The sequence below is a fragment of the Antedon mediterranea genome, chromosome 6, assembly GCF_964355755.1.
Source record: "Antedon mediterranea chromosome 6, ecAntMedi1.1, whole genome shotgun sequence".
Taxonomy (NCBI): Eukaryota; Metazoa; Echinodermata; class Crinoidea; order Comatulida; family Antedonidae; genus Antedon; species Antedon mediterranea.
In genome coordinates this window covers 9538773-9811153 of record NC_092675.1, presented here as the reverse complement: position 1 = coordinate 9811153, position 272381 = coordinate 9538773, and the positions used below count along the sequence as shown (strand labels likewise).

Sequence of the window (272381 nt, the reverse complement as noted above, 5' to 3'; positions counted from 1 at the left end):
TTGACATTCCACATTTACTTTCGTCTAATAATCTCATACTATTATATCATCATTTACCGTGTTTAGAAAGTGTTTTACACAATGTAACGTCACAATCCTATACTCTCTAGATCTATCCATTTCTTCATTCCTTTCCTCAAATAAACACCCGTGACAGTTATGATGGATTTCATATATCACCTCCCCCCACCCCCACTTTTTTATCCTATCATGTCATACTATATTATACCAAGACCAACTGGTACCCACATGTTCGCCACTATTTAACTGTTACCGTACATTCATGCAAAAAAATAAACCCAAAATCTCACTTTGTGAACACTACTATGACGATTACATTCCCAATTCCGCCTATAGTTCCAACGATCACAAGGTATACGGCCAAAAAGTAACCAAGATACCGAGGCACTTCTACAGTTTTCGCATCTTCGCATTCATCGTTTTCCAAAATAGTTGTCAGATCAAAACTCTGCGTTATTCCTGCCATCATTGGTTTTCTATGTTGCAGAAAAACGTCAAATGACTGACATGAGCAGCTACATGTAGACTATTGATAAGCCCTGTCTACGTATACAAGCATCCAATAACAGATGATAGTCCTTGTATACTTACAACAGAAATATAAAATGCCAAATGAAGTTGGTTGCTGATCGCACAATCAATTGTACGGACGGTGCGGCAGAAGATAACAATATCCATAATCACGTGACTTCTTATCGATGGCGTTTATTCAATAATGTGAATAATAGAATACTGTACAATCACATATTCTTTTATAAACTTCTACAATAAATACCATTTATCATTCAACCACGAATGTTATTATCAATTCGAATGCAGTAATATTTTATTTGGAACAAAATATGTCATAAAATACCAAAAGCTTAGCGAACCATAACACAACAAATATTACTATAAATATAAATAAATAAATAAATGTATCGTTAATAATAATAAACTAAAGAAATAGGTTTCCACAACATTATAGATTTCAAATTATTTTAAAAACTGAGAGGGAGTGGTACAATTCTCTTGTTGGACAACGCTGTTCTCTCCAATAAAAAATAAGTAAGATATTTTAATAACATAAAATATACCCATGACAAAATATAAAAATGATATAATTGAATCAAATTACATCAAATCATCATCAAATTCCTTTTGTCACAATCCTATAAGAAACGAAAACCTATACTATAATGAAGGTAAGATCAAGCAACGTGCATAATGAAAGGATGGTCACAAGCGAGATAATATCAGATGCAAAACAAATCTCAGATAATAATTTTCAACTTAAAAATGTACAAACTAAAAAACATAACGGCCATGAAGCCAACGTTTCTCACGTACATGTTGAACACATGTGTTCTGGAATGATATTAATTAATCAGGCCTAATCAGTCCCTTTGCAGACGCGTGAAAATAATAATAAAAAAATAAGGTAAAGCTTCAATTGTAAATAGCCGCATAATAGCCCAAAGACCTTTATATTAAAAATACTGTTGGCCTAATTAACTATGGAACGCTCACAATTACAACATTATCGTATCCTATCAATATTGTAGCTTATGTAACTAAAGAAATACCGTAGATTGCCAGAACATTTATCATTTATAGAGTTTGAAAAAAAAAACAACAATTTGATGGATAAATTTTGCTTTTGAGAATTCTTTCTTTTTTTTAGGGATGAGAGATTTATTTCAAACAAATATTTTTTAGAACTGAGTGGGCGTGGTACAATCCTCTTGTTGGTCAACGCTACAATAATCAATAATTAAGATAGTTTTTATCATTTTTAGTTACCTTATGACAATATTGTTGATAACCTAAGTTTTAAATATGTACCGTACTCATAATTGATAATACTTCAGAAATTCAGCCTTAAGAATATCTAGTTGCGTAACTAATTGATGGGAGTTATTTCAAGCTGAAAAAGAGAGAGACTCAGGCAAAACAACTTATAGTTCAAAATTAGTGAATTGAATTATTTATCATATGCTGCAGGATATCAATGGAAGTAAATCTGGATTGTTAGGCCTACCGTTTATCAACATTATAGATTGTACTGGCGTCTAATAGCAGTGACTGAACTATGCAAGTAAAGCGTATACATATCTTTTATACACCCAATAGGCCTACACCTGATAGTAATAGTAGTTATCTATATATACATTTACGTAAGGGCAAAATTCGGTAAACTGTGAGTTACTCGATGGTATATAAAGTTAGTTCATACTTTCGGTACTGATTTTAATCACCTGATGTAACCCTGTTTACTAATTAAATTGAGTTAGATAATTAGTTATTGACAATTAAAACGAATTTAAGTTCAACGATTTGCCCCAAATAGGGGTGTTTTCCGATCGTGGTATACACTGTCTAATGCGTGTCCATCGTGAAAAATACCCGCATACAATAATACGAGGATGCTTCGCATTTTCCTATCTCCTCCTACGATAATTCTTTTTAATGGCTGAAAACCGGTTGAACAGCTCGAGTACAGCATCATAATGTTAAAGACAGGCCGATTTATTTTGATAGATTTAATATACGTTTATACAAATGTATTGATTTGCAATGAATGGAACATTCCAAATTATTTGGTTTAACCATACTTGCATACCTCCATGGTTTAACACAAGTAGGTAAATTTATGGACCCTTGGAGAATAAACATAAATAGTATTGTAATGTAGCGTATATATTTCGGTGTAAAATCGCACTTTTGACACGCTAATTTAACCTCTAAATTAAGGGTGCGTCTTATACACCGAACATAAATGCCTCAACACACAGATATCGCCACCTCGTTGGCTAGGCCTGGGCTTTTTAAGGTAAGGCCTAGGCCTATTAGTATTACTATTGCGTAGGCCTAGCCTAGCTACAGTGTACTAGCGTAATAGCAACCTGCTAGTTTTCAAGGCATTTTAGCATGATTTTGTACTAAATATGATGAAAAGATTTGTTCATTATGGAGCTGTTTTAGGCGCTCCGATAAAATTTAATTTGTAAACGTTTACGATTGGAATAGTATTATAGTTTTATTTTATTTTATTTTATTTTATTTCATACTCATCCAACAGCGAGTAACCCGCCAATTACAGGATGGATAAACTATTTAATAATTTCACAAGACAAACATATACACAAGATGCTCTACATAAACAAAGACTTATTATTAAGTCTTTGGGAGTGGAGTTGTAAATTGTCATGAGAAAAAAACCCTGACATATGACAGGACTTGAACCCAGGACCCTTAGATTGGTAGCCAAGCATCATAACCACCAAGCCACAGCTCCACTCAAAGTTATACGCACGACCGTCGTACCCCCAGCACGGGCGAGCCCTTCTTGACAACCACATGGTGTACAGTGTATTCGACTAGTATATTCTCCAGTTCGTATCCGGATATTCACCCCCTGGACATTTACCCCCCGGACAACTACCCCCCGGACAACCACCACCTGGACCACTACCCCCTTAGGACAACTACCCCTTTAGGATAACTACCCCCCGGACAAATACCCCCCGGACAACTACCCCCTTAGGACAACAACCCCCTTAGGACAACTACCCCCTGGACAACTACCCCCCGGACAATTACCCCCTAGGAACAATTACCCTCCGGACAATTACCCCCCGGACAATTACCACCCAGAAAACTATCCCTTTAGAACACCCTTACCACCCAGACCACTCAACAACCTGACTCTGCAACAGTGTATAATAGGAATTAATAACTATATTTTAATTCGTTACTTTGACGAATTACTATTCATTATTGTAAACAAAAGTAAAAGATTGAACATAAATATAGCCTGGTATAAACTGAAGATTGTCACACATGATAATAGGATAGTCGAACGTATTATATAGTACTCCCTGTATTTACTGTAAAGACTGGGTTCGCTAATAATAATAATAATGTTTGCGTCAGGACAATGCTTCGATAACCACTGGTCTTAAAAGAATTAATTTTTGTCTCAAATTTGTCATATATGTATTTTTGTACACTTGAAGAATAATATCACTTTTGATATTTGACCTCAATGTTCACTCACCGAATAAACGTCGATCTTTAAATAAATTCCCCTCAAATAAACGGTGACCATGTCACTCCCATGAAACATCATATGGAATAATCGGCGTCTATTTCCATTATATTATACCTCCTCCCATTGAATAAACAACTTTCTTCCAATAAATGTCCACCTAAAAACCACCTAAACAATAAACAGCCCAGGCCGTTTTTTCAATAAATACGGTACTTTAAATCTAGCGCATCTAGGGTCTAGCGCGCTGTTAAACAGAATAATCGGTTAAAAACGGGTGTTTCGAAACTAGAGACCCCAGACCAGAGACCAGAGACCCAATACGAAAAGGGAGACCTAAATATACGAAAAGGGAGACCCACGTACGAAAAGGGAGACCCTACTATACGAAAAGGGAGACCCCACTATACGAAAAGGGAGACCCTAATATACGAAAAGGGAGACCTAAATATACGAAAAGGGAGACCCAGTTATACGAAAGGGAGACCCAAATATAGGTCTCCCTTTTCGTATTGGGTCTCGTGTCAGGTCTCTGGTCTCGGGTCTCTAGTTTCGAAACACCCGTTAAAAACAGATGATTTCATTTTTACAGAAACCGGTCCTATATATTTGTCTACTTTTGGATGGGGGGGGGGGGTAGTTGACCGGGGGGTAGTTGACCGGGGGGTAGTTGACCGGGGGATAGTTACCCAGGGGGTAGTTATCTTAAGGGGGTAGTTGTCCTAAGGGGGTGGTTGTCCGGGGGGTATTTGTCCGGGGGGTTGTTATCCTAAGGGGGTAGTTGTCCTAAGGGGGTAGTTGTCCGGGTGGTAAACACCCGGGGGGTAACTGTCTAGGGGGTAGGTGTCCTAGAACCTTAGACACGGGGCCTAACGCGCCCAAAACAGAATTAAAGTGTGAAACAAATTATGAATAGATGTTTGAGCTCGTTGTTTTATTCAGTGTGTTTTGTTACTCTCAAATTCGGGTACAATTAACAGAGAAATAAAAAAAAAATAAATAAAAAATAAAAAAAAAAAATAAAAATTCCCCCCCCCCTCTACCAAAAAAAAAAAATTGAGAGCAAACAAACAATTTTTTTTTTAGGCCTAATATAATACTTTATCACTGACAGTTGCTTCTCAACGTTTGTATTAATTAATAATTACAAAAATATAAACGTAGTAGTGGTCTTTAAATGTACTATGAGACAGTGACAATTTTAACAAAGTATTAAATCGGAAATGGTTTACTCTATTTAGTGGTATATTATTTATAGGCCTATAAAAAAAAAAATTTCGTTACTGGGTAGATGATAAAGAAATATAAAGAATAATTTAATATAAAGAATATATTAAAAAATTGTTCCTTTTTGTACATATCCTCATCCCCAACCCTCAACTCTAATATTAGATACAAAACACAAAATGGGTACTAATTTTGGTTGACTACATAAATCATTGTGTCTATATATTTGTTTCTGTACTAACGACAATGTTTTATAGTCCTGCCGTACGTCGCCATTTTTTTACGCTGAAATTACTATGTATTCGAGAACCATCTGTGGGCACGAACTAGATGGTAAGCGAGCGTACCATCTAGTAGTGATAATAGTTACAAATAGTTTCAAGTGTCTTTAAAATAGGCGTTTTATATTTCATTTTATTGCCACAAAGTTTATGTAATCCATTGCTCATTTCCTCTTCTTCGAAGGTATTGAAAGAATTGAAGTTTTCAAATCTATTGAAGTCATCTCTCTCTCCAACGTTTGTTTTGATTGTTTTTGTCTTTCTCTTCTTTCTTCTTCTTTTAGTTCTCGTTGGTGGTTTCACTTAGTTTCGGAAATAGGAACAATGTCAAAATGTTTTAGGTTAGATTAGGATTATCCTTTATTTACCAAAGATCTTTTTTTTAAAATTTAAACTATGTTTTGGATTTACAAAAATTAAAAAAGTAGAAAGCTTAAAATCACAGATGCGTGACAAAAAACAATTAGATCTTTACCAATTAAAGTAATCAAGATCAGATAAATAAACGTTTTGTGGGAATATGATGGCGACAACATTTGCATATGGGTTCCGTGTGAATAGAATACGGTTATTATGTGCTAAATCACACGCATGGCTGCACATACTACCCAAGAAGCGGATGAGGTTACACTTTTCTAGATTAATTATTATGTTTAATCACCGGGAGAATAGCGCAGTTTGGTCAATAGGGAAAATGCCAGTTAAAATGGTAACATAATGACTGAAACTAATCGAACAAGTGGGAATTGCGTATCAACACATGTTTTCTTACAGTTCGTAAGGACTAAAGTAATAATAATTATATTCTGGATTTAAAATACTCAACCGATGCTCACATTTCGAATTATACATAGTTTTAGATTTTTGTATTATACAAAAACATAAAGAATGTACTCAATCCCGGTTAACATAAAAAAGGAAGAAGTGAATAGGATGAGGAGCATTCATTCGGATTAGGACTTATATGGGCCTGGAGCCAACAACAGCCTCTTAGACCTATTACATTAAATGCTATTATTATTCATACCGCAATTATGTACCATTTGTTACCAGATGTTAAGAATTGACTGAATTCAAGTGTACAGTAAAATATACTCTGTATAAAATAACATGAATTGCCACATTTAGTCGTATTTATAATTGTACTGATGATGAGAAATGATTTTCGAACTACGCGCTTAAACATGTATTGTCCCCCAAAGTCATTAAAAATAAAGGTTTATAAGATCAAACTTGTAATAGCTCATTTTGAAGTTTTAATGAAGTTATTCACTTCCAAAGATAAAATGTCAAAAAACAATTATTTCACTTATAAAAAGACAAAGTAAACAATTATAGGCCTAAATTTAACCAAATTTTTTTAAACCAATTTACTTCCAGTTAATTTGACAATTGTTTACATGATTTTTTTTTTAGGTAAATATGTTTTCTTATAGCCTAATATAATAGAACTATACTATTATGTAACATTAAAATAGCATAGGCCTATTCAACGAAAAAAAAAACTTTTTTCAAAGGGACAGTTAGGCCTATATCTAAATTGAAGTAGGCCTATGTGTGGATCGTTATTAGGCCTAAATGCCTTGTTATATTTATAGTTATCCTTACTTTTTGTGGCATTATACATGATTTATCTGACAACAATACTTGATTTCAAACAAAAAATACATTTTTCGCCAAAAAAATATTCAAGAGATCTCCATTACAAAATCCTCACCAACATTACACACTATAAAATATATTGTTTACAGCCAATGCCACATTATAAACTCAGCATCGTCTTCGACCTGACCACACATGACAATGACACCAAACTAAATAATAATAAAACAATAAATGGGGCTTATATAGTACATTATCCAAAGCCTCAACGCGCTTTAAAAGAAAAGTGGAAACTGAGAGGGTGAAAATGAGTTAAAAAGGTGAGTTTGCAGAGCAGCTTTAAAATAAGCATTGTGGTAGCCTGACAGATAGACATTGGCAACATAGGCCCAAGAAAAGAAACAAAAACCGTAATTCTTTGTTGACGGATCGATGGAATGAGCGAGTAGATACTCTAAACAAAATCGCAGAGACTTCTTAAGAAAATAGGGATGAATAGAATTCGAAATAAAATCAGGTGAGGAATAATTCAGGGATTTGAAGATAAATACCAACTTTGATTCTCTGTGAAATATGAGTCCTATGAAGTTTTCTTAGGACAGATGTGATATGTTCCCTAACGAACTTAGATATGTACAATTTAGATTTAATACTTCAGCTACATTAAACCCATCTTCTATCTTGTTTCATTCCTTTTTTTGGTCTCATTTAAACATTAAAAAATATATAGCAAATATAAGAAAAAAACAACAAAGAGACAGGAAATCTAGAAAGTGAACATTAACTATAAATTATTATGTCTATTCACCCCTATCATTCCGTTATCATTTAAATGTATAAGCATTAATTACATAAATTACAATTTTGGAATTAAAGAAATAAATCACACTTTTAAAAAGATAAATAATATAATAATACGGTACTCATAATATATGCTAAATATATTTAACCAACGGCACATGTTATGTGGGAATTTATATATGGTAAACTGATGGAAGAAAATATGGGTTAAGAAAGTTTTTGGTTTTAAAGAAAAAAAAACTGGCAAAATTTAATTTGGTGGATCCTGGTAAATTCTCCAAATTGCGACACATGCAAAGTTATTGAGAATGATAAACATGTTAGCAGAGTGTATAACAGTAACATGTCTACGGAGAGAGATAAACAAAATAATTAGAGCAGTAAACACACATTTTCCTGTTTTTTTAAAATTTGAAACTGACAACTATTACATTAATATATATATATACACTTTAGGAGAATTCTGTATTTCTAAAATTAAGATATTAGGGTTTATTGGGAAAAAATGAAACTCCTACAATTGCTAAATTCTGAAAAAATATAAGAAATATGTAATTCTGCAGGTATTTATGCTTAATCAGATTATAGGAAGAGACTATGATAATGAGATAGAGTATGGTTTATTTTTGTTTTTAATTGTTACAAGGGTGTTTTTATTTTTCCTAAATACATATTTTCGCTTTGACTATTGTGGAAATAGATAGGTTAAGCATAATTTTCAAGTAAAAGAAAGCCACGTGAAAAAGTCACTTCCATTTGTAATAATAAACAATAGTATGATTTACGTAGGCTTTATAACTGTATTGTTATATCTTTCTAAAATGTGTAGTGTAGGCCTTATGTTTATTCGTTTGCTTTTATTCTTAGCACGTAGGCCAACAAAATCGTATGTCTACATCGGCTATGCCACCTGTATTTTAACAATGGGAATGAGAATTATTCGTTTAAGTAAGGTGAAATTATTAATACCATTATGCTACGTTTTTATTCTAGTAATACTATAGCCCTGAGCGGCTCTACACAATCCTATGTTATACCTGATGTTTGAACGTAGTATTCTTCATTATCTACTAATCCGCCGAATAATTACCAGCTTTTCGTTGGTACAGAATCGTAATTATTAGGCCTACATCTACCTTTTGTCGCCTATTTTATCGTCGTACACGGGACGTTGGCAACGTTGGACCAGCTGAGTCTGCATATTTCCAGTTTATTGATTAGTATAATAAAGCAGAAGGTTGGGGCGAATTTTTCTCATTCTTACTGTGAGAATTAGTCTGGGTTCCAGACGGAGTTTTGTCTTAATATTAGTAAAAAGATAAATATTTTGGCATATATGTCGTTTCATACGTATACTACTTGATTATGGATACTCCGTCTGGGGAAACACGCACAAGTCACATGGTTTGAAACCAAGAATTCTTGGTGCATACGATTATCCAGTTGACTAATTTCAGCTGCATGCGATTGGCTACTCACTCGTACTCCGTTTTAATATTCATATTTCAGAATTTCAAAGACTCAACAACTAAGATGATGCGCATGCGCTATGTTACGTTTAGACAATGTGTACTTGGGTACATTTATGAAAGTTTCTGAAGGCTGGAAATTATTTTATATGCCTAGCAGCCTAGTAGTCTGGTAAACATTTGATGGAATTTTTCCCAAGAACATGAAAACTAGTCTTGATATGATAGGCTAGCAAATCCGCAAATCAAACATTGAATGGATCATTTATTACGCGGAGATAATTTTGATTTAATTCCCACCCAGACCCTGTCCTGCTGTGTGGTGGTGTGTAGACCTGTTGTGTGCTGGTGGTGGTATGTAGGCCTACTTTATTGGCGTTTTATTTGGCAGGTCATACGTGCGAATTGAGTAGGACCTACGAAAGAGGCCTAGGCCAAGGACTAAACAATTAATAAAAAAAAAAACAACTTGGCATTACGATTTTATATTTCAACAGTCTCGATCGTACATTCAGCACTGCACGTACTCGATCTTTTTCATTTTGAAACAAAATGATCATTGGTTGATTCGAAATCCATATTTACATACCGCCCGCCCCATATAGCCAAATACGGTATGATAACCTACGTCATTCTTATCGGATGTTTGCGGTCTGCAAATCGATTTCTATACGTGTTTCACAAGTCTGTATTTTCAGACAAAAATTGCGGTCGAAATAAAAACAAATAGATAAAAAAAAAAGATAATACAGACTTGGGGCAAGTCTATGTGAGAATGAGAAGAAGTCACCCCAATCGAGATTCGAACCAGGACCTTCCAACCATACCTTTCATGGGAAACCCGATTGGATAGCGACTATTCAACATTCTCGGCGTGGTACGGCGGAACAGCACTAGTCAATTGTACGCACGCGCACCAGAGATCAGCGCCATATATATATGGCTCTGCCAGAGATCAAATTGATACGCCCTCATCTATATATAAAAATCCAGCAAATTTTGTGGGTATCTCTAGAGATACAAAAAAGCGAACAGCTAAATCAAAACGATAAAGTAAAATAGCCAGTACAGTTAGCAGAGCTTTAGAGCAACACTATCCCTTCATCAGTGCATATGTGTTTAAAGAGATAAATTAAAAGAGAACAAAAAGAATCTAAGTTAATAAGACTATGAAACATCAATTTTGTTAAATGATAATGTATAAAGAAAAGAATATAAGTATAAAATATGTTTAAGAACTAACAAATTTGTTAATGTCCCCACAAAACATGAACAAGGCCATATACATGGCTGTAGTCGCGTAATGACTACCAATTACTGCTTTGTCTATGTACACTTTAATCTCTTTTTTCTATTTTGTATAATGTTCATTCATTATTATCTGAATAAATGTTATCTAAATCTGAAATCTGAATCTGAGTGTTTACCGACCAACCGACCGACATAGTGAGCTGTAGTTACACGCGACTAAAATGTATTTTTATATGTAGGCTAAACATAAATAATGAACTACTGTAAATATATATAAGGGCTAGTGTTGCCCGAAAGCTCTGCTTACTTTTCTGGCTGTTTACTTTATCGTTTTGATTTAGCTTTTCGCTTTTTTTATGTATCTCCATTGAGATCCAGCCACTGATACCCACAGCTTTGTCATTTTTTTCAGTAATTTGCCTTTGGATTTATATATATATATATCAAATCTGCAGACAGTACTGTTTCGATCTTATTAGATCTCGTCAGTGCAGCTCAGGTTTCGAAATGAAATGTAATGTAATATTAGCCTTCCTCTGGGAAAATATTGATTTTTCAATATTCATTAGTTGAAATATACCTGCTTGATTTAGGATATTCAAATACTATAGCTACTGTATAATTTAATCTCCAATTACGGTAGGCCTAAAGCATACCAATTAAGTTTGTAATTTCCGTTTTCTAATTATAATATACAATTAAAAAAAAGAAAGAAATGAATAAAGCAAGACTATAAAGTGTTTACCTTAATACCAAAAATCAAGCAGATCTTGAAACGAAATGTTTATTTTTCGTTTTGTTAGATTTAGGCCTATTCATTATTCCTCCTGATATTTTGTTTCAACAAACGTCGATCAGCAAGTATTCACAACTCAAATACCTCGTTCACAGGCTATCCATTTGTAATTTCACTCCGGAACACGTTGCATCAATCTGTTGTTGATCCACAAACCTTGTTATCCTTTAAAAGCAACCTTTACAATATTTTAAGTAACTTAGTTAAGGAGTAGGCCGCTAAACATAGCCTTAACGGTTATATGTCTATCTGGCCTCTTTGGGAGACTTTTCCAAGCATTCATAAATCAAAATAAAAAAAAGGTTCCTGTAAAATCGTTACAAACATATCTCAGATATTCGTGTTTTTTTACAAATGCAAAGCTCAAACAACAAGGCACTGATTCTACATATTTTGTTTTCACTGAATAAATGACATGCATTTTTCAAGTTGCATATAATTATATGAATGAATTATACAAAACAAACTTTAGATAACTCAATGGAGAAATAAAGGCATTTATCCAACAGAATAGAATAATATCTCTTAATTGACCTCACATTTTAAACTTCCGATTAATTAAATTGTAAAAAAAGAAAGAAAAAAAGAAGAAAAAAGGCATGTACGAAACCCGTCAGTATTACTGGTTGGTATGTGTGTATTTTGCATCATCAAAATAGTGTTCTTAAATATGTTAATTATTTTAACTTAACCAAATGTTTAAAATATTGTATGTACTATACTATGAAGTGGACTCAAAATATTTTCCTACTGAGGACGAAATAAAGTGATTTTTTTACGCAACCAACAGAAAGTATTTTGCCAATTACAGGATGGATAAACTATTTTATAATGCATCATGCTTATAAACCAAGTATCATTTGAAGCTTAGGGTGGGGAGTTGAAAGAGTTACAACCTTGGCACTAAGTCAGGATTGAACTCAAGACATTGGGATTGGAGGGCAAGCATGTAACCACCAAGCTACAGCTCCACTACATCAGTATAATGCTTCGGTCATAAATAAAAAAAAAACAATGCATTCTCAGATCATGATCCACATTAGGATTTGAACTGGTTACAGCTGGATCAAGAGGCAATGTAGTCGTTTTTTCATGTTTCATCCATCATCTTTATAATATTATTGTATCGTATTGTTGAATGTAGACAATAAATAAATTATGTTATTTAGGAGTTTATAACTTTTGTTTTCAATTGGAAATTAATAATTCATAAATTCCCAAGAGATAGCAATTCTGTCAAACCCACGTTGGCACACTCTCTTTCCTCTGTTGCGCTATCTTACCATATTAACTAAAAATAACGTAAATATTGTATTTTAGTACAATGTTGACATATTAAAGATTGCAGTCGTGTTAATTATCTTTCTAAAGTTTATGATGACGACAATTTAAAGGTAATCAGCGTTCAACGACTCAATCTTTATTTCAACAGATAACATAAAGCCGTAAATTAGAAATAAAGAAAGTTAATTAAAAATGAGAAAAAGATGTCGACCAATTCTTTAGCTTGATATGTGTACTCATAATGTCCAGTGCGCCACAAATAGAAATAAATATTAAATAGACAAAACAATAATTGAAGTAATAAAAGAAATATTATAATAAAGAAACAAAAATTCAGTGAAGAGAAGAAAATTACACTATTCCCTGGTTTGAGGCAGTGGATAAATCATTCAATAAAACCTCACAAACGAACGAGCAAAATACATGTGAATAAAGACGCAGTCGTTCCAATAATAACGGAAATCATTAACCATTCTCTTAACACCGGCATAGTGCCAGATGAACTGAAAATTGCTCACGTTCGTCCTTTAATAAAAAAGCAAAACTTGGATCATAACACGCTGAAAAATTACCGCCCGGTGTCGAATCTTTCTTTTCTTGGAAAGACTCTGGAGCGTGTAGTGACATCACGCATTACTCCATATCTTCAAAAGCATAATTTAAATGAGAATTACCAGTCGGCATATCGTGCATGTCATAGCACGGAGAGTTCCCTTTTAAAGGTACAGAATGATTTGTTACAAGGAATGAATGATGGGAAAATAACGCTATTGGTGTTGTTGGATTTGTCAGCAGCGTTTGATACAGTTGATCACCAAAGACTGATAACCCGTCTGAGAAATCGCATTGGCATAAATGGTGTTGCTCTTAACTGGTTCCAGTCATATCTTACAGGAAGACGTCAGCTAGTCTGTATCAATGATGCATTCTCAGATGAAGCTTGCCTGGAATATGGTGTACCACATGGGTCAGTAATTGGGCCTGGCCAGTTTTCCATTTATACGCTTCCCCTTGGTGACATTATTCGCAAACACAGTCTACATTTCCATTTCTATGCAGATGATACACAGATTTATGTATCAGTAAATCCAGTGCAAAGGGATGTTGCTGCAGCAATCAGTAAGATGGAAGCCTGTATAGAAGATGTTCGCAATTGGATGACAACAAATTACCTAAAGTTGAATGATGGAAAGACAGAGTTTATTATCGTCGGGTCTAAATGTAACATCTCCAAAATCAACATCACACATATCAGAATCGGAAACTCTAACATCGCTCCCTCATCGGTGGTCCGGAATCTGGGAATCATGCTGGATAGTAATCTCACTATGGAAGCACAAATAACAACTGTATCCAAAGCAGCATGCATATCGATTAGGAACCTTGGTCGTATTCGCGGTAATCTTAACAAGAAAACAGCTGAATTGATTGTACACTCATTTGTCACTTCTAAAATTGACATTGGTAATGCCTTGTTGTTTGGCATACCAAAATCTCAAATACAACGTTTGCAGCGCTTGCAAAATATGGCAGCTAGAATTGTAACTTATACAAAATCAAACGCTCACATAACTCCTGTCCTGATGGATTTGCATTGGTTGCCTGTTCAACAACGTATTAAGTACAAACTTGCGTTGTTTGTATTCAAGATCCTAAATGACAGTGCTCCTGCTTATTTATCTGACCTTGTGGATCGTTACGAATCATCCCGCAGAGGCCTACGATCATTGTCACAAAACCTTCTTCAAGAGCGTAGAGCGAAAAATCAGTGGGGTCAGAGATCTTTTTACGTTGCGGCCGCAAGTGTATGGAACAGCTTACCAGCAACAGTTAAATGCTCAACTAGTCTAAACAGTTTCAAGACCAACCTAAAGACGTCGCTATTCGCTGATGTTCTCGCACGTTGTTAATGCACAAAGCGCCATGAGCGCCACATGGGTGGAGGATACCGGCGCTATATAAGTTTTCATTTATTATCATTAAACACATAAAATAAATGTACGTACATAATTTGTTATTTTGTTGTTTGAAATGACACATAAAAATTAATTTGACTACAATAGTGAATCAGAATTCATGCCCACAGATTTTGAATAACACACTTTTAGAAAAGAAAACTCTCAAATAGATTATTACTGACTCGAGTGACCGATGGCATTTGATCAATGTTGGTATTGGCATTTACAATTTACCAACTAAATTGTCTAAAACTATTATTATGTTGGCATTTAAAATCCATGTAATGAAATCCGTTATCCCCTTTTCATGACTTTCAAATAAACAAGTATCGCGATAATGATTTAACGATTTAATATAAAAACAAAGAAACATATAGTAGTTTCTTAGGTTGTAGTGGAGTTCTAAAGTAATTAGGATTTCAAGAAATAAAATAAGAATTCATTAATACACATGATTTGATCTTTTCTAATTAACATGTGATTTGTTGTCAACTTCTATATTGATTGACAAAAAAACGAATCGAACGTCAATCTTTCAAAATATTCTCCCCATTCAATGAAATGTATTTACTTCCATCAAATGACAAGACGCTTTTTGTTTTATCCCACTTTGACGTAAAGACCCGTTTATACTAAGCGACGATAATTTTTTTTTTTAATCCAAAGAAAACATAAGACATTTTATTGATAACCAATTAAACTTTCTTCCAAAATATTCATAAATCCAATTAAATTGGAGACTTCAAATTGCACGAAACGTTTTAATAAATTATGCTCCGACAACAAAAACAATGTGAATGTTGGAAAAGTGTAGTAGACCGATAAGACAAGCAATTATAATATTTACTTGATGAGTTAAATTGCTGCATGCCTTAACCTTTACCTGCCTTTATATTACGTTTCTTCTGTTGGAAAATGAAAGGTAATTAACCGATTACAATGACGTAAGCCTGTGATCCATTTGCGCAAACTATTAATACAAGTTAATAATGATTAGACAATGACAATGTGTAAAACTACTATCCATAATAGCACTCAACAGTTTAGCCGCCAATTATAAAAAAAATCTCCAGACATTTAGATAAATTAACATTTGTCTTGTGACATCCATTAATACTAATCTCATGTTTGAAGTTCAATGACATATTTTTACTGACATTACCAACCAAAATAATCATCACTGATTACATGAAGTTTTTTTGTATTGAGAAAAATAGATGTGCCCCTGACCCAAATCATGATTATCCACAATATTTTCCATATCTTTTTAAAAGCAGAAATACAAGTTCAAAATATTTATAAATTATTTGGGCTCACCTTAAAACGAACCCTAAAATCATCAACATTGTCACCTCTTTTTTTAATCATTTCGCCCACTCAACACGTTTCTAAACGGATTTTATTAATCTCAACTGTAAACAACAGCTGAAGTTTAAAAAAAAGAAGTTATGACCAGAATCTGTACCAAAACCTTCTTAGATAGGCCTATTAACAATCACGAGAGAAAATGATCTTATATACTGATTTTGATTATCGCATTAAAATGAAGGAAAGCTGTTTTTTTGTAGATTATTATCTATATGCATAAGGAATAATCTACTTACAACTAAGCACCTTGATTGTCATATAGAAATACGGTAACGAATAGTACATTACGTAAAAAAGATATTTTATACATTATTTGTACAACAAGTAATAATAATAACAATAACAATCTGCTTTGAGGGAGAAGATGTTAGATAAAAAAGGGAATCTTAAAGATTATCTGAAGAGGTTGCAGGAAGAGAAAACCAGGCCTCAAAAAGAAAGCCATACATGGAGAGTTTGTGCGACAAACAACAGACGTATCAGGAGAAGATTCTCGGAGATGGCTTAGAGAAAGATTGTTTGATACTAGCTGCTCAAGAATAAGCTTTAAAGGCCAGGTGCGGGCAAACAATTTCTATTGATCATACATTCCAATAATTATCGATCTATAGTTTCCCCTATGTTTCATAATTTTTGGGATTTTATTTGTGTTACACAAGCTTGTTGAAAATAAGCACTTTCTTATCAGTGGGGGGATAGTTCAAATTACACAGTAAAATCTCTATTCTTTTGTACACAAATTTTGTAAATAGAGAGGCATTTTAAAAAGCTATGAAAAATAAACGGTGTGGTAAAAAATGTTATCAGATGACTAAATATAGGTAATGTAACTTTAATATTCAATTTCTGATATTTTTATTCAACTTCAGCTTTTTATTTTTATGCTATAGCAAAAATTATCCACTGTATATCCACCATCTTTTTTCACCGTCTAGGGAGTCACCAGACATGTTATTACATTAGGTTAACTACCTAACTACTGAAAAAAAGTCTTTCTGTTTTTTATGGAAGAATTTTGCCAAATTTTGTATTTGACCATATTAAAGGAAATTTATGTTTTTTCGTCTTGATTTCTGTTACAAATATTTGATTTATGTACAATTAACCAAATATTATATTTAAAATTCATGCCTGTACCTGAGCTTTAAGAACGAATGCAATGAAATATAGTATGCATGGAAAAGACTTCAGAAACACCGATATTATGTAGATAGTGTGGAGACTCTATCCAGAGAGAGTATAGAAAGCATCATGATGAAAAAAGTAGCATTGCGGGTACACTGGCAGAAAATACGGAATAGAATGTAAAGTAGCATTGCGGGTACACTGGCAGGAAATACGGAATAGAATGTAACGTAGCATTGCGGGTACACTGGCAGAAAATACGGAATAGAATGTAAAGTAGCATTGCGGGTACACTGGCAGAATATACGGAATAGAATGTAAAGTAGCATTGCTGGTACACTGGCAGAAAATACGGAATAGAATGTAAAGTAGCATTGCGGGTACACTGGCAGAAAATACGGAATAGAATGTAAAGTAGCATTGCGGGTACACTGGCAGAAAATACGGAATAGAATGTAAAGTAGCATTGCGGGTACACTGGCAGAAAATACGGAATAGAATGTAAAGTAGCATTGCGGGTACACTGGCAGAAAATACGGAATAGAATGTAAAGTGGCATTGCGGGTACACTGGCAGAAAATACGGAATAGAATGTAAAGTAGCATTGCGGGTACAGTGGCAGAAAATACGGAATAGAATGTAAAGTAGCATTGCGGGTACATTGGCAGAAAATACGGAATAGAATGTAAAGTAGCATTGCGGGTACACTGGCAGAAAATACGGAATAGAATGTATACTTACAATGGCATGACCATCAAACATTAGCAGCCACAGAAAATAAAAACATTTGAATTACTTGGACATGACAGTTTACACTAATAAGAAATTAAAACACAATCGACATGATACTATTTTAAAGATATGTAGGACCACACATGACTGTAATAATAATAATTGTCACTGTCATTGTCACTGTCATTATTAATATTTGACTGAAGATGCCACCCAGTTGTTGCAAAATATTTTGCTTTTTAAGCAATATCAGAAACCCGTGATGATTTCCTAATTATATGCCTTTGTTGTTTGAGGACACGGTTTCGAGTGTTTCCATTGATTGACTTGCCCTCATTAGCAAAACATTCTTGCAGTTTTAAAATAAGGTCTGTCACCATCTTATTCACCCAGGGCTTGTCGCTTGAGTGAAGTTTAAACGATTGTATTGGAAAAAACTGAAAAAAAACTAAAATACTATAAAAAGCACTTTCTTTGTCTTGAACACTAGGCGGCCAAACAACAACATTATGATCACTCATACCTATTGGTGATTAGATCACATGATATTTGTTGTATTTACTTACTATAGTACTAACATGGCAGCGTTCCTGGTTGGTTTATTTACATATTTAGGGTATTTCTGTTTTTAACTTATCAACAGATTCTGTAAGGTAGTTCATAATCTCATCCTTATTAGGATCAGCTGGAACATACACTTCACAAACAATAATACCAGATATATCTCGGGGTAATCTTTTAGGGTGAATGTGTCCCCAAACTCACTGATATTCGCTATTGGTAGGCCTATTGGAACAGTGACAATGATCTTGGAATAAAATGTATCCTTAACGTAGACCGCTTAGTTTATGAACTCGGTGGTAAGTATACATTTTTTATTTGCTCTATTTGCCAAGTTTCAGTAAGAATAGTAATATCAGCAGACTTAACATTAAGCAATGACTTGACTCATCAATACCACAAAATATATAAATAAATAACAATAACGATAAAACACCAAATTGTGTTATGCGAAGTAGGCCTATATGATAAAAATTGTTTTAAAATATAATGTTGCACTGTAATTATGCATGCAGAGGACTTTAGGCTTACTTTTACAATGTTGTCATTTTAAGAGTGTTCTTTATGTTTCGTTTGACTGATTTATTGGCAAATTGTAATTTATTTTATCTTTGTTTATCTTTTTCCAACGTATTTGGAAAGATTAAATCATAATAAAAAAAAGAGTTTTAAAGATGATTGATTAGGCCAATTTCCTAGGGAATAACAACTATTTGTACAAAAACACAATTAGAATGTCGGCCTACACTAAGAATCATTAGTTGAAATTCTATAAATTAATTCCTATTCCGAATTAGGCCATAATATATTTTGTGCTATTTTTAGGAGTGCTATGAAATTAAAACAGATCAACGAAATGTTATAAGTGTAAGACGTAATGTAATGTTGTCAGTTCTAAACATTATAGAATTAATTTTCACTTTGAATTAGTAATTTCAATACAATTAGTTTAACTCTAGAACAATAAAGATTGTACTGTGAATTAATTTGATCATGGTAATACAATTTTTGTTTATCTTATGTGGGTTCATTCCACTTTTATTTCCATACATATGTTCCTATCTCTTTACATAATTATATTTTTCTCTAAACACATTTTCATTTCAATACACATACATATTATTATATTAACAATGTTTGATTTCATCGTCTATTTACATAAATACATTTTTTTTAAATAGTTTTGTTTATTTGTTTGCTTATTATCACATTTCCTTCTTTTTATACATACATTATCTATAACACAAACAAACTTATTTTTGTTTTTGTTTTTTTTTCATCTACATGCATATTTATTTCTTATAGTAATATTTTAATAAACCCATTTAATTTAACATCTCTATGCTAAATTTGTATATATATTGTTTTTTCTTAGCATTTTGTTTTTCTTCTGTTGTTGTTAGGCCTATAGATTTACAACCATGGTCTAACTATATAGAATTGCATTTGTTTTAGTCAAGAATATTTTCGTTTAACAACGCATATTCTCTCTTATACCTTTTGTTTATACATATTATCATTTAACCAAATTTATGTTTATTATTCTATTTATAAACTTAGACATTAAAAATGTTATCATTTTAAATTTCACATGCAATAAAGAATGTACAGTGTGCATATTTACATATATTATATACATACATAAAAGCTTTGATAAATACACAATTCACTACACTTATACATAAACATCTTACAAAAAAAACACATATAAAATGCAAATTTGTCTAGCTGTTTTAAATCATCATTTTGCAATTATCTATTCATTTATTACTGAATTAGTACTTTAAAGATGTATTGTCCCCCAAAAAATGAAAAATAAAGATGAACAAAATCAAATTTTGAATAGACCGTTTTGTAGTTAACATACAGTTATTCACTTCCACCGAAAAAAAATCCGACAAAAATATTGATTTCGCTTATAAACAAGAAATATTTCTTACAAAAAACGCTGCTCGCTTATTGAAAAATATTTTTTATTTCAAATGTTTTTGAATGTGTCATTTTATTGTCACATAATAGATAGTTATTTTACCTGAAAAAAATGTAATTTAAAGCAACAAATACTTAAATTGTCTGTCAGACAATGGTTTTTGGGTTTCTTTTCCTTTTTTATATGTGAATAAATATTACTTTTTTGTTACAGAAGTGAATACTCAATTTCTGTCACTTTAGTTAATTTTATTGCTAAGGTCAAATCTGGGGGTCACTTCATCACCCATAGATATTTCAATTGTGAAGTATCCTATTACAAACACAAACTTTAATGGACTGTTTCGATAATAATTCAATGAATATCTGACAGTGAATATACCAGAAATGCTTAGGGATTTGTAATTTTAGCATGACATGTCCTAATAGACTCTTTCCCAGCCGTTTTTTGGGTCTACTGTAGCAGCTGGAATCAATAAATCATAGTGGAGTTTCCATTTTCACAAAACTGTCTGTCCTTAGAACTATAACTGCTGCTTGCTTTAGCTTCTGATTGAGTAGTCCTAATGGGACGTAGCGGGCTAGAGCAGCAGCGTGAAAAATCAAAATAAGTTTACCATTTTTTCGAACTCATCGGCTCAGAAATTAGGCCGGTAGAGCTAACTCATACATATGCATAATATGTTAATGAGCATCCACACAGCAGAGATCTGATCTAACAATGGACGATGCACGTTGTATGTACGTACAACAACACCACCACCAGAGATCGACGCGACTCGACTGTGGGTTTCCCTGGCCTGATCGTATAAATATGTAAAGCTGAGCTGTTAATTTGTCGGTAAGTAGGCCTAGACGGTTATTTTAAATATAATAATATATATAACGCAATAATAACAGGAAGGTAAATTAATTAACTTAGCCTGGGATTTTTTCCGTTCAGGGCTAGGCCTAGAATAATTAATACATGCTGCTGCATATTACTAGGCTAGTAGCAAGCAGACTGTGACAATCGGGTCCCTGCAGAAGATGCCCAGCTAGGCCCTATACATTGTACTCTTCATAGACTGGCCTAGGCTATATGCCATCAATCTTAGCTACATTCCGAAAATACAGCCAGCTTGCTGTACCATATATATTTACAGTTGAAGCTTGTTTAACTAATTTTTATGATAAAAATAAAACAAACATTTTTCAGGGAAAATGGTTGCAATACAAGCCTGAAATTGACAACCTTCCAGCAGCACTGTACAGTACAAGTAGACAGAGGGGAAAGCCAGCTTAGCCATTTTACAACACAAACAAATATTCTGTAGTAAGTCAAATATTTATTTTCTCTTTTTATAAGTTATAACATTATAAGTAATGTGTTTTAATTACCATAGAAAGGTAGTATACTTATTTGACTATGTCAAAGTAAGCAATTTCACTAGCCCAATTTTTCATACTTTGCTTTTACTTTTTTTAAAGACGTTGAGCTGATGAAGACTGGAACAGAGGTCACCCAAAGACAACAATGATAGACTCGGTATTGGAATATGATTGGATATTGCAGGAAAAATATTTCTGACTCTCCTGCTGCATTCGGCCAATATGTTCTTGTCCAGCTTGTAAAATATTGTATAATTTTTTTGTATTATATGTACAGTATATTATTTTGTAAACATAACATTCAATAAAAAAAAAAAAACTACTACAACAGTACACAGGATATATTCTTCAAATTTACTTACACTTCATAATTTTACTGTAAATATTACAGTGCAAAAGGAGTTAATAAAATATATATATACAGTATATCTTATTGAATTCCTGTATTGTTTTTTGTGTCAATTTGTCTACTAATTATCAATGTGTTGATTGTGGCAGTAATTACGACAGCTATAGTCTTCTAAGATCGCTCACATCCATTACAAAGTGTCATTTTAATAGTAAGAAACGTTTCAATAAATTGTGAATGTTGCCACTGTACGATACATTTTATGTTTCTCACTACTTGCTCTTATTGTTCAATCAATCAACCTAAAAAAAAAAAGAAATTTGTGTCAAAATATCTGCATAAAATGTTTATTTGCGGAATGTTAATTTGAACCTATTGCATTTGATACAGAAAATATTTTTAAAATATTGCATCAGTAAAACATCCAAAACAATATTTAGATTTTCTTTTTTTTTTTATTTTCACTGCCGAATGGATAGTTGAAATCTTTAAAAATTAAACCAATTCATCATGATTAAAACAAAAATACATCCCTTCTGGTGGTGGTCTACTGTAGCCCTAGCTAGCAGTGTACTGCCTAGCTAGGCCCACTACACTCTACTTCTAGAGACAGAAGTAGGCAGCAGTTAGGCTTCTCGAGACTGTCAGTGCTAGCCTAGCACTGACAGTCTCGAGTAGCCTAACTGCTGCCTACTTTAGTAGTACTAGTAGACTAGTAGTAGTACAGTAGCAGCAAATTCGGGCCTAGGCCTAGCTAGGCCTCTCCTGTTAGCGAAACAAAAACTCACCTAAATGAATAAGATTCAACATCAAAGTTACCAACTGTAATTCTAACTTAGCATTCTGCTAGCTATAGTTTTCATGTTTTCTTCAAGATTCGTCTCGCATCACTACTCGACTCTCTCGCACGCATGCATTGCTATGTTGTTGGCTGTTGATTTGGAAAGCATCATCATCCACACGATGTATCCATACAATATGAATATTTATGAGCTAACTCAGGTCAAGGGTTAAATTAAACCGGAACACATTTGTCTTCCAGACAAATAGCTTCCGGTTGGTTAATATTTGCATTAAATTGCGATTTTCCCGTGTAAAAAATTATTTTTTTCAATCCAAATTGAGGTCAAAGTGAATAACTTTTATGTGCAATTAAAATGGCCTATTCAACAAAAATATTGAAAAAAAAATTTTTTTCAGGGGGACAATACATCTTTAATATTCACAGCATTGATATTGTTCTACATTTGGATTCATACACAACTCTACAAAACACAACAGACACAGAAACCTTACATTTGAACGGTTCTGTGTATATGTATGGACTACCTATAATGGACCTATATATTCGATAATTCTTACAAATTTAATACACAGATAATATGAAAAATATGCAAGTCATTCTTAATTTTATTCTGGTTTTTTGGCGGGTTTTCCGCTGTCGAATGTGAATTCATATATAGGCCTACATGAGTTTTTTTAAGCTATTGTTTATTTCCGATACCATTTTCGATAACAAAAGTCCCATGAATTATCACGCTGCTGCTTTAGCCCGCTACGTCTCAGGCGGATGACTCATTAAGAAACCAAAAGTAAAGCAGCAGTTATATATCTAAGGTTGACAGTTTTGCTAAAATGTTTACTCGACTGTAATTTATAGGTACCACCAACAAACCTCTGGGAAAGAGTCTAACGGTTGAATGACAAATCCCAAAGCATTTGGGGTATTTATGAGTCCCATGATATTATATAATTCGCTGTCAGATGATACTTCACACTTGAATGAAGTATCTAGGCATGATGAAGTGACCCCAAGACTTGACCTTAGCAATAAAATAAACTAAAGTGACTGATATGAAACACAGACTCTGTAACAAAAAATAATATTTGTTCACATATAAAAAAAGAAAAGAAACGTTTAATTATAACTCAAAAACCATTGTCTGACAGACAATTTAAGTATTTTTTGCATTAAATTACATTTTTTCAGGTAAAATAATTATTATGTGACAATAAAATGACACATTCAAACACAAATTTGAAATTAAAATATTTTTCAGAGGGACAATATATCTTTAAAACTGTTACGTTTTGTAAGAAATATTTCTTGTTTAGTTATGAAATGATTGGGACTACTCTAGTAAGACATTGCAACTTGAGATGGTGAATTTTAACCTGTAGAACAACTTACCTAGATTTTGAACCTATAGAGTAAACGGGACTTTATGAGTGCGCAGTAGAATTATATAAGCATATATTAAACCAATTTGTCAATTTGGTTGTGGTAAACTATGACTTAATATTGTTATACAAGGCCATATATATGGCTGCAGTCGTGTGCTAAAGTTAGTGTTTACCGACTGACTGACCAACCGACCGACATAGTGAGATGTAGAGTGGCGTTGTACGCGACTAAAAATGTACGGGAATGTTATAAAGCAGAGGAAACAATGCTGGCAATAACTAATAATTGTGTAATGAGTAACTAGCAACCAAAACGTAATTCATTATGTTTCTTTATTCAGATACCATTTGTTGTAAGTGACATCACACCCGAAATGGGACCAAAAACAAAGAAAGAAACACATTTTCAGCGTAATTAACATGATGACTAGTGATTGGAAATTTCCCCTCTCTGCAATTTGTAGCTCATGGCGACGTGCAAGACAAGAGATAAGGGGATTTTTTTTATGAATTCTGCGATTTCTCTTTACATATAACCGAATGTAAATTAGTGTTTCGTATCTGCCTGTGATTCTGGCGCATGTGTCATAGTGTATCCTGGGAAGTAAGGCCAATTTTATTGGGTTTTCAAAGGGTGTAATGTATAGAAATATTGCTATTTTTTTCCAGACGAACTCAGAATTGAATGATACGGGTTGAAGAAGTACGGTAATTATGAGACAAAGTGCTTTACCTAATTACAACTCAAATTATCACTTTCATACATGCTAAATCCCGACCGACACAGAAAAATGTAAACACTGCTAACCATTTCGATTCATGGTGAGACAGCTGTAGAACACACTCAGAAAATAGAGAAATGATGAAACACACTCAATTGAGTTGGTATAAAATTATAATAAAACGTTGGGGAGTATTTTGTAAGTATTTTCTTATTGTTTCTGGCATATTTATAATTCAAAAGTTCAATTATTCAAAAGGTATTATTTAAAATTATCTCCATCTATAAATTTGTCAAATTATATTTTGAGAGGAGCCCTAGTAAAAAAAAAAACATTTCAAAATGTGTCTTATACAACAGACAACATTTTGGTTTTGGTTCACGCTTGCGCTAGTGTGATGTAGAATCAGGTGCCAATTCCTCTTCCTGTGTTCTAATAGCCTAATCTAAATTTCTTCATTACTTTTTTTTGTCTTGTGTGAGTTCATCTCACGTTTATTTAAATTCTCATTGGTGAATATATTATAATACATATAAGTACATTTTTGACAATTAAAAGTAAGTGTTTAAAGTAGTTAAAATACTTTTAACATAATAAGATGCTTGAATTCAGAATTAACCATATTTGTTTTCATTTAAAATTTTAGATACAATGTTAATAAAAATGTAAAAATGAGAAATGGCGGTAAAATACATGACTAGAATTTTCTCGTTAAACTATCTAATTTGTGATCTTATTTGTGTTCGAGTAGAGAGGCTATAAACTCAGAGGAGGAAAATGTAGTATCTCTCTTTTCACCTTTCACCTAAAAAGGATGAAATGAAAAAAAAGGAAGGCAAAAGTGTGAAAGTTAGATATTTAGAATGATAGCGTGCAATGATATATTTAATGAAAACCTTAAGGTTAGAGTCCATACACTGTGAAAGTCCAAGATGCGATTTTGGCTCTGTGCGTATGTGAGATGCTTCATACCCGATGTCACCTTAGTACAACTACTACTTATAATTTGTATTTACAATATAAAATATTGCAAATATAAATTTCTTCATTACTAATTATAAACCAAGGACCATTGTGCACATTTACTACGATAATTGTAGCGAAATCTTTGAGTAATTTTAGATTCGAACTTTACTTGTGTGAAAATGATTGTACTTTAAATTGTAGGAAAGGTATAACGCAGTTGAAAAATAGGCACATGCGATGAAACTAACATCTTCTGGACTGTCTCAATAAATACATTTTTAGCTTTTAGTTGAACAAAAGTTAATATAAAAAAATTAAACGTAAACATGGCTTCGATTTATTATCCAGTAGAGAAATGTAGTTAAATATAACTATGTCGTTAACCGTCTTTACATTTTTTTTATACTTATTACAAATTTCACTTACGGTAATAATTCGCAGTGTCGACTTGTACTTACATTTCATGTGTAGAATATAAATAATATTCATTGTGCAATTTTTAATTTTCTTTTTCTTAAAGTCAGTTTTCATTCTCAAGAGATTTTTTTTGACAATTAAACGTTAAATGATTTATTGAGAAAAATACAACAGAGGAAAATGGTAACGTCACTAAAAAAAATCTTTTTTGAAAATTAGACTGAAATGAAATTATAAATACGGGTAAATTAGCGCCAACCACAATGATTTCATATAAACTGAATTATAACAGTTCGCCTCTTTCCTCTATGGCAATTTAGGCGGCCAACAAAGGGTTAACCAGCAGGAGTTTGAGGAAAGCTTGTATCCTGAAATAAGGTTCAATGTTGCATTCATAAAGCATAGGCCCTACACCTCCATATATGGTATAATAATAATCACTCGTTCTGCAGCTGTCATTAAATGACATCTAACAGTCTATTGATAGTCAGTTGGATCCATTATTTCTAGTGCACAAGTCTATTTGTTTTAATTGTTTATTGCCAAATTCACTAATATACAAATAATAAATGTTTATGAGTGCAATAATGTCACGAGGTGATTGATAAAAGGAAACACGCCTACTGTTAATTATGTCAACGACCAGACAAGTATAGGCTACATTAGCTACTATGCTAAAGCGCCTAGTCAGGCTAGAAAGGCAGAGCTACTATTACGAAACTTCGCAAAGCAACTGCAACTGATCTACGCTATTTCTGTTTTTATCAACGATTCCACGTCTTATAGAGTTGTTTCCATTAATCAATCAAAATCATACGCTCATTCAAATGCTTTTTTTGTCTAAATAAATATACAAGAATTTGTAATAACTAATATTATCTTTTGATCTTTGTGCAATTGTTATAGTAATTTAAAGTTTAAATGAATTATACATGTAGTAATTATTACTGTATCATAGGCCTTAATGCGTTTTTCCCTCGTTTAACTTTGTATTATGTATTATGTTATTTTCCTATGTAAGCTCTTCATTTCAACTATGAGTTGTATTTTGAGTCTTTTTTTTACCGATTAAATAAAATAAAAAAGTAAATTAGTACGTCCGTCCGTCGCGATACATCAAGTATCACCATGTTCGTTCAAGATGTTTACACATAATCGTAGATGTGATGTTGTACTGCTGGTTTACTCGCATGATGTTATGTTTTATTTATTCTTAATAATTCTTAAGAATAAGTGTTATTTTTACCGTTGACATCCAGGATAAAAACATAATAATATGTCAGGATTATAATCATACCGGTCCCAGTAAGGTTCAGTCTTTCTAAAGACAATTTAGATCATATAACTCCAAGTGTATAGATGATGCGTGCGTCCGTATCACAAATTAGGAGTGATCATCATCATCATTGATTAATTAGGAAGCCTATCTAAATATTTATTATACTGAAAATGAATCAATCAATTTAACTAATTGAAAACAGCTGTATTACCAATCATAAAATTAATTCATAACTCACAATTTATTTCAATCAATAAAAAACATAATTGTAAAAATAAACTAAAGAGCAACGGTCCTCAAACCATAGATGACATATGAATTTTATACAAACAGTCAATGCATAGGCCGTGATCAACAACAATCAATCAATCAATCGATTTATATAGCGCTATTCCAACAGTCATTGCTCATGTGAAAATGTGAGTTTTAAGTAGTGACTTATAGGTGCTCAATAATCATGTTTGTTCAATGATGTTCAAAGGTAAGTGGTTCCAGAGCCAGGCTCAGCAATACTGAAAGTCTCAACTATGCTTGCTCCTCGGAAGCAGATCAGAATTGAATGATTGTCCTGTCTACCAACAGAGTTAAAATAAAAGAGCTTTCCATACGTTATGACATGATCGGTTCGGATCATTTTCCACTTTGCTTTGTTTATGATTTTTCTTTTGAAATTGAACATGAAAAAGATAACCAAAAGAATTATACAAGAAATATAAATTGGCAGAAGGTTACTTATCAGGAAATTTACGACTATCAGGAGCGTACTAAATTGTTGCTTAATGATGTTGTTATTCCTCCTTCAGTATGTTCATGCAATGATGTGAATTGTGGTGACACCAACCATTTTGATGATATTGATACTTTGTATAATAATATAATTTGGATACACAGAGACTTAAGAATAAGCATACAACATCATTTTCTGGCATATAAACATTTTATTGGAAAAATGAACATTCTAAACGTGTAACCTGCATGTGATTGTGGATATGTATAATTAAAGTTAGACGCAGATTTTATTATTCTAATATCACATGGATGCTCAGGAAAAAGCCCGTCTTATAGTTCATGTGATATTACATGTGGTTGGGCGGGAAAAAGGGGAAGATTAAAAATATCTTACTGAATAATTGTTGGAGACGTGAGAGCAGCCTTCTCAGTTCTCAAAATAGAATCGTGTTAAACTTTGTTTTCACACAATTCCTGCTTTTCTTGTCTTAATCAAGCTGCTAATCATTTATTTGTTTCGCTTGAAAGTAAATCTTTTAAGTCGTTCCCGGTTGGAACGACTATGTTTCAGAAGTTCATGATATAGCTAGGGAATCTTTCTTGTTGTGGAAATTTAATGGGAAACCTATATATGGTCCTTTATTTGATACCATGAAAGTTGCTAGATCTCGTTTTAAATTGGCTCTTCGGAACTGCAGACAGAATGAAGGGCAGCTTCGAGCTGATAAGATTGCGAACTCTTATATTGATAACGATTTTAACAGTTTTTGAAATAACGTAAAGCGTATGAACAACTCATCTTCTGGTTCATCTAACATTATTAATGATGTTAGAGGGGATAATGATATACGTAAAACATGGGCTGATCATTATGAGAACCTTTTCAATTGTGTTAACAATGATACTCATAGAATATATGTTAAAAGATGAAATTAATGTATCTGCTTTTGATGATAAAATTTGTACTGATAGTAATATATTGGATAGTATAAATAAGCTCCATAGTGGTAAATCACCTGGATTTGACGGGCTTAGTGTAGAGCATTTGAAGTATGCTTCAAAACATGTTATTACTTTACTTAGTTTATGTTTTAATGCTATGTGTATTCACGGCCATGTCACTAATGAAATGGTACGAGTTGTACTGGTGCCTATAATTAAAAAGTAAATCATGGTGACATTACGAGTATGGACAATTACAGGCCTATAGCTATTGCTTCTGTTGTATCTAAAATATTTGAAACATTGTTAATCAATTATTGTGGAGATACCCTTAAGTCAGGGGATCACCAGTTTGCTTTCAAAGTCAACACTCAACGGATACTTGTTGTTTTTAAGCAGATAGTGGATTACTATAATAGGAATGAGAGCCCGTATTTACTTGTTTTCTCGACGCGAGTAAAGCGTTCGACCGAATTAATCACTGGTCACTGTACCGGAAATTAATTATGAGAGATACAAACATAATTTCTATTAGACTTCTAAAATCTTGGTATGAGAATCAACGATTTTTTGTTAGATGGGGTAACTCTATGTCTTCTGGTTTTAAAGTTACCAATGGCATTAGACAGGGTGGTGTTATGTCTCCTCTGTTATATAATGTTTACATTGACAATTTAAACAGTATGCTTAGTGATTGTAATTTTGGTTGTGAGCTCTTTAGATGCCCTCCAAAAGATGGTCAACATATGTGAGGATTTTGCTAATTAGTTTGATGTATTATATAATTCCAAACAAATCAATTTGCATGTGCTTTTGCTCTAGGACAAGAAAAGCTGAATGGTAACTAGGTAACTGTTCTATGTGGTAAAGAACTAAATTACGTTCAATCCACTACCTACCTTGGTTGTGTTATCCAAAATTCAAAATTCAAAATTCAAAAATCTTTTATTGTCCAATTACATACAAAATACATACATGTCATTGGAAATGTGTCGTTTGATACACTACATACAAAACAATTAAAATATATAGAGTTATACTGTACATCATTCACAAAACATGTTACAACACAAAAAATAACTAGACATGTAACTCGTCACTTTGACGAGTTAGTTATCCGCACCACACAAACGCCGCCACGTGCACGTCATACGTTGACAGTTTGCACACAGAAAAAGATTATATAATCATGACCTGAACTGAAGAATATGATATGCTGTTTAGTGCTGAATTCTGTCAATTTTGTGTCATATGGTATATACAGTGCAAACGGTATAATCTGTATACTACATACAGTGTATAGCTGGGACCAGCTATTTATTCCAATTTTTAACATGGTGACGGTATCAAAATGAAAAACTAAGATAGCAATTTCGGAAGGAAATTATCTCAGCAACAACATATTAACGTGTAGAAGAAATTTGAATACGTAAAATGTAGATGCGCGCTCTTTTAAATGTGATGAACTATGACGCAAAATATAAAAATACGACTTTTTATATTCAACTGGACATATGATGACGTCACAGCATCTGATTGGCAAAATGTTCACATGAATTCGTATCTACAATCCAATAGCTTCCAGAAAACGTTTTAATCATGATTATCACTTTTTATTCTGATGAGCTATAACAGATTAAAATTTACTGTAAAGATAAATATAAGTGACCCACGTTATTTACATTTTTAGACATGATGACGTCATAAAAATTAAAATATTTTTAGCTCATGCGTAAGATAGTTGATTGACCTAGAAAATATAATAATCGGGATGAAAATGGAAAACAGATAAGTGGATATGCACTCTATTAAATGTGATGAGCTATGACAAAAGATACAAAAATCCTATATTTTATATTCGCGTGGTCATACGATGACGTCACAATGACCGGTTTGCCATATCAATGTATGATTCCATATCTACAACTTATCATGTTCCTGGATATGTAATTAAAAAAAAGTTCACCTCGTAGTTTAGAATCTATGATTGTTTAAAAAAAGGTATAATTTTGACAAATTTTTGAACTTTTTCATAAAAAACGCACGTAAATTATCCAATTCAACGTGCCTGTATGACGTAATTTTAATTCAAAATTGTTTAAAAGTTGGTAAAATTACTAAAAAAGGCTCGAAAACATAAATCACACAAAAGAAATTGTTTTCAACACTACGTTCGCACCATACGCGTAAAAAAATGCGCCCGCGTGGGAATTTTTTACATGCTCAAAATGACATGAAACGCGTAGAAAGTTGATTAGAAATTGATTCTTCGCATTTTGAAATTTCAAACGCGCGTGCGCGCGTAACTTCGTGTGCAACATGCCATTTTTTTTCCACAGTCAGCTAGCGCAAGATATAAATTAAACTTTTGTTAAGTTTCAATTTACGTTGTTACATGGTTTTTGATAAATATTAAAAACGCGAAACTCATAAAAACGCGCGTAAGTCACGTCATTCACAATAGCAGGTGCACAACTTCACGTGAATGCCCACATGTGGACAAAGCTATAAAATGTTATGTTTACACGTTTTTGAGATATGCGTGACACAAAAATGACAGAAAGAAAGAAGAATACAGAAAAAAAAAAAAAAAGATGATGAAACAGGACAGTTACAAGGAGTTATCCGCTGAATGCGGATAACTAAACAATTTAAATATAGAAAAAGCACACGTAACTTAAACTAAATCTTAATACATGGTGTAGTAGAAAGACTAGCCGAATATCAGATTATTGAAAATTATTGAAGTAAGTATGTACAATATTAAAATATCATAAAAAAATACTCTCTTTAAAAAAGTAAAATATCGCAAAATCAGTCCATTCATAATTGTATATTTATCTATTGCACTGCTTATTAAAAGTTTTAATTGAACTTGGAACAAACGATTTACTATATCTCGTGGTTCGTGAGAGAATACTCCGTAAACGGCACCCTGACCTTAAAAAGTTATACTCGGCATATAATGGGTGGTTTGTATTTGCCATTATTCGTTTTACACGTGATAACACTGACCCATCAAATCTTATATTAAGATCTGTTTCAGGGATATTTAGCATTTTACTAGCTCTTCGTACGATTCTATATAGTTTTCCCTTGTCTTTTACATTGAGACTATTTCCCAACACAGCATAACAGAAAGATATCACGCTAAGTACCATCGATTTGTAAAACATGGTTAGAATTTTGTTATCTACTTTAAATTTCTTAAGTTGACGCATTAGGTGCAGTCGTTGCTGACCCTTTTTATATAGCATGTTTGTATTTTTGCTCCATTTTAATTTATCATCTATGATTGTTCCTAAGTATTTGTATTCTTTGACAACTTTTATACATTCACCATCAATTACTACATCAGCATGATTACTTTGTTTCTTTCTAAAATCGATAATCATTTCTTTGGTTTTCTTAGAATTTAAAATAAGATAGTTTTCTTTACACCACTCTGTAAATAACTTTATTTCGGTAAAATAGTTCAAAAGCGATTCAGCATCTTTAATGTTACCAGCTATGCAAGTGTCATCGGCATATTTTATCAAACGGCAGGAGTCAGTGGCATTTATACAGTAGTTTGTATACAGAATGTATAACAGGGGAGACAGAACGCAGCCTTGTGGTGAGCCTGTACTGGTGAATGTGGTTGTTGATTTCCGAATTTAACTTGTTGTGATCTATTTGTTAAAAAGTCTTTTATCCAGAGAATGATAGATGAGTTTATATTCATGTTAATAAGCTTGGACAGGAGAATGTGAGGTTGTATTGTGTTGAAGGCGGAACTAAAGTCAATGAAAAGAAGGCGTGTGAATGTGTTGTTCTTGTCGAGATGTTGTTGAGTGTTGTGGATGAGAGTGGCTGTGGCATCGTCTGTCCCTCTGTGTGCTCTATATGCGAATTGCATAGGATCTAACAGGTGGTCACTTTGATCTTTAACACGCTTACTAATTATTCTTTCCATGCATTTCATAACCAGGGACGTTAGGGCAATTGGTCTATTATAATCATTAAGAGTTTTAACATTATTTATTTTGGCAAAAGGTACAATCAAAAAGTGCTTCCAAATTGCAGGGATAGTGGTTGTACGGAGAGAACATTCAAAAAGTTTCTGAAAGACATGTCCTATCTGAGCAGCGCACTCTTTCAAAAGTTTTCCACATAACTTGTCTGGGCCACCAGCTTTGTTTGCATTTGTTTTTTTCAGAAGGTTGACAACATCATTCTCTGTGAAGTAATCTGCATCATCAGTTACGTCAATATTCTTGCAGGTATCCGCTAACTGCGACTTAAAGTCATGAGCATCAAACCTACTGTAAAATAAGTTGAATTCTTCAGCTAGTTGCAGATCATTGTATCCTGGTAAAAGTTTGGGAGGACATGTTTTGTTTGATCCTCCAATTATATATTTTATGTCTTTCCATGCTTTCCTTGTCTGCCTATTATTTATATTCCTTTCTAATCTGTTTCTGAACTTTTCTTTGCCTCTTTTTACAGCCATATCAAGCCTTTTCTGTGCTTCTTTTAACTTAATTTTGTTTTTACTAGCAAACGCTAGCTTCTTTTCGACGATTGCTATTTTTACCTCCTTGGTCAGCCAGGTTTTATTATTTGGATACTGCTTTACTTTCTTGATGATACTAGGGACGAACTGGATATTAAAAGGCAGTATCGATCATTATGTATTAGAGGTAACTCTCTTTGTAGAAAATTTAGTAAATGCTCAACGGATGTTAAGATTACTTTGTTTAAGTCATACTGTATTAGTATTATGTATTGTGCGGCCTTATGGTGTGATTTTAATGTAAAAACTATGAAGTCATTACAGGTCTTTTATATAATAACGCATTTAGAAAGATTTTAAAACGCTCAAGGAGCTGTAGTACTAGTGCAGTGTTTGTTGATAACCATGTTCCCTCCTTCTATGAGTACATTTGGAAATCAATTTTTTGTTTCAAAACAAAAATTGAAAAAAGCTGTAACACCTCTAATAACATGTGTTTTTTCTCTAATTCTTAAAGATTCAAAGTTGCACAGAAAATGGATTGAATTTCTGTATACCTAATTCCATGTATACCTTTACGTATGTTAACTTGTATCAGTATAGCCATTATAATGTTATTTCACTCCAGTTGAAAACCAACGGTTTTACGACGGCATTATTATGTGCGACATGTGGTATAGATTTTTTACTTACTTACATTTATTTATTAGAATATCGTTATGTGTTATGATATGGACTTTTTCTGAAATCAAAGTGAATTGAATTGAAATTGAATTGTGAATTGAATTGAATGTCCAGTAGCACCTGATGACTAGATCTTAGTTCTCGCGTTCTCCTTGATAGTCAAACATTCTGAGACGTATTTGGGAGCGCAACTATTTTAGTCATCGGAACACCAGCAGCAGGATCTTAAATTGAACACGCGAAAGCGCGCAGGTTGTCCGATGTAGGATCTGTATCTATCCTGAGTGTGTTTCCACTCAACCGCCCGTCCGCACTGCGTTTTGTGTAAATGGTAAAGAAATACATTCAATTCAATTTGTTTTCCGCCTACCACTTATCGTAACTTCTCGTAAATTGGCCTTAACTCGAAAAATACTCTAGTGTTTTTCAAACTGCACTCGAGCTAATGTGAACACAAACAAATAAAATAAACCAAACTAAAATGTAGTATACTGTTTCCCCTGACATGGTCGGCCGGCCGGTCGGTCCACTTTCCGAAGTTGCGTATAAATTGGTGATATCTTAAGGTATAAAATCGTACCCACCCATCAATCCATGCGCAGTCGGACTGCTTTATATTTACTTGAAATGTATGTGTAGGCGGTCCGCGCGTCTGCAACAAAATACATTTTGTTTTTATCTCAGATTGATTCAAATCCTTCTTTATCATTAATTATTCAATCCATGATATACGGTAATTGTTTTTACTTTTTTTACATATGTACAGAGATGAATGTCACAGATGATAAACACTCACTAATATATAAAGCGTGTACAAACATGTAAAGCCGATCCTTTGTTTTAATTATTCTGAATTTTTCGTTTTATGTTGTCAAAGTCATGAAATCATAATGTGATTGGGTATCCCGACACATAATGCTGTTTTAAATGTAATTGTCTAGACACTGTCAGGTCCCCTTCTGTTTTATCCAATTTTACTAAAACAAAGATAAAATATGTGTACTTAACTGATACAGTCACTAATTACTGCTGCCAATCTATAAGTAAAACGAATACGGCATTATTGATGAATTAACTGCGGTTTTTTTGTCAATAGGCAATTTGGATACGTATGCGTATGGGTAAAACTCGCGTACTACGTCACACATTATGTGTAGCGTGACGTTACGTACGTGATAACGATATTCGATGCGTTTTTACGTGTTTTCATATCGTTTCTCATTGATCACGTGTACCATGCCATTTGAGCCAGATCTGATAAACATCGTATTATAATTATTCTTCACTTTCCTATTCCAAATTTGTACTACTATAGGGACTTATCTAAGAGTGCAACACTGTGGTGTACTCAATTTTTTTCATCACAATAATTGCGGTAATGTGCGATTAAATTATAATAAATTATTTCCTGTACTTTGTATATCTCTATTTGTTTTAATTACTGAATAATGTTGTTATTATTGAATGTTTATCATCATCCTCAAAATCATCATCTAGGAGTAATCATCACTCACATCACTACTACTTATTTATGCGAGGCGGTCCCTCTGGTATTAACAACACTAAGCGCATCGTATTTCGACAATGACAATGACTCACACAGCACCGTTTTACGGTCTGCGGAAAATCAAGGAATTTTCGATTTTATACCTTTGGTTTTACTACATAATTTTAATCAATAGTAACCAATATGTTCAATGGAGTAAATTTCAACGATCGGTGTGTTTATGACAACAAAAACTACGTTTTTCACGGGTTCGTCAACGACGCCACAAGTGCTAGGCCTATTGTTTTTCGAACTGTCAACAACAACGATCAGTGGTCAGGTGTGAAACACAATACAATAGAGTTTGCATACCTTCCTGACTGTCAGTGTGGAACTGCTTGTCGTCAGCCTAAAAGTCGTAAGTTTTTCTCACGTCCGATCGCTTATTACAGTAACCATACGGCATGTTTTAGTATTGATATCTTGTCTGCTGGTGATATTGAAACAAATCCAGGTCCAATGAATTCCAGAATGAAAGATTTAAACGAAATCCACCGACCCAACAACATAAAAATCGCTATGTTCAACGCCCGAAGTATTGCTAATAAAATCCAGGATCTTCAAGTACGGATAGAAAATAATGTTGATATAGTGTTGTTGACTGAAACATGGTTGGATCCAACGATTAAGAGTGCAGAGATTTTCCCGTTAGATTACTGTGTTCATAGAAACGACAGAAACAGACACGGTGGTGGTGTTCTGATAGCATGCAAACATTCTATAGATGTATTATCTGTGGACATTGACACTAATATTGAGGTTCAACTGGCTGAAATCCATGTATCTGGAGGAAGTATTCTGCTTGGCTGTGTTTATAGACCCCCGAGTTCATCAAGAGAATGGTTAACCAATTTTCAAGAACTCTCAGACAATATACTCTCCATCATGCACAAATATACTGCTGTGATCATCGCTGGTGATTTCAATTATGACTTTGGTTCGAACTCGAACTGTAATATTGAGTTTGAAAATATAATGTCATCTCTTAATCTTGTTCAACTTGTAAATTTTCCTACCAGATATGCAAATAATGGATCACATTCTATGTTAGACCTTGTGTTCTGTAATAATAATGACATTATTCATAATGTCACAGGTGAACCTGGAATTAGTACAAGTGATCATATAGGTATCTTCTTTGACTTAGCTGGACGGTTGGTCTGTCCTAAACAAGTTCCTAGATATTTTTATCAATATAAAAAGGTTAATCATGATGATTTTTTCCAAACTCTTAATTCAGTCCCGTGGGATATCTGCTTTACACAGCTTAACTTAGATTCCACTTGGGCTTGTTTTAAAGACCTTTTTCTTGCCGCAATTGATGATTGCATACCCAAAGCTAAAAGCAAACCTCGCAGAAAATCAATCTGGATAACAACTGAAATTATTAAAATGTCTCGTAAAAAGAGACGCCTTTATCGAGATGCAAAGAAACATCCGAATAACATGTATAAGTGGGAAAAATACAGAAAATTTAGTAACGCATTGCGTGAAACTACGAGAAAGTCTCATTATGATTACCTCCATAATCTTAGTTTAGGCTGTAAATCTAATCCTAAACGATTTTGGTCATATGTTAAGAAAAAACGAAAATGTGCAACAGAAAGAAAGTATACTTTAAACGGCAATATCATAGATTCAGATTTAAATGCTACTAAAGCATTTTCGAAATATTTTCATTCTAATTTTACTGAAGATAATGATGATTTCAATGTAACAAACGAAACATCTTATTGTAATCACAGTGAAATTGTCTTACCTTTAACTAGTATTGTCATCAATAGGGATCAAATTTTCCGTGCCCTGTTATCTTTAGATACTAATAAATCCCCTGGGCCCGACGGGATTACCCCTATGATGTTGAGTATGGCTGCACCTGTTATATCCCCAATTTTGCTTAAAATTTTTCAAATGTCCCTTGACCAAGGCATTGTGGTGAAGGAATGGAAATTGGCCAATGTTGTACCAATTTTTAAATCTGGTAGTAGAAATGATATAAGTAATTATAGACCAATATCACTTTGTTCAGTTGTTGGCAAAGTTCTAGAACGTATTGTGGCTGATCATTTTTTATTTCATCTTCAATGTAATGCGTTTGTTAGTCCTGTACAGCACGGGTTCTATCCTGGAAGATCTTGTATTACACAAGCTTCATCCATATACCACGAATGGTCCAAAATATTAGATGGTACGAACCCACCAGTCGTCGATGCTATATTCCTTGATTGGGAAAAAGCATTTGACCGTGTGAGTCACCCTAAACTATTACGTAAGCTCCACAATTTTGGTCTATGTGGTCCAATTTTGAAATGGATGGGCTCATTTCTTACTGATCGTTGCCAACAGATTGTCCTTAATGGACTGATATCTGACCGTACACAAGTTGTTTCAGGTGTACCTCAAGGGTCGGTACTTGGCCCATTACTTTTCAACTCGTTCGTTTTTGACCTCCCTATGTCGATCACCTCTCAAATTAGACAATATGCCGACGATACGGTGGTGTTCAGGCCAATTAGATGTGAATATGATGCGATATTACTTCAAAAAGATCTAGATAACATCGATGAATGGTGTCAAAATAACATGATGAGACTTAATGCTAAAAAATGCAAAGTTCTCCATATTACTCGCAAACGTAATCCCATTCATGCTCGTTATCATATTCACACTAATGACCTTCAAGCAGTTACCTCCTACAAATATCTTGGTATTCACTTTGAAAGCAATCTCTCTTGGTCAACGCATGTGTCCGCAATTACCACAAAATCTCTTCAAATTGTCGGATTCATAAAGCGTTTTGTGATATTTAACGACCCTGTAATTTTGATGAGGCTTTTTAACGGTTTATGTAGGCCCATACTTGAGTATGCTGCCCCTGTTTGGGTGCCTCATCAAAAACAACATATTACTAGCATAAATAAACCTCTTCGAAGGATCACAAAATTGTGTGCTAAGGGCGATTACGAGCAACGGCTCGAACATTTAAATTTGCCATCTATGGACCAGAGAGTGTGTTTTCTCAGTATACTTTTTATTATGAAATGTATGTATGGTCGAATTGATCTTAATATTCACGATTTTGTTGATTTTAATCCAAGGTATTCCGAATCAGTTATTTTTAAACACAAATATGCCAGAACCAATTCTTTTAAATATTCATTGTACACTAATTTTCCCCGTGTATGGCAAGAGATTCCTAATTATATTAGAGAACATTCTTTATTTAGTTTTAACACATTTGTGACAGCTCTCCGGTCTTATGTCAGGCAACTTTAAACTTTTTATTTTTTTTTTTATCTTTAAACAATCATTTTTATCTGTACATAATATTTATATATATATATTTTTTAGATTCAATTTTAATGATTGTTCAACTTGATGCCTCGCAATTTTAAATTTTTATATCTTTGTCTTTTTATGGTTTACTTATTTGTTCAAGTGCAGTATATGGAGAGCCATCTCGATAGTGCTTTGCACTCATGGCAATCCTCAGGGTGCTGCACCGCTGTCTTGTTGTCATGTTTTTTTGTGCCTGAAAATTGAATAAAATAAAATAAATAAAAAAGTATTCCGTTTTTGTTCTTGATATGTTCTTCCTTTTCATCCAGCAGCAAAACAGTACAGATTAGGAAAATATAGTAGTCAAATAGTGTGTTATAAACAATTAAAAAAGAACAAGAAGTCACTTTTTGAAAATCACTACTTCGACTATTTTATTGCAGTAATTTTTAGGAATATATTTCTAAACAATCATAGGCTTAAGCCTACAGTCATGACATGAAACAGATTATGATAGTCAATTCTGATACAATTCATACTAGGACTACTGCATTATGTACCCATCATTCGCCATGTTCATTTGTTATTATAATTTATTTAAAACCTGAGATAGCAATTAGTTATGTTATAGTAGTCTCAGTTTAAAATTAACTCAATAACTATTGCAAAATGATGCACGGGCCGCGATTTTTTTTTCGTACATAAGTTGGGGACCCCCTCATGAAACGTCACAAAATAAACTTGAATAATTCATCAGTTAAATTTTCTTGTTCCGTGTGCACCCAAGCGTATAGCAACAAAAACTAGAAGTGATTACACAAGTGCGCGGTACGATTCTAGGCCTATCTCCGCTGTTGTTGCGGCGTGCGATTTCATAGAAGAATAGCGGCGTTTTGTGTGGATTGTCGAAATAATCAGCCTTTAGTTTATGGTGTTTTTAATATAATTTATTACTAAAGAATTACGTGTTAACATTATAGTTTCTATTAATACTATAAGGCCTAATTATTAGTCTCTAAACCATGTCTATTCTAGTAGTAGCTGTGTGGGTGTGTGTGACGTGTGTGTGTTAGGTATGACCAAAGATAGTTACACTATCTTTGGTATGACACAATCCGAGTAATAAGTCAGCAAAATTAAACAATAAACATTACACAAAAATACATTTTTTATTCTCGTGGGTCAAATCTTCCCATCTCATGTGTTCATATACGCGCATTTTTAAAGTTCCTTTGAGTACATGCATATTGTTTGATAATAAAATAGCAGAATTAAAAAAATACAGTACACAAATTATACACATTCTTTATTCTTGTGGGTCTAAGCTTTCTTTGGGCTATGTCCAATGAATTACTACTCAGTTTAATGTCTTGCCTAGCTGTCGATTAGCCTCGACTCGACACATTTTGTGTGAAGAAGAGTGCGCGAAGGCAATCACGTGAATTGACTTAGAATCCTAGGCCTATAACTGTAGAAAGTATCGTATCGCAGTTGTGTATTAACTTCTTGTTGCTATACGCTTGGGTGCACACGGAACAACAAATTTAACTGATGAATTATTCATGTTTATTTTGTGACGTTTCATGAGGGGTCCCCAACTTATGTACGAAAAAAAAAATCGTGCACGGGCCACCCAGAGGAAATATAAAAAATGTAGAAACATTGAAATAAAATCATCATATTTACAATTATTCAATCATCATACCAGACCGTCGTAATGATCATGATTTCTAGCCGATAATGCACAGACCGGAGCGCGTACAGACCTCCTACAACTTTATGGCATACCTCATAAATGTGATACTTTAATTAATTTTTCACTCTTCTTCTTATCACTGATTATGTCTCTGTTGAAGAATTTAACAGCATAGACTATGCGTAGGTTTACGTACGTTTCAATTAGCAATGTTTCAATTGCTGGTGAACAAACATTCAACTTTGTAAAATGTGTTAGGAACTAGCTGCTTTGGGTCTTCCAGTTTTCGATTGGTTTCTCGCATCGCACTGTTACAGATATCGCAATTGTGCTTTACACTTGCTTTCTTGACGACGTAACCGGCTACATATACTAAAGTATTTAGCTGAGTCATCTCAAAGTCTTCTAAGCAGCAGTCGTCGTCAGTGGTGGCATCGTTGTCTTCTTGATCGGCAACATGATGCGATGATGATGATGATGATTCGGCCATCATTATTGCATCAATTCCATCTAGCTGTCGATCAGTGTCTGTAAATTAAAAATTGTCTAGTGAGTTTTTGCTTTATCATAATTAACGTTTACGTAATTATAGGACGTCTACGTGCATGCTAATTGATTTTCAAATTGGTTAAGGCCTAAAATCAAATACTTAAGCCTAACCTAAAACCACTAACTAACTAACGGCTGAATTTCATAAATATTAAGTATAAGATTCAATTAAAAATTGTTTGTTAGTGTAGTCTAGTCTAGTGTAATTTCACTGTTATTATAACTAATGTCCTAGCCTAATAATGATAATAATAATCATTTCATGCGTTAATATACTGTAATGTATGTAACGGCTAGTTAAATTAAACGAAATAAAATAACCATGAGACGGAAAGCATGAAATAATCAAGATCCCAATTTGTTTATATTAAGTACTATTATTATTATTTGTATAATGTAAAAAGAGGGACTAGGCCTACAGCGACATGCCAATTGGGCTTCTTGTAGTCTTTCGACCAAATTTTTACTTATATGCCAACAATTGTAATGATATATAGTTGATCAATAAATGTTTCTTGAATTGAAATTTTAAAAATTGTTTGTTAAGGGTACTAAATGTTAAAGGATAAGTAATATAACCAGGGAACAGTGAAATTAGTGTAATTTCACTGTTATATAACTAATGTACTAGCCTAGTAGGCCTAGCCTAGGCCTAGTAGCCTAATAATGAAAATAATAATCATTTCATACGTTTAAATAATAATTATTAATAATAGGCCTACCTAGCCTAGTTTATTAATATAGCCTAGGCCTAGCCTATGTATAAATTGAATAGTAAAAAAAAGTAAAGTAAGATTAGGCTAGTCCCTAGGCCTACATAGTCATAGCATATGTTAAGATGTACTAGGCTACTTATTTAATTACATAAATTTACCTGATCTTGTCTTTGGGAAAATTGTAAAACTTAAGTTCTGGGTTGGCCTTTGAATTGCTTTTACAATTAATTGCAGCACAGTACATCCCCGCACTTTTTCTCTTTTCATTCAGTGTTTCTTAACCATACAAACTTTGGCGCGACTCCTCAATCCCATTTTCTAAAGAATATTGCGATCGTCACGCAAAAGTTCGTTACTTGTTTAAGCGAGGGGGCGCACTATAATTTGACGCTTCTAAAGTGTTACGCGTAAACGCGGGTAGTGTCACATCTTTAGATTATAAGATCTTTGGTATTCAGTTACAATACAGTAGACATATCTGATCCATAAATCTACTTGTTTGAGCGAGAGGGCGCCCTATAAAATGAGCTCCGAGAGTGTCCAATCTTTAGTGAGGTATATTCAGAGCGTCATTTCGACGATCGAGCATTCTCTACTTCTACGGAGCGCCATTTATGCCTTTATTTACTTCCGAATTAGAAATAGTACTACGGTAACTGCTCCAGTGGACCAAATTTAGCACCGGTGGAGCACAGTGATATAAATAGAAATAAGTCACTGAATTTTAATATCTTTTCGTATGTTAATACACTGTGCTCAAGTGGATCCAATTTGGAGCCAGGGGAGCACAGTGATATAAAATAGAAATAAGTCACTGAATTGTAACATCATTTCGTATGTTAATACACTGTGCTCAAGTGGATCCAATTTGGAACTAGTGGAGCACAATGATATAAAATTGAAAAAAGTCACTAATTTTAATATCTTTTCGTATGTTAATACACTGTGCTCAAGTGGACACAACTTGGCGCCAGTGAGGAACACAGTGATATAAAATAGAAATAAGTCACTGAATGTTAATATCTTTTCGTATGTTGATAACACACAAGTGGACCCAATTTGGAGCCAGGGGAGCACAGTGATATAAATAGAAATAAGTCACTGAATTTTAATATCTTTTCGTATGTTAATACACTGTGCTCAAGAAGTGGACCCAATTTGAAGCCAGTGGAGCACAGTGATATAAAATAAAAATAAGTCACTGAATTTTAATAACTTTTCGTATGTTAATACACTGTGCTCAAGAAGTGGACCCAATTTGGAGCCAGGGGAGCACAGTAATATAAAATAGAAAAAAGTCACTGAATTTTAATATGTTTTCTTTTGTTAATACACTGTGCTCAAGTGGACCCAATTTGGAGCCAGGGGAGCACAGTGATATAAAATAGAAAAAAGTCACTGAATTTTAATATCTTTTTGTATGTTAATACATTGTGCTCAAGTGGAACCAATTTGGAGCCAGGGGAGCACAGTGATATAAAATAGAAAAAAGTCACTGAATTTTAATATCTTTTAGTATGTTAATACACTGTGCTCAAGTGGACCCAATTTGGAGCCAGTGGAGCACAGTGATATAAAATAGAAAAAGTCACTGAATTTTAATATCTTTTCGTATGTTAATACACTGTGCTCAAGTGGACCCAATTTGGAGCCAGTAGAGCACAGTGATATCAAATAGAAATAAGTCACTGAATTTTTATATCTGTTCGTATGTTAATACACTGTGCTCAAGTGGACCCAATTTGGCGCCAGGAAAGCACAGTGATATAAAATAGAAATAAGTCACTGAATGTTAATATATTTTCGTATGTTAATACACTGTGCTCAAGTGGACCTAATTTGGCGCCAGTGGAGTACAGTGATATAAAATGTAAATAAGTCACTTAATTTTAATATCTTTTCGTATACACTGTGCTTACGTTGACCCAAATTGGCGCGCGCGCCAGTGAGCACAGTGATAAAAATTAGAAAAAAGTCACTAAATTATAATATCTTTTCGTATGTTAATACACTGTGCTCAAGTGGACCCAATTTGGCACCAATGGGAGCACAGTGAAATAGTCACATACAAAAACATCGAGAAAAAATATATAATAAATTGAGCCACTTAAATTAAAAATATACCAAGAAATATATATTGAAATCAAGGAGTATTTTTTTTACAAAAGAAATGTTCGTATGTTAATACACTCTGTGCTCCAGTGGATCCAATTTGGCGCCAGTGGAGAACAGGAAAATAGTCACATACAAAATCTTATAGAAAAATTATCGAATTCAAAAATATTTCAAACTTGGTATATAAGTTCAATATCGGTCACTCCATCCGTAATGCAAAAGAAAAATTTGTTTCAAGCCACATCAGTGATTTTAATAACTTGCGTTTGTATAAGATAAATACTTATGAAAGAACATACAATTCCAACACATTTTTTTAAACTTTAGCGATTAAAAAAAAAGACATATGTTAAAAATATGAATTATGTAGTAACATATTGAACGTGTAGTAACCTATTGAACGTATACTACCAACTTTCAAATGTGTAGTTCAATTATTTTATGATGATCAAAATTTAAAGTTTAAAAAATGTGTTGGAATTCTATGTTCTATAATAAATATACATTTTAAACGAACGAAATTACTAAAATCACTGATATGGCTTGAAACTATTTTTTATTTTGCTTTACGGATGGAGTAACCGATACTGAACATATATACCAAGTTTGAATTATTTTTGAAATCCAGAAGTATTTTTTTCTCGATGTTTTTGTATGTGACTTTTTCCCTGTGCTCCACTGGCGCCAAATTGGATCCACTGGAGCATAGAGTGTATTAACATACGAACATTTCTTGTGTAAAAAAAAAATACACCTCGAATTCAATATATATTTCTTGGTATATTTTTTATTTAAGTTGCTCAATTTACAGGGAAAAAATCAAATTCCTAATCGGTTTTTTTTTTTTGTAAAAATCATTATTAGAGTTTAACATATATGTGTCGGAATTGTATGTTTTTTCATAAGTATTATCTTAAGCAAACGCAAGTTATTAAAATCACTGATGTGTGCCTTGAAACAATTTTTTCTTTTGGTTTACGGATGAAGTAACCGATATTGAACATATACCAAGTTTGAAATTTTTTTAAATTCCAGAAGTATTTTTTCTCGATGTTTTTGTGACTATTTCCCTGTGCTCCCATTGGTGCCAAATTGAGTCCACTTGAGCACAGTGTATTAACATACGAAAAGATATTATAATTTAGTGACTTTTTTCTATTTTATATCACTGTGCTCACTGGCGAGCGCACCAAATTGGGTCCACGTGAGCACAGTGTATTAACATACGTAAAGATATTAAAATTCAGTGACTTATTTCTATTTTATATCACTGTGCTCCACTGGCTCCAAATTGGGTCCACTTGAGCACAGTGTATTAACATACGAAAAGATATTAAAATTCAGTGACTTTTTTCTATTTTATATCACTGTGCTCCCCTGGCGCAAAATTAGGTCCACTTGAGCACAGTGTATTAACATACGAAAATATATTAACATTCAGTGACTTATTTCTATTTTATATCACTGTGCTCTCCTGGTTCCAAATTGGATCCACTTGAGCACAGTGTATTACCATACAAAAAGATATTAAAATTCAGTGACTTATTTCTATTTTATATCACTGTGCTCCACCGGTGCTAAATTTGGTCCACTGGAGCAGTTACCGTAGTACTATTTCTAATTCGGAAGTAAATAAAGGCATAAATGGCGCTCCGTAGGAGTAGAGAATGCTCGATTGTCGAAATGACGCTCTGAATATACCTCTTTAGTATATTTTTTTTTTTCTCTTTTGTGGCACAAACACCACTTTTATTCACATTCATGTTATCTCATATTACATAAAATCGTATTATTTAAACTTGTAAATGTCGTTACAGTTCATAAGTAACATTTTTACATATATGAATTCTGTATTACTCCCTTTTTCATTAATTTTCTTATATTTTGTTATACACTTGACAGGATCATCATTATCATCTATCCCGTTTTAAAATAGTTCACACATTTTCATTTGTTTGTTTTCATTTTACAACCCGGATTATACAATATATTTATATACATGATAAAAAAAAAACAATAATAGCTCAGTACCACCCGTAACCAGTATAACTGTAATTCTTTTTCGGTTGATCGTATCAAATTAGAAATTATATTATCATAATCTTATTTCTTAAAGCTACCTATTTTTCTATACTTGTTTCTTTATTGTTATATGTTTCACATTCAATATTATAAAACATATTGCTTTTAAATGAATTCCATAAAGATTTACCCACTGGCTTATTTAGTGCAGATAACATTTTTATTCTATAAATAGTAAATGCTGCAAAAGTGTAAATATAATCTATTAGCTTATCTCCCGTTCCTAGTATTAATTGTTTAAATGATATATTATTGTGATTTAAACTTACAAAGATACTAAGCATTTTCCTCCAATATTTCTGAATAAATCTACAACTAAAAAACAAATGATTTTCATTTTCAATTTCTCCACATTTGTCACACGTTTGTGTTTCCTTAACTTTCCACTGATACAGCCGTTTGTTGGTAGGCAGTATTCTATGTAACATCTTATAATTGAATTGTGCTAGTTTCTTATCTTTCATTTTACATACTTTCCGTAACCAAGAAGTTTTCCAATCAATGTTGTTATCATTGAAGTACTCTTCCCATTTTAGTTGTGACATTGGAGTAATGAAATATTCTTTCACAAACCATGAGTATATTAGTTTGGTAGTATTAATCTCATACTTGGTCCCAACTAATTCATCATTATCATCACAATTGAAAATATCTACCTCCTTAATAATACGTTTCCATTGTATTGGTATTGCCTTAATAATGCACAAATACTCATTTAACCAGTTTGTTTTACATTGTAGTTTCACCAGTATTTCGTTTGATGTTGAAAAAGTGTTCTTATTAACAATGTCTTTAATACTGATAATGCCACTGTTTCGTTTCGTTTCGTTTCGTTTATTATTTTTTCCACTCACTTATATATATATATATCATTTACATTTACATAACATATATTAAATGTGGGTGGATGGAAGTCACAGTAAGTTCACTGAACTTTAAGTCGTGACTCCCGTATGCCTAAGTATACTAACATTGCTACAGAGTAGACTAAAATATGAATATATAATAGTGAAAGTACATAAAATAAAGAAATAAAAAAAATTTAAATTATAGAAGTTAAGATAAACCAGGCAATTATATAATATATGATAAACGGGATAATGATAACAATTAGAGTACAATATGAAATATAATTAAATATGGTATAATAACAAGTATAACGATACAATGTAGCGGAGATTATTGTCTGTCAATCCAATGCTTGTAGAAAAGCGATTTTTTTTATAGTTTAACGTAGTGGTTTCCCCACAGTTCAGATTTAACATCAATAATGTTGTAACATGACATATTAAGTAAAACATTAACATCACATATTTTTTTAATATAATACATTGGAATATTTTTCCATTTAGCACCATCATCATTCATAATTCTTTTTAGCCAGCCACACATGAGTGCGTTAACATGAAGAGTAAAATCAGGCATTTTAATGCCTCCCATCTCAACATCACCAATTAGAGTTTTTCTTTTTATATTATATTTTATACCTCTTTAGTATATAAGATCTTTGTTCAATACTCAATTTTAGCCGAAAGGGGCGCACGTCAGAAAACAACATGTGTCAGTAACTGACTGTACGTTGTTTCCAGCAGGATTATACCACGCCCTCTCAATTTTCAAAAGAGAAGTGTGTTTTGTTCTTGTTTCACCTTGCTTTTCATATAAATATTTCAAATATTCACGTAAAAATTAAATCGATGTAACCCGAGACAACAATTTCTTCAAACTTGTTCTTGTTTTTGTATTGAATGGTTGGAGCAGAGTGGCCATCGGAGCATGGAGGTCCATGATCGGAGATAGATTGAAAATACTGGCACTTGTTGCGGGTTATATTATAATTATTGCAATCCAAATATGTATTCTGTACACGTTTTCTCCTAAACACCACAGTGGTAGGCTAAATCACCATTTTATAAATGGAACATAGACCTATAAATTAGAAAACTAGTCACACAAAGGCATGATACAATAATTACACGTTTTCTAAAGCGAACAGACTCCAATGAATAAATGACCAATAATGATCGTATTTAGAGATTTTGTATCAACAAAAAACCTGAACATCGCCCTCTATAATCTATCGACTATTACAACTTGTTTTGAAATCATAGTTCTGCTTCTTGTCTGCCTCTTATTTGTTCCACATCTCGTAGATGTTGCTAATAAAATGTTGATAATAAGATTGTAATTGTTTGTTCTATTCTGTATTGTTCTTTGGTAACCGACCAGCAAAGTGTTCATTGTTTGGCAGATTTTTTTCTTGTCTGCAATAGCAATAGGCCTATATATAACCAGTTTTCAAAAGTACAAAATTAAAAGATAATAGCTAATACACTGTTACTAATTGTAGCAAAAGAAATTAATAATAATGTTGTTTGCTATAGGTAAAGATTAGGGTTTTAATATAGAAACAGTAGTATGCAATACGTGTTTAGTGATAGATAAAATTCCATAAATAAAACCAATTGCAAATATTTAAACTACTACTTTTATATTAATCATTTTCAGATGTAATAATATTGTTTCATCCTAGAAAACATTTTAAAAAATAAAATTGGAAGTACATTTACCAACTAAAGTGAAAACTACAGGTACAAAAATCAACTTGTTTACGTTATACTCAATTTATTTAATATAATACCTGTACAACGATAATATCTTTATTTAAAATACTATGTGCGTGCTTATTGTAACCTCGGTCGCCCTTTGGCGACAAAAATGAGTCTGTTACAAAAGTAAATTGTTTTTGGCACAGACGATTACCGTCATGATGACGTAGCGATGTTATATCATCCGATTAACCGATTCAGTGAGTTGGAAATGAAGTACATTGTTCCATTAGGAATTCAATCAGATTTCGAGGACAGGTAAGTTCTTAATGGGGAAAATATTCCGTTTGGATGTTCAGAAAAGAGAAAAACATTTATAATAAAAATGTACTGGTTACTTAAAAGTGCATAACCTCAGTTAGCTAGACCATACACGAGAAGACTTTATGCCATCAGAAATATATGAAAGCATTTAACCTTATTGCATAGCTCAGTATGGCGCCTTTTCAAATAATCAAATACTCTACAAACTAGAAGGGTATTCGGAGAGTGCAAACCTCCGCCTAGCACATAAACATTAATTTAATGACGTTTTCCCCGGCATACAGCTATGAAACCATTCGTTAGAATCTTATGAAAATAATTAACTAAGAAATATAGAAAAACACACACAAAATGTGGCCATTTTTCGAAAAAATACCTGTAGGGGTACAAGTAAGTACAATATAAAAAGCTATTTAACAAATATCTTTATCTATCTTCTGAACCCCTATCAATGTAATCGTTCCTGGAGAAGAAGAAACTATTATGTTATAACCTACACCATTATTCTTTTTATAAGCTATAAACTTTTTCAAGCAAACAATAGGTGATGTGCATGACAGCTGGGGAGAGTTTATATAATTTGTTTGTCTTATGGAACTAATGATCATGATGAAAAATACACTGAAATCGTTCATCATCATGTCTTTAGGCAATATTATTTACGATATACATCGTTTCTTTTTACCATGTTTAGTATCAGTTATGGTCTATTTACTAATCCACTTACAACTTCTGAATGAAAGACGTTAAACGATTTTGTAGACAATATTTCCGTTAGAATTGAACAACGACTTTCGGGCGTTTACAGGTGGTTTGTGAAATTTTACATTTCGTCGGATGAGTGACACTCGACGAGGCGCGAATGAAAAGGAAGTGCATATTAATCCTCTACCTAAACCTATAAACATTGTGAATTACACAGAGTTACAGAGTTGAATGTGATAACTTCCAATGCTTCGACCATGTACATACATTCGACTGTCATTACTCTATTTACCCTGCTCTAAATCTTGGATACAACTAAGGCCTATAAGTTTACGTCTCTCGTCTTGCAACACTATTTTATATTTTCCTGTTATGGGAAAGATGGTTTTGTGTTTTGTCTGTTGTATTTTCAATTTACATTTTAACCCTGTGAAAAGTACACATTTAGGCCTATAATATCATATTGCAAAATATATTATGCTCTGAATTATTGTAATTATTACTTTATATTTAGTCACATATAAAAAGGTCTTCCATTAAATCAAAGTAGATGTTTAGGGGTACACGTTAAACTTGAATCCCTCTAAATTTGCGGTTATACACTTTGGGCCATTGTTATCATATAAACGTCGTTAACATGTTTAACCAAACAAATTAACCTCTAAGTTCTTTATAAATTTAGATTATAAATATTCCATTGATTTCTTGTCGGCGCAATTGTCTGGAAAATTTAACCTAGGCGGGTTCAAGTAAATAAATTTTAAATGCCCATAACAATAACCCACCAAATGAAGTAACCATTGTGTTCGCTCTCAGGTAAAACATCTTCGCGTTCCGTTAAATTGTAATGATTTTGGTGAATAATCGTTTGCGTGTAACTAACTCGTTACAAGAATAATCAAAACCACAAAAGCTCTGAGATATGAATAGTTGATAGAAATATATACTGGCGCCTAGGTGGGACGGTTTTATATAGTCTTTTCAAATCTATAGTCTTTTAAATCTATTGTAGTGTTACCAACTTGCTTAGATTATTTAGCTAATTTGTCACGTTATGTGTGCACTAGGATATGTTGAAATATTAAAGGTTTCCGCCGCCTTGTTTGTATCGCATGATGGTGATACATCTACAGTTTAAAAAAAAAAAAAACACAACAAAATTCAACCACATATTATTCCTATACCCAATATAAAATATAATTTGTAAGAAAAAATATTGTCTTGTGTATTATGCAGGACGGACGAGAGGTGCTGCAGTTAACTAATGTTTATGTTTAGTTCAGAGTGTAAACGAATAAACATTGTCTGTCTACTAAAGCGTTCGTTACAGTTAGCCATATTATTGTAATAATATTTTTATGAGTTAACGAATATGACTATGAAATATGTGTACGTACTAGGTTACCAACGGTTGTAGGCCTAAGTGTGTCTACAGTTAAGTTAATGTTAGGAGTCATGAGCTGGTAGACTTATGGTATAGTAGACTTCGCCCAAGGCCGTAAGATATTGTCTTTATAGAAATTGTCTTTTTTATGTTACTCCACCAAGTCGGCGTTTCAATTTTGTCCAAGTATTATACATATGAACCGCCATATAAATGTGCTAAGATATTTATCATATCTAATAACGGTCTAGAAGCTAAAGCTATAGATGTGTCTGAGGCCGTCAACAGACACGATTGGCCTACAGGACGTTTATTGTCGCAGATAATACCATACAAGAATCGTTCGCTGTATTTAACATTCTTAGTTATATTCACGGTAAACGAAATATTGCAAACATTCCAAAACACAATAATACTAACCCTATTTTACATATTGTATTTATTTATGAAAATAATAAATGTGGGAGTCACGCACATTCCAAAGGCATCGTTGGTTTCTATTATGCTTGTTTTCTGTCCACTTAGAGGTTGAGATAATACTGTTTCAGTGGAGTGCATGTGAGTAAGTGGACGTTTTGACATACGACCTCCTACATAAATAGGAATATGTTTGATGCACATTATAATGATGTTTTAGTGTTAGTTAGAATGTAATAACTTTTCATAATGTGATTTACTCACACTGTCCGTTTTTGGCCATATGGATCCGCACGATTTAATTAACATCACTGATAATCCACAAACACATTATCTTGTTTGTAGTATAGTTTTAAGATTACAACAATCTGCGAATTTTGTATTTATAGTTATTGCATCACATGATTTGAACTGTTACATATATTTCTGATCAGTCTCTGATGTAGAACAAAAAATACTTAAACGGTACGGGAAATTAACGAATCACAACATAACATCTGCGTTAAGTCTTTTAATTCATATGTTACCTGGATTAAGGTTTCATTTTTTGTTTTTTAGTCGCGTGGACGCGACTCTATAGTTCACTATGTCGGTCGGTTGGTTTGCCGGTCTGTCGGTCTGTCTGTCGGTCCGGTATCACTATGCGTTTTAGCACGCGACTTATGGCTGTTGGCCTTGTTTGATATAGGAACTCTCGTGTGAAATTCTCTATCGGAATTAGGCCTATTGAGCTAAGATTCATAAACTAATTCACGTTATTCATTATTGCGATAATTGGTTCAATTCTGTAGAAACTAAATTATAAAAAACAGGAAAATATATAGAATTATTACTCATAATGTCTAGAATAACACAATAAATACCGCAAAAAGATTTACTGGCTTTAAACTAAGCTCTTGAAAGGATGACACCACATCATCACAGATTAGGCCTATGCACATACATTTGATTTACTTCTATTTATTTATGTAAGTTTCCGTCTATATTACATGTTATCTTATAAATAAAGGGCATTAGTGGACACATTGACTCTCAGCAAATAATATCTGGCTATTATTTAAATCAAATTACTGATCTTGTATTGGTCTACAATCATTTAGTATTAAATTAGAATTGCTTTTATATGGTAAGAAAAATAAATAAATCATAAAATATATATGTTTCATATAATAAGTTGCTACGAATGAAAGATAGCATGATCAAATTTCAATAATATAAAATATTATATTCATCCCCTGTATAAAATCAATTTGTGTAGGTTTTCATACTGCAAACTTGTACACATTTTTATGTTTCCTTAAACCAATTAATGTATTTTATTGTTTTATTATCATACCATTACGTACACAATTTACGAGTCATTTCCTAAATGTAAAAAAAAAATGTACGCTGAACAATGCTGAATTAATGCAGATAAATAATAGCGTCTAAACGAACTTTGAATAGCAAAAGGCTGTGATAAAAAAAGTTGAAAGCCCGATAGCAAACAATGACTAAACAATAAGAACGAGGTTGCTTTACGGTATCACGTATCTTAGAAACTGTTCATGTATTGTTCAAATTATCAGTTGATAACAAAAGAAACATAATCAATCCTCCTCATCATAACAAGTTGTTGATGTTATATAAGAACAAATATACTGTGGTAACAGGTGAATTTTTGTCACAACAGGTGAGAAAAGAATAAAAATCTATAAACGGAAACGGACATAGTCGTCTTTTCCCCATCAACCGTTCCGACTAAGGAACTGCTTATGGGCGATCGTTTAACATCATAAGACACAAAAGACAACATCACAAAACAATGTAAATGAATGCTTTTATAAAATCATAAATTACAATTATTATCTGGCAGCTTTGATTTTTCCATTCACTAGATCGCTTTTTTATATTGACTTTATGATGCTTGATAGAGGAAATATCTTTTTACGTAAATTCGTTTAGCAGATGCATTAGATCTCAATGTTTTTTGCGATCTTTATTTGTGAACAGAATTTCTAACTTTGGTCAATACTCTGCAGTCAGTATGACTGCAATGAGCAATGTAGACCTTATATCTCTATCATAAAACTCACCCAGTTTTAAAACATGAAGTACAATGTATTATTCATTCATTTATTTGGTCAAAATCATTTTTAATCACAATATGTACAAGAAGAGGTAAAAGAAGAAGATTACAAGCAACATTATAAATGGGAGTTAAAAGGATATAACTATTCATTAACAGCAGATAAAAAAAAGATCAGTACAGCCATTTAACAATGTTTACAGTAGTACCGTAGCTTATACAAAAAGCTTTAAAAACAAGACATGCATATTGTGATCAGACCAACAAACCCAATGAAATAGGTTTATTTCCGCTGGGGTCCTAAAAAATAAGCAACATAAGCATAATCATTGAATAAGTCTGATAATATATATAATATCATATCAATTAACCTTAAGATCAACAAGAAAAATGATACGACTATAAAAAGATTGTATACCGTATTGAAATAGAACATAGCTTTAAATTTAAAATTTAGAAAAGTCAATGATACAAAACATACAAGATAATTTAAGAGGTAATCACATCTATAAATCACATTTTAACATAAATATCGCTAACAACAATACTATTGAATTACTGTTATAAGAATAAGCTATCAGTTTCTGTAATTCTGTATTGATTACAAAACCTAACAACGCGACTATTGTGAATACATTCATACACACATTTGACATTTTGATGTTAAAAGAACTTCAGTCATTCAACCAAACAAACGAACAATTGTAATTCTTAATTTTTGTCAGTATTCCATGGGACTGAAAAAAAGTTGATATTGCCTCTGTTATTCAGGAAAATGGTCATTTTCACCTTTCTTCATATGTGTATTACGTTTCGTAAACTGATAGGAATTATTATGCACACTCCAATTATTGAAATAATACAATTATTCAAAATAACGAATTACAACATCTAATACATTGGAGTCGAATAATCATCTCCGATATTGAATATTTCAGAAAGAAAGAAAAAATTATTAATTGTGTACGTCTGTTGAGTTTAACACTCAATTTTATTTACCATCTAATTAATATGAAAATACATAGAACCTTGCAGCAAAATCCTCTCAGTTGGATTTACAAGTTTAGCTGTTAAATGTATTTGACCTTCCTAAGTTTGTATTAGAATTAAAATGCATTCTCTAGTTTCGTAATTGTGTCGCCAAGAACAATTGTATCAAAACTTACTGTCTGTAATCAAATGTAAGTTCAGATTATTAAAAAGAAAAGATCATTTGTTGTCCAGTTTATTCATACCCTACTCTTTAATTGACTAATTTTATCTGTTAGCAAAATATTTTAATTTATTTCTTTTTAAGGAAGAGAACTGTATAAACCTGTTTACCTGTACTGCATATTTGGATATTGATTTATCAAACGACTTTATGAATAGTTGCACTGAAAACAGATAGTAATCATCTTCTAATTATTTATCAGAAAATAACTTAAGTAAATACAGCAATGAAGAGAAGGTTGAGCTCAAAAACATCGGTATCTGTTTGCGGATTTAGAGCGAAGATTCAAAGACCATCTTTGGAATATACTGAGGTAACAGAAGCAGATGAAGACGGTAAGATAAACAAACTAATAAGGAATAAATATATATAAATAAAAAGGTAAATTACTGAAAATGGGGTATCAGTGCCTGTATCTCAATGGAGATACAAATACAATAAGCCAAAATCTAAATCAAACGGTAAAGTAAAACAACTAAGAAAGTGCCAAACTTTTGGAAAATAATCAACAGTTATACTTGGAGAAATTAAAGCACTCATAAGCTGCATGAATATTTAAATATACATTATAGAGCCAATCAAATACCTTTGATAAAATGTTGTTCAATACATCTATCGACATTCTTAGGACATTATTTCTTTTATTAATTATTATTGCGAACTTTTTATAGAAACTTTTCAGCAACCAACTCTAACATTCATGAGTCGAGTGTGCGCATGGCGTGCACCATCTGAAATACACTCTTTCTTAAATAAGTTTATGTACATGAACGTGATTTTTTTTATTTAGAGTGTAAAATATAATAACATAATAAATAAAACGATGTAGTTATGTAATTGAAACATTTCTTAACACAGTATATCGGTGTCTATCTCTAACAAATTGTCTTCTTCTAAAAAAACCTTTAAAATTATTTGAAAATAAAGAAAATGTTGCCCTTTATTGTGATGATATATTTTTTTCCTCTTTCGTGGGTGTGTTCTTTGTATTCTGTGTTCATTCATAGTAGATAAGATAGTAATGTATTCATACCGGTATCATATTTATATGTTATACATTTATATAATGTTACATTATACCTTTTATTGGTGTTTTATACTGTTGGTTTGAAATAAAGAATAAAGACAATAAGTTAATTGATAATTTTCAATAGATATTCAAAACATATGAGTTAAAAAGTGTTGCATAAGATCTTTTCTCATGAGTAATTTCATTTAGCGTTGATCTTAAAATTAAACTATTTTTCACACAACCAAAACAAATCAAAAGGGTTGTTTACGTATGCGGATCTTTACGTAGGCCACACGACACAATAGATGTGGAATTAGCTTTTCAACTAGAGGCTTGTTGAGATTGCTTAGCCTGTAAATAGTTACAATACTAACTAAACCTTGAACCGTGTCTATGTACTTTGTAGTGATAAAGGATATGGTAAAGGATTATTCAACCTAAGAGTCATTTGTTACTGAAATCTAGATTGTAATACAACTCCAGTTTATGTAACCTTGGTGGCAATATATATATTCTATTAAAGTTAATAATAAAGAAATATCAAAATAGATTTGACTAATAGATTAGTTGATTGACTGATTGTCGAACCCGGTAATACTACAGATTAAAATATCATGCGGATCTATAGATTTATTTAAAATGTATTGTAAATGTATGTAATTTGAAATTTAAAATAATATAATCGCGGTACACGATACGTGATTTTTATAACTTTCAAATAAGATACGGCACCTATTAGTACGGAAGTCTATTTTGATTTCCCTTCCTAATATAAAGAATTATAGTTTATCGTTATTTGGGCAATTTTTCAGGTATTTTTCAATATATATTAAATCAAAATAAAAAAGCACTGGGTGTTAATAAATACAGTAGAAAGAATAACGCGAATTCATTACCAATTATTAAATTATTTTGACATAAATGTTTCTAGTTAAATGCTTGAATAATGAAAAAAATAAAACACGCGTACGATATAAGTCGTGAATAAAAGAACAAAACAATTTACAATGTTACTTGTTGATCCTGAACCACTAACTTCAAATAAGTTCAATAACTAAGAAAACAAATCTTACAAACCAGGATAAAGGTTCGGAAATACCACATGTAATTTGATAGTTTAATAATTATTGACTTTTTACACTTTGGGGTTTAAAGTTTGTATTAAGTTTGTGAAGTATCTAATAATACTAATATATAATCACTTGTAAGTGTACGAACCGAGACCGTTCCGCTGCTGGTTGACAACAATCAACTTTACAGGTTGTCAATAAATCAAAAGGGCGCCTCCTATGTATGTACTCAATTAAATGTATTATCCGTTGCCAAGAATTAATCTTGTTTAACAAATTATAATTTATAGAGTTACTGTAATGCATAATTGTAAATTTATTTTTCATGCTGCTGCTCTAGCCCGCTACGTCACACGAGATGACTCATTCATTACATGAATCCAAGCAGCAGTATAGTACTACACTTTGACATTTTTGTTAAAATGGAAACTCGACTATAATTTATAGGTACCACCTGTTGAATCCAAAAAAACGGCTGGGAAAAGAGTCTAATGACAAATCCCAAAGCATTTTTGGTATTTATGAGTCCCATGATATTACTATAATTCACTGTCAGATAATCATTGAATTATTATCAAAACAGTCCATTGAAGTTTTTGTTTGTAATAGGATACTTGAAGTATCTAGGATTGATGAAGTGACCCCCAGACTTGACCTTAGCAATAACAATAAGCAAGCAGCGTTTTTTGTAAGAAATATTCTTGTTTATTGTTACCTTTAACGTTAATATTTCAGCTACATTTTATGTTACATAGATAGAGCACATTTCACTTTGTGGAATTTTTACAGAGCACCAGTTGAAATCATTCAATTTCAAACCTGTTTTATACAATACACATCCGGATATATCTTGGAGATTGAAAAAGACTCCAAACATGCGTCAAAAACTTGCATGCTTATTCTACAATTTAGTCAAAGGGGAATTAGCAAATTATCTTAATTTTATAAATCAGCTTAAGTCAGTTTTACAAGTTTGTTTTTCTAAAATCTTAAATGATGAAGTAGCCTACATTTCATAACATAAGAAGAACTGGTTCAACAGTAAAACCTGTTTCTATTTAAGCACTTATCAACTATATTTGACTTCAGCAAGAATAATACTACTGTATCAGTCCAGCTTTTTTTATACTTCAAACTTCATATTCAGTGTTAGGAATGTTTGTTAATATCAATGATTTGTTGCTTTTCGAAGATTGACAAACGTCCCTGATTTTAAATCATAACACATAAAGGATAATGTCAATCGTAATCTATATTGTCTTGTATGGAAAGCCAGATTAGTATTTCTCTGATCTATAGTTTTATAGATAGACACAGGGTTCGCAATCAATACCTCTTTTTGTTATTTTTAACAAACGGAGGATGAATTGGATTGTTTTTTTCTTCGTTTATTTGTGTGTAAACCTTGAACCACTACCTTTATTTAAAATGATAATTATACAGAAAGGTTGACTACAAATCCCTACGACCTTTTAATAAACCAAATTTTAAAAAAAATAGTAAATCCTTTCGATCTATTTTAAAATTTTATAGAAAATCTATTCAGACAGCTGTATAATCTTGATTGTGGGATGGTGATGGTCACTTTATACTGGCAACATTTAGTTTAGTAGCAGGATATTATATACACTATTAACATATTTTTCTACTGATTTAAATAAAACATTAAAATATGTCGAAATCAATTATAAAAGCTATTATTTTACTTTAAAGTGTTCCTTGTTAATTTAACCTTATTTATAGAAGATGACCCTCAACAGGATCTGCTGACAATAATGGGACTCTCATATAAACATAATATAAAAAAACAAACATATATAAAAAGAACATACTACACTATACTAAACGTAGCGATTTTTTCATTCGGTGTCAATTTTTTTTTAACAACTTAAAATAATTTAATATTTAAATAGGTTGGTGCCATATACTTATATTTTAATTTTGATGTGTGTGACAATATTTTTTATTTTCTATATTTATTTATTTATATTTAAAGTTAATAATTGCATTTAAAAAATAAAATAATAAAATTGTACTTCCATTCATGTAAAAGTACACATGCCTGACCTGGAATACACTCTTGGTGTATATTGACTTGTCGTTTGTAAAGCTGTATAAAGATAATTTCTACTAATTACCTGTCATCGATTAATATTATTTCCCGTTTGAAACTCAATTAACTATCTTAAGAAATTAATTCCCGACAAAAGCTAAATGAATGTGTTCTTAAGACAAGTTTACCTGGGGCACTTTTACACTGTACGTACAGATAGATACATAAAAATAAAGAGAAAATGGATATGGTATCGGAGTTGACATTGAAAATAATATGATTTTATCTATTTAAAAAATTCGTTACTTTTGTTACGCTTGGTTAACTCTCCACCCAAATAGGCATTTTCTAGTTTATTTACCGTTTAACATTTAACTCTTCTTAATAAAGAGACAAAATACGAAGGGATTGGTGTAACAATTAACATCTATACGTTTTAAGGCGAATAGTTATAAGAAATTAGTTGCTGCTTTCTTAGATAAAATGAAGTTTATTAAGAATACAGATTATAATGTGTTTTTTTTTTTAAATTATGTATCAATTTAAGTACTGTGCTTGTTAAAGAAGGTTTCTTTGTATTTTAATACTATTTTTATAATCCAATGGAGATTATTAATTACACACATCGACGCACGGTTTTTATTGGCACGCGGCTGCCCATATGTTCAGTTTATACGGGCGCATGTTTGAACTCAGCCAAGTTGCACATACCACGATCTAAAAGTGAAAACACAAATAAACAAGTTTGGGTAAAGCTATTCATGTAACTTCTGGTAATACGATTGATAGAGAGGGTAAGTCTGACCTTGATGGTATGCTTTGTATGCCATTGGTCAGCTGTTGATCCAAATCAGGCTATTGTTATATTAATTGTTCTGAGCATCAGCCGCACAAACGAAATTCTAAAGACTAACACTTTACTGTATCCTGCCTTGACTTATAAAAACATAAACGAAAAAAAGACATCCATCCGAAACAAAAACAATGAATAAAGTATATAGAACTTTAAGTAGGCCAAATGTTTTAGTAATTCAGACGGTAATTGCAACAAGGATCGTTCACACTGATTTTTAAGTGAGTCTGACGAGTACGGATTTTTACTGTTAACAACAAAACCGGTTAGACAAAATCACATTTTGTCAATACTTTATAAAAGACTTCTGCGTCAACACTATACAAGAATGGTGATATCTGATGAAATTGGTAAGTCACCTGTTTTTTTAGTGTAAAATAACGTTAATATTGAACGTTAGTGTGTGCTACTATAGAATGTTCATCAAGGAAACAGGGGTTTGTCTTTGGTCAACATAACACGTAAAGGGTTTTATTTTAATATCCAATGAAAACTCTATTGTATTCAGATACAATCTTAAAATACATTCCAAAGTAAATTTGTCTTTAGTGTATTTTATTATAACTTTCTGTTAAATAGCCTACATGGCTCGTGGACACGTGCCATTCACTATCGTCCCATTTGGTTGATATTCCGATTTTTTTCCCTTTAATTTAAATAATAGACCCGCGAATAGATATTAAAAATGACATGATGTAACATAAAGTAGTCGGTTTGAGTAGGTTGGAGTGCATACAGTTGATAAAATCCGTGTCTTTATATCGATTATAGGCTGAGTGGCCATCACTCATCATCATCTCTTTCATAGTTTCTATTTTTACTCGGGGTACCCGAGCCTAGTACTCTCTCATCTTCTCCTCCTCCTCCTCTTCTTCTTCTTCCATCTGGACACTATTGAGTAAAAAGTGCGATTTATAAAGTACTACTCCTCCTTTATTCGTTGTAGTATTGAGCTTGAATTTGGCATGAATATACTACAGGGACATGTCCTCAAAGCTATAGATTTTTAAATTTCAAACCGGATGCAGCCATATCACGTCTCGAAGATGGTACCGTATAGCCTTATTTAGTAGCGAGGTTATTGATGTGTATGTGACGTTACATCCGGTCTTATGACGTCATTACAGCTTATTTTGCTGCTGTACCCCGAGTATCGCACATTCGTGCTTGTTTAATTATTCCTTCATGTTTAAGTTAACCACTGATCAACTCATCCATGATCTAATTTAGTATTACATTTCAAGTGTGGCAGATTATAACATGTAAATTAACTTTATACTCAGCCGTCAAGGTAGTGGTTTTATTTAAAGTTAACAAGGCGTATAGTTCGATTGAATGTAAATAGTTTAGACGCTGTTTTGCTGTAAGCATACATAACCAGCCGTGTAATCGGTCTTTTCAGAAATGACCCCTCAGCAGTCAAGGGTCAAGGGAGACCAAACCATCTAGGATTAAGATAACAAAACATGCAAAATGGAGGAGCAGAATGTCATGTCGTGCATTATTCTAAACTTGTCTACAGAAACCACAATGATATCGATTGGAAAAAAAATCGTTTCTTTTTACATTTCAATACGGTTATAATCTGATTTGACAAATTTCATTTTTGTGCTATAGACAAGAAGTATTTTATTCGTTTATAACATCAAATGGTTTTTATTTGATTGAAGACAATTTGAATTTATATGTTGGTGAATAATCAGCCAATTTAAGATATGATTAACAGTATTTTGTGGAATATAATGTAATTTGCAGACCCACCAACCGCCGCCAAGTCTCTATCTCAGCAGTTTGAACCCCACACATATACTAAGTGCACATTTATACTTGTATGTATCATTAAAAGACTATCAGAACAATAGCCACACAATTACTATAAGTTATAAATTATCTCCACTATGATTGACACATACCGGGTTGAAAGGAATTATTCGTTTTTCAAAAACATCACCCACGCAGAGTGGTATGTTTAAAAAGATTCATAGATTCTATTATGTAGGATTATATAATTACACACGCAATCTTGTATTTGTTGATAGGTATTTTGAATTAGTTGAATCTCTTCTTTTCTTATATAATATACATATTTTGTATTTACTTTTACTTTAGATCTAAAGTAGACCTAAACATTTATAATAGCGGTATTAGGTTTGCTAATGATAGAGATCTTTAGTAACATAATGTAAATTATAGAGCGCCACCAATATTCTGTACTCCTTACAAAAATGAGCTTAGTTAAGTTTCTACAACAAAATTGATATTTACATTCACAAGAATGATTTCATTAAGTTTATACATAATGGATTGTATGATAAAACTAAGGCCCTGTTTCTGCTGCCAACTAAATACCGTATATTATACGGTATTTTTTGAATACCGTATATATACGGTATATTTTTGGCAGCAGAAACTGCGCTCATAAAAAATATACCGTATTTTGTATACCGTATTTTCCCCACAAAATTTGTGGATAAAATACGGTATTTACAAATTTATACCGTATTTTTTGTACCCGTTTCTGCTGCCAATAAAAAATACCGTATTTTTTTTTTACATGACAAAAGGTCAACATTCGTATTTTTATTTTCTGTCGCTGTCAGATGCTTTACACACGTGTATAGATATATTCGGCGAAAATGTGGAGCGAAGACGTCACAGTTTTACTAAATAAATGTGTGTGGGGAAGCTAAAATGTCTGGCCAACTAATAAATGGGACAACCACATTTATAAAGACATTTCTAAAAAAATAAAGCAGGAGTATGGAATAGACTTGTCTCCAAAGCAAGTAAACTCAAAGCTGAAGAGCCTGCGAAAGCAATACAACATTGCAAAATACAATAACTCGGGGAGGGAACGAATTAATTGTCCCCATTACGATGTTTTCTGTGCTCTCACAACATCTCTATCACTAGGGCTAGGCTGTTGAAAGTGAGACGTAAAACTTCCTTTATTGCGACTTTTAATTATCGACCAAATAAATGAATGGCAATTTGGGTAAAAAAGATGAAATTTAACACGACCACCCAAGAAGTATTGTTAGCAGAAACGGGGTACTAAAAAATACGGTATAAAAAATACCGTATTTTATACCGTATTTTTATACCGTATTTTGAGCAGTTGCAGCAGAAACAGGCCCTAAGTTTAAAGAATCGTTTCGCCTTGACCATTGATAGCTCAGGCCAAACCAAGGACACAGAGCTCACCTTGCCAAGATAGGAACAGTCCTTTGATCTTATATCTGGCTGCAACAAATACTAACAGTACTGTACTATTATGTGCGTTGTGTCCGTTAAGGGGGGAGGGGACGGACAGATGGTCTCGCAGCCACAGATATACACTTTGATCTCCAGCGCTCAGCATCCTGTTGTTAGATTGCCTTGTTCAGACTAACCTATGTAGGCTAAATATACTACGAAGCAATAACCCGACGATGTTACTTTCAAATAGCATGCATTTCAAATGATGAGCAATGATTTGAGTGTAGGCCTATTTGAATCCGACGTTCGTCTGCCAAAATGAGCCAAATTTACATTTAACTAATGACGGACCCATTGTTTGGATATTTGCATCTTAACCTTCACTGTATCTCTAGAGGCATGCTTAACCGTGCTTGACTAAGTTACACTTAGCTTAACAACGGACTACATTAAAATGTTGTCTTGTTCATGTCGCAAGTGGATACGGTTAGTTAGTTAGACCCCGTCTTGGATACACTGATTGCATGTTTACAGGGGAATGGGATTTGTGTAAAGGCATCCATGGCACATAATCCATAAATACATTTAGTAAAATTTGTTCTAATTTCTCATTACCTATTGTAGGCCTACTGATGGCATGTTGAGTATACAATCATCGACTTGTTGGCTTTGCTTATTAAGTGGAGTGAGGTATTTTTTTTATATTTAGAACGCATTTTATCATTTATATCATTTAACATTTTCATAAATAAAAAAAACACAAGCAACTGAAAGGTGATTGAGTCAGAGAATAAAACAAAAACTGACAAATTCAAAATTCAAAATTAGGAAAAATAAATAGATATGGAAATTTAAAAAATAAATAAAATAGTAAATCAAAAAATGTATTTCAATGAAAATAAAAATATAGAAAAATAAGTAATGAAAACTGCTGAAAGTTATAGGCCTACAATACTTATGTTTTAAAAAATTAAGATTTAACAGAAATTATTATTTTTAAATCAATACAAATAGGCTTGATAAGGTTGACAAGGTTGATTATTGATTAGCAATAGCCTAAGGTGTCGTAATCCACAAAAAAAAAGAGGAGAAAAAAAATTTTAAAAATTGCCCGACTTGTTTAGAAGAAAATTATGGAACACTTTTAATTTGGCTCTGTTTTAATCTAATCTAATCGTGTTTATTAGAAATTATTACACATTATGTTTAGGCCTAATTCATGAATTTTAAGAACCGGTTTTGTTTTTTTAACTAATTGTTTCAAATTCCGCTCTATCCAACATGTTTACCAACTCCACATTTTGTCTTGAACTGTTTGTTTTATCAATTTGCGTTAAAATTTGAGTATTAACGATTATACTTTTAGGCTATATAAGATATATAATTACGATCCTATGAAGTAAATTAACGAAATGATTGTATATTTTATAAACGTGATCCTGATTTCTTTTTAATTTATTTTTTAATTCATGTGCAATAATACTAGTACTATCTGTACTAGTAATTAATACATTATGTAAATAGTTAGACCATAAATGTATCATGCCAATCACAATGTTAAAAAACCACCAAAATACAACGTCTTTTTCGTTACAGATGTAGCGTGCCAAAAAAAAAAAACTCCGAAAATCATTATCTCGTTATATTGTTGATAGGCCTAACTTTCTATTGTCTAGTACAATATTTTGTATTAAGTGAAATTTAACCTTGTCTGTTTTTATAACAATTGCTCTTTCAAAGAACCGGTAACCCTTTTATCAGTGTTATTTTTGATGAAATATTTCGTTTTTCTTTGGTCACGAGATGCCATGATTCATACTGTAAGATAAAACTATACAGCCCTTAATACTTTATGTATTATTTTACCTATTATTAAGTATTCCACAAGAAACTATAACTGTAACACATCTCTCTACTGTATATACCGCGTTAGTGAACGTTCTGTGGCTGTGTGTGTCCTTTTATAGCGATTTTGAAATTCACACCCGCTTCTGATACACACAAAATCAATTATCTTTTAGTATAATGAGGATACACATGCGCCTAATTATGGTACACAGACTGAGTTGAAGAAACTTATTGACACAATTAATATTAAGAAACATCACCTTAAAATTGAATATGAAAGTACGATGCATCGTGTTAGTGCTAATATAGTATTTATTGGTATTTCTTAGCCTAGATACGTAATTAGAATTCAAATAAAAACGTGATTAGTACTAGGAAATCTATTTCACAGGCGCCAAATTTAATTCAATATTAATTGAAATACTAAAAAGTGATTTGCTTTTCAGCTTCCCAAGGTCACGCTTCTTGTGTCATTATAAAATTATAATGTTTCAATATTATATTATTGAGAGTATGTGTTGAAATGATATACTCCCTATAGGTCATACAGTATTAATGAGGGTTTTTTCTTCAAAAACACGATGTTAAAAGCAAAAATCTATTACTGCGTAATTGAAAGATAATGTGCAGTGGAAAAAATCATGTTCATATATTATTATTATTATTTCCTTTTAATGCAAATGTTAATGTTTATTGAAATATAGTTGTAATAGTACAGTGTGTATTTGTACATCTGAAGTTTATCAAGTACACAAGTCAAGTTCATTAAGTAGCCTACGTAGTCGTTCATATACTATAATAGTCATACGTATACAGTATTCTACGCATGCTCAGAAACAGGAGTACGCGACTACTGTTAGTTTCAGTATATAGCGCAGAGTGAAAACGAAAGGTCGTTAATAAAGCCTGGTTTCCACTGGAAACCCAACACAAATGATTTGACGAATCACAAGCGTTGGATTATTCGAACTGTCGCTTGGTGGTCAACTCGCTTACGTTACGTCGTACCTCCTAGCGTTGCGGCTCTCGTGAGAAACTTTGGACGCAACCGCAAGAACGTAATCGCACCGTAATTTAACCAATCACGACGCGATGGATAATCATTCTGAACCGTCGCTTGTGGTTGGTCGACTCGCGTCGTTGCGTCCAGGTAGGAACTAAACGTAAAAGACCACAGTCATCAATCGACAATAGATATTCATACATCACACCAATTTCTCCCAAATAATCTTTGTATAATAATATTACTTAGGTTTAGAACTACTGAAAGTAGAATTATTAGAATGAGTAATGTGTATTAGAATAATCACAAACATAATTAGGTCGTATATCACTATTTATCATAAAAATTGAAATCAATTTGAGATGGATAATGAAATGAATAGGCAACCATAATGATGTTGACAGTGGAGAGGAGAGCTGTGGGACCCATGTTGATTGTCTTATATTGGAAATAATGACGATATAATCATATTGGATTGAAGAACATTAAACTTACACTTTACACAAACGACTCTAGAGGATGAAGGTCCATGAATAACTGAAGACAAAGCATATTATCATCAAATGATCTGATAGCAAAACAGCTCATAATATAATGTTCATTAAAACATATAAAGTTAAGATAACTTTCCAATTCCAAATTGTACTGTGCTGATTAGGCTAATATAGATGAATATCTACTGTAAAATAAACAGTATATCGACGTATTTTAATTTAGTTTAATTCGCTTGTAAACAATAAACAACTTAAATAAATCATATCCTTTATGATATAAAACATGAAGTGTTGTGCAGTTAAAGTGGACATCATATTAGACACACGCTCGACACGTTTCCTAATATTTAGCATGCCTGCCAGGTAGGCTACACATTTCAAAATCAATTTTTAATTAACGGTAAACAACTATGTATAGATAGGAGGCCTATTGATTGGGGTCAATTGTTCCTCTAATTTTCGTGTAAAAAACTAAAAAAATAATCAAAATTAAAATCATACACTAATCTAAAGAAACATTTGAAATGAATAATAGTCATAATATCAAACATTTGCTAAAGTTGTTATTTTGAATTCTTCGATTCATTAACAAAAATAAACAAAACAGTGACGAAAAACACGGTATGACGAAACGCAATTGTGTCAAAACGCAATGAATAAAAACACAGTGTTCGGATTAGTTGTATAATGTTTATTACATGTTATACGTTTTATTATCTATTATCTCTAAAACGAAGAATAAACTCAAGAAAACGCACTTGTCAGCTTTTTTTAGAAAGAATAACAAAGAAATTTATTGGAAGCATTATGATATTTTTCCGTATGACTATGGTATGAAATTACAATTACGCGCATTAACTGTCTATTAATGGGATTCAGAAGTGCTTTAATTGTCTTCTTAAACCCGGGAAGATTTATAAAATGAAAATCGTCTTGGCGTCCCATAGGACGAGATTCCAAGTTGCTTGTGTTCGCGTGTCTACGTACGCGATATACGTGGACACTCGGGAGTTGCTACATTGGCGATTCTTATAGCCAATTTTTTTAACCGTTTTATCTTACCATGATATTTATAGACGTCATAGTGTCTTATTTTAGACCATATGCTGTATTTTACGTAGATTTATAGTTTGTTTCATATGAAAATAAGTACTGTACATCGAGTTAGTGATGTAATATAAAGCACTCTTTGTGTCATAAATAAACAATTAACAATAATATAGAACAATAAACTTAGACACTCGATGATGTAAACGAATTATCCAATTGATTAGACGCTAATGAGTTTCTTCGGCAGGTAAAAAATGCTTCCGGCTGGTTTTAAGTCTACGTACATTTTTTCCCATTTTTGGAACATGAGCTATGAGTTAGGCCTATTATAGTTCTAAATATATATTTGATTTTTTTTTGTTAACTTAACTTTTTATTCGATCATCGAATGCGATGCATAGATAAAATTGTATCGTCCGTAACTGACCGTGGTTTAATTTCAATTCAATTCCCAACTACATCATTCTCATTCAAACAACAAGATAGAAAACAGCTAGAGAGGCTAATGGAAGATCGGTTTCACCTCAATGAAGATGTGTATACTTGTATATCATAATACGTTTTATTCCACTCTTGTACAAGGTTTTTTTTCCATACGAAATTTGTAGACATAACTGAAACAAAAGATGTAAATCAAGAAGAGATCCCAATGGAGCCGCGTCGCGAAAGCTAACATATGTCCTAAAGCGAGAGAGCCAGTTTATTACATAGGACAAGCAAACCGATGAGTTAGGTTTATAAGACAGATGCGCCGGAGCGTAAATGACTCATAAGTGGCCTTCTGTAAATAATTCACAATCAGAATCGCATTAGGAAAGACAAATTCTTTAAATCGCAATTGACACTGCGCTAAGAGGAGAATGATTGGCTTGCCAGAAATACCCGATACGCCGGAACGGTATCGGATACCCCCGGGGCCTGCGACTTATCCACAATAGAAATGAATTTGGTATTTATCGAACACCATCTTAATATCTGTAACTTAGAAGCACGTTTGTATTTGCTCTGGGCCATGTTGATTGGTCTTCAATCGAGTTCTACTTGACTTTAGTGTTCAAGCGTAACAAGCAGTCTACTTAACTGCTTTTCAAACTTAATTGGGATTTTATTGAGTTCTAATTTATTAATAACTTGTATATTGATTTAATTCGATAATTGGAATGATATGTCAAACACATAAATCTAACTAAATATTTGCTTAGCGTAGTTTCGAAACTTCGTGCAAGCAATGGATACAGATATTCCTTGTCAATAATGTTATATCATTCACACAGTGTCCGATCACTTATAGTTGTGTTATTATGTTGATATATGCATTAAATAAGACACAATTCAATTATACCATGAGGTATCATAATGATCTGTTCAATAAAATAAAAATAATAAGTTAATAAAAGAACCGTTCAGAAAGAGGTTTCTTTCTTTTGTGCAAAGTAATGCTATATATTCTTGTTTCTTCTGTATTCTGTCCAAATAATTGTATGTGTTTTTCAATTGTGTATGTGTTGTATCTTACAATAAAATATCCATGTATTATGATTTGATATTGTATTCCACGACATCCACATTTCTCTATCACGTTGATGTCGCGTAAGCCTACATATTGGAAACCGATAATTAGTAATTTGAATTGCATTTTAGGCTGTTTTTTATCAAAATATTTACGTATAAAGCTCTGTCTACACTATCAAACTTTATGTCCATAATGGATATGATGATGTCATATGACGACCATATTTATACCATATTTCAATCAAACTAGTTTGATAGTGTAGACAGAGCTTAAAACAGATAAGATCACTGATTATTAGCTTAGAAAAGAATTTGGTTCACTTTATACAGTTTATATTGTAGACATTTTTTGGCTGTATTTCATCGACGCTATTCAGTTTTACAAAAATTATTTATTTATTATTACCATTTTAAGGAGTAGGCCTAGAAGGTGCTTGCAATCGATGTAGTATTGGCTCTTTATTTTTTCATTGCACTTTACTCAACTCTATTTGTATGTTAAAGAACATTATAGTAATGAAAGTAAAAAACAAATAGGCCTATCATGAATTCATTTATGGTCCATAAAATCATTGAGGATTTTTCCTCCATGGTATAATAAACAAAACAAATTTCACAATTAAAGTAAACCGAGCGTCCAGCAATAATGCTGAGCACGATATTACACCCGATAAAGAGTAATGTATCCAACCATGGTCCAACTAACCTCATACACATCACAGAAAGTGCAAGAAATATTAACATTGAAATCGTCAATTCCTTTTGGTCTAAGAATGCAAAATAAACCATACGTAACGCTAACAGGACGCCATCATAAAAAATATCAGTTTTTGTCATTAAAAACGAGCTACCTAATAAACATGAAGTTAATGAAACTTAATTAAAGTGTGGTCATTGACCTTATACATACGACTTATATTTTGTACAGTTACTTAGGCCTAACACAAATTGTAATGTTATTGTCATATAAACTATTACCAACTAAATTTGGCCCTTCAGTAGACCTGCAATTTGTTTTACTACCACCACAATTTTATAATTACCTTCAGATATTACTTTTCTCATCCATCAACTATTGAATTTAGAAACTAATCGTTTTTCCGTCTGCAAAGTGCGTATATTTTTATAGCGTAAAAAGCGGGCTGGGTCGCATAAGCGTGATTTTTGCGGAAAAGTGCAAGTAACCGGACACTAACCAACGTGGGTCTTACGTAATAATATTGCGGTGTAGATAAAACACACGATAACACTTTTAATGAATGATTAGAGTGACGGAAAAATTGAGATTTTAAATTTTTTCGCGACAAAACCAACGATTAAGTCATTAGCGATTTTTTGTTATTTGATTTGGCACACTAAAGTAATATTTATATTTTAAGGCAGCTGGTTGATACAAAAATGGCCTACTTCTTCTCCGTTGAACTTTGACATCAATAATTTTTTCTTATTGTATTTAACTATGCATGATGACAATTTTAGTTCACTTATAAGAAACTGACTCTTCTGCAGGATAGAGCAATTTAGTTCATTTATATAATTAGGCCTAATTTACCTGTTTATTATTAACCAAACTACCATATATTTTCTCCTGTTTTGGGATTTTGCTTACCTATATTATTAATATCATTATTATATCAATAATATCATTGGAAAATGTCTATTATTTATTATTATAGATTTTAATTACCTTTCGATTAATTTATGATTTAGAAACATCAGATAATTATAATTGTGTATAATATGTGTATAAGTAGTCGGCCTAATATGGTAATTGTGTTTAAAATAAACTTTCAACAAATAAATAAATATTAATTAGAAAAATTGTTTTTCTCTATCAACAATGATTAAATAGTTTAACGGATATTGTCGATATATAAATTATATTTAAATTAAAATATGACAAATGTACTAATTGTGTCAATACCTTGAGCAGATATTATCTTTTACTAAAAAATACAAAGCTTCCTGAAGAGTTTGTTTTTTTCAAACTTTTATCATTTATATTTCATATTTTATGTATATATACATAAAAGGCCTATACTTTCAGCAAACTTAATACAAAATACAATCAAAATCAATTTATAGACGCATTACTGAACGAGTAGACCAAGTATATTTTTAAAGGCAATCATCATCATTTGGGAAAATACACTGAAACAAATTATATTCACCGATTAAATATAGATTTACGTTAGATATAATTTATTAATTATACCCAGTAAGGATGAAATAATAAAGCAATTTCGACTTTATGAATTAATCAATTTGATATTAAGTTTTGGCACTACGTTTTTATGTAACACTTCACGGTTCATTGGTTGACAGTAACGACTTACGCACCTCAACGCAAGGGAATCTATACGAGGCCGGCTCGATATACAGTTGTAAATTATCTGATTTTTTCCTTTGAAATATAACTTTTGCTTGATATCCACTGTATCATAATTTATTATGATTATAGTGTTTATTTCACAGCGTGTTTCTGTCGACCAAGGTCGCTTCGAATCATCCAACGGTTCTATATTATTTCTGTATCTTTGTGATGAGTGTCCTGGGATTGGTTCATCTAATGCTAGTATCTGAATTTACAGTACACGAAATAACATCAACTCGTACATATTTCCCAAAGGCATCTCAAGGAAGCGCCATCACGATATTTTGCTATTTTTCATGGACTCGCACGAGGCTATATTTTATCTGCTTTATGATATTTTTATTTGTATTTAATGCTACTAGTTTACCAACTATACGTTACTAAAGCCAACAAAAACATTGTCATTATTCCTATTAACTTAATGAGCTTAGTATTATCATTAGTATTAACGTATTCTAATTAAATAAAACGGTCAAATAAAAAATCATATCTTAACTAATAATATATAATTTATTATAATTTATGATCATTTTAATGTTTATTTTTTATGCCCAATTGTAGTAGAAAATAATTTCCTTAAAAATTATATTTAATATTAATTAATGCTTAATTTACGTATTTTTTTCCTTCCTTTCATATTTTTCCAAATGTAAATGTTTATTTATTTATTTGTTGCATCTGATTATTGGTTTCTTTATTTTTTGTTATTGATTATTTTTACTTATTATTATTTATTATATTATTAATAGTCATTATTTGGTGGAAAATGAGGAAAAACATTTATTTATTTTTTTATTTTTATTATTGATTTCTGTATTATTTTATCAGTATTGGTTATTGTTTTTTGTTATTCATTTTTAATTATAACTTTTTATTGCATTATTGTCAAATGGGCTAAAATATATTCGTGCACGGTTCTAGCCTTTCATTGTATTGTTTTCATGTTTGTCCCATGGGTATTAAAAGTAGGCTGTCTTGAAATCTAAGTATTCATTGGTATTTAATACCTGAAAATTATCCTGTCTTTCTAAATAAGGTTCTAGTAAGCCTACATTTCTTATTCATATTAAAGCTAACTTTTTCATTCTTAATGCGGTATTCGTTAGTTTTCCTTCATTTTGTATTATCCTTTTATTTATCACTAAAATAATAGGACAACTAGAAAATCCACTGCCATTTGAAATCAACTGTATAATCCTGATAAATAATATAAAAAGTTATAGATATTTAACAAAATAATTAAAGTTGTAGGCCTTACTTTTCATACATAATAATTGATGCGTTTATTACGGTACCGTAAGTAACAAGTAACTTAACGAAGAAATGGAACAGTATTTAATTTTCAATTATATAATAAAACATTTTTTAAAACATTAAATGCAATGGAAGCATCATAATGTAAAATGCTCAGTTTTAATTGCGCACTCGTTCATGTAATTTTACATCTATTCGGTGGACGAGTTACGTAGACTGGTGGGAAAACGCGGGAATTGTTTATTTGCAATTCGATCAGGCAAACGAATAAGGTGTGAAAATCGTCAAGTTTATTACACAAGCACTGGATTGAGAAGAAGCGAAAAACAATATTACAGAATTACACGCAGCTAGTTTTCTGGCTGTTTGGTAACCACTGGTTCGCGTCGGTGCCATATTATGTCTAACTATTTAGCGGTGTAACAATATTATTAAGCAGTTTCTCCAACTGGCGTGTCGCTTTTAGGAAGATCAGATATAAATACCTGGGAACAAACTGTATGCCATTAGGAATATCTATTTATTTGCAATATATTTTTATTATGTAGAATGAATATAAAACTAGATTACCAGTTATCATTTCAAGACAGATAATGTAGATAAAAAAACATCACATTTTAAAAGACCGGAAAAAATGGTCAGTTATCGTATTTTGGATAGCGCCCACTGTAGATTCTACATCATTGTAAAATACTTTTAAATTATAATTTTGGTATTTTCGTTAATTAATGTCTAATTAATGTCAACTTAAATATGATATGTGAATTTGATGCCTAGTTCAGTGTCTATTAAAGTAAATAGAAATATATACATGACAGACTTATGATGGTAAAAAGACGTTGAATAGACAAGAGATGATAGAAGTTAAAATGATGATGATGATTTTCCATGTTCCATTAAACTATCCACATGTGAATTAAACGGTATAAACAATTAACATTTGGTTTCAGTTGATGAATGTTATGTGATGCACTGTGCATGCCATCACGTTTGAGATCTCTTAATAATCGAATTACTTAACGCTTCTTTACTTTTCGAGTGCCTGAAACTATCATCAAAATGATCGCAGTGTTTTCAAGATGATTTAATCACAAGAGACACACGAACAATCAAACAGTTAAACAGTAGAGTGACTCTGTTATTGACTTCAATATCAAATAAAACGAGTCACAATGTTTTTGATTTAGTTCTTTTTGGCACACGATACGCAACACTCGGTGACCAATGTGCGTGAATAATGACCCACTGCGCAGATTGGTAATCACAGTATTACGGTCGTAGAAGGCGCGTGTTTTGAAGGTTTAAAGTTTGTTACGAGTGAAAAATAAACACATAACTTACTATCAAATCATCTTCATTACTACGTTTTACAAATGAATATGCTTCGAGATGTTGTACCTGGCTGATGATGCATAACGTTATGCCTCAATTATACTAGATCTCTTAACATACTAGTTTAGTTGGAAACAAGGCGTGAACAAAAGCCGACCTATATATAGCATCGTTAAATTTATCAATTTAACTCCTTCTTGCTTACAAATGAAAATGATAGATAATGCCGTGTATTTTTGAGAGTCCAGTCGCCAGCAGTCTTATGACGTAGGCTGCTTAGACACTCCAAAAGATGTGAGAAAGAATTTTTTTTTACTAATATCGTTTTAGTCAAATTACAGTTACATTTCACTGACAAACAGTGGGGGAGCGGGGAGAAGGAAGGAGGGGGGGGGGGAGGTTATCATATATTATGCAACCCATGGTAAGTGTGTGTTAACTAATAGGCCTATACTCTAGACCTACATATTATATTTATATGTTATTATTTAAATACATTTTGCGACTTTTAAAACACATTCAAAAGTTATAATATACCGTAGTCTTCTTCTACTCCTTACTTGCCTTTCTACCTTGTGTCCTGCATTATTTTTATTAAATTTTATTTTCCTTAAATCAATATAGGCTACCAAAAATAATTTTTATTTTAGACACTTTTTACTGCCATACCATGGTTATTTTCTATAATATATGAAACGACAAATAATGTATGGAAGTGAGAACGACCTAAATAACATCAATATATCGACACCAGATCCGACATATTCTACAGCAAATGTGATATATATTTTCGAATGAAATAATAGCTGATACATGTTTTATCGATTGTATATCTCGACTTTCATGAGGCGTTTATATGTTGTATTTGTAATTAAGAATTCAAGTTTGTAAACTTTCGGACCAAAAATATCCGTATATACAAGAATTGTTTTTTAATAATTGTTACATAATTTGTAATATAAACATTGTTTTACGATAAAATAGACATACCGTATGTTAATTAATGTCAGTATGATAGTTTATGATCATCGTACTCATGATTCTATATTCAAATTATTGCTGGGCAATCTAGAGTTTCTCCCTTTCAGATAAATATTTAAAGTTCTATGATTTAAATCGATAAATAAAGACAATTTATGTTTTTGACCATCTTTTGTGTGAAATCAAAATCACAGACTCTTTTGTAGGTACTTAAATATACATACATATAAAGTACACTCGTTGTAATCATTAATCGATCAAAAAAATAGTCATTATGCATCTATTGGTATTCGATTTACATTGATAGGATTTTATCAGATGGTTTGTTTTGTACTTTATTCAGATCTATATATTTTTCATTCAGAATAACATTCACAAAATGACAGGTGTTAGTAACGGGATTGATCAACCCACATTAGGTAAATAAGCCGATATTGCAGGTTTAGTGCAATTTCTTACAGTAAATTTCTGGCTAAAATTATATAATCTTGATATTGTATTCCGTTTGAGAAATGTTGTTTAGATAGTTTTGTGATTTGTTTTCCTAACGAATAAAATAATGTTTACTTTAAATAATGTAATAAATTAAAATCAGAATTAGTTAATTAAAATACATTAGATAATAATCAGCTAAAGGTTCGCTATTTTTTTTAATGTAGATATTTTCTTTATTTGAAAAAAAAATACTTATTTGAAATACTTACTACTGCCTGATAATAACGCAATATTTTGACAATGATTATATAATGCGCAACTAATTTTTAAATAGAGGAATATTTAACTTGATATTTATTTGTGTTCTTATTATTTATGTTGACATCTATTATTGTTTCCTACCACCTTATATTGCCTAATTGAACAAACTCGGGATGTTTTCAGCAGTAAAATCCATTTCGCTTTAATGATTTGGCCTGCAGTTACGGCAGGCAATCGTAACACTTGAAACTTAAGCGGCGAGCCTACGGCCCTGTATCATACAGATAATATATATGTATGAATTTTTTTTTCTATAACGACACCCTTCTTAATGGACTTCAGCAGCGAGAAATGTTATTAGGCATGTTTGTGATTGTGTGCGCGGAGAATTGCTCCAATTCACGTGGGACTCATCGAGAAATATTCAATCATCGTCGTAGCTTAGGCTTATACGACGTATACAGAAGGTATCAATATATAGCAAAAAGATGACATTTGAGAAAAGCTACGCTTGGTTGAGAGAGCATAGCTTGCTTAGCTCTAGTCAAGATAATTTGCAACAAAGAAAAAAGACGTTTAATGCCACAAACAGCTTCCGTGACGATGCTTTAATTGAGTTCTATTCCAGTATTATATTTTCTATTCGATTTACTAGCGTAATGCTTAAGTTAAATGAGAAAACAAGTATCGGGACTTAAGTGCGGGTGACTTAAGCACGTTGTAAATAATGCAAAATATGGAGTTCATAACTCGTTATAACCAACAAAATTAGCTTATGGATTAAATAGGTAGGCCATGTACATGGCAGCTTCTATGCGGCAGTAAAATCATGCTGGAAACCTGGATTGCTTCAGATAGTCTCAAGAAATTGAAATACTATTAATTGACTCCTAAACTATATTCATGTTTATTATTATTAACCTGATGATGATGACTAAAAGTTGTCTATTAAATCAAACATATTACTTATGTTCAGATACCTTTCATAAATGATACATTTTATATATTGGTAAATTAATTATTCCCACACACAAGAGACAACATTTGAGAAAAAGTCTTTCAGATTAAAGAGAATATTGTTAATCAACATAAATTCGTTGATTTGTTTTCCTTTTCTATCTTGTTATGCATATTAAATGATGAAAATTAACAAACTTATATTCATTTGATATGTATTTTAAAATATATTTTGTATGGATATAAATAATTTGACCGTACGAATAAATAAAGGTGGTATGGGAATTAAAACATATATTTTTTACAGTAGTTTTTCCTCGTAGTTTACGTTAAATTGATGCAAGTGTGATTATATACGTTAAAATGTTCTTCTAAACATCTGGCACCAGTTAGGCTAGAGAAGCTTATGACTATTTTTGTTAAAGAAAATAATAAACAAAAATCGTAAAAAGTCTATCTTCATAGAGTTTTCCAATGGTAAAATGTATAAAAAAGTGGATGCTGATAAAAGTTAGGTTCAACCTAACATTCCAAACGCAATTAGCTGAGTACGTATGGTGGGGAGGGGTGCCGGCATTACGTGAATAATTCAAACACGTGTATTGCATTGTTTGTTGCTCTTGACGTTTTTAAATCGTTTTTATACAATTTACAAATGTTTGTTATACATTGTATTGCCTTGTAATTATATAGTCAAACAATTCAACTCCTGCCGCGACCAACCCACAGCTCTTTTGATTGTTTACAAACCACACATGCGCAGTATTAAGCCGCGATCCCAAGTTCAAGCTGATAGCCAATTAGAGAGTAGATTAAATAAACGATCAGTGGCTATGTTAGCCAAAGTAATCAGCCAATTAGAGTTAAGATTATATGGTTAGTCTGGTCCATAAGAAATCAACCCATGGTCGGATGCGCAAGATAGAACACAAGCCTGTCAACCGTTGAGGACGGCAGCGTACGACTCCGGAAGAAACCACGTTAAGTCCGCTAAGTCAACACGGTTCAGTTCACCTACTACTACCTATTTTCTAGGCTAGCTTATTTGATATTTCATAAAAATCATTTGGTGTAACGTTCTGAACAAAGATTTTTTATAACCTAAAACTTGTTATGGACTGTGATTTTTCTCTAGCTCGTATCTGATTTGTATATCAGAAATTGATTGTATTTTGTTTTGAACCATCGGATAGTTCGTCACAGTCAATAAGTTTCGTAGTAAAAGTTGGTTTAGTTGAAATGGAATACTCTTCCATTAGGCAGGTTCCTGGCTCAGGAATGCCGATGTTGATGGACCTACATCACCGACATCCAGGCCATCATCCCGTTCCTCATGGAAGCTGCAAAAGTAAGTTGCTAACATGTTCAAAATAATATATTTGCGGCCTATTAGGCCACAATGTGCCACAATCTCATAGTCACAACATTCGTTAAATCGATTGTTTGTAGTTAATGTAATAATTGAAAATCTTTAAAATTGTCAATGTCAGTCAATTGGTAATTATTTTAGAGTATAAAATATATATTTTTTTAAAAACAATAAACGTACTGAACAAACTCGATAAAAAAGTAAATGATACTCATTGGGGTAAATTAAGTTGTTATGTATGCCTGCATTTTGTTGTACAAAATTATATAATAAAAAATAATTTGAGTTTTACGGAGGTTTAAATTGCATTGAATTAATTAAAATGAATAAATCATATTTTTCAACTGTTTACTACTTTAAAAAGGATGAAGTGTTCTTTACCCTTTTGCATCGTTATTGTTTTTCCAGCCAGTCAGATTTAAATGTAATTACAAAATTCAATCGTAAATATCTGTATTGTACATGGAATAATTGCGATTATCAAAATGGGAAAACAAATTATCTGAGTGAATTGTAAAACATCAGGTCAATCCATAAAGATAGGAGGCAATCACGATCACGGCCTGATAAAATATTACAAAATGAATTTAAGCGCAAAATATGAGATTGAGCCGCTGGCTAACAGCGGCAAAATATCCTAATTTAGACAACAGTAATTCGCTCATTTAATATTCAATATTTCTGGCTTTGATACTTGTAAAACTATTATAGAATACAAATCTATATCTATATCGTTCTTTATATTACACATTAATTCTAGTGATACTGTAATTTACAAATTATGTATTAATGAAATTCATATATTTTCAACTGAAAAATATAAATTCTATCATCGCTTTAAAATTCAATTTAACAATATTTTTATCCCTAATTTTACTGATTATTTGTCACAGGTGAATACATAGGTTTGTTTTGTTTTACTTGACTTGTGTTTAGTATACTTGCAGCTTCAGTGGAGCGTAGTAAACGTATTCTGATGTCGTTCTTGGTCGAATGGCATTAAATTGCTAAAATGATACAATTGTTTGTTAACTCGTTATACGGTACAAACCGACGTCCAAGCATGAATGCGCATAGTGGGGAATCCCCATGAATTCTGACAGCTATTACATAATAAAATTTTCTATTATGTTTAATAAAAACAATGACGTTTTACATTACTCTGTCACATTAACTTGAGAAAAAATTAATTGTAGTTTTCTGTTTATTACAAATTAAGCCTACAGGCTAAACATAGACATTATTTAAATTTAAAGGCAAATTACCGGAAAACAATGATGTGGGTAGGCCTATTCGTTTCTGGATCTCAATGGAACTAAATAATATACTAAAGCCCTACGTAAAAACTAAATAAAACGGTAATGTAAAACCGCCAGAAAGAACGTACCAAGGCTATTCCTTCGTCAGGCATTATTTAGATCGATGTAGTTACAAATATTATATTCATTAATCTGAAATATTGGCAATTTTAAAGAACTATAATAAATAATATACCGTAAGCCTCTAAAAAATAAAAAGACAAGCCTATATTGAATGTGTATGATAAATATAAATCTCAATATATAGACATAGGCCCATTATTAATTAGGTAAATTATTGTAGATTATTGTACTTATATGTATGAATATTATATAATCATAGCCTAATAATACCTTACGAATTTTTGTTACACGCTGACAATTTAAACACAATATTCGTTGCTGTAAGTTGCAAGTGTAAGACATTCGCCAATTGAAGCTAGATAGGCCTACAATTCCGCTCCTTCCGTTAAGTTAAATAAACATCAGCTTAAATTTCTATCAAATATAAGCTGCAGATTATATCTTGTTAACTAAATTGTTAATCTTGACGGAGGCTTCATGTTTCAGGCCCTACATGTGCACGAGGCAATCGAACGTGAAAAAAGCCGTCTTTAACCCGTTGACAAAGCGTTAGTAACCACAATACAAACATTAAACAACAGGCCTAGACCACAAGGTGCAATTGTATTTTACTGAAAATAATCCTTTTTTTTTGTAATCTATTACAATGAGTCTGGTGTTATTCACGTTTTATTCGTTAACTTCTTTACAGCCTTTAGGTGCCTCTTGCTTCATTCATATTACCGACACACCGACACAGGTTGCAATATTAGAAAGTCATTTTGTCTGTGTCATTTCATATTGCATTGTAAAGGTATATTAGGCCTACAATCGATGAAAGTCTAAAATGATGCGAAACCGGACGTGGAAAATATTTAGCTTCAAATAATTTAATCAAAAGAAAGTTCTTATACAGCGAGATATATATAAATGATGATTTACTATATATTTATTTCAAGAAGAATGTAAGAGAAATTGAGATAACCCCATTTTGTTTTATTTCCTATATTTAAATTTCTCTATTATTAGGATGGCGCCTGAAAATGGCATCACAAACATATTTTAGAAGACACATTGATTTTAAATACATAAACTTATTTTACTACGTCTGAAGCATCTTTACAAATAGGTCATACTCGGAAACCCAAATGAAAACTACATAACCGTTTCCTGGCGATTATTATGTTAAACAAAGCATACTGTAATTCATATAACGATACACCTTTGATACTTACCCAATAAAAATGATACAATATAATCACAATGTATATCGCTTCTGGTAGCTTCTATAATCGCGTAAAAGCAAACTAATAACAATGTCTGGGGGCTGTTTAAGATGTACATGCTGCTCGTAATGTAAGCCAGCTTCTGTGATAGTGAACTTACAGAAAAGACTACAACATTTTGAGTTTGAAAACATGGGGGCCTATGTTCTATAAAACTAAAATATAAGTGGTAAGTGATAATATAAAATAATACATAAGTTCAGTTATATAAATTTAGTATAGATTAAAATACAATAATGAAAATGCAACTTGGAAACAAAGTTTAATTTTGTACTTATATTATCCGCAACATTTACAGCAGAGAATAATCTGGTAGTTTCTCTCAGTCATTTAATTGTGTATAATTACATACAAAAACCTAAAGGCAAAAATCTGAAAACAACCATTTTGTGGATATAATGATAATTAAAGAAATGAACATAAAAACAGGTAAATGCAAATGATCATCTTTCGGATAACAGTTTAGGCCTATATTTTTTTGCTAAAGCTCTGTCTACATTATCAAACTAGTTTGACAAACAAAAAGTGTGATGTGCCCAAATATGGTAGTGATACGCCAAAATATGGTAGTGATATGACATCATTATGTCCATATATGGGTAAATCACATGTTTGATAGTGTAGACAAAGCTTAAGATACGCAACGTTATTTATTTTGCATGCATGTTTTTTGATTTTATGTTTCACCGGCTATGTTTTTATTTCAAATCATAATTGTACCGTACCGTCTCTTTTTTGTAATATATTGACTAAATTTTAAAATTATTTAAGAAACAAATAATCATTTGTTTCAATACAAACAAAAACATAGGTCACTAAATACAAATGTCATTAGATTCTCCTGGATCACATGATTACCATATAAATTAGTTGATGCCATTTATAATAAGCTTAATAACAACTCATTTAAACACTATTTACAATATACTAGGATATTGATCTTGAAGCAATTGTCAAATCCATTGCTTTACCAACGGCTCTATCATTATCAATTACAGTTAGATATATTGAAATATAAAATATTCATAAATCAAATGTAAAATAAGTGTAACTCGTGCGAACTTAACGACAGTATTGAAATCATATTTGTTTTTGGACACTTCCGTAAAATTCCTATTTACGTATGATCCCCAGGCGTTAATTTTCCATTTTTCAGCGGTTATAATAGTAATGTATTTGCCAATGAATATATAAGAGATAGCTTAAGTTTTGATGTACGTGTTTTACGCAATGATGCATATTCTGTACGACATTATTATATTATTATATTAATAAAAAAATGTTTACAAAATTATTTATCATTTATTTATATCTTTTTTGTACCATAATTCCATAGATACATATAACATGTACAGTAGATTGAACCGTTGAGGAATTATTTAGAATTCATTTATCAAAATTATTCCTCCATGATTAAACTAACTTGTTCGCTAATGTTTGTAGGCTTAAGATTTTGAGCGATTTGTGGTTTAGGCGAGTGTAACATACTGTTACATGTGGAGTAAATGTCCTTGATAAAAACTAAAAGTTATATTAAACATTATTTTTATTAATTCTTACATTAATCAACAATCGCAGTATTTTTAAAGCATATAAATAGTATGATTAAATAAAATGAACATTTTTTCTATGACTCACACGTGTATACGGTATGCTTTTATTGAATATCATTAGAATTACGGGAAATGACAATCATTAAGTTGGATATAAAACTCGTATTTGTCTGAAATTACTGTGCGTCTTGACATACAGAATCTTTCTTTTTTAACTAGATCCTCGTTATTAAAAAATGTAAAAACGTTATGATCAATTTTTGGACAGGTGTACTACAAGTGTACAAAAGTGACCGCTTCCGTCTACTTAACATCGAACGTGTAAAATGAAAACTTGCATTTATAATAATAATTAAAACGTAAAGAGAACTTATAACTTACAAAAAAAAAACCAATTACATATATTATTATAGATATTGTATTATATTAATTATAATACAGGTGTATTATATTAAAGTCAGCATGCTTTCTAACATGTTACAGCCTGTCGGGTTTACGAAAGAAAGTATTGTTAATACTAGTTTAATTAAAGTGTAGAATATACGTTATTATTATTCACCAATTGTAATATTTCTCCGTAAAAATGGAATTGATGTTATAGTAGATCATTTCATCATTGTTTTCTATGGTCCAGGACTTTCCCTTGACTGGCAAAACTGGTGACATTTTCCTAGTGAAGCCCTACATGTAAATCTTAGCTACAATTTAATTTGAATTTATATATATACTGTATCTGTATGTAAAAGTTTATTTTTTATCGGTATCCAATCATCCATAATTGTTAATGAAACGCATTAAGGAGTAATTAAACGCGTTAAATAGTAAAATGATACAAACAAGATATGTTGACGCACGGAAGAGCAGACACTTTTAAACGCTGCTCTTCCGGAACCATGAATACAGCCAGTGTATTTGTACAACTGAACCAATTCATTTCTAGTACATTATTATATTATTTCAAAGTGTCAACTTTACTGCAACTTTACTGAGAATTTACGACATTTTTTGTCCGGTAACATTGCCACAGTATATATTTTTGTTCGTGTGATGTCCGTAAAAAATAATAAGTTTGATTTTTAATACTTTATTTATGATATTTTTTATTGATGAAAAGGGACTAAACATTTGTTGCTATAAACCTTTTGAACTATTATATGGACATATGTTTTGAAACCAATAAACGTTTTGTTTTATTTCAAGAGCCATCAAAATGTTGTTTTTCCTTTACCTTTGTAGTTATAGGTCTTTAGTTCTAACTTATTTTTTTAGATTAAGAATCAATGCATCACATGATAAGCGATGTGAAGTACAAATTAAATGATAATAATCAATACCAAATATTATTAATAAAATATCGATTATCCGTAACAAAGCTACAATATTATGTCTTTAAATTATATATATTAATTATAATTATGATACAATCCTTTGTGGCGACAGTTTTGTGTGTATTATTATCAGTATTATTATTATCTAGAACAACTTTTTTTGAAATGAAAATGAATCAATTAAAAAAAATCTTGAACTAAAAATAATCCAGGAGTTGTAGTCTGAATTGATATAATGAAGAATGAAACTTAGCGGTCGGCTAGATTGCTACAGGCTACGGCCTACTCGAATCATGCTATCCTCTCATTAGTTTATATAAATATATTAGAAATAATTGAATAAAATTACCAATGACAAATTTTACTAAGTAGTGTTGTAATAAAACGTTAGGATAGCCGTTTATTGAAATTGTAGTTAATAAAGGTAAAACAGAATTATACGAAGATGAACAACATTAAATTTTCCTCCTCGATGCGCTTCTATCTCAAATAAGTTAATATAAAACTCTTTTATTATAATATCCGCTTTGCTGCCTTTGGACTCGTTGTACTGTTGTGTGAAATGAAAAGTAGTGTACTGTTGATTGTAGATATAATAATCACTGCATGTTGTTTAAAAATAAGAACTAAAATATCTCAAAAATCAAAGAAATTAATATGTAGGCCTACAGTTAATAATATTAATTATTATTTCTTGATTGTGAGTTAAACCGCGATAAAAGAATACTTGAATGAAAACGAAATAAAATCTAAATTAGTTATTCAAGTAAAAGATACAATAAAGGCTGGAAACAATTCGTTGAAAAGTATATTACAGTATATACAGTAACAATTAAAAATGACTCTATACATTCCATGCACAGGTAAAAGTGTGGATAATTATGATTAATGATGATAATCGATACAATTTACTTAATGATTGTAGTGTTGATCAGAAGATACAAATTTATCGAAGTTGTTTTTAATGTATATACGAAACCATCACAACAACGAATGAATTAGATATAGTAGGCTTGAAATAATCAGCAAACACGTAGCACGTACACGCATCATGTCACCCGCTACCACAAAATCGTATATTTCGCCTTGTTGTCAGTTTTGTTTATGTCATTGGAAAACGTTTCATACTTTTTATTATTGTTTGAAAGAATACAGGCCTATCATAGTATTTTGAGCAGATGGCCTATATGTTTAGATCATATAGGCATATCTTGCTTGCTATCGTATACCGCACAGTGGTGAAAAACTCGGAAAGTAAAGTTTATGTTGATCAGAAAAAAAGTAAACAAACTATGATCTGAGACTCGATCAACTAAAATATCTATGCCATTATTACCAGTATGATTAATTAGCAGTAATTATTTTGGGCTAATGAGTGGATATTATTTAAATATTAAGAAATTAAAATTAAGGGAAGGAAACACGCGTACCGGACAATGTCGAACTTTACCTTACTTTTCATAACAATGTTATCATTAACACACTCTACATATTGCACTCATTAAATTAAATTGTATTTTAATAACTGCAACCATTCTGATTGACACAAAAGCTGTCACTTTTCAACCATTATCGACAACAACCTTTCTGCAAAAGACTACAAAACAAATATGTTTTTATTTTTTAGAATTTCCGCGTAACTAAGAACCCACATGTGGCAGAAAAATTAGGATATGTTTTTCTATATAATAATTTGTAGTGTTTTAGTCTTTTAATCAAAGAAAAATTGGTATCACGATGATTTTGTCAAGAAGGGAAAAGATCGTTTTAGCTCGATGGAAAATTGGTATGTTTCTAGTTTCTTTATTTTTTGGAAATTTAATAGAGAATGAAATAGATTTCATATTAAGAATCCGTGATGATCTGTGAACCAATGATCATGTTATGTAATGAAGTAGTTCATTGTACCCAAGTTCGAGATTTAAACAGAATAATAAACAAGGTTTGCGTGACGCTATCGTAAGCTAACGTGGGCAGTTTGTTAGTTTTAATTCATAGTTTGCCCTATTTTGACACACCTTGATGTATTATCCATTTTATAATACACGCCAATTTATAACGAATTGAATACCTAGAATAACAACAATTTACTTGTGGATTTGTATAACCATAGAGATATAAATGTTTTGAATTTGGTCAACTGTGCAGTTTTACCATAGCTTTTTTTAACGTCTAATTAAAAGTTCAAAGAAATAAAATAGCCCTGTAAATTAATTGAAATATATTATCAGTGGTTCGATTCCAATTGGGGGGTTGGGTAGGGTATTTGTATTTTTGCTTCGTGGTGGCTAAAAGGTAAAATGTTGAAAACGTTCGTTGGTTCATGTACAAAAATAGTTACTTGTTGTGTAGTGATTATAATCATAAATTGGTGAAAGTGTCGTAATTCGTTGCGTTTATTAATTTGTAATATGCATCATGGTATAATGTGAACACACCAGTATTTTTAAGAGACCCTATTTCTGTAAAATGTCTCCGTAGTACCCTGGGTAAGCTTATCCCATGACGGTTTCTATAGTATCAGAATTTTATATAACTAAAAGTGCAATGAGGCTAAGAGTTAACATAATGCCAGTTCATCAAGTGGTACTCTATTTTTAATTATCAACCTGGATTTACGATAGACTTTCTATTAAATGTATAGGCCTATGTGTAGTTATAGAAAGAGACACGGAATTCAGACCACTTGGAAGTTGTAATCTTACTGCCTTTGGGGTTTTTTGTTCGATTCTTTTCTGGCCTTGACTTTTGGTTCATGATTTAACTTCTGTTTTATGAATGCTTCAAAGTTATTGTTGTGATTATCTGTACAATCTCGACACAAACGAATGCATTAAACGGATCCGACCGCCGACACACGGCAGACACACTATTTATTCAGATCTTATAGTTTGGAGAAATTTGGTTGGGAAAATTGAAAATACCATTATTGAAATAATACAACTATTGGTGTAATTTAAACGATCGAAGATCTTATTTGATGGCTTTGTATGTTATATAATTAAGTTTCATTTCAATTCAATATTTATCTTTTTAAGTCTGTGATTGTTCATTCTCTTTCGTAGCATAAGATAAACTAAACCACCTTAAGATTATTAAGTTCAATAATAGAGGCCCTGGATCAAGATTTTTAGAATGTCCTTCATTGAATTTACTTTCAATAGCCATGTTTTCTGAATTTAAAACGAATATACAACATTTTCTTCTTGCGAGATTTTGCTTGTTTTCCAATTTTAATTTTGTCAGGATTCAGTTTTATAGTCCAAAATAAACAAAGGTAACAAATATTCTGTTAATTATCATAATATTGTTTTAGCTGCCTGGGTTTGTGCTCAGTCTAGTGTCGAAAGAACGTATTCCATAAATGTATGAATGGCATCTCAAAACATTCCAAACCAATCACATGAAGTTAGGTTAAATTGAATACAATGCTCTAATTACAATTGTTGTTAGATTTGTTTTGGAAGTGCCTATTGGAACTCATTCCATCACCGTTTCGTTTACTTTTGTAATATTGTTAAATTGCGTACATATTAAATGATGAAATAGAATGAGTTTGATATTCAATATGAACACTTATACATCCTACTCGTTACAGTTCAGATTGACGGCTTAATTCAGATGCTGTATGTACAGAATTATGTAAGTTTATGGGCGAGTAATTTTCAATTAAATTCACTGTCACTCGCAATACCTTCGACATTGAATCAAGATGCAATGAAGTGAAATTAAATATAAAATAATAAATGTAGATTATCGAAGTATCATAACTTAAGACATTGTCAAGTATATCTCGCCAATCTTTTATCGATCATATTCTACTTCTCGTTCGTTGATATCATTATTTCTAAAGTTTATAACATTTTAACCTACACATGCGAGTTAAGCTTTCCTACTTTATTCAGAATATACATTAAAACAATGTTAAGTACCGACTAAAATATAACAACTTTAAAAATAATTATTAGTTATAGTCATAGTCATATAGTCATATATACTTTATTGTCCATTTAAAAAAACAGAAATGTGATTTGAAAACTGGCAAAATACAAAAATATAAAATACAATTTACAAAAACACACACAAAAAGTTAAGAGGCTAAAAATTGTTAAAATTAGATAAAAATTATTACTTGTTCGCTCAAAATACCCTGTTTTCATTACGGTTAATAAGAGTAACTAAATGTTCTATTACTAGTTAGAAAATATAATTACTTCCGAAAAGACTGGAATTTAGAAACTATATACCATTGATGATATAATTCAGTTGGCCTAGGAACAAAAGATAATCTGTACTGTCGGGGCCTCGTCATCGCCCATTATGTATCTTCAATAGAATGTCCTTCGGTAAGGTCCTCCTCATAAAGGGATCTGAATAAAAATGATATGGTAATAAAAACAACAAACTAAGTTTTGTGGTTTAAGAAAACAATTAAACTTTCAAATACGTGATTAACATTATTGTTATAAAAATGTTCGTTGAATAATTTCCTGTTATCGAATCCTGTTTTTATACTCATGAAAAAAAGTGTTAATTACTAAAACACATAATTTATTTGGACGCCATTATCATTTTAAAGAAGAAAATAGTGTTCACACATCCATTATTATCTTCTTTTGAGCATTAGGTCTAAACTTGTCATATGGACCAATCCGACAAAAAACGAACACATTACTTTCAAATTAGATTTTTAAGAATTTGGTCAGCTTTTATATAAGTGGGAAAATATCAAAACGTACTGTATTTGTTTTGTGTACCTAATTCTCACTACCATTTTTATATGAATGAAATACTGTGGTTTCTTTCAATTAGGTGTATCGGTTTGATCAGTTCTATCTTGTTATTTTTTAAACTAAAGCCAGTAAAAACAATAACACATTCTTGTGGATATTGATATCTTATACTTTGATCATGTTTTCTAATTTTAAATGTTCTTATCTTCCTTACGATGGTCAAAAACTTCTTTGTAGAAACAAAGACTATTTCAAACATGTTTTACCTTTACTTTGACTGATTATTTCACACGTAATAGTACAACGTCTTAGTGTCATGTATTATAGTGTTGAAATTATATTTATGATACCACACCCCTGGATGTTCAACTCTTATAGACATATCTAAACGTACTTTTTCTTTATCACATCTTCATCTAGACCGAGACAACTTTCTTCTAAGTATATTATTTATAGCCGTTGAACCAGATCAAACGATTTTAAAACGCTCTTTTTCCTAAACAATCATCTATTTTATTGCAACTGATGGCTTCTATTGGTCATTTATTTGTAAAACTAATGAGACGTGGACACGTTAATTGTGTTGTGATAAACCTAAATGATCAGACTTTATGTCAATACAAACGGAGATTCAGCAGTTTAAATCCGTTCGTGTTTAGTAAACTTTCTAGTAATTTCAGAAGTATTTATTTCATTTTATAAGCTAATGGAGTGGTTGTTTATTTGTTAAATGTTATTAGAGAAGTGTGTTTCTTTTATTGTGTGTTGTTGTAACGTATGGGGCCTTATGGAAACTAGATGACAAGCCAATAAAGACAGCATAAAAAGTAGCCTATAGATTTATTAATGTAGGTACAAAACAGAAGCTCATATGTTGTACTAAACATACATACAAGGACAATTAACTTATTCAAATTAAATACTTATCGGATTTTATTAATATATTATTAATAATCAAACCATTCGAAAAAACACAAATTCACTTAGACGAATAATCAATGTTACAGTGTGCGTTCTATTTCAGACATAACGTTTGAATAGCTCGCGGGAGAATGAATATCAACGACCGCCGTTTACCGTGAAAAGCGTGCTCTTTAGGCCTGACATTTTTATTTCAATGGTGTTAAAAAGTCTACAAATATTAAGGCCTGAAGGTTTTATTCACAATTATTATTGCTAATGTTCACTGGCATCTGTCAACGCATGTCTTTTTACCATCAATAGCAAGTAGTATTTCCGAATAGTTTTCAGCAGTATTCAACTTAATCTCAATTGCGTTCAATTTCCTTTAACATATTCTACGCTTATTGTACATTTCCTCTGCAGTGTGTTGTAAATAGATTTTTATTTTGGTATACAAGCGAATTTTTTCACATGCTTTTCATTCTTGAATTTCTTCCTTTAGTAAGTGGCCATTTCCTTTAATTGTTATCCTAGTTAATTAATTAATTTTAAAGTATATTGATAACTATATATAGTTGTGAAGACGTGAACTAAGTCATAACTTGAAACCCAGGATGTTGAGGAGAATGAGAAAATAAGTGTTAGGTTATATGAGGTTATTGGGTAAAACACTCGTGTGCGAGTAATTGTCCAACAGCATTAAATTTAATTTTTAAAAAACAAATAAGAGAAAAACGTTTTTATTTTGTTAAGAATGTGGTGATTGAAGATGGTCGATACACAATAAAATCGTTCTGACGATTTAAGAGAATAAAACGGCAACAATTATTACTCTAACGATATGCTTATTTATTTACTTATATGCCTACTATACAAAATATTATACGAATGAAAAATCTTGTTTGTGTAGGTCTATAGGTAAATATTGTTGCTGACAGTCATTAAGATTCACGAGATGTTTAACCAAACTAAATTGTTGGAAGATAAAAATTACACACAACGTTTAAGGAATATATATCCGCGCCTGCTAACAAATTCGCCATCAATGTAAACGTTATAGAGTTAACGTATTGCCTATTTTCAAATGGCCGAGGTTGGTCAAATTCATTTTTATTAGACCTATAATCATTGTTTTTATATACAGCAAAAGAAATTAAACAAATCAATTACGGGTATATAGACAATATCGTGCTTAAGCATGTGTGATTACATCTAGTTACTTTAGGCACACCTGATTACCTGGATAACACACGGACAATTAGCTGATCCCGACCCTCAAGAGATCACCACACTTAAGTACGTGCTTAATTCTCAATGGACTTCAAGTGTTTCAAAAGTGTATCTTACGCTAAGCACAAATACAAATTGAACTTGTTGACTGATTAGATAGATAGGGGAAGACTAAAACGATCAAACCCAGAGGCAAGAAGTAAATTTCCATGTTTATACCCACCATCTGTCAGGTCCATATAGAGCCTAAAGATTGAACAAAATACAATTGGGAAACTTAGTAGAAATATACGAAATACCCAGATTATCATAAATGTAATCTTACGTTTGTTAACAAACGGGAACATTTAAATTCTGTAATGCTCATTGGATCTAATAATAGAAATTAGGCAAAATGGATCATAATGATTTTCCTTACATTTGCATCGACGTATGTGCTTTATCTTTTACAATTGTTCTGTCTCTTTAATCAAATTAACTAATTATGGATACTTCAGAATTCTTAAGACTGCAGTATTTGGATTTTAGACTTAAATAAGTCATTTGTAAAACATTGATTTTATGTGCCCTCTGGCTAAACGTCGTCTGTTTGCTTGCTTTTAGGTCATGGTGGCGTGAATCAATTGGGCGGCGTGTTTGTAAATGGACGGCCACTGCCTGATATGGTAAGACAACGTATTGTAGATCTTGCTCACAGTGGCGTCAGACCATGTGACATCTCAAGACAACTCAGGGTATCTCATGGATGTGTCAGCAAAATCTTAGGGCGGTAAGTTCATATTGTTTATTTATTTTATTATGTCTTTTATTGTACTAATACAAATTGTAGCCTTATATAATGGATCATTAGAACCTTCGCATCTCAATCCATGGATTGGAATTATGAATAGCTGTGTAAATACAAGAATTATGTCTAAATAGGCCTACAAAAAATGTAAAAGGTATACCTCCATGGGCAGTTAAAAATTAAACCCTTAACACAAAATGTATTGAACTAAAGTTGGGAATCAAATGATATGGTCTATAATAACGTGTACATATTATACTGTTTACTCTGAAGACCGAATAATCTTCGGTAGAGTGTCAACGCATTGAGGGCGTATTTTTAGTTTATCTGACATTTCAAACCTGTCATGTAAATATCGACATAAAATGTTGTGCTAACAATCACTGACAATTTATCGATTTTTCGCTTCAATTATTTTCATCTCTCAAATCAAATTTTATTTTCAATAGATTTATTTCATTTTATGTACTTGCAGTTGTGCTCCACTGGGATTTTCTATGATACTTTTATAGCTGTGACTTCTGCTCGGGTCAGTGGAAATGTATTAACATAATATCGCGAGTTATTTTATTTTGTTTATCATATTATCTCTTACTGGATGTGTTTGGTCAGTGTGATATACGAGAGACACCTTTATATAGCATTCTTATAACAGATCACGTTACTCGTTTTGAATTTATTTTATATTTTGACCGAGTGTGTAATGATGTCTTCATCAAAATATATTAATATACCAGTTAGTAACCTTTATTTATGTTACTTTATTTCTAAACAATACACAATTTATTAAAACTTAACATAATTTTAAAATAATTCTTCGCATCTCGGTTGGAACGTTTCTCTTTCGTACAAGATTTCCTATGGCTGCCGTTTTTTTATTTATTTATAGACATTATATAACTTCATACAATTTTCGGCTGTAATGCTTGTATACGTACTATATAATAATATATAAAATATAAACACTATAGAGATATGTAATTCCCAATTCCTTGGTTCACAGTTCCGGACGTAGGATAATGTTTATATAATGAACTTGTAATTTTGTTGATTTGCGTTCCAAATCTCGTTACCCTTTTCACTGTTATGTAACGCATTTTAGCGGTTTATAATGCGCACCATACATCTATGTTTAAACACTGTTGATTATGTATGCGCACAGTGATAACTTTATCATTTTCTGCTGTGAAAATTCCCACTGGTAATCGAAAATATATGCATAGTACTCATCATTGGCGAATGATCGTAAATAATATATAAAGATTCCAACGGAGATTATGCATGACTGTTGTAATATTGTAGTGATTTACAGTGGCCACGGATTCACCTTTATTATATGGGGTTTCTAAAGGTGACGTATAACGTGGATCCACAACAGGGGATAAAATAATAATTTATTAGATTTATAATTCAATATTTGATCAATAATATCAACTAAATTTGATTTTAATAACACATCTTACACTGCAATATATTCTAAGTAGAAAAATATTAAATAATAATTTTAGGGGAACTATGCTTGGAATAATATTCATTTCTAATAATAATAGTAAATATTGTTGTTTTTGACTGACGAAAAATATTTTTGTATTTATCAACACTCATAATACTTAAAATTCTAAACAAACCATACTAATAGTCACGAGTATATCTAAATAGTTATTTTTGATGATTCGAACATTGCGGCTCATGTTTTTGTCAAGCCAAATAAATATTTAACAGAGCGTCATAAACTATGTCAGGTGAACATTTAACCCCGGTATTATGAATCATATTAATTAATTTTATATGAGTAAAGTGAGGAAGTTAGAAAATAATGTAAAATGTCAAGAGTTTATCGGAAAAGTGATGGTAAATTAGATTATGTAATGCATTTAGCAAACTGAAAAAAAAAACACATTACGTTAAAACGTTCCTTCATTTTATGAATTAACCCTGTTTACATCGAATTTTTATTTTATGATCTGTTTGGAATTTTTCTGAATAATTTCGTTTTCTAATTTCTAATTGTAGTAAATATATTATATTACAATTAATTACCGGTACTTATTAATAGCTTATACACTGTAATCACAAACTTTAATCCGTGTATTTCAAAATTATTATAATGTATTTTAAACTGCAACATACACTATAAAAGACATATACACAATATTATATAACGTTATAAAAATATTTTATTCAAATATGAGATTTAAACGTCTATGAAATAACATAACAAATAAGTATAATAAAACAACCAAGATATTATGTATGTAAAGCGTAAAAAAATACATGCATGCTGATAAAAGATAACGGTTCTATTAACCATTTCGACACGTAAATGCATAATTATGTGATTCATATTTTATTTCAGATATTATGAAACTGGATCTATAAAGCCTGGTGTTATAGGAGGCAGTAAGCCAAAAGTAGCTACCCCAAAAGTTGTCAGCACAATTGCTTCTTATAAACGACAAAACCCTACCATGTTCGCCTGGGAGATCCGAGATAGATTGCTGGCCGAAGGTGTATGCGAGAAAGAAAATGTACCAAGTGTTAGTTCTATAAATAGGTAAGATTTTATTCAATAGCCAAGTAAACAGATAAAAAGAAACATAAATGAATAATCGAATTCCATAAAATCAATCGCTTATGACCGACAAAACCCTAAGAGACCCGAGATAGATTGCTGGCAGAAGAAGTAATGCGAGAAAAAAAATTATACCAAGTGTTAGTTAAGATTTTATTCAAACGGTAAAGTAAACAGATACAAACAAAACATAAATTAATGATTTTAAAGAATTCTAAATCATTATTTTTGGTTTACCGAAAAGTTGAACATTTATTTATAGGCCTAAAACATTATTTTTGAGATATTGATTTTCTCCTCGTTGAATTCTAACGTATTGAGATCTGAAGATTGTAATTTGAATCGCTTTCAGTTTCTTTATGTCTGCGTTGTTAATAATAATTATTATATTATTTTTAATTGTGAAAAAAAAAGAATAAAACAGTGAAATAGAATATGTTACACTCAAATCTATCGTTGCAGTATTTAGGCCTAGATGCTGTTTTAAAAAAAGTTTACAATAGATTGCGTCATACTTTTCAAATTATCTTTTTACTTCTACTGATAGTCCTCTCTAATAAGTCAATAACAAATACCGCTTTGTAACCGAATTTATTATCAGTTTCGCATTAGGCAGTTATTTTAATCTGACCGTACGACAAACTGTCACAAGAGGTGACGGGGTAATAGAGCAAAGACTCAAAATCAATTATATTTTAATTTTTAATTTACGGCAAAACAGGGATTTCCTTAATTGTGGGCATCCTTTGACTATCAAAATTACATAATAAAAACTTAATAACATAATTATACATAATGATAGGCCTATATGTAATTTATTACTGGCCTACTAACCAAATATGTGTTTCAAAAATAACATGTTACAACCACGTGTCATTGAGATTAGACCAAGCTATTGCAAACGAAGGGTGGAAGTTAAACATCATCTTTATATTTATAATCACTTAACATTTATTTTCTTTATCGAAATTTTACAGAATTGTTCGAAATAAAATCGGTGATAAAGGAATAAAAGGTGAAACAGTACCGGAAGGAATGACGTCACTTTCTACATCCTCGTCCACGAATTCTGTTATAACAGCTACAGATGTTCCAGTAACGACTGGTTCTTCATATTCTATAGCTGGTATACTAGGAAAGGTTAAGCAGGGATATGACGGTAAGAATATTGATAATATTCTATGCTGATGCTTAAAAGTGATTGTCAGGAATGTATATAAGAAAAACAATTCATGTGGAAGTTCTTTTAATTATGAGCAATAAGTTGTGTTTCTCCATTTTTTCTTGGAGATTTAATTGGAGAAATGGAGAATTTAACAGAGTTAGTAATTCCTGTTATAGCCTACAATTACCTATCAGTCCATGGTTATACTGAAACGCACTATAACATTGGGGTCCAACCCCAATCAAATGGATGAACTGAACTATAATACATTTAGTCTCGCGCAGGGACGTTTTAGCGAATACGGAGCTATCTTACTCTTGTTAACAAGAACGAATAGAAATATTTGTTTTAATACTTCGCTAATAAAAGCAGGTGTACTATAACAATATTATTAAGGTTAACAATGACACGTAATTCATAAAAATTCAAAATGGTTAAGTCATCACTTTACGAGCCATCGAGTAAATAACACAATTCGCTTCCTATTTGTCCCGCAGTCGTGCTTAATATTCATTGTCCATAGCCATCAAGGGCAGTTCATATCAAAGCACGTTATGCTTAATCGAGCTTCTCAAATAAACTATCTCTAAGATTAATTTCTCAAAATGTAGTGAATCTGTATTTAATCATTGGCCCAATAATTCAATTTTTTACAATGAAATTAATTTCCTTATTCAATCTGAACATTGTGAGTTATTATCGTGTGACTGTAATCAGCTTCGATAACAACATTATTGACTACTTTGAATTACGAAACCATTTAAATAACAAAATAATTATGAGTTTAAAATGTAAAGACATGTATTGAATCATAAATGGAGGACATTAATATTATTTTTTATTAATTACTATATTTAGATTTATTAGCTAATTAATAATATATTAATAATGATTCGCGGATCTGAGAAAGAATTATTGGAAGATAAAAAGTTACAAGCGCGGCGTGTTGTTATTAAACTCGTATATTATAATTGAATACAAAATAATGTTCAGTATATTTTTAGTTTGGAGTTCCATTGATGAACATACTACTTTTATATTATGTTAAACATAAACGTTTTATCGGCCCCTAGTCATATTTAAAAAATTATTGAAGAATAAAGAATAATATAATTTCATTCATCACGTGATAATGCTATATTTGAAACCGAGAATGCTCTAATATATTATTAATAGAACATTGTAGGCCTAAACATATCTGATAAGATGTATTTATTTTTATCTACATTATTTTAATTACGATTCAGCAAGAAGCTGTTTATGCGATAAGTGATAGAACATACTTCAACTCATAAATGTCATATTTCTGAATATCTCTTTGAACATAGAATATCATATTATTTTCATCCATTAACGAATGGCTTTGCATCTTGGAATATTTGAACAGACAGATGTCTGTAGTGTATATTGTTTTTGTTATTGCGTTGATATTACTTTAAACTTGTTATTTTATTCATGACTGCCTGTTTTTAAAATCAATTACGTTTAACGAGTTTCTGTTTTGAAGTTCGTTTTATGATTACGCAGATTATACTGAAATTAGAATTTTGCCCCTTATTTTTTCCATCATCACCTCTTGATAGTAAAGTATAGGCGACTGCTCGCTTGGAGCTTAATAACGCCAGCGACTCCCTTATGATAAACCAGCCCGTCTTCGGCGGGTCTGCGCTAACGAGTATATTATAGACATGTGTAATTTCAAATTTTCCAATATTGGGCCTTAAATGTGTTTAGAATAGCAGTGAGTATCTTTATGAGTCTACAGGGAGTTGTGTATGACAAGCTAACGCATAACTCATTGGATCGTTCTTGATGGCTGCGTTCGAATGCGTCCCGTGTTGTGTTTGTATTTCCACAGGCAGATAACTTTCGTAGAATATTAATAAAGCTATCGCGACGATCCCGTACTCGCTCGGCTGGGCATAGGGTGGTAAAAGCCAACTACGTTCAATTTACTACTAGTGAGAATTCTATCAAAATTAATGGTTAATACATGACTTAAATACGAGTGGAATAAACAGTGTTGGACGATTAAAAACAGGTCTAATGATTTTAGACTTCAAAATATCCACGTCTTAAATTGAGTTAGAAGTTTTAAAAATGGTAGGGAGCGCAAAAATTAACTTAGAAATTGAAAAAAAAAAACAGGAGCTTTATAGACGATAGAGCCTACCGCTACTACAGTCATCAAGACCTACCAGTAAAACCAACAGATTCTCTTTTTAACGAATTTTATAATTGTTGTTATACTTAAAGCAAATTTAAAACAAAATAATAAAGGTTATCGGGTGAACAATAATATAACTTAATACATTAGTTTATAGAATAATACAGATGTGTTACAGACATATTTTTCTTTATGTTTATAAAGCAATGTTTATGAATATTTCGCTAATATTATTTATATATTTTTTTATTACTCTTATTTAGTTTTCTACATCAACAATTATGATATAAATTAATATATATTATTGAAATACAAAACATTATTTAATCAACACTAGTTTATATCAAGACTTTTATTTTAGACGATGAATAAAGAAGAACAAAAATACATGTAAAATTTAATGGGGTATGGAATATTGTGTCGTAAAATATAAAATATTAATCAAGACCCATTCGAACACGATTAAGAGCTATTTATCAAAAAATCTACCGAGTTTAGCTATCAATAATTAATCACTCCGGTCATATTAATATGAATACATAATGTTAGCGAAACTCAATTCGGCTCGACTAGGATTAGTTAAGACGTAGGGTGTGATATTTTGTGATCTCTAATAGAAACATTATCGTGCCTACGAGGTGTAAATCACATAGAAATTGCATAAATCGACGCTTCATCGATGTTCCTAGATAATGTACGTCCAATGTCCATATCTGTTTGTCATTAAGTTTCATATGAGAAAAAAACTAGAGTAAATAACGAGATACACCGTTCCAGTTAATTGAGCAAGTTCTCGCATAAACTCTCGCGGGAGTTGGCGTGGTAATACCGTAAGGGTGACATGAACGTTATTAGCCAAGTAAATGAAGCGAATAGACTAAGCCTGACAGGTTCCACTAGCTTCTCTACAAAAAAAATGAACTAGGACGGACTAATTATTCATATTGAGTTACTTGATATTTACAAAATACAAAACAAAAAATAGAGTAATGATTTTAGATGTTTGAAGGGGTTGGTTGATAACATTCGGTTTAGAAACAGCTGACTTACCTTCCTTTGTTAAAAAGATAAGTTTAATGCATACATAATGAGATGTTATTTTAGCGGATCCGATATAGAATGGTTGTTATAGAATAGAGAAAATAAGGCATATAATGTAATGTAATGTAGATTCAATAAACATATTACTAATCTTAAACATTTAGAAAAAACTTCATAAAATAGATAATTAGCTTTTTAATTGATTAATTTTTTTTCAGCTTTGCTTCAATGAAAGCAAATACAGTCGTTCGGGTAATTTAAAAAAAAACCTAAAAGCAATATTTAATTCATGATACATGTACTGCACGTCTATCATCCAAGTAACGATATTTAATATTTGATGCTGTGCAATATTTATACATCTGAAAACATAAAATAATGACTAAATAATTAAATAACGAAGCAGAACAAAAATACACACGCCATTTATTTATTTATAAATCCACGTTTTTACACATTGCGATAATTTGTCCGGTTATTTACAGTCAACCAAATATTCATAAATATTATTGCTTTCTCCATGAGGTTTGTACGACAGTTGCTGTGCTTAATAATGCCAACAAATCTCAATGGCAATCACGTACAATTTTAACGCTGAACTTAATAAGATTTAAATGTGTTTATTTCATATTAATTTCATATTAGTATTCAAATCAATAATATCTTAAATGCGTGATGCATTTTTTTTATGTAGAATTTTGAAAGTGCTATTTTTTTTGTAAATATATACAATTTTGTTTTTAAAACTTAAAGAATGAATAGGTTCATTTTGTAGCTTTAATAAAGTTAAAAAACGAAGAAAAAAATAAATAATTAAATTTAACTTAACCCCTATTGGCTTTTACTCAATTTGACTATTTTATTGTTTTTCATGTAAATATTTTTTTTAATACATTTTTTTGTCACAAGTGGATAACTTATGTGACATTAAAAAGCCACATTAATTTGTTTCATGTGGACAGTACATCTTTAATTAATCGTTATTATTGCATATACCCATTTTTTTGCTGTGTATCAAAGTGTATCTATATAGGCCTACCGCTTAACAAACCGAACGCCGATGTAATGATCTGTGGTGGCATCCAGTTAGCAATGTCACTAAAAATGTTGAAACATTAGTGTCAAATGATCAAAGCTATTAGAAGTCTGTCTTCTATATTATTCTTAAAAACATTCAAATTGTCTGTGTCTGTAGGCCACATGGTATAATGTGAACCGCCGACGACGTTCAACCCAAACAAAATTAGGAGCTCCTGTCGAGTTCATTTACGTTAAACACACGATTAAATGTTGCCACATTAGTCCTAGGGTTGTGGTTTTAAGGAGATATTATGAACATTTCCTCCTTAACCAGTGTTGACCTAACGATCAAAGGTGATTAACACAGAATAGCTTTTTTTTAAATGCATGTTTCAAACGAGGAATATAATGGTCTGTTTATTCAGTTGATGCAAATTTAAAAAAATTAAATTGTAGTGCGCATTGATATACGCGATTTTAAACAAACTAAATTACTTGTATAAATAAATAAATTACCGTACTCTATCTATTTAACTCTATCTACTGTAATAAATGTAATTTTCAAATGTTGGAACAATAAATAATACTGGTAATTCTTCACTTTTTAAATTAAAGATGGCTGACAAGTCGCGTATATAATTATCTTTAAACGCACAGACTCCAATAAAACGAAATATCAACTATTTGTACATTTGTAATAAATACACAAATAATTATTCTGTTATTAGTATAATTTGGAACAGCAGGCGTCACCAATTATCACTATAATTCCGGAAGGGCTTACACATCTAGTTAACAACTGCAGACAAGATATCATTATATTTTTTTTCCAATATTACTTGATATTTTTGCAATCATCAGTTACCTCAATCATAAAGTATTCGCAGCTCTAGATCCCACACGATTTCTGAAAGTATGTTGGCTTTGAAAGGCGCCTAATTACCTTTATGTCGAGTACAAAAACAAACATGACTTATGATTCCAAGAAGTTATACTCAGTATGAGTAAAATGTTATCCATACATATTACCATTTTATGAATAGTTATCATCACAAGTTATGCCACCAACAATGGGGAATAAGAGAATCTAATAATGTACTTCTCATAATTGTAACGATGCAAGCTGTCGCAGATTTTGTACGAAAGTCTCATAGGGTGCAAACCAAAATGTTGTATTTGATAGTCAGTATTATAGTATCTGTACATGCGCAATAACAACAATCATACTTCCATTACATTGATAAACACGTATCGTAAAAGAACGTGCGCAGCAGACTGTATCCTGCGAAATAGAGCGACTGTGCGCATTCGACTATAACTGACCATTGTCTGGCCAAGCATCGGTGACCATTGAGGACATTAAGACGTATCTAATAAATACATTAGACTACAAACACAATAGTCTAATAACAACCTAGTCATAGCCTACTTGTGTGAATGGATGAATCTGCGCCATGCGAAACCATATTTATTATTTAAACACTTCTTTGTACTTTATAAAATAAGATGATGCCTTAATAATTCACAAAGGACAAAGTTGTTTACATTACCATGAAACATTACGGTACACTAATTATTGTACTGAAACTCTACGTTATCAAATTTTTACTGTGACTTTTAGGTTTTACTGTTGTAAAATGTTATCAGAGAATCAATTTTACTTTAGTACGTAATGTTCACACGGTACTTCACACGCCTTGTGTTAATTGCATATTTTTGGACACAATGATTCCATGAGGCTTTCTGTTACTGCAAGTCGAATTAATTTTAGTGAAGTTTAAAATTGTTTCTAACTCAAAACGTCAAAGCGGTCAGTGCTAGAAGTAACTGAATATTTGAGTATTTATTTGTCTATGGGAGACGGTTGTCTGGCTCACGAATTCGGATAGCGCGCCTCTCAAACTAAACGCTCCAACATACATATCTCAGCGGTGCTTGCTCCTAATCTACCCCGTCTATCAGCCTTCATTCACAGGATTATAATAAAGAAATCTTTTTCTTTTGAAAACATTAATTAATATGAAGGTGTAGAATGTTAGCCAAGTAACCAACACCGTGAGAGTGAACCGTTTTAGTCTTCTCCATGATTTTACTTCTTGGTGTTTTATACGAACTTGAGCTTACCTCTAATTTCACCGGTGCTAATTTAAGGAATATATTTTGACAAATTACACAGATATTGGATATGTTGAAATGTCAAACAGTATCGCTTAATATATTGAGAATATGATGAATGAACAATAGGCGGATTCATCGCAGGCGATCGCTACCGTATTTTTGTGTTTGATCAAATTTCGTTCTTTTCCTAATTACTGTCATATATAGCCCACTTTAGTTGAAACGAGATGTAAGTTGCTTTAATTAAATGAAATAACAGAATAATACAGTACGACTGGCTCTTGTAATGTTGCATTATCGACAACCATTTCCGCTAAAATGACAATGCCTTTGCTTTTATATCAATCAAATTTAAATCAAATTTATATCAAAACAAATACAATTTGAATCAATTGAAAACAATGTGGAATGTATTACATTTTCAGGCTGTAATGAGCGAGGGCCTACACACCATCACCTGAATGGCGGCAAGCTAAGTGAGACAGAGGAATCTTGCAAAATGATATCTAATAGAAGTGCATTTACCTCGGACCAAATAAAAGCATTCGAAAGAGGAACACATTTTCCGTCGGATTATTACGTAAGAGATGAGTCAACGAAGCTTGAGATGAACGATTCAAGAACACAGGTTGGTGTACTTGCATTATTAATTATAAAAACTAATGCAATATTTGTTTTAACCTGCTTTTGAGAAAGAAGAGACTAATGATACACAAGCTGACCCAGTGATGATACATTTCTTTATACCAACACAATATAAGACAATGTATTTAAAAGCCACTAAGAAAGTTACTCTAAGATAACATAAGTGTTCGAGGCTTTCGTTTGTTTGAGCTGGTTACACTTTGCTGAATTATTCAAATTATATATTCTTTATGATCAATTAGAAGGAATAATGAATAACGACACAAAAGGGCGTCTAATAACGTTGCCGAATAAGCAGCTTAGACACCAAATCATGTTATTTCTAACTGTAAATATTTTGTTTATAATCAGGTTCCAAATGGTCCGGAATACACATTAACATCATTAAACCCTGTCAGTTTGATGCAAGATATAAAACCACCTGTTCCAATGTCCGAAGTTCTACAGCAGCAACAACAACAGCAGCAGCAGCAACAACAACAACAACAGCAACAACAGCAACAACAACAACATCAACAACATCAACACCAACAACACCAAGTTGTCACAACTAGTTATCAACCAGGTAGGTTTCAAATCTGTCCAAGCATGCACACTCAGCATGTTGAATGTTCTGTGACTGGCGTGATTTGTGTCTAACCAAACACTTTTAGATCCGTTCAGGCTTAGCTATTTACCCGGGTTTTGTTTCGCAGTACCCGGGTAAATAGCAAACGGAGAACTGTTGTGTTTTTATTTTGTTTTTCAAATTGTGTATTTATGTGCATGTTTCCTTATGTGTAAATTTTAGTCAATGATGACATTTTATGTTGTGCTGTGAATGTAAATAATCTGCATGATGTCACGTGTTATTGTTTTTGTTTGTTATTAGTGATCCCGAAAATAGATAAAGTTGTTTCGATGAGTAGTTCTACATTGACTGTGTTACAACCAGTAAGTGGAGCGTCCACTTATGAGTCAATTAGAGACATTCGTAACAACACTCAGCAAGTCACCGCACAGTATACTGGTAATGATCAATGAATGTTTTGAATCGTGTTTGAATAAACCATAAATGTATAGTACACCGCTTGTTTAGTAGTTTAACGATGCATGATCTGCAATGTATTATTGATGTGTTTAATATTGGCGCACTATCAATAGTTTTGCCGTTTGTTTAACTTGATCAATCACTACATGTGCTTTTATTCATGTTAGAGATAAATAATAATGTGTTGTGTATTAACAATACGCCCGTTCACGAGCTGGCGACGCACGGGTCAGAAAGAGTCAACAGCTATTGAATAAAGTGTAGCAATACGTCCATTTATTGCATTTTTTGTTAATGTTTCTTTGTTATTTTTATATTTATCAACAGCCCAGAGTAGACCCGATATTAACCATGTAGCTCAATACGCATCTCAAGCCACAAGTAACTACTCATCGGCACCAATGACAGGAATCATGCCTTCACTAATTATTCCTTCGTCTAACGGTTCATATGTAGGCCGAGAAGGTGAGATTTAATTATACAATGTTACTTCTATTTGTGCGTTACATTGAGTTATATCAGGGAGGTATACAATTTCTGGTTATATATTGTTTGAAGGTTTCCATGGCGTGTATATGTACATGTACGTGTATAGGACTACATTCGTGGTAAACCGTGTTAGACATAATGCGAATTACGACGGCATTGGTGGCATACGGTAAATATGAACTACGTATTGTAATAATATAAAGGATGATGATATAGAGATTAATACATTTAATTGATTTGTTTTGCAGATTATTCAAACCAATTTCAGATGCAATATAATGGTCAATTTCCCGCCCACTACAATGAATGGCAAAGATTTACAAATCCCCACCAAGCCTTGATGAGTGAGTATTTTTTTCTATTACCATTTTGATAATAAGCTATTTATTGGTTTACGTTTTTTTAGCAATCATCGTTATCAGAACAATATACAATAATCGATTAGAACAATATACAAAAATCGATCAGCACTCATCTATGTTTTAGTTTTATCTTCCTCTTACGGCATAATCATCATCGACATCAATCATCTTCATCATCATTAGTAGTTATCATTATTATCATTATCAAACCAATTCGTCATAATATCAATCTTTATCATATTAAATCAAGAACTTCAGTATCATCAGACCACTTACCATAATTATTATACATCATTTCAACCGTGTAACTTGCTATGTATTTTTACTCTTAGTTTTACTACGCATGACACAAACAGGGCTGATAATAGAATTTATTCAGTAACCAAACGAAATCAATACGAACAAATAACATTTAAAAATATTAAATTGGAACTTATTTGTTTATTATATCTAAATAAAAAATGTGTATCAATATGAGTATAAATCAATGAGATATATTGGTACTATCTCAATATGTAAATTAAATTACTTCATTTGCATATACTTTTCAAAGAGGCATGTTAGCAGCATGGCCTGATGAGTGAATGGTTTAAACTCTTTTCTGTATAGCAATTATTGCATGTTTTAATTTGCTTGCTTATTTTTGTTATACCTTGCACGTTTTTTATTTCTCTTCGCAGACCGCCCATGTCCTTAAAAAATTAGTAACCTATCATGAGGTCATAACTATTCTGACGTCACATTCGTACTATTTCTCCAGCAAAGGGCGAACAAGAAACCAATAACAACGTACTGGTCGCACCAACTAGGAACTTTCACAGCCAAGGTTCTCAAGCACAGAGTCTGGTAAACGTTGCTCAACAGTTAGCTCCAGATGCCATCAGTCATCTCGGAAGTATATCACGTACGGCCCACAATGCATTAGACCTACGTACATGCGCAAAAGAGCAGAAAAATTCAATTACGTGGGGCCAACTGGGACATCAGTAATACTATTTTTACTTTGTAAAACATGAATTCATAATCCTTTCATTTGTAAAATCATCTAATTATAACTTTATATTACCGCACTACCTCAATTATGAAACTCGCTACTTAAGACTCTGTTAACAAGTAGCATACTAAAGGCTTGTTTCTTTTCTTGATTTGCGTATAGTATTGTTTCTGTATCTGAACTTATGTATCATAAAACAGTTACTACGTTTATTTCAGAAAACAGATTTGACATCCTGGATAAGAAAAAGAAATTATCTTAAATGCAAAAGTAAACGGGACTCCAATTAATACCGAGATACAAAAGGTTTAAAAAATATTTTACAAACAATATTGGTCAGCATTTCCATACCAACAATTAGATTGTTATCAATATCGTTAGGCCTACAGAATGTTATGCCCAGTGTCGATATACAGTAGGTTTAATATTTTTAAAGTAACTTTGAACTGACGTGCCTTATGGTAGCCGCTATGCATTACTTTGAACGTAATTCAGAAATTAATAATTGGAAATCAATACTGCCATGGTGTTGGCAGGAATTCCAAATTGTTATACTTCCAACATAATGAAAATACATTCTCCTTAGGTCTTACCCTACCAATTTGGTAAAAGATATAAGTTTAACTTCTATCCCAGTACTTAGCCAGTATTGGTAATCGATCAGGCATCAGTTTCGTATGAAATTCTAAAATGTCACTGATATATTAGTTATGACGTTTCCTCTGACTACTACTCCGCATTCAATAATCATCAAAGACTATTGTAATGTTAGATGTCGTTAGAAAAGTTAACATTTATTTGTTATTATTTTTACAGATAATTTATTTATTAGATTTAAATTATTAATATTGTGTCTGTATGGATAGATTTTCATTTAATTTGTAAAATATTACCGTTTAATTTATGTAAATTAGGGTTATTTATAATGTCAGGGATAATGTGTTAGATACTGTATGGCTTAATTATTTTATAAGAAGTTCTCTGAAAGATCAGCAAACTTTATAAAGAAAATAACGTGTTTGATAACCTCGGATGTGTTCTCATAGGCCGTGTTTCTGCAGCCAAAAAAATTGATAATTAACCGATAAAAATTAACCGATAAAGTTAATTTTGTTATGGCTTCGGAATCACGGCCATAGTCCAAATACTCCATTATGATTCTTCTCCAATGTTTACTCGTTGTGGTCTTCTCTTCCACCCGCTTCCTCCACCTCTCCAACTTTTTCGGAGTATCTAACTGCAAATAAGAGATGAATCACTGTATAGGTTAAACATTATTTAAAATGTATTTTATATACATATGTATATACATATATAAATAGTTATTGTATAAAATTGACGAGGCTATATTTACGGTGGATTAAACGATAATTTAAAATATATTATTCAAAGTTATTAGATTATTAAATGCTGGACACAAACAATTATCCGATATTTAGATTTTTAAAACAGAAACCTTAAATATTGGATATTTTGTTTTAACTCTATGTTCTACTGCGTATTCAATGTGTTATGTTGCTTTATGAAACAAAACAGTACCGATTAATTGGTTGTCTGTTAAAACAATACTTGCCAAGATGTTCCATAAAAACACTCAATTATCTATAGATTCTATTGATGTTCATTATTTTGGTTCAGAATCGTTAAAAATGGGTATTTTAAAATGTCATTTTAGTTGACTACACGTATAGGGGCTAATGTTTGGCCTCAATAGTTTAATAACAAAAACGTAAGATGCAAAATGTATATTTACAATTAAAAAAGCGAAAAAAATAAAGATAATTAGAATTTGTAGATCATTATGTAAATATGACAATGATAATGATGAAAATAAACGAAATAATGAGGTAATTATATGAACATTTTCTTTTGTAATAAGGATTTTTTTTTTCGAAATTCTTAATTTCTACCTTTCTATTTTTCCGACATAAACTGGTCCTATAGTACCATAAGATGATAATACATTATACGTATATACAGGGAGTTGTAAAATATTTATTATTTTACAACTCCATGGTATATATATGTACATATAGCGATATTAAGGTCTAATAATTGCATTTTAAAAAGTCGATAATTTGGTTGATGTTGCATAAAATCGCTGTACTAATGAGTACAGGGATTTTGTCGAAAATCGCTGTGACCTTCCTATTTTATCAATATAAACTGGTTCCATGGCACCATAAGATGTTGATAACACAGTATACATGATAATTGCATTTTAAAAAGCCCATAATTTAGTTGATTTTGCATAAAATCACTGTACTATAGTACAGGAATTTTGTCGAAAATAGCAAACTGCTTCTTATTTTTCAATATAAACTGCTTTCATGACAACATAAGATGTTGATAACACAGTATACAAATAGCGATATAAAGGTTTATATTTAAATTTAATTTTAAGATGTCCATAATTTCAATTATTTTGCATACAATTTCGTCGAAAAATAGTAAATATCTATTTTCCCTGTCGACTTGAATAAGCTTTAACCCAGTACTGTGTAACATCATTCACAAAATTGTCACTGATTAGTATCAACGAAAATGTTAACAATGATAAAAAAACAAAAACAAGAATGTATATATACTAAATCTGATTTTATCAGTTATAAACTTACAGTTGGAGACCTGATTTGAAATATCCGGCACATAAATAACATCAACAATAGAACTCTTGCTTGTTAAATATGTTATTTAAATTACATATACTCTTTTAAATAAAACTGGGTTATACTAATTTAATATCTACATTACATTTTTTTAGAAAGGCCATAACCATGCTATAGGTATATGTAAAAATAATTTATTATTGCATCAATTGCGTGTCATACAGGGGCGTTCCATATCTTTTCTCACAAACTGAGAAAACTATATCATTAATGGTTACCTGCCAAAAACCAACAGTTTTTAAAAATATAACAACATGTTTAATCAACCCATATAAAAACTACAGTCCAATTAAAAATACACCACAACAATTACACCCAACTATTTAAAATATATGGTGAACAACATATTTGTTATAATATACAAATATTACTTTTAATTGTGGAACTGAAAGTTTATTTATGCAATTATACAACAGATAAGTAAAACCACTTGTCAATTAAAATATATAAGTATATCTTAAAATATATCAATTACATTGATTGGTTCTTCACATTGCTTACAAATACATCACCTAAAATGTTGTTATAAATAAATGTATTTTTCACCGGAGACTTACTACTATTGTGTAACATAAAGAGAAACTCTAATACTTTAGAGAAGTAAAACTTAATTGATTCAATAATACAAGTTCAAATACTTAGAACAATAAGTATTTGATATCGGCATCCACTGCAACATGTCATCTCCAAAATATTTATGTTGGTCAATATGACTCTTACTTTTTATAAAAGAAAATCAATGAATTAAATAATTGCTATACCATTAAATGGTAAAATGCTTTTCCATGATCATTTCACAATGTATTTCAATTAAAACGCCACTTCAGTATTACGTTGTTTTATATCATACAATTTTTGTTTTTATACAAGATCAGTACGGCAAACCTGAACTATGCAGAGGGCGAGAAAATAGGATATTTTTAGACTGAAACTAGAAAAAAAAAAACATTAGCCCAGGGACAAATTTGTTAATTTCAGTTCAATATAATACACTTTTAAATACCATTCATTCTCCATAAATTTCAAAGTTGTCAAAAATTTCAATTTGTAATGATATTTTATACATTAATTACAATAGACTTCCTTTAAAGTCTAGTTTTCTATACTCTAAAATATACACAATTTATATACAAAGAGTAAGACAAACATTACTAATACAGCAATGAATTCACAATCTGCCATTAAAACTTAGTTTTTTTTTTGTTCAGGCAAAATAAATTAATCAATTTATATCAGGCAATTATAATATAAAATTCTTAATAAAATGAGTAAAAATACACAAATTACCCATTGGTGAAACACATTGTTGACACACCCCTAACAGTTGATAATTAAGAACTCATTATAGAACTAGATTGTACAATATTGTTTTATATGGACTTCCATAGAATTTGAGATCATTTTGCATACATTGAAAAACATTTTTTGAACAGATATACAGTGGCCATTTTGAGAAGTTCAATTCCTGTTCACATCCCTACAGTTGTACAGTAGTAAATGGCTATAATTAAACTTTGTTGTTGCCTAGTTGACTCTCTAGTTGTTTTAATAGTTTCTCTACGGATAAACTACATTACTTCTGTTGTGGTTTGAGTTTGTTTATTTCACCACTTATTCCATTGTTTCTTCACTGTGGTCTACCAATCTGTTCCTGGTTACAAACACTTACACCCACTGCAGCTGGGAGTGATTCTTCTCCATTTCATATTAAATCAGTTCATCAAAATTATTGTTTATTCTGGCTTATTTTTCCTAGGGGCTGGTGTTGGTCGGTCTTGTGGTGTAGGTCGGCCTGGTCTTGGAGGTGGGGGTCTCATAGGTAAATCTGAAGGTAGGCCTATGGCATGACGTGATGGTGTTGCAGGAGGTTCCCTATGTGGCAACTTAGAAATCTAATAATACATAAAAACCAAAATACATCATATGTATTATGAGCACTATGACTTTCAATTTTTACATAATAAAACATTTTTCATGTAAACCTTTACATTCTAATGATATAATATTGTTTAAAAACTGATTAATAGGACTTGAGAACTAAGCCCTTTTGTTATGTATATGTGAAGACCATGTATCTAGTATGATTTGTGCTACACCATGGGTTTCTAAAGGAAAAGAATAAACGTTTGAATGTGTAGGTGTTTCAGGTATGCTAGAACCGTCTTCTGAACGAGTTAAGATAAAATGAGCTTTCGTTGGTCCTAAATTTAATAGATTCTTAATTATTAGTTAAATGATAAGAATTAATATTACTGGTATGATCCTAATTAATCTGGGACACAGAGATTTTTTAAATTTTAAATACATAATTCAACCTTCAATTAAATAATCATTCATATAATTTATCTATCTACGAAAATTACTCCTAAAAGAAAATATAAATAATCGAGACAATAAAAATGTAATTGTTCAAATTGTTGTTATTAGTATAGCAAAAATGAATATTTAAAAAAAAAAACAATAAATATTAGTATGCACTTTAAAATATAGTGTGTATGTGTGTAATAATAATTATAAATGTAGACATACTAAGGGCATATAGACTTTATGTATTACGCATTAGTAAGTGCATAATGTGTAAAGTATTTATGCAGTTATAACAGGTTTCAATAATAAGAATTGATTAGGCAAATTTAGAACAATGTTATTAAGGGGAAAATGCACCAAAATAATTTTGTCTAAAAGTTGATGGTGAATTACGTTAGTTATTGGAGCTATGACTACACTATACAAGTGGTTGTGTTATTGAGTTAATGTTAAAAAAGTGATGTTGTCCTAACATGCAACCCAGGTTATTAGCAACAATATGCTGTTCTTACTACTGTAAATTATAGATTGATATCAGCACATGTAATCTTATTTTGCCTCTTGTAGTTTACTAAGAATGCACTAAATGTCACATAAATGGAGGTAAAAATTTGGTTTACCTATCACAATAATATTATTGTACTGTTTATAATAATAATAATATTAGGGTAAATAAATAAAATCAAATAAAATCATTAACTAACAAAGCATATTATATAAAATGAAAAAATAATTCATTATCTTATATTATAATTCTTTTGTGAAATCTTTAAAGTGTGAACAATATTAGAATGGAAAACACATACAAACAAAGCAAGAGTACATGTAGTGTGCACAATTATTATAACTATTTCTGGTGTATTAAATCAGGAATAAGTATATTATACATAGATTGTACTAAATCAGCAACTCCTCTTATTATGTGAGTTTTTGATTTTCATTTACTTCTTACAAAAGTGTTTGTGGAAATTAGATAAATATGAAAGCTAAAATACATTAAACATGCACAAAAATTATTTTCATTATTATATAAAACAGAAATATTAACATCATAAGTTTTAGGCGTTATTTTAGGGATTATTTTTAGCAATTACACTGCTGCAGTTGTTGATAAAAGCTATTGTAGGTGTGTATGCATGCAAACACCTTACCCTCTTATAAACCATTTCCTCAGGTGGTATACCAGGAAGGGGTGCAGTGTACATGGTAGTGTACAGTGAATCATAATCACCTTCAGCCTAGATATTGAAACCAGTAATTAAAGACAATTTAATAAATTTGCTGGGGTGGGGGTAGGGGGTATGCACTGGGTGAGTCTTGTGCACCATCCCGCTGAGGCACAAGAATTCAACCTTATGGCAAAAACAAACAGGACCACAAAACATGACAATATACAGAAACTAGTCTTGATTTCTGCACGTTAAAGTCAAGGAAGGCTTATGCTTGATTTTGTATTATTTCGATACCATACAAGTTAAAATACAGATAAAAATGATTTGTATTGTCATCTGTCCCACTAAGCTTACTGTATGATCCGTTTTGAATTGCTATAAAGTAATGATCTACTGTATGTATCGATGTAAATTGGGGGGGGGGGGGGATAGGATAGGAGTTGATAGTTGCTTTTGCCTTTTTTTACTTTTCTGTTAATTGTTATATTTTATATTGTGAAGGATGCACCTTTGTGCTAAGTGTGCCACCGATCTAAAGGTGTAATTCCAAATAAATAAATAAATAAATAAATATACTTTAGTTACAAATATATTTTTCATTACAATAAATATGCATTTTTCATACACAAAACAAAGTCTTATAACTATAGGATAACCATGTATGCTTCCTTTGATGAAAATAATATTTTCACACGTCTAATCAAATGAAGTCATGATTGATACGTACAATAATATTGTGACAATTTGATTGGGTTTAAAAAAAATTAAAAACAATACAAACAAAACAAAAATCTTTGCAATTTCTTGTTTTATGTAAGAAAAATGTACGCAGCTTATCTAATTATCGTTGATTATTATTGCTAGTAGATGTGCAGTTTTAAATGCCTGAATTCTGAAATCCTACACCCTCAGCACCACCCAAAATAAATAAGCAAAAATATTTTATAATAGCTAAAAGACTGCAATGAAGTAAAATATATATTGATATACCCATACAAAATTTATTATTATTACTATCATTATTTAAATAAAACATTTTTAACAGCACTAAAGAAAATTAAAGTTTTGTGAACTAAGTTGGTTTTGCATGAATTATGACACAATGGATGTGCAAAAATAAAATTAAAAAAAACAAAAGAGGAATAGGAAATAATAACTGAAACAAAACAGAATTTATTTTAATGATACATAGTTAGTAGATAGTAAAAAATAAAATTACTGTAGTTTTTTTTACAAGGAAGCAAAGAACTGTTGGGGCACAAAACCTGTTTGCTTGTAATTTTCAGTATATTTTTTGTATATGACAAGTTAAAACTAATATGGAAGATAGTGTATACTACGAAACATGCAAGGCGAATATTTTCCTAAATCTGTAGGACATATGGAAATGATAGATATTCTAAAATGACCATCCTTTTTGTAGCAGGGAAAGGTAAGTGCTGAACTAATAATTAATGAACAAACATGCATAATCAACTCCTTACCAGCTCATCTTCCCCTTCCTCACTTGGGATAGCAGGAAGGGGTATTTGCATTGTTGTATACATTGAATCATCATCAACCTAGATGTTACAACATGCGGTTGAAAAATATTGAACAATTACCAATTAGTCTTTCATTCTTTAAAGGTTTGTGTGGCGAATAAACACAAGTTTAGGTTTGCGGTATCAATTTCCAAAAAAAGGACAGTAAAGAAAGGGTGAAAATATCTGAAAGTTTTTTTATGCTACAATTGTCTTCATTTAGACATTCTCAACCTTACTCTGCTACCTTTTTTGGAAATACAAGTTGTATAACAAGCCTAACTTTACTATTTATATTATCTATTTTTTTATTTTATAGATTAACAACTGTAAAACTTGGTTCCCGCTAAGACACAAAGAAACAATGTAGGCATAACACAAGTAATTTGATCAAACACAAGTTATTCATCGCATAATGAATGGTCAATGGTGGGCTTGAACTTGCGTTGAATCCAAGCAGGAATCAAGCTGTTGTATTGTTAATATTGGTCTATGAGATTTATGTTTGGGTTAGACACAAATATAATCCTATTGCTAGTCAACATTTGTAGGTATATTACACAACACAGAAGTTGTAGGATAGTTTTAAAGTATACACAAAAAAATACATAGTAGTCGTTGGGAGTTTACCCTGGCAAAGAAATGCACAAAAACAAAAATAAATGCAACTGGAGCTTATAAGGAAAAATGCGCATGAGGCTCCTATTTATACAACAAATAGTTGCTATGAAAAATAATCCTAAAAGGTTCAATTAAAACCAGAAAAAAATCATGTTTTACAAACCTACTGAAAATTTATGTTGAAAGAAGTTTATACAGGTTAAAGTTTTATGAATTTTATTTGTGTTTGAAATTAATTGATGTGGCTTAATATTAGTGTTTATTGCTTACCTCATCAAAATTTAATACTGAACTATCCCTACTGCAAGTGCTTGTCCGACCTGGAAAAAAAAAGGAAAAAAAAACCAATCTTACATAGTTGTTTCAATAAAAAACCACTGTAAAGGCCAATTTACACAGATGAGCAGTAATGCTAAGTAGAAAACCGATTGCTTGTCCCACATACTGTAACATCTGTATCTATCATAAACGGGTTTCGGTTTCTACTCGACCGCGCGTCTGCTCTGCGTTTTATGTGACTATTCATAAGAAATAACATAGATGGCGTGCACAACGAGTTGATTTCCAAACGCGAACTATTTCCGGACTGATCGTGTGGAAAAAATTCTCAAAATGTTTACAGAAAGCTGAACGTGCATTAGAGCGCATTAGATTTCACTTTTTCGTTATATAGGAATAATTCCAAATGACATGTGATGCCTAATTTCTCCAATCAAATTGCAAGAATACAATCAGGTGTGTTATAATATGTTATATAAAATGCTTATCTTACTCTGTGAGCTTGCTATGCTGGAAGGTCTTGATCCATCGCTTTTAACATCAAACTAAAAAACATTATAACATATTTACAATATTTAATATGAATTTCAATGTTAATTTCACATTATTAGCCAAGTTATTTGATAAAACATTATGGAAACATACTTCCATAATATTGCAGATTTTACCTAAATCAATTACCCATTTGTACACCTGGGGGAGAGAGGCAAAGGTAAGTGTCTTGCCTATGGATACAGGAAATGCGACGAGCATGTACTGTATGGGACGAAAACTCTTGATCTAGCAATCAAAACATCCAACACACTGCTCCACACACTCTCAGTATGCATCATAATATTAGTATGCTCTCAATACTAGACTCTCTAGAAAATGGAGTTCTGGAAAACCAGATGTTTCTTGATTTCCAAAAGGTTCCAAATTCTTTTTTACCATTAAAAACACATTCCAAATCATAGCATGATTTCTGAACCCATATTAGGCCAGCTTAAGGGTGCCCAGTATTAGGTGAGTTGACTATATTAAATTATTTAATAAAACAAAAACACAAATAAAAACTATACTTACCATTGGAGCCATATCATGAGGAATCTTTGGAGATCCTAAAATTAAACAAAGTAAATAAAATTAAATACAATATTTTTAAATTTTATTATTTAAGATTTTAAATCATGCTTATCATTTTTGGTAATGATGCAACTATCAATAAAATACTACTGTAGATACCGTCATCTGTTCTAGCTCGTACACTATCCACGCATGATATTGCTCTTTCCTTTTGAAAATCTGAAATGGGTTCATAGGTCAAATTTATGTGTTTGAGAATATTTCAAATCCAAGATACCCATCATGCAATGCACTTGTTGACATGCACACATTTTATATTTTAAATGTTAATGAAATCAGTTTATTTCTCTATTCCTCATTTGAAAGTGAGTGTAAAGTCCAATCAGCATTCTATCAACATAATCTTTAATTTAATGTAAATTTTTTAAGGTCAAGTAGCAAGAAATAAACAATTATTACTAAATTCAACTGAAGAATTATGTTATTTTGTATTTGACAGGCAAAAATTGATTACAGTCAACAATGGCAGGTTAGCAATGCATCCAGTGGCTCCAATATTAATGTTATAGAAAGGAAAATTGCCTTGGTCATAGCAAAGATTTTTATAGAGAGTTAAAACTGTCATAAGCCGATAGTAGGATGGTTAGGCCACTGCAATCTAACAACAGCTCCGGAGATCAAAGGTTTTTTTTTCTGTGGTTGCTAGATTATCTTGGTTAATAGGCCTATATATACAGTCTTGAAAGGGATTATAGTTTGTGATTGTGAATTTCTACTGGGTTGAACATTATTTTTATTTTCAGAGGGTGGCCTTAAACAGAATGAGAAAGTGTGTTTGCATCTTTCACAAATGAGCCAGTTTATATCAATGTGTTTGAAACCTGTCCCTATCTTTATTAACTTCTGTTATTATTAAACCTTCAAGGTAGTTTTAAGATTTTGGTGAATTTCTCTTTTCATCTATTAATGACAAAGTAACGATCTGTATCCATACACATTCATGCATGCTCCAGTGCACATTACATGCAGAGAACATTCATTTCTTGTGTAATATATAATATATATATATATATATATATTATGCACCCATTTACATCTTTTACATACATTTATCAACGATTTTACAGGAAAAGGGGGTACAAATCAACATTAAAAATCGTTAAAATCTTAAATTTTTGTTCAACTTCAACGTTACTATCGGTAAAACTGACTGACCAATCAAATAGTTCATAAATTACGTCATCATTGTTTGTGAAAAAATACGTACGAGCTGACAATTCTTGATTTTTTACAACGCGACGATGTTTTTTGTACTTTTTTAAAGTCTGATATTTCAAAATAACGAGTGTAAGTAAAACTAAATTTTAATATAAAAACAATTTAATTTAATGTTTGTCTTTAGTGTAAAGACTAGATTAAGATATCAGCGAAAACATATATTCTAGGTTGGCTGGTTGAAGTATCAAAACCCGTAACTTGTCACACGGGCCAGGCTTCGTGTGACCGGCCTTGGCTTTGCAAAACTTCACGTCCATGTGTCCCAGCAACGTCGATAATAACCAAGAAACCATTAACGAACGCGTAAAAATTCGCGACGGGAAAACAGACTTTAGGCGCAAAAAAAAACCAGTTCCATATATTAAATATGGTCTATAAAACCCACTATATTCAGATAATTATTTCACAAGAACTGAATGGCCAAAACGCCTCAGATGCTATCTCCGGGCGTCTAGACGATTATTTTTCCCATATCGGCCCCCTCTTTATCAAAATCCTAGATCCGCCCCTGGTATACAACAATTAAAATTCTAGATAACAAATCAATTTTTTCATGATTTCACTCTAAAGCGTGGTTCCCACTAGCGTCGCAACGCAAGGACGTAACGCAACGCAAGTGAATTGACCAATCACAAGTGATGGCTTATTCGCTTGTGATTGCTAACTGTCTATAACTTCGCTTGTCATTGGTTAAAACGCTTGCGTTGCGTTTACGTCCTTGTGTTACGTTCTAGTGGGAACCAAGCTTTATGTAGCTTGCTTGCAGCCTCTTGTCCAGAGGGGTAATGCTAGTGGTGCACTCTCCTCTTTTTGACATAAAATGGAACATTCCCTCATTTTATGAATATTGGAGGAATTTATGGTAGTTTTAAGTTTTGCACTCGGTTTTACAGGATGCATTTCAACACAGTGGATGGAAAGAAAACGTACTTACCTTTAATCTTTGCGAGAGCAGCTGGACTGGCAGTATCTGCAAAAAAAAAAGGCATAATTGTTTAATCTTTTTTTTGTCAAATGTATAAAATATAACAAAAACAATAATTAGAAACATTTGAAATCAGGCATATAAAATTAAAACCCAGACAACAAGTAACAACAACAGAAATAAATGTTTAAAGAACACACTCAAGGAATTACAATTACTGAATAAAAATCTGGAAACATATAAACAATTTAAATTCTCAATATTAATACTGTATACTGTAATACATACATTATAAACAGAAAAGAGAAACGCTAAAACCGTCAAGCGTACTGAAAATCATGCTAAAATATAGCGGCGTATCAATTTAATCTCTATTGCGCATGTGTACAAATTGACAACTAGTGCTCTTCCATTACAAACGTTGATGAAGCAGTATTTGATATCCACTCAATCAAACTTGTAAATATGATGAGTGGTAAAATAAGATGAGTTCTAGTCTGGGTTGGGGCAATAGTGTCTCTCTTTGTGTTATTTAAATTAAAAGGTAATTCAAGTGCTGTATCACAAAAAAAACACACTTGAATTGAAATTGTATAATAGGTGAATAATTTTATACTGTAGATAAGAAACACACATGTTATGTAGTAGAATGGATAAAGCAATGCTTAGAAACCATTAGAAAAATATATTGTATATAGTTACACATATTGAAACAACAAAAACTATATTTTATTCACAATACAAACATGTAAAAACCAATAGATGAACTGATTTGGTTCAAATAACATAGTATAAAACTTCCTCCAAATAATGAGAGATGTCATAACATTTCGATCTTTATTTGATTATCATCAGGCGGCTACTGTATGATGATCAGATGATGATGATGATGATGATGATCAGCAACTAAAGAAATGTTAAAGATGTTTTGTCCCCAAAAAACATGAAACATGAAGATAATTAAATCAGACTTTGAATAGGTATTTTTCAGTTTTAATAAGTTAATCACTACCACACATTAAACAAAACTGTGTTTATGAATTATTTTTTCAGGGGAAAATACATCTTTAAATCATGACTTTTCTCTCTCATCATTTTGAGTAAGTTTTATACTATGTTTATTCAAACATAATGAACATCAAATAAGTAAAAGGAAATAATATAAATTGAAAAACCCTAGTAGAGAAATGACAACAATTAATGAATATATTTTATAAAATACATTAATAAGATAAATATCATATCAATCTTACTTTACTATTGTCATCTGTATTGTGCAGGCTTTGAATAAAAAATTATTGCAATTTCAATGTAAAATAACCACCAGAACATTCAATTTGGTCGTTTAAAAAGCAAAAAAAACGTTTGCTAAAGTACAATACCATATGCTAAAAAATGTCTAATATATTTGGTTTCAACTAATTTTAAATGTACAAATTCCTGTACATCCCACTGAAGAACAAGACATTCTGGTATTAATAATTAAATTTCTAAAAGTCTGATCTAGATTGTCAGAAAGTCATGACAAAGATAATTTATTCAGAAATGGAATGTTTATATTTAATTCTACTGACCAACATTTTAATTATAATTTAAAAGAGAGTTTGTGCCGTTGTTCATACTGCACATATCCACAATACAATGACATATCAAAATGACTGCAATTGTACAGGGAAAGTTTATCCACAATCTTGGTACCAATATAATGACCAAAATGGTGTCTACATTCGTCACTTTTCCCCACATTGGCTGTTTATTTGTTATACAAAAGGGGTATAAAAAACAAACCCAATTGTACTGAACTGGGGATGCTTTATATTTATAACGGGGTATCACAATCAAAATTGTACTGGGAAACTTTTTTTTTTAAAATAAACTTGAACTACCATGATAGGGGTTATGGAGGTTAGGGTAATGGGGTATCACCATGACCAATTGGGGGTACTAGCTCTGGGTTAGGTACCTTCTATCTTTATCTTCTCTATATGGCCTATATATTGTATCAATAATCTACAAATACATAATACCTAAAGATAGCTCACTGTGTACTTGATATTTACTTGGAGATGATATTATATTTACAGAGTGACTGCGTTTAGCCTTAGTGGTAACTGGTGGCTCTGCAATTACAACAGTAACATATCAATTGTTGCGTCCAATGCTTAGAACAACAAGATGCAATCATATCAAAATTTGACAAATGAAACACTAGGAAACATGCAATGCATAACATATCTAACAAGATACGAAGTCTTATATCCAACCAAGTTAGCTTACAAATTAGTTTAACTTGGATGCAATATTGTGTTTTAAGCACATCAAACAAAACAAAATCTGAAACTGGACCATGTACTTATAGATAAAGGACAACGGTAAGACAAACTACAACTAGTATTTAGGGATTTGTTCTGTAGCCATGCAGGATTCATGCTGTATCATAAGCAAACAAGTAAACCGTAGAATGTCAAACAATTACAGACCTCCCAATTCTCCCAATGCTGGAAATTTTCCGATATTTTGTGTCATCTCATGCTCTCCCACTAAAATATAATTTATTTTGATATTTTGGACAAACATAAAATATAATGGCGATACTTTGTGTCATTTCCTGCCAAAATACAATATTCCCAACATTTTCCGTCTTTGGTACGTCATGAAATCCCCATGTTTACCATTGTAGATGCCAATATCTCTAATTAGTTTGAGGTATTTTATTTTGCTTTAAAAAATCCTCCTGATGTTTCATTTTTCCAGATAGGGAGATCTGTAATTCTAAAAACAATACAAGCATACATAGATCTCTGATTTATTTTTATAAAACACTGAAGCATTAAAGCACAGACTTGGTTTGTAATATTAACATGCCAAAGGTCGAGTATAATAAAGCAGGCACATAGACAGCAAGCAAACCTGTATGCCAGACAGATGGCGTTGTGTTACTTCTGTATGAACGGAACGTTTCTACAGCTGTAAGGAGGAAAGTAACACCTAGTATTAAAACTGTGTCGGACATGGGTGTTACCAAGAAGGATGTCGACATTAAAATCAAGATTTTGGCAGCATTTACAAATTTAAAAACATATACTGTAGCATTCATATATGAAGCAATTCTTCAATATAACACAAACAAAAAAAAGTTTGATATAACTATGATTTTAAATACAAAAAACCCCTTTGTCAATCCAAGACATAATTGTTACAAATGAAATTATTAATTAATTAATTACAAAGACACTCTTCTGCCTGATTTTAAAAAATTGACATGGTACTTTGGTGGATTAATCTCTTTGCAGCTTAAACCAGGTGCAGGTGAAGCGTCTGGGCCAAAATGTGCAAAAATGTAAAAGAAAATAGTGGAAAACAAGAAGGCGACTAATGCTGATGAGTGTTCACTGGCTAAACCCAGGGACCCCGGTGCTTATGGGGGGGGGGGGGGGGGCCTGAGCATGACTCAAAAAGGATAAAAATGCCCTAGGCCTCACTTTGCGTCCACACAAGGGGTCTGGGGTCTCTGTGTTACACCACCAAGCAATATAAACTACCACTACCAGATTGGTACGATATAAGCTAGTAAAGTATACAGTAATTCATATTAATATTTTTAGGTTTAGTTATTATTGATTATCACATATTAAACATATTTGCAAGAGCATTGTGTGATGGCTCGATATTTTGCCAGTGGTATAGTACTGTAGTATGTATTCACTAAAAGTACTCAATGTTTTACAGTAGGTACTAATACAAAGTAAATATAATACAGAAAATGTTACACAGCAAATAATTAATAATAATATTGAAATGATTGCATAATATATCTGGGTGAGCTGTTATAGATATTGTTGAAACAAGTATGAACATTTATGTTTTGTTTATCTAATCAGCTAAATAAGGAAATGAAATGCAATACATCAAGATGTAAATAATTTGGTAATAGATAGAACAGAAGATGATCTGAAAGTTATGTTCAGCAGTTTACCATGTAACTAATATTATCATATTAAACAACTAAAACATTTCTGATAATGTGTTTACCAACTGAGACAAACATCTTCCTTTAAATCTTCTCTAATCTTCTGTCTTAAACATACTGAACATTTATATATATATATATATATATATAGCTTAGAAGAAAATGTAGGTGTTTTATGAGATGGATTTTTTGTTTATCACATTTATGTTAGATTAAGAGTGGATTTGGATGGATGTAATATGTAGCTTGACAAAATATTAATAATATGTTGTGACAGTGATAAATCAAATGTAAAAGGATCCAAACCTCTTGGTAGTGTTCGGCTTGTTTCAAATTCTTTGATGACTTCAGATAGCCTATTAACTAATATTCAAACATACACAATGTTCACTCACTTAATAGGAACAAGAGAAGGCAGCATAATAGGATCCTTCCATTAAACTTCAACTTTTATATTGCACATTATTGTGATTACAAGATGATGAAGTGAGGATTAAAGATAATGAATTTAAATACCTGACTTAATAAAAAAACCTTAACTATGTTTCAATTGATTCTTTAAGAATACCTAATCAAAAATGAATCTCAGTTTGTTACTTCCTCGTGAAAAAAGCTAAAGATATAATGTCTAATACTATCTATTTATTTTTATTGTGAAGAGATTTTTCTATAACTCTGTACAATGTAATATAACATTGCGAAAATTGACATCGCCACCTAAAATTTTCCTTTAAAAATGAATAACGAAAGAAGTACTACATACACTATTTATAGTAGTGATATGCATGAAATAGTGGATTTTAAGCACAGTATCAAACAACAGAGACAGAAGTGCAAACAGCAAACTACATTGGTTCTAAAATATCTATGCTAATTGATCAACTATTTTAGGTGTAGATCAAACTTTAGTTAGTGTACCATAAACTACTGTACCATGACTAGGCCTACTGGTAAAACTAAATGACAAAAAAAGCGTTTTGCATTTTAACCCAGACCTTTCTTTGGAAGTGTGTTTGAAGAACCTACTAACATAGGTGAAGATTGGCTGCGTGTTCTAATTTTTCGAGGAGGACCTGAAAGCATAATTCGTTAGGCATTCAAATTAAGCAAATACAACATGCTATGATTAATAATTGATTTTAAAAACAAATATTAATCATATGTTCCTTTTGTAAGATCAAGATTAGGCTTTTAACATCGTATTATATAGTAGAGATTAAGGGACAATTTCTAGCCCCAACAGAGTTTTACCTTATTAGCACCAGCCCTTGTTTCACAGGAAAGTGTTCCCTTAATAGGGTTGTCCCACAGGACGGGTTATACTGTATTAGCTTTACCAACTGAGTACTAATGTTGCTTTAGGGAGGGAGAATAGTAATATTTTAAAAATAATGCAAACATTATATAAATATATAAAGCAGCTATAGTTAATAATAGTAATACATTTTAAAGGACTATAAAAATGACTCAATTTTTTAAAATAGTAATACTAGTAATATAATCCTATGTTTTTTTCTATATAATTTACCTTTCTTTCCATCTTTAGGTTTCTTCTTTTTTTCTATCTCCTTCTTAAGCTGAAAAAGTAGTTTATTTATTAACTTCAATTAATGAAGAAATGCTCATTCCAGAACACAGTCAAATCCTTTTAAAAATAAATTTATTAATGCATAGAAATTAATTTGGAAGATCGAAACATGAATATGCATGCGTATAAGCTGGGGCTTTTGATTTGCGCAAACAATTTCGGCTAGTGGAAAATAGGCACCTGGGTTTAGCCACTGAGAGAGCCGTTACGACACTGAAATAAAAAAAATCTTACCAATTGGGGATCAATCATAGGAATTCGCAGCGGATTTGTAAGTGATGTTCTCAAATTCTCAAAAATCTTTACTGCTTCGTCCACTGTAATTTCATTTTGTTTAACACTTTCTTGAAGTTTAATCAGCTCTCGTTGAAATGGGTCAAGACTAGAGGGTGGCACGATGTGTTCGTCCTTCTCTGAATAAAATAAAGTTATAATAATAATAATATCAATAATAATATAAAACCAAATATAATTTAATAAATAATAAATATCACCCTACTACTGTAATACCAGGGAGGATACTCATGTAATACTGATATTGTTTGACCATGAAACTGTGCATAATATGCAAATAAATATTCTATGTAAATATTTACTGTTTAGGTGTGTATAGGGGTGGGGTTATTTAAGGTATATGGCCAGAAAATCAATATATTAAGAAGAAAATTTCTCAAAAATAGAATTGCTTATTTTAAAGATCTAAACCCTGAAAATTCATTTCAAATTTTGTTTTTGAAAATGCCATTTTATTGTTCCATAATAGTTATTCACTTTTACAAAAAAAAATACATATCTAAATAATTGTAATTTAAAGCACAAAATAGTCAAATTGGCTGGCATTCAATTTGTTTTGGTTGAATTTAACCGTTTGTTTTGTCTTTTCACAAACAAAGTGACAAAATAATTTTTTTTTTTCGGTTTGTTTTATTCGAAAGTGATTAACTTTATTAAAACGGCCTATTGAAAATCTTATTTTATCAATCTTTAGTTTTCATGTTTTTGGGGACAATACATATTTAAAAATAAGAAAAGAATATAATTTATAAAATCATATTATTAGCATAAACCATAACCTACCTTGATTGTTTTTATCAATAGATAAGGGTGCCTTTGAAGGAATGGCAGGTTCTGTCTTCATTGGTGGTGACGGTACCTTTAATGGCGATGGAAGCGTGTCATACAAAGCAGCCACATCTTCAGGATTTCCTGAGTTCAAATTTAAATATAAATTTAATCTTTATTATATTAAAATGTTCTACCAAATTCCATTTTGTTTGTCTGGGATGGCATATGATTTTCAGAAGACAAGAAAAAAAAAACATAAAAATAGTTGCTCAGTTTATTTTAAATTTTATTATTGTATAACCTCTCAAAATCATTGACTTACAAAACATTATAAAAACCCTTTTCACACCTGCAAAAACTTGTGAGGTCTGTTTTTTTATTATTCCGAGATGTCCTGAGTTGTTACTGCGCATGTGTAATTGCCCTGTTATTAGCCCGTTAAAGACGTGGCCCATATCCCATAATGTAATGTCCCAGGCCGCCAGGCCCGTATATGTACGGGTTGACTTTTGGGGTCACTGAATTGAGCATTTAACCTTTGACCTAGGTAAAAAAAATGCAATTCTTCAGAAGGCCAAGACATTTTACATAACAATAAAAACAGCAATTGCAGAAAGTTACAGTCATAAAAATGTATTTTGCATTTTTCCTAAACCTATTAAAAATACCTTATTTAGGTAGGGTAGGGTAGAAACCTTGCATCTTCAAATGTTTAAACTGACTAATCATAGCAATAATATAGCGCCAAACTATATTTTCTCCAAAAATTTCTCAATGTTCGTGTATGTGTGTATGAAAATGTGTAATAAATCGAGGGATCAATTTACGCAGATGTGAAAAGGATTAATTTTTTTGCTAAGCATATGACCCCTGGTCCATTATTTGTGATTGCCGATTGGTATATAATAAAAAAAAAAACATAATCACAACAATAATTCATGTTAGTAACAGGAACAGTGTTAAAAATACAACACATTCATGATATCTAAATGTATGTGTTCTAAAATTGAAAAGCTCGACCAAAATGAACCAAAAAAAAAACACAGTACATGCATACAGAAAGTAATGGTAAATATTATTTCAAACAAAATTAGATAATAGTAAAATTATAGATTCTGGAAAAACCTTTCATTCATACAATTATAAATAGCAAGATTCCTATAACCTGATAGAATCAAAATCCCCAAGAATATTAAAATTCTAAACATTCGAAATATTAGCGAGAAAACAAAACTATAAAAAAGATTGAGTAAGATTTTTAAAAAAGCATGCATTCAGAAATTGTGTACTAGACACTTTGTGGATTCCATGCACACAACTCTACCAAAGCCAAGCAAAATTCAATCTATCCACATTAAACTATAGTACAGTATATTATTATTTCCAATACATCTGAGCATGCTAAAGTAAATACTTGAGACAGGGTAGGTGCAGAAAGTATCACAATGCTTGACTACTATGAGAGTTTTAAAACTTAATGTGACATTCTATTTTTATTGTTTAATCATACAGGGTATAAATGTTACTGCCTTATGGAGCCTTTAGGAACATACAGTACTAGCAAAATCATTAGTAAATTTACATTGTGAATAAAAGTAGATTATAACATTTGTCTTAAACACAAAATCAAAAAAAATAATGAAACATATGTACAGTAAAAGCCTTCTATTTGAAAGGTGGCATTAAGCATTGGAATGATTTTTGAATATGCAGATATAAGTTAAAGCAATTGTATTAAAAATTGGATGAATGGTAACAATAACCCAATCATTCTTACCTTTTAAGACCTTTTCAATTTTGTAGGCTGGGATGGGCACCTTAAATGGCTTTACATAATGAATCGAGGCCATTTTAGCTGTATTCCCTAAAACGCATGCATTTTAAGTAAGTTAAAGTTTAAGTAAGGAACAAACAATTGAAAAAAAAATCATTCAGAGGTATAAAACATTGTGAATGTCAATGGATCAAATTCTAATTTTGACAATAATCAAATGACATGATTATCAAAAGTAAACAAAATGCAAGCATTTCAATTAAAACAATCAAAATTATAAATTAGTTATTTTAACACAAATAAAAAAAAATAAAAAAAGCTAGTGCTTGGTAGATAAAATTAAAGGGGTACAAGGTTTTTTTCACAGAAGTGCTTGGATGAGCTAGATTGCTAAGGATTGGTCAAACATGATTTCACTTTAAGTGGTGTCAAGCTTTTGTTTTAAGATTTTTGGTGACTCATAGAATTGAACATTTATTAATTATCTCTTAGTTAAATCTTTTCAATCGGATTATATTTAAAAAATGACATCCGGATAAAGACCAGAAATGAAGTAACAAGTGCTTTAAAAGCCTGTATTTTTAATGTATTAAAACAAATACAAAATAATGTAATTGATTGTACAATAATCATTTTAAGTGATGCATGGTATTGGTAACGAATATTAATTACAGGTTAAAACATTTCAATATTAAAAACAGTTTCACAAGCAAAAATGACATTAAATTGAATATGGTGCATGTTGATCATCTTACCATAAGCTTTTTTTTTGGGATCCATTTCCACATACGCATTTGGTCCTTGGTTGATAAATGTGGGGTCATAGATGTCACTATCCTGGAAAGAAAATTAAATAAAAATGATAGTGCCTGTTATTTTCTAATTCATTAATAACATTTATAAATTACAAATTATTACCAAGTAGTATAGTTTTCAATGAGATACTTCGTATTATTTTACTGATACATTGACTTTCATTTTCTTTTTTATATAATGTGAGCAAGTTTCGTAGATTAACATCTAAACCGGAACCTTCATGTCTGATATTTTGTTGTTGCAGGTCATGCATTCGTATGTTACACATACATATTTATTTTATTAACGGTCTTTAAAACGATCACCCGTGCAGATTTTCAGTTTAAAAAAAACTGATATTAAGGGTTTCGATTCAAATTCAGTTCAAATAAAATTCATAAAACAATAAACTAAGACAAAACAATATTATTGTATCACAAATTGACTGTGCGATTTATAATAGGGAAGTTACCAAAGTGTGCAATAAGTTATTCCCAAAAGAATAAAGAAATCATTAAAGTTAATTCAATATTATATGTGTGATTATACTGTAATTATGATTTTAGATAGCAATACTTATCTGAAGGCAAACTACCAAACAAACATTCTTTGGTAAATGTTCAAGACTGTTAAGTTACATTGTTTTTATTTGATTTGATTCCTTTTTTAAGACATTACTGTGACTTCTGAAGTTAAACAAAAATTAACGTATGACTTGCTGAAGTTGAAAAAGAATATGAAAGACAATATTATATAAATAGCGCTAAACAATGTTGGGTGTGGTCACTGCACTTTATGAGCACATAGATAAGTATATTTAGTAGCCTTAAATGGAAGGATACACTCAGGTGTAATAATTTCTAATAAATTTACCTGGTAACTTTTGAGTACAGCATTTAGATCACTAAAACCACTTTCATCTGCAAGGTCAGCCGGTGTTTTGCCATTGCGGTTCGAAAGATTCAACGCTTGGCTGACGCATGGCATATTCATCATGACAACACACAAGTCACTCAGACCATATTTTGCTGCAAAGTGTAGGATTGTCGGATATTCTTTGTTACATTTTCCTGTTAAAAAAATTAACAATTAACTGCGATAAGACAATAATAAATACCTTTCATGAAAATAAATATGTTGCTGTACCACATCCTACATAAAAGCAAATAGTATTGTGGTTTACATTTCAGTGAAGTAGCTCAGTATTGGCTGACATGAAAAACTTTAAAGAATTGAAAACTTTGCAGAAATAAAAAAACTGAAAAGGGGGTTTTGGTAGATGAAAGTAAAATACAGCTGTTCTCTCTAAGAGGATGCAAATTATCTTGAGACATGTTTATTTATAAGTAGCAATAGATTGAGGAACGAAAAACTTGTTTTACCATTTAGTAAAACTACAAGGTTAACGGATACGAATATTAGACGGGAGGAAAGTGTATTCATTATAAAGAGGGTGGTCGGTTTGGGAGAGAATGCGTCTAACCATGAGGAGAACACCTGCATCATAATTAAAGCTAAGAACAGATACTATAAATCAGCTCCAATAATACGCCCTGCACATTTTGGTACTTACCAGGAACAGACATGTCATCCACCCCAAAAGCATCCCTGAATCTGTCAGTATCAATAATCCTCTTGCTTAGGTTAGACAGATAACTGTCCAATTGGTTGCAATCACCCGGTGACATATTAAGCGTATCGCACAAAAACTCAATGGGATTACTGCAATGATCTAGGATATCAGCGAGCGCGTCCATAGAACTTTGAAATGTAAAACGACAAGTTGCTAATTTCTTTGAATTCGCATAGACTGTGGCTTGCGCACATCCTGATGGATAGTCTATAAGTTGAAAAATAAAACGTAAAACAATAACACTATTTCTTACATTTTTAAGTTCAATAGAACTTTCATTCAATAAATGTAAACAATGTTAAACAACAAGTCAAATATAAGGAAAATAGTTCAGGGCTAGCGTTTTTCAATCTTCTTGTATAAGCCATGGTACTATGTACGTATGTCAAGATTTATTGTCTTCGAAAAACATGAAGATTAATAAATACCAAATGACATAAAAAGTTCACAAACAATTTTAGTATTTAAGGCTGCTTTCACAAAACACTTTATTTCATGTTATGTTTAGTTTTATTTGTATTACAATTGTTTAATTTTCTTGGTGACCGAATAAATATTATTGTTATAATAGAATCAGACTTTGAATATGTAATTTTATAGTTTATTTATTTATTTCCATAGAAAAATAAAATAAGCACATTAAATGAAGACAACAAAAAATGTGATCTATAAAATATAAAGTTGTCATAGATACAGTATTTGATTTTCATGAATGAATGAATCATACCAAAATTGTTCACCCAAAATAATCAAATAAATTACTACCAGATGACATACTTAATAAAGCATCTTATTTCATTTAATTTGTTCTTTAATGACATCTTTTCTCACATTTTAGTAAAATGAAATGTACTGCACTTCCTTCAAAAGTATAAATAGTGCAATGAACAAACTGATTGATCTAGTGTCTGTTCAGACAGGTACGCTGTTATGCTTTCGTATCATAAGCGGTGTACAACTGATCCAGGAGCAGATTAGTGGAAACCACCTCTTAATTATGACACTGAACTTCCGTTCATTACGAATGCTTAAGGTATAAGATGACTGTACCAGGCTTATGATACGAAAGTCATGCATCAACGACTTAACCAATCAAATTTACTCTTGCATACCGGATGTTCTGCCAACAATTTGAGTGTGACACTTTGGATTGAAAAAAAGGGTTAGTATAACACTTTGCTGTCACGACGTTAATTACAATGTGACCTTGCTTGCGATAAAAAAGCAGAACTCCATCGGTCTGAAAAACTGTAATTAAGCAACAAAAATAGCCCAACCCAATGGGTTTTTGGTTGAACCATTTGTCATTTTATTAGTTTTTTTTATGGAAGTGATTAACTTTATTAAAACTAGAAAAACTAGAAACTAACCTATTCAAAGCCTGATTTAACTAATCTTCATTTTTCAAGTTTTTGCAGGACAATACATCTTTAAGAATTCAACAACCAAACAAATTTTAAAAGCTAGTTTACCTTTAGGTGTTTCAATAGTCAATGTGCATGGATTCACTTTAATAGCAGGTACAGTTGTCTTTTTGTTTCCTTTGCAAAATTCTACAGTGAAATCTTCACCCTCAATTGCATCTTTAAACAGAAGGACAACCGACTCGGACCGCTAAAAAAAAGAGTATTGTAGCAGATATAATGAAACATACAGTACATGCAAACATCTGAAGTTAAAAAAACGGTAGGTGGTGTTTTTTAGATCAACAGCGCCCTCTATCTATTGTAATATAATGTTGCGTTGTTGGAGGTACTAATGAAGGACTCTAACTCGCTTGACTGTCGTAACACTATATTGTTTATTCAGTATAATACTTCAGTACAATATACAACTATAAGTATAGATAAGGAACGCGGAGGATCAATGATGCTGTCGGTGAGGTGTGAAGTGTGTTAGTCTGCTTCTGGAGAAGTGGCTGTAAGGTGTGTCTGGGCCCTTCTGAAACTTGGGAGTATATTGGCTCAGTTCATTTGCATAATGTCATTACATCATCTGTGAGGGTAACGATTGGTCCTAAGTTGATCCAGGGGTGTTTAAGTGGGAGTGATTGATCTTATCTGGGGAGGTTACAATGATGAATTGGCCCTGTCAAATCTCTGCTTAAAACTGTCATTATCTAATTGTTTTACGATGGGAACGGTCGCAAGGTTAAGCTAAGTGTTTTCTTTAGGGATTCTATTATAAACTAAATGGTCATTAAAACATCTGGACAAACTCTCCTTTGGACTTTCTGGGTCAAGTTTGTGAACCTATTTGAATTCCGATACGAAGGTCAATTTCTTAAATATAAAAGTATATCTTTATATCACATCCCTCTGTTTCCCTTTTTTTTTCTAATCTATTTAACATATAAAAATGGTTATAATAGTGGCATGCAAAATTAAAGTTATATAAAAGAAAAAAACATTATTATACATATGCAAAATTGAGTTAGCCAAAACCATTGACTCTGAAGTGTAACCTTATCACTTTCACTCTCTCTCTTCTCTCTCTTAAAAAAAATGAAATTAAAAATGAATTTGGTATAAAAATTCCGGAATTTATATAAAATTTGAAACAAAAAATGTATATAAAAAAACAAAAGTGTTCTTCAAGATCGACATAATTGTGGGTCCGTTGCTTTGGAGGCATGCTACACTCGGATTACCGAAATATAAACATCACAACGGTTGGGTTTCCCTAAAAAACATCGGTCAAGAAGTCGACTCTCGTTAATTATTTGAAATAGAAAAAAAATTTATAAAGGATAAATTGAAATCAATCATATAATAATCGATAATAATGGGATGTAGTCCACAGTGTGCCGTCGTCCAACATGTAGGTAGCAGTGTAAGGCATCTCATTCAAATATACCATACCGCAATTCAAGCATTGGTATTTCTTGTTTATTTGTTGGCAATTTTTGTGAAACAATGTTCCGCAGCATTTGTTGATTGTACAATCAGTATGAAAGTTTTTAATTTCGGGGTTACATTGACAAATTTGGCAGGGGGTATCTTGGTATTTATTTTCCAGGTACTGCATGTTACGAATGTGCGAATATAGTTTTTTCTTATATTTAGTTACAACATATCCAAATGGTGAGTGTTCGCTAGGTTTTAATTCGTCTTGGGGTATGATGCCTGTTTGTTGTCGGACTCTTGAAAAAAATGTTGTGCATTGTGGGGCTTTGATGTCTTTTGTAATTGCTAAGAGCAGGAGGGTCATAGAATAAATATGTTGTCTGTGAAATTCATGTGTGTTTGGTATACAAGTGGCGATGCCGTCTAGATTAATGGAAAGGTCGATTGTGGAAATGTCAAGTAGGGCTGGTTCACTCTTATGCTTCCAAATGTAGTCTATAATGGGGGAGGACATGGCTACAGCTGCTCTACATTTTGGTGGAAGGGTCGAAATAAATTTATTCTTTATCTGCTGGTCAGCGTATCCAATTCTGTCTGCGGCTTGTTTGATTTTGGTTAAGTGCTTTTCGGCGTTGTCGCCAGTGGTGTATGTAATTGAATCGTATTCTCTTATGTGCGCATAGATTGATTTGTTTTTACTAAACCTGTTGATGAATTGGGTTTTTAAGGATTCTAGTGAATCGAACTGCTTTCCCTCAATCCAGAGTCTAGCTTGGCCCTGAAGGCTACGTTTAAAAATACTTATTACATTAATTAATTGGGCATTGTTTACAGGGTTTTCTAACGTGTGGGCCTCAAGGTAGTCGGTAAACGATAAGTAATGTGCACTACATTGGTCGTGATCGGTTATGGAACCGTCATATCTTTTGGGAAGGAAGTCGGTTTGTCTTAGGTGGGGCACGGGGTGAGGATTGACGGGCTCATTTAAAATTACTTCGTTATCAACAACGTCGACCATACTTTATAATATTAATTATTAATCAAATATCAAAAACAATTTAGTGTATATGTAAACTCTGGGAGTTTGAATTCCGATACGAAGGTCAATTTCTTAAATATAAAAGTATATCTTTATATCACACTATTATCGAGAGGTAAGGAGTGTAGTGTGTGCTGTCACAAGCGGTATCGCATGGTGGCTATGTGAGGGGAATCCCCTTTCCGTTGAGAAAAAAATCAGAAAATTATGACCGCAGATGGTCGTACAATGGCTTAAATATCATTTTTGCTAGTGTGTAACTGTAAGTGTAAGCCTTTTTTTCTTATAAATAATGCAGAAAATACAGTGTACTTCAAATTCAGTTATCTTTGTAATCCAAGAGAAAATGTGGAAAACCAGCAGCCACAATATTAGGCTGAGAGACGAGGCTAAAATATGGGAGTCTCTGGGCCAAAATGTATGTTGGCATGTATAAATCATAGCAGATCAGAATCATAAATTTTGGATTTGATGAGAGAGATGATGGCGAATATTCAGATATTCATTTTAAAGACAATATAAAAAAGATTTCGAACAAAAGGTAGAGGAACATAAAAAACGCAATGCATAACATATTGTCAAAGCACAACATACTGTATTATATAAAATGCCAATAGAATTCTTGAGAATAAGGAAGGAGACTAACATTTTATTTGTTATAGCAAAGTTTACATGTTAACAACCTCTCTAATTCCAATTTCCTTATTAAGATCCTGGTTTTGTTTGTATTCATAATTTATTTATTGATTACACATATTATAGACCACCATAATGTGCTAATAGAAGCTTACATTGTTGCACATTCGGTGTAACTTATTTGCTTGTTTTGGAATATTGGAATTTTGTGTTGGTGGTACAAAAGGTTGAATTTATTTCTAAAAAAATAACTCACCCCACAACGCGTAGTACTTGGTATAACTCGGGGTATAACTGTAACATTTTTGGCTAAATTTGGAAAGAAAAGAACAACAAATCAACTGACTTAAAATTGTACAAAGTACTATAAATATATTGTACATATAATAAAAAATACAAAGTGCTCTACAGCTCATGAACGACTGTATAATAATATAGGAAAATGATAGTATGAAGTAATTCAATCAAATATAACAATTGGTACTGTACAGCTAGTGATTTAAATGAATTTGCAATAAAAGCCAACAAAACAAAATGGCACTAGATACCATATTTATTTAAATAAACGCCCTACTTTGAATAAACAACCCCCTCCCCCATAGAACATTATTTGTAATAAACAACCACATTCCCCAATACTTGAAAAAAATGCCTTTTTAAAGGACGTTTATTTTATTTTGAATAAACATGATAGAAATGTGTAATGTTTATTGTGTATATCATACACAATAAACATTACACATTTCTATTTGTAGTAGAATTCATTGATTGACATGATCTACAATTTACCAATGTTATTGTATTTTATCACTTATTAATATTAATTGATTATACATTATTACACCCTAAAAAAAAGAAATGCCTCCTCCGCATAGATGCCTCCCTCGAATAAATGCCTCTCTAAAAACCCTCCTGAACAATAAACGCTCTGGGGTGTTTATTTGAATAAATATGGTATTATAATTATTATGGCAACAAAATCCTTTAAAGTAAAATTAAAGTTTTGCAATATTACAATAAAAGTGGCAGATTTCCGATTTTGAAATAATGGGCCTAAATGAACATAAAAGAAGTGCTGAACTTAGCCTCCTATCTTTTGCATTGTAAGTTCCGAAAATTTATAGAGGGAGGAGGTGTCTGACTAGCTTCACCCTCCCCTATCTACTTTGAGCCTGTGTATCGTATTCATTGTGTACCACAAACCTTTACTACAGTACTACTATCGTTTCCTAGTTATGCACAAAGTAAATCTACTTACACTGTTGTGTACCCATATGTTCGTAAATGGAATCATCTACCATGTTTGGATTCTCCATGTCCATATAAATGTCGTTAGAGGAATCACCGATCATTGGCAGATAAAGATCAACCTGATCATCTTTATTCATTTCCATGTAGTATGCTTCCGAAAGAAGTTCTTCATTACTTTCATAAATTTGCGGTTGCTTTATCATGGTCATTGTTTCAGTAACAATCGACTTAGCAGTTGTATCGACCAATTTCCAAGATTTCGCTGATGGAATTCTCTTGTACAATAGTTCAATATCCTCCTCATTTGTGCCACATATCAAACCAATGGTGGAATTTGACATTGTTACTTGTTCAATCATCGTGGAGCAGCTTTCAACGCATTGCGGAGATATGATTACTAATTGCACAAAGGAACGTTTGATATTGCTTAATGTTACCTCGTTTGTAGGAAAGTCATTAATTCGTTCCGAGTTCTGCGTTAGGTCATACGCCTGGAAAAGGTCAAAAAGATACTCGCACCACTGGAACGCATCATCAAAAAATAGTATAGTTAAATCAAATGGAACATCTGAAAATTAAAAAATCATTTGTATTTTTTTTTTAATGTATTTAATTCTGACACTCATTTTGTTGGTTGTTAAACCATGTATCCAGCATACAGTACTATACGCATTTAATTCTTTCAACCTTTCAGCTTAAACTTCAAATTTAAGTTTCAACTTTAATCATTCTCATCTCTCAAAGTAAACTTTATCTATAACCTAATATCTTATTCAATAGACATAAATAATGGCAGATATTTTATACTATAAAGTGGAATGGTTAGAATTTTCATATTGTTATATTGATAATGAGAAGAATCCATAATGCATAAAATGTCCATACTACTAATGATGGGACCATAAAACTAATTATGTAATATAATCGTAATCAAGATCGTTGTATGGGACACATTATTGAAATAGATACTATTAATATATAAAGAAGCTAATCATAAATATAATAAATAGATTAAAAATGTTTTGCCAAGTCCAAATTTAAATACAGTACATAACCTTATTGTAGGCCACTGTGTGGATGTCAAGATGATTGGCTATATCCTTGCTTGAATTTAAAAAATAGGGAATTCCCCAAAAATGTTGGATAATTTATTATTAGATAATTACAATTACATGTCACTTTGTCAGATAAGACAAAGGTGTTTTAAACTTGCTTGGTAAATAAACCTTATCATGTAACTACGAACAATTAATGTACAAGGGAATTCAAAAATAATTCCCTACTTCAGATTGCCTGGGTATAACTGTCAATCTAAATCCAGTAAATTATCTTTTTGAAAATATAACTTGAATGAAAAACTTGTACTGTACAGTAATTAGAATTATTCATTTTAATTAATTCTATTTAAAGCTGATTTCAATTCTATATATTACTTCGAGTTCTTGAACAATGAAATTTAGAACAATGTGAGAATTATAAAACATTTAAAAGCTGGAATATTAATAATGTTTCAGCTAATTTGTGTTTTAATTAAGTGTTACTCACTGTATCACAACATTTTAATATTCCCTGTGATTGTACAGTTTGTATAGCCTCGACTTTAGTTGTGAATAAAAGTTTGTACACAAATTAAAAAGAAAGAAAATATTCATGTTCTGCATTCATATTTACAAAATTGTATTAAAAGAAAATAAATGCATTTTGTGATATTTGCAATAAGGTGTGTTGATTGGTTAATTTCACTTTTACTTTTCGAAGCTAGTAGACTAGTAGGGTTAATTAGATTATTAATTAATTATTTTTACAGTATTTAACAAAATTTAAATAAATGTGGGCCATACAAAACACTATTTTAGCCTAGACCTACATTGTTATAATCTATAAAGGAAATAGAATACAAAAAATGTACATACCGTCCGACTGTCCCATTGACGCCATCGTGAATAAAAATGTTGAGGCAACGTATCGTAAGTCAGTTGTTTGTGGGTTAAATTAGATGATTAAATTAATCTGAAAAAAAAAATAATTATAAAACAGGATTTGAAAGATGAAAACGCCTTTGAGGAAACTTTATAATCATGCAGGATCTAGCTGGTAAGTCAACTTATAACCTAGGTTGGTATTAAAATAGCCTACCTAAAATGAGGTAAAACTATATCAGGTCATACCGTCATTCAGTATCATATGATGACTCAACAGTCAGTTGGAGAGACAGCTTTTAAAATTCTGTCTGGTGGTACCTAGTGATATCATTTTGCAAGGAGGCATAAACATGCCTAAATTATTTTATATATTAAAATACTTCGGTAAATACCGACAGAAGTTAATTTAGACGTGCAGATTACTTCCGCCTGCAGCCAGTCATGGACAGAGAGATAGGAAGAACTTGTAAATATTTACCTAGCTTACTGCACTATGTAATGTAAGCTACCACAATCATAATTTTTATAGTCGCACGAACGGGTAAAAACCGAAACATGCTGCATAATTAATACTGACCTGTAAGAGCTGACCAAATGGAAGACCTTGAGATCGAATAAAAGAACTGAAATACATCAAGACACTTTTCCAAAGATTATATTAAGTGTATAAATTAAAAATACAAGTTACATATTATCTTATTCTTGAGTCACTTTCCGACAGAATAGCAACAACTGCAAGATTTCCTGGTTCAAAAGGTCATAGGTTGCAATTTATGCAGCAGATAATTCACGGACTCCTACATTTTTTAAAGGGGAAAATAATGTGCTTTCACAAATAGATACAAAATATGGTAAAGTTTTTAAACTGTCAACTAAGTTAAACATAACATTTCATATGTATATAAATTTGTTTCTGCATTTCATTTTTCATATATTTTTAATAATGGTAAATAAAAACCAATATTCAACATAAAAACAATAAATTTAAATTTGGTTTTGGTTGTATGATCATTGCATCCTCATCTGTGCTATATTCGTCCATGATTCTGACACTAATTCACTACATTTTGCAATTGATTGATGATTAAATTATACTATAGCAATATAGTTGAAAACAATTAAAATAATAAAACACAATAGATATTCTATATTAGAATTTAATTTATTATACTATCTATGGAATGTTATTCATAAAGTACTATGACACTAAAAGGTATATCTGACATATTATCATCCACCTCAACTAAATAATGTAAACATTTATAGGCTTTATATTGACTGGTCTTTTCTAAAAGAAAAGGCTGTATAAATTATGCATGTTAACATTTATCATATTTCATTCAAATTGTTTGAAGGATATGACAGGATTTCAGAACATGGCAACAAGAAAAAACATGATATATAATTAACACATGACAATCATTGGTGCAGTTATATTGATTGATAACAATTGTAAATTCATTAAATTAAAGGTAAACTGTTGTGTATTATCAGTGCATGAATCACTCCAAAAGGTATCTGTGCTTTATGTATGGTCACTGCGGAGCAGGATGATCAGCATTTGCTATCTACAGACAATAATACGTATCTATCAAAACAATACACCCTGTAAATAAACATTTTGTATCAGAATCAGGACAATCTTGTATGGATGACTTTTACCAAACCAGACTGCATACATGCACCTAGTCTAGTTTCCATTAGATGCATTTATTCAACAAACTGAATATTCTCAAGCTTTTTTTGCAGATGGAATTATAAATAATATGCATAAATATATAAAAAGCTATAGGTTTGCGTAAAAACAGACTTTAAAATTAACCTTTTAAACTAAAAACCACTCTCAAATATCCTGTTACCTTAAAAACAGGTACAACTGCAATATTATTTTTATTTAATATTAAAACATTCAGATTTAAATTGCTTTATAATTGACAATACAATATATCCTAAAAATGTGTTTCAGCAATATCATTTTTAGAGGGTTTACTATTCTATCATTATTAAACTTGCATAATCTATTCCCAACACCTTGTATATATCGTATTATTACAAAATATATTTTCTTGGATACAAATCTTTGGGTAGTTTTTCAATAATGTTAGCTATACCTCGTTGATCCTACCAGATATCATAATGAAAATGTTTTGACTAGTGAGCTATAAAACAGGGTGGGTCATTTACGAGCTATGCCATTTTGAATGTGGTGTTAAATCAAATTAAATAAAATAACAGGACAAATACCCATTAATTACATGGCAAAATAGAATGTTTGTTAGTAGTATAGTACTTGCTTTGTTGGTTTGCACAATAACGTTCACAATTTTTAAGTTATCGTCCGGAATTATTGGGTGTTAGTTGTAACTAAGAACATGCCTACTAATTTTCAGAAAAATCAATATATTGGTGACGTTATTTTTATCTTCAACATGGGCCAAAATGATAAATAGAACGCCCTCTGTTCTCTCTATTTCGCCAAGTATTTCGCTCAGTTGCTTAGCATTTAATTTATTGTAATAGGTTTTAATAAAATATTAGGCAAGATGTAAAGACACTTATAAATAAGCATAAAAGTACACAAAAATAAATTTCAGCAAATTACAAAAGGTACTAAAGATTTACTAAAATACTAAAACTATATTACACAGTATAAAATATATTAAGATACTACAAAAGGATTATAAAAAAATAAATATTTTAAGAATTATATTTTTATTATAATTGTATTATAATGAACGTTTGGGTCATCTTCTGTAGCTATTTTAAATGTTTACTACATACTGATGGATATTAGCTTTAAGGCTTATTTATACTATGGATAATAATGAATGACGATATCAATACTGTAGATAAGAATACATTTTCTATAATAGATTTAATAAAAGGAAAAACTGATGTTTCGTCTTAAGTTGAAGGGTAACTATTTAAAACACACATTAATATCATAAAAATCAATATCAAGATGCTTGGTGAATTGTAGATCATGTCAATCAATGAATCCTACTACAAATAGAAATGTGTTGTCATACAAATAATGTATGTAATGCATGTGGCGGGGCGGTTATTTGAAGGTGCAGTTTATTCCAAACAATGTTCTATGGGGGACATTTATTTGAGGGGGGTGTTTATTCAAAGTGTAGCATTTATTCAAATAAATAGAGTATGGTGATTACCATCAAATCAAACCACCTAGTACAACCTTGCTTGTGTATCAATTAATAAGGCAGTCAAGGTTACGGATTTTTGAATACATAATGAATTGGTGGGCAGAATGTAAAATATGAAATTTTCACAGCGAAAAGAACTGAATATGGATCGCTGATTTTGAAGAGACTTGAATCAAGTTGATGTACTTTCAATTGAAGAGATTTCATATTACAATTCGTTATGCTGTTGTTTTCTACTAGATATCTTCTCTTTCATAGAAGTGAAAAATTTCTTGACCTAGACAATAAAAATAGAATATAAAAGTGATTATCATTTGGGTGCAATAGAAAGTCGACAGACAAAACAGAAACAAATTCACTTTGACAGCTACAATAAATAATACAATGTGGTAGAAGTATTGGAATTGGGTAAAAAAAGGAATATCTATGAAGTACTAACTTGTTAAAATTAAATATCAAGAGTTTATAAACGTGTGGCCAAAACATAGCAAATGTTCAGAATGCATCACCAACACATTTTTTGCTTTTTGTCAATACGGTTTGGGAGGTGTGGGATGTGGTCCCATAGTACATTAACTCCTGATGAAAGGGTCTTTCACACCTGTTCCGGCATGGTTTCAGTCCCGAACCAGCAAATCAAATAGAATGTCAAACATCAATGTTTCGTTTTCACGTGGCTATGCACACATCGTTTGGTGCATACTTGCATGGAGCATTGTGAAAACGAAACATTTGTTCAATTTGATTTGCCGCTAGACAGGAACCGTGCCACAACTGGTGTGAAAAACTCCTGGTGACAACATAAAACCTTACAGAGTTTCCTATATCCTTAACCTTCTCCCTCATGGCTGTGTGTTTCTTCATATCAACCTTCTCTCCATTCATTTTCTTCTTCTTATATGTTCGTTCAGCATACATTGCTTCTTCTTGCATTGTATCATACTTCATTAGTTTTCCCTCAAAATGTCTCAACTCTTCCTAGATGTATACAAGAGAAATTATATAATTAAACACAATATTATAAAAATAATATTATTATATATGAATATTTAAAGGTGCTCTTACCAAAAGGTCTCACAGCGTTTACAATTGAAATGGTGGGTTTTAAGAACAGATATAAACAGAACAGATATTTCAACATAGAAGAATTACGTATACAATAAGGCAGTGGATTCCAAAGGAAAGGTGCAGCGAACAGAAAATGCCCTGTGGAAAAAGTTAGGAGAGTGAGTTTATCAGTGAAGGAGCGGAGAACAGTTAGGTTGATATCAAATGGATATAAGATCTTGAAAGGGCAGAGTTATGGAAAAACTTAAATATACAAAAATGACAACTCTCACAAAACTGGACTCTATCTTGAAATTTAGCTTCCAAAACATAAATCGCCAAAATTATCGCCAAAATTATCTCCAAAACAAAGTTTTCTATTGATCATACATTCCAATAATTACTATAGTTTCCCCTATGTTTCATAATGTGTTACACAGGCTTGTAATGGTGAAAATAAGCACTTTCTTATCAGTGGGGGTGTAGTTACATAGTAAAATCTCTATTCTTTTGTACACAAATGTTGTAAATAGAGAGGCGTTTAAAAAAAAACTATGAAAAATAAACGGTGTGGATGACTAAATATAGGTAATATAACTTGAATTTTGCATTTCTAGTATTTTTATTTAACTTCAGAGTTTTATTTTCATGCTAGAGCAAAAATTAGCCACCGTATATCCACCTTCTATTTTCACCTTCTAGGGAGTCACCAGACATGATATTGTATTAGGTTAAACTACCTAACTACTGAAAAAAAATGTCTTCCTGTTTTTTTAGCAGAATTTTGCCAAATTTCGTATTTGACCATTTTAAGGGATATTCATTCATTTATCATCTTGATTTCTATTACAAATATTTGATTTATGTACAATTAACCAAATATCATATTTAAAAGTCATGCCTGTATCTGAGCTTTAAGTTGCCTGAATGATAAACCAAGAACATTTATATCTATTTCTACAAAAGTAGAAAACACTATTGATGTCTGAAAATTTTATTTAGAAAATGTAAAATACTAAATCAAGTATCACAAAACAGTCATGCTATTTAAAAATATGATTATAAAATCATCACAACAGCAATCACAATTATCACCAAGAGCACCTCAACTATAACCACTGATTCTGACTATTATTATACAACACAACACAAAGATACTTCTAAAAAAACCATCAACTCCATCTCTTAAATTTGTCAAGCAACAATCTTGACTCTTGACAATGAACTAACTTTTAGAGAGATCAATTCTTCCTCTGTGAAGTTAGTTTTTTGAGCGTCTTTCCAGAAATTTATGATCCTTGGCTCGTTGAAGCCCCCTCTTTCCTCTTCGGGAATCGTTTTGACATTGAGTGTCTGGAAGTCCTTGTTTAGCCTTTTGTGTTGTAACTTAAGGTCCATCTCTCTTGCTTGAAATTCATCCTTATCTACAGCATTGTTTCGCTTGGCTTGCACAGCGGCTGGGTGAGAATCTAGAATAAAAGGTTAAACTCAGAAGTCAATCTATGGCCATACTGTGTTAAAAAACTGGTTCTCATCAGATTACCAAAGTTAAGCAACATTAGTTGCATTCTGGATGGGAGACTGTCTGGGAATCACGTCGGGTGCTGTATATACCGGAGAGTAAAGGTGTAATGATAATATTGAACTAGCTTGTGATACGCATGGGTTCAAGCCTATCTGTTCCATACTGATTACACCCTTGGCGAGATGCTTTACTCCCATTGCATCTTTCTGATGGCATGTAAAGCTATTGGTCCTGTGTACATATAGTACCTTGGTACACTAAGCTCTGTCTACAATATAAAACATTATGCGACAAAAAAAAGTGATGTGCCCATATATGGACATGATGATGTCATATCACTACCATTTTGGGCTTATCAAACTAGTTTGATAGTGTAGACAGAGCTTTACACCACTATCATGGAAGGGTTCAAAGTGGACACCACTACTATTACTTGAGTTGGGTAGCTGTTAGAGCTATCCTTGTAAAAAATTAACTACTAACTTTCTCCATAAAGGTCATCAACTAACTCCTGGTACTGATTGATTTTTTCCTGATGAATCTTCAGTTGTTGTTTCATTATTTTAACCTCATTATCATCAAAATGTTGAGCTGTAAATAAAAAAAAAAAGGATTCAACTTCAATATATCACTCAAAATCAGTGAAGTTGTGATGTGTGCAAACTAAATAGTCTATTTAAAACCATAGTTAATGTACTTCCACAATCAAACTGCATCAGCATTTGTGCAACATTTTAGGTGGTTTTTGTGGAAGATGCCATTGCTAAATTCCAGTTGAAATTGTGTCTCTTTTTGGTTTATATATTGTGTATACTGTATGTACTATCCGAAATAAAGGAAATGCTTCTACATTCAGCCTAAGTCTCACCACTCATGGGGAGACAGAGCTTTCACCGTTACTACTCCTCATCTATGGAATGCTCTACCAAGCTCTATAAGATTTTGCTAAAACTGTTGATACTTTTTAAAAAGTATTAAAAACACATTTATTCATTAAGGCATATGGAAATCATGAGGTTTCTTAAAGTTCTAGACTTAGAATTGTATAATATACTATTTCCTGGCCAGCATTATCTTTGGGGTGCCTCTGTCTTGTTTGTTGTCTCTGAGCACCTGGTCTTCTGTGGCAAGGCAAATGCGTATCCTGCTCCTTTGTTTGGTCACCTAGGTAGGGGTCCGGGACCTCGACAGAACAAGAACGGATGGGGACCCTCCAAAGAAATTGCATTTTATTTGTCAGGAATTTTTATGATTTGTTTTTTTATTTTTTAAATGCACCTTGAGCACTCTTGAGTGCTATGTGCGCAATAAAAATCCTGTTATTATTAGACAACTAATAATTTGAGGTTTCAAGTCTGTAGACTTGTTCCGGTGGGGTCCTTGGTGGTGAATTGGGCAGTACACCTCTTTTTCAAAGAGTGTACTGCGTTTTCTAATGTGCACATAAGCCATGTTGCACACGTGACCAATGGCTTAACGTCTCATCTGAAAGACGGTGCACTCTATACATGTATTCCAACCTGCAAGTTGGAACACATGGAGAGCAGGGATGGGCTTCTAACCATGGCCAAAGGAAAATGACACCCTTGGATGGTCGGAAATGGTACTCTCGCACATATAATTCATGATAAAATGGCACCTCCCACTACTCTTTTTGGCCTGGAATTTGCGTTTAATGCATAGTCGGTATTTTATGTCTATTAACTTGTAGGGGATGTAAATCCACGACTCGCAATTCTATCGTCTACAAGACCACATTTACAATAATATTAAAGTTTATAAATACCATCAAGTGTCTTTTTCCAAAGTTCATTCAAGCGTTTGTCGTCAAATGGTTTGTCTTTAGTTGGTGTCTGCTTGTTTGGTTTGTCTTTAGGTACTATGTTGTGCTTTTTCATTATTTCTATACAAATAAATATATAAATGAATTAACAAATATGGATTCATGCATCTTGCTACAAATTTACCATATCAATTACTTACATTACCAAATTACCTAGGTTCAGCTTTGGTAATAACTTTACCATATAAATTGCCAGGGTTCAGCTATGGTATTAACTTTACCAGATAAATTACCTAGGTTCAGCTATGGTATTAACTTTACAATATAAATTACCTAGGTTCAGCTTTGGTATTAACTTTACCATATAAGTTACCTAGGTTCAGCTATGGTAATAACTTTACCATATAAATTCCTTAGGTTCAGCTTTGGTCAATTTACCATAATAAATTATACAGGTTCAGCTTTGGTAAATGTACCATATAAATTACTTAGGTTCAGCTTTGGTAAATGTATCATATAAATTACTTAGGTTCAGCTTTGGTAAATGTACCATATAAATTACCTGTCAGTTGTTTATGCATCTTCTCACTCTGTTCTCCAGTGGCATCCCCTCCATCTCTTTCCAACTTCTTTAGTTGGTATGCCTTCTCATCATATTTTTTCAAGTCTACTTTTAGTCTTTCCAATTCCTTTGGCGACTTTCCTATCTAATGTTACATAATAAATAAAACTGACATAATATTTAATGTTTGAAAGTGAATTATAGTTTGTAATGTATATAACTGGTACCTCATTACAGCCAACGGGTCTAGGACAACTACCCCTTGGACATCTACCACCCGGACATCTACCACCCGGACAACTACCACCCGGACAATCACCCCCGAGACAATCACCCTCCTAGGACAATCACCCTCCTAGGACAACTACAACTACCCTCTAGGACAACTACCCTCTAGGCCAACTGCCCTCTAGGCCAACTGCCCTCTAGGCCAACTGCCCCCTAGGCCAACTGCCCCCTAGGCCAACTACCCCCTAGGACAACTACCCCCTAGGACAACTACCCCCTAGGACAACTACCCCCTAGGACAACTATCCCCTAGGACAACTACCCCCTAGGACAACTACCCCCTAGGCCAACTACCCCCTAGGCCAACTACCCACTAGGACAACTACCCACTAGGACAACTACCCACTAGGACAACTACCCTCTAGGACAACTACCCTCTAGGACAACTACCCTCTAGGACAACTACCCTCTAGGACAACTACCCCCTAGGACAACTACCCCCTAGGACAACTACCCTCTAGGACAACTACCCTCTAGGACAACTACCTTCTAGGACAACGGACAACTACCCCCTAGGACAACTACCCTCTAGGACAACTACCCTCTAGGACAACTACCCTCTAGGACAACTACCCTCTAGGACAACTACCCCCTAGGACAACTACCCTCTAGGTAGGTTTTTTTTTAATCTAAAGTAAAATTAGGAGGTTCTGTTCTGTAGAAAACGAATTGAATAAAATAAAATAAGTAGAAATGTTTAAGTTATAAACATATGGATATAATTATTCTTTAGGTTCAAAAAACGTTTATTGTCCTATTTTCTCAGGAGTTGGGAGAAAATGTAAAAACAAATCAATTTAAGTTCTTCTATGAAGTAGTACTGTAACAGCCAAACCAATATTCCATTATTACTGGACTTGTAGTTTAGTAAACGTATAATGTCATTAAACAGCAAAACATAAGCTCTTACGGTAAAACGTTTGTTTTGAAAAAGAAAAGAGAGAACAATTTTATCGATAATAAGGGGCTGCTCCAGCCCCACTATCTTACAACTTCCCTCTAGTCCAACTGCTATGCCCCTAGGACAACTACCCCTCTAGAACAAAAACACTCCGGAACAACCACATCTACACCTTAGATTATAATTACGATCTTGTAAAACTTACTGAACTTCAAAACATAGGGAGAGAGATTGATCTTAAATGAAAGACTGTTTGATTGACCGGTGCAGCTACTGTAGGTAAACTGTATGTTCCCAGATTATACGGCATCTTCATGTCACACAAGAATTGTCCTAAGGGGATAGTTGTCCTAGAGGGTAGTTGTCCTAGGGGGTAATTGTCCAGGTGATAGTTGTCCTAGGGGGAGGGGGGCATTGTCCGGGTGGTAATTGTCCAGGGGGTAGTTGTCCGGATATGCAATCAACATCAACAGAATCCTCCAATGATCATAGGTCTGGTTCTGCTGCATAGCATCGAATAAACAGTATTTCATAATTAAAAAATTATAATTTTTACAGCAACTGCATTTCTGCTCAATTTTTGTTCATAAATACCACCGTTAAATTAAAAATCGTTAGATAGTAGTACCCAAAATGCAATGGGCTCTTGCAGGCAATTCAAACGTTTACTGCAGTGTAGTAGCTTGACTCATAGTTAGTGGCTGTCAATCAAATAACCATTATTAACTGGTTAGTGAATATTTGACTTGTTTCTGCTGCCAAGATGGGGGTTAATTTATTCACAGGGTTATAACTGGTTATTTCGTTTGCAGGAGACACAGGACCTATGGTAATACAGTAATTTAGCTTAATTGAGTCCATTTCATACGGCAATATTAAGAAACATGCTTAAGGGTCCTACTAAACACCACTCACAACCATGTCCTACCACTCGCTACAACGCACAACCACTCGCAACCAAATTCATATAATTAATTAAAGTACATTTTACATTTGTAGCGTTGTAGGGAGTGGTTGCGAGTGGTAGGACGTGGTGTTTAGTAGGACCCATGCTTAAAGTTAACTTACTCTTTGCGCCTTCTCCCAGACTTGGTTTACCCTAACCGATCGGAATTGATGAGTGGATTTATCACGTGCTGCTCGAATTTCTTCCTTCCTTTTATCAACTGATTGTTCGTTTTGACAGAGAACAAGTAGTAGTAAGCAACTGATGCAAAATACAACTAATAAATAATTCCGACACAACATTTTCATATCTCTGAATAGGGGAAAAAATATGTTCATTTCTTAGAAAGACATGTCAAAGACCATTTTATCAAAATAATAATAGTATTAGTTTTATTAAAATATAACAATTTGTATTACAAAGTATAATCTAATAATATGAATACTAAAGGGAGAACATTTCAAAAGCCTAAGCCATGTCTAGCCATAACAGATTTTGGGGTGAGATAATTTTTTAGTCGAACTTTAAAAATATTAAATGATGTTGAGTTTTGGATTTCGACTGGTAGTGGATTGAGCAATTAATTAAGGACGGTGGTGCTTTATTCATTCATTCATTCATTTTTTTCATTCATTTTATTGTTAATATTGTTCCACATAAGATATGACAAGACAAAGAAAAAGAATTTAAAAAAAAACCTGGCTAATATTTGTTTATGTGTGGAGACTCAAGTAAGCCAAAAAAGGCTTTAAGGCTGAGTTCCAAAATACATCACATTGTACATGGTAACGTAAAATTGCTTTCTAAAAAAAGGAACAAAAAAGCCAAACAGATTTGATTGAATATGAATAGATTCCATAGTAACAAACTTATTAACTATCTAAAGAATATTGATGGATTAAGTATTGTTTGCATTTTTTTTAAACGAAAGTAAAGTAGGTGATAATTTAATGTTTAAAGTTAAATTATTCCATAAAAATGGTCCGTTAAAAATGAAAGAATTTTTCCTGAGGGCTGTAGTGTACTTTTCATAAATAAAATGTTTCCGGGTAGATTTATAGAAAACTATTCCTGAAGGTTTGAAGATATGGAAAAGGTACAACGAAGTAACTTTGAGCATTAATGTAGGCCTAAACCAAGACTAAATAATAAATCAAAATTAAAAAGATAAATATATAAATCCATTTTTAAAATGTCCTACTGTTAACTATAATATTGCATTGGACAACTAGGCTCAGAGCACTACTGACTACTGTTGTTGTTTTGCATCCACCTTGTATTTTGATTCTAAATAAATGTGTTAACTAACAGCCTAGGCCTATATAACATTTAAAAGAATTAATTTACTCATTATTTTTAGTTGATGCCTAGCAAGATAGGAAGTACAGCCTGAGTAGGTATGTTGCACCTTGTTTTGTTATTATAGTGACCTGGCCAAGTTTCATTGGTTGGTTTCTTTACCCTTCATCTCACACAGTGAGTGTACTGTGTAACAACAGTACTAAAAATAAGATAGCAGCAGGTTGGTCGGCCAACCTTTTTAGTTAGGACCTACTTAAGGCTATACTAATATGCTTAATAACCTAGTGAAAACCGTCTATAGAATACGACATTAATCAATTAACTATGTGAAATAAGAATTATATAAACTGTACCTTGAATAAATTAAAGCACTGTGTGTACGTACAGCTCAGAGTGACAACAACTCTGCTCTCTCGCTCTCTAAAAAAAAAGAAATCACGCAGTCCGCCCCCAACGCCCCGGAAAAAAACTATAGTTATTGACTATGAAACGCGTTTAGTGCATTTTATTTTAGAAGATTTTATTAAAGTCATCAGATATGTATCCAATTATTGTTTCTCACCACCGCCAGGTACGACGAATGCATATTGTATTCTTGTTCGTAATTATTTTAGTCCATAGTAAATATTCATATATATACATAAGTAGATTAAACATATATGAAGGGCAGCTATAATAATAATAACAACTTATTCTTCCTGTAGATAATAAAAGGGTTTTACATTTATGGAAAAGCTATGTTAAGTTTTTATTCTCTACAAATCCGAGTACAGTCATGTTTGGACGCCACACTATGTTGGCTTTCAGACAATTGATCTGTCTAATGCGTGCATGCTTCTATGATTGTTTCTGAATTATTAACTTGTCATATCCTGATTGACTAAGGTTTTTAGGTCTGATCCTATACTTGATTTAGGTTTACGGAATTCATGGAAATTTGTCTAATAAACCCCTCAAACGAAAACTTTCATGACATGCGATGGGTCACAGAAGGTAAAAGCTTTTAGCGACTCAACATCAGGCCTATAAAGCAAGTAGGAAAAACGAACAAAAATAATTATTTCACTTCAGCCATTGCCTGCTGACAGACCATTTGGTCATTACTAATAGCGAATAATAATTATTTTTTGTGACAACAACATTTAATTTTTTTAGTTTCACGGTACAATAATAAAATAACTAGATTTAATTCGTTAAATGGTATCACAATCCAATAGTTCCTCCGTGTAATATCATAAATAACATTTGTTACATAATAATACAGACATAAGTTACTTTTCGAGTTGAAAAGTGAATCATGATATTACGATATTATTATGGATAGGTTGTAAAACAAAAATCGTGCAAAAAGAGTGCATATTAGGCGAAAATCTGCGAACTCATTGCAATTTTTTAAAGGCTTAAAATTGCCTGAAACGTACTCTAAAAATATAAAATAACGATTTTAACAATTTTAAACACGCGTACGCATGCGCTTATATGTGCTAGCTACACACGTAATTGTATTTGCCATATGATGAAATATGAGTACCAAATTTGTTTAATTGTGATTCATGCTTGTGAAGATGATTACAAACGTGATTTCGTTAAATCGTGCGTAGATCACGTAATTGTTGATTGCGCACCGTGAAAACATAACCACATCATAAGAAATATAGCCTACTCTGTAAAAATGACTTTAGCTAGCTGAAACTGATATCAAGATAATTGACGGACAAAATAGTGCTAAGGAAAGAATAAATAAACAAATATTCTGACAGAATCAATAAGGTCATATGCATTATCATGCGATAATATCTTGAATCATAGAATATTCATATTCATATTCATAGAATGAATAGAATATAAATAAAGTCCAGCAGAAACAAATACCGCGGCGGCGGCTGCTGGTGTGTACAGAGAGAAGCGAACGTCGTTCTCTAACAGTGATTCTTTGATTCTTTAAAACAGCTCTTTAGCTTTATGTAAAGAACCCTTAGATAAATGCAAAGATTTAAACATATTTTTGATCCTGACAACTTTACTTTTACTTCATTCTCTATTGAAACCATAGATGCAGATCAAAGAACTTATAAGTTCTTTGATGCAGATGCATACAATTTAGATTCATATGAACCAAAACGTCATCACTTGAGGACTGAGCCTATACTACTCAAAGCTAAAAGAAAGTTCTAGCTCTTGAGAGTTGTCTCCTTGATAAAACCAAGATCAAACTATCTATCTCTCGATGTACGAACCTGATGTTCCTCTACAGAAATAACATTTTTTTAGTTAGCACTGATCCAAAATGTTTGTCAATAAAGTTATTATAAATTATTATTATTACAACATTGGCGTTTCATGAATACTGTACCGTCGAGCCTAGCCTCAGTCCGAGCAGCTAGAGAGAGGGGAGGAACGCGGAACGGATTTTGATTCGGCCTTAAAAACTTGTTCAGTATTTTGCAGGGGAATAGGGTTAAAGTGTAAAGTCATTATTTCGCTCAAACATAAATCCTTTATACCTGGCACTAGGTCCAGGCCATGGTAGTTTAGAAAGAGAAGCTACTTTAGACTAGGCTAGGCCTAAGCATAGCCTAGCCTAGCTAGGCCTACCTAGCCTCAGCAGGCTAGGCCTAGCCTATATAGGCCTAGCCGTTTAGCAGGCATGGCTAAGGATAGGTATTCCGATCATCAGCAGGGCAATACCGTGGACCGCGGCGCGGTAGTAGGCCTACCTTAGCTCTAGGCTGCATAGCCTAGCTAGGCTAGCTAGCCTAACCAACTAAATCTAGCTAGGCCTAGGCTAGGTAGGCTAGTATAGATTAGCCAGGAAAAGGTTAAACTAGGCTCTATTATGGGTCATTCTTCAGTAGTAAGTCTAGAGATTAGGCTAGGCCTAGGCTAATTACAGGTTTGTAAAAAATCGATTTTAAAATTTGCATTTTTAAAATTTTAAAAGTTTATTCAGATAAATCAACATGTATTACATGCCAAGCATTAGACTTGCCCCAAGTCTGTATTATTGTCTTTTTTTTTTTATTTATTTGATTTTATTTCGACCGCGATTTTTGTCTGAAAATACAGACTTGTGAAACACGTATAGAAATCGATTTGCAGACCGCAAACATCCGATAAGAATGACGTAGGTTATCATACCGTATTTGGCTATATGGGGCGAGCGGTATGTAAATATGGATTTCGAATCAACCAATGATCATTTTGTTTCAAAATGAAAAAGATCGAGTACGTACAGTGCTGAATGTACGATCGAGACTGAACAACTGTTGAAATATAAAATCTTGTTGCCAAGTTGTTTAGTTGTTTATTAATTGTTTAGTCCTGGCCTTCGTAGGCCTACTCAACTCGTACGTATGACCTGCCAAATAAAACGCCAATAAGGTACATACCACCACCGGCACACAACAGTCTAGGGCTACACCACCACACAGAACAGGACAGAGTCTGGGTGGGAATTAAATCAAATTCTCTTCACATAATAAATGATCCATTCAATGTTTGATTTGCAGAGAAGCTAGCCTATCATATCAAGACGAGTTTTCATGTTCTTGGGAAAAATCCCATCAAATGTTTATCATTTACTAGCCATATAAAATCATTTCTAGCCTTCAGAAACTTTCATCAATGTACCCAAGTACACATTGTCTAAACGTAACATAGCGCATGCGCATCATCTTAGATGTTGAGTCTTTGAAATTCTGAAATATGAATATTAAAACTGCGTACGAGTGAGTAGCCAAGGGCATGCGGCTGAAACTAGTCAACTGGATAATCGTATGCACCAAGAATTCTTGGTGTCAAACCACGTGACTTGTGCGTGTTTCCCCAGACGGAGTATCCAAACCCAAGTAATACACGTATGAAACGCCATATGTGCAAAAATATTTATATTTTTACTAATATTAAGACAAAACTCCGTCTGGAGCCCAGACTAGCCAAGCGTATGTTTGGCGTAATCTTTGTTATATATTTCGTATTTTATTCGTATTTATAAATACATGGTTCTATGTTACTGTCATATCCGTCACATTTATGGAATATACAAATTATAGAAAAAATTACGGATTAGGAATTATACAGTATTTTTTTCTTGATTAATCAAAAAATGATTGTTTTAACATTTATTAGTATGATTTTATACGTTCAAAACCATTTACTATTCCAAAAAATAATAATTTTCAGAAAATAGTATGACTGTCACTGATGTTTTACAAAATTCTGTTGAACTATATTACTATCCATTGACATAGTAGAAGAATATTGTTTATATTTCAATTATATCACATAATTGCGTTCATTACTCAAATGTTTTAGGATTTAAAAAGGATAAAATATCCATGTGACGGAGATGAAACCGTGACGGATATGACGAACCTAAAAAATCATGTGACGGAGATGACTTTAATACCCTTTTTACACTATCGACTGAGAGAGGAACACAAGTTGAACTCGGAGGCACTTTCCATTTACACTACCCAAAAAAACTGCGAGATGAACTCGAGTTGCGCCCATTTACACTCAATCGATCACCCCGGTGCTTTCAATCAAATTACTATTGCAAGCGCACACGTGGAACTTAACTGACTATGGTTTAAACGTTTAAACACTGGGACATATCGACAAATCTCACATAAAAACATAATAATCCGAATTTACACACAATTTATTTAATTTTGAATATAGTCCAGTATTATATTTTCTTTGTGGCTATTAAGATTATCATTTATTATTTTAAAAATTAGGGCCTAACAATTATTTTTCTTTTTAAAATGACTGCATTTCCGCCTTGTAGACTGTACGTACATTAAATAGGCCTTAAATTGTTAGGTTGGCGTAAAAGTAGGGTAGATACGGTAAGTAATTTAAAAATAAAAAATGTATTTGTTAATTAGCATAACAATGTATCAATGAAGGAGAATTATTATATGGTACTTTTTCAGTTCCTAAAAAAGATATCATTTTCATCCATTGGGACGTCAGTAATATATATATTTTTTCCTTTTTCAATAATTAGGCCTACATAGAATCGGCCAGGGTAGAGTTACACCAATATTACATTATTTGTTGGCTTTCTGGTAAGGTAGAATGCACACGAACAATTTCAATATTTTCAGCAGAAAAGAAAAGTCATAAATTTGTTTGTACCTTTAAAAGAAAATAACGAACAGCACAATATATCGTACAATTATTGTTTTAAGCAAAGAAGGTGTATTTTAAGCAAAAAAATCTATTTCGTTTGCATAATATATTGTATTTCTGTGACAACATGTTAAATTTTCACGTCAATGACCTTTAACAGCTCGATGTTGAACCACAACAACCGTTTACACTTCGTGTCTCCGGTGTAGATTCGACTACACCGGAGAAGGTACACCGGAAAACATTCAGCTTCGTTTCACCAGAGCACACCGGGGTGGTTGGATTCTCCCATTCTCCCAGTCAATAAAAACCACAACACCGGAATTTAACGGCCCGGTGTACCAACAACTGCGGGGTTACACCGCTGTTACGGTGATAGTGTAAAAGGGGTATACGATATGATTTGAATATGTTTATTGACCAGAGTCACATCTAGATATACAATGTAATAACATAATAAAGATATATAAAACAAAATGTACAACAAAAAAAGGCCCTGGCAATAACAAAAAGTCACTGGCCGTCATCTCCGTCACAATGAAACATTGGGAAATGTGACGGAGCTGACCGTGACGGAGATGATGTATTTAACATTGGACAGCCCAGGAAAACCTTGTAGGTATGTCTGGCAGCGGAGAGTGCATACTTCTAGATACCGTGAATAAATTGTACTTCCAGTTGAAAAAAAAACAGAAATTATAATTAGGTGATCATTTAGAATAAAATGATCACCTATTGTTATTGTATAAAATCTTTTTTTTTTTTTAAATTATTTATTTCTTTCTGTAGAGATTTTGTGTGTCAATTATCTGAAAAAGTTAAATGTCAATAATCACAAAAATTTCAGAATATCTTTAAAATAATTTAGTTTAGTCGTAGTTAGTTTTTCAGCGTGATCACTCATCCGTGACGTCATTTATACGCCATTTTGTGAAATCACATTATCAATCATATCTCCATAACTCTTTCTCACATATCAATAAAATTCACTATACGTAAACTTCAGGTAAAGGGTAAAAATATTAGTAAATAAAATGCACGTGCACGTAGGGTCATGCGCGTAAAATCGCGCGTTAAAAATTTAAATTGCTCAAAATTAAGTTTTGATCAATTTAGAGCATGAATTAGGCCATTTGCGTGTTTCAAAAAATTACAAATCGCATTCTACTCACCATCTTTAGTACATTCACCAAATTTGAGTCAGTTCCGATATAAAATAACGCTATACGAGCAGGTTCAAAATGACAAAATGCGCAAATTAATTGCATCAAAGTGTTGAAAATGGTGAAAAATAAGGTATTTTTAAAATGAAAATAATTCTTCAGAATGCACGATGACCCCCAATTTTTTTTTACTTTTTCTGGAAGCCGTTGATTTGTAGATATGAATTCCTGTACACATTTTACGTACAAAATGTTTTTACGTCATCAAATGGCCACTTGAATTTAAAATTAAGTTATTTTTCTCTTTTGTCATTCTTTTTCACATTCAATAGAACGCATATTTTTTTGCTCAATTTTCAGTATGTGATCCCTCAATTAATTGACTTTCTTATGACTTGCCACTACTTTCATTTTGATGACGTCATCACGCGTAAAAACTTGATTAACATAGGTCGTGTAATTTCACCTTCACCGTAAATTTGAATATCTTACAGCTCTTCAGAATTAAAGGTTACCTTGATGATTATAATTTATTATGAAAGCTGATGAAATGTAGATATGAATTCATATAAAAATCAAGACTATCGGATGTTTTGATGTTAACATATGGCCAGTTGAAGTTAAAAAGTATTATAAAGTTATATAAATTTCAAAGAGCGCGCACAGCGCTTCTACGTGCCGAATTCTCTTCCAATTCTTATATTTATTTGCTCAATTCAGTATCTTTTGAAATTGTCATCTTCAAGTTTATTTTGATAATTCCATCATACCAAAAAATTAGAACATGATGTGTGTCCCGTAATTTCACCTATGCTACACTGTATATAGATATACATTATATACTGTACATATTGTATATGGCATATAATAGGAATAACTCAGCACTATAAGCGTATAATAGGATGGCATACATCAATATTTTCCGATCGTATGTTAACGTACGTGCATGTTTAAAAAAAAATTAATTTCAGTAAAATGATAAAAATGATCACCTATAATTCGTCAAAGTGACGAATTAAATTCTAGTTATTTAATGAGTTCTATACCGTTTGGATATGACATTCAATTAAGGTACGCAACTGTAATTTTTCTAAAACATAGTTTTGTTGAATTTTTTCTCTTCTATTTCAAATGATGCGCGGCTAGTTTTATTTCAATATCTTCGCATGTTTACATTGCACAATCAATTCCCCCCCCCCCCCCCGTTCATTAAACTGTAGACGGCACAAGCTTTTTCCAAACAAAAACTTTAAAGTTTTGAGATTTAATATATGTAGAGATGTATTTCAAAGAATTTAATCGCATGAAATCATGATTAATTAACTTTTTACAATATTTTCGATAACAAAAGTCCTGTTATCAAATATATACGGCGATCATAAAATTGAAGCTGTACAATCGGAACATGGTGTTTTAGGGGGTTAAGTTGCCTGAAAAATTAACAATATCAATGTTATTATCTTTGGTTTATGTAATTAATTATATTTAGAATAATGTTGATTATGATTTAAGTCAAGAATTTTTATTTTATCCCACTACCCCACCAAAGTATCGGGACACGATTTTAGACACTGAAGAATGACCCTTATATATCACTTACCTAGCCTAAAAATAGATTCTTGTCATTTGATTGAACTATTGTGGGTCACACAGCTCCGTCCGTTCTGCGCTGCGATCGGAAGCAGCAACGTGAATGACACTATCTCTCCTTTACAAAATTGCAATATGACAAGAATTTACTGTTGTTAACAAAACAAATGAATGTTTTTACATACGTATAATGGTACAAATAATTTCATTTGGTGAAATATGAAATTCTAATTTCACTCTGGCTTCGCTAAATGAGTCATCATCCTAGTATAGTTTCAATAAGATTCACTGTTATTTTTAATTTTTAGAAAAATTGTCATGACTTCGAAAAGCAGTGCTTACACCAAAGCATTACAGTCACTTGGAGGAATCAGTGGTAGTGATTTTAGAAGTTGGAAAATCCTGTGTGGGGATAATATTCGAAAAACTACTTTAGAAATCATCAGTAATCCGCTAGAACTTATCGAAGAGTTGGAACAAAAAAACATTGTTGGCGAAGATAATGTTAAGTCGTTGATAGAAATGATGAAAACACTTGGAAGATTGTCGGAAGCAGGAATACTTGCCGATTATGAGAAAAAATGGGCTTTGACAGAATCAAACCAACAATCTGACTATGACCGTCTACTATTAAAAATAAACGGCGCATTGGAAGATAGTGAATTGGAAAGCATTAAATTTCTCTGTCGTAATTACTCTGGATTTACAAAGGACAAAAGGGGAAAGATGACAAGCTGTCGGGATGTGTTTACAGGCCTGGAACAAGCACTCCTGCTTGATAAAAATGAAACAAGTACATTGAAGGACCTTATGAAGCAAATCAGTAGATTAGACCTCTGTCAACATGTGGACAAGTATGAACAAAAATACAATTCAAAATCAGGTACAGTACTGTAAACAAGTTATGCGATGATAAATTATTAATTTTACTGTACGTAACAAATATTTTTCAAAAGTTAAATATTTCATTGAAGAACTTTAAAAAAATTAATTGTAGTTTTAGAAAACTGGTTTAATTGTTGACTTTATTTTTTTTTCAGAACCTTTCAGTAGTGGGCAACAAAACATTCATGGTAAGTAATCAACCCTATAAAAAGTCATTCTCATTCTAAACTGTTTATGGGTGACTAATACCATTTAACAGTGACGTTTTAATATCAGGTGTCCCCTGAATAGGAGTAAGACACAGTAGATTCAGTATTATGTTTTAACACTACGACCAACCTAAAAATGGATTGGGACATCCCTATTAAGGGGACACAAATGAGTGGTATTAATTATGGAATAATATGTTACCTTCATGGTTAATTTCAACACTACGGCACACACCTCTTTAGGGAAAACTGTTTGGTTCCAAAGGTGACTTCTTATCGGGGTTTACTGTACTAACAGCAATGTATTATTAAAGTACTGTGTATTTTGTTTTAAGATTTATCGGATGAATTTGACATCATTGTGCGGCACATTGGTAAAAACTGGCGACAATACGCACGTCGACTTAAACTTGTAGAAGCCGATATCGATTCCATTATGGTTAAGCATCCATACGATCTAATGGAACAATCCAGGGAGTCATTAAAAATATGGCAACAGAGAAATTCTAGCAATGCAACCAGAGAAGTACTTATAAGCACATTAAGAAAATGCGAGTTTAATTATATAGCTGATGTCATGGAAGGAAAAATTGTAGATTAAATAATAATAAACTCAATTATATATAGAACTAAAACAAAAAGTTGATCACAGTTTTTCTTGATGCTTTTAAAAAAGAACTTTAGATCATATTGAACTGTGTAAAGGTTGTTAATGACCACTACTGATTTTATATTGTATCAGTGAGCTAAGTTTGATTAAAATGGACATTGTGTAAATGTGAAGCATTCTACTGTACTATAATTCATATCATATCGCATATAAGACATATCATACATTTTCTTAAAGCTTTTAAAATTAACTTTAAATCAGATATTCAATTACATTATAATATTTTCCTTTTTAACTTTTTCTAACATTTATTTAGTTAATGAAATTAGCTTTAGCATACTGTACAAAGAAAAATTCAATCTCATATTTAAGGGGTTTTTTTTCCATACCATTTAAAGTAATGAAGAACAGCTAGCACTGAAATGTGTTACTAGCTATTTGAGATACTCAGTATTTGTTTACACTTTATGAATGTTTATTTGCCAATCATATGTACTGTAATTTAAGTAGCACATTTTCATTTGTTAGTAAATGCTTTGATTGTATACAAGTGGTTAATTTTGTTTATTAAATATTTACACACACAATGAATTACCTATTAGGGTATTAAGCTCTGTCTACACTATAAAACTTGATGTAAAAATTTGATGTGCCCATGGACACAATGACATCAAATCACTACCATATTTGGGCACATCGCACTTTGTCAATTTAGTTTGATAGTGTAGACAGCTTAACAATGAACGTCTTTTTTGACAATATAAATTAAAATGGGGTTAGTTGGCCAACGGGTATATTTTTTGGGGATAGAAATGAGGTTAGAAGTTGTTTCAATAGGCATATGGGAAAGTGTGCAAGACCTCACTTCCTCATTTTAACAAATTTCACTTTAATTTAAGCATCCAAATATGGCATTTGGATATAAAAAAGTAATAAAATACTATAAATGGAGTGGTATATAATACCAGTCCGCCATTATACCTTTCTGTGTTTTAGACTGAGCAAGGTTGATGCAACAAAGTACTGTATTTGTATTGGAAAATAATCCAGTAATTGATGAGATAAGATTTTGTTAGAGTTGTGCTTGTATTGGTCATTCTTGCTGCGTAGCCTATAACCTTTTGAGTTGTGCTTGTATTGGTCATTCTTGCTGCGTAGCCTATAACCTTTTGAGTTGTGCTTGTATTGGTCATTCTTGCTGCGTAGCCTATAACCTTTTGAGTTGTGCTTGTATTGGTCATTCTTGCTGCGTAGCCTATAACCTTTTGAGTTGTGCTTGTATTGGTCATTCTTGCTGCGTAGCCTATAACCTTTTGAGTTGTGCTTGTATTGGTCATTCTTGCTGTGTAGCCTATAACCTTTTGAGTTGTGCTTGTATTGGTCATTCTTGCTGCGTAGCCTATAACCTTTTGAGTTGTGCTTGTATTGGTCATTCTTGCTGTGTAGCCTATAACCTTTTTGCACCATCATTCAACATTTAAACAAGTATGAAATTACTGTAACTTTTTTTTAAACATTTTGCAGTATACAAATCATTTTTCTAGTTGGTTTGTTCCTTCAAAATAAGCACACTGCATATATTCAAATAAACTCCCTCCCTCCTCGAATAAATTCCCAACGGCCGGCCGTTATTTATTTCCTCGAAGAAACAGCCTGCCACAATATTGGATTACAACACATTTCTATTTTTAGTAGAATTCATTGATTGACATGATCTACAATTTGCCAAGCATTTTGATACCATTTTTACTGTATGTTATCACTTCTTGATACGAATTGTGTTTTTTTATTTGATTATACATGTTACCATATTAAAACCAAACTAGAATTTAATTTGTCACTTTGACGAATTATAGGTGATCATTTTTATCATTTTACTGAAATTAATTTTTTTTTACATGCACGTACGTTAACATACGATCAGAAAATGTTGATGTATGCCATCCTATTATACGCTTATAGTGCTGAGTTGTGCCTATTTCGAAAAATAATGAATTGAGCAAATAAATATAAGAATTGGAATTGAATTTGGCACGTAGAAGCGCTGTGCGCACTCTTTGAAATTTGTATAACTGTGACGAAAAAGATGAAAAAAATACTTTTTAACTTCAACTGGCCATATGTTAACGTCACAACATCCGATAGGCTTGATTTTTATATGAATTCATATCTACATTTCATTAGCTTTCATAATAAATTACAATCATCAAGGTAACCTTCAATTCTAATTACATTACCTACATTATTCAAGTTTTTACGCGTGGTGACGTCATCAAAATAAAATAGTAGCTAGTCATGATCACATACTAAAATTTGAGCGAAAATCGGGTACAAAATAACAGAGATGCGTTCTATTGAATGTGATAAAATATGACGAAAGAGAAAACAAACTTAATTTTAAATTCAAGTGGCCATTTGATGACGTCACAACATTTTGTACGTAAAATGTGTACATGAATTCATATCTACAACTCAATGGTTTCCAGAATAAGTTAAAAAAATTGGGGTCATCGTGCATTCTGAAGAATTATTTTCATTTTAAAAATGCCTTATTTTTCAGCACTTTGATGCAATTAATTTGCGCATTTTTTCATTTTTAACGTGCTCGTATAGCGTTATTTTAAGTCGGAACTGACTCAAATTTGGTGAATGTACTAAGGATGGTGAGTAGAATGCGATTTGTACAAAAAATCGTATTTGTTACGCTTTTTAAGTATTGCGCGCGCAAAATATTTTTTTGTGCAGTAGTTTTTTGCTCTAATTTCAAGCTTTTTAAATTTTTAACGCACGATTTCATGTGCATGATCCTACGTGCGCGTGCGTTTTTATTTGCTAATATTTTTACCCTTGACCTGAAGTTTCCGTGTAGTGAATTTCATTAATATGTGATAAGGAATTATGAAGATATGATTTACAATGTGATTTCACAAAATGGCGTATAAATGACGTCACGGATGAGGGATCACTCTGGAAAGCTTATTAGAACTAAGTTAAAGTATTTGAAAGACTTTGTGAACTTTTAGTAATCATTGACATTAAACTTTTTGAGATATTTGTTACACAAAATCTGTACAGAGAGAAATAAAGAATCATAAGAATAAAGATTTCATACAATAACAATAGGTGATCATTTTATTCTAAATGATTACCTAAAAATATACGCCTCCCCGAATAAACTCCTCCCTCGAATAAATGCCCCCCTCTAAAAACCTTCCTGAACAATCTGTTTATTTGACTAAATATGGTAATACACATTTTTAATTCAATTGCAATATAGAGAAAAGGAACACAAAATTCAGTGGCATAACTTGAGTTTAATAATCATGAAGTCTAACAAATACAGTACACCCATTATAATGGAACATAGACATTATCAGAATGCATGTTATACATAGGTCTCCAATAATAAAGTCATGAATAATATACATTACTGTATCAAATTAAAAGATTTGGACAAAGGGAGTTTAAATTATTCAACGTTTTTTACTGGTTCCCAGTCAGAAGCCTTTTAATTCTTTTCTTGGCTAAATAATGTGTATAGATTTAATTGGGAGAGAAAATCTATAAGAGCTTCTATCAACATACACTGATGTACATTAAATTTGGATTATTAATAAACATTTAACATTATGGTTGCACAACATACATAAAGCATGGTTGATTCATTTTTCTCTCGCATCTATCACAACATTAACTTAATGACAAATGTTTTAAGAGTTAATTTTAAAATATGATAACGATAAATAAAACTGTTTTACATATTTCATGATAATAATTTAAAAAAAAACATTGTATCTCATAGTCAGCCTATTTTGCAATGCAAAATATGAAACCTGAACAATTTCAATTATTAACAAAACTCTAGCATAATTTCCGAAATGTGCTTCCTAAAATATCTACTTTCAAATAATTTTTCTACAGCAAATCAACCTTTCTCGAATTAAAAACAAGAAGTATTTGCAAAGGGTTAACCATTTAATAGCATGGCAGTTACTATGGATGATAAGTTTTGTTTGTTTTTTACAGATTCTTTTTACCATGATCAATAGTAAATAAGATTTTAAGATTAAATTAACAATTAAATTTCTTGTTTTTTCAAAGCACATCTTTTTAGTTAGCTCCTTGTTATAACTGAAGGGAAAACTGTATACAATACCATGTTAAGAATACATAATATAATTCACTACCACATTGTGTGGTAAGGAGGCATATAATAGAAATACTTGAATAGTAAACTCCACCACAATTATCTTTACATGATAGTAAACATAAATTTTAACTGCTTTCCAGATCCTTAAATGATTTACTTTTCTTTGGATCGATAAATGATTTAAACAATTTAGTAGTACACCAAGATAATCAAAGCAGGACATAATGTAAACACCAACCAGGTTTTTTTTTTTGGTAAGCAACTTAAAGATTTGATCACCACATTTGAACAAATAACCAACGATAAGGATGCCAAAAGAGTACCAACCAATATAGAAACATTACATTAAGGAGTTCCATGGGTATACATTTGCATTCTTTATCATCTATATTTTATATAAGCTAAAGGTCAAATGAAATGCTAGCTTTGTAATAACAGAACAACATCATCTTGGTTACATTGTACTAGACCAGTCACTCCACACCTATCAAATAAAAGTAAACATTTAAGATTATTTTACCAGACCAATACCTTTCTTTAACAAAATATATATAAACGGCTTACTAAACAGCCAAATAAATATACTTGTTGAGTGTCAACCTATACGATTGCGATGATGAAATTGAAATTTTTTAGAATTTGTGACATTTAACAAATATATATACTTTTGGCCTAATAAAAATAAATTCAACCAAATTGGTTAAAAAAGAAATGATTAAAAAACTTAATACATAATTTTTGTATATACGTTTATTATAGAATTAGCTGCACTTAAAATAATGTCATTTTATTGCCAAATAACTCACATTTTTCTCTGAAGCATCACCAGTACCACTGCTCCAACCTCCAAATATAGAATTAGATGTCTACAATGATACAAAAGTAACATTTTACTTTTAATGGATTACCAAACTAGAGCAAAAGGTGTTTATTTTTTTTCTTTGGGTGTATGTGGTAACATTCATAATCAAATAAATACCCTCTAGATATGAAAAAATACAACACAATTATATATCAAGAAGTGATAAAATAATACAGTAAAAATTGTATCAAAATGGTAAATTGTAGATCATTTCAATTGTTAAATTTTACTACAAACAGAAATGTGTTGTAATACAATTAGTGTGTGTATGCCCGTGGCGAGGCGTTTTTTTCAAGGAAATAAACTCGCCAGGGCGTTTATTCTGAATGATGTTCTATGGCGGGTGTTTACTCGAGAGGGGTGTTTATTCAAAGTGGGGGATGTTTATTCGAATACAGTAAAATCCCTTTTTTTTAAAATCATATCAGACTGACCATCATAGCGGCATTCATGTGGAAATCTCCCTCTACATTAGTACGTCTACCAATCACACCAGAGGTATGCAGCTTGTGGTTTTCCAGAAGACTCTCCTCAACAGATTGTGGAGATGTATGAAGCCAGCTGTTACCTCCATCACCTGTATGTAAATGATACATAAGCAATGTAATTAGTGAATGTTGATAATTTGACAACCTACAATCAATTGGTGCAGTAAAGGTGTAAAGGTTTAGTTTTGTGTTAGTTAGCACACCATGATTGGAATAATACACTCTAGACTTGATTGCCTTTTATATTCACATATTATAGTAATTTACTAACCAGGTTTATATGACCAGATACTGATGCCAGTTGCCTGACAAGGTTGGTTGCCAAGTTCAGTACCCGACGGCAGAGTTGGAAAGCCAGTTGGTGTTCGTCGTTGTTGTTGACGGCTTCGTTCAGTACCAATTGGCCTGAGTTTCCTATCTGATAAACCACTTGTGTCATTTGATAGAACAGGACTGGACGATTCCGTGCTTGATCTGGGAGAAGCCCCTGGTGAGCCATCCTGTGATGCACTGCTGTGTGTTGGAGACTGCATGGATGGTGTTATCTTTACCGGTACAAATGGCTGCGCATTTACATTCAACTGCGATCGTTCTTGAAGATCTCTTGGACTACAAGGACTGGTCTGGGATGGACCTGAATAGGATGGTGGAAATGGTTGAGATGTTTGTGCAGGAGCAACAGGAAAGCTGTTTTGCTGTGGTCGAAAAGCAGATGCTGCCATGCCGACATTTGATTTAGAGATAGTATTACTTAAAATTGAAGCCGGTATAGTAACATTACGGAGATTGGACGATATAGGACCGCTTCGATTGAAACCTGGAGCTTTTGACTTTTCTACAACATCTGCAATGTGTGTTTCAGGAAGTGAAATGGGTCCAACTGGCTTAGCTTGGGGTGGCTGACCAATAGGTCCAACCCTGAACATATCCGTAGAAGCCATTGAAGATGCATCAGAAAACAGGTTGTATGTTCGTGTAGTAGTTGTTGTCACCGTCACAGAAGAGGGAGTCATTGTACTTTGAACACCAACGGAAGTAGGGCGACTTATAACCTGTTCACTGAAGTGTGAATTAGGAGTTCCAACGGCTGGCTGTATCATTGAATGGTTACCAATGTGATGCTGTACTGGTGGAGTGTGACCACTGATAGCATGAGGATTTCTAACAGCTACATCTACTGGCATTCTGTTGGGAAAGTTGACAGGTGTCTGCATACCTGGTGATGGCATTCTATGTGGTTGTATTCCAGATGTTTGTATAGCTGGATGTCTTATATGCATACCAACGCTTGAATTATCAGGAGGCATAGGAATTTGCTTTGGCTCTGATGGAAAAAGCTGGCGAATTACAGGGCTGTGTCGCACTGTAGGAAAAGCTGGTGTCATTCCAGGTGCAGGGGGCCTAACCATTGTAGCAGTTGGATGTCTCTGAAGCACAGATGGACCAGGTGGATAACCAACAGGAAACGGATTTTGGGAATGCATCTTCGGCCTTATTCCTGACAAATGGGACAAGTCAACGCCGTGCGGCTGAGTTCGGGTCTGACTTGCTGATTGGTGTATGTGGTAGCTCGGTGTAACAGACGAAATAGAATTCGTCAACTTTCCATTTGATGCAGAGATCTTTGCACTGGTGTTCTTTGACATGGACTGTGAGCTTGAAGATATGATGGTTGATACACGTTGAGTGGTGGAGGAATATGTAGCAGAGTTGATGCGAGCTGTAGAGGATGTGACAGTAGCAGTGACCACCGAGGAATTGTGGGATAAATGAGCCTTTTTAAATTTTGGTATGATCTCATCTAACTCTTTGTTGGGATCTTTTATAAGTGCATTGATTAACTGATGAGCATGGCGTGTAGAATCAGCAGAGCCCCTGTGGACAAAATGAAAAACTTGTTTATGTTTTAACTAATTATCAATGGCCTGTGTATGAAATCTGAAGAAAAGTATAGTAGGTGGGATTACACTCAGATTGTACAATTTTTTAAACTCTTGTGTACAAATAAATTCATCCTAAATGGGCGCGATTATACTCAATGAACAATAACATTAAATAACAAAAAAAAGGAAGAAAAATTTAAACCAAAATAAAACACTCAACATATTCTCCTTCATAGTATTATTACGTTTAAAAAATGTAATTAATGTTTCAAATGGCATGGTAGCATTTGTCATCATAATTAGCTAGCAGAGTGATCATTATAGAACTTACTTGATATTAATAGTACGTTCTCCTCCTTTATTCTGTTTATCTACATCAATATGTGCACCAGTTACTTCACGAATGGCATTGATGTTACAACCACCTCTGCCAATCACTCGACTTATAGCACTACCAGGTACAGCTACTTTTTTAGACCTGAAACAAATCAAATCAATATTTATTTTCTTCCAAACAAGAACATACATATGTTATAGCTTACATCAATAACTTTATTGATTATAAAAACAAGATTATATATAATTTAATAAGTACTTTGAAGTAGTTATTAAATTACAATCCTGTTAGTACAGTTCCTGCTGTTTCTTGGGCTTGAATCTAACCCTAGTCATCAGCGCAAGCTAAGTGGTCTAGAGGTCTGAATGCTAGGCTAGTGATCTGGAGTTCATTGGTTCGAGTTACACCCACAGGCATTCTCAGAGTAGGGCATGCATTCAATCAATTAAGATTATATATGTTTAAAAAGAATTCCTGAATATAAATCATTATCAGTTACTTTAAGTGTTGTTTTTCACAATCAAAATGTATACTAACCTTCGTACAACTTCCATCCATCCATCGTCTCGTCGTTGACCGCGCTTAGGGCTCACAATTAATGATGGCGCTGTTTTACTGCCTACTGATGCCACTAAGTTGTTATCTCCCATGCGTGCATTCTTGGTTAGCGAGATTGGTGTCAAACCATTGTAATCCTCAGATACCCTGTAAATCATAAACATTAACACTTATTTTGCGCCCATTTTCTATGAAAAGCTCTTAATCTGCAGCGCTTCACATACTGTTATAAAATTGATTGAAATAAAAATCTTTAAAGATGTATTGTCCCTTTGACTAATTAAAAAAAAAAAAGATTTTGAAAAAAAGTGGGTCATTTTGAAGTATCACAATAGTAAAAAATATATCATTTAACTGAAATACAGACGTTTTTTTGTTCAAAAAATAACTGCGACTTCCAGTCAAAGTTTTCGATCAAAACATATCTCATAATGCAACATGCTTGTTTGGCTACTCTGTATGCATAATCCTAAAACTGTATGAAAACACCTTCTCAACCGTGACGAGTTGTAAACAATCCTAATTAGCATCATGCATAATGCATACTCGTGGTTTGAAATCTTTATTTACTTCCGCTCGTGACGATTTTCCAGACGAAATGTAATCAAATTAATTTACCTGTTAATTATGTAAACTTGTTGTTTTTGGCTCGAATTTTCGACTTAAAGTATAACCGAATAACTTTAATATTACATTGATATGGCCAATTTAAATTTAGAATATTTTGACCTTCATTTTTTGTGTTTCAAGGGACAATACATCTTTAAACCTTTCATTCTTATTACACTGATGCTTCATTATTCCCACTTGTTCTTATTATTTTTTGTAACCATGTTAAAGGGCCAACTGAGATAAGTTTACTTCTATGTTGGTCCTCATTGTTATGCTCTGTATTATGCCATTGTGCATTCTAATTGTAATCATGAAATGTGAAACCAGGTTACCAAAACCCAAGATTTTAATCTAATTTAAATACTTACATTGGCTTTTCAATATGTCTATTACTATTTGCTTTTGTGTCTTTCGATGGCCTTTTTCTCCTCCCTCGATCATTCTTAGTATTTTCTCCTGATGTTTTATAAAGTAGATCTTTCTTAGAACTTTTTACTTTATTCTTCTCATTTTTCTCACTCTCTTTGGTGCTTGCTACGACCGCCACGGTTGTTGTTACTCTAGTGGCAGTGGATGTTTTGGTGATCGCTTTCTCTTTTCGGTTGCTTGACTGAGGTGCTACAGTGTCCGTAGTTCGGACTTTGCCAATTGTTGTTGTGGTTGTGGCACTTGGAGGTTCTATCGGTACTGTTTCTTCAACTAAACAATTTAATAAGAAAAAAAAAAGATTAGAAGTAAATTAGAACATTGTATTCAAAATTAATTGATATTCAGTAATGTTTTGTCCGCACTTTTGAATAATATTCACAATTATGTACATAATTTGATTGTGTTCTATTAAACCAAATTATAATTTTGATTTGATTTATTAATGACATCAAGAAATGCATTTTGTTTAAATTCCACTTCAGATTTTACTGTTTAGACAGAGTTGCATCAAGGCAGTCTAACAACAGGAAACTGAGCTCGCCTTGTTAAGATAGGAACTCGTAACAGTTCTTTGATCTTATGTCTGGCGGCGACAAATACCTAAAGTACTGTACTATGAAGATACTCTCCGCATCCTGTTGTTAGATTGCCTTGGTTTCATAATCAATGATTATCAATTGACATCTAAATGTGTTGTTAATCTCTTTGAATCTATACACACTGCACAAAGAAAGGCAGTCTAATTGGTGTTAGACATCCTCAATCTTTAAATCTTAATTAGTTCTATAGTTGCGAATTGACGCCTAAATGTTGTCGTCCCCTTAGTTTCTTCAGTCATCATTTCTTCTTTTACAGCTCAAAAGGAATGTATACATACTCTGAGCTGGAGTCTTTTCATCTTCCTCATCATCTTCCTCTTCAGGCTCCTGTGATTGGTCATTGGCTGGTTTCACAGCTTTCTTTTCTCTCTTCTTTAATTTTTTCTTTTCCTTTCGTTTAGCAGCAGCAGCTTTTCTATTTTCTTCCCTTGACTACAAAACAATGATTTCATATTTAATTTTATTATTATTTCAATGAAATTCCAGTAAAAATCATGTTTTAGGAAATGTCATCATTTTTTTTATACAAATTGTATTTTCTTATTAGGAATGACTGATGATTAAACAATGACAATGATTTTACCTTCTCCGATTCTAGTTCTTCTAGTAGTATATTTGCATTTCTATTTGCTTCAGCGGCTTGTCTATCTTTGGCCGTGACAATTATCTCCATACACTGATGACATTTCTTTAGTAGTTCCTAGAAGGAAAAGAAATAAAAATGGATTTAAAACAGCTTCAGGAAAAGAAAAAAATGGGAAATATGTATATTTGTTTCAGATATGTGGCTTATTGTTGTTTTCTATCGTTTTTATATATTTAGGCAAATTGCCCAGGATAACCATAAGCGAATTCATTCACTATCCTGCTTAAAGGTGGCAATCATGTTCACAAGACAAACAAATGACAGGACTTAAACCCTTGGATTGATAGCTAAGCATCATAACCAAGCCACAACTCCACTTCCACCAAGCCATAACTCCACTCCCACCAAGCCACAACTCCACTCCCACCAAGCCACAACTCCAATCCCACCACAAGTCACAACTCCACTCCCACCAAGTCACAACTCCACTCCCACCAAGTCACAACTCCACTCCCACCAAGTCACAACTCCACTCTCACCAAGCTATAACTCAACTCCCACCAAGCCACAACTCCACTCCCACCAAGCCACAACTCCACTCCCACCAAGCCACAACTCCACTTCCACCAAGTCACAACTTCACTCCCACCAAGCCACAACTCCACTCCCACCGAGCCACAACTCCACTCCCACCAAGCCACAACTCCACTCCCACCAAGCCGCAACGCCACTCACGATATTTCATGTCGGATATTTCACCAAAATAATGAATTAAAAGTTCACTTGCACTTTGGTAAAAACTGAATCCTAACTAAATAAAACAATCTTTGTTTCAGGTATGTGGCTGATAAACTGATATGCTTACCTTATCTGAAATGGTAGCAATAAACCTCATACATTCTGTATCTGATGGAAATTGGTTGACATGTTTAACCATCCATTTTACAACCTTCACATGACCCTAAAAAAATCACAATGAGAGAAAAACAAGGTTTACACAAAATGACACATGTTATACTCTACATTGATGAAATAAGAAATAAACAAATTATCAATTGTAACTTCAGTTATCTTCTAACAATTTTGTTACATGTTACAGTACCAGTTCTTTTTCATCATCAAGAAACTATTACCAATATTATAAAATTAAAATCAATATACATCAATACTCAAATTATTCATTATTAACAAATGTTTCAAACCTTGCGGAAGGCTGCCATAAGGCAGGAAACTTTGCGATTATCTTGGCTATCAATGTCAGCTTTGGCATTAACCAACAGTTGTACAACTTCCAAATGACCACCTAAATTGAGAAAAAAAAAATTTACAGTGCAAGGACGAAAGAAAAGTAATTTGACAAATCGCAAACGATGGATTATCCCAACCATCGCTGGTCAACTTGTGTTGAGCTTACATCCTTCTGTTGTGTCCCAGTGGGAACCAATCCTAGTGGGAACCAATCGTAATAATGCATCTTTTATCAAAGAATTTAACTTATTTTGCTTCCAGTAGTATTAATTATCATTATCTATAATAAAACAAACAAACAAGAATTACCATTGCAGGAGAGCCATAGTGGAGAATTCCCTTTCTTATTTTTCGCGTCTACTAGGGCACCATATTGGAGTAATAGTTCCACAAATCGGTAATGCCCTTTATCCGCAGCAATGGTTAATGCTGTATCTCTTGACGATGGAACTGGTGCAGCATTCACATCGGCACCTTTTTCAATAAGAACTCTGCCTACATCAGCATAACCACCAGATGCAGCTTCCATAAGCGGTGTTAGGCCAGTCTGTTAAAATAAAGTACAATGGTTTTAGTAGTCAAAAATAATAATTATACTGTACAGTACAATACTTTAAAACATCATACTTAATCATCCATTTAAACAATTAATATAAATAATCTGCCTGAATTATATTTGTTTCACTTGCCTTTGCCCTGTGTTCAACATTTGCCTTACGATCTACTAGAAGGCTTACAACTTCTGTCCGGCCTTGGAAACAGGCTAGTGTCAGTGCTGTATTGCGGTTAGTTTCGATTTGGGCGTTGATATCGCTTCCCATGTCCAGCAACAGTTCTACAGCTGCTGTGTGGCCATTCATAGCAGCTAGCATCAATGGAGATATTCCCAGTTTACTTCCAGTTCTGAAATAAAAGTCAACAATGCCTTACAATTGGTGTAGCTACAGTATGCAAATGATTATGCAAATTAAATGAAAATTTATATTCAAAGTGATAGAGAATACTGAATGTATGATTCAGTTATTTAGTAAATGCATGATAAGATAGCGAAGGAGTAACTGGCATTGTACCATCAATGAAACAAATTATGTACGTTACAGTATAAAATGAAAGACTAAAAATACTTGCATAATATTAAACTATTGTAAACAAATTAATTTGTTACCAACTGCAAAACCATGAACTACAAACCTTGAATTAATCTCTGCCCCATGTCGTAATAGGAGTTTAATTATTTTGACATATCCACCAGACGCAGCCAGACTAAGTGGTGTATAGTCAGACACATTGCGGTGCTCTTTGTTAGCACCACGGGATAACAACAGATCAACAACCTAGGAGAGAGAAAATAAGATGAAGGTGATTGTGGTATAATGTCAAATCTTTAAGGATCACTTCCTGACCACTTTTTCTGTACAGCACATAGATGTGTAAAAGTTCAAATAGATTATACCCATTTCACACCTGCAAAAAGTAATAACTTGTAACAATTGAAACCAGGTTTGCATAGTGTGAAGGTAATTTTTAGAAAATTCTCCAAAAAAATCTTGAAAACAAAAAAAACACACCAATGAGAGGGCTATTTTTTTTTATTGTGAGATGACCCAAGTTGTTAATTTGCACACATGTATTTCCTTGGTATTAAACTGACCAATCATAGTAATCAAATAACATGCAACTAGGCTTTCTCCCAAGACTCGCGTTCACATATGCATGTATGAGGCCATGTATTATATTGGGAGATCAAACCCGATTAACAATTTATGCAGATGCAACTAGGCTTTCTCCCAAGACTCGCGTTCACGTATGCATGTATGAGGCCATGTATTATATTGGGAGATCAAACCCGATTAAAAATTTATGAAGATGTGAAAAGGGTATTAGTTACCAATATAGTCTTACCTCATATCTTCCACCAGAGCATGCCAATGAAAGAGGCGTGTCTTTGGTCCTTTCAGATTGCGCTTCAATCTCAGCACCATGGTGAAGGAGAAGCTCAACAGACCTGGTGTGGCCGGCAGTAGCTCCGAGAATTAATGGTGTAAATCCTATTAGATAATAAATAGAATAATGTACTTTATGCTAAATAGACCATGAGCTAAAGTTATTAGTAATTATTTTGGCCTTATTTTTTTAACGGAATAACACGTTTCAATTAATTAATTTCGTTTCAATTAATTCAATTAATTAACCCTGTTGCTTCTTTTATTAAAGTAAAATTAATTAAAAAACATACCTTTTTTATCCCTGTGTTCCAAGTTTGACCCTTTCTCCAGAAGCAGTTTTATAACTTCATCATGTCCACTAGCACATGCTATGGTCAGTGCTGTATCGTGATTACTCTCTGTACGTGCGTCAATCTCTACAGGGGCGTGCAGTTCAGGAGGTGGTACGATATCAAAATCGGCTGGGGATGCTGGCCCGGAAATGGCCTTTGACTGAGGAGTTGGTGGTGTGATTTGCTGTACTAAATCAGTGGTTATGGCAGGATAGCCACACTGGGTACCTACTGAATGGGTTACTGGTATTGGTTTCTTAATATCTTCTTGACATTCAGCATCTAAAAAAACATTTGTTCAATATATTTTTAATCAAAAAAGATTTTATAACAGATTAAATGTTATTTTTGGTTAGTTGGATCAGAATTAGGTCACAAGAATATTATAAGAAGAATACCTGATACAGCATTGACTGCATCTTGTAAGGTATCCACAACGGCAGCCAGCAGTTGTTCTTTATCACTGGTTTCTGTCATGACATCATCCCAAGGAGTCTGAGTACCTTCCCCAATGAGTCCTTGTTCAACCTCATTGACTTGACCTGTTCTGGCCAACAGAGTCTGTACATCAGGAAGAGGAAGTGTTGGTGCAAAAACAGCCTGAGCTAAGTGGGTTGCTATCAGTTTATCTGACTGAATACTTTCTTCATCTGTTAGGATAAATGGTTCTGGTTCCTCATCTTGTTCTGTATACTTGGCATTGATCACACCCTGTATGGCAACTGCTTCACCAGATCCTTCCGCACCACCATCACTCTGTTCATGATAGACATTTTCTGAAGCTCGCATCAGTTGGATTTCTGAATCACCAAGTCCACTATCATCTTCTTCACCATCAAATGGACCTTTTCTTGATTTGTTATTATTTGCTTCAGCTGCTGCTTCTGCCATTTCATCAATCTCTTCCCGGATCAAATTCGCAGCATTGTGTGCTGCAAACTGTCGACTCTGTACAACCTCTCGGAACTGAGCAGCAACTTTTGAAGCAGTCAGTTGCGAAAGAGCTTTCTGAGCTTCCATACGCTCTTGAAGTTCCCGCTCTACCTTCTGCAGCTCTGCTATTATCTGCTGTTTCTCTAGAATTTGTTCCTCTGCTGTTTTTTGTCTTTTAGGTGACGGTGAGCTTGAGGTGGTAGTGAATTCTGATGGCCATTTAGCAACATTTTCGAATGAGCATGGAACGTTGTTAAAGAATTTGACGTATGATTCTGGATTGGCATCACTTTGGTTGGACGGGTCGTATATTGCATTTGGCAGATCTTGGTAAGATTGGCCAGCTATTCCTGATAAAGCACCTATCAAAATCAATGTTCATAATAAAGTTGTTAATCTGATATAGGCATAATTAAGTTTTACCATCTCTGAATCACTTATTAAATAAATTTGAATTATCATTTAGAGACAATAAACATTACATGATTTTTGCAGTGCAACAATTATAGGTGATTTATAGGTAAAAACTTGTCTACACATTCTTTACTTAAACTTTATTGAAAGTTCTCAACAGTTAAGTAATTCATTAATTAGAACGGCAAATCAATGTTTAATTTCTTACCTGGGATTACCACAGGGGGTCCCACCATTGGAGATCCTTCTTGTGGATGTTTGTCTGGTTCTTGTGGGGGTACTACCATTGGAAGTGATTGTGTTGGTACCCTAGGGATCTCTCCCTGCTGTTCAATTGGGGGTGTGATACTACCATCCATTGGTAGGCTAGCTTGGACCATATTGGCTGGATACTCCAGTAACAGATCTACTACCTGGGAATGGCCTCCCTTGGCAGCTTCAATTAGACTAGTTGAGCCATCCTGTTGAGAAATGCAAACCAAATGGTTATCAGAATCAAAATGTGTTTAATCAAGTTTATTTCAATAAAGTAATATATTAACTACGATTACCCAGAATTAAAGATGCACCGCTAATTAAAATTTACTTTATAGGCTTGGCAGTACCGCAATAGAAATCTGGGGACGGCATTGAACCGCAATATGGGTTGCATTCCAAGTTGCATAGCATACAATAAAATCAGAGGGGCATGGTTAAAATATAGGACTATGCTATATCCAGAGACGAAGTGGTTGTATATATATATATTTTACCTTTAATTTATGAGTTGGATTAGCTCCATGAGCCAAGAGCAATTCTACAACAGATAGATGTCCTCCTGCACAGGCAAGAGACAGCACAGTGTGGTCATTGTTGGTTGTTGCTCGATTCACATTTGCTCCTGGAAAAGGCAAATGTTTTTTTTAATATAGCTTTAAATAATCAATTAAACATTGTCTACAACTTGTATTTCCAGTTTTATTTAGAATTTGAACCTCATGCTGCATACCGACCACATTTTTTTTACTTTCTAGGAAATCAGATATGGCATTACATTGGTTAAACTACCTAACTACTGAAAAAAGTCTGGCTTTTATAGCACAATTTTGTATTTTGCCATTTTAAGGGAAATTCATGATTTTTCGTTTTCATTTCTGTTACATTTGTTTTATGTATATTTAACTAGATATTATATTTAAAATTCATGTCTATATCTGATCTTTAAATTTACTAGTAAACAAGATCATAATTAAACTACACATTTTATTAGTTGACGTTTAAGTAATGTTACTTAATTCTATTTTGAAGTGTTATGCACTTTTTATTATGTTATCATAATGCTTACCTCGGCTTATTAGGAATTGTACAGTGCACAGGTGTCCAGCTCTGGAAGCCTTCATCAATGGTGTTCTACCACCCTCGGACTCGTGTTCCTAATTTGAAAATTATCAAATGTATGTTCTTATTAGTATTTTCGAGGTAACTATAAAATACTAATTATTGTATTAATAATAATATCCTTGATTTACAAAGCACCTAATGTTGTGAAAACTCTAAGCAGTGTACATATTACTACCCAAGTCATTTTGTTATCAAACACATATAAAAACATACTCCCATATTGCAGGTAGTAATTTGCACAAAGTTGTGTCTTGACCTTACCAGGTACCCATTTGTACACCTGGGTGGAGTGGGTGTATTGATGATAAGTTGAAATACTGAGATAAAACTGTATTAATTTTAAATTATATGATGTAGCTTCTCAAATTTTACTATTTTATTCTTTATGTTTTCATAATTATTGAGAATTTAGAATATTCAAAAAGAAAAAAGAATGTTTTTTAAATGGTAAAATTAGTTAATACAACATTCTTACCAAGTTAGCTCCAAACGCTAACAATACATCTGCCACATCAGTGTGACCATTTTCACAGGCATATGTTAATGCAGTGTCCCCAGTGGCAGTAGTGGCATGTACATTAGCTCCTGAATATAATAAAATAGAATAGAATTACAATCTGTTACAAAGTGTTCTCCCGACTGAATTGACTCCAAACGCTATTATAAATGGTGTAAGAAAGTTATACATAAAACAATCACTTATCTAGTATCAATTTAAGGCTATATTTTGTCAATTAGATAGACAAAGTACAATAATACACAAGTTTAATAGGGCATATTGGAAGTACAGTTGAACCTTCGTGAGCGGCCACCACTCTTAAGCGGCCACCTCCCTTAACGGCTGCACTTAAAAGCCTGTTTGTTCTTTCTATCTAATTAGTGTATTTGGTACCTCTCGTAAGCGGATACCTCCCCTAAGCGACCACGGTCACTTTTTTTTTATACTAAAAATTAGATTTTTTTATGGTAAATTAACTCCCGTAAGCGGCCACCCGAAAATAAAATTGTTATACTTATTGTGCTTTATATATTAGCTTTATTTCGAAGCAGTTTTAAAAACATTTCTATGAAGAACACTTCTGTGTTTTTTAGATGAGATGAGAAAACTACACAGATTTTGACCAACCATTTTCATATGATAAAAGCTTTTAAACAATACTAAACCACCTGATCATAAACAATAAAATACAATTAGTTGCAGAATGTAGATGCCCATAGCCATAATACGTGATTTTGGCCCTCTCGTAAGCGGTCATCTTCCGTAAGTGGCCACTTTTCCCGGACCCGAGGGTGGCCGCTTACGAGAGGTTCAACTGTATAGGTAAATGTGTATTTGATAAACATTTATCTAAATTCAAATTGTGGGCAAGACACGCAGCTTTTGTATGGGAATAAAAATAAAATATCTATATCAATTACAAAAACAGCTTCACAATTAAATCCATACAAACCTTGATAAAGTAGGTATTTGACCAGCTCTACATGACCCTCCTGTGAGGCTTCCATTAGTGGTGTTGAACAGCCTAGCTCCATATCAGCTCCAACTTCTATCAGGAATTTAGCTACTTCTAGAAACCCACCGCAGCAGGCTAGAGTTAGCGCAGTCTCTTGGGTCTCTTCTGTTTGTGCATTGATATTGGCACCTAGAATTATAACAAATACATCAAGTTAGTTAATTGCGCTGGGCTCAGATTCAATGTCAGTCATATTGTTATGTTTAAACTTACTATAGTAAATGTAGGGAAATATCATTTGGCTTGCAGCCTAACTGGGCTGAAATTGAGCACAGGTGTGGACTACACATACAATAACTTCTTCTCCCCAAAGGGTTCCTTCGTTTCGAGTGCTGCCACCAAACGGCACCCGTTCGTCAGTCCACAACAACAGGGGCTGATTAGACCAGTACGACGGGATAACCTCCTACTCTTCCGAAAGGACTGGATTATTTAGTGCACATGAGCCAGAATTGTACACTGGACCTCCATTTTAAGTCCTTATCTGAGAAGACTTGTTTTACCACCAGAACAATGATCAAGAAGTGACTTGAACCTGTACCGATTGTATAGCTATGGTTTGTGGTGACTCTGCCCAAGTTTTAAAATTAAGCTTACCCAAGGGTGCTGCTTCATTACAGTGTATACCTACCATCTTTAGAGAGTTTTGGAAAAGGTCAAACAACAACAACAAAAATTTCAATGGAAAACGACCATCAGTGGATAACCACTTACTGACCTGTGAACTTTAAAACTTATCATTCTGTGGTCCTGTTTAAGTATTTACCTTGAGCTAGTAACAAAGCAACCATTTCTTCATGTCCCTCCCTAGCAGCCTCCATTAGAGGTGTGTAGCCTTCATCATTAACTTCTTCTATATTTGCTCCTCTGTCTATGAGTAGAGCAGCTAGATCTACATGCCCACCACATGCAGCTAATGTCAGTGGCGATTCAAAGCTGTCTGCTGGCATGTTAACCTAAGATAAGCAAGTAGTAGAATTGAGTTATCAAACATAAAACTGTAGATTAAAAACTACTTCTCTACATTAATATTCCAGAATATTTTAAAGGACACCGGTCACCCTCTTCACAACAAACTTAACTACCTAGTCCACAACGGTCGCTTTCAAACACCGACCTCTCACACCAACCGGTATCTTCTCTCCTTCAATCCTTCCACAAGACATTTCAACTTTTTAACAAAAATGTTAAAGGTAATAATGGATCTCATAATTTGTATTGTTTTGAATTTTTATTCATGTTTAATGTTGTCTGTTTCTTTTCATTCTGTACATTTTCAAATTTTTATTGTCATACATTTATATTATTTATTTAAACAAGCAATGAATTTCAGGAAGGATTATTAAACATAATTTGAATATTGAATACTACTGAAATAAGAAAATGGAAAAAATGACAAAATCTGAGAATTTAAATAGTATTCTACTAAATGCTTTCCTACTATTAAACCACTTTTACTATCAAACTTGTGACAACAAAATGTGATGTGCCGATATATGGACACAATGACATCATATCACTACCATATTTGGGCTAGTTTGATAGTGTAGACAGAGCTTTAAGCTTTATGTTTAAAACCAATGGGATAGGAAGTTTTCACTCAGTATAAATTATAGTATATTCTTGACAAAAGTTAGCATTGATAAGCTTACCTGGGCCCCATGGTCAAGTAAGAGTTGTGCCACCTCAACATGACCATCCATTGAAGCCTCCATTAATGCTGTATGCATTTCATCTGTCTTGTGCTCATGGTCAGCTCCTGCTTCCAATAGAAACTTTACCATTTCCAAATGACCTGAAAATTGAGAAATCATGTATTTGATAAATATTACTATTATACGGCCATGATACGTTGAACACCAATTCTCGTAGGATCACCGAAGTTGAGCAATGTTGGGCTTGGTTGTGTTCTGGATGGCAGATTGCCTGGGGAGTGATGGTGTAATGATAATATAGGACTAGCATGTGATAGGCATTAGGTTCAAGCCTATTTGTACAATACTGATTGTATCTTTAGGCAAGATGCTTACTCTCATTGCCCCATCCTTTGTAAAGCAAATGTTTACATATAGTGCATGTTAAAGAACTTGGTACACTATTTGAAAAAAGTAAAGGATCATCTCCCAGTGTGGTGATCTGGTAGGATCATCTCCCAGTGTGGTGATCTGGTAGGATCATCTCCCAGTGTGGTGATCTGGTAGGATCATCTCCCAGTGTGGTGATCTGGTAGGATCATCTCCCAGTGTGGTGATCTGGTAGGATCATCTCCCAGTGTGGTGATCTGGTAGGATCATCTATGTTATTCATTTCATATTGAAAGCTACAAGTAAGAATTTACATTGAAGTAGAAATGAGCAGATTAACACTATCATTAAAAGGTACCTTTATAGCAGGCTAGTGTGAGAGCACTCTCTTTGAACTCGTTGGAGTGTGTATTAATTCCAGCGCCTCTCATCAGCAACAAGCGAGCCACTTCAACGTGACCACAACTGGCTGCTTCCATTAATGGAGTGTGACCATTCTCATTATGATCTTCGATATTGGCACCATGCTCTAACAGTACCTGTACAACATCCTCATGGCCGCCACTGCATGCATACATTAGTGCTGTGTTTCCTTAAATTGTAACAAATTTCATTAGGTTATTAGAATGTGTCTGTCTCATGATTGATATTGCTTTTCTTTAATGTCTGTGTCTAGGCAAGTTTAAAATAAAAATTAATACATCAAATCGCATATTTTCAAATGTTTATAGAAAGCATTATGGGATCCTCAGAATACCTTTTATCTGCATTCTATCATTTATATTATATAAAGTTTTCTGAAAATACCTGTTTGTGATTTAGAGTTGACATGCGCACCATATTCAATCAACAATCGCACAACATCAACATGTCCCCCTGATGCCGCTTCCATTAGCGGCGTACAATCCCCCTTTAGTCCACGGTCTTCAATAGCTGCATTCATTTTTAGTAACACCTGCAAAGAACATCACATTTATAATCAGAAATAATAAAAGAGTCTGAAGTGGGGCCTTGATACTATTTAGAATGACAGAATGCTAGTGTGTGAATATGTCTATCCTTACCTGTGCTAGCTCAAAGTAACCACCTGAACAGGCTAAAGAAAGCAAACTCTCGCCTTCCTCTGTCGTCTCATGAATGGCTTTTTCATCATCAAATATTGTCGCACCAGCAGTTTTGTCGCTATCCTCCATATATGATGCACTGAAAATGTGACAATTGATTAATTTTATATGGTTATCGTCCATGTGAATAGATATATGCCGGGCAACGATGCATCTATTTATACAGGCATCAGTCAACACGTCTGTAAGGGCTATTGTTGTTATGAGTCTAATATCAGAACATGCAATGAGGTTAACTAGCCCAGACTATGTTTGATAGCCATTTGCTAAGCTGGATACAACTTCAGTAACTAAGCACAATTCTTACCCATCTGCTGTTTCGTTGCCTATTCCAGCAGCGTTTTCTGCACGCATCCGATTGAGGGCAGCTGCAGCCTCGTCCAATGCAGAACTCACTGAAGAGGTTAATTTGCGTAGGATCTCAGGGTCAGTAAAAGCTTTCCCATCAGCAGTTGTAAGCTTATCAATGCCTATAAAGAACAGTAAAACCAATGACTTTAATTTAGTTCTAATCTTCATCATAGATAATATTTGAAGATGATTAAGCTTTATTTAAAAATGCGAAAGTGTTTGTTTGAGACATAGTGTAAATATTAAAGGTGAAGTACTGTATCCAGTATATATTTCATAGATTTTGTTCAATGGAATTAAACAGTTGTATTTTGACTTAGCTTTACACTTATTACCTAATTTAATTTTTAAACAAAATGCTATAAGCTGTGAACTAACTTGATTAAGCAAATTTTTTTATTTTATTGAAATCCTATTGTTACTGTTAATAGGCAATAGTTGACCTGTGTAAAATAGTAACACAGTATAACTAACTTATTCTAAATTTAATGGGATTTTAAAAATTATTACAGTGTTACAACCAGCTTTAAAGAAAACAATAAAACATATTAACAAAGGGCAATGTGAACATGTGTTTACCACATTATGTTAGTCAGGCTGTTACTATGCAAATCTAACTATAGATACTGTAAGTTATAATGAAACCACACTTATTAATTTTACTTACTTGGAATTACCTATATAGTATTTACCACTTTACATTATTATTAGTAAAATAGATTAATAATTAAATATTTAAATATTTTAAAACATACAAAATTGGATAAAATTGGAATAGCCACACATTGGAATAAAATTGTATAAGCAGTTCATTTTTTATAATATTATAATAAAAATATGTATTTTATCAAATTAAATTTAATTCGTTTTGGGGATTTACTGCACAGGGCTATTTCTGGCATCATGTAAATGTTTGCATTTTTGTCTAGTGAATATTCTCCCTGTATCAAAATAAATCGAATCAAATCAAATGGAAAGCTAACATTTTGAAAGACATATTATTTCATATTTAAACAAAAATGTATAACTTTAATTAAACAAATGATTTATTATCAGCATTAAACTAACCATACCAATACCATACATACTTAGTTCAAAATGAGGTTGTAAATCATTAAATACTGATGATACATTACAGTAGTACTGTTTATTTTTATTTGTGTATTTGTTTTAGAGTAGAATACACAAATTTGAACTCAGTATAGGCCTACAAAACCTGCTACTCTATTATCATACAAAAGAAAGTGCAGGTATGTATATAACCATTGAAAACAAAAGAGATCTGCATGAATAAACACACTGTAGTGCTGTAGTAAATGAAGCTTCCACAATACATTATGTAATTCTTTGATATTCAGAAAATCATGGTAATAAAGGTTCATAGTGTCATAGTGTAAAGGTTCTTTCTTTCACCGATAGAGACACTATAATATCTCTATGTTTCACCCAATGCTTTGGTACACCTCCGGAAAATAAAATCGAACATCAATACTTCGTTTTCATGACACTCCATGCGGCTATGGCCCAATCGATATGTACATAGCCATGAAATAAATAGCCAGAAACATTAACGTTTGATTTACTTGCCAGAGCTGGCATGACATGCGATTTTCATTTAAGTAATTAAAAGAAAATGAGAATGTTTAAACGCCATCATGGGGTTATTCTCAAGCTCAATTTAAACATTCTCTTAAACAAATATAAAACATAAATCAAATGGTTCTTCTATTAAAATTATAAACAAGATCAGGGAGTGTTTATTTATTATAATTAGTCAATTATTTTTGTTGATAAAAGTTTATTTTTACAGCAAAAACATTTTTATTCTTTTCTCTTATACAGTAACTAGCAATTATACCCGCCCCAGGGCGGGTTTCAAAATTAGTTTACAGCCTTCTCAGTACATAACACCCGACGCCAGTATCTGTCTATACTTACCAACCTCCACCCCTCTTCAATAACACCCTATACTCTTTCTTAAAAACAAATTCTTCCCAGTGATGGACAAATTCAATCTAAGCTTCGAATTGAGAGGAGTATGCATAGCTACGATGGGTCTAATAATGGTTGAAGTACATTGTAAATTGTGTAAATGAATAGGTGTCATATTGGCTGATAATTAAAATATGTAATTTAGATACTGCGGCCCCCTAGCCTTCTTTCTCCTTTCACCACCCCAGCCACCATCAACAAACCTTAACTCCTCCCCTGGACAGTTCAAATTTAGTAACTTTTCCTAGTACAATCCAATCATATGGGCTACTTCATTACGCTAGTATTTTCGCTCCTCCTCCCCCTACAAACACACCCCAGATACACTGGCCGGTTCCAGTACAAATTGTGTTGTTATCACTCCCAACCCATAATCCCTCAGTGGCAGTTTTCAAATGTAGTTTAAAACATTCCAAATACAGTTTCGGTCATGGTCATAGGCCTACATCCCCACCCCAAACTCCCATCCGCTTCCCAGGGATGATTAAATACTTTAACATTTTCCAACCACAATTCTGGTGTAAGCAAAATCTCCACTATCCCCTGAACCCAAACCCTATCTCCCAACCCCACTCTCCCACAATGGGCGTTTTTCCCTTGGAGGATTGGTGGTGTAGTTGAACACAGTAACAGTAAACAACGTTTGTATGTTCACACAGGAATGGATGTCTGTACTGAGACAATCCAAGAGACCGATACATAGCTGGATATGGTTAAAGTACTTTGCTAAATGTGTAAATGAATAGGTGTCATATTGGTTAATGAGTATATCTATATACGCCTTGCTGAGGATAATTAAAATACTGTAAAACTTTTGTAGTATAATTTTACAATTCAATAGCCTACAACCCCGAGCCCTAGCAAAAAATGACATCAAAAACCACCACACCACCCCCGCCCCACCCCTCCCACAAAAAACCCAGGAGTCGGGGGAATTTTTTTAAATGTAGTTTAAAACCTTCCGGGTACAATTGCCATCATTCTGATACCCCATACGTATGGTTACGTGCAGAAACAGAAATTTTTATAACGAACAAACATCGAAAGGGGGGGGGGGGGGGTTTGACCACATTTTGGTCCCTAACTTGGATCCTAGGTGGCGGATGATGTTGAAATATAGCTTAGAACATTCCCGGTACAATTGCGGTCATTTTGATACCCCTGTAAGATTATGTGCAGTAACAAAATTTTGTATAACGAACAAACAAACAAACAGACAGACAAACAGACAAACTCTCTCACTTATAATATAGATAAGGCAAACACAAATATATAAGAATACTTAGTATGCATAGATAATTTTCAAAGGAAAATGTATGTAATATGTAATCTTTATACACTGCGCCTGTCGACTGCACCTAAGTCGAATCTAATTGGACCGGTATAAAAATTCGAGTTATGCGAACTTCGACTTACAGATTTGTAAAAAAAAAATGCTAGGCCTAGGTCCACTCACTATGTGGCTAGGCCCAGCTAGTTGACCCTGTCGCGATCGCAGCCCCCCCACACAATGAGCCTTCTTGAATTGAGTTTGCTTAGCTAGCTAGGCCTAATAATCGGCAATGACAAACTGTATTTTCTTTATGGTTTAATCGTAACAATACGAAAACGTATAATTAAATACATTTCAGTTCTTATTCGAAATCGGTATCCATTGTTTATTGCCATCTGTCTAACACAAAAATGGGTACCCACGCCGCTCAAGTTCTACAGATACAGTATAATATTAGCGCGAGTTATAGGACGCCGCCTATACAGTAGAACCTGTGTTTTACGTACCCTGATTTTACGTTCCCTCGATTTTACGTACGCTTAAAATAACCGATGACGTCATCATTTTCTTACATTGAGGGCGCAATTTAACAACAACAAAGCACACAAAGCCACAATCATGGCTGTGTGTGGAATTCTGCTGTGTGTGGGACAAGCTACACATGTGCATTCCCCCTAAAGCAGCGACTGTTTTTATTGATAGAAAACAATTATATTTTACACTTTATTTAAACATCGCACAGCCTGTATATACTGTACTTTTCTAGTTAGGCCTCACATCTTGCTAGGCCTGCTAGCCTGGCCTGAATAGTCTAGGCAAGGCCTAGCTAGTGACCACCTGCATACTGTACAGAAGTAGGCAAACACGGCTAGCTACGATCTCTACGTATTTGGGGTCAATTTAAGGTCAACCTTGATTTTACGAATCCCTTGTTTTACGTACGCCTTTTGGTCCCGTACCATACTTAAAATGAAGGTTCTACTGTACTATATAACCTGTATGAGAGAATCGATATGGTCCCACATTATCACCTCTCCCGTTTGTTTATTTAATTTCCGTACGTTTCATCGGCTTTTTTAGCGCGTTGTTGCCGCATGATTTGTGACTTCGACTTATACGATATAAATTACTAAAGAATGTGTGTATTCAGACCGCAAAAAGACGTTGACTTAGACGAATTTCGACTTAGAAAAATTTGACTTACAAATAAAATTTACACAGTAATGTATAGGAAAGAATTGGGACTTTCATAACAATTCAACTTACGCGATTTTTCGTTCGACTTACGCGAATTCGACTTAGGCGGAGTCGACTGTATTAAAAATAAAGCATAAAAATGTAACTTGCCTGCAGCTTCAAGTAGTGCTTCTAATGTTTCTGGGTCAACAGTTCGGAGGTCAGGTGTTCCGCTTGGATCTAGGTGTAGAAGCTTGGAAGCAGTGTCCAGTATCGGCTCCCCGTCAAAATGTTCTAATTCCTTATCCAGGATGAAAGGTGAAATCTGAGGTAAAAAAGGCAATTACAGTAGTATAGTATTAGTAGTATATTCTTTTAAATAATCAAATCATCAGTACTTTGGTTTTGTAGACATTCTTTGTGAAGACTAAGTCACTTTTTGAACTTTTCCTTGCCCAAAAAACTTATTCTTCTCGATTTTGACAAAAAAAAAGTTGCTGTACAGTTTTAGTTACTTAATTTTGTATATTGTACTGGGAGAACAAAGGGCAATCATAGCTATGAAGGTAGACATCTGAAATACTGTATGATCCATGAAGACTAGTGTACATCCTAAAAGCAATGTTTATTGTGGCACATTCTACAATTAGGTTCTCATGGTTTAGAAATTACAGTAGCAATGATGACATGTATAGTCGTTTATTTTGTTTCATCATTATGTTTTGTTAACAATATATCAATGAGTCCCTAATGTTAATAATAGTTAAAAAAGAGAAAATACAATTGTTGGATACAGTAGGACTACATTTTCTGATAACAGCACAATGTTTCAAACATCATTTCAACAACAGATTTCTATCAAGTGTATGACCCACTATACAACCCCCGGAAGAGGTGCGTAATTTACAAATAATTACTGACTGATCACTTTACCACACACCATATCATAAACAACATGGTCACAGTGCGTCAAAATGGGTGCGTCATGGCCACCTACAGTAAAGGTAAGGCACATTTTTTACGCACAGGTGTGTCATGGTATTCATAAGGTATGTCGTATATCGGACAAATGACGCACCTCTCCCGGGGTCGTATAGTGGGTCATACAATTGACAAGTGCATTACCACACAACACCATGCATTTGACAAACAATCCATTTAAAGAAACAAAGAAAAACAACAAATAAAACATTTTTTCGCAAAAAAAAACCCCCCAGAATTTAACATTGAATAGGCGGCCTAACTAATATAATTTTCCAGCATTTAGGCCCTAGGCATTATATTATATGCTTATTATATTAATAAGTTATTATGAGAGGCTAGAGGGATGGATAAGTTGGTAGCCGGTATAATAATGCACTTGTCAATTGTATGACCCACTATACGACCCCCGGGAGAGGTGCGTCATTTGTCCGATGTGCGTCTTACTTTTGAATATCATGACGCACCCGTGCGTCAAAAAGGTGACTTACCTTTAGGTGACCATGACGCACCCATTTTGACGCACTGTGACCATGTTGTTTATGATATGGTGGGTGGTAGAGTGACGGACATTGACACACCTTGTTCATTTTGATGTGACGTACCAATGACCATCTAGGTTTTTAGACGCACCCCTGTAATTCTTTGTAAATGACGCACCCATGACGCACCTCTCTCGGGGGTCGTATAGTGGGTCATACAATTGACAAGTGCATAAATAGGGGCCAAGCTAGGTCAACATAGTTTACCCAATTTTTGTTATAGTGTTACAGATTTAATATTCAGGGGTTTATTTTGATTATAGGCCTACTACTAGGCCATATAGGCTAGGCCTACACATCACATGTTATTGTTAGGCGTACTAGGCTAGTAGGGCTGGCTGGGAACGGATCACCCCAAGAGTAGTAGCCTAGTAGTAGGTAGATAAGATAAGCATATTTCAATATCTTGGTATGGTAGGCCTATCTTTAATTCACATGTATTTTTACATGTTTCATCAACAGTAACTAACATAAGATATACTAAGATATAATCAAACATAAGCGAGACAACACGAAAAGACATATAGGCTTAGGCTAGGCCTAATTCTATGGGTAGGTGGCTAAAAAAAATAAAAGAAGGGCTAGCTAGCCTAGCCAGCCAATCCTCATTTTGATTAACCCAATCAGGACAGTCGCTAGCCTAAAGTATTGCTGGTTAACCTGTCATCTTCTCTGAATTTAAAGCTGAAACATTCAGGTACTGATGATTTACCTCTGAAGCCTCTGCTTCTTCACTGCCTGATAAGTTAGGCATCTCTTGTGATTTCGACAAATCCTCTTGTATTGAATTCAAGTTCCCTTCAACCTGATCTAACGTGGAGCTCAGACTCAGCAACTTCTGCTGGGCTTCGCAAAGTTTTGACTCAGGAAGAGCAGTTCCGGTATTTTCATCCCCACCATTCTGCATTTTCTTACTCTATGTTTACATAATATTTATACTGAATGCTTCTTACTTAAAATTATTCCAGAAAAAAGGACAAATTACGGCATTATTCTCCTACGACTTGTTCTTCTATTCTGATGTACGAGCAGCCATATTTTTTGTCAGGCCCGGATGTTAGCATTTTAGCGCATGCGTCCATTATCCATCGGTTATTTTATTTCGCGCTGATCGGAAAAAAAAATTTTTGGGTGGCTGGTATGTCGTACTAGTTAATTTTGACTCGAAAAGTGTACGTGTATACTTTTGATTATTGTTGAAAAAAGGAGAATATGATAGGAAATATCATTTAAATAGATAAAAAAAAAAACAAAAGTAGCCCCTTGAGAGATTTGAACTCTCGACCCCTGGTTTACAAGACCAGTGCTCTAACCACTGAGCTAAAGAGGCTTTCTCAAGTCCGGATTGAAATTGTACATACTTAAGCACTATCACAGCTACGAAACTGCCAAGTAGTTACTTTTCTTATTTTAAGAAGAGAGATGTAAAGGATAATTTTGAAGTTATGATATTCTGTCATTATAAATATTGAAATTGTTAAATATGTTGAAATATCAGTTTATAAGATTGTCATCCTTATCAATATGCCGCCCTCTTTAAAGTATATAAATAAATGAGGGCGCTAGGTAGGGTTTTTGTTACTTCACGTAAACTCTTCCCCTTTTTAGTCGCGTGCAAATGCGACTCTACAGCTCACTATGTCGGTCGGTTGGTCGGTCGGTTGGTCGGTAAACACTAACTCAAATTTGAGCACGCGGCTGCAGCCATGTATATGGCCTTGTTTGAACTGGGTCTTATCATAGACCTCGATATTTGTATTTTATTTATTTGGATTACATAGCACAAGGTGCATCCTTCAAAATAACAATATAAAATATATCATATAAAATACGAAAATAAATAAATAAATTTACATAGAGAAAAGTATAATTGCAAAGAAAAGAAGATAGAACAAAATCAAATGATTAACATTAGATACTAAACAATATCAATTTTATTTAATCAATACATACTCATTACTTTCCACAAAAGAAACAAACACAAGTATAAGTAAAAGTGTATTAAATAAAATCAACTGTTAAAACAACTTATTACAACAACCCCACCCTCATCAATCCCCTTTTTTCAATTTACTTATTATAGCAATGTAGATAAAATAATTATTGAGTCTTGGATTTCAATGAATCATTATGAAATGTCCATGCTTTTTAGGTAGGCCTATCTTTTACAAAAGCTATCCAAAATATTTTCACACTCTCCATCAATTAAATTGTCATTTTCATGAGAAGTATAAAATTATCAAACATCTTTTTGCTGCCATTTTTATTTATATCCACATATATAAATAAAATTATTCCTGATTACGTATATTATCTAAAGCTGGGCAATTGAGGATGAAATGATGTCTTTGTCAAAACTTGTACCGCATAAGTTACATTTGTTATTATTATCAAAAGCTTTATCATATAAAGTATTTGAACGAACTTTAAATTTTAATTCTGCACCTTCAAAAATCAAAATTGAAACTAAATAATTTCTTAGGGTGCATTATATTTTAATTTATATTACAAAAATTCTGTGCCAAGTAAGTGATATTGAAAAACTTAAATTCATAATTTAGGGTTAAGGTATGGCATATCATAGTTATAGGCCTATCTAAAATAATCTTATTTCATACGCTAGTATGAAAGCAATCAAATAGCCTACTTTTTCTATCCAACATCTAGGCCCTGTGCTTAATTGTTATATATTTATTTTTAATAGAAGGGGTGCTCATGGATTATTAACATTGATTGACGGCCACTGATTTAATAAGATAGCAGAATATCTAATTAATAAAAGTTTCTGCATCGCTTACCTTCGAAAATTATCTTAATTAGCTCCCGGTTGCGATTTTTTTTCGTACATAAGTTGGGGATCCCATGTGAAAAATAGCCGAACTACTTCCTAAATATAACTAAACCTGACCCTCCAAATAATCTCTCTCTCACTAGAAAGTAAAAGAAGTAGCTCATGGGAGTCGGACCCCATACATCGACATGAAGTCCATAGTCTTATCCACTCGACTACACAGACGATTCGACAGAAATCGTTTGCGTTAGCGAATTGTAGTTAGCTGAATTCTTACGTCACACCTTATGGATATGATAATGAATATTCATGTTTATTTTGTGACGTTTCACGAGGGGTCCCCAACTTATGTACGAAAAGAAATATCGCCTCCCGCCTCCCGGTTACTTCGCTGTGCGATCGAAAGTTTATTGCGCCCTCACACAGTCGAGCGAGATGGGCAAGACATTGTTATATTAGAGGTGAAAATGGTCAAGGGGATGATAAATCGAGTCAACTATCCAGGGGTGGCGCCAGGATCTTCCCGACGCGGGGGGGATACATTCCCCCGACGAGGGGGATATGCGAGCGAAGCGAGCATCACAAGGCTGGGGGCCGCCAAGGGTCCCGGTGGGGGTCCAGGGGGCGGCCCCGGTGGGGGTCCAGGGGGCGAACCCCCCGGAAGCAACGCGTTCTAGCGTCATTTGAGGTCATTTTAATCAGATTTAGGGTAGCCATTTTTTTCCATTTTTTATAATGCATAAATAAAATACTGCGTGCAAAAAAACGGTGCGCGATGACTGTTTCAATCCATATTTTTCAATTTAAAAAATTAAAGTTCAAAGAAAATTTAGAAAAATAGAGTTGGAGGTCCTGGAAATTGGACTTATTATACTTCAAAACATGAAACAAAATATATAAGTCCCTATCATGGTTGTGACTGAGCTAAGAAATGTTTGAAAAATAGAGATGTTAGGTCCCGGAAAATGCACTTCTTGTACTTCGAAATATGACCAGCTTTATTGTTGGGGCTGAGCTAAGAAAATGTTTAAAACTAGAGCTGCATTTTATACTTTGGAAACATCAGGCCCAGAGGCTTAAAAAACGCAAGCGTAGACCTTTTCAGTCGGGGAAATAAGTTTATTCCTCCCAAGTGTATGCCTGTGTACCATCTGGACTTCCGAGTGGTGAGAAATTCATGACATACAGGACATTGAAAATGTAATAACTTAGCTATAATAAGATGTTGGCTAAGCGAAAATGGCATGTTTTTTTGTTTAGTAATGGATGAAATATTTATTTTAGGTGCCCCACGGTACAGAAGGTTACTTGTAAATTAAAAAATTGGTGAACATACGAACAATTAACATAATTCGTTTTTGCTGTAGTGTAGCGTACGTCGACACAGTACACGACGTAACCGTCGGTAAACTTCGCCTGGAAAATAACTACAGTACACATTTTGGTCCCTGGATGGAACATGATATCACGACCCAACGTTGAACGATTCGTACAAAGGGATACCGCCAGACAAGTGCGTACATATAGCTATTGTTTAGTAGTAAGTTAGATCGCTGGCGATAATGAATGCATATAAAGTGCATAATATCACTCTGACGTACTCTCACGGTCAATGAAACGTCGAGGTTTTCTAGGCGCTGAAGCTAGCCTACGAAGTGAACGCGAACGAATTATATTCCCCGACAAAAAGTACCCGAACCGTCGGTAAACTTCGCCTGGAAAATAACTACATTACACATTTTGGTCCCTGGATGGAACTTGATATCGCCCGTCTCGACCCAACGTTGAACGATTCGTACAAAGGGATACCGCCAGACAAGTGCGTACCTAGCTAATGTTTAGTAGTAAGTTAGATCGCTGGCAATAATGAATGCATATAAATTGCATAATAGCACTCTGACGTACTCTCACGGTCAATGAGACGTCGCGGTTTTCTAGGCGCTGAAGCTACCAAGTGAACGCGAACGTTTTTTACTGTATATTATATTCCCCGACAAAAAGTACCCGTGTTCCCTTCGGTAACCGTCGGTAAACTTCGCCTGGAAAATAACTACATTACACATTTTGGTCCCTGGATGGAACATGATATCACGCGTCTCGACCCAACGGTGAACGATTCGTACAAAGGGATACCGCCAAACAAGTGCGTACTAGCTATTGTTTAGTAGTTAGATCTCTGGCAATAATGAATGCATAAAAGTGCATAATAGCCCTCTGACGTAATCTCACGGTCAATGGAACGTCGTGGTTTTCTAGGCGCTGAAGCTATATGAAGTGAACGCGAACGTTTTTTACTGTATATTATATTCCCCGACAAAAAGTACCCGTGTTCCCCGACGGGATGGGGGGGGGGGGGGGCTAGGCTCCCCGACGAGGGGGATAGAGCCCCCGTAGCCCCCCCGCTGGCGCCACCACTGCAACTATCGATAATATTGTAATCATCTAAACTAAAGTTTGTTTGTTAAGAAATGCTAGAACTCAACAACAAAATGTGAAACAACAGCATGTGCAACAGCAACAATGATAACAACAGTCAATGATAACATGTACTAAGGCCTACAACAGTCAATGATAACATGTACTAAGGCCTACAACAGTCAATGATAACATGTACTAAGGCCTACAACAGTCAATGATAACATGTACTAAGGCCTACAACAGTCAATGATAACATGTGCAAAACATGACACACGCTTTTGTACCGACTACCAGAGAAAACAAACAATTTCTTAGTTCAGATGTAACTATTATTTTTGAATTGAATCAACCACGGATGTATTTAAATAACAATCAAATTTAAATAACAAAGTTTCATTGCAACTATTCATTTAAGTATTTTCATTGTTAATGTTAGTAACAGACTTAGTGATCCATGAAGAGCAGTGTCCCAATACTATTTTGTGGAATCGAAACACGACCAGAGCGTCAGCATTTACATGTAGTAAGTACTTTGTTTACACTTTACATCATGATTATGCTTCTTACAACTTAACTGCTATCAATATATTAAATTGACCAATAAAATAGTGTACGCTTATGATTATAATGGCATCATTTATAAGGTATTTTCAGTGCAGGCCGGGCCTTAAACGTTATGGTCACGTTTACAACCTCGAACTATCTGGGGACACACCCATAGCCTACTTCTTAAAGTTGGTTCTCACTATGACGTAATGACGTAAACGTAAGTGTCTTGACCAATCACAAGCGATGGATCATCTCAAGTGTCAGAAAATGCCAGAAGCGGATGAATATTTTTTTTAATAATTGCTTTTTTAAAGATCAACGATAAAGTGTGTTCAGTTGGTCAATTGTAATGAATCGATTCGGAAGAGCTCTATAGGGTGTTTTTAATTATTATTATTATTATTATTCATTTTTGTATTTTGTTCCATATACGACGATTAAAAACCAATTAGGTCTATGCCAAACGAGGTAAAAAGTCCACCAAATTTAGACGTAAATTCAGCCTACGGGCGTATAATAAATCTCCGATCAGCTACGGCGTGTAATTAATCTCCGATAACAACGTTCGTGTTTGAGGCGGTGTTGTCGTCGATCGTCAATATTTTGGTCAGAAATAACATAGCGTTTCATGGGATTTCAGGACACCATGTTAATTAAAAAATCGTAACTCTTGAACGGAGGATCGTATGAGAAAACAAATTACTGTGAAATGTTCTTAAAAGATTGGCCTACATCACTGTGTGATTGAAAAAAAGTAGAAATTTTGTTGTCACTACTTAAAATCCATCGAAAAAAACACCACAGTGTATAAGCATAGGCGTTTGTCACCGGCGTTTTTTCGCGGCAAAGTCGCGGGGCCTATGCTTTACACCGTGGTGTTTTTTCGATGAGTGAAAATAAAAAAAATTCTAATTTTGTTCAATCACACAGTTATGTAGGCTAATCTTTAAAGAACATTTTACAGTAAAAATTTTGTCCATACGACTGTCCGTTGAGGATTTTTAAGTAACTTGTCCTCCGGAAATAGGCTAAAAACGCTATGTTATTTCTGTTGGTTACGCTTCGTCGTTGCACGGCATTGTTTGTCATCGATCGAAGATGTCTTCCGTTTCGTGAAAAAGGCGTATACAAAACAAAGAAAATTGAATAATTCGTACGAAACAATTCGATCAGCCTACGGCGTGTAATTAATCTCCGATAACAACGTTCGTGTTTGAGGCGGTGTTGTCCTTGTTGGTGCAGGGCTAGAACGTCGATCGTCAATATTTTGGTCTAAATCGTTGTTCAGGGTAGGCTCAAAATCATCGTCAAGTAACATAAAAAATGGTCGTAAGGAGTAGGCATATCTCGACAGGATTTTCGGCTTCAAATGGCATAAGGGTGGTCGTAAGAAAACAAGTTGTAGTTGGTAAAAATATTTAATAACAGCGAATGCCTTTTTCACGAAACGAAAGAGATCAAGTTCGATCGTTGACAAACAATGCCGTGCAACGAAGCGTACCAACAGAAATAACATAGCGTTTTCAGGGGATTTCAGGACACCATGTTAATTAAAAAATCGTAACTCTTGAACGGAGGATCGTATGAGAAAACAAATTACTGTGAAATGTTCTTAAAAGATTGGCCTACATCACTGTGTGATTGAAAAAAAGTAGAAATTTTGTTGTCACTACTTAAAATCCATCGAAAAAACACCACAGTGTATAAGCATAGGCGTTTGTCACCGGCGTTTTCGCGGCAAAGTTGCGGGGCCTATGCTTACACCGTGGTGTTTTTTCGATGAGTGAAAATAAAAAAAATTCTAATTGTGTTCAATCACACAGTTATGTAGGCTAATCTTTAAAGAACATTTTACAGTAAAAAATGTTGTCCATACGACTGTCCGTTGAGGATTTTTAAGTAACTTTTCCTCCGAAAATAGGCTAAAAACGCTATGTTATTTCTGTTGGTTACGCTTCCTTCCGTTTCGTGAAAAAGGCGTATACAAAACAAAGAAATTTGAATAATTCGCACGAAACAATTCGTTGTTGTGGGTCGTAGGTTACAAACCGGGCTGACCTCTAAACGTAATTTCCGGCCATGAATCGTTCAAGCATGGCCATGAATCGTTCAAGCATGGGCATAACTAGACTTGCCCCAAGTCTGTATTATCTTTTTTTTTTATTTATTTGTTTTTATTTCGACCGCGATTTTTGTCTGAAAATCCAAAATCAAGTAGTATACGTATGAAACGTCATCTGTGCCAAAATATTTATCTTTTAACTAATATTAAGACAAAACTCCGTCTGGAACCCAGACTAGGGCATAACTGGTTATAATCGGTAAATAATCGAGGTATATTCAGAACGTCATTTCGACGATCGAGTATTCTCTACTTCTACGGAGCGCCATTTATGCATTTATTTACTTCCGAAATAGAAATAGTACTACGGTAGCTGCTCCAGTGGACCAAATTTAGCACCGGTGGAGCACAGTGATATAAAATAGAAAAAAGTCACTAATTTTAATATCTTTTTGTATGTTAATACACTGTGCTCAAGTGGACACAATTTGGCGCCAGTGAGGAGCACAGTGATATAAAATAGAAATAAGCCCCTGAATTTTAATATCTTTTGGTATGTTAATAGGCCAACACTGTGCTCAAGTGAACCCAATTTGGAGCCAGTGGAGCACAGTAGTGATATAAAATAGAAATAAGTCACTGAATTTTAATATCTTTTCGTATGTTAATACACTGTGCTCAAGTTGACCCAATTTGGCGCCAGGAGAGCACAGTGATATAAAATAGAAATAAGTCACTGAATATTAATATATTTTCGTATGCTAATACACTGTGCTCAAGTGGACCCAATTGGGAGCCAGGGGAGCACAGTGATATAAAATAGAAATAAGTCACTGAATTTTAATATCTTTTCGTAAGTTATTACGTACACTGTGCTCAAGTGGACCCAATTTGGAGCCAGGGGAGCACAGTGATATAAAATAGAAATAAGTCACTGAATTTTAATATCTTTTCGTATGTTAATACACTGTGCTCAAGTGGACCCAATTGGAGCCAGTGGAGCACAGTGATATAAAATAGAAATAAGTCACTAAATTTTAATATCTTTTCGTATGTTAATACACTGTGCTCAAGTGGACCAAATTTGGCGCCAGGAGAGCACAGTGATATAAAATAGAAATAAGTCATTGATGTTAATATATTTTCGTATGTTAATACACTGTGCTCAAGTGGACTTAATTTGGCACCAGTGGAGCACAGTGATATAAAATGGACAAGAAATATTTCTTACAAAAAACGCTGCTCGCTTATTGAAAAATATTTTTTATTTCAAATGTTTTTGAATGTGTCATTTTATTGTCACATAATAGTTATTTTACCTGAAAAAAAATGTAATTTAAAGAAACAAATACTTAAATTGTCTGTCAGACAATGGTTTTTGGGTTTCTTTTCTTTTTTTATATGTGAATAAATATTATTTTTTTGTTACAGAAGTGAATACTCAATTTCTGTCACTTTAGTTAATTTTATTATCTGGGGGTCACTTCATCACCCTAGATATTTCAATTGTGAAGTATCCTATTACAAACACAAACTTTAATGGCCTGTTTCGATAATACTCCTGTAATTCAATGAATATCTGACAGTGAATATACCACCAGAAATGCTTAGGGATTTGTAATTTTAGCATGACATGTCCTAATAGACTCTTTCCCAGACGTTTTTTGGGTCTACTGTAGCAGCTGGAATCAATAAATTATAGTGGAGTTTCCATTTTCACAAAACTGTCTGTCCTTAGAACTATAACTGCTGCTTGCTTTAGCTTCTGATTGAGTAGTCCTAATGGGACGTAGCGGGCTAGAGCAGCAGCGTGAAAAAGTCACTGAATTTTAATATCTTTTCGTATTTAATACACTGTGCTCAAGTGGACCCGATTTGGAGCCAGGGGAGCACAGTGATATAAAATAGAAATAAGTCACTGAATTTTAATATCTTTTTCGTATGTTAATACACTGTGCTTACGTGGACGTACCCAATATGGCGCGCGCGCCAGTGAGCATAGTGATATAAAATTAAAAAAAAGTCAAGTGGACCCAATTTGGCACCAATGGGAGCACAGGGAAATAGTCACATACAAAAACTTCTAGAAAAAATATTTATCGAATTCAAAAATATTTCAAACTTGGTAGGCCTATATAAGTTCAATATCGGTTACTCCATCCGTAAACCAAAAGAAAAAATAGTTTCAAGCCACATCAGTGATTTTAATAACTAATTGCGTTTGCCTATAATAAATACTTATGAAAGAACATAAAATTCCAACACATTTTTTTAAACTTTAGCGATAAAAAAAAAGACATATGTTAGAAATATGAATTATGTAGTAACATATTGAACGTGTAGTAACCTATTGAACATATATTACCAAATTTCAAATGTGTAGGACAATTGATGACGATCAAAATGTAAAGTTTAAAAAATGTGTTGGAATTCTATGTTCTATCATAAATATACATTTTAAACGAACGAAAATTACTAAAATCACTGATATGGCCTGAAACTAATTTTTCTTTTGGTTTACGGATGGAGTAACCGATATTGAATTTATATAATAAGTTTGAAATATTTTTGAAATCCAGAAGTATTTTTTCTCGATGTTTTTGTATGTGACTATTTCCCTGTGCTCTCATTGGTGCCAAATTGGGTCCACTTGAGCACAGTGTATTAAAATACGAAAATATATTATAATTTAGTGACTTTTTTCTATTTTATATCACTGTGGTCACTGGCGCGCGCGCCAATTGGGTCCACGTGAGCACAGTGTATTAATATACGAAGAGATATTAAAATTTAGTGACTTATTTCTATTTTATATCACTGTGCTCCACTGGCGCCAAATTAGGTCCACTTGAGCACAGTGTATTAACATACGAAAAGATATTAACATTCAGTGACTTATTTCTATTTTATATCACTGTGCTCCACTGGCTCCAAATTGGGTCCACTTGAGCACAGTGTATTAACATACGAAAATATATTAAAATTCAGTGACTTTTTTCTATTTTATATCACTCTGCTCCACTGGCTCCAAATTGGGTCCACTTGAGCACAGTGTATTAACATACGAAAATATATTAAAATTCAGTGACTTTTTTCTATTTTATATCACTGTGCTCCACTGGCTCCAAATTGGGTCCACTTGAGCACAGTGTATTAACATACGAAAAGATTTAACATTCAGTGACTTATTTCTATTTTATATCACTGTGCTCCCCTGGCTCCAAATTGGATCCACTTGAGCACAGTGTATTAACCCCGGTATTAACATACGAAAAGATATTAAAATTCAGTGAATTAATTCTATTTTATATCACTGTGCTCCACTGGCTCCAAATTGGGTCCACTTGAGCACAGTGTATTAACATACGAAAAGATATTAGTGACTTTTTTCTATTTTATATCACTGTGCTCCACCGGTGCTAAATTTGGTCCACTGAAGCAGCTACCGCAGTACTATTTCTATTTCGGAAGTAAATAAAGGCATAAATGGCGCTCCGTAAAAGTAGAGAATGCTCGATCGTCGAAATGACGCTCTGAATATACCTCAATAATCTGTACGTACGAATGGTGTCTGAAGGGTTCTAGGACACCTATCCCCTAGACAGTTACCCCCCGGATGTTTACCACCCGGACAACTACCCCCCGGGCAACTACCCCCCCGGACAACTACCCCCTTAGGATAACAACCCCCCGGACAACTACCCCCCCCCCCCGGACAACAACCACCCCCTTAGGACAACTACACCCTTAGGATAACCTCCCCCGGGTAACTACCCCCGGTCAACTACCCCCGGTCAACTACCACCCCCTCCCCCAATCCAAAAGTAGACAAATATATAGGACCGGTTTCTGTAAAAATGAAATCATCTGTTTTTAACGGGTGTTTCGAAACTAGAGACCCGAGACCAGAGACCTGACACGAGACCCAATATGAAAAGGGAGACCTATATTTGAGTCTCCCTTTTCGTATATTAGGGTCTCCCTTTTCGTATAGTGTGGTCTCTCTTTTCGTATAGTGGGGTCTCCCATTTTGTATATTTGGGTCTCCCTTTTCGTATATTTGGGTCTCCCTTTTCGTATATTTAGGTCTCCCTTTTCGTATTGGGTCTCTGGTCTCGGGTCTCTAGTTTCGAAACACCCGTTTTCAACCGATTATTCTGTTTAACAGCACGCTAGACCCTAGATGTGCTAGATTTAAAGTACCGTATTTATTGAAAAAACGGCCTGGGCTGTTTATTGTTTAGGTGTTTTTTAGGTGGATATTTATTGAAAGAAAGTTGTTTATTCAATGGGAGGGGGTATAATCTAATGGAAATAGACGCCGATTATTCCATATGATGTTTCATGGGAGTGACATGGTCACCGTTTATTTGAGGGGAATTTATTTAAAGATCGCCGTTTATCCGGTGAGTGAACATTGAGGTCAAATATCAAAAGTGATATTATTCTTCAAGTGTACAAAAATACATATATGACAAATTTGAGACAAAAATTAATTCTTTTAAGACCAGTGGTTATCGAAGCATTGTCCTGACGCAAAAATTATTATTATTAGCGAACCCAGTCTTTACAGTAAATACAGGGAGTACTATATAATACGTTCGACTATCCTATGATCATGTGTGACAATCTTCAGTTTATACCAGGCTATAATTATTTATGTTCAATCTTTTACTTTTGTTTACAATAATGAATAGTAATTCGTCAAAGTAACGAATTAAAATATAGTTATTAATTCCTATTATACACTGTTGCAGAGTCAGGTTGTTGAATGGTCCGGGGTGGTAGTTGTCCGTCCGGGGGGTAGTTGTTCTAAAGGGATAGTTTTCTGGGTGGTAGTTGTCCAGAGGTTAGTTGTCCTACGGAGGTAGTTGTCCTAAAAGATTATTTGCCCTCGGAGTATTGTCCAGGTCCAGGAGGTAGTTGTCCTACGGGGAGTATTGTGTCAGAGGTAGTTGTCCGCGGGGTAATTACGCGGGGGGGGGGGAGGGGGTAGTTCTCCGGGGGTAATTGTCAGGGGGTAATTGTTCCTTGGGTAATTGTCCGGGGGTAGTTGTCCAGGGGTTAGTTGTCTTAAAAGCGGAGTATTGTCCAGGAAGTAGTTGTCCTACGGGGAGTATTGTGTCAGAGGTAGTTGTCCGCGGGGTAATTACCCGGGGGGGGGGGGGGGGGAATTGTCCGGGAGTTATTGTCCGGGGGGTAATTGTTCCTTGGGTAATTGTCCGGGGGTAGTTGTCCGGGGGTTAGTTGTCCTAAAAGATTATTTTCCCTCGGAGTATTGTCCAGGAAGTAGTTGTCCTACGGGGAGTAGTGTGTCAGAGGTAGTTGTCCGCGGGGTAATTACCCGGGGGGGGGGAGGTAATTGTCCCGGCGGGTTATTGTCCGGGGGGTTATTGTCCGGGGGGGTAATTGTTCCTAGGGGTAATTGTCCGGGGGGTAGTTGTCCAGGGGGTAGTTGTCCTAAGGGTAGTTGTCCTAAGGGAGTTGTTGTCCTAAGGGCGTAGTTGTCCGGGGGGTATTTGTCCGGCGGGTAGTTGTCCTAAAGGGGTAGTTGTCCTAAGGGGGTAGTGGTCCAGGTTGTGGTTATCCGGGGGGTAGTTTTACGGGGGGTAAATGTCCAGGGGGTGAATATCCGGATACGGTCTGAAGCATGCCTTGGGGCTAGGTTGAAAATAAACGCTTATTTTTTTATACGTACGAACACAACCCTACACGTGACTAAAAACTGGTAACACGATAAACACTAACTCAAATTTAAGCACGCGACTGCAGCCATTTATATGGCCTTGTTTAGTTGTGAATGTGGTCATTCGTGCATCTTACCCAGAAACAACCATTATATGCCTATAATAATACGTGTGTTTACAACCGCTAATGCCAAAAACGCCAGCTGTCGAAATAATAGCCGTTAATGTAATCCACCGCTAATGTAGAACAATCCACCGTTAATGTAGAACAATCCACCGCTAATGTAGAACAATCCACCGCTAATGTAGAACAATCCACCGCTAACGTAGAACAATCCACCGTTAATGTAGTAAAACACCAACAGCTTATGTAGTAAATATAAATCAACACCAGCTAATGTATAAACGGTCGACAGCTTATGTAGTAACGAAAATTACCTCCCACCTTATGTAGTTAGGCCTACTATCGCCAGCTGATGTAGAAAATGTTATATATTTTACAAAAATGTCTAAATCATGTGCAAATGCATCGATCTTTCCACCTCTTGAAAACAAAACGACCACACATCGCAAGCAACCATCTCTGTTAAGGGACCGCTTCTCAAAATCGACCACCTCGTAATGGATCACCTCCTCTCATAAGGGACCGCTTCTCATAATCGACCACCTCTCGTAAGCGACCACCTCTCTTAACTACCACACCTCTCGTAAGGGACCACGACCTCTTTCTCTCTTTTAAAGGCCGCTTCTCATAATCGACTATCTTCCGTCACAACGACCTCTCGTAAGTGACCACCTCTATAGAACCACCACCGTCTCTTTTAAGGGATCGCTTCTAATAATTGACAATCTCTCGTAATCGATCTCCTCTCCTAACGACCACACCTCTCGTCAGTCACGACTCTTTTAAATTATGTGACAGCTTCTCATGATCGACCACCTCCCATGACAACGACCTCTCGAAAGTGATCACCTCTATTGAACGACCACCGTCTCTTTTAAGGGACCACTTCTCATCATTGACCACGTAAGCGACCACCTCTCTTAACGACCAAAAACTCCCGTCAATGAAGACCTGGCAAAACATCTTTCTAATCTTCATTGGCCAATAACCTAAAAAGTAATATATATATAGGCCTATATATAATATAAATTATTATTATATAATATATATATATAAAAATATATATAGGCAGCACTTGCCAGCTTTATACTATGACGTTATCCAAATTCCTTCACTTTTTTTTTTATTTTTTTTTATTCAGTATATTACACAGAGGCGCCTTACAAGATGGAACCATCTTAGCTTCAAGGCGCCTCAGATTAACAAATACAACATTTTAAAACAACTAACAGAAACATCAATTAAATCTTCAAGAATTAACAAGAAATTGTTGTACATAATAAAATAATAAAGCATTTTCACAATTCGAAAGAAGATCGGAACCAAAAATAAAAATTTCACTTAAAAATGTAAAATTAAATGTTAAAGAAAAATCCTTGGCTAAGATATCCTCAATAATTGCACTGATGAAGGGCTAGTGTTGCCCGAAAGCTCTGCTAACTTTTCTGGCTGTTTACTTTATCGTTTTGATTTAGCTTTTCGCTTTTAATTTTGTATCTCCATTGAGATCCAGCCACTGATACCCACAGCATTGTCATTTTTTTCAGTAATTTGCCTTTGGATTTATATATATATATATATATATATATATATATATATATATATATATATATATATATATATATATATATATATATATATATATATATATATATATATATAAATCAATGATGTTGCGTAGCACTGTGTAAATTATATATAAATCATAATGTTCCGAATATGAGCACTGTTTCTATAATTTACAGTATGATTTATATATATATATATATATAACTAAATGCTGTGGGTATTAGTTATATATATATATATGAGGACTAGTGCTGTTCCGCCGTACCACGCCGAGAATGTTAAAGAGTCGCTATCCAATCGAGTTCGAACAATACCATGAAAGCCCCAGTGGTCTAATGGTTAGGACATCTGCATATCAAGCAGGCGGTCCGAGTTCGAGTCTCGGTTGGGGCGACTTTTTCTCATTCTCACAGATTTCCTCATCTTTATCGTTTCAAATTAATTAATTAAATTTCAGTATATCACCGGGCGGTTTAGAATTAATGTTCTGTGCCTGATTTGTTTATATATATAAAAGTATCTCTTCTGAGATCCCGCCTCGTGAATAAAAATACTGTAAGATGAGGGCGTATCAATTTGATCTCTGGTGCGCGTGCGTACAACTGAGGACTAGTGCTGTTCCGCCGTACCACGCCGAGAATGTTAAAGAGTCGCTATCCAATCGAGTTCGAACAATACCATGAAAGCCCCAGTGGTCTAATGGTTAGGACATCTGCATATCAAGCAGGCGGTCCGAGTTCGAGTCTCGGTTGGGGCGAATTTTTCCTCATTCTCACAGATTTCCTCATCTTTATCGTTTCAAATTATATATATATATATATATATATATATATATATATATATATATCACTGATGAAGGGCTAGTGTTGCCCGAAAGCTCTGCTAACTTTTCTGGCTGTTTTACTTCTCGTTTTGATTTAGCTTTTCGCCTTTATTTTGTATCTCCATTGATTATCCAGCCACTGATACCCACAGCGTTGTAAAAAAAAAAAATGACAATGCTGTGGGTATCAGTGCAAATATATACTGTATATATATATATACTGTATTTCTTTTCAGATTATCTGCTGTTTATAATAAAGAAAATCAATGATGTATGGTTGATATCAGTACATCTCCTCATTCAATGATAAACATTCATTTTGATGAGAGTTTCCTCGGCGTTTGGCAAAACCTTTTTCTAATCTTTCATGACCAAAACTTTATCATTTATATATTTCTTTTCAGATTATCTGCTATATTTTTGAGAGCTTACAATAAAAGCAAAATCAATGATGTATGGTTGGATTATTATCTTAATATTACAGATCATCTCTAAAGTGCGTTGCCATCCTCAATGTCTAGATTTTTACCCCCCATTTGAAACTTCAGATTTGGTATTCTGTTCAATGTATAACGAAATAAGTTGCTGCACTTCAAAACGGGATCAACAAATCTACAAAGAATATATGGATATTAAAAATAAAATTACTGACATTGAGTTTTCAAAATGCGGGGATTACATCCGGGATATATTATGCCAGCAATGTTCCCCATATGCCGCCCATCTTTACGATGCAGAATCAACGGGAATAGCAACTAAATTCCCAGGGTTGTGTAATAAATATTGCACTGACTTCTATAATAAATGCTCAGCCAATATTCCATTATTAACAACTGATAAGCAACTTCACAATATAGCAAAATCGGGAAGTGTAACATTCTGTGACGCTGTAAGCATACCTGATATGGATTATTGTTACCCAGATATATTGGATGACTGGAAGTTGAATACAGCGCTTGAAAGAGCATTAGGTGGAGAGGGCGACGGATGCTTGTGTTTAGAGGAGTTTGCAACTGGACTTCGAAACCCACTCCTTGCAGTTCATGCTAATGATCACACACATCAAGTTTACATAGCCGAACAATTAGGTCTGATTCATATTTATCAGAAAGATGGGAAGAAACTTGACGAACCTTTCCTTGATCTTCGGACGGCAGTTATAACTTCAGATAGACGTGCAGATGAAAGAGGCCTTCTAGGATTGGCGTTTCATCCTAACTACAAAGAGAACAGACGACTGTTCATACATTATACAACAATAGACAAGAAAAGTAAAGATAGTGTTGTACGAATTAGCGAGTTTTCTACATTTGCGGAAAACATTAATAAGGTTGACACCCGCACGGAAAGGATACTTGTACAAGTTGTTGAGCCGGCAGTCAATCACAATGGTGGTCAGATTTTGTTTGGTATTGATGGGTACCTGTATATTTGTCTAGGGGATGGAGGAAAAGGAGGAGACCCGTGGGGTGTGCATGGAAATGCTCAGAACATGTACGTATCTTAAAACTATTTGTATTAACTCATAAATGGCAAATTCGATTATTTAATTTGTTGAAATTATTTATATATTGCGAATGCAAGTTTGTTTGTATGCATTTAATATAATATTAATCTTCACTACTGAATTACACGAATTGAAATTTTGTTAAATTCCACAATTGAAAGAAACAAAAACAATAATGTTGTACACTTTGGTGACATCTGCTCTCTTTAAAGTCAACCTTTATCGTTCTATATAATACTTTTCCACTTTTTACTATTGCTTAAATGTTTTATATAGGAAAACATTCTTGGGAAAGATGTTAAGAATCGATGTTGATTCAAAAGATAAAGGTAAGGAATACGCTATTCCTTCATCAAATCCTTTCGTTGATCGTCCAGCCTCTGAAGTGAGACATGAGATTTTCGCGTATGGTATTAGGAACATCTGGAGATGCGGTATGGACAGGGGTGATCGGGAGACTGGTAAAGGAAAAGGGCGTATCATCTGTGGTGACGTTGGACAATCAATATACGAGGAAATTGACATAATGGAGAAAGGTGGCAATTACGGATGGCGTGCTAAAGAGGGATTTGAATGTTTTGATAAAGAAATGTGTGCTGATAAGAAAAAATGGTTAGGTAAGTTTTGAAAATCTTCACTTTGGTTCAATTAAATTAATTCGTTCAAATTGTGTAGTTTACTCTTTCGTATTTCTTTGAACAAGAACGGCACCACACGCCCAGTACGTTTGGTCAGGATTCACCCATTGAGTAATTAACATATTATTTCTATCACGCCAATATTAATGAAATTGCCCAACAATCAACAATAATATAATTTCAGCGTCTTTGTCTATGGCGGCTCTGCTTTGTATGACAGAGAATTATGAAACAAATTGCTTCTTTTCAGTTAATGAAGTTCCCCCCATTCACATCTACGACCATACGGTTGGGAAGTCTGTTACTGGTGGACATATATATCGAGGTTGTCTGTTTCCAAATATGCAGGGACATTATATATATGGAGATTTTATGAATGGGTAAACAAACGATTTCATTTATTGTAGCATTAATGTCTGTTTTACTGCAGTATTTATATTATATCTGTATTTTATTGTTAACCGTTTTTGATGTTGTATTGTTTTATGTTTCAAACCTGTTAGTGGCGGTATTTATCGCTGTTGGTTTTGATTGAATAAAATAAAAATAAAAAAAAAAATATAATGTTAGTGTATTAAAATAATGAATAAATATCTAAATAATAAATGTATCATTTTACTAATAAATATTTACAATTTCCCTCTGAAAATATGACTTAACAGTTAACAGGAAACCCTGTTGTCTGACGACGGATGAGTTTCTTTCTGGCTTCATTTTTATAAGCAATGTCATTTTTATTGAATGGCCTAACTCAAATTTGAATTGAGATAACAAATGCAGAATTTGCTTACAGTCGATTGTTCAAATTGGTTGAGAGAGAGGTAGATGGAAAATGGGAAAATACTGAGATATGTATGGGAGATTCCAAAATATGTACTGGAGAATGGGTCAACAAATATCCTACTAACATCCTATCGTTTGGAGAAGACGAATCAGGTTGGTTTGCTTTTCTAATATAGTTTTGTAGATTCATTTCTTGTACACTAAAGCCTACCGGGGCTCATGGGGCACCCTTAATAAATATTCGCAAAAAAAACAAACATCTCTCATGCAATGTGTTAATAATCTGATGGATATTGTAATGTATGTATATTATGTTTTACAGGCGAGATTTATATGTTAACAACAGATCTTGCAAAAACAACAAATGCTGGAGGAAAAGTTTTTAAATTTGTTGATCCATCTTTGTAAGTACCCCTGTACAATCATTTAATGTTAGTGGATAGAAGAAGAATGCATGTATTTCACTGAATCGAAATAAAGTGATTACCTAGACTCAGGACAGTTTTAATTTTTCATTTTAGGAGAAGAAGTCCCATTGATTGTCTGGACGATGATGATGCAAATGCACATTCTATTAAGGGAGCCAAGAAGGATAAGAGAGAGGAAATAGAAGGTATAGGCCTACACATTAAAGGTGCAGTACTCAGTGGTGTAACGGCTATGCGCGCTCACTGGCTAAACCCAGGGGCCCCAGAGCTCAATGAGCCTCAGAGCATGAGCATTTCAGTGCAACATCCAACGTTGAAGGACCCTTAAAGATCAGATTTAGGCATGAATTTTTAATATAATATCTGGTTAATTTTACATAAATCAAATATGTGTAATAGAAATCAAAACGAAAAAACATGAATTTCCTATAAAATAGTCAAATACGAAATTTGGCAAAATTCTGCTAAAAAGACTTTTTTTTTCAGTAGTTAGAGGTAGTTCTACCTAGTGTAATAACATGTCAAAAGTGACTCCCATAGAAGGTGAAAAATATGGTAGATATAGGCCTACGGTGGATAATTTTTGCTATAGCATGAAAAATAAAAATACCAGAAACGTAAAATTTAAGTTATATTACCTATATTTAGTCATCTGATAACATATTTTACCACACCGTTTATTTTTCATAATTTTTTTTTAAAATGCCTTACTATTTACAACATTTGTGTACAAAAGAATAGAGATTTTAATGTGTAATTAATTTTGAACTATCCCCACTGATAAGAAAATGCTTATTTTCAACAAGCTCGTGTAACACAAATAAAATCCCAACAATTATGAAACATATGGGAAACTATAGATCGAAATTGATTGGAATGTATGATCAATAGAAATTGTTTGCCCGCACCTAGCCTTTAAGAGTTCTAAACCAGGGGTCATTGCGTTACGTCACTGACAGTATTGAGCTGAGATATTCAATGTAAAAATCATGATGAGTTCACAGTTGAATTTCTATTGAATTATCTCTCGATTTCACTACGGTATTATATGTATTTTATTTCATGGTAGTAAATACATTATCAATATACAAGCCTCCCTTTTAAACTGATAAATAAAGTCCGACGCCTATAACATAAGCCTATATCCGTGTTTATTATTATTCCATTTCGTTATTATACAGTTTCATATTAAATGTGTTCAATTTATTTTAAACAGGCAAGGTATATTCCAAGGATGAACCAGTATTTATTATGCCCCATCATACAGTGAAGGAAACGGAAAATTACATCTTACGTAATTTGTCAGTCGTTTTCATTTTTATTACTCTATACGTGTTATACCACGTTAGACATAAAGTAAGTACGGTAGTGTGAATATAGACTTCATATTTATTTTTTTTATTTCATTCTGGATCGTAAAAACGTGTTTAATATTTCGGTCAACCTATAAGTTTTATCACTGTATTCTTAATTCTGTTAATACCTATAGTTCGAATTATATCCTGGCAATATAACAACAGGATGCTGAGCTCCGGAGATCAAAGTGTTTATCAGTGACTGCGACGACACCACCACCACCCATTCCCCTTATTAACAGACACCGCGCGGCGCAGAGAATGTACATATTATTATTATAGTAGTACTGTTTTTAGTAGTACCTACTGGTTTTTGTCGCAGCCAAACATTATTAGATGTTATAAGTTCATCTCGACAAGACGAGCTGTTGTTAAATAGCAATGCCTAGTTTTTTTCCATGTAATTAGGTCCATGCTTATACACACATCTCGGATCAGCCCAATTATTGTGAATGTCGTACCATATACGCTTATTTTTCAGTAAAATTATAATTTAATATGATTACATACAACGACAATATTCGAAATATTCACGATTCTTAGATATTTTCTGCTACATGGGATTTCAGCGGCATCATAAGAAACAAAGGAAAAGACAATGTGTCGTCGTATTAAATGGAGTGTAAGTATTTCCCTTTTCAAAAATATAGCATTATCGTTGATGATTTCTTATAATATTCCTATTCAATTAATGTTGTATTGCAATAAATTAAAATATTTGATAATGACGATCGTAATTTGAGAATCAGCTGATATTTCTATTGTAAAATAGCGAATTATTATGTGTATTGACATGAATTACGTTTGGTTTTTCTACAGTTAACATTCTATTGGATTTGGTTGACTGCAAATGTATATCTTTCAAGTGATCAACAAAATAAGGCACGCTGATGATGATGACCCGAAAGTTTGAAATAAATTGTGGCTTTTGAAAGTTTTCTTGAATGACTTGAAATAGTACTGTACCATTATGTACAGATGTAAACAAACATTGCACGCCGCAAACAATCAATGTTTTGTGTGTGTATGATGATAACTATAATTTGGAATCTCATAGTCCACTATTACATTAAGCGTGGTTCCCACTAGCGACGCAACTCAAGGACATAACGCAACGCAAGTGAATTGACCAATCACAAGCGATGGCTTATTCGCTTGTGATTGCTAACTGTCTATAACTTCGCTTGTCATTGGTTAAAACGCTTGCGTTGCGTTTACGTACGTCCTTGCGTTACGTCGCTAGTGGGAACCAAGCTTAAACGACTCAAACCCTAAACCTGCTCACCGATTCTACAGCTGTCAAGTGGGTAGATCTTAACTTAACTATTGACAGTCATCTAGACGGTTGTTGAAATGTACATAGCAAGATTATTCAACTAAAAACAGTCTTTTCAATTTTTTTAAAATTATGTTTCTGTTGAGTCTTTCCACCTGATAAGAATTTCAAGAAATGTGTAACAGCAAGATTATTCAACTAATAATTATTCTGTCCGATTTTTTTTTTTTAATTATGTTTCTTTTAGCTGCCAACACCACATAAGATTTGCTTGTAAATATCATGAGATCTAATAATAAAAAAAGAGCTATGAATGAAATGAGCATAGTTAGCAAACTAGAGGTTTTTTAAATCTAGACTGTTAGGTTCTTATCAACTTTGAGGGCCATTATCATGCCGCATGGGGTGAACGATTGGTGACTTCCACTGGTCCCACAGGGGCTTGAGACTGACAAAAGTTAGCCATGGGCCGTCTTTGCAAACTCTTACCACCGTCACTTTCAGAATCAAGAATAATAACCGGCCCACATTATTACAATTTATTTATTTTGTCTTTACCTTGTTTTGTTACCAACATGGTGTGTGGACTATGATTGGCTAAAGGGCCGGCCAAACCCTATTTAAAAAGTTGATTTTTAACCTCGCCAGGGAGGTTGTAATCGATCGCGTGTCTTTGTCTGTCTGTTTGTTAGCAGGATTACTCAAAAAGCTATTGCAAAATTTTTAACAAATTTAAAAATGAAAATACAGATAGATATGTGGTCAAATTTTGAAGGCAATCCGGAACACGGCCCTAATTCTGGACCACTTTTAGTATTATTTTGAGACCTGTTAGTGTTAAAAGATAGGAGAGAATATTGAAAAGCCGGCGAGCAGTCTTACAGTAACAAGTAAACTTAGCTACTTGTCTAAAAAACTACAAGGGGCAAGAATTATAATTAGTGATTTGTAATTTTATTTAATTTGATTTGATTTAATGTACATGTTTTTTTATACGAGTAGTTTTAAAAAACGTATTTCTTTTTAAATACACCCGTTTCTGTTTGGCGTTTCTATTCTAAGTCAACTGAAACAATTGAAAAAAAGTTAGTTGAAAGGCTGGTTACATAACCTTTACACCAAACTCGCATACACATACTTGTAGTGAAATTAGCCTCTAAATCACACACAAAAATACATACATTTTGGCTAGATATATTATTTTTCCGGAGTAATCTTATGTAGGAGAATTTTACAGTAGCGTAGCTGCTAAATTATAACAATTCAAAATAAAATCGAATTATATTCATCTATGATACATCATCCTATAAATAACCTAAAACACTGTTTTCCACCCGCCCCTCCCAAAATAAAATTAGACAGCCGACGAATATATTATTTAATAGAAAGTTTGTGCAAATATGACTAAAATATGTCTTTAAAAAATATTTTATAAATCATGCTATTTTTTCATTTTTATAATCTCACATTTCTGTGATTTTACTGAATAATTGCTGGAAAAAATGAATTAAAGTAGAGAAAAAGAAAAGTTTGTCGAAAATGTCATATTCACGAATCTGACTTTACTTATTTAAAGCTAGAAGTATGTCTAACTTTTAAGAGAAACAATCACCAGGCTCGAAACAAACTAGATCCATTGCCCCAAACTATACCTCCTGATGGTAGCCGGACGATTTGGCCCTGAGACGATTCGTCTCGGATTCCTGCAGATCATAAGAGTCACAATATTTCAACAATCAACAATCTATTTGCCTACCGTATTTTTTTTACGCTGCTGCTCTAGCCCGCTACGTCACACGAGATGACTCATTAATTAGATGAAATCAAGCAGCAGTTTTTGTACTACACTTTGACATTTTTGTTAAAATGGAAACTCCACTATAATTTATAGGTAGCAGCTGCATTTCTGGTATTTATGAGTCCCATGATAATACTGTATTTCGCTGCTCAGATAATCATTGAATTATTATCAAAACAGTCCATGAAAGTGTTTGTTTGTAATATGATACTTCACACTTGAAGTATCTAAGGTGTGATGAAGTGACCCACAGACTTGACCTTAGCAATAAAATAAACTAAATTGAGTCTGTTCATATCAAAATTCACATTATAGAAAGAGAAAAGAAACGTTTAATTATAACTCAAAAACCACATTGTCTGCCTGACAGACAATTGAAGTATTTTTTGCTTTTAATTACATTTTTTCAGGTAAAATAACTAATATGTGACAATAAAATGACACATTCAAAAACAAATTTTAAATAAAAAATGTTTTTCAGAGGGACAATATATCTTTAAAACTGTTACGTCAATAAGCGAGCAGCGTTTTTTGTAAGAAATATTTCTTGTTTATTACTATATTTGTAAGGAGCTACTCCTTTTTTTCTTCATTCGTGAAGTTAAATAATTATGAGTCTACTTGTTTTGCTAACATGTACTTTTCCCCCTTTTTTTTGGTCTTTATAGTTTTATCGTTTGTATCATGAGGCCGGCTACCGCACTAATTCAGCCCTTGGTTGCTATATTCTAATATTTACTGAAATGAAATTAATAAAACTGTTAAAGCCAAAAGGACATAATTATTATTCTTTAATATTCCTTACCTTACACTGATTTCCTGGCAACGCAAGCAGCGTGCGCCCTCTATATGTACACTAAACACGTCACGCATACGACGTCAACAAGGAAGTTTTTCGGGGTTTAAATACTTTTTTTATAGTGTTTGAAAAACATATCTTGAAGATGAATGTATATATCATTGCAGCATTGCATTTATTATTACTATTTATTGTAAATGGGGCTCCTGTAAATGAATATACACAGACATACGAGAAGTACAAGACCAACATTACAAATTCGCTCGAGTGTTCAGCAACTGCTGACGACGACCGCGTACAAAAGCTGTTCGAGGAAGACAAACTAGAACCAAGTAGTCCTAGCTTGTTTTTGGCCTGTGCTACACCTGACAGTGACCAACAAACGACTGTGTGCAAAGCGATACTTGACAAACTAAGTAAAATATGTAATAATGCTAAAGCCAAAACTATCTTGGATTATAATGTATTTGCGGTATTACACACGCGTTTAGATAAATCCATGGCAAGTGAAAATGAAGATAGAATTCGTGAGGCTGTTAAAATGATCACTGACATCGGGTCTCTTGATGAGCAGATATGTGAACCTAGCACACCACTTCGTGTAGCTTGTTTATTGCTATGGCAAATAAAAGAAGCTGAAGAAACAACCCGTACAACATCAGGTAGTTAGTATACTGTAGTAGGCTCTGTTTCTGCTGCCAAGAAAATACCGTATTTTATACGGTATTTTTTGGAGTACCGTATATATATACCGTATTTTTTTGGCAGCAGAAACTGCGCTCATAAAAAAAATAACATATTTTGTATACCGTATTTTTCCCACAAAATTTGTGGATAAAATACGGTATTTACAAATTTATACCGTATTTTTTGTACCCTTTTCTGCTGCCAATAAAAAATACCGTATTTTTTTTACCTGCGACGTGAGGTCAACATCGTGTTTTATTTTCTGTCGCTCTCAGCTGTTTTACACACGTGTATAGATATTCGGCGAAAACGTGGAGCGAAGACGTCACAGTATTTACTATATAATTCTGTGTGGGGAAGCTAAAATGTCCGGCCAACTAAAAGGAATAAGGGACAACCACATTATAAAGACATTTCTAAAAAAATAAAGCTGGAGTATGGAAGAGACTTGTCTCCAAAGCAAGTAAACTTAAAGCTGAAGAGCCTGCGAAAGCAGTACAACATTGCAAAAGACAATAACTCGGGGAGGGAACGAATTACTTGTCCCCATTACATTGTTTTCTGTGCTCTCACAACATCTCTATCACTAGGGCAAGGCTGTTGAAAGTGAGACGTAAAACTTCCTTCATTGCGACTTTTAATTATCGACCAAATGAATGAATGGCAATTTGGGTAAAAAGGAGGAAATTTAACAAGACCACCCAAGAAGTTTTGTTAGCAGAAACGGGGTACTAAAAAATACGGTATAAAAATACCATATTTTTATACCGTATTTTGAGCAGTTGCAGCAGTAACAGGCCCCTAGTTACATTTTTTACACACACAGTTTTGCGAGTTAACATTTTTTTTTGTATTTGTATCTAGGCTAGCCTAGGCCTACTGCAAAATCATTAATTAAACTTTTACTTTTTATGTGATTCTTCTTTAATTCATCATTACAACATTCTTATGTGGTGTGGATGGTATTCACACACGACGATAAAGTTAGTTATCAGGCGAATGAAACTACTAGTACTACTGTAGCGCCAGGCTTAGTAGTTTGTATGGACAAAAATAGAAATCGTTCGTTAAATACAGGAATATTGTATGATTACTACACCAATTATTATATCAACATTATTTTCAACATAGGTCTCTAGGTTAGGGCTGAACATATTATTAGCTATAAAGTTAAATTTTAGGGTATGACGATTGTCGGATGATCGGGTCATGTCTTTTTCACATGCGCTCCAGATTTATCTGGCAATTTTATTCTTTGCGGCATGTTATTTGATCAGTTAACTTTTATTCACCGCCAGTTATTGATCTTTTCCCGGCCATTGCTGTTCACTTTTTTGGCGAGAGAGGTACACATGTTGATTTTCTAGAGAATGGAATGTCAAAAATGTCTTTGGCACGCCACTCAGAGAGAAGTCTGTGCATGCTGAAATCACGTGCTATAGGATGCCGAATACTGTTACAAAAATATAAATAATTTATTAATATAATATGATAGCATAGTAGAACGTTAAGATACAGTATGCACATTATTGAATTTGTAAACTGCATGCCTCGCATGTTTGGAAATGATTAAATGGTGCTTAGCACAAATATCTGGCTCGCTGCCTTACGCTTTCTCAACACTCTAAAAGGAACTTTAATAAAGGTTTTTAAGAATAGATAAAGCTTACAGTTTATTTTATCATTAATGGTAGTGATAACCAATATTAAGTGTATAGTAGGAATAAATCTGTAATAATACAGTATATTTTTACAATTTAATTTTACACTGCAGAATTTGTCATTACCATCCCAATTGATAAATAATAATTGTTTATTTCTTTAGCAGCAACCAAGTTTCCTACAGACAAAGCAGAGAATGAAAAGGTTGATCAAAATCGACATGACAGTAATAACAATGATGAACCTCCTCTTTTAAAAGAAAACGAACATCCTGATCCAGACCTGCCAAATAAAGTTGGCACTTCTACAACAAATACTGGTAGTACTTTTGGTGAGAAAAGTCCACCCGAAAATACATTTGATATATCTGTATTGGCAACTTCTGCTCTTTGTTCAAATAAAGCAATGCTTAGCTTTTATCAAGATGTTGATCCACAACATCCCAGTCCATTCACTGTTGCATGTAAACACCCTAAAAATGTTGATGAGTCTAAAGTCTGCACATCTGCTATTAATGTTTTGCATGAGTATTGTGTTAACAAGAAATATGAAAATATTTCTCTTGGATGGATCAGCATTGATATGACCCCTGGCGAAAGAGAGGAATACCTTTGTCCGCATGCATTCCTAAAAATTCCTGATGCCATGCCAAGTTGCGATGTATGTAATCCTAATCATCCTTCTCTACGTCGAGTTTGTTACATGCTTTGGTATTTAAATTTCTATATGAAAGGTACAGTACACAATTGTAAATTTAAGGCCTGGTAATTAAAAAAAAGATACAGTAGTCCAATGAAATACTATACTGTATTAGAAAATAAGATTGCTGTTGTTGTGTGCAGTAGTACAGTATTTTACCACTAAAGCTTGATTCCAATTACTAGGATGCAACGCAAGGATGTAAACGCAACAAGTGTGTTGACCAATGACAAGCGACAGTTTGAATAATCTATCGCCTGTGATTGGTCAACTCATTTACATTTTGTCTACATCCTTGCGTTGCGTCTCTAGTGGGAACCAAGCTTAAGTTTCTATTAATATAATGTGTAATGTAGGAGGTAGTACTTTCAGAGAATCTGATTATTATGGTTACCGCATTTATTCGAATAAATGCCCCGCTTTGAATAAACTCCTCCTTCAAACAAATATATAGTAATAGTATTACTGCAAATTGACTACCTCCTAACATAATATTTGGACTTCCATAAGCTTGAGCAATTTGTGAGTTACTGCAATATTATCATCTCGCAGAATTATCTGAGGCCTTTTTTAGTTAACAGGAACCATTTTTATTTGCTTAAATTAATAAACATTTTTTTTTTTATTGTTTTTTAAAAGAAAGTGACAAGCCTATTACACCAAACAGCAAAGAAGTGAGTGGAGAAACAACCTTGAATAATGGAGATGAACCAAAACAAGTTGGTGGTGAAACAAGTGAAAACAAAGAAGATGAAGGGAAGGAACCAACCGTTGGGAATAAAACAAGTGAAAACAATGAAGCGAAGGAACCAAACGCTGGTGGTGAAAACAATGAAGATGAGAAGGAAGAAACAAATGTTGGTGGTGAAAACAAAGAAGATGAAGGGAAGGAACCAAACGATGGTGGTAAAACAAGTGAAAGCGATGAAGATGAAAGGAAGAAACCAAACGTTGATGGTGAAACAAGTGAAAACAATGAAGATAAAGGGAAGAAACCAAACGGTGGTGAATCAAGTGAAAACAATGAAGATGAAGGGAAGGAACCAAACATTGATGGTGAAACAAGTGAAAACAATGAAGATGAAAGGAAGAAACCAAACGTTGATGGTGAAACGAGTGAAAACAATGAAGATGAAGGGAAGAAACCAAACGTTGATGGTGAAACGAGTGAAAACAATGAAGATGAATGGAAGAAACCAAACGTTGATGGTGAAACAAGTGAAAACAATGAAGATGAAAGGAAGAAACCAAACGTTGATGGTAAAACAAGTGAAAACAATGAAGATGAATTGAAGAAACAAAACGTTGGTGGTGAAACAAGTGAAAACAATGAAGATGAAGGGAAGGAACCAAACGTTAGTGATGGAGCAAGTGAAAACAATGAAGATGAAAATAACAAATCGGACATTGGTGGTGGAAACAAAGAGGACGAGGAAGATCAAAGTAAAGACAATTCATCTGAAGATGATTATGACAGTGTTCCTGCACCTGACTCATCATTTGAGGTACGTGATTTATGAATATTAAAACTTTACTACCCAAGTGCAAACCTTACAGAAAATGTGGTTTTCAGTTAAAAGTTGTGGTTAAATACTTTAAATTTAATTGATAGGTAAAACAATATATAGATTAAAATAATTGTGCTTTCACAAAGCTTAAAAAGAATTTAGTAATTAAAATGTACAGTTTCAGATAGTAAAATGCTAGAATTTTAATACTATACTGTTTTTTTAAAATTGTAAATGTTATTTGATTTGAATTTATTAGGAAAATCGTCATAAAAAACATATATAAAGTGATAAAATAAATTACTGACATTACAAATAAATACATTTATAAAAGATTTTCCAGGATAGATCCAAAAATAGAATGTTCTCTCTTAGTGTTGTTGAATCTCGCCAGGGGAGGAATTTATTTTCAAAAGTTTTTTTTTTTAAATTCTCTCTATTTACCTTCTATTGTAGTGTATTATAAGTTTTATTTACACTTTCAGGATAATGAAAAAAATGTTCAGAAATACAAACCCAATATTGGTGGTGATTTTGGAAAAGATGACTACTACCTGAAGGAAAATCAGAAAACTTATGATAGTTTTAAAAACCGAAAGTTTGAAGAAGAAGAATCATCTAGTCATTTCTTAGCATATTCCTTGACGGCTATAATTCTGATTCTAGCAACATACATTGCGTATCACAACAAGCGAAAAGTAAGTTTATTTCTCGTACCTCAAAACAGAAGGGATTTCAAGTGCAAGAGATACAAAAGGTTTGAGAGGGAGCAAGAGATGTTATTCTACTGTATTCAACATTACACACAACTTAAATGTACAAACTATATTATTTAATTGCACTCCTCAATATAGCAACGAAAGATCAGCTTTTCCAATTTTATGGCAACTTACAATGTTATTAGTATTGTTATTATTTATTATACATATTTCATTTTTATACCTGAATAAAAGTACAGTTTGATTTAAAAAGTATTATCCAGTGGTGTAGTGCTTGGGTCGTGCTCTGTCCCCTGTGACAGCTAAACCGTCATTGATATTTCTACTTACTTCTTGATATTTATTTTTTACTATAAATATTATGTTAGCGCTCCTCCATGTAAAACATTCTGCATCTGCCCCTGATTTTTTTATTCAAATTCGGTTCAATCATATATTTAGCACTCTTTATATCTGACACAGACTCTTGTTAATTTCTCAAGGGTACTTTACTTTACACTATATACAGGTACACAGAGAATTATTAAGTTGTAGCTATTAGTCCAAGTTATTTCCAGATTGTGATCGCGATTGTGTATCTCCATTTAAGGAATAATCCAGGAAGGTGACCCTCCTTGTCCCCTCCCAAGAGCTGGTATATCCATTAAGGTCACACCCAAGTAATTATTTGATACCAATTCCATAAAATAAGGCACTTGTGACGCAACGCAAGGACGTAACGCAACGCAAGTGAATTGACCAATCACAAGCGATGGCTTATTCGCTTGTGATTGCTAACTGTCTATAACTTCGCTTGTCATTGGTTAAAACGCTTGCGTTGCGTTTACGTCCTTGCGTTACGTTCTAGTGAGAACCAAGCTTGAGTGGTTACAGGCCAGGTCTATAGTCTCCATTAGTTAAGTATGGTCAACCACATGGATTCCAAGAAAGTGAGTGACCTGCTACATATATATTTTAATTGATCTCATAATTTGTTTGTTGTAGGTAATCCTTACTGATTTCTAAACTTTTTACAGATAATTGCAGTTATAATTGAGGGAAGAGGAAAGAATGGAAAGCGAGGTGGAAGTTACCGTAGACTTAACCAGAATGTGAGTGATGCTATGCCAACTCTCAAAGCTTAGGTAACATTACATGCTCTTCATCCCTCCAAATTAACGCTGCCGAAAACATTGCCAATGTCAGCCTACTGTATGTAGGCCCTAACTAGCTTGGACGTGCACACAAAAAAATGTTGGCAGGTGGAAGCTTCGTGACATGGCCTAGGCCTAACTAAACTAGACTTTCACTGACTGGTGGACTACATAAAACACTAGTTGAATTTTTACAAATGCATTTATTGCTGATAACAATTAAGAATGTATACTTGTTTGTAAATAAATATATGTTTACTATTTAATTGTTTTTTTTTTTATTGTAGAATTCAACATAGAACAGATTATTCAGCCTGATGATATACAAGACAAGATAGCAATATAACTGATTGTGCCAATTTGCACATTTGCAGCCAAAAATAATAGTAGTATTTTCCAATTTTCTATAGTATGTAGACAATTATTTTTGTTTTAAGTAAAAAAAAAAGTTGTTGTTCACTTCGGATATTTAATTATTTAGGTTTTAAATAATAAATGGCATATAATCAGATTTTTATACCGGTGGAGGTAGGACATAGTATAACTGGTTAATTTTTATTAACTTGCATACATAATAAGTTTGAACCTTATGTAATGAAAATGAGTGCCTGGGTATTATTAAATATATTTAATATGATTTTAGAGGATATGTTTGGTATTAATTTATAATTCTTTTTAATATTATTGGAAATCACACATGCTGTTTTTACTGATGTTTTGAAAGAATGTTTAGGGTTCATAGGCTGTTTAAAAATTAAAATACCGTCCATCTTGAAAAGAATGTTTTGGTATTTTGAGGCACTTTCTAAAATGGGCCATTCATAGTAGCTTCGTTTCGTTTCATTTTTAGATTTGAGATAAATGGGTTGATTTAATTACCGTTTTACCTAATTTCACCAAAATATGCCCAAATTTAATTTCTGTATAGATTATTCTAATTAATAGCCAATCTGTTGTGCAATATGCTTTCTCACACTACAGTTAGATACACTCTCTTAATATTATTTCAATTCCCTCTTTGTCCCAGTATGAGTAATAGTAGCTAGCTTTTTGGAAAATGTTGCAATGCAATTGTTATGTACTGTTTTATGCTTTGGTTTGTCCTACCCTGACTAATAAAGGTTAATAATGTCCAAGAAGTATGTTTATTTATTAGAAAAATTAATTTTTTAATTTAAATATCATACTGTACATTACAGTATAACAAACTCATTTACTAATAATGTACACATCTTATTTTAATTTGTTTTCTTGTGCCTTTTCTTTCTTGTTATTGTTTTTCTTTATTGAAATTTCTCTGCTTTGTTGTTGTTTCCGTTTGCTTTTCCTAGGTCTGTTTTATTCCTTCCAATTTATTTAATTTTTTTTGTGTATGTATATATATATATACATTATTATATATATTATTTTCAGTAATTTGCCTTTGGATTTATATATATATATATATATATATATATATGTATAAGTATCCTAATTTCAATTGTGTAGTGATTAACTTTATTCCATTCATTATGCCATTTTATTGAGAGGAAGGATGGGAAAAATGTTTTTGAATTTATTCAAAATGTAGATTTATAAAAAAAAACTTAAATGATGCTTAGTTATAATTTTGTTGCCATATTAAAACCACCGTTTATAGAATCAGATTAGGATTAGATTAGAATCAGATTAGGCTTATTCATTATTTTGTTTAAAATAGATACACTAGAACCCTCCTTAGCTATACTTCTATTAAGGGGTCACTTCTGAAAAAAAAAACAATCCAACCTTATTCTGACAACACCCATTTTATACACTTTATACACTGTACTCATAGGAAGGGGCTACAGTATATTAAAACATGTATCCACTGGCAGAGAATGATAGTTTGCAGCTTTCAGAAGGTTTAAAGTTGTTTATTTTTTTAGATATAGTTGATAAATCCCTTTGTAGTATGTAGTTATACAGTACTAGTATAATATGCATTGCCATTTCATTACAACCTTTTTTATATTTTGGAGAAAATACATCTTTTTTTCATTTATCAATTATCCTAAAAATGTTATAGCATTTTACTTTGTTTTAAATGTACAATAATCTGTATGGGTTTGGTTATTTATTATCATGAGGATGTATTTGCTTTAAATACTGTGTTATTATTTTTTATTATGAATACAAAGGCCTACTAGTACTATCAAATATTTTGACAGATTAGGTCTATAGATTGGAGATTACTTGTAAATACTTTTCTTAAAATGTATTGGATTTTTCTCATTATTGTTTACATTTACTATACTGTATATATCTTATGATTTATTTTGTTTATGGTTACTTTCTTAAGTTGTAGAATGTCTGTCAACATGGCCAGCTATTAGGTCTACACATAATGTACATGGTAGACCCAATACTAATGAACGAAGTAGAAATAGTACCGTACACATTTGGTTATTTTCTTTCTGATTTGTACATTTCTTGTACAATTGGGGCACCAGGATATACTCAGTGATAGTAGAATTAAATTACAATATGATGAGCTTGAGTTATTTTAACATTGAGAGCATGTTATTTTGTATATTTAAAAACTTGGAACTATTTGTACACATTGGGTGATTTGATTAAAATTTATATTTAAGTTATATTAGGATTGGACAAATATTTAATAAAGTGATATAATACATTTACAGTTTCTTTTACTCATGTTTACTCTCTTTAAATAAACAACAATTTTTTAATTTATTAGGGTTGTCCATCCTCAGTAGAGGTAAATTAAATTTAAATAATTGTAAGAGTATTGAAAAAAAGATAGGGTTAAACCATGGACCTATAATATGGTTAAACTGCCTTCACTTTTGTTACAGATAAAAACAGCTGCCTGTGTTTGTTTTTAAAGCAACTGAAATTAATATACAGCGGTTATTTTATTCATTTCAAATAAATAAGAAATATTTCTCATCAATGAGCAGCTGCTTGCCAATCTGTTGCCAATCTGTTGCCAACCACTCTATCTTTGCTGTTATGTTGTATATTAATATGTACAACAGTACATGCCAATTGTAAAATATCGCCACCAACGTCGAAACATTAACTGATGTTCTTCATCATTTAAAAAATGGCGGACAGTGTAGGCCTAAGTCCAGTTGATTCCTTTCCAATTAGGAAAGCATTATTTAGGTCACCATCGATGATAGAAGAGAACGTAACAAACGGTGAGATGTTTTACAGACAAATCGTATCGCATATTCTGGGTGTATTTGGTTTGGTAGACCTTTTGCTAGGCCCTCTAAACGGCCGTGGTTGTGTGTACGTCGTGTGTGGCAAATTGGTTGGCGGGCGACGAATCCGGGGGACGATTCGGCCTACTTTATTGGCCGAAACATCCCACTTTGTGGGCCGGCCGAAACGTCTCACTTTAGACCAAATTCATATTAATTTTTGTTGGTATTTATCACGTTTTTAAAGGTGTTTAAAAATCCGTATTCTATTGATATTGAAAATGTTGATATAATATATAAATAAATAAAAAAAACGTAATTTTATATTCAATTTATTACTTGCATTCGCCAAGCGGCTAACAGAGGGCGTAACTTGTTTACATCGTTCGCGTGAGTAAAAAATGATACTTTTCGACAATGTTTTCAAAATGTTTGCTTTATTGCATCTTTATCCCTAGTAGTACTACTACTAGTCCTACCCCATGGCATAGTCTCTTTGAAAATAAAGTTTGGGGAAAAAGCTTATTTTATACGCCGTGGTTAGGATTCCGGCACCGGAACTCAACTGCTCACCATTAGGGAATCCGACACGCTATTGCGCATGCCCAGAGCTCTGGGAAGGGAATTAGCTTACACAATAATACAGTAGTGCCACACACCACACACGTACCACACCGAGAGTCGGAGTGTTTTATAGGGATTTACTGTAGCCTCGATAGTCGTTGCGCGAGCGAGAGAGCGATGGATGAAACTTGGCCTATGATGCCATGCATGAATTAATAATTAGAATACGACTACGCCACGCGTTAAAATAATTATAATGATATTAATAAGAATCAGTATCTATCTAAGAATCGTAATGCTGTTTTTAGCGTTGCGACCCTGAATTTCCGAACAGTTTTTTCACATCATCTACGCGGTGGCTGCCGTCAACAAATCAACTTATGATTGCATGTTGTATAGTATAATGCGTTATGAAAAATCAAAAAAACTAGTCATGTAATTACTGTATATAATTCATAATGATATGAAGTTTATATATGAATGAAGCAACCACTTTTTAATTACAAAATAAATAGGCCCACTGATCACGTCTAACTGGTAGCCATATCCTAGATTAGTGGATCCCGTATTAGTAGGCCTACGCATGTAGGCTAGTTCGCCGTGTGGCGCAGCTATGAAATGATCCATCCCTGTTATTGTAGAGGAGAGTCGCCGATTACCTCGCTCTGGGCATGCGCAATAGCATGTCGGATTCCCTAACGCTGGGCAGTTGAGTTCCGGTGCCGGAATCCTAACCACAGCGTTTTTAATTTTATAAGCATATAAAATACGCATGCCCAGAGCGAGGTAATCGGCGACTCTATACTTATCAACAGCGATGGATCATTTCATAGCTGCGCCACACGGCGAACTAGCCTATAGATGCCTACTAATACGGGATCCACTAATCTAGGCTAGGGCTACCAGTTAGACGTGACCAGTGGGCCTATTTATTTTGTAATTAAAAAGTGGTTGCTTTATTCATATATAAACTTCATATCATTATGAATTATAATAATTACATGACTAGTTTTATGATTTTTCATAACGCATTATACTGTACATAACAACAGGGAGTTGTCCCTGATAACAACATGCAATCACAAGTTGGATGTGAAAAAACTGTTCGGGAAGTCAGGGTCGCAACGCTAAAAACCGCATTACGAATCTTAGATAGAAACTGATACTTATTAATATCATTATAATTATTTTAACGCGTGGCGTAGTCGAATTTTAATTATTAATTCATGTATGGCATAGGCAAAGTTTCATCCATCGCTCTCTCCCTCGCGCAACGACTATCTAGGCTACAGTAATCCCTATAACACTTCGACTCTCGGTGGTGTGGTGTGTGTGGCACTCTATAAGTGCAAGCTATAATTCACTTCCCAGAGCTATGGGCATACGCAATAGCATGTCGGATTCCCTAACGGTGGGCAGTTGAGTTCCGGTGCCGGAATCCAAACCACGGCGAATTAAAAATGCATATTAAAGTCGATAAATTAAATAAAAGTGTGCCGAATCCATCGTCTCAGGGCCGAATCATCCCGGGCCGAATATAAAATTAGATACCTTTAGGTAATTAATTTTATAGGTCTTTAAGTTTCGTAATAAACCTATTTATTAATCAGTATTTTGTTTTTATAAAAAATGTATAAAATATGCACACTTTCTTTTTGCTCACCACTGACCCATCGTGTTTTAGTCTCCTCTGCTCCATGTGGCTACCAACCAAATTCCAATAATTACCATTTACATCGTTCATTGTCTTTATGCTTCCTGTTTGTTTTTTTAATCCGGAAGCCCATGAAGATTTGTTTAGCATTGCGAGTACAAAAGGTCTGAGGCATAGAATATGTCAAGTGAGGCCGCCCCTGTACCAACTCTAGGGAGGGGGCGCTCAAAATACCCCAAAATTTGATTTAATTAGCATAATCAAGTACATAAATGAAACCAATGTTAACATTTTTATTTTTAGGGTCTAATTGAAGATCTGTAATTCTTAAGTGTCAACTCCTGTACCTAGTCCACTTAAGAAAGCCACTAATTAGCGCTAATTAGCATTTTAATTAGCATGGTCGAGTACATCGATGAAACCTTTGACAATACAATAAGTACATTTACCTAACTGAGAAAACGTAATTCTTAAGTGCCAAATCCTGTACCATGACCCCTTAAGAAAGGGTCAAAGGTCAATATATGTCCCACCTAGACTTAATTAACATAATGAGTACACATGTAAAACCAATGCAGAAATGTTTATTTTTAGAGTCTAGTTGAAGATCTACTGTATCATTAATTATCAACTCCCCTGTACCTAATCTTCTTAAGAAACTAATTAATTAGTGGTCATTAAAAGTAGCATGATCAAATACATCGATGAAACCTTGGAAAGTACACACACCCACGTCATATTGGGAATTTTGGACAAAAAGTGTTTTGAGAGCGCTTTTGATTTAAACATTAGCGCGAGCCTATCAAACCGCTGAGAATTTTATTGAGAAACCCGAAGACTTCACGCGAGCGAGACGAACTGACTAAGAACATTATTACTATAGATTTTCACTTCATACACGCTTATTATTGAACAATAGTTAGTATAAATAACTGCTAGTTAATTAGAGACATTCGATGTTACTAAGAATACTAAAGAAATTACTTATAACTAGATGGTACGCTCGCTTCGCTCGCGTACCATCTAGGTCGTGCCCACAGATGGTTCTCGAATACATAATAATTTCAGAGTTAAAAAACTGGCGATTTCAAATGTACGTACCGCAGGACAATAATACATGTCGTTTACAGGAACGAATAAATAGACACTGATTTATGTACTCAACTAAATTTAGCACCCTGGGAATTACTTCCAAAAGAGAAACTTGTCACAAAATGAGACCAATTGTTTAAATTTAAACAAACTTAATTTGTGTTTTGTATGTAACATTAGGGTTGAGGGATGGGGAAGAGGATGGGTGCAAAGAGGAACAATTTTTAAATATATTCTTTATCCATTTAGTAACGAAATATTAATTGTTTTCATGTTTTACTAATAATATTCCACTACACACAGTAAAACATTGCGATTTAATACTTTGTTGAAACTATCACCGTCATAGTCGATTGAAATAGAAAAGTACATGTAACGATACATCACTACGACGTGTATTATGTTTATATAATATAACACAATTTGTGAAAACCACCTCTATTCGGCGAAAATCATAAATTCGATTTAATCGTCAATAAATATTAAATTATCTAACTCAACTTAATTAGTAGGCATAATGGTTTTCAATTTTTTCTTAGAGCCAATTCATACTTAAGTTGGTTCCTACCCTACCCACCAACGCTACTCATGCCAGTGAGGAAAGGGTGGTGATGTGGGTGGTCTAACTGCAATAATAAAGATGTGTACATAATATACGGCGAGTGAAAACGCTAGCTCATTATCCGTTTAAAAAAAATGTATATCCAACCTCTGCAGCACAGATTGAAATGGTGGGGTTGGTTGAAAAAAAAAATGGATCGAATTTCTGTTATGAGTATACAGTACTTGCCTTTACGACGCCTGAGGGAATAGACACTTGTGGAACAGAGATTGGAATGTTCCATTCATCGCAAATCAATACATTTGTATAAACGTATATTAAATCTATGAAAATAGTATTTTTTAAAGAAAATCGGCCTGTCTTCAACATTATGATGCTGTACTCGAGCTGTTCAACCGGTTTTCAGCCATTAAAAACAATTATCGTAGGAGGAGATAGGAAAATGCGAAGCATCCTCGTATGATCTTCTGCGGGTATTTTTCAAGACGGACATCCATTAGACAGTGTATACCACGATCGAAAAACACCCCTATTTGGGGCAAATCGAAAGTACGAACCAACTTTATATACCATCGAGTAAACATTCTAGAAATAACGCGCGATTTACCGAATTTTGCCCTTACGTAAATTTATATATAGATACAAATTTAAAAGATTTATAACGATTCTAGTTTAGGTAACATTCGCCCATTAACAATGAAAAGAAACAAATCCTGCGTAGGAAATCGCGGAACTCTAAAACGTTAGTTTTAATATCACGCTAAAATTGTTCCCGAATTTTTAAATACATATTTATAAATATTATGTTAAATTTCAATATCTTTACTTTTAATCCTCAAAAAATCAAAATGTTGATATTTTTTAAAAGAATTTTATGATCATTTGAAGTCGGGTATATTTACTATCGATCACGCTCCGTCGGTGCCCGAGTAGGTGTGCACGCGTCGCTTTTGCAGGCTCTATTCCCAGTAGCGAGTTTCGGTCGCGCTAACATAAGCAATGTTTTCTACATTTACATGCATTAGGGGTAGATTATGTTTAATTGTTTTTACCGCATAAAAAAATTCCCAAATTTATTTCTTTTCTTGCCTAACCGTTTCTGTCACCCTAAAATAAAATACTTTAACTCCATAATTTTAAGCGACAATAACATACAAATACTATAATTTGATCACTTCTTCGCAATACTTTAAAGTTGTTGTATACAATTATTTTAAGAATATAAATAAAAACACACAGAAACTAATAATAAAATAGCAACTAATTGAAAAGTCAAACTCATTTATTTCATCAATTAAATATTTGAAAAAAATCAAATCAAATAAGGTACTGCTGCGTAGGCCTTAAATATGATTACTGTATTTTTTTAGTTTTAATTTGTATAATGGCCTAATAATATAGTACTAACAACATGTTTATTTCTAAAGGCAAGAATAACAAACACCTTTATTTATTTACCTTCAATATTAAATCTATGAGAACCTCTATTATGAGAATCATTTAAATTTCTGTCACCGTACATTTCTTTATAATGAAAACCTTAAAGACATTTAATTAATAAGAGCTGGTCAAATTTTTTTGAATGTCAACATGCTGTCCATAAATAGCCGCTTTCAAGTGATGCAAATGTTTTCTGGAGTCAGATCCTATACAAAATATAGAAATATAAAAAGTATGTTAATTTAAATATGTATTTGAAAGATGGGCTAGAGGTATACTGCATGATAAATTAGGCTGACAAACCTAGCCTGTGGTCCTAGGCCTACTACTAGGCCTAGCTTAATGTTTTAAATCCCATAAAACGTTTGAATTTAATACAAGTACAAAATCTAATTTATATAGAATTGTAAAGTGTGGTACATTCAGTGCATTAATTAAAATAAATGAGAATGGGGCCTAATATTAATAAATAAACATGTAAAAAATTGGCCTAAACGACTACGTTTATATCTATACGCATTGATTAACACGCAGTACGCGTTGGACCATCAAGGCTAGGCCCAGCTTCGCACAAAACACTGTCATTCATGTGATTTGTTTACCTATTTCAATCGCCATTTAAAAAATACCTGAAAATATCAACATGCCTATTTTTTTGTCAAACGAATATTTACATTACATAGTAACTTTTTATTTAGTCACTCGTTTACTCAAAAATTGAGGAATTTTTTTATGGTCTCGTAAAAATGTACAATATTATTATTGATAAAAACCGTATAAAATCTAACAAAAAGAAGAGCAAATTCAATGATTACCTGACACGATCATAACTGCTATCCTGTTCCTTCCAAAAACCAAGTCACATGCTTCTTCAACCCTTGCTTTAATTATTCTCATGAATTATTCATAAGGAACTATAAATGAAGGCTTTCAATTGGTTAAAAGAGTTTAACCCTATTAAAATTTTAAATTCACATCATTTCCGGTGATGTTGTCGCGCTTCGATGAATCTCAGAAATCACAAATGACCGCTAGAGGGCTCACTACTTTTTGTCTAGTCTAAATGAATGTGTACAATAAGTAAGTTTAACCAACTGAGAAAAGGTAAAGTACCAAATCCTGTACCATGACCCCCCTTAAGAAAGGGTCATAGGTCAATATATGTCCCACCTGAACTTTAATTAGCATAGTAAGTAGTACAAGGTTCCGGCCGGTTGCCACCTGGCCTTTTGCCAGCCTTTCGCCACCCGGTATTTCGACACCGGCCCATTTCCACCCGGGCCAGTCCATTTTGCCACTCAGGCTTTTGCCACCCGGCCTTTTGCTACCCGGCCTTTTGCCTCCTGATCTAAGAGTGTTATTTGCCCTTCTTAATTAGGCCTGCAATTAAAATAAAATGAACGCAAGATTAAAATGTGTAAATCATTTTAATTAATTGCTTTTCTATAGTATAGACCCAGTTGTTTTCCAATAATTGTTAAAGTAGACCACCTTGTTTACCACTTAATTTGTATTTTATCCAAATAAATGTATACAATTTTGTTACTGATTTCATAAGGACAAAATCCTATGATATACAGAATCTGCAATTGACTGTCACAAAACAATTCGTAAAAACAACTGTTTAATTAACATTGATCAGTAGCATATCCACTGCATGAGAATATAGGGCCTAATTATCTCTATATCGTGATATTAGGTTTTTTTTTTAAATCCCACGATCTTGTATACCATCATTGGTCACAGATGGATCTCAGATGGTTTAATAAATTGACTCCACCCCCCCCCCCCCCAAGTCACAAATAATTTTACTGAGAGCGGGGAAAAGTATAGACCTATTATATATTCGCACAGACGCTACGCGCCTTTGTAGCAAGCACGCCAGTTTGCAGCAGGCCGGGTGGCAACAGGCCAGTTGGAAACTAAGCGATGGCCACAGACTGGGTTGAAAATGGCCGGGTGACAAATGGCCGGTAGTGGCAATTGGCCATGTGGCAGGGCCCAGGTGTCAAAAGGCCCAAGGTGGCAATATGCCACATACGGCTGGGTAGCAAAGGACTGGGTGGCTAAAGGCCAAGTAGTAAAAAAGGCTGGGTGGCAAAGGGCCGGGTGGCAATGTGCCGGGCGGCAAAATGGCTAGACCGTGAGAACACAATGTGAAACCAATTCTAAAATGTTTATATTTAGAGACAACTTAAGATCCATCACCTGTATGCCTACCCATTCCGCTTATTAAGAAAACCACTTATTAATAATAATAATAATGTAAAAAATGATCACCTAAATATTAATGGACGAAGACGGAATCCCAAAAAGATGAAGATCTTGTGGCAGGATTGAATGGTGTTATTAGTAGCAAAAAGATACACCTTGTCCTTGCTGGTAAAAGAATTAATGTCCGCATGATCATTTGAGTTTAAGAAGTAAAGGAAGGAAAAATAAATGGGAGTAATGCGACAGTGAATGGGTGCCAGATATATAATTAGAAGAATTTTTGCAGAATATGAAATTACGGATGTTTGTTGGGTTGGCCAACACAATATTACGATAGCTCGAATAAGAAAGGATGAGTTAAGGATAATGAGTTTTGAGAATACTAGAGGGGAGGAAGGAAGATAACTTTGATAGGATTCCAAGACACACTTTTTTCTCATTTTCTTAGAGAGTTTCCATGATGAGAGGCTGTTATTAAAGATGATTCAATAAAATTTATAGATTTAACTGATGGGATTTCATGGTTTTCAATCAAGTTTTAAGTATTGACATTATTATATTATCATTATTATAACTCTAAATAAGATGTTATGATTGGGTTGAGGGAGAGTTTGTTAGGAGCAAAGTAGTGGGACAAGGAGATAACATTATTACAGTATAATTAGTAGTAAAAGTGGCGTATCCAGTGGGTTCGTCGGCACATCATCGCGTCCGTCGGCAAACAAAGGTGCCGGGAAAAAAATAAAGTTAGGCAAATAAGAATAAACTATTATTCTAACAATAATTGAACTGTAAACATAATTCTTTTGTATGTTTGTTTATTTACATATCATATCATTGATCCCTTCAGATCAACTATTTTTTATTTACATTTAACGAAATTTATTACATCTAACGAAACATGTAAAAAATGTGGTCAAAATATCTTATTTAGCACGTACGTACGGCCGTATGCGCTAGATTGTTTACTGTACTCGAAAGTCTTTGAGTAAAGACCCTATTCAACCTTGTTTTTGCAGTTGAGCCTCTCATGACCTAGGATTTGTGTGGTTCCTACGCTAAGATTATATAGTTCCACATGCCATGTGCTTTTTCTCTAAGATAAATTTATTATAAGTGCCAAAAACCCGGTTTTTTTCTCGGTATGAGGCCTTTATTATTAACATTTTCTAATACATACCATAAAAAATATCCATGTATTTTCATTTTTGGAACGCGAGGCTCAACTACAAAACCACCATTTTGTGATATGATGTCATCGTAAGCCAATCAAAGCTGAGCTTTCTCGTGATTGGCATTGCTCACGGTTGAATGATTTTGGATTCTGGCTGATTTGATTAGTGGATGCGAATCACCCGCAGCGGAGTGTTTGCTCTCGCGCGTGTACCATGAATCTCTTTGATCGTTACTACACACAAAGTTAGAGCAATGAATTTTTCCGAATTCCGTTAATTAAACAACTTTATATATTTTATAATCATTTAATAACATGTTTTATTGATATTTCCAGTGGTGATATATAAAATAAATTACTAAATAACGTAATTAGGCCTATATGTAATTATTTTAACCAAAAATGGCACAGTTAATACTAATAGAATTGTCGACTGAGGCCTCAGATTGTTTTACATCTTTCATGGCTAAAAACGATCATTTTCGGCGATGTTTTAGACCCTATATTTCGAAAAAACTACCACCAGTCAGATTTTCGTAATTCTTTCTTTATTGTAAAATTAATACAACATACTAACAGATAATGTTTAATTTGGTTTTAATTTTGCATTGTTGATTGATGTGTAGGCCTAGGCATGTACAGTACAAGTAATGACACTGATTTTGTCGGCAAATTGGCAACTCCCGGCCCTCCGACTTCAAAATCCTGGATACCCCACTAAGGTGTCAAAGGAGTTTGAATGTTTTCATACAGTGGTATGCATCCGCGTAACGAAAAATTAATTTTGGTATAAATATTTTATAATTTTCTTCAATATGCATAATCAAGTTTTTTTAAAACAGAAACGGACCTTTGACCCTTTCTTAAGAGGTCATGGTACAGGATTTGGCACTTAAGAATTACGTTTTCTTGGTTGGGAAAACGTACTTATTGTATTGCCGAAGGTTCTGTTGATGTACTCGATTGTGCTAATTAAAATGTTAATTAGCGCTAATTAATGGCTTTCTTAAGTAGACTAGGTACAGGAGTTGACACTTAAGAATGACGGATCTTCAACTAGACTCTAAAAATAAACATTTTTGCATTGGTTTTACAGGTGTACTCATTATGTTAATTAAGTATAGGTGAGACATATATTGACCTTTGACCCTTTCTTAAGGGGTCATGGTACAGGAGTTGGCACTTAAGAATTACGTTTTCTCAGTTGCGTAAATGTACTTATTGTATTACCCAAGGTTTCATCGATGTACTCGACCATGCTAATTAAAATGCTAATTAGCGCTAATTAGTGGCTTTCTTAAGTGGACTAGGTACAGGAGCTGACACTTAAGAATGATGGATCTTCAATTAGACCCTAAAAATAAACATTTTAACATTGGTTTCATTTATGTACTCGATTATGCTAATTAAATCAAATTTTGGGGTATTTTGAGCGCCCCTCCCTAGAGTTGGTGGTACAGGGGCGGGAACTTAAGAACGGCCGTTTGATGGTCCCTGGACCCTACTTGACATATTCTATGCCTCAGACCTTTTGTACTCGCAATGCTAAACAAATCTTCATGGGCTCCCGGACTATTTGGTTTGTGTGTGTTTTGTTCTGTCTTTTTGTTCTTTTTTTTATTACACACAATTTTTTACATTTAATGTAATCCAGTCCTTCTTTTAGCATGATTTGTTTATTTTTTTGAAGCAGAAGCATATTTATTATTTATTTTAATCCTTTTTGTTTGTCAAATGTTAATGTTTTATCTGAAAAAAGAAATAAATGTTACTAGAAATGAAATTGAAATTAAATCTTGAGAGAGCCTTTTTCAATTATTGGAATACATTTTGTAATCAATTACAATGCTTATGTTTGTTCGTATCTAGATCCTCAATTGAATCGACTTCAAATTGATCAAGACACTGAACTGAAGTTTTTGCAACTCAAAAAAGGTATTACCTATTAGGCCACCTAATATTAAAATTGTAGAAACTAAAGACTACTTAGGCATATTGTAAGTCTATTATTGTCTTATTGCAACTTCCATGTGTGTTATGTGTAATAAAAGGATTGCACACATTAGTAGTAGAAAGACAAGATAATTTATTGTCTGCTGCCCTCTGTTATTTATAGCATAAAGACTATTAATATTATTATACAGTACTGTAATTACAGTCTAATAATAGCGTTGATGTTATTGTTTCTATATCTAGAGCTTCATGAACAACGATTAGAAGAGTTGAAAAAAGAAATGGGAAAGTTGAATGACACAGAATGGATGTATGAACCAGTAGAGAAACTTATTGGACTCAAATGATTGCCAGGCAGTGTACCAATAGGCCTACTTAAATACATAAAGTGAGTGAGACTTACACAACATAAGTGAGGCTTATACAAACTACTTTATGAATATGTGATGTATTATTGGTCCTGTTGAATGTACTGTAATCTAAATGTTACCATTATTATTATGGCACTGGTGGTAATGAAATACCTCCATGATTTGACTACGTGCGAGAAACGTGGTTTGCTACAAGTAGTGTAACACAGAGGCCTGGGTCCCTGGTTTAGGGACCCTATGGCCCTCCAACATGACTGGAAGGCGTTTTATAGCCTTTGTCAACATATTTTAATGCCTGCAGCTTATCGGTTTAGCCAGAAAGCGCTCATAGCCGTACGCTGCTGCTTGCTACATGTTAATCAACCATTTGTTAGGCATCCTACTTACAAAAAAAATCTAATCGCCATTATTCCTTTTGATACTCCATAATGATATTTTGAAAGGGACAGCTACTTCAAAACAATATCATATCACATACTATCAATTATATTTCAATATAATGAAGTGTACAACCCCACAGTGTTTCGTTGGGGGAATTATTTTCATCAGTCCTATGTTTGTACGGCCAAAATGACAATGTTCATGAGACGTGGAACTATATTTGTTTTTTCTTTCATACGCATCAACCAGAGATTAACTTGACAATTACAGGATGGATAAACTATTTTGTTTTATAATTGTTTGTCCTTGTAAACCAAGTCTCATTTGAGGTTTAGGGAGTGGAGTTAAAAGATTGGTGAGTTACAACCCTGGCACTAGGTCAGGATTGAATCTGGACCTTTGGATTGGAAGGCAAGCACGTTAACCACCAAGCTACAGCTGCACTATAAGTTGAAGAATAATTCCGGAATGGTATCAGTAATAATAAGGAATGATATCACATTCACGTTATATAAATGTGATGACGAAAGTCATAAACTAATGTTGTCGAAACATTGTAAAATGTAAACCAAACGTAAATAAATTGTTACTGTTAGATATTTATGTAATAAAAAATAAAAATTAACTAAATATGTATTTCTATAAGTTATAATATGCGCAGGCTATTAATTTGATGAATAAATAATTTTTTGCATAGTGGCAATCTGTATTCATAACACACATTGTTTTTTATTATTTATTTCCTTTATTGCAAAGTAAACAGTGATGAAGTTGACATAATTATTTTAAAAAATTTATCAAAGAATATAATAATGTATAACACAAACCAAACAAGTTACTAAAATATATCATAGTCCACAAATCAGTCTTTCAATGGCCATCATAGTACATCCAGTAACACAAACCAAACAAGTTACTAAAATATATCATAGTCCACAAATCAGTCTTTCAATGGCCATCATAGTACATCCAGTAACACAAACCAAACAAGTTACTAAAATATATCATAGTCCACAAATCAGTCTTTCAATGTCCATCATAGTACATACAGTAACACAAACCAAACAAGTTACTAAAATATATCATAGTCCACAAATCAGTCTTTCAATGGCCATCATAGTACATCCAGTAACACAAACCAAACAAGTTACTAAAATATATCATAGTCCACAAATCAGTCTTTCAATGGCCATCATAGTACATCCAGTAACACAAACCAAACAAGTTACTAAAATATATCTTAGTATAGTCCACAAATCAGTCTTTCAATGGCCATCATAGTACATCCAGTAACACAAACCAAACAAGTTACTAAAATATATCATAGTCCACAAATCAGTCTTTCAATGGTCATCATAGTACATCCAGTAACACAAACCAAACAAGTTACTAAAATATATCATAGTCCACAAATCATTATTTCAATGGCCATCATCATCAATGCAGCGCATTAATTCGCGAATAAATAATATACTCAACTCACTAAAAAAATTAATTATGAGCTTTTTTAACACATTTAGAACAGAATGCCATGTTATATTATGATTCTTGTTGTCTGATATGATGAATAGTGATGTTGATACCGAATTGATGCTGATAAGTTTTCCTCTAATATTTAATCATCACTGAAAAAGATGGATATTGTTACCAACTAGCAATAATATTTATATTATTTCCTTCTGTATCTGAAATAAACACTGAAACAAATCAAGTACTGTTTATATTCCCTGTAGATTAGACCTAGTTATAGAATTTAATTGAAAATTCAGTCTTCGTACCATTGCTTTTGCGTCTGTCCAAGTACTGTATATTAAATTAATTGGTGGTGATAATTGGAACTTTAAAGTATACTTACGTTTGAAATGAAATGGCGTTAACAAATAATAAATTAAGCGCTCAATAACTGGGCGATGTACAGTATTTCGCTCGGCCTGTTTCTGGGTGCTTTAATTATTTTCTCTTTAGTCATAAACAATTTCAATCTAAAGTTTTTTTTTCGAGATTTTATCCTGTGAACGTCATGAAATATCCAATAATCCATTTCACCTGAACCCTTAGGCATACAAAACTCGGATAGAAACCCTACTTGTGTTTTGTTTCGTATGTCATAACAAATGACACTTCGCCCTCTACATGCAATCATTACGTTGTAATTCTTGCTTTCCAAGAGTGCAATTCCAATTTCCGAAATGGTTTTAGAATTAATGATATATTTACATGACTTTTGATAAGCATAATGATTATTGTAATGATTGAGTACCGTACTCTGTACGAATTTATTTTCCTTCTAATTGTTTCTTTCTTTTGAGTGTATTTACCGCTTTAATTACAGTGGCCGATAATGTCACTTAGCCTGGCAGGCTTTCATTACGATTTTACGTGAGGCACTCGGCTTTCTGCTTGTTCCACTTTCTTGTTATTCATGCCTATGGCTAGTTCATCGATCATTTCACCTTCTCTTATTTGTCAATATTCCGAGTGAAAGTCTGCATATGTAAAATCATAGGTAGATGATCCAACAGGCAATAATCTACGATAATTATCCATGTAGATCAATCACAATCGCTAAAGAGGTTGATCTCCAATTGTGAATATTCATCAGAATACTAATGATAACAATGTATTTCGTTAATATACGATAGCTATAGTGAATTTAAATGGAAAGTGTATATACATGGAAAACAAACTGAACAAACATTACCACATTTTTGCTTTGATACGATGGCAACGAACAAATCGTGGAAAAAAAGGTTGATTTAAAAGTGTAACTGGTGTGAAATGCATAACATTAAAGCGTGGTTACTAGAAATGTTCTTTTTTCCAAACCAACAATTAGTATGTAAACTAAATACATACTAATTGTTGGTTTGGAAAAAAGAACATTTCTAATAACTTATTACTGTACTACAAACCAGATGAACATTTTCAATCATATTAAAGCGTGGTTCCCACATGCAATGACGTAAGACCAACCGTAGATAATTTGACCAATGGACCATTCGAAATGCGCAGAACACACCGTCGGAAAAAAACTAAAAGAATATACCATACGGTATTTATTTGAATAAACGTCCAGAGCGTTTATTGTTCCGCTGGCTTTATGATTAGGAATAATGTGGTAACATGTTTAATGTTGAAATTATAACAATGATAAAATGCAGCAAAAATTGGTCAATTGTAAATTGTAGATAATTTCAATCAATTCATGAATTCTACAAAAGAAATTTGTTGTAATATATTGTGTAGGCCTATATATGCATGTGGCGAGGCGTTTATAAGAAGAAATAAATAAACGTTATAAGTCAAAAGTAAAAAACATTAATAATAATGCAATGATGCGCGCATCTTCGCCACTCTTTGTATCTTTGGTTGACAAAAATGTTTTTCACCAGGTGTCCTTATCAATGCAATTATATTTATAGGCTTTAGCCATTCCAAAAGTTGCCCTTTTAATTTGTTGTAGATTGCCGAGACTGGTATCTAGAGAAAATGTATGTTGTGTGGTGGAGAGGTGAAAGTTGTGCAGAATTATGACATCCGTTATTCATAACGTATGCCATTCATTAATTCGCACTTCAAACAAAAATAGTATTAAAAGTGCAAATTGCCGATGGAAAAGTATTGAAATGGATCGTTTCTTGTAAATGAGAATGTACTTTCATTGCCGACAATTATCTCCCGACAAATTATCTTTTCGATTTGAAATAAAGCTCTTTTAAATTGCCTTCCTGTCACCTTTGAAAAAAAAAACTGTATCACAGAGTGTTAATTTATGATGGTACTTTATATCTGAACAGCGACATCTACGGTTAAAATTAAAGCCTGATAATGGATCGGTTGTTTGTATACGTCCATCATCAGTGCAAATTCGTTATTATTCTGACAGGCATTTAAAGTCTTCCATCAGCCTTTATTTATAGCATGTCGGCTTCTTTCTGGTCTGTCTCCAGATCCCGTAAAGTTTTATAGTCATTGGACGATCGGTCTTCATTACGCTTTGAATTATGTATTGCGTACTTCATATCCCTTATGCATTCAAATCTCTCGAGGCAGGTTCGTAAATAATCCTCCAACAGCGAAACGGCATTCAGTTATGGATATACTTTGATCTAGGCCTGCCAATCAGCGCGGATTTCCGCTTGAGCAGCCCAAAGCCTGTGCTTGTTTTTGCCTTTCCGTTTGCGCTTTACGTTGTCGGGAAACGGCTATCACTACAGAGAAGAGCTAGCTGATAGTTTTGATGACAATTGACATTTCGAAAGAAGCGGAAAAATAATATGAAAAGTAAAGGCTGTCGTCTGGTTGAATCGTAACCAATCGTTTGTACATCGATCATTCTCCGCTGCTGTCCATTATTTCCCGATCTGTTCTCTTGTCACATGGAAAAGAAAAAGTAAAACAGCATTACTTTTAAATAGTTTTTAACATTTATTCATTTATTCATTTTGATAAAATAAAAAAATAAAAAACTTTAAGTCCGGATGATCGACATTCTTTAGGTTAATCGGTTGACCTACACTCATCTATCATATTATTTTTTAAATATCAAATTTTACATAACCGCCTACGGTTATTCACGCCATTTCACATATTATATTAGGCCTTCGTGATTTGCTTTACCCAAAAACACATTTTTAGAAAAATCACTTTAACTGGACACAATTCACTTTCCTCCCACCCTGAACATTCAACCGTTGCTTTAAAATCGTGGAATCTCTCACACCGTTATTACATTACAGTTAGGCCTAGACAAATATAGGCCTATGTTGTTTTTGTTTTATATTATCATGCCACTGTTCGAAAGACAGATAACCGAACTCAATACAATGTATACTTTCTAGAAACAACTATTTACAAAAATATATGACTGGTGATATACTCGTAATTAATTAATATTCTACAAATTGGTAACTCTTCCACAGACGGTAATATCTGTTAATTGGAGTATTATGACAGAGGGTCGCTAAGTACGCTAGGCGCCACACCCTTTGGCAAGATCCTGTTAGTTTCAATGTTCAATTAAAAACGCGTTTTATGTGAAATTATCGTAATAGGATAACGCGTTAAAGTTAATTGGAGATGATTACGGAAGTACACGTCCAATTTGTATGTTTTTTCTAATGACTGGATGAATGGATAAAATGTATGGTCAATTCAGGGAGGTATATTTGCGTATGTCATTAACAACAAATCATTTAAAAATTGGCTTGATATTTTTGGTAAAATTTTAAAACTATCGATTTTTTTTCCATTGAATAAAAACCAGTGCAGTTCATCTAATATTAAGATTAACTTTTCCATTTTGCGAGATGAATGCATCTCATTTTCTCGGTGCAAGCTTTTTTAGAAAACCACCTGTCGGCGGGTTATCTACTTTCTGTACATTCTAATTACGGTACGCTCTCAGTTAAATCACGCGACAGGTACCATAACAGGTAAATCACTTTCGACGGCATCCCTTTGATCTTTACTATCTGACCCTTTTTCTTGATAAGTGACTTATTGTGACATGTTAATGATTTGATGACTTGATTGAGTGGCGGTTGTGGCCCGTCCGTCGTTATATTGTTTGTTTTGTATGCCTATTGCTAGACTTTGCTCCTTGTCTGTAGTTAGTCGGAGTTTCGATGTTTTTATTAGTAGTATACGTATGAAACGCCATATGTGCCAGAATAGTTATCTTTACTAATTACGATCTAGAACCAAGACTAACTATTGCAGGCTGCCATCGAGTTCTTGTTGAGAGACACTGAAGTGATGTTTGTACCTTTATCGTGGGTTATTTTCCATTACTTTTACTACATTTTAACTAATATTGAAGTACTACTAAAGTTCTTTCTCACTATCAAACTGTTGTGACAAAACAACATTGATGTGCCCATATATTGACATGACGTATCACTACCATATTTGGCCACATTTGTCAGAGCTTTACTAAATATTATACAGTAGTTAAAACTCTGTATGTTTGAAAAAAAAGAAACAAAACCATACAAATCAACAAAATAAGAACAAATTGATACAATTAAACAACAGCAACACCATCATCAATAAATAGCAAAATTAATGAAAAACTAAATTGTAAGAAATTATTATTGATTCGAAAAGTGCGTGAAAAACAATAGTTTAGTGTGAGCTCATAATAGTCGATTGTCACACAATAATTACTCACATAAGTACTATGTTCCAATACACTGATAGATAGTATCAATATCTAGGCATGGTGTTTGTTTACATCAATCAACTTAAATCCGTCTTTACAAAATGATTGACTGGAGCGGCATTTCTTTGATGTAATACTTATCAGTATTTAAAACCATAAACGTTTAAACAGTACAACCAATAACAATAATAACGGAAATTGTCTGACTATCGATATATATCTGTGCATGTGGTCAATATAGGAGCATTGAACTTTTTGTACTCATGTGGCGCCCTTGATTGATGTATAATAGGCCTGTTATTTCCTTCCTTTATACACAGAATAAAACTAATTTAATGAATTCGAGAAAAAAAAAACACCAAGGAAGAGAAGGTATACAACCATAGACCTAGTATATTCATGGTCCATGCTGTGTACAAACGTTATTGCTTAAAGCTATGTGTGATGTTACAATGTTCCTCCAACGGTTCTATTGTAACCATTGTAAAGAATGTTGTATACTGGCCTACAGTGGATTATGTACGTGAATTACATCGTAGACACAACATAATGAATCCATTGTATATAACATCGTGTTGTATTTACACTGCATAACAAAATAATGCCTATTTAAATCTCCCCTATTTGTGTTGAAAGAAATGGCTCAAATTTGACAACAAAATGGTAAAATGTAAACCCTTTTTTTTCTTCTTCTTCTTAAGAAACGTTTTAGTTATGCACATGGTGTTTGAGCCAGCACATTACAATCTCATTCACGGATAGCCTAACGAAAGGAAATGATGAAAATTTGAACAGATAAACATAGTTAATTATACGATTTTTTAACAGAGAGGGCGTCCGTAGAAAACGTGCAAACGGACAAATTATGCGACGAGAACTCGAGCGAGAATTTTACAAGACGATAAACAACTCGTGCACAGCTCATATGTATGCTATACACCTGTTCTTATTACTTGGGTGTGTTTTGTGGTTTTTATCTGCAATTTTACTGATTTAAATGCCTTAATTAGATTCTAATGAAGTAATTACTATTTTAGAACGTATTAACTAAACTAACAACACGTACATGCGAGGAGTGACCTTTCTTTTAAAGTACACATTATACAGCTGATGTATTCGCAACAACAGCATAACAAAGTGATGATTGGTCGTTAACAAATTAAAACCTATGAGTTATGATGACTTAAAAAAGATAATGTGTCCTAAATTTCACTCGTTAGGAATCACGCTTCAATTACATTACTAACTTCTTACGTGTATAACAAGTTAATATTTATTATAATTATTAATGAGTTGATCCATAAAATCAAAAGCTATTGAGGGATTTTTCAAAAGATGATTTATGGATTTATTCAGATTGAGGAAATTTGACGTGGTACAGATATTTCCTGCACCCTTCAAATGTCATTCAACGACATGGTTACGTTTGAAGGACATCAGTAACCAATTGCTTATTAATAATATGATGAATATTGAAGGAATTATAACTTAAGCTTTAAACAAACCACCGTGGTCTGCGTACGCGGAGGGGGTTGTGATAGGACGAGTCATCCGTTGGGAGTTGTGCACACATGTCAGTTTGGGCGACCGAGCTTCGTTCGCTTTTTATCAGCATCATGCTCTGTCAATTTCAATGTCTCTATTTATAATTCGTTTTGAAATATGTGGTATAAACATTTAATTTACAGTATGCTTTGGAAATTTTGACCCGCAAAATGTCACTTTGTTAACCGTTTGTTATAATAAATAGTCACTATTGATTATAGGTTATACACAGCACAAACGGTCGGTCAAGATATGTCTGCTATTTTGAAAATCATCACTGACCTTAATTAATTTTAGGCACTGTACTATAATACTATTTATACTCTTCATGATAAAATAGCAATGATAGGTCCTATGTATTAAGAAAAGAATTAAAATATTGTTATTGTTAATATCTACGGTATAATAATAATACTGTAATAAAAATAAAATGGAACTAAAAATACAGCTGTCAGATGGAACCACCCGGATTAGTTTGGAAATAGATAGAAAACATTGTTTTTAATGAAAGATAACCTTTTTCGGCCGGCCGTCTTTTTAAATGATAGAACCTCTCATTTGGGACACCTCTACTATTCAGGGGACACTTTGTTAAGGGAACATTTTCTATTTAAAAAATACGAACAAGGAGCTATAAAATCATAGGCCATGTATGTACAAAGAATTCAACTTTCGTACGAGTCATTCCTTCATGATGGGTGTGGATCCGCTCATGATCACGGGCTAGCAGCAGGTGCCACTATTTACCAGGTGGTCAGAGTACCGCCACGACACCTGTGATCCAAACCCCATACATAAATTAAGTTCACTGCTCTTTTGCTCATCATTCGGTGACTACAACAAGGACGAAAACCATGTTACTACCTGGATGCTGCAGATGAACGAACGGATGTTTTCGCCCTGCTCATTCGTTGATTGATTTTGTAAAACGAGAACTCATCTAATGAGTGTCGACATTAGAAAATTCATGCCGGTAATTGATAGAGAATTATTCATGTCAACCTATTTTGTTCCAAGGTTAACATACGGTCCCTGTTCTGACAAAAGAGGAAAGTGATATGTCTGTATAAAACAACTATCGACAACGATGAAGTGGTGGCGCTGTGCCACGGTTCCTAACATTATTGTATACTGATCATCAATATCCCGGTTTATATTATACAAAATACTGGCCTGTTTTCATTCCTTTCTATTAATTCCTAATTTAAAAATCACAAAAATACAAGGAATATATCTTTTATCTCGCAACAGTTCTCCTTTAGCAAATCGTCACATTCATCAATAACACCGTGGCCTATATTAAAATACGTATATATTATTAGCCAGCTACTTGATTGTGTGAATGTCCAAAACAGCAATTCTGACCATTCTGGCAATGTCGCTTGACCCAGAAGATGAAAACATTTAATTAACCCTAAATCCCAGTGGCGGATCCATATGTCAAATAGGGGGAGGGGGGGGGGGGTATGTATACAACCGAAATGTTTATAAATTATAACTTGTATATTAATAATAATTACTACTATTATGAATCAGTTATTGTTACGTAAACTAAACTATAAAAAAAACCTTGAAAAGCTGTTTTTGTTATTGAAAATTGGAAAGTCGTAGAAACGACTACTATACTATACGTAAGACCCAGTAACAACAGCATATAGGCCTATATATTTGATTGTTTGCAAATATTCTCTTTGCAATACTGTTCTATGACGAGAATGATGTATCTTATTAGAAAAATGTATGTCAATCATTGCCCTATTCAATCGTTAATAGACTTAATAAAACGTTCAATAAAAACCTTTGACGGCAGCATAAACATTTATTTAACATACTAAACCGTGGTGGCGTATAAAAAAAATTTATACTGCTGTATTGTATTCCACCTCGATTTGAAAACTTCCACACGTCAGAGGGCGCTGTTATATGACATTATTCAGAGCCATATTATATGGCTCTGACATTATTTTTCCGATATAACCGGTCAAGTTTGTTTTTCTTGGTTCGAAAACTTCGTATGGTCTTTTTTCATCCATGGTCCTAAAATGCAGCTATTCGAATAGATATGCGGCAGCACTCTACTTTCGACGGATTATTTTTTTTCTATGCGAAAAAAAACCACATTTTAATCGGCATTGTTTGCCGTATGTAGGTTTTTTCCATGACACTCCTGAACTAGATACCGTACAAAACTAAATTATTTTACCAACTAAGCAATACTGATTGAAGATGCTTTATTGATGTTCGCCGTGATGGATATAAAACACGATTGTTTTTGTGGATCAATCCAGAAGTAATCATTTTTTTACATTAATTGAAGAATAACGCCAACGAGAATGGCAACTTTGATTGATCCCTCCATGCGATCATTAAAAAATGACAAACCAGTCATTTATCATCGCATGACTACCGTATCTAGGATAATGATGGTAAAAGATTATAGGATATGGGCCGTGTTTTCATATTGAAAAAACATCATAGTGACTAATGCCGCATTCGGCCCTCGTCTATGGGCCCGTTCGGACGGGACTGAAACTACCGTGTACTTCCAACTGTGAGGTCGCGTGTGGCAATTAACTTACGCCTCTGGCTATAAAAAATTAGAAAACCATCTGGACGAAAAATCCACCAACTTTACTGGTTATTTCAATCCCATTCCAATTACACGCTGCCTCGGGGTATAATTAATCAAGCGTTAACGGGATCATGTCAAATCGCGACCTCAAATAAGCTTTCTGATTTCTTAACAATTATTGTTTAAAATGTTCTTTTTCGTTAATGCGAATGTATATCTATTGTTTTGTAAAATTATATATAAATAATCAACTCGTTGGTTTTTTTCCGGTGACCTGAACTTGCGAATCGGTGGCTTATAATGTACATGTAACGGCAGGGAGTTCTGTATTGTGGTAGCCTGGTTTCTGTGAATTACCACATCAACCGTTCGGCTCGCACGATAAGAGGGGTACAGTGCGTGTTAAATGGAATTTTTACAACAATAGTTCGGCTCGCACGATGAATACACGTGGTGATTTTTACAAGAGGGGTACAGTGCGTGTACGTACATTAAATGGAATTTCCACAACAATAGTTCGGCTCGCACGATAAATACACGTGGTCAACAAACAACATACGTTAGCAGGATTTTCGATCATTATTTATTTAAAAAGTAAATTGTATTCGATGTATTATAAATATATAGGTCTGGTTGTCGATTGAAAAATAATAATTGAACGATTCGCGCGCGAAACGACATGCAATATCCAGTTGAATTTGTCAACACGCCATGTCAATTGATATGGGTCGACGCACAGAGGGCGCTTTTTGACCTAAGAATTCCGATCTTAATTGGTTTCGTGTCAGCTTACCGGTACTTTGTTTATTCGTACGAACGTCGTATGGGTTTTACCCCAAGGGTAAAAACCAAATAAACGTGTATTTCAATCGCCGTACGAACACGGTCTTAGTAGTCCTTCATCAATATGATGAAACGGGCCGATGATGATAGATATAGAGATAATAGAGATAATTGATCACGAAGAGACAAATTGATGGTGCCCATAAATAAATAGATGAAAGTAAAGCACACGCATATTTTTTTTTAAAGATTGTAACTAACTGTACTATTCTATTCACTGTACAGTCTCTCGGAGACTTAAAATAAACTTAGCACGCGTACGTGTTACTGTGTTTTTACGTATTCAATTTTATTACGGACGATCGACGCTTAATATCGTTCGCGTAATTATGTCGAAATTGAGGGCACAATTTAGAAGTTATCGACATGAACAAGTTTCTATTTTAACAACAGTCACCATCGTTTTGTGTTAGTTATATTAGGCCTATGAGAGATCAAATGAAGTTTCAGTTTATGAAAACGGCCATCGTGGTGTCTATGTCTAATTTTGCTAACCCGATCCAAAGTGGGTGGGGTGCTTATGCGTCTTGTTACTTGAATAATGCAAGTGCGTAGCCACATCTTGGACAATCACGACGCGATAGACGATGCGAACACTGCTTGTGAGGGTCAGATCATGTCCACGTAGTCGCGTTGCGTCCAAGGATAATTTGTTTTAAAGACGCATAGGCCTAACTTTTTATAAGATACTGATGAATGTTCGGCAAAGAAGAACGGTTTGACAAGCCATTGAAGGAGAATCTGTACTGGGCTGTTCATTGGAACTGTCGTTACTTGTCAATTGTACTTAGCAATGCTGATCAGAAATGACAGAAACATTTTGAACTATAGCATCACACTTCGACACGAATCACTGTAAAACCGACAAGCCAATATGCTGTTCCTGTTTATACTGACAGATCCTATTTGATGGACATCTGTGTACATAGAAATAAAAGGTTTTGAAGGCCGTAACAGCACCGAAATCAATTTTATTATACAGTTTTGCTTTTCTCGAGATGAGATAGGCCTAAAAGAAAAAGTGGTTACACTGAAATTTGCATGCTCCTCAGGGCTAATTTCCTCACACAACCACACTTAGACAAGGCGTTTCGGGTCGATACTTTGTTATAGTTCACAATATAAACGTATGACCCTTGCGAAACCAAGGCATGACTCTGATTAAATTGTGTATTAGTATAAATTATATTATTTATATATTATTATTAAGGTTTTTAAATTTTAAATAAAATCAATATTATATATTTTATTTCGTCTAACTAAACTTGAAATTGATACTGTAGGCCTACAAGGATAACGGTACTCATCGTGTCCTGATTAAAGTTTGTGTTGCTTCGATTCAAACGTGTTAAAAACAAAACCATACAGTAGTCCTACTCAGTACTACTCTCTTTTTGTAGGCTTAGCAATCGAATTCTTTTGCAGCAGCATTGGCCTTAGTCACCATTGGCCTCTTCACCATTAACTATTATGTATGTTTGTGTTTATACATTGTCTATTCTGACATTGACGGCCGCCCATAGTATACAATACGGTTACGGTAAGCTATATAGTTTTTTTTCTCTGCGTAACTTTCTTTATCGTGCTTCTAAAATATTGTCTATTCTGACCCTAACGGCCGCCCATAGAATACAATATAGGGCCGTGCAGTTATAGAACTAAGGTAGCTGTATTTTTCTCCGCTGGTTAGCTTTCTTTATTGTGAGGGAGGGGAGTTTCACCGTCGGGTATTTAGAGTGCGCAATGAATGACGAAATCTGTCAACGCAGTGTACGAAATAACTCGCTTTCAAACTATTGCAATGTTTCTTCAAGTCCTTCCGTTTTCCATCACTCTGCATTTGTTCTGATTTGCCTGTAATTCCGTTGCAAAGTGACGCCAGCTGATTTCTACTGGATTATTGAATTCACCAGGAGACTAAGTCAGTATTGTCGTCAAAAGAAATTATTAAGATACAATACATATGGCTCATTTAAGGTTGTATTACTTTGGTAATGGTAATCGACACTGTTAATTATTAATATTGACTTCCGAAGATGGGCGGCCACAATAAATAACTTGCGTTTACCAAACTAAAATGAGGACATCAGAATAAATAATAAACATACAATAATTACAGACTTGGGTAAAGTCTACTAGAACCTATGAAATCTCATTGCAATTAAATTCTGAAGCTTTTTGACCACGTGGAGTTGGACATTGGAATTTTTCAGGCACCGTACCTCGTATGCAAATCACGGTATGCAGTACAGTCCCCACGAATACTACTGGAGTACTCTAGTACGAAAGCTAAGTCGGAGTTCCAAGTCATTCATAGTTTCTTGTTTGTATTGTTTAATCAGGTATAGCCTATCAGTTGTTTTTTGTTTTCCTTTTGTTCTTTTAAACAATTTACATAAATAAAGCATGCATAGTATGGGACGAGTGTGAAAAACAGAGATTTCAATATAAAATTGTTTAATTTTCATGTAGGTCTAAATGCAGAGTGTTCGGCCTTGGTTGGCAAGCGAAAACGGATTGAATTAGAAGGAATGGGGCAAGCGACCTGTCAAAGCTAACGTTTGAAAGCTTTCTTGTTCACTAATTTCCGCCAATTATCTCTTGTCAGTTGGTTTGTGGATTGAAAACTTTATTGGTTAACATGTTGACGTTGTGTTCAGTTTTGACAGTAAACAGGAGTGACTCGTCTTTCCACCTTAAGTAAGTTTATGTTTTATCTTTGCAAAAAATAACCTCAAGGCCCATTCGGTTGTCTTGTTTCATAAAGCTTATGATATAAAGCTAGCACATTATGAATGTATTAATTCTGTATTAGAACTCAATACTTTTTCATTCGACAAACTCAACAAATTGCATGCGAGAGTGTTAATATTTGATTTGATGTGTAATAAGACCAGATATAATTCCAATACCCATAGCGTGTGGGCTCTAAGGCGACCAATTTTGGAATACTGATGACAATTGACAACTACCCCGAAGTAGATAGTATTTCTGTTTGGCTGGGAAGGGAGGATATTTGAGAGGCCCAATGGGCCTCAACCAACACGTCCACTGGTCTAGTACCAAACGGTACTTTGAACCCTTGCCCTGACACCTATAATTGTTTACAATTTACACAGCTTTCATAATTCATAACTATACAGTATACATGCATGCATATTTTTTTCTAAGCTGTATGCATGGTTACTTTAACAACACACAGGCATTGCCGTCTTGATAAGTGCGTATCTGTAACGCTTTTTATTATCAGCTTCGTTATATTTTAATGCAATTTTACAGTGAGAATTTAACCACCGGCCACAAAATGTCGCCTGAGGCGAAACACAAGTAGGAAATATCACATCATATAGCTTCTGATGTATTTACAGGCAAATTCTTCCTGTTCTTTGATCATAAGCCGATGGGTATTTTCATGGTGATTAACACTATTCTACCGCAAATATCTGAACTCTTTACATCCATTGCCAATCTAGCCTAATCTTGGTTCTATCTTTTTATCATTTGCTAAATCATACTTGGCATAAATTTGTCCCACCCTGGCGTAGTGTAAATTAACCAGGTTTTTCAGCATTGTGACTCATTAGCCATGCGCATGATAGAACACGCATGCTTGACAGGAGACAGTCAATTCAGTAACAATTCTGATTAAATAGTGATGTGGATAGAGGCACAGTAGGAATACTGTAGTTTGGTATGTGTAGGAAGAAAATTAAAAGGGAAAAAGTAGATAGAATGTATAGCATGAAACATGCATAGCATGAAACATAATGCTAGGCCTCGTATCGCATCTTTTACATTTAACCCCCCCCCCCCCCCCCCTACTCATTTGATTATGACACTTGCAAGTATATAAGAGCTTTGTTTTAAAGGTGTAAACATTGATAGGTGTAAACATACTAACCGATCAAAACCTGTTCTTCGCTCCAACGGTTTGCTATTGGCCCAAAGTTGTTGGTGACGTCAGTAGGTTCGGATTACATTTTCTTATATATTTATGCTACGAAACTGGCTGCCCTGCCACGCCCTCTCTAAACCTATCTCCATGGGTTAAGAAATGACAGCAAAAAATAATGTCGGTATTGAATTTTAATGTGCAACATCGAAGTCGGTCGTAAATCAAGTGTCTGGCGACGCTTGTATTCTCAGTTTGAACATAACGCTGTCTGTGCAAATCAAAATATCTCATAAACCGATTACAATCCGACTCAACTTAATATGATATTACTTAGTGATCTAGTCACTTTTTACCGAGTACTTTCTTTTCCCCATACAGCAGGTCATGTTTCATAAGCTACATATGCCTTGATGACAATAAACTAAAAGCATCATCGGGTCGGCAACCATTGATCGTTGTACATTTTGTTATCGTAGTGAAAGCAGGTCTCACTTCGTAACTGTCTAATTTTGTTATACTGTATTTCATAAACCTTTTGCAAGTATATTGATGGCACCATTCATGAAAATATCTATCAAATTTGGCAGTCGAAACTAACCGATGATCGACGTGAATCTTACTCAATCGATTTCATCATGGAGAAATAAGTTCTAGTGCTGCCCCAGTTGACGAGTCAGAGGAACTAATTCAATCTAGTAACATGGTGCTGAGCTCTTGAGATCAAAGGGTTTCAATTCTACGCCCATGGACATACTAGTGGAGTCTGTTAGGGATATTTTGGTTCACTTTTTTCCAAAAGCATCAAATTTGGTATACAGGTCGCCCACCCTATACAAATTAAATTTTTGATGGGCGCCAAGCAAAATGACCCCTTGGGTCACCTAATTTGCATAATTTAAAATGGTGGACACTTTCGCTTAAACAGTCTATATCTCTGAAACTACTGGTCATAGAGAGTTGATTTTTAGCTCAAAATGTTCAGAACATAAACATTCCTATTTACTCTAATGAAGTATTTTTGAAAAAAATGACCGGAAGTACCAGTTTTAACCTTTGACCCATATTTTAAGGCATTGCCATATCTCAGTAAATAGTTGTCACAGACAGTTTATTTTAGTGTCAAATTGTTCAGAATATATATGTTACTATTTAGTTTAATGAAACATTTTATCCAAAAATGACCGGAAGTACTCAGTTTTGCCTTTGACCATTACGGTGTAATTACGAATCTTTTTATGATTAATATATTTTGATATCCATTAAACTACTTGTCATAGAGAGTTAATGTTGGTGTCAAAATGTTCAGAACATAAACATTTCTATTTACTATAATAAAGTTTTTTCTAAAATAATGACCAGAAATACCATATTTGACCTTTGACCTGTTTTTTCAGGCAAATTGCTATATCTCATTATTGGGTTGCGTGGAAAGTTCATTTTGGTGTCAGATTGTTCAGAATATATATGTTACTATTATGTTTAATAGAAGATTTTTCCAAAAAATGTCAGGAAGTACAGTTGACCTGTTACATACATAAAATTATAAATTTGTTCAAGTTAACTGTATATTTATATTATTTTGCAATCCACTTTTGAGCACTTGTCGAAGATGGCTACTTGCATGTGCAATTGAACGAAGTATACTGAATGAAGTTGAATATAGTCCTATTTGTAATGAGTCTAGAGTAACGCAAATGAGAGAAAATTGTATAGACAAAAAATACCCAATCTCATTCTCATCTAATCGAGTACTTAAATGAAGTCTTCTACACATTTAGCAATAATGTTTACTGATGAAATCTATTCAAATTTTGTTTTGGAAAGTTAGTGTTTCCATCACTTGTGTTTGTTTGGTTGTTACATTCAGGGTAATTGTCCTATATTGCATTTCTTTGCTGAGTATCTTTCTTTAAAGGGCCTTCAAACTGGGGTATAACCTACTAATTAAAAGGATGGACATTTTCGGGATGCACAATATAAAAACTAGACTACTGTTGCCATATCACGAACCACAACTGAAAAATATTTTTTCCACCAGACCTAAAGTAATCCTTGGTCCGCCAAACTTGGCAGAATTCTCGAATTTTAATTTTTAAAAATGTGGCCATCATCTGGACACGATTTGGGTATTACAGTTTTGTTACTTATGACATTACGCCTTAGTAACATCTTTTTCATTATTGCCTTTTTACTTGATTTTTGGTTGATTAGTAAATGTTAAATTGTTGTTATATTGGAGTTGGTAACAACTCTTGGCTTGTGTAACATAATGTATTGATGAGCTGAGCTTTTTTTTTTTAATTTGAAAATCTTTGAGAACCACCAAGCTGGACGGTCCTTGGATGACTTATGTCTGGAGGACAGAAATCTTCGGTGTCTTTTCCCCATTCAGTGGTTGTTCGTGTTATGGCAACAAAGAGAAATGTAGCAACATGAAATTGTTATGCAACAGCAAACACAAGTGACGGAAACACTAACTTTCCAAAACAAAACTTTTACTGGATTTCATCAGTAGGCCTACACATTATTGCTAAATATGTGGAAGACTTCATTTAAGTACTCGATTAGATGAGATTGGGTATTTTTTGTATATACAATTTTCTCATTTCTCATTTACATTACTCTACTACAAATAGGACAATCTATTCAACTTTGTTCAGTATACTTTGTTCAATTGCACATGCAAGCAGCCATCTTCGACAAGTGCTCAAAAGTGGGTTGCAAAATAATATCATAAATATACAGTTAACTATACAATTAACTGAACAAATTTATAAATTTTATGTATTTAACAAGTCAATAACTATACTTCCTGACATTTTTTTGAAAAGTCGTCTATTAAGCAGAATAGAAACATATATATTCTGAACAATCTGACACCAAAATGAACTTTCCACTCCAACCCAATAATGAGATATGGCAATTTGCCTGAAAAAACAGGTCAAAGGTCAAATATGGTATTTCTGGTCATTATTTGAGAAAAAACTTTATTATAGTAAATAGAAATGTTTATGTTCTGAACATTTTGACACCAACATTAACTCTCTATGACAAGTAGTTTTATGGATATCAAAATATATTAACCGTAACAAGACTGGTAATTACATCGTAACGGTCAAAGGCAAAACTGAGTACTTCCGGTCATTTTTGGATAAAATGTTTCATTAAATTAAATAGTAACATATATATTCTGAACAATTTGACACTTAAATAAACTGTCTGTGACAACTATTTACTGAGATATGGCAATGCCTTAAAATATGGGTCAAAGGTTAAAACTGGTACTTCCGGTCATTTTTAAAAAAAAAAACTTCATTAGAGTAAATAGGAATGTTATGTTCTGAACATTTTGGGCTAAAAATCAACTCTCTATGACCAGTATTTTTAGAGATATAGACTGTTTAAGCGAAAATGTCCGCCATTTTAAATTATGCAAATTAGGTGACACAAGGGGTCATTTTGCTTGGCGCCCATCAAAAATTGAATTTGTATAGGGTGGGCAACCTGTATACCAAATTTGGTGCTTTTGGAAGAAACTGAACCAAACACCCTTATTTCAGCCCTAACAGACTCCACTATACACCGCTCGCCGCCGCGGAGGATAATGTATTCAGGCCTGTCGCAGCAAGACAAGATCATACGACTGTTTCTATATTAAGCAAAGCGAGCTCAATGTCCTGTTGTTCCTTGCGGGAACCAACTTATTTATATAAACTTCCATCCGGTATTAAAAATGAAAAAATGATGATGATACTGTACCATCATTGTACAGTAAATTTTCATTTAGACCTTTTTATAAAAGAACACAGTTTTCGTATGACCATTATTTAAATTTTTTTTTTTTTCATGATAAAACCAACCATTTCAGATTCAACAATAATGTTGTGGACATTTCTCTTCGGTACCATACAAAATGCTGGCAACTAAATTAAGTTTGTTTTAACATTTGTTATAGTTTTGAATTCATGTCCTATTTTATAAATTGTTACTGTCGGATGAGGCATAACTATATACCTTTTAGTCTGTGATCTTCAATCGGTATTTAAGGAACATTGTTTTATAGACACACTGTCTCACGCTATATAAAGAGTATCAGGTCTGTATTATAGTTCTAAATGAATGTAATGTAAACAGATATAAATTAATATTTTAAAACTAGACCAAAGTTCACAGAGATCAAAAATATTCCCGCAATTTAAAAAAGGTAAATATGAATCCACTGTTAACAATCAGCCTATCCATCTTTAGGGACTTGTAGTTTCTATTGACCAGATTCTAATCATAAACCTGGTAAACTCTAGCATTTATTTCTAGGTCGCGTTGACGTGTTTTCATGATATATTTAATTCCATGTGAATGTTTCCTAATATCTTGTTATAGTTTATTTCATTTAATTTGACTTTTGAAAAAGAACTTGACGTTAAATGGAAAAGAACGCGACCTGTTTCATTTATGAAACTGAAGGTTTAGTCTTATATACCTAGTCTATCTTTTTTTTTAAATAAGGATAATCAGTCATTTTATTTAAGTTTTAAACAATTACGCAACTGCGCAGGCACGGCTTTAAAGAAATGAAGTATAAGATTTAAAAGCCATAACATTGCAGACATTAAAAATAACACAAATTTGGAATAAGAAATTCGATTTTATAATGTAATGATAAAACAAAAAAGTGCTGCCTAACTCGTCAATACAACTTCAGAGTCAAAAGGGTGGTCATTTTCCGCAGGTCAGCCCCGTGAATCATGGAACCATGAACTTAACCATGGTAGTGATATGCCTAAATATGGTAGTGATATGACATCATCATGTTCATATATGGGCACATCACATTTTTTGTCACATAAAGTTTGATAGTGTAGACTGACAGAGCTTAAGGAATATTTCTTGTGTTAGGAAAGATGACCAATATGAGTTGTGTTGAATGCAATCGTCTCGATTGGTGGCGCTTTCATAATTGTGGAATCGTATAGTACGGTACCGTATTTCAGAAATCTACTCTCATGGAATTGAAATTATGTTAACATTTAGTGGGCCATTTAGATTTACCGCAAATAGGCCTAATTTAGTAGCATGTTAATCAGAGTTAAGTTTCGTCCCCACTTGGACGCAACTAAAAATATAGCGCAACACGTGAGTTTTTCCAATCACAAGACAGTTTGGATGGTCCATCATCGCGTTGTTATTGTTGGTCAAATTACGTGCGGCGTGGTTACGTCTTTGTTGGGTCCAAGTAGGCTACAGTGGAAATTCTGTTGAATTTAAAATCTGAATTTATTTATTGCATTTTTATGTATTTTATATTTTGACTATAAAAGCCAATTTACACAGAAGAGCGGTAACGGTAATAAAAAATATAGAATCTATGCTATTTACTTTCCGCTCAGGATAGATAGATTCTACATGGAACAAGCTACATAGTTTTCCGCTTGCCGCCGTTACCGCTCTGTGTATATTGGTCTTTATTCATTTTGATTACTCAATACATTACTGTTTTTGAAATTACCTTCTTACGATCAAAGACAGCAAATTATCTTTATTGAACCAGCTCTTTAAAACAATAAATATCCACCATTAAATAAAACGGTCACAGCCTTGGTATAATTATTTATCACGTTATAAAAATAGACCCACAATGATTAGATAACGTAATAACTCAACCGAATTTAGCTTACATAAGTGATGACGTGAAATTGGATCATTTGTTCGTCTTTGTTCTAGAATATAATTAGTTTTTCATATTTCAATCGCAATTTTAGTTTTGATGAGCTATTTTGATAAAATAGTAGAAAGTCTTTTTTATTAGCAGTATCAATCTTGTAGATATACTGTACAAAATTATTATTTTTAAATAGAGCAGCTTTATTTTTAAATGAGGGCATATTGTTGTGGCGTGTTTCATTAGAATATGAATTATAATCATTAGCCTGGTTAGCTGTATGAATTAGGCTATTGTATCGGGTAAGACCAGGAATATTACTAAATTATATACGACGAACTTCATTATTTGTATTAATCATAAAACTGACAACTAAATATTTCTCAACTACAATAATCAATAAAGCTACGTTGCAGTACAATAAATCATGTGTTCTTTTAGTCACGTGGTTCTCATCGATATTGACGAGTAGTTTGTATTTCATGGAATCGTTATCATAATCACACAGATGATCAATGTCGTCACCATCAATCGTCATAATCATTACCGTATATAGGCCTAATGATTATTATAATAAAACATTAACGAATTATATAACATAGGGCACCTCATGCTTGATTTAATTTGTAACGAACTTGAAAATAAATTTGGAATAAATGAAGGAATAAGGAAAATAAAATAAAGAAAAGACTTAAGTTGTCCTCTCTGTGTGTTTGTTATACTAATAATTACAGAAAGATAATTAAAAAGCGATGTAGTTAGAGGCCTATAAAACAACACAATCGAACTAGGGAGGTGAAACATATTAAATTCAGTTCTATTTGTCTCTATTATGCATGATTGATAATAATTTCTTTCGGTATTAGACAAGGTTCTAATACAAACATGACATGTTATTATCGACAACTGCTGCTGATATTGGTATTACGACGCAACAATATTAAAGATCTACACACATTTACGCGTAATATTATGAAAATTTATTGGCGCGTTGATTTTTACGATGGCGCCAGAATAACTATCACTGGAAACTCGTATTGTCTAAAGTTACATAAATACTAGACTGACTTTGGAAAGAAGGGAGAAAGACAGTTAAAACATGATTCTGACAAGGAGACAGATGGTTTGCACGCGGGCAAATATTTCATCGGATAAAAAAAAAATAGAGAAAGACATGATTTCTGTTTCTCCTCGCTGAAAATGTAATGGTACCATTAATTTTTACAACTGTTTGATTAGCATCGGTTTGGTTTTGAAGCGGTGTCTTTATTTGAACTAGTAATGTTATATCGTGTTTAATACCGACAATGCAAAGCAATATCTGTTTCGTTTGTATCAATGTCTTTCAAAATATATTATATTCAAACTAGACAATCTAGGTCTGTGTGTCACCTTATAAAAGCCAAAGTGTTAGATAAATTTCACAAGATTAAAATTTATATTTTCCTTGTTATTTATAGTTTAATTATAAATTTCCGTAATTAAAGTACTGTACCACATACCGATATTACTATTATCAATATACATAACAGCCACTTATCTCTATGCCTATATTTATTATCATGGAGGTATTGATTATATTTTCTTCAAAATGGCCCTAAATATCAAATAGCACGCCCTCTTAAGCGCTTAAAATTTATGTTGTTTATATGTTTTTATTTATCAAGTTTAAAATCTTTTCTAAAATCCTGAAATGGCGATTTTTCTCTAGGCAAATTTGTTTGCGTCTCTTTCTCTCTTGGTTTGTTTGCCTACAATTTATTCATAGAAAGTTTACGTTACTTTAGAGGGCGCTGCTAACTACAGATAATTATAAAGTAATGTAAACCTACATAATTTATTGAAGACTCAAAAAATAAACTACTGTATAAACTGTACAACTAACAAACATTGATATTGTCACAGGCTTCGCATGCCTACTGACAACAAGCAAGCCTCCGTGTTGAGAGTTAGTCTTAGTTAAATCCAATCATGATTTTAATTAACTTAACTTCATTTTAAAAAGAACAAGTAAACATTTTGTTACGTCATGGATGACCGTCGTTCTGAATTTCAGAATCATACTTCACGGCTATTTAAACGGTCTCTGCTGGAGCCGGAAAGAATTTCGGACAATCGATGATTTCTTCTCATCTCCATAATTTCAGATTTATTTTTCCCTTATTGGTGGGCTGTTTCTTTTCGTCAGTCTAACATCCAATCAATTTCTTCTTTAAAATATTAGAGTATGAGCGTCAACTTTGTTTGACAATAAGATCATGTGATTTTTCACGTGAACTTTCATGAAAAAGTGCGGGTGGTGGATCATTTATACACGGAGACACAATTATCCAGTGTAATAATTTTACCCTAATTGGCAGAATCATTACAGAGTTTAAGTGTAGGCCTATTATGTGTGGTACCGCCAACACAAAATCGACAAACGGGCCGCAACGCATGTCAGCGCCGTCAGCGACAGGGACCGGCTCGGGTCTTGAATGCCAGCCATGCTCCCTACTGAGTCCTCATAATATGACACGAATCAGTTATTAAAAGTGGAAAGTTTCTGAATATTGGGGTAATAATGGATTGGCAATAACAAGTCCATGGCGCTAGCCCACCAAGCGAGATTAATTGGCGCTACACTTTCATATTTTAGGTGGCCATGTCCGTTGAAAAGTAAGAAATGTTACTTGTGTATTCAATAATTGAAATGATTTGTTTTACACTTTTTGTACTGATCCTAAAACGGTATTTGCATTACCGGCCTACTTTAGATATAGGCCTATATAGTTCTGTACTACGAAACAAGTGTAGATTAAAAACTAAATCTGTTTTTCTTCTGAAGCACCGTTATTGTAGTAGAACACAAGTAACGTGTTATCCAACAGTGGTACATTATTGTCATTAGATCATTAGTCTATTTTATTACCAGCCTCATAAATCACGTTGATAATCTATATGGAAGTAGTTATCGAAACTATAATTCCATTCATGGTCTTTCAATTCAAGCCTAACTTCCCGGGTCGGTTGGTTTTTGTTACGGCGTATAGTACACATTTTGCTAGGCCAGGGATTTATCTTCAAAATCCTCTGTCATTCAGTTAATCCTATAGTTTTTGATTATTTATAAATTCAATATTGAGGTCGACGGGGTGTTAAACTCTTTTGAAAATGCAATTGTCAATTTTAATATGCGCGTAGTGGTAGATACTTAATGTATATTGTATAGTGATATAGGCCTAGCTGTCGTTTCGGTAGAACAACAGCCACATGTTCTATCAGTATATGTTCACTCATACAATGTGCTTTAGGCTTGTAATACTAATACCTTAATAATTAATCGTAATTACCTTATGCATATTCTACAGTGTTCTTTTTTTATAATATATATAGCCTCGACTGAATGTTTTATTCTTACGACGATACGATATTTTTAGTTGATTTTTTAACTCATAATGGCAAATTAAGTGAAACCCCTTCATAGATTAGATGGGTGTGTCTATAATTGGTATTGTGTATTTCAGAAAACACTGTCTAGTATAGTAGCCTATTTAGTACGTACCCCATCCACCAATGAACCAAGGAAATTATTATTGTATGATCCGTCCTTTCTTCTAGTTTGTTTAGCCTTCCGTTCATCATAAACACCAAACATGATTTTGTATTGTATTTTATATATATATAATTATATATACATGAAACCATGGAGGTTTAGTGCCTTATCCATTCGTTTGTATACTCACAGGTACATTAAAGGTAATATTAAATTGAAAGGTTTTGTTACGCTAAACATAATTACAGTGCAATTCTTAGAAGATATGAATTTAATAAAAAGACACACAGGTTGTTCTCCCGTTGTTTCAATCACGACATGATTATTTTCGAAAATTGAACGGCTTCTGACTAGCAAACCTATAATATGGCAACCTTCGAAAAGACCCCAGGGTTCTGTTGTTTCCTCAGATTTGGGTGGCCGGTAACATCCAAGTGCGCCGCCTTTTGACAAACACAATTTACGATAGATTGACTGAAATTGACGTGTTGAAACAGGGACCATATTGCTCACAGCTAGAATTATCCAGCTATATTTACTGGATAACCTCGTAATAGCAGACAACACAGGATTTGCCGCCGACGATCGCAGCCCCGGGCAGCTCAGGCTTTTCTAAGCTCTTCAGGCACTGATTAATCTAACTGATATTTAGTTAAGTGTTTTGAATGGTATAAAATGAAATGGAATGAGTTTGATATGAAGAGGCTGGGAAATATGACATAATGAAATTTAACGATTATCGGCCGCGCGATCTGTCATTCTTTGTCAGAATGTCCCACGTCATAACAACAATATTGAGTGACAGTTTATAAAATCAACCCGGAGTACAGAATCATTTTTTGACAGCGCTGTCATTTTTATAACTAACTCACTAAATCGCTTAAAAGAACAACATAATAATTTCCGGAAGATTATAAAAAAATATTAGTTGAAATAATGACAGTGTGGTGATATAATGATTATTGCAAACTCACTTCCTCCCCCTGCCAAAATCATTTATCGTAAATCGTAATCATTACTATTCTAGGCATGTAACATAATTAAATACGGACATTCGACGCACCATACTTGACAGCTTTACAAATGATTGCAACATGCGTTTATTGAAATCTGGCAACAAAATTAAGCTTCGTTAGGAATGTTTAAAATTGTATTATTAAAGTCTGCTAAACATTCATAAAACGGGCGTTATAAGTCTGGTGAATAATGCAATCAGTATCACAATACAGGTAATATTCTTTATTTATCTCAGTTACATCCAAATGTTACTGTTTTAATCAATGTGAATGAAATGTAGGCCTCTTGGCTAGGGCTACCTTTTATTTGATTCAAAATGACAGGGATCTATTTAGATGTTATAAAACAAATAATGAATGTTTTATATTCGTGTAATGGTACAAATAATGGCATTTAATGAATGATGAAAGGTTAAATATCAACTCGGCGTTGCCTCGTTGATATATTTAACCTTTCATCATTCACCTCATGCCATTATTTGTACCATAACACTCATAAACATTCAATATTTGTATAATATTGAATTTAAATATACATAACATTGTCGGAATGTTATTTTTGTTTATCCCTTTCCGAGTAAGACTTGTAAAATGTAAATCACTTATATTTTAATTTTGAGTTTCAGGATATGTTTCAGTTCATTAGATATATAGGTTATAACAACATCCCAGAAGTGTATCTGTGATTCCTAATGATATTTATTATTCCCGATATATATTTTGGCATTCCCAAGCATATCGTTCATTCGTGTGTGAGATAGCGCCCTCATGCGCCATACATTGTTAAAATGTATCGGTTATCTAGCCTGTTTATGCAACTCCCTGGTTTATGAATGGAGAAATTAGTAAATTTGCAGTAAACAACTGTACTAATTATTCAATATTTTCTTCTTTTCAGCTTTATATTAGAGAACTAGGTCTACAATACTATACTATACTACAATACTTTACTATACAATCGATTAATTGTTCAAACTGTAACTTCACATGGACTTTGAATTGATATTATTATTATTATGTCTAACTGGTCGTTAGGCCTACTACTGTAAATATTACAATACCACTTTGTATTATGACTTTCAATACTTTTTTATGCTAAATTCTCTGTTTTTAAATGTTTTTAACAAATAATACGTGTGCGTAAAGGCGTACCCTTATTAATTTCAGTCAATACTGTCTTAAATATCTACTGTAATGTATCTATAACCGGCATGTATTTTAAACACCCCTATAAATGCAAGACGGAAATGGATCGTATTAATGACTACAAAACCTAATGCCATCATGATTATTAATACTAGCATTTGTAGACAATTTGGCGCTTTCTTTACATAACAAATAATTGTTAATCTTTTATGATATCAGTTAATTTGAAATGACACTTGGTAATTAGCAAACAAAGTATCTAGTATTCAGTCGCTGGTAGAACAATAATTATCGTTATTATTTGAATTATGCAGGACGTGTGACAAATGTTAGGATTTATCTACGTTTGGTGAAACTTGCTTCCGTATAGTTGTACGGATCCATGGCGCCTTATTTAGCTTTCCTGGTGCAAAATACGCATAACTGTTCTTCTTGATAAGATTCAGAATTTGTAAACTCATTATAACCCTGGGAACTATTTCTCTTTCACAGTCGTTGTCATTGTTAATGATATTATAAACTATCACTATATATCCTTTTTAAATTATAAATTAAGAACTAAATGAGTTAAGATTCAGATAACTTGACATTTCTATAACTCCTATGAACAAAAAGGACATATTTCGGTCCGTATACATGCCTGCTTATATTTATATACATATATTACATAAATTATAATGCAATTAGAACCTAGTTCATACTAACTCCATGTTTCATAATGTATCCATTGGTGCACCCATGTCAGAATGTGTGACAACAGACTGATGAATAAAAATAATAACCAGCCCATTTTTATTAGTCTAAACTATCAGCAAACACATTCATGGAGACTCATGCATATTCCAACTTGCCCATACATGATATTAGTATTACCATATAAGTGCTTCTACCGTTTATTGCTGTAATAAATAGATTTTATTCATTCATATAGGTCTAATTATTTTCAAAATATTTTACATTTTAGTAAATAATTTGTTAATTTAGTCCATGGTCAATTGTCGAACATATTATTGGCATTTAATACCCACAGCTACAGTGGGTTATTCATAGATACTTCAGCGATCTCCGGACACCGTTTTAGGTCTACATGTCAGAAAGTGATACGTGTTAGTTAATTGGCACTAATAATCAAGCCAAATTGACGTACACGCCTGCTATGGCCCGTATATTGATTGGCAAATCCTTTGAGGATGCCGCGCTGGTATTGTTGACTTATGCCACAATGGCTATATTGGCAGGCGTGGAAAGTGTAATTACAGAGGCCTTTAGAAATCTGATTTTGATGCACAATAACTTTTGACCATGTTTAAATACCACAATTAGGCAATCGGGAATTGGGTAGAAATTGGCCTATCGTCATCTGTGCACGTTTGATGGCGAGCCTTTTGTTAACTACAACTTCATGTGCCGGTAAATAACATTTTTAAAAACCGTCAATGGGCGTGGACATATTTTAAATGGTTGCATCGATGAATAGTCGTTAAAACATTCGAAAAGAAAAATACAACTTTGTCCGAATGTTTCATCAAAACTAAACTTTATTCATTTAAAATTCAATTGATTATATGTAATATATAATTCCTCTCTATGTCCATGTTGTAATATGTAATATAGAGTATAGACATACAATTTAATATTCTGTAAACATAAACAACATGTTTTTAAATGTTATATTTTTTAATAATCGGGCGTGAAAATGATTGGCTTTAATGTTATCTAAATCATAAGGAAAGTACAAGAAGTTTTTCAAATGTTATCAAATATAAACATACTCTTCATCTTCGATGAGGTTACGAATGTATAAATACGATGTGTAATTGCAAAGTCCTTAAAGCCAGTCTCTGGAGACAAGACATCAAAGTTGTAAAAAAAAAGTATTTGATATATTTTGATATAACACTTCTATAGGACCGACATAACCCCAGGGAGATTTGCTAATTTTATTCTTAAACCTCAACGGCCAGTGAATGTTTTATAACGAAAGCAGTACCAGGAACCTGTTAAGCTAATCATTGTTTTGTTGAATGTATACAACTGGGAGAAAATACATTGTTCTTGGGGAAATGTTGGAAGGCCACGCTACAAGCATGCATGTCAGACGACTAACATCGACTGTTTCCATGTATGTTCTGTTTGTTTACCCTACATTTAAAACAATGTAAAAAGTATGCCTTGTTTAATAGGTGGAAAACCATGACAACCAAATTATTACAGTAATTCTAAAAAGCAATTCTAAAAAAGAAACCCCGATATTCCGTATTCTGTAGTCGTCGAACAGCATAAATATTGTTACACTGCAGACCTATCAATTCAAAGATAAAAGTGATATTCATATTTGTTTATATATTATATCTTAATGTAAAGTCATATCATATCATATCGGAGGCAGTACTGATCGGATGGCTATCAGGCCTAGTCAAGCAATTGGTTTTATTACGACATTCATCGATGCGACAGGTCTGACTTGAGAAGACATCATTTTGGCAGGCAATTTCGTCACGGGTCCCTAGAAATCGTAAGCCTGGGATTAATAACACAAAATTAGTACAGACATTAACCTATATAATCAGAATGGCTTCCACATATCGCGTTGTTGTTGTGCATTTCAAAGCATTTACATATCGCTATTTTATTCTTCCTTTTGATTTTGAACTTTATAATAACTGACACAGATAAGTCACAATATGGAAATATTGTATTATTGATATGGTAATTCTAGAATGTATAGGTCTAATTTACAATTCAAACCAATAAAACAGTGCAATGGTAAAATGCGAAATGGCAAAGATCTACCTACACAGAAATCAGAGTACAGGCCTCTGTATAGACATTATCACGGAACGGAACTCGGCACCGTTCAAATTATTTAAATTATTTACATGATTTCCATTTTTAAAACAGGAGGGGTACATGTCTTCCGTTTCGTGAAACCATGGATAAATAACTATAACTTGTTTCTCCATGGTGAAACGTAAATTATCTTTGTGAAATAAATCTTGATTGATTGATTTGGTTGTCCGTTTATATCTATCTCCCTTTATAATGCCAGTATACCAGTATATTATACTAGACCTATACAATTATGATAATGATGGTAGAAACCTGTCTCCATTGAAATACCTCATCCTGGTACCGGTGCACAATAAAGCAAAGATATTCTTGTATGCCATAACCAGCATTTACTTTTCAAAGACCGACTGTCATAGAAAGAATAAAATAGTGATATGTAAATTAGGCCCGGCCTGTTTATCCAAGAATTATCCAAGCATGACTATAAAATTATCCATGACCTATTTATTTATTTCTTTGATGTTTTAGATGTTTAATATCACAGGCCATATGAACAGGACCAATGCTACTACAGCACATTTTAACTTTCTCCTTTTTAAAATTATGTATCGTGATGTTTTAATACATTAAAGTACAAATAGTTTTCTTCAAATTCTCAGTAATAACTTTTCGTAAAAACTTCGGAAAATGTATTATAAATAAAGAAATGAACATCCGGTTACATAAATGTGAAGGTTGTTGATGAATAAACATTGCTTAATATAACTTTCAATTGCAGAATCATAATTTCTTATAAATGCATCGAAAGAAAGACAAAGGAATTACGTGATATTGTGTTAAATCTTTCTTAGAATGCTGTAAACATATTGGAAATATCTTGGTGTTGATTGTAAACCACTTGAGTGTTGTGACTAAGTTTCCCGAGACGATCCTGGATCTAATTCAAATCCGCTGTAATGCGCTGACCACTGTCAACACATTCATAATTATGTGTGGACGATACTTCAAAAATGAATTAACAACGCTGTAATACATTTCATACAAAACAGCTAAGAACGACACAGATTACCATTACGCTTTGATAAAAAAAACGCGTCACGTTAATATTAAGACCAGTCCTTCTGAAATTAAGTTAATAACACAAAATAAGGTACCGTATATTAATTATATTAGAACAACAATACAAATATTTTAGTACTATTGATTAAAAAGAAGAGGAAAAAACTAAGGCGAAGCTCCATCGACCGTTTTCTTCGAAATTCTAGCTTAGTTTTCTGATTCGAACAATCTATTGTAATTAAACATCCATGCCTATAATATGCCTATGCCTTTACTTTATTAATAGGCCTATTTGGCCTAAATTAACATCTGGAGACAGGTCCAGTTATAATAATGTCAAACATTTACATAGCGCTAATTCCAAATAAGATGATCAAAGGCTCATTGTATCATGAAATTTGCTAAATCAAACGTTTTAAAATTTAGTATAAAACCTTCATTTTTTTTCTAATAGCGCAGTTAAATGTATGCCTATAATACACTTTAGTGACTTGCGATGGTACGAACTGTCACAGGTCGTCCGTGTCCACATCTGTAGACAGGAGCGCTGAAACAAACCAGTAGACTGGTGCTACTTATTTACTTGAAAATATAACAGACAGCATAAACAGAGTCCAGGAATTGTGGTATGTTGCACTAACAGATGCCTTTTACGGAATGGCCATTTTTTTGGTGATGGGGCCGAAAACGGGTTAGTTGCATTGAGCGGTCGCGAAGTTTAAACGCTATGCGCAACGTTCCATTTTGTTGATTTGAATCCTGTATTCAATAACGCAAACGCAACGAGACGACGCGTTGAATTCAAATATGACGGATTACGAGTTTCATTCGCCAGTACAATATTCAGTTGTATCATCCGCAATCATTGCTAGCAGAACTTCCACTAGAAACCACTTTTGGTGATTTATCACTTGCTCTTAAATATAAAGATTTTGACTGTTTACCTACAATCCATTACCATCGTAAAATGTTACATCTTGTCAAACTGACATATCGATTCGTCTTTGTCAATTGACTTTAGCATCCATTTTCGTCAAATTCGAGTTCTCCGGCACGAAGATTGCGTCTGTCATGCCATTTCAATCTGTCATTGTCACTACTCAATTTGTCGGAAAACACTGTTGTTTACACGGGAATAATAGTGTTGGCTTTCAATATGATCAATCTTCTTACATTCGCAGTGTACATCATAGAGCAGTGTAATTAATAATGTATGCCTTCTTCTGGTTAATAAGTGGCTGGGCTTTGAAAGCATGTACGTGACCAAAGTATTGGCAGCGGTCAGTCTCCATGCTCTATTCGACAATACATTTTCAGACAGAGATTGTTGGCATAAGTTTTAATTGTCATCAAACAGATCTTATTTATGCAGATCAACGTCAGTTTGGAAAATAAATGTTTAATGTGTAAGTCTATACAGTACATGTGGACAAGATAGGCCTACTGGTATATCACAACATTAATCGGCCTAAAAATGTTGTATTCAGATATGAACAGATACTACTACTGTACCAATCAATTTTGTTCGGCCCACGGCCTAAAATCAACGCCTCGAGATAATCCCATGATTAACCTTTGATTTAAATGTGTGCAAACCGATGTATTGTGTGATTCTAAGGCCTTATACGAAATTATTATTATTATCGGGAAAAGGTTCCCCTCTCCCCCACACGCACAGACACATATTGCAATATTTTGTTTGTGTCATGCCATGATATCAAGGTCCGATTCACACACAGGAAACAGAACATTAATGCTATGTGTCGCTAACCAATCATCGTTAAGCTTTAACAACTAATATGGCATGTTCGTCAGTCAACGCGTTGTAACGCACTGTAAATCAGCAAGTAGTTGTTAGAACGCGTGTCATCTGGCTATGTGTATCTATCAACACCATCCACAACTCCGTGACGTTCAATTCGCAGCTCTATTAGCCGGTGATGACAGCATTAATAACTAAACCAACAACACTTATTACTGCTAGTGTACTTTATATTAGTTCTCGTACACAGAATAAGCGTAAGTAGTAATCGGCCCTTGTTAAAAATCAACAACAAAAGAGCCGCCAGGCCATTCACCTCATTTATCTCTCTTTTTATTAGTTATGAATTTTATTCAAATAGTGCGCTAAGTGAAAGTTCAATAGTTTTTGTAATGTGTTCCATTCAATACAAACAGCTATAGGCTATTTTCCTATGTTTTTTAACTTATGAAAATAGTTTAAAAATTCTGATTTTAATTCCTAGATTAACAAACACCTTTTTTTAAAGCGAAAAAAAACACTATTCTGTGTTTTTTTTATATTAGACCCAAATGGCTTAACATTAACACACCGAATCAAGGAATGAGGATTGAGCGGTGTTTTGTCAGGGAATTTACATAATAGTGGATAGATCATTGTCGTGTCAAAACTCTCGCCGAGACGATCACTCACCATCTATCGGGTGTGGATACAATTTGATATCATGACAGAAATTAGTATTTGCATAATTCTATAAATGTTGATATGTAGTATTAATTGTAAGAACATTATGTGAAAGGAAAGTCGGCATCCGCTTTTTATTAGCCTCATTAATTTGCTAATTTTTACATCATATGAATGTTCGGCTGTTTAGCATTAGCCTCATATTTTGTCGCAATGTGAATAATAAAGTAATCCATTTATATGCATACACTCGCCGTCGATGTCCTACCGTATCGAAAAGAGAATTTATTTGTTTATTGTTCATCACTTTTTTTTTATCAGTGGCACACACTGTCCTTAGTGATGCAACCAAAATAAAACAATAAAACAAATGAGCAAAATAATAAAAGGAAACAAAACAAAAGCAACATCAACATATATAGGCCTACACATATTTAAAGGTATACTATAAACTATACATATTTAAAGCTCAGGTACAGGCATGAATTTTAAATATAATATCTGGTTAATTGTACATAAATCAAATATTTGTAACAGAAATCAAGACGAAAAACCATGAATTTCCCCTAATATGGTCAAATAAAATTTGGAAAAATTCTGCCCAAAAAAAAACAGGAAGACTTTTTTTCAGTAGTTAGGTAGTTAACATAATGTAATAACATGTCTGGTGACTCCCTAGAAGGTGAAAAAAAGATGGTGGATAGGCCTATACGGTGGATAATTTTTGCTATAGCATGAAAATAAAATTCTGAAGTTGAAGTAAAATACCAGAAATGTAAAATTCAAATTATATTACCTATATTTAGTCATCTGATAACATTTTTTACCACACCGTTCATTTTTCATAGCTTTTTAAAATGCCTCTCTATTTTCAAAATTTGTGTACAAAAGAATAGAGATTTTACTGTGTAATTTGAACTATCCCCCACTGATATGAAAGTGCTAATTTTCAACAAGCTCCTGTAACACAAATAAAATCCCAAAAAACTAATAGATCGATAATTATTGGAATGTATGATCAATAGAAATGTTTTGCCCGCACCTGGCCTTTAAAGCTATACAAACTGTAAACTGTAAAACACGGATGGTAGCTCCATGTATAAACTATAAGCACAACACATGCACATCAAGTAAATAAAGAGGAAAATATTTCAATATGCAAAAGAAAAATTAGTTAAAAATACAAATAAAACAATATACTTGGTGGTAGGATAGGTAAATAGGTCACATCATTTTGTAAAACCTGAGAGATTTGATGCCATTCTTAGTCTTACTCTTATGTATATCTAGATTCTCTAATTTGTTTGCATTTTATTTATGCATGTTAGTTTTGTATTTAACAGTATTTTGCATTTATTTCAGCCTTTTAATGAAATAAACCCTCAATGTAAGCTTATATTTTTCGATTTTATTTTTACGATCAAGTATTACTAGTTGTTGACTATTGACGAACGTCTATAGTGACAATTCAATTTCCTTTCCGACGTATACATTTTATTACTAAAGTAATTGTATTTAAACTGACACGTAGACGTATACATTATTCATTAAAATACAAATAGCCACCATAGTACATTGAACTAAGGGTATAAAAAAATAAAACATAAAAATAGGACTGGGTCGATTTTTTGTTTGTTTAGTCATGAAGGAAAAAAATCCTCGGTGGTTTTGAGCAAGCATTAACTCTATTATTTGCTAATGTTCATAAACTTTATGATAAGCCTCTTCAGTCATTTTGTTTAATAATAAAAATATTATAAACAAAACCTTTTTATATCGTAATCGGTTTAATTTGTGACCTCCTGTTTATTCATATAGCAAATAGTTTATTTAAAACCAGGTCGAATAGACAAATTGAATGAAGTGCTGATAATATATAAACTGGTATTTCTACCATTCTATCACCTTTCGTATTATATCGTGTTCGACATTTTAATTTACTAGTTTGAAATGCATTTCTCCAAAATTCAGACAATGCTGTAGGTATCAGTGGCTGAATGCTATGAATGAATTTGTATTTTTATATTTGTTCAGCCGTTATGTTTTAATAATTATGTTGAATTTGAATAAATACAAAGATATTATATATTAATTTAGATTACCATTGCTTGCCAATTAAACGCGTAAAGCAAGTAGAAACAATGGTACATAATTACTGTGTTGATTTGGTCGATTGCATTACGGAATCTTGGATCCCAGGAAAATAATCTATAAAAAAAAGAGAAGGCTAATTATGGTTTCTAAATTCGACGTATCCGACAAGATACGGGTTAAATGCCGCCAAACAGATATAAATAATTTATATTAATAATTGACAAAATTAGATACGTATGACCTAGTTTCAATCTGTAGGTAAAAAGTCATGCGAGATCTTTTTTCAGAAGAAAAAAATCGTATACAACAATAGCTATTGAACAATAGCGCATGGTCAATTGTATGGCGGCAATCACCACCGCGACCTGATTCGTCGTATCGAAAGAGGTTAGTCAACACTGGGATCTCACCACTAATGGATGCGTACTTTTTACCATGATTTTATTACTGTTTAAACGTAATAAAAACTCGGAGAATTGCGTTAAGGGATATCAAAAGGTTTACATGTTTAATAACCTAAACACATGCATTTGTACACACGGACTTAGCGGCGAGTCTTTGAGAAAATGTATGATTCGGTTCAGGTCGATAGGATAAAATCTCATCACGCTGTCAGCTTACAATTTGGGAATTGAATAACTAATTTACCAATGATAATCTCGTCTAATTAGCCAATGACATGTTCCAATGGGAACTGTGATTACAGTTTATTTATTAAACAAAATATAATTTACAAAGATCTTATCCACCATGATTAGATGTGCATCTCCTTACATCATATCACATTCATGAAAGTAACGCATGCTTCTCAAACATGCTTCACTCAGATACCTGGAACAGTGCTTAGATCAGTTATTATCTGCATATGTCATTGGCACGAATTCAACAATATAAATAATAATATAAAAAAAATATTTGTGCTTTATCTTTTTATAAGCAAAGTAAATGAACTTAGCAAGATTAAAATAATATGTTTTCTGTTTTAATTAACATTATTTAATAAATACATTTTTCAACGTAGGGAATTTAAAGTAAAAAGATGTAATTGTTTCTTAAATTATTAAATAATGGACATTGTAATAATAAAAAATGAAACTCGTTTTCTACTAAATTATTGTTACAAACTTTTTGTGTTGTCCACCAATTTCGAGGTAAAGAACACATGATCTATAAATTCAGTTATAATTTTGTTTTATTTTAAATTCTTTAATGTGAATATGAACATTTTATAAAGCAATGTCTGAACAAATTCAATTTGGAAAATGAATGAACCAACTTTATTAAAAACAAATATTGTCTTTCATTGTATCTTATATAACGTAATTTAAACTTATTTATAAATCTATGTTTTTGTGCAATCAAGATATAACCAGTATAAGAGGAATAAATAATAAGATGACTTGTAATTTTTAGGTGTTGAGGAAAATATCAATGGAATATTTTAAGCACTTCACTTATTGTGGAAAGTGTTCTTTCGACATTGTGTGGATAATTAATATCTTCTACTACGAAAATTAGCTAATAATAATGCACTTTCGCATTTTTTTTAATATTAAACTACGTCTGAATAAGAAAAAAAGGGAATTAAGATTCAAAAAATTAAATTGCAAATCATAAAGAAAGAAATGGTTATTTTTATATGGTAACAATGAAAGTTCCTGTTTATGAATTGCGGGGAATTGAGATTAAAATCAGCAAAAATACCGGTAATTTACTAACAGCGAGAATGTGGAAAAACTCACAAGTTTTTATTTCTTTTTTTTACGTTCATATTTTATGATTTTATGAAGCAAATTTTAGACTTACCGGTCCCTGGGCATGAAAGCTGAGATTGGGGCATGTCCAAATTTTAATTAATTAGAACTATGCGTCACAGAAACCCCCGAAATTCCATCCTAAAATACCATAGAAAAAGACAAAGCTATAGTCTAAACATGATTGGCATTTTGAATGGAAACAAACACATCTACGTGATGGGCCTATTAATATGACAATAGTTAGGGCATAGTATTGTTTTGTTGTAAGAACTGGAACCATCGGCGGTACACTCAAACATTTATTTTTTTTACAATGATGGATTTTTGTCTTTACGTTCACACCTTCCTTGACACAATTTAAAAGTATTTAAACAATTGTCTTGTTTAGGCCTGAAGAAAACTGAATTGGACCCCTAAAAAATAGGCAGGAGGCTAACATTGCTTCGAGGTTGCCCTTACTGAATTGGTCTGTTTCCGCCTTGTATTGTTGATTGCTGTTCTTTTCTTTCTTCGTACACTTCTTAACAAACAGGTCCTGGTTGTCACCTATACTAATTATTAGGCTAGAAATAGCCTAGATATTTCCAACTAAAAGACACTTCCATTAAGCATTGTAATTAATAATATACACTAATGTTCACTTTAATTTTCTGTTCTTAATTCATTGGCCTTGTGCCCTCTTAAAACAAATATATTAATTATAATAGCTTTCAATTTCCATTGGTAGGCCATAGACATTCTGTAAGCATCCTTCAATTACAGTTCAATTACAGGGTTCAATAAAAAAAAAGGACTCTCTTGCTTGGTTGTTAATTTAAGTATCTGCATTTGAATATAAATAAATTCTGCATCCATTCATTAAAATAACATTTGAAGATAATAACTATTTCAATGAGTGGATAAGTGAAATAATTATTAACGTTTCAGTGTACACAAACTACCCGTAGGCCTACACAATGAATGATAATAATAATAATAAAAACCAGTAGGCCTAAATCTATTTTTCCCGGCTTCACAGCTTTACATTACATTCAATCGTGATGTACCATGCTTAGGCCTAAATGTTCTTTTTAGATTTTTAGAAAAATAACGGAGTTTCAATATTAACCAAAACTAACATTGGTTTATTAGCCTGGATTTCCCGGAGAGTAGAAATGCACAAAGGATGCGTTGAGACCTACTCAATTTATTGTACTAAAAACATTATTGGTATCTTAATGTAATTTAAGTATTCAAATCTTACATTACGATTGGCATAGCTATCAACATAATGATTGCAATTATTATTGACATAATAATAATAAACTTTTATTATTTGTTTCATTTTTAGAAGATTATTTAAAGGTTAAGAAATAAAAATGATTTAAATGTCTAATAAGTTAGCAGCCATTTCCGACAAATGTTTTATCGAACCTTAGAGATTGACAAGAATGACTGACGACAGACAGACGACATAATTTCAATCGAAATCTTATTTTAAATTGTTTACAAATTCATCACAGTTTTCCCACGAGTGGAAATCAACAGGGTTAGAGAAAAACACACCATGCTGTTGATAATATATTACAACTACGACAGGCAATAATTCAATCCCAAGTCGGTAAAAAGAAATCATTCATACTTCTCAAAAGCAATTTATCAAAAATTATTCGTTTACCCGTGAACTTTCTTGTTGTTTCACTGGTTGATGTGAAAGCGTAACAATTGCTATGCAATAGCTGGTTTGTCGCTCAGTCGGGTTTAGATCAGCACCATACCAAGTAGCGGCTTAATCAAAGAGTTCTAGTTTTAGGCCTGTCAAAACGCATTAGCATGGCCCACCGCGCTCCATCGGGCAATATAAATAGAGGAGGCGGTCGGGGCTAATAAGCAGTTCTTTAAGCTGTCATTTACAGGCCAGTTGATTTACTCAGCGAGTTACGGGGTTTAATTGAGGACTTGAGGCGGTCGACTTCAAAGGGACCCTGCTGAGCCCTGGCTGTCTACTTACAAAAGACCTTACCACCCTTCAATCTAGCGATAATGTTAGCCTGCAGTTGACTGGCATATCGCCTTGCTTGGCTTAGCGAGGAAGAAGTCGGCTTCTTCGTTAGTAGGGATTATCAGCAAAAGAATAGCAAATGATTATGCTAATAGTGTTCAATACGAAAGTACACTGAGTTGAATTAAGATATTTTTCAAAAGGCGAGCTGTCTATAGAGGAAAGAAATAGAAGGCGGTATTTTTTAAGTGAGGACAAAGTCCTAATTCGTTCTTTGAAGTCACCGGCCATTGTGAGCAATTAACTAGTTGTGGCTTATCTATAAAGCAGACTGTTAGCTTAGCTTGTGTGATTGACGTGCGTGTGTGTTCAACGCGGCTTTGGCAATATCCTCTACTACGCCTAATTACGGAGCTTTAGAAGTGCTAGCATGTTTAGTAGATTTAGCAACTTCTTGTGGGGACAGGAAAGTCAAATATTTCAAAATACATTCCATCAGACAATTTCCATTTCCTCAAACCTGAAATAAATCTGTAAATTGAATCCAAATTAGAGAATTTGATGGAAACACAGTACGATGTTATTACGCAGCGTGTGTGAGCAGCAGTCGAAATTGCTTAGCGCCAAATAGAATACAGTAAATTGAAGATGATTTTCTCGTCTTGTTAATCTTAACACCAGCTGCTTTCCCTATTCCCATGTTGGCCTAGTCAGCGCTGTCGTCGCCCTGTCGTTTCAGGCGGCCGTATTTGAGGTCTAGTCGGTTAAAACTGGCTTTCACGAAACATACACATTTTGCTTTTATTTTACTCAACAGAGAAACTCATAAAACACAAGAAAGGAGAACTGAAATCGGCAAGCGCTCTCTTCCTACGCGAACACATGACTTTGCATAAAAACAGCTGTTAATTTCGGTGAAAATACACAGGCAAGTACGTTAATAATGTCGCCTCATCAAAATGTCTGAAACGTTGTTTATCGCCAAAGCTAAAAAAAGTACTACATAGTAATTTATTAGCTGCATATCTGACCATTATAACTTAACAGCTTTTCCAAAAGAATTTATTAGCAAACACCCAAAAGATTTATAAACCTGAAACAAATCCAACTTCCGCCCAACAAGAACAAAACATCGTGGAAGGAGACGTGGTTGAGGAATATATACAAATTTACCTTTAATCGCGGTTATATATTATGTATTTGCCTTGACGGCGATACAACAGTAGGCCTACACTTTTTTTTAAAGCATAGGCCTAGTGAAGAGTGGAGCAAAACAGGAAAGGGCTCTTAAAATATAACCCTAATGTTTTAATTCTCGTTCCTTTATTGCCAAATCTACATTTCAACGACATATATGAATGAAAAGAAAGGCTTCCATAAGAAAAGCCTTTCGCAATAATCAACATGATAAAATGTACCATGTATTGTTCTTACGTAGTTGCGTGGCTGTAAATAATTGTCATTCACCAATTCATAAATTATTGTTAACGAATTGCAACGGTGATTTTAAACAGTTATCCAGAGAAAATATATAATACTACTTATTTATTCAAATCACTTACTTTTTCAAAATGAAATAAATTGGCCATTTAACATTCAATATTGACATACAAATGAAAAAAAAAAATGTTTTGAATGAAATAGAACACTCTGTGATAGGCGGAAAATTAGTTTATCGTATTCATGAGCATGATATTGATATGTTTAGACATATGTCATGACACTACATATGTACATTTTTAATAAAGCTTATCAATATTTCTTTGCGTGCATAGCGATAAAAATCATTCGAATTTTGCCGATTCCCCGAGCACTTTAGCATTGAGGAAATGTGTTCTTGTTTTCTAGAGTTTTTGACAGCTGACAAAAAACGAAGATTAATTGATTTTAAAATTTACCCGAAGCTGACACATGCCCCGAACGATCCATTTTAGTGCGACTTCAAATTTAGTGTACTGTTATGAATTGATTTGTCCTCTTAATTAAAAAAGGGTTTTTCTTCCCGATCATTATATCATTTACTTTATGTACTTTTGATTGAATGTCTCGTAAATTGATTGCCATAGCTACTACTGCTATTTTGTATAATTTTCCAACTAGTTAAAAAAAAACGTAGACTTTCGATCGTTGAAACTCTGGTGTTACAAAAGTATTAATATATAACTTATTTTGCAATCTAAAAATAAAAGTTACTGTAAATGCAATCCAATCAAACTATTTCATTTCTTATAAAGTTTGTTTAATGTTTTTATACCTATTATTAATCCTTCCGTGAACTTTAAGAGTAATGTTATTGAAAATAAATTAAGTTGGAAACATTCAACTGCGGAATACAGGCCTAAATTACAGTTATTTGTTGTGTTCGTGACTGCGACACGTCCACATCGTGCTGTGTCCCCTGCTACCATTGCACGTACCTGGGGGATACGTATGAAGTCACACAATTATTTATTAGTAAGGTATAGTCATTTGCAAAGTCATATTTTTTTTTTTAAATCATAAATGGAAATAATTAAATGTTAATGAACGTGTCAAATATATTTATGATTCTTTTTTTAAATAAACCGGTTAGTGTAACGGGTCATTTTGGTAAATTTAATGTGTTTTTTATGCGAAATCTAAGATGTGCGACGGAAATTCAAAGTGTAGTATAATTGAATAACGTCGCAGACTAATCACAACCAATAAACTCTTATCTCAGATTTTTACAGTGTTGTTTTTAGTAATTATCGTCATACATGAGTATTTAATTTTTGAATGGTGTCGACAGATTCGGTTTACTTCGTTTTTTTTTTATGCTAAGCCTACGTTCATCATGATTTTTTTCTAAGCATGTTCTTTAGGAACGTCATATCGCTAAGTCACAGGCTCTCAAGCACATGTACGCTGTGCGTCTTGAGCTTCTCATGGGAGGAAGTCACCAAACAGGGCCTAGAGAAATTGCATCCACAGAGGAATTTAAAGCGCCAATAATTAACCAAAATTCCATCTGTCGTTACCTGTAGCAAATAAGTGTTTAAACTAGCCAGTCACAAAAGTGACAACATTAATAATAACCGGTAATAGAAATATGTTATATGCATTCTGTTTAATATAACATATTTAGTATTTTTCATTATCATTGGATGTGTCAGTCTCGGATCTTCCTATTATGCAATGTAATGGGAATATGAAAGTTTCTAGTAATCATATATGAAAGTATATAGTATTTGTTATCTATATTGATGTGTCATCTTCTCTTAGAAATTCTCTACTAATTAAGGTTTAAATTAAATCAAGCAGTGAGTGAGTGGTTAGAATCAATTAGACTAGATTATAATCCGCCCTATCATTGTGCATTGCCATCGCAGTACATTAAAGCCAAATAGATTTCCAAACCTGCGCTTTCACATAAGTTTTAATAATTGGAAAAACGCAAGTTAATTTATGGTTTGTCACGAGAATTATTTTGTTCACAAGAATGATCGGCTTACCTAAGGGCATGATAGTATAGTTATGGGTGATATTGATTAAAATATTTGTTATATTATTTCATACTGCCAATAAATAATCGATTAACAATCGGTTATTTTAGTAATAGGTTTCTAATTATTTGTCGGCAGAAATACACGAAACCGAAAATTAACTATTGATCAATGAATTTGTAATCAATCGGAGTAAACCGTATGCAACAATTTACATAAGTAATTTAAAACATTGTTTTCTAACAACATAACATATTGTGTTGTTGAAAATATTGTATTTAATATCATACTGATGGATTATTTGTGGACCACCATCGTAAATTGTGGTCAAGTTCTATTATAACTATTAATCACCGTGGTAATTTAAAAATAAATCTATTACATTTTGTCTGATACAGGCGATATGGTGCTGTGTTATGAAATACGCCGCTCTTTCTCACTGTCATTTTGTGTGGCCACAAATATGATTGTCCTAGTTAAACAGGAGGTTTTTATGTTTACGGCCTGTCGTCTCCAACACTTCAGCTTTGGATTGTTTTATCTTTTAGTATTGGACCGCCA

At 33.1% G+C, this 272381-nt stretch overlaps 8 protein-coding genes, 1 long non-coding RNA gene and 1 other non-coding gene across 33 annotated transcripts; 6 read left to right on the top strand and 4 right to left on the bottom strand.

The window, feature by feature from the left end:
- Positions 1–21179: 21179 nt before the first annotated feature.
- Positions 21180–21996, top strand: LOC140051917 (uncharacterized). Its single transcript, XR_011845563.1, has 3 exons — positions 21180–21276; positions 21634–21750; positions 21906–21996. It is a non-coding gene; the product is annotated as an uncharacterized lncRNA (long non-coding RNA).
- Positions 21997–60404: 38408 nt separating this feature from the next.
- On the top strand, positions 60405–106898 carry LOC140051767 (paired box protein Pax-2a-like). Of its 4 annotated transcripts, none has more exons than XM_072097075.1 (10): positions 60405–60554; positions 91270–91435; positions 93810–94007; positions 95003–95184; positions 101962–102164; positions 102533–102746; positions 103053–103190; positions 103539–103676; positions 103949–104044; positions 104823–106898. In XM_072097075.1, the coding sequence occupies exons 1-10, from the start codon at positions 60533–60535 to the stop codon at positions 105050–105052; spliced, it is 1587 nt and encodes a 528-aa protein (XP_071953176.1). In that variant the 5' UTR covers positions 60405–60532; the 3' UTR covers positions 105053–106898. The 4 variants fall into 4 exon arrangements, with proteins under 4 accessions (XP_071953176.1, XP_071953175.1, XP_071953178.1 ...); XM_072097074.1 differs by lacking the exon at positions 60405–60554 and adding an exon at positions 77492–78251; XM_072097077.1 differs by lacking the exon at positions 60405–60554 and adding an exon at positions 77492–78251 and having other exon boundaries at positions 104743–104963.
- A 532-nt stretch (positions 106899–107430) lies between these two features.
- Positions 107431–136297, bottom strand: LOC140050876 (B-cell scaffold protein with ankyrin repeats-like). Of its 16 annotated transcripts, none has more exons than XM_072095842.1 (22): positions 135992–136297; positions 135406–135502; positions 133500–134060; positions 132498–132550; positions 129193–129334; positions 127661–127927; positions 126961–127157; positions 126048–126129; positions 125296–125382; positions 123531–123659; positions 122688–122866; positions 122394–122442; positions 121861–121938; positions 118923–119015; positions 116905–116940; positions 114852–114911; positions 114693–114727; positions 114121–114172; positions 113619–113668; positions 112689–112766; positions 111184–111270; positions 107431–109617 (listed from the first exon to the last, which is right to left on the bottom strand). In XM_072095842.1, the coding sequence occupies exons 2-22, from the start codon at positions 135428–135430 to the stop codon at positions 109459–109461; spliced, it is 2499 nt and encodes an 832-aa protein (XP_071951943.1). In that variant the 5' UTR covers positions 135431–135502; positions 135992–136297; the 3' UTR covers positions 107431–109458. The 16 variants fall into 16 exon arrangements, 13 of the variants coding, with proteins under 13 accessions (XP_071951943.1, XP_071951944.1, XP_071951950.1 ...); XM_072095843.1 differs by lacking the exon at positions 121861–121938 and adding an exon at positions 119806–119862 and having other exon boundaries at positions 135992–136296; XM_072095849.1 differs by lacking the exon at positions 111184–111270.
- Positions 136298–136398: 101 nt separating this feature from the next.
- LOC140052021 (alpha-2-macroglobulin receptor-associated protein-like) lies at positions 136399–147351 on the bottom strand. Its single transcript, XM_072097393.1, has 8 exons — positions 147289–147351; positions 145756–145945; positions 143499–143643; positions 142940–143056; positions 141637–141744; positions 140859–141097; positions 139395–139559; positions 136399–138858 (listed from the first exon to the last, which is right to left on the bottom strand). Exons 2-8 carry the CDS (start codon positions 145939–145941, stop codon positions 138790–138792), a joined length of 1029 nt encoding a protein of 342 aa, XP_071953494.1. The 5' UTR covers positions 145942–145945; positions 147289–147351; the 3' UTR covers positions 136399–138789.
- A 1949-nt stretch (positions 147352–149300) lies between these two features.
- Positions 149301–157580, top strand: LOC140052114 (FAS-associated death domain protein-like). Its single transcript, XM_072097535.1, has 4 exons — positions 149301–149400; positions 155136–155710; positions 155868–155900; positions 156257–157580. Exons 2-4 carry the CDS (start codon positions 155146–155148, stop codon positions 156520–156522), a joined length of 864 nt encoding a protein of 287 aa, XP_071953636.1. The 5' UTR covers positions 149301–149400; positions 155136–155145; the 3' UTR covers positions 156523–157580.
- A 2245-nt stretch (positions 157581–159825) lies between these two features.
- On the bottom strand, positions 159826–185302 carry LOC140052406 (ankyrin repeat domain-containing protein 17-like). Its single transcript, XM_072098017.1, has 30 exons — positions 184978–185302; positions 182914–183067; positions 178258–178420; positions 177891–178029; positions 177634–177781; positions 177185–177418; positions 176455–176597; positions 175569–175758; positions 174740–174931; positions 173764–173873; positions 173233–173320; positions 172661–172788; positions 172117–172369; positions 170960–171856; positions 170520–170843; positions 170186–170331; positions 169475–169617; positions 168973–169186; positions 168593–168830; positions 168238–168338; positions 167901–167996; positions 167033–167149; positions 166728–166881; positions 165790–166120; positions 164789–164956; positions 164246–164392; positions 162303–163906; positions 161978–162120; positions 161488–161547; positions 159826–161165 (listed from the first exon to the last, which is right to left on the bottom strand). Exons 1-30 carry the CDS (start codon positions 185170–185172, stop codon positions 161136–161138), a joined length of 7050 nt encoding a protein of 2349 aa, XP_071954118.1. The 5' UTR covers positions 185173–185302; the 3' UTR covers positions 159826–161135.
- A 220-nt stretch (positions 185303–185522) lies between these two features.
- Trnat-ugu (transfer RNA threonine (anticodon UGU)) lies at positions 185523–185595 on the bottom strand. The gene has a single exon. It is a non-coding gene; the product is annotated as a tRNA-Thr (tRNA).
- A 4346-nt stretch (positions 185596–189941) lies between these two features.
- Positions 189942–207926, top strand: LOC140052206 (HHIP-like protein 2). 2 transcript variants are annotated; one of them, XM_072097660.1, is made up of 10 exons: positions 189942–189997; positions 200693–201782; positions 202072–202412; positions 202684–202813; positions 203227–203369; positions 203539–203620; positions 203738–203829; positions 204861–205000; positions 205543–205621; positions 205819–207926. In XM_072097660.1, the coding sequence occupies exons 2-9, from the start codon at positions 200737–200739 to the stop codon at positions 205612–205614; spliced, it is 2046 nt and encodes a 681-aa protein (XP_071953761.1). In that variant the 5' UTR covers positions 189942–189997; positions 200693–200736; the 3' UTR covers positions 205615–205621; positions 205819–207926. The 2 variants fall into 2 exon arrangements, with proteins under 2 accessions (XP_071953761.1, XP_071953762.1); XM_072097661.1 differs by lacking the exon at positions 189942–189997 and adding an exon at positions 191232–191312.
- A 1015-nt stretch (positions 207927–208941) lies between these two features.
- LOC140051492 (uncharacterized) lies at positions 208942–217940 on the top strand. 4 transcript variants are annotated; one of them, XM_072096728.1, is made up of 6 exons: positions 208942–209534; positions 211388–211954; positions 212560–213425; positions 213914–214126; positions 215164–215271; positions 215568–217940. In XM_072096728.1, the coding sequence occupies exons 1-5, from the start codon at positions 209018–209020 to the stop codon at positions 215269–215271; spliced, it is 2271 nt and encodes a 756-aa protein (XP_071952829.1). In that variant the 5' UTR covers positions 208942–209017; the 3' UTR covers positions 215568–217940. The 4 variants fall into 4 exon arrangements, with proteins under 4 accessions (XP_071952829.1, XP_071952831.1, XP_071952830.1 ...); XM_072096730.1 differs by having other exon boundaries at positions 211385–211552; XM_072096729.1 differs by having other exon boundaries at positions 211385–211954; positions 215164–215238.
- A 393-nt stretch (positions 217941–218333) lies between these two features.
- Positions 218334–231529, top strand: LOC140051225 (uncharacterized). Of its 2 annotated transcripts, XM_072096359.1 has the most exons (4): positions 218334–218465; positions 229041–229106; positions 229368–229512; positions 230126–231529. In XM_072096359.1, the coding sequence occupies exons 1-3, from the start codon at positions 218369–218371 to the stop codon at positions 229469–229471; spliced, it is 267 nt and encodes an 88-aa protein (XP_071952460.1). In that variant the 5' UTR covers positions 218334–218368; the 3' UTR covers positions 229472–229512; positions 230126–231529. The 2 variants fall into 2 exon arrangements, with proteins under 2 accessions (XP_071952460.1, XP_071952459.1); XM_072096358.1 differs by having other exon boundaries at positions 229368–231387.
- Positions 231530–272381: the final 40852 nt, after the last annotated feature.

Coding starts and splice junctions, on each gene's coding strand:
- LOC140050876 (XM_072095842.1), bottom strand. CDS start 135,430: ATGGCGTCAATGGGACAGTCGGACG. Junction 116,941..118,922: donor ACACAGTGAGCTATCTTTAG/GTATTATGTATT, acceptor TTTTTTTTGCAG/ATACTGCCAGTCCAGCTGCT. Junction 112,767..113,618: donor CAGTATTAAATTTTGATGAG/GTAAGCAATAAA, acceptor TGTAACATCTAG/GTTGATGATGATTCAATGTA.
- LOC140052021 (XM_072097393.1), bottom strand. CDS start 145,941: ATGAAAATGTTGTGTCGGAATTATTTATTAGTTGTATTTTGCATCAGT. Junction 141,098..141,636: donor TGATGACCTTTATGGAGAAA/GTTAGTAGTTAA, acceptor CTTTTATTCTAG/ATTCTCACCCAGCCGCTGTG. Junction 138,859..139,394: donor TTAAGGATATAGGAAACTCT/GTAAGGTTTTAT, acceptor TTTATTGTCTAG/GTCAAGAAATTTTTCACTTC.
- LOC140051767 (XM_072097074.1), top strand. CDS start 78,143: ATGGAATACTCTTCCATTAGGCAGGTTCCTGGCTCAGGAATGCCGATG. Junction 102,747..103,052: donor CACAACTAGTTATCAACCAG/GTAGGTTTCAAA, acceptor GTTTGTTATTAG/TGATCCCGAAAATAGATAAA. Junction 103,191..103,538: donor AGTCACCGCACAGTATACTG/GTAATGATCAAT, acceptor ATTTATCAACAG/CCCAGAGTAGACCCGATATT.
- LOC140052206 (XM_072097660.1), top strand. CDS start 200,737: ATGATGTATGGTTGGATTATTATCTTAATATTACAGATCATCTCTAAA. Junction 202,814..203,226: donor TATGGAGATTTTATGAATGG/GTAAACAAACGA, acceptor ATTTGCTTACAG/TCGATTGTTCAAATTGGTTG. Junction 203,370..203,538: donor GTTTGGAGAAGACGAATCAG/GTTGGTTTGCTT, acceptor TATGTTTTACAG/GCGAGATTTATATGTTAACA.
- LOC140051492 (XM_072096727.1), top strand. CDS start 209,018: ATGAATGTATATATCATTGCAGCATTGCATTTATTATTACTATTTATT. Junction 211,955..212,559: donor TTTAAATTTCTATATGAAAG/GTACAGTACACA, acceptor GTTTTTTAAAAG/AAAGTGACAAGCCTATTACA. Junction 214,127..215,163: donor CGTATCACAACAAGCGAAAA/GTAAGTTTATTT, acceptor AACTTTTTACAG/ATAATTGCAGTTATAATTGA.
- LOC140051225 (XM_072096359.1), top strand. CDS start 218,369: ATGGCGGACAGTGTAGGCCTAAGTCCAGTTGATTCCTTTCCAATTAGG. Junction 218,466..229,040: donor AGAAGAGAACGTAACAAACG/GTGAGATGTTTT, acceptor GTTCGTATCTAG/ATCCTCAATTGAATCGACTT. Junction 229,107..229,367: donor GTTTTTGCAACTCAAAAAAG/GTATTACCTATT, acceptor TTCTATATCTAG/AGCTTCATGAACAACGATTA.
- LOC140052406 (XM_072098017.1), bottom strand. CDS start 185,172: ATGCAGAATGGTGGGGATGAAAATACCGGAACTGCTCTTCCTGAGTCA. Junction 168,339..168,592: donor ACTATGGCTCTCCTGCAATG/GTAATTCTTGTT, acceptor TTCTCAATTTAG/GTGGTCATTTGGAAGTTGTA. Junction 161,548..161,977: donor ACATGAATGCCGCTATGATG/GTCAGTCTGATA, acceptor GTATCATTGTAG/ACATCTAATTCTATATTTGG.
- LOC140052114 (XM_072097535.1), top strand. CDS start 155,146: ATGACTTCGAAAAGCAGTGCTTACACCAAAGCATTACAGTCACTTGGA. Junction 155,711..155,867: donor AAAATACAATTCAAAATCAG/GTACAGTACTGT, acceptor TTTTTTTTTCAG/AACCTTTCAGTAGTGGGCAA. Junction 155,901..156,256: donor TGGGCAACAAAACATTCATG/GTAAGTAATCAA, acceptor TTTTGTTTTAAG/ATTTATCGGATGAATTTGAC.